Source organism: Asterias rubens, chromosome 2 (genome assembly GCF_902459465.1).
Source record: "Asterias rubens chromosome 2, eAstRub1.3, whole genome shotgun sequence".
Classification (NCBI taxonomy): Eukaryota; Metazoa; Echinodermata; class Asteroidea; order Forcipulatida; family Asteriidae; genus Asterias; species Asterias rubens.
In genome coordinates, this window is record NC_047063.1 from 4,966,957 (window position 1) to 5,188,162 (window position 221,206).

At 39.5% G+C, this 221,206-nt stretch overlaps 7 protein-coding genes and 1 long non-coding RNA gene across 12 annotated transcripts in view; 3 read left to right on the forward strand and 5 right to left on the reverse strand.

The window, feature by feature from the left end:
* The window catches only part of LOC117307161, a 5,916-nt gene extending 4,500 nt beyond the window's left edge, over positions 1 to 1,416 (reverse strand). Inside the window, exon 1 of the long non-coding RNA XR_004521038.1 lies at positions 1,352 to 1,416. This is a non-coding gene — a long non-coding RNA (uncharacterized LOC117307161). The remainder of the gene's footprint in view (positions 1 to 1,351) is intronic.
* Positions 1,417 to 8,218: 6,802 nt separating this feature from the next.
* On the reverse strand, positions 8,219 to 55,168 carry LOC117306930 (ATP-binding cassette sub-family C member 9-like). Its single transcript, XM_033791509.1, has 33 exons — positions 54,999 to 55,168; positions 52,860 to 53,497; positions 52,378 to 52,454; positions 51,343 to 51,505; positions 50,352 to 50,552; positions 49,107 to 49,259; positions 47,510 to 47,665; positions 46,632 to 46,766; positions 45,531 to 45,693; positions 44,454 to 44,494; positions 43,189 to 43,288; positions 41,303 to 41,472; positions 39,651 to 39,848; positions 38,854 to 38,932; positions 38,185 to 38,290; positions 36,767 to 36,865; positions 35,206 to 35,371; positions 33,145 to 33,282; positions 32,388 to 32,592; positions 31,952 to 32,178; positions 30,520 to 30,759; positions 29,502 to 29,659; positions 28,809 to 28,901; positions 28,163 to 28,265; positions 26,877 to 26,990; positions 24,722 to 24,833; positions 21,779 to 21,906; positions 15,850 to 15,928; positions 15,454 to 15,562; positions 14,467 to 14,570; positions 13,981 to 14,114; positions 10,017 to 10,079; positions 8,219 to 9,507 (listed from the first exon to the last, which is right to left on the reverse strand). Exons 2-33 carry the CDS (start codon positions 53,424 to 53,426, stop codon positions 9,367 to 9,369), a joined length of 4,722 nt encoding a protein of 1,573 aa, XP_033647400.1. The 5' UTR covers positions 53,427 to 53,497; positions 54,999 to 55,168; the 3' UTR covers positions 8,219 to 9,366.
* A 4,145-nt stretch (positions 55,169 to 59,313) lies between these two features.
* On the reverse strand, positions 59,314 to 82,000 carry LOC117303690 (DNA repair and recombination protein mus-11-like). 4 transcript variants are annotated; one of them, XR_004520532.1, is made up of 13 exons: positions 81,855 to 82,000; positions 79,735 to 79,836; positions 78,256 to 78,349; positions 77,800 to 77,867; positions 77,214 to 77,332; positions 76,333 to 76,408; positions 72,967 to 73,940; positions 72,165 to 72,406; positions 71,379 to 71,519; positions 70,854 to 71,210; positions 64,428 to 64,511; positions 60,211 to 60,331; positions 59,314 to 59,394 (listed from the first exon to the last, which is right to left on the reverse strand). XR_004520532.1 is itself a non-coding variant. In XM_033787965.1 (11 exons), exons 1-11 carry the CDS (start codon positions 81,909 to 81,911, stop codon positions 64,483 to 64,485), a joined length of 2,259 nt encoding a protein of 752 aa, XP_033643856.1. In that variant the 5' UTR covers positions 81,912 to 82,000; the 3' UTR covers positions 64,199 to 64,482. The 4 variants fall into 4 exon arrangements, 2 of the variants coding, with proteins under 2 accessions (XP_033643856.1, XP_033643867.1); XR_004520533.1 differs by lacking the exon at positions 81,855 to 82,000 and adding an exon at positions 81,556 to 81,570; XM_033787965.1 differs by lacking the exons at positions 59,314 to 59,394; positions 60,211 to 60,331 and having other exon boundaries at positions 64,199 to 64,511.
* Positions 82,001 to 82,081: 81 nt separating this feature from the next.
* LOC117303708 (E3 ubiquitin-protein ligase Hakai-like) lies at positions 82,082 to 87,314 on the forward strand. Of its 2 annotated transcripts, none has more exons than XM_033787990.1 (5): positions 82,082 to 82,114; positions 83,379 to 83,496; positions 84,290 to 84,376; positions 85,391 to 85,452; positions 86,098 to 87,314. In XM_033787990.1, exons 2-5 carry the CDS (start codon positions 83,431 to 83,433, stop codon positions 87,140 to 87,142), a joined length of 1,260 nt encoding a protein of 419 aa, XP_033643881.1. In that variant the 5' UTR covers positions 82,082 to 82,114; positions 83,379 to 83,430; the 3' UTR covers positions 87,143 to 87,314. The 2 variants fall into 2 exon arrangements, with proteins under 2 accessions (XP_033643881.1, XP_033643891.1); XM_033788000.1 differs by lacking the exon at positions 82,082 to 82,114 and adding an exon at positions 82,377 to 82,424.
* Positions 87,315 to 89,123: 1,809 nt separating this feature from the next.
* LOC117303715 (optineurin-like) lies at positions 89,124 to 103,522 on the forward strand. The gene is made up of 11 exons (XM_033788014.1): positions 89,124 to 89,504; positions 90,522 to 90,816; positions 91,676 to 91,860; positions 92,444 to 92,542; positions 94,082 to 94,795; positions 95,724 to 95,839; positions 98,047 to 98,199; positions 98,525 to 98,624; positions 98,860 to 99,054; positions 99,792 to 100,142; positions 100,549 to 103,522. The coding sequence occupies exons 2-11, from the start codon at positions 90,546 to 90,548 to the stop codon at positions 100,672 to 100,674; spliced, it is 2,310 nt and encodes a 769-aa protein (XP_033643905.1). The 5' UTR covers positions 89,124 to 89,504; positions 90,522 to 90,545; the 3' UTR covers positions 100,675 to 103,522.
* A 1,716-nt stretch (positions 103,523 to 105,238) lies between these two features.
* Positions 105,239 to 115,116, reverse strand: LOC117303723 (mitochondrial inner membrane protease ATP23 homolog). Its single transcript, XM_033788026.1, has 6 exons — positions 114,823 to 115,116; positions 113,364 to 113,409; positions 112,347 to 112,434; positions 110,699 to 110,833; positions 107,350 to 107,436; positions 105,239 to 105,814 (listed from the first exon to the last, which is right to left on the reverse strand). Exons 1-6 carry the CDS (start codon positions 115,088 to 115,090, stop codon positions 105,626 to 105,628), a joined length of 813 nt encoding a protein of 270 aa, XP_033643917.1. The 5' UTR covers positions 115,091 to 115,116; the 3' UTR covers positions 105,239 to 105,625.
* Positions 115,117 to 116,775: 1,659 nt separating this feature from the next.
* LOC117303732 (protein Wnt-5b-like) lies at positions 116,776 to 156,076 on the reverse strand. Its single transcript, XM_033788036.1, has 5 exons — positions 156,061 to 156,076; positions 155,145 to 155,699; positions 148,628 to 148,896; positions 137,223 to 137,515; positions 116,776 to 120,876 (listed from the first exon to the last, which is right to left on the reverse strand). Exons 2-5 carry the CDS (start codon positions 155,207 to 155,209, stop codon positions 120,418 to 120,420), a joined length of 1,086 nt encoding a protein of 361 aa, XP_033643927.1. The 5' UTR covers positions 155,210 to 155,699; positions 156,061 to 156,076; the 3' UTR covers positions 116,776 to 120,417.
* Positions 156,077 to 173,299: 17,223 nt separating this feature from the next.
* On the forward strand, positions 173,300 to 176,669 carry LOC117306841 (F-box/LRR-repeat protein 14-like). Its single transcript, XM_033791384.1, has one exon. The coding sequence runs from the start codon at positions 173,324 to 173,326 to the stop codon at positions 174,683 to 174,685; it is 1,362 nt and encodes a 453-aa protein (XP_033647275.1). The 5' UTR covers positions 173,300 to 173,323; the 3' UTR covers positions 174,686 to 176,669.
* Positions 176,670 to 221,206: the final 44,537 nt, after the last annotated feature.

Below are 221,206 nucleotides of genomic sequence, written 5' to 3' on the forward strand. Positions count from 1 at the left end.
CACCAACTGTGAAGACTAGTCTTTGACAATTACCAATAGTGTCCAGGTCTTTAAATAAATAATTTTATATTTCTTTATGTTTTGCAAAACATTTATGCTCTGTAATAATAAGAATTAGCTCAAAATCAACGCTATACAACCATAGAGGTAGAATTCCGCCTCCATGGTACAACAGCGTCTTTAATTTCACTTGGTACTGGATGGTGTATCCATGGAGGTAGATAGTTGCGATATAGTAATTCTCCTCCAGACGGTCGCACAGGGTGGAGGGTTACGAAGCATCCGCAATCTGTGCAGGGCGAAATGGTTAACAACGTATAATTTTGACAGCTAGTCAGCAGATTTGCTCCATTTTTACCACTTTTGAACTTGATCCTCAATGTCTAATGAATCCTACCATATCACTCAAAACACCATTGAGGAAATAGTTTGAAGAAAAAGGACAAAAACTTACCAGATCCCCGAGCGAAAGAGTAAAAAAATGTCCCAGGTTGAAAATTTGTGTGTGCACGTCACCGGGGTCAACGACTCAGCGCTGCGTGTGGTGCATTGTGTATCCCGGTAACTGTGCAGCCGTAGTCTTGGTTCCAAGACCCTTGGTGTTGCGCGGTCACACACAACCAACGTTCCGATTTATGCACGGCAAAAACTGTACACGCTTCTAATAATCAAAGGTTAGCGAGCGCTCTGTTTCTCTGATTTCCACATCTCACCGCTTGTACAAGACTACGGCTGCACAGTTGCAGGGATACAGAATGCACCACACGCAGCGCTGAATCCGTGACGTGCACAAACAGCCGAAGCTCCGCCCCCCTCAGAGTCAAATTTTCAACCTCGGACATTTTGTACTCTTTTGCTCGGGGATCTGTAAGTTTTTGTCCTTTTTCTTCAAATTATTTCCTCAATGGTGTTTTGAGTGATATGGTAGGATTCATTAGACATCGAGGATCAAGTTCGTGTTCCTAGAATTTGTGTCATGATTTTCTAAAGTGGTAAAAATGGAGCAAATCTGCTGACTAGCCGTCGAAATTGTAAGTTTTTAACCATTTCGCCCTGCACAGATTACGGATGCTTCATAACCCTCCGGCCTGTGCGGCCGTCGGGAGGAGGGTTACGTTATCGCAACTAGGAGGTAGAAATATGCGAGGGTGGTTGTTGCGAACGACCATGACTCTGGCCCGCAGAACCTCACAGTCAATCAGGTTTTTGGATAATGGCCTTCACGTCTCTAAATGCATCTCGAAACATAAAATTAAATCAACACAAAATAATAGGCCTAGGCCTATGCTCTGTTGAAAACTTATCTTCACCATTTGTGGATATGATCATAGAGCAAGGAAACGTAACTTACGGTTTACTGATGTTGGGGGCTGGGGTCTCTCTATGCAGCAACACTGGCACTGAAGTTCACTACTATCTCTAACACTAGACAAATGACATTTCCTCATAGCTGCTGTTCGTGACTGTTGTCCAAAGGAGCCATTGAGAATTCAATCTTTTTGATGCAAAATACACTTCGCTTTTTGTAGGACAACTAAAAGCTGCACTCCTTCAGGCTGCGACAAAGAAATACTTGAAAACCCCAACCACATCGAACTCGTTCTCAACACGTGCAGAAAAATGTATTCTCAGTGCAGGAATTGGTTATTCAAACTCACTCTCAACTTATCTCGATCCCTCGTTCGCTCCCCTCACCGAGCTGAAGCTAGCCGATTTTCTGGCCACATTTTCTACCGCCAGCTGGCCGCGTATTCCGGACACAAGGGAAAATAGAACCCATGCATTTCAAGGCGTGGAAATTTGGCCTCCCATCCTTTCAAATTTTAACGACTTTTTCGTTGTATGTAACTTTAGAGTAATTTGTTTTCACAATTCTAAAGAAACATATCAATGGAAGAATTATATCAATTCGTTGCATAATTTACCAGTAATTAGCCGCCAAAATTAATTAAAGACCTCATCATCCAGACCATTTAAATATGATTTTTTTTAAACATAATCTCAATAGACAATGTCTCTACTCTGGGCAGTCTTCATATTGGAGGAAGCTCAATCGGTCCACTAACTACTATACATAGAATACACGCTAGAATACACGCCGTGCTGACACACATCACAGTGGAAGTGTACAGCCGGTCGAAAAACTGACTGATCTATAGTGTGGCCGGTCGAATGGTCATCATGTATAATGTAGCATCATGGAGCAAGGCCTTGCTCTACGCATAGAGAAAGGACTGTCATGTAGCATCATAGAGCAAGCCCTTGCTCCACGGTTAGCATGCATAGAGCAAGCCCTTGCAGCATGCATCATAGAGCAAGCCCTTGCTCTACGGTAGCATGCAGCTTGCATCCCTATAGCCCTTGCTCCACGGTGTAGCATGCAGCGTGCGTACATGTATTCCCGGCTGATTCCTGTGTGGGTCACCGGGACTGCACTGTGGGCATGTTGCCGTGTGGTGAATGTGTGAACCATGGGTGAACCATTATGCTTAGTCCAGGCAGGCGATATACACTGTCTGGCATTTCGAAATTTTCAACGATCTGCTCGACGGTTTAAATAATAGAGCAGTTCTAACATAATGTTCACTCGACGTAATTATCAAATTTCTCCCTAAAAAACAACAAAGGCTATGCCTTGTGTAATTTTGCCTGAAAATAAAACAAATTTTGCCCGAAAAAGCATCTAACTTTGCCCTTAAATGAATACAAGGAGGCACACCATAGAGCTAAATGTAAGGCGCCCATTTGAAAACTTGACAAAGTGTCTATATTTAATAAAATAAATATGTACAGAGAGTGAAATGAACACAAAAAGGAGTACAATACATTCACTTTGGTTAATGGTTAATATAAGGGGTGCCAATTGGCAACAATCATGTAGAGTCTATACTCAACTGGCCAGAGGGAGTAACATGAACACAAACAGGCATCCAATCACTTTAGCTATGAGGTGGGGAGGGGGGGGGGTGCCATTTGGCAACCTTCATGAAGAGTCTATACTCAATTGTCTACCTTGCGCATACACAGTTTGAATGCAGGTAATTTTGAACGTTGACTTTAAGTAAAAATTTGACCGGAAGTTAAAGCCAACTGGTACCACTGCGCAAAAGATTTAGACGGTTAACAGACCTAAAGCCAGAAGTAAAAGATGTTGACTAAAGTTTAAGTAGAAAGAGCATAAACTCCCATGTGCGGAGAGTTAAAAGAGTTCAACAAGGGGTTTCATAAAATTCACTTTGATTGTGAGGGTGCCAATTGGAAAACTTGACAAAGTGTATACTCATAGTACAGAGGGTAAAATAAATACAAAAAGGCGTTACATAAAGTCACTTATTTGTTATAATGGGTTACTATCTTTCTCTACAAATGTGCGTATCAGGGTTACTTTTACTTTATTTGTCATTCATAAATACCTCAGACAGTTTCGCTATTCCTATTGGCATGATTGGTGGAGAGCGCATCACTCGTAGAGAGTGGGAGCAGTGACACAATCACTTTAGTTATGAGTAACGAGTAATGAGGTAATGAATTCTATAGGCCTGACGAAAGCGCAAAAAATAAAATTCAGCACAAACAAATTTGCTTACCAGAATAAAGTTACCAGCCAAACTACCATGTCACAAGTACAACTTGTGACTGGTGTCCTGCTCATTTCTGCTAAGCAGAAAATTGTTTAGCAATATGTTCTGCTTAAGCAGCTCTATGAGAGGCTTGAAGCTGTTTCTTCCATGCTACTATATCAAGGAACTCACATGAACTTGCAGCATGCTCCCATCCTTCATACCAACCCCATCAGTGCACCCATAAAACTTGGGTGATCAAAACCATAGTGGACAGGATTCTGGACGTACTCCAGGGGCGTGCACCCCGCTGTCTGACCGCTGCTTCAGTTTCTCAATCCTACAACCACCATGATTCCATTTTTCTGCCGCTCTTGCATCTCACTCTATCCTGCGCCGTCTGTTGCAAATCAATGGCCCTGTAATGTATTTAGGTCATCTTCTGTCTTATCCCCCTCTTTCACTTGTCCAGATTCTTGGAGTCCAGTTGGTTGTTTTGCAACCCAATTGTTGTCATGCCTCCTTGGTAGGTGGCCTGCCCATCTCCACTTCGTTGATTTGATCGTCTTGGTAATATCCTCATTGGTCATCCTGTCTTTCTGTGTTACTCCTATCTGAGTAGGTAGGAGACAAAAAAGGTTAAGTACCGGTAAACCAAAACTCTAAATTTTGTGTAAAATGTCTAATGAAATATATTGCTGATATTCACAAACCTTTAAGGTCGTGTTCCAATTGGCGGCTACAGCTATCACCGCGGCTTGATCACTGCGGTTTGATCACTGCGGCTTGATCACTGCGGCTTGATCGCTGCGGCTTGATCGCTGCGGCTTGATCGCTGCGGCTTGATCGCTGCGGCTTGATCGCTGCGGCTTGATCGCTGCGGCTTGATCGCTGCGGCTTGATCACTGCGGCCTGGTCACTGCGGCTTGATCACTGCAGCTTGATCACTGCGGCTTGATCACTGCGGCTTGATTGCTGCGGCTTGATCACTGCGGCTTGATCACTGCGGCTGGATAGCTTCGGCTTGATCACTGCGGCTGGATCGCTACGGCTTGATCACTGCGTCATCATGCATTGAAGTTATAGAAAATTCCTTAGCAATGCTCTATATAGCAACATTTGTAACCATAGCCTGCAATTCAGATACGGCTTCACCATAGTGAACAAGTACACATGGCTATAAGTACACAAGACTATAAGCTTTTTTGAGATATGGCGGACACAATGCTATGACAACACTAAAAGGTTGGGGTAAATTTGTCTGTATATGCCCAAACCAAACAGTGCACTCCTATCACATCCGCCATACCTCAAAAAAGCTTATAGCCTTGTACACATTTTCAGGCAAAATTTGATCAGAACACAAGGCTTTAAGTATACAAGCCTTCCACGTTTTCAGGCAAAAGGCTATATGCAAGTAAACATTTTCGGGCAAAATTTGACAAGTACACAAGACTATAGCATGAAATCTGTAGATGAGATCTTTCCTTTATGTTATACCAACAGCAAATTATCCCATTCAAATGCACTTTCGCACAAAAAACAAACTTACAACAACTAGGAGAGGTTTGTGCACACACCATGTGAACGACTCTTTTCAGTAGTGTTGGAACACTACTCAAATAGAGATATTCACATGGTGCTACCACAAATCTCTCTTAGTTATACTTCCACTATGTAAAATTTAAAATTCTTATTAAACTTACAGCACTTATTTATTTCCTGCTGAACCCTTCCACTGTTAATAGTTTCCCTGTTATATGAAGATCTAAGTAGTGAAATATTCAATGTATAATACGTTTTAGCACCAATAATTTCTGCAATTAGAAATTTGTTTAACCTGCCAAAAACTAGTCACTACCAACATTTTCTAAAGATTCTGGATGTACCAAATAAATATGTACAAACCATTTTTATACCTGCATCATAAATAAAGGACTGTTGATGATATATTTATGCATATATCAGGCTCAATAATTGCACTCTGTAACATAATGCCTTCCCATTTCAAGTACAAGTTCATAGAAACAAGTTAAGAGGTAGATACAGTAATAAACAATAATTGCAAAACGTCATCAAACACTTAAAAGAAAAGGTATCTTCTCTTTCATCCTTAAGTTTCTAAGAACTACATTATGAAAGAAAACTTGCGACATTCAATCAATAACATGATAGCACTCTTACAAAAAAATAATAAATAAGGGGATAAAAGGGTAGCAACAAGTTCTTATACTGCCGTTTGAAACTAGCAGGGTCGTGGCCGTGGGATAAAGGCCCGAGCCAAAGGTTTAAAATGGTAGTTTAGGACAAGTCACTACTCTTTCATTCTCATTCTAATAAAGTTAATAACTCTATAAAACTTATCTGTTTTCCGACATCCTTGAGCTCTGTACGTGTGTTGCATTTTTGTGACTGAGAGTGAGACAGTTTTCAAATATGCATTCGTGCATGCATTTTTATGCAACTAAACGTATCCGAAAACAATTATAAATAGCCCCAGCTGGTCATTATCAATCGTTTAAACACCCCCATGTGACGCACTCTCCACCAATAGGAGTAACTGTCTGAGGTATTTATGAATGGAAGATAATTGTACATGACGCCCAAGTAGGAACATCTTATTATTGTGTAAATTTACAAACTAATAAATATATATGGTGCAATAATACAATAAGTATAAAGATATATTAACTGGCAATCAGGGCCCAATTTCATAGAGCTGCTTAAGCACAAACCTTTGCTTAAGCAAAAAATTCATTGCTTAGTAAAATCAGATTACCGGCCAAGACTCCACTCAATTGTTATGCTAAGTAAACAACAGCTAAATACTAGTCATAAGCAATGTATATGGCATGAAATTTTGGCCAGTAACATGGGTAAAATAAGCGAGCTATTTTCGTGCTTAAGCAAATTTTTTGCTTAAGCAGCTCCATGAAATTGGCCCCAGGTGAAAACAATGGTCTGTCGGCCTGATGTAACTACTTGGTAACGTTCAAGTAGGGACATCTTATTATTGTGTAAATTTAGAAACTAATAAATATATATGGTTCATTACAATAAATATAAAGATATATTAACAGACAATCAGATGAGGAAAATGGTCTGTCGGCCTGAGGTAACTACTTGGTAACGAGCAATGGAGAGATGTTGACAGTATGAAACATTGTGAGAAACGGCACCCTCTGAAGTAACATAGTATTTGAAAAAGAGGTAATTTCTCACTCAAATATTAAAAAGACTTTAGGCCTGAAGCCTTTTTGAGGCATCTGTGTGCAACAGCGGTATCTGTACACAAACAGTATTTAATTAATCCCTTGCAACTTCGATGACCAATTGAGGTGAGCCCAAATTTTCACAGGCTTGTTATTTTATGCAATTGTTTGGATATACCAAGTGAGAATTACCCGTCTTTAACATCAATCTTTAAAAATTCAAACAAATAAAATAAAACAAATAGAATATGTTTCGACTACCCTGCTCTAGTCATCGTCAGAATCCCGGTCATGACACTTGTGTCCTTGGGCAAGACACTTCACTATAATTGCTCCTCTCCACCCAGGGGTAAATGGGTACCTGTGAGGACAGAGATGGTTCTTGGGATTGATTTAGCCGAGTAGCTGTATACTCCCCAGGGAGCTGAGATGGTTTAAGGAATGATTTAAGGCCCAGTGACCAGGGGTAATAATGTTGGAGCGCCATGAGCGTCACTGCGTGACGAACCTGAGCGCTTTATTAGAAGCCATTCTTGTTGTTAGTCCAGTCTTCACACTAGTTTTAATCCCAGTCTTCCACCTTCTCACCAGCTAGCCTTCTAACTAGTAAGGGTTTGTTTACATTTTGTTAAACAATTTGTCCATGCAGCTAGCTAATCTTTTAACTAAAAAAACCTAAAAGGAAATTAAGCACACTCCATTAAGCACACACTTCATTGAGCACACACATCAGCAAGATGTACTTAAACTGGTATTTCAAGACCTGTTCAATTTACACAAAAACATAAATAAGAAAAACAAAAGAGATGGCAAGACTAATCAAGAAGTTCCATCGGATTTTACAATCAGTATTCTTTAAGTACCATTGAAAAAAACTATCAAGAATGCAAAAAGATCGCCCTCTCTTGCCAGCAGGCTTTTGCGGTAGGTTCAGCGCTTAGTGATGAATGCTTTCCACAAAGAATGCAAACAGACCACCCTCTCTTGCCAGCAGGTTTTGGTGATAGGTTCAGCTCCTGTTAGTGATGAGCGCTTTCCACAAAGGATCCAAACACACTACCCTTTTTCGCCAGCAGGGTTTGGTGATAGGTAATCCCTTGCAACTTCGATGACCAATTGAGCCCAAATTTTCACAGGCTTGTTATTTTATGCAATTGTTTGGATGTACCAAGTGAGAATTACCAGTCTTTAACATCTATCTTTAAAAATTCAAACAAATAAAATAAAACAAATAGAATATGTTTCGACTAGCCTGCTCTAGTCATCATCAGAATCCCGGTCGTGACACTTGTGTCCTTGGGCAAGACACTTCACTATAATTGCTCCTCTCCACCCAAGGGTAAATGGGTACCTGTGAGGACAGAGATGGTTCTTGGGATTGATTTAGCCGAGTAGCTGTATACTCCCCAGGGAGCTGAGATGGTTTAAGGAATGATTTAAGGCCCAGTGACCAGGGGTAATAATGTTGGAGCGCCATGAGCGTCACTGCATGACGGACCTGAGCGCTTTATTAGAAGCCATTGTTGTTGTTAGTCCAGTCTTCACACTAGTTTTAATCCCAGTCTTCCACCTTCTCACTTGCCAGCAGGTTTTGGTGATAGGTTCAGCTCCTGTTAGTGATGAACGCTTTCCACAAAGGATCCAAACCGACCACCCTCTCTTGCCAGCAGGTTTTGGTGATAGGTTCAGCTCCAGTGAGTGATGAGCGCTTTCCACAAAGGATCCAAACAGACCACCCTCTCTTGCCAGCAGGTTTTGGTGATTGGTTCAGCTCCTGTGAGTGATGAGCGCTTTCCACAAAGGATGCAAACAGACCGCCCTCTCTTGACAGCAGATTTTGGTGATTGGTTCAGCTCCAGTGAGTGATGAGCGCTTTCCACAAAGGATCCAAACAGACCACCCTCTCTTGCCAGCAGGTTTTGGTGATAGGTTCAGCTCCTGTTAGTGATGAACGCTTTCCACAAAGGATCCAAACCGACCACCCTCTCTTGCCAGCAGGTTTTGGTGATAGGTTCAGCTCCAGTGAGTGATGAGCGCTTTCCACAAAGGATCCAAACAGACCACCCTCTCTTGCCAGCAGGTTTTGGTGATTGGTTCAGCTCCTGTGAGTGATGAGCGCTTTCCACAAAGGATGCAAACAGACCGCCCTCTCTTGACAGCAGATTTTGGTGATTGGTTCAGCTCCAGTGAGTGATGAGCGCTTTCCACAAAGGATCCAAACAGACCACCCTCTCTTGCCAGCAGGTTTTGGTGATAGGTTCAGCTCCTGTGAGTGATGAGCGCTTTCCACAAAGGATGCAAACAGACCGCCCTCTCTTGCCAGCAGATTTTGGTGATAGATTCAACTCCTGTGAGTGATGAGCGCTTTCCACAAAGGATGCAAACAGATCGCCCTCTCTTGCCAGCAGGTTTTGGTGATTGGTTCAGCTCCTGTTAGTGATGAGCGCTTTCCACAAAGGATCCAAACAGACTACCCTCTCTTGCCAGCAGGTTTTGGTGATTGGTTCAGCTCCCGTTAGTGATGAGAGCTTTCCACAAAGGATCCAAACAGACCACCCTCTCTTGCCAGCAGATTTTGGTGATTGGTTCAGTGCTTAGTGACGAGCGCTTTCCACAAACGATGCAAACAGACCGCCCTCTCTTGCCAGCAGGTTCTGAGGCGTATCATACTCGACAATTGCTCCATTATTCAACACTATAATGGCATCTGCATTTAGTATGGTTGTAACTCGATGCTGCAAGAATAAAGCATGAAAAACAAAGTTAGCAGAGAAAAAAAGAAAGAAAAAAACAGAATCCCTTGTGAACTTTTAAATTTAGTAATAATAAAAAATTCATAAAGTTAAAGACAGTGGACACTATTGGTAATTGTCAAAGACCAGTCTTCTCACTTGGAGTATCTCAACAAAGGCATAAAATAACAAACCTGTGAAAAACTTGAGCTCAATTGATCGTCGAAGTTGCAAGATAAATAATGAAAGAAAAAACGTCCTGGTCACACGATGTTGTATCTTTCAGATGCTTGATTTTGTGATCTCAAATTCTAAATCTGGGGTCTCAAAATCAAATTCGTGGACAAATTACTTCCTTCTCACAAACTAGGCCACTTCAGAGAGAGCCGTTTCTCACAGTGTTTTATGCTATCAACCTCTCCCCATTACTCATTACCAAGTGAGGTTTTATGCTAATAATTATTTCGAGTAATTACCAATAGTGTCCACTGCCTTTAAATGGAGGTACTCACCGCTATGACAAAAATTGTCCGATCAGAGAACTCTTCAGATATGATTCTTTGCACAATGTTGTCCTGTAAATAAATATAAACCACACATGAGTTTTACAAATTGAAGGCAGCACCAGGTCACATTTTTTTTTTGGTTTTATCGCTTAAGTTCATTTTGAAGGCATCTTGTGTCTAAAGCAAAGTGTGGCCTTCAGCGTTTCCTGAAAGTGGAAGGCAAAATATTATGCTGCTCATATACTCTCTCACATATCAGTAATTTCACATAAAATCAACTGCTGTAAAAATAGAGCAAGCTGAACAGGTTTTTAGATTGGATTCTTTCTGATATATATTTGGTTTGCGTTAACACCAAGTATGTATCTACTTGCCAGGTAGAATTTGTTCTTAGAGAACTGTCTTGCTTTATTCTACTGCCTCGGAGTAGATAATCGGGGTTCGGGAGACTTCTCAGTTCTAAAAAGAACTGTCCTGCTTTTAACTATTACAAGGGCGGATGGTATAGAAAATAGACTTGGACTACTACTTTAGCTTATAGGATCATAATTAACTGTACTGCCGCGGTGTCATTTCTGAATTAGTCTCAACGTTACTAGTTATCGTCTGAGATTAATCCCATTCTCCCTGCATTATCACTTAGCAGACATCTCTTATGTTTAAAATCATGATGACTTTGACATTTCACCCCCAGACCAATCCACACACCAAGTCTGGATTTGATATGCGAAAAATAATCTTGAGTAATCACTCAGACAATGATTGCACACACACATACAGACAAGGCAAACACTATATGCCCCTTCGGCTTTGCCGGATAACAAATTACTCAATGAAACAAGTCATATTATTACACATGGCCATCAGTGCTGCATCATGCAGACCAATCTGTTGACAACCACACTTGCACAACATGTTTTTATGAACAAAATAGGCCCTATCAATACAGAGTGTTCATTTCAACCTCCATGGTTAAATATTATTTGGTCACCAAGGCCACACCCACTGAGCAGACCGGGGGTGGATTTCACAAAGGTAGTCCTAACTTAGGACTAGTCCTAGGCAATGCTAAGAGATAGGACCAGTCCTAAGTTAGGATGAGTTACTGGTCCTAATAGGACCAGTCCTATCTCTTAGCATTGCTCTTAGCATTGCTTAGGACTAGTCTTAAGTTACGACTACCTTTGTGAAATCCACACTGAACACAATTTCATAGAGCTGCTTAAGCTAAAAAAAAGCTAGCATAAAAAAATAACGCACACCAGAATAAGGATACCAACCAAAATACAATGGCACTTATACATTTCATGACTGGTGTCCTTCTCCTTTAAGCTAAGCAGAACAATGGCTATTTTTCCTGCTTAACATGCTTAAGTAGCATTATGAAAATTAGGCCCCGACATAATATTTGGCCGTCAGCAAAATAGTTTAACATTTGATCGAGTATATGGGCCGACATTCATGACAAGACTGTTCATTTTCAGGCCATCTATCACCCAAGGGTATTGGGTGCCATAAGCCTTTTAGAGATATGACGGACACAATGGGCCAGATAAATAAAAACTAGCATTTGCTTTTACTAGTCTTTTACTTAAATCCTTATAAATAAAAGTAAGCCTTAATATTGCTAGTAATTGGTCGAACTAGTAAAATCGATGCTTGAGGGACTCTTCTTATTGAGATGTAAATAAAACAAACATTTTACTATTACCTGATAGTTTCACAAGATGATGGGCCGTGTAAAGGCCAGCATTAACAAAATGTCGATAAGTTTAAGATCAGGCATGAGAATTTGCTCAAATCTCTATAAATAACCTTTTACGTGAAAAACACCATTTACTTGAACGGATTAGTAAATGGTCAGAGAAAAGCACAATAGCGGGGTATTCAGGAGTATAACAATAGAGGCATGGACTCGCTGATCAATAGCTATTAACTGAAATGCAGGCGGGGCAGTTTCCACTTAGTCAAGTTTTTGATGGCGGCAGTGGCTATGATGAGGAAACAGCCAGCCTCTCCACGCCAGCGCTCCAGAGATTGGTTCTTTTAGAGCAATTAAAGTACACAACAAATTTATAAGTAACATTTATAGTTGGATCATTAGACCAAGGGAAAAATAACCCTTTAATACTGACCCGATACCGAGCCATATGTGACCCGCTCTAACGGATTGAGGAATGTCTAGTAAAGTCTCATTTCGTGTAATTTGACACCCAACATAATCATAACAAACAATTATTGAAAATTATTGAATTTTTTAAATTTTTTATTTCTACACTTTTAGGTTGCCTAAATCTTGATTAAACTTACTATGGTCTTACCTTTTCGTCAAAAGATTACTAAAGATGTAAAAACAGATGATTTCGGAGCCATGTTCTTGACGTAATTATCCAAAAATGTTCCAAATCCCACGGGACAGACAGCGAACATTCATTGAAAACACCAAATTTGGCGAGCGTCGCAAAACTTTTCACACAACTTGCATAGCGCACCAAGAGTACCATTGGAAAGCCAAAGATTAGAGGTGTCTAAATATAGCCACCAAAAACATGTGTCAACACTGCAGGGGTTCAAAGGTCACCAAAGGCAAACCCTGTTTTATCAGCGATGACATCTCTCATTCATAAATCCGCGTCGCGAGATTTAGTATGGCTCACAGACCGAGGCGTTGTTTATCCATGCAGCGTGAGAGTCCGATCACCCGACTCGGTCTTGTTGCCATACATGTAGCTAGTTGCAGCGCTGGTAATACGACAATGTACACACGAACACTGCGCGGGTACCATGCACAAACTTTGCTACACGTACGACGTATGGAACAGTGGAATGTCTATCGAACGTTGGGAAAACAGTGTCTAATTTCCATCATTGTTTCGTGGTTTTTCAAGGTTGAATTGTTCCAAACCCAAATAATTCTGAATGTTAAAGGAATAATCTTTCAGTTAAACTTCATGCTGGGTAAGAAATTTCGCTAAAATCATGAGAAACATGCACGGGAAAATTGCGAATGTTCCCTGGTCTTCAAGCCGAGTATACCCGTGGGGGTTGATGCTATGCGCTGAGTGACAGCTGTCTTTACTATGTTTTGACTTGACGGAACAAAACTCGCATTTCAAGTTGGAAATATCAACGCAAATGACTCTAAAATTTCAGGTAAACATTGTCAAACTTATTGTTGAAATTGTCGACACATTATAATCTAACTTCTCGTTGAGTTGTTTGTTCATTTTGGTAATTTTGTTTGCCTGACTACGGGGGGTTAAAAATTGATGTTTTCATTATCGTAAACAAATATTAATATTATTTTAATGAGTGTGTGAGACGTCGCGTTTTTTCAAATTAACTTTTCTGGAGTTTGTGTTTTCCAAAACGGGTCGTAAAATTAAGCGTCAAGGTCGTCAAAAATTCCACATTATTTCAGACAGGAAGGTCGTATGGTCTTGTTTTTTATTTCATTTAAAATATTAAGATTTGTTTGTTTGGATTATTATGAAAAATGCAAAAGTGAAATTCACTAGACAATCCTTATTTCGTTAGAGCGGGTCACATATATGCAACACTGTTGTTCAAGTAAAATCTCAAGCTCCTAATACAGTGGCTTGTAAAAATACAAGTAATTGCTACAGTATGTTAGTAAAATGTTGTTTTTATTTGTATGTGTATAAGTGAAAGGTAATCCAGTGAGCAAAATGTTCATGCCCGATCTTTTACTTTTCAGTCTTCTTGCTAATGCTGAACCTTTAACTTGATAAGTAATAGCTAGTTTTTATTTATCCGGCCCAATGCCACAACACTTTAAGGTCTGGGTAAATTTGTGTGTATACACCCAAACCAAAGAGTACACTCCTATCTTGTCCGCCATACCTCAAAAAGGCTTATGGCTTAAAAAACTCACTGACAGGATTGTGATTCTTTTACAAACTTATCTCATTTAAAAAAAATTGTTTTTAAAGGTTTTGTCTGAGCTCACCGTCTCCATGTCAATAGATGCAGTGGCTTCATCCAGGATGAGAATACGAGACTTCCTGAGGAAGGCACGAGCCAAACAGAACAACTGCCGCTGACCCATGCTGAAGTTATCACCTCCTTCTGATACCAAAGAATCTACAAATGAAAATAACAACAACGATAAATAAGGGAATCAATTGATAATTTTACCGAGACGAAGAACCAGGCCTCGGTGAGTTTAAACCACTAGTTGAAAACCGATACAACACACTTTGATTCCCATTCATAAAGTACCTTTTTGGTCCAAAAACATCAACACTTTTAGGTCAAAAAGTAATATAAATGCAAATATTATAATTGTTCAATAATTTCTTTCAACACGACACCCCTCCAGCTATGAAATGGTATGGCCCTCGGGTAAACAACTCCTTACAAGGAGATTGCTGTGCGCGTTGCTTGGAATACTAAATGAACTAGCTCCACTGATCATGGAAAGTTAGTACTTTACCTAAGCCAGCATCTAGGCCAGCGACCGTTGCTTTCAATTGTGCAATCTCCAATGAGTTCCAGAGGTCTTCTTCACTGCACTTTCCCAGGGGGTCAAGATTGAACCTAGATGACAAGAGACATGAAGATCAACCTTTACCAAATGTCTTGGGTGCCGACATTATCTTACACTAGTCTGTCCTAATTCTGAGGAACAAGGACTTTATAACTCATAGGTTTCATTGGGCATGTATATTGCTTTGAGTGTGGCGCAGAGTGCAACAATGATCTTCTTAATCTACGGGAGTGCTATAAAAACACTGGCTTATAATAGTAAGGGAATCAACGTGTGGTGAAGAGAACTTGCTGTAGATTTCACAAAGAGTTAGGACTCGTCTTATCGCGAGTTAGGACGAGTAACTAACTCTTCTTAACTTAGGATTAATCTTAAGGTCTGCATGCTACAGTGCAGGGTTGGGACTCGTCCTAAGTCCTAAGATTAGTCTTAAGTTAGGAAGAGTTTTGTGAAATCGACGGCAGGCCTTGGCGGGTTTAAACCACTAGTTGAAAACCGATTCAACACACTTTGATTCCCATTCATAAATACCTTGTCGGTCCAAAAACATCAACACTTTTTGGTCAAAAAGTAAAATAAATGCAAAAATTATGATTGTTCAATGATTTCTTTCAACACAACACCCCTCCAGCTATGAAATGGTAAGGCCCTCGGGTAATCGCGTGATGTGGCACAACTGTTCCAGTCGTTGCTCTCGACCAATAGGAATGAAGAAACTGTCTTATAAGCACAGGTGCAAGCTCGTGTGTCACGCCCATGTTTCAACACTTTTTATAGGTGTTATATCATCCGTTCAATCACCCCCACGTGATGCCCTCTCACACAATCAGAATGGATAGGTATTTACGTATTATGATTATGATTACAAATCTTTAATTTCTCCTTCTAAAGTGACTGCAAGACAAATATTAGTCTGTTGTCGATTCCACATACCTGATAGTACCAGTAAACAGTATAGGATCCTGTGGTATGATGGACAGACGCTGTCGAAGAAAATCCAAAGGCAATGTCGCTATATCAACATTATCAATTAAGATTCTTCCTGTAAACAATGAAGAAAATAAATAACGGACATTGGACTCAAGTAAAAAGAACATCATGTCCGCCATTCCCTACATGATGCACAGTTTCCCGACAAATAAAAATAAAATAAATTAAGGTGAGAGCTGAATCAGGCTTGTTCCTTTGCGACTTTAAAATCTATTAAATGGCTTTATTTACAAACATTCAAACAAATTCTTTGCCTCTTTAAAGGCAAATTATTATTATTTAAAGGATGGGGCTTGTTGTGTTTCAATTGTGGGGTGGGGAGAGAGGGTAAACACCCACCTTTGAACATGTCCACTATCCTGAATAAAGCTAAAGTTAGAGAAGACTTTCCACTGCCAGTGCGCCCACATATACCAATCTAGAGGAAAAACAAAATTAACATAAAACAAATAACATTACAACAAAGCTTCACATTCACAATTTTAAATTTACCCATCTATTCTTGATCAAACTGAGTTTTCTCTTCAACTTGTTCCCCAGTTCTTTCTCTTTAACTTGTTCCCCAGTTCTTAACGAAATAAATGACTCATCTGTGGTCAGCTTTGTTCCATCAGCATCAATTGTGTCTGGTGCTTGCATCCTGCCAAAGACACATCTAGGCCTCATCCACCATCGAAGATATCTGAAATGCCCTGTTTCTTACTATGACAACTCCCCAGCCACTTTTCATTTGGAAATTGTGATTTTTGGTGACATTGCTGTAAATCCCGGCCCTGAAGGTGTCAATAACTCAAACTCAGCAGAAGCTAGTCCAAACTCTGCAAATTCCTACTCACGAAACAAGCTTCTCAGTCTCCGTTATGCCCCATCCACACGTGCTACAACTCTGCTGCCTTCCTGTACATTATCATTACAGAACCTTGGCCTTTTTGTAAATCCCAGCACTGTTTACCGACCTACACATCGTGGTAAAAAAGCTGGTCGCCGTAGAACTGTTCATAAACCCCCCGTACCCGAAGTTACACTCCCATCTGTTCCAGTACCAGTGACTCCAGCCAAATCTCAACTCAGCCTTTGTGTTATAAACACACAGTCCATCTGTAACAAGTATGACGATTTTGCTGATTTTGTTCTGCTAAAAGATCTGGACCTTGTTGCCGTTTCAGAAACATGGCTGAGACCAGACGACAACTTAACATGTCGTCAGTGTACCCCTGCAGGCTACTACTTTCATCACATCCCAAGACCTCACAAGACTGGTGGAGGAGTTGCAATACTGTACAGATCTACTTTATCCGTCTCTGTGAAAAGTAATGACGTCCAGTACACAACTTTTGAATCTCTTCATGCTGAAGTTTCCGGAAACTCTAAATCTGTTCGCCTTGTCATTGTATACAGACCTGAAAGAGATTCAAACGGCCAACATGTGACTTTCTCAAGTTTTCTAAGGGAGTTTGAGAATTTGATTTTGGAATATCTGCTTCATCCATCGGAAATCATCATCACAGGCGACTTTAACATTCATGTTGATGACATCCACAACACTAATGCAAACCAGTTTAAGCATCTACTTCAGGCTTTTGGTCTTACCCAGCATATCAAGGAGCCGACTCATCGTCTCGGTCATTGCCTAGACCTTGTCATAACTCGTGAAATCTCCCCACCAATTGTCTCAAACTTTGTTATTCTACCTGGATTATCAGACCATTATGCAGTCATGTGTAACTTGAGTCTGTGCAAGCCCAAAGTCCCAACCGTTACTATAAAGAGCCGACAATGGAAACATGTGAATCCTACCGAAGTGTTCCGTGACATAGGCTCCCATTTAGCAAATCTAGAAGTTGATCACGACTGCTTGGATTCCTATGTCAGCCAATATGAGAGTACAGTCAGTGACATCTTGGATAAATACGCACCTTGGAAAACGAGATCAGTCAAGGTCCGAACTGAAGTCTCCTGGTTCAATGATGATATTCGTACAGCGAGAAAGATCTGTCGTCAACTGGAGCGGAAGTGGCGGAAAAATGGCAAATTGGCGATTCAACGACAAGAATATCGCAACCAATGTAAAGTAGTTAGGAATTTGATCAACCAGGCAAAGATCATCCATTATTCATCTCAAGTACAAGAATCTTCAGGAGATCAAAAGAAGCTTTTCAAGATAATTGGTAAGTTGTTGCTCAAACCCAAAACCCCTGTCCTTCCATCCACTTACAATGACCAGGACTTAGCAAATGAGTTCCAGAAATTCTTTGTCACCAAGATTTCAGACATCCGCTCATCATTTTCATCAGTCCCTTACAACGTGTCGCAGACATTGCCACAACTTCAACCAGAGTGTAGACTATCTGTGTTTGAGCCTGCGACTGTTGCTGAGATTCAAAGGGTTATTATGAAATCTCCTTCAAAATCCTGTGAGCTGGATCCAGTGTCAACATCCATGATAAAGCAAAACATCGATATTTTTGTACCCTACATCACTAAGCTTGTAAACGAATCCCTCAGTTCCGGTTGTTTCCCCGATAGCCTCAAAGTTTCCTACATCAGGCCGCTCATCAAGAAACCAAACCTGGACAAGGAGATATTCAAAAACTACAGACCGGTTGCAAACTTAAAATATCTTGGAAAAGTCATCGAACGAGTAGTTTCATCACGTATTTCTGATCACATTCATACTTTCAACCTGTCCGACGTGTTCCAGTCAGCATACAAGCCTTTCCATGGGACCGAGGCTGCACTAGTCCGTGTGAGCAACGATATTCTCTATGCAATGGACAATGGTAACCTTACAGCACTAGTCCTGCTAGACTTGAGTGCTGCTTTTGACACTGTCGATCACAACATCCTTCTCTCTCGGCTCCAGAATCACCTTGGCATAGAGGACACAGCCCTAGCATGGTGCAAATCGTATCTCTACAATAGAACTCAGCATGTATGTATTGGCACCGCGATATCCGACCCTGTTGTTTTGAACTACTCTGTGCCACAGGGGTCGGTACTCGGCCCGCAGTGGTTTACGCTATACACTTTACCGATTCGTGACATCATCCTGAAATTTAATCTGAATTACCATGTGTACGCAGACGACACTCAACTATACATCACGTTTAAATCTTCTCAAAAAAACGCCAATGCATCTATTGCAAGACTTGAGAAATGCATCCAAGAGATTCGACGTTGGACACAACAAAACTTCCTGAAGTTAAATGATGATAAGACAGAGTTCCTTCTATTTGGGTCACGTCAACAGTTAACTAAGGTTTCAGTGCCATACATCTCCATCGGTGATGCTCGGATAGCTCCCTCGCTGAAAGCTCGGAACTTAGGGGTTATTTTTGATTCATCAATGACACTTCAGCCACACATCAACAACATTGTTCGTTTATCATCATATCACATCAGGAATATAGGTAAGATTCGCAAGTACTTGGACAAAAGTGCCACTGAAAAGGTCATTCACGCATTTGTTACTTCTCGTCTTGACAACGGCAATGCTCTTCTCTACAGTCTTCCTAACAACCAGATTTCCAGACTTCAACGGCTCCAAAATACTGCTGCCCGCATTGTGACACTGTCTAGAAAATCGTGTTCTATCACCCCCATTCTGAAACAACTACACTGGCTCCCTATCTCTCAACGAATCATCTTCAAGCTGATGCTCATTGTCCACAAAGCTCTTAATGGCAAGGCTCCCCACTATATTTCTGAACTGCTTCAAGTTTACACTCCATCAAGGAATCTTCGATCAAGTTCTATGCTTCTCCTCATTGAACCCAAGTCTCGACACTCATGGGGTGACAGGTCTTTTTCTTCAGCCGCGCCACGCATCTGGAACTCTCTACCACTTAATCTTCGATCTTGTCTTTGTACTGCAAAATTCAAGTCTCTTCTCAAAACTTATCTTATGTCACAGGTTTTCAATGACTAATTTTGTTGTGTCTGTTTTTCTTTGTGTTGTGTTTTTGTTTTTGTTTTGTTTTTGGTTTTACTGCGCCTTGAACACCCAGCAGGGTGGATATGTGCGCATTACAAGACTTATTATTATTTTATTATTAGATAGAAAGATAGATTAGTAAAATTTTGTTATCCCTCACCTCACTAGGGAACATTAAAATGACCATGACATTCATTCAGTAACATTTCAATGCTGTCATACAATACAGTAATACAGTAGTGCTCATTTATTTCAAAATAACAAAAGCAATATACAAGTAGTATAAGGAATGATATACTGTACACTGCTGTAGGTACACAATGGTTCAATAATAGGCAGCAGAGAAAGGCAGTGTAGTGAATTCAATTAACAGCTGCCAAGCATTGTGTTATCTTTTAGTGCTTGCACTCAGAGACTTTTACCATTCCCCTATTGTATGACCATCTGGGAATGTCAGCTGTAAATGGTGAACAATGAACTCCAAAACCCCCAATGTAGTATAAAGGCCTCTTGTAAGTTCTTTTGTGTTTGCCTATAGAGCAGGCCCTAATCCTTTTCCTTAGTGGACATAGCCATATAAAAGCAAATGCAGACAATAAGTCACTCTCACTCTTCTCCAGCTTTTGGTACAGACAAGGTTGTACCTCTCTAACTTATAAAGTCATAGTATTTATTAAGGTTCATTTATTGTGGTTGTCCAAAGGCTGACTGTAAACTGAATTGGTAGTACACTACTCCTATACAGCAGCCTTTCAGCTGGAGGACACCATTAGGGTACAAAGTAACATCTCTTAATGATTAAATATAAATAGTAGTTAAGTAATTGTATTTGTGAGCTCCAAAATATTTGAATGAAGTCAAAGCTGACCAGCGCCGCCAAATGAAACCTAATTCCGACCAGACTCAGAAATAGGGTAAGTGTATATAATTGTAATGTAAAACACCCTATAACTGGTGATCCCGACGTTCCAACTAAATTTATTTAACTGTAGTCTTAGAAAGAGTTACTTCTCATCTATAATCGGTGATGATTCAATGTTTATTTTTGGCTGATTCTAGAGCACATCATTTTATCAAGTACCCTAAGTTACCAGATTATGCATTCACCATTGATTTAATTTCAATTCGCGGTGCTAACATTTATAACCTTGTCGGTCCAGCCAAACGTAAACTCCAAAGTTACAATACTGCTGATCAAACTATAATTCAGGCATGCAAATGCCCGTTTAAAAAAAAAAAAACAACAATTTTCAAAGGCACAAGGCAAGTGCGGAGCGAGGCAGCCGAAACGCCACGGGACATGATACCCACAATGGTACCCTAGAAAATGTTGAGGTTTATTATGCTCTTAGGTGCATTGTTAGCATGTACTAGGCTTATTTTACGTGATTGTAGTTGTACATTGTTAATACCAGGCATATATGAGGCTAAAAAAAAAAAATCTGAAAAACGCGGAAGAGTTGCATGCCTGATAATTAGATTGGCCGCCGTAGTTAACGACTTGACAGAATTCGTATATGATAGTCTGCACGAAAAAAAGAGTGTTAAAGACCTCACAGCACACAGCCGACAGCATATTTTCCGAACTACTCAAATTCAAAGCGCACTGCATGAAGTAAGTTCCATACTTCAAGCAAATTGCAAAAGCGAAGCAACATTTCCCTGCGTCACAATTGCAAAACAGCGCGTACAAGATTATTTGCGTCAAGTAATATATATAGTGATTTCCACACCCGAGGGCTTCTCAAAGCGCTTCAAACATTGTTACCCATGATCACTGAGCCTTAAATCATTCCTTAAACCATCTCAACTCCCTGGGGAGTATACAGCCTGCGCGACAATTATACACGCTACTCGGCAAAACCAATCACAAGAACCATCTCTGCCCTCACAGGTACCCATTTACCCCTGGGTTAAGAGAAGCAATTACAGTTAAGTGTCTTACTCAGGGACACAAGTGTCACGACCGGGACTCGAGCCCACAATCTGCTGAACAGAAGCATCGTAGCTTGAGTTCGGTGCTCTTAGCCGCTCGGCCACGCGACCCACTCAATTAATTCTTTCCTTTCCCTCACCTTCTAATTTCCTCTGAGGAAACCTGCAGGGTCCAATTCTATAGAGACACTGGACACCTTTGGTAATTGTCGAAAACAAGTATTCTCTCACTTGGTGTATCCCAACATATGTATAAATAACAAATCTTTGACATTTTTTACTCAATTGGTCCATGAAGTTGCAAGAGAATAATGAATATCCAAACACCGTTGTTGCACTCGGCCACAATACCCCTGTGATGCCTTATGCAAGAATTCTACTAACAGAAAACATGCTTACCTTTTGCCCAGGTTTTACATTCAGAGAGATATTGCTTAGGACTGGATCCAGAGTTTTAGCGTAGCGTACTGATACATCCTCCACTGTAACTGCACCACTCTGTGGCCATTCTGAATCCGGTGATGTACCTGGAAAATAAATAGTCAAAGTAGAAACAGTAATAAGCTGAATATATAAATAGGGCCTGCCAAATATAGACAACCAAGAGTGCATTTAAGAGATATACATAGTCAAAGAAAATACACTTCCTATAGACCTTATGCACATGACGCCATTTCAGTAGGGCGCCCTCACCTAGAGGTCAAAAGGAGGTTGTTCATTGGCCAATCCTGTGCACCGCGCGTACAAATATGTGCGTTTCGATTGTTCGTCACCGTTTTTCCACTAAGATGGCCGCTGGATGACGTCAATGCATAAGGTCTATTGTAATAATAATACACATTGTTCATATTGACCCATTTCACCTGACGTCATCATCACAAAAATCTTGAATGCGCCATACTGGTGGCCAATTTCACTGTGCGTTTTTTTATATAACTCTATGCTGTGCATTAGCAGTGAAGTGTGCATTTTAGGCGACGCGGCAGTAATACACATAAACCTTACTGCCCACCAACATGGTGAGCGTGGCATCAGTCGCCACGTGTGACGCGCTAGTCTTGGTGCAATACGTTTCTCGTTTCCTTTTCACGCACACCGCGGCCAATTCACCGACAGTGCGCGCACCGACTCACCTGACTTATAGTCCACTCACCGCCCCGGAGAAACGTCTTGGTCCGTGTGCTGATCGCTCGGAAAATTCCGAGCACATTCCAATCATGCCGTGCTGCGCTAGGCCTGCATTACTCTGACGTAGCAGTATCAGCATAATTTCCCACAGTCTGGTATCTGTACGTCTTTGGTGCAACGCAACCAGAAACAGCCAGGCTTCTTCGTTAGTTGGTGTGTAGGACTTGTACATTTACGTTCGTCTTTTAATTTTTGTACATGATTGCTGCTGAACGATGTGCGAATTTTAGTTTGCCCTAAAATACGTTTTTAGGGAAGATTTTGAGAATTTTGTAAGTGCAATTAATTGAGGGGAATGGAATCTTAAAATGTTAAGAACGAGGATGTTTAGCAACAGAGCTAACAAAAATAGATCGATGTTCACGAACATGGGATTTTCTGGCATTTTTAGTCTTAATCCAAAGGGTAACTTTGTAGGTAAAAAAAATTATAGGGTCACAGTGCCTGAAAGTACTTTTTATGCAGAAAAAACTAAACACTACATCCGAAACTTCCGTATCATACTCACACAGCTTGGTCAAAATCAACCGGTGGTCGACCACCATTAAATATCTAAGCCTATGAGTAATTTGACACGTCTTCGCGAAGATAAGAAGCCCAGCCACAGCACCTCGTTGGCATTCGGTTGTGTACTGTGTGCATGTGTACAAGAAGGTACATGTACATGTCAGACATATCCTTTGCCAACGCACTTGGCCACAATTAGACGTGACATGTAATGGAGGACAATTTTCGCCCAAAACTGTGCTTTATAGTTAAGTGCCGATAGCCATGCAGGATATCTTTCTTTATTTTCGAAATAATGTGCAAATATACCCATACAAGTTACAAGTTCTCTCATCCGCAAATAAAACTCTCGACTCCTCGAGTCTTGCCGATGCGGTCAGCAATATTGTTATAGTATTTTTTCATTGACTGACAATTTCAGTGATCGCCTTTGCATGCACAACAAAACGCACATGGTGTGTATTTCCCCGGGTTCCCGCCGTAGCATGATGCAGCGAGGCTTTTACTCGACACGTCGGGTGCATGCAAGTTACCAGGCTGGCCCGCTTGTCTGTTTCTAGTAGTGCGCGTGCGTAATATTTTGTTGACCCACACGTTGAATATGTATGTGAGGTCACATAACTCAAACATGCACACGGACCAAGACGTTTCTCCGGGGCGGTGAGTGAACTAAAGTCAGGTGAGTCGGCGCGCGCGCTGTCGGTGAATTGGCCGCGGTGTGCGTAAAAAGGAAACGAGAAACGTCTTGCACCAAGACTAGTGACGCGCGTGCAAGGGGTCACTAGCACTTTATACATACACATTGTGTTTGTAAGTGCTTTACAAAAAAACAATAGGTATAAAAAAATATTTAAAAAGCAATCAAGAGATAAAAAGGTGAGTTTTCAATCCTATTTTGAACATGTTCACTGTCAGAGAATCGTAGATGATGATGGGGAGATTGTTCCAAAGTTTTGGGGCACAAACGGAGACGGCTGGTTCACCGTAGCGAGTATAGGTACAAGGAACGGGAGCTAGCTGCAGATATGCTGTGGCTGATGAGTGAAGATGTACTGCGGAAGTTTGAATATTGTAGGGAACCCAAGGTGGTATTCTTAATAATAATATCACAATCGCTGTTAATTATATCACTATCAATATAACTTTCTAAACATTCCTTAAACCCATCTCAGCTCCTTAGGAGTATGCAGCATCCCCAAAATCAATCAAATAAACAATCTCTCTTAAAGACACTAAGCACTATTGGTAATTGTCGAAGACCAGTCTCCTCACTTTGTGTATCTCAACATATGCATAAAATAACAAACCTGTGAAAATTTGGGCTCAATTGGACGTCGGAGTTGCAAAATAATAATGAAAGAAAAAAACAACCTGGCACTTTCAGGTGCTTGATTTCAAGACACCAAATTCTAAATCTGAGGTCTCAAAATCAAATTCATGAAAAATTACTTCTTTCTCGAAAACTATGGCACTTCAGAGGGAGCTGTTTCTCACAATGTTTTACACCATCAACCTTTCCCCATTACTCGTAACCGTGTAAGGTTTTATGATAATAATTATTTTTAGTAATTACCAATAGTGTCCACTGCCTTTAAGGGCCCATTTACTCCTGGGCGAGGTGAAGCAATCATTATTACGTGTCTTTACCTTTGTAGTGTTCGGTCACAATGTCGCTGTAGTACTTGATTCTTTCTATAGCATTCATTCTCATCTCAAGAACAGAGGATTGACGGATGAACCAATTCAGACTGTTAGATGCCTGGATAAAATACAACAACTACAACAGTCAGGACAGAGGATTGACAGAGGATTGAAAACAGAGGATTGACGGACGAACCAATTCAGACTGTTAGATGCCTGGATAGAAATACAACAACTACAACAGTCAGGACAGAGGATTGACAGAGGATTGAAAACAGAGGATTGACGGATGAACCAATTCAGACTGTTAGATGCCTGCAGAGAAATGCAACAACTACAACAGTCAGGACGGATGCAATTATAGGATTTTATACATCGACTGGGAGGTCACACCGTCTACGCCCTCACAGGTTCACATTTATACACAGGGGTGAAAAGAAGCAACTATGGTTTTGTTTTGCTCAATGACCCAAGTTTTACTACCAAGGTTTGAACCTGCACTCTGATCAAACATCCGAACACGAGTCCATGGCAAAAATATCTATAATGATAATAATAATAACAACGAAGTCTTACATAGCGCACATACATGTATCTACCAAACAAGGTATTCAAGGCGCTGAATATATACAAAATTTCAGAAAGATAGGTTATTGCAGTGATCAATTCTGAGACCCAATTATGTAGCACCTTATAAGGGTTTACAAGGTGCTACGGCGCATTCAGCAGTCACAGCCAGAAACACCGGGGCGAACCCCTTCTCTTTTTGATAAGTGCACTGGGTTCTTTTACATGCCTTACACAACACATGTGACCAACGGCAATACGTCCCATAGGAAAGACAAAGCAATGGTAAAGTGTCTTGCTGAAGGACACAAGTGTCACGGCTGGAGATTCGAACCCACACTCTAGAAACGCCAGAGTTTGAATTTGGAGCTCTTATCCGCTCGGCCACGACACTTCCACTTACTACTGAAAGTATTAGAAAATTTACAAGACTGAACCAGTTCAGATTTGGACACAAAGTGAGAATGGAGAAAAAACAGACTTCCAAAAACGCATCCTACTTGAAACTGGGAAAACAGACGGGGTAGGCCAAGAGAGAAAATGGGAAAATGGCATCATAGCTATCACCACCTCCTACCTGACAGCTGATGAGTGAAAGACAGGCAGGAGTGGAGAGTGGAAAAAGGTGAAGCTAACATCCTTCGCGGCATTGAGATTGATTGAATGGAAAATCACAAGCTCCCACAGGAACACCAATAGTTCTTAAAGGAATACCAAAAGTTCAAACAAGAGTCCTGCGTTTATCCTTAAAAATAATTGATTTATCACAGCCCGAAGGGTGTCTTGAAGCACGTCCAACACTATTACCTCTGGTCACCAGGCCTTAAATCATTCCTTAAACCATCTCAGCTCCCTGGGGAGTATACAGCCGGTGCTGTGAGTTACAGCACTCCAAGATAATCATTCACAATGAAGTGTCTTTGCTAGAGACCCTCCAATAAAAGTTTCCACTCTGAGGTTAACTACACATCCAAATGTTTGTACTTGGAAAAATGTAATCCAGAGGGACCTCTCCAGACTGGGTACTTGGTGGTCTGCGGAGGAGGCAGAAGTGGCAGCTCAAGGTCGGTCTATTTGGAAGCTTCCCACCAGTCAGGAAGCCGGTGCAGAAATGCATGATGCTAACCGATTATAATGATCAGCAGAGTGTGGGTTCGAATCGGTGACACTTGTGTCCTTAAGCACGACACTTAGCCATTGCTTCGTCCTTTGGATGGGACGGTAAGCCGTTGGTCCCCTGTGTTGTGTAACGCATGTGAAAGAACCCAGTGCACTTATCGTAAAGAGAAGGGGTACACCCCGGTGTTCCCAGCTGTGGCTGCTGTATGCACCGTAGCACCTTGTAAACCCTTATAAGGTGCTTCAGAATTGGGTCTAAGAATTCATCACTGCAATAACATATCTTTCTGAGAGTTTGTATATACTCAGCGCCTTGAGTACCTTGTTTGGTAGATACTTGCGCTATATAAGACTTTGATATTTCATATTATTATTATATAATGATGAAAATTTGGAATATGAACCAACAAGATTGATTGATTTGATTGAATACAAAATCAAGAAAACTCAGCAAATCACAGCCTCCTTCACTTACCATCAGTGCGTAGGCCAAGGCTAATCCTACATAGCTTGGTTCCAGAGATGATGTGACTGCAACTAGGAGGGGGATCAGACCTGCTAGAAACACACACAGGGCTCCAATCACATCCTACAATTACAATTAAAATTACAATTGTTATTGTCCGCATCATAAATATACAAAACTTTAGTTTTCATTGTTTCATAAGAATGAAACAAGTATTAGTTAAAGACACTGGACACTATTGGTAATTGTCAAAGACCAGACTTCTCACTTGGTGTATCTCAACATATGCATAAAATAACAAAACTGTGAAAATTTGAGCTCAACTGGTCGTCCAAGTTGCGAGATAATAATGAAAGAAAACACCCTTGTCACACAAAGTTGTGTGCTTTCAGATGATTGATTTCGGGACCTCAAAATCTAATTCTGAGGTCTCAAAATCAAATTCGTGGAAAATTACTTTTTCTCGAAAACTATGATACTTCAGAGGGAGCTGTTCCTGTTATACTATCAACAGCTCTCCATTGCTTGTTACCAAGTAAGTTTTTATGCTAAAAATTATTTTGAGTAATTACCAATAGTGTCCACTGCCTTTAAAAACAATAATTACACGTTTAAGCATGGGAGTAACTATCCATGAAAAAAAGAGGAAACTTGAACCCGAAACGAGGAAATCAGCTGAAAAGTCTCACATGCCTGAACGTAGACAGACCAAACGGAGAGAAATATACACACTCAAATAAAACATCCACGTAATAAATACGAGCAAAAATATTCCAGTGAAAGAGCAAACCGGCTGTAAACAAACCTGCAAGAAAGTAAGTACCCCTATTTACGTACAGCTGACGTGTTACATAAATGAATGGAATTGGGGACAAAGGACTGCCTGTATCGACTAAGGTTTTTACAAAAAGACTGGGGGTCGGTTTCACAAAGAGTTAGGACTAGTCCTAACTTAGGACTAGACCTAGGAGATATTTAAAACGTACATGTATGGTTTGTCCTAAGTTAGGACGAGTGAGTAACTCGTCCTAACTCGAGATAAGACTAGTTCTAACTCTTTGTGAACTCCACTCCAGATCTATTAAAAAACACCAAGGGTTCTCACAGGAACACAAAGATTTCCAAAAAAGAGAACATGTAAATATCCCCAACGCCACAACAATACTAAGCTAGATTTGTCTTAATTTGTCTTTCGCTCCTCAAGCGCCATGAGCGTCTTCCTGAGGCGGATACCGGCGCTCTATTAAGTGTTCGTTATTATTATTATTAGATGGTGATGATAGTTAAAGACTTACCAAGCACACTCCCAACCATCGATTGCATGTGTTGATATGAAGGAAAGCCACTGTGTTCTTATCAACAGCATTCAGCAGAAACTCCCTAAATCTCTTCTCATCTCTAAAGCAACAACAATAACAATAAAGTAAAACCAAGTATCCTAGATTAATTAGAGAACACAAACTAATAAGTATGATTAAAGGATAAGTACACTATTGGTTTTTAGAACCTTTCAAATGTTTAATCCTATGTAAACATACATACAATGAAACAAAGAGGGTCTTGTTTTTTTTACAGAAATCACCGAAAATCCTGAGCGAATATATCCACACAGGAAGAATAATCCATAATTAGAATACACAATCTGATAAATAAATTCAAATTTTGGATGACAAAATGATTTTTTTTTTATAACCACATTGGTTTGAAATGAAATGATTCGAACAATGCTTTATACTATCAAAAGCTGCTGTAAGTTTTTATGCCAATAATGTTTAGAGTGAATACTTATTGAAATAGTGTATCACACAATTGAATTAGAAGCTAAGAAGAAATTTGATTCACTCAAATAATCTTGCTCAGTAAAAGAAAAAGGTTACCATCCAAATTTTAATTCACTTTTGTGACTGCGCACACTTTTAAAGCTTTATGAAATGGGCCTACCTATAAGCACGTATTGTTGACAGTCCATTTAGACTCTCTGAGAAGTGTGCATAGATTGGAGATTTTGTTATACTGTCCAGCCTCTGTAACTCCCTGAAATAAAAACAACAGACACTTGTGTCATGAACAACAGTCATTAGTTCCTAGAACAACAGTCATTAGTGTCAACAACAACAGTCATTAGTTCCAAGAACAACAGTCATTAGTGTCAAGAACAACAGTCATTAGTGTCAAGAACAACAGTCATTAGTGTCAAGAACAACAGTCATTAGTGTCAAGAACAACAGTCATTAGTGTCAAGAACAACAGTCATTAGTGTCAAGAACAACAGTCATTGGTGTCATGAACGACAATCATAAGTGTCATGAACGACAATCATAAGTGTCAAGAACAACAGTCATTAGTTCCTCGAACAACAGTCATTAGTGTCCAGAACAACAGTCATTAGTTCCAAGAACAACAATCATTAGTTCCAAGAACAACATTCATTAGTGTCAAGAACAACAGTAATTAGTGTCAAGAATAGGCATCAAACTATCTGTGTCAGCCTGCAAGATGATATCATGTTGTGAATGCAAACACAGTATACAGTCAACCCTCCAACTGTGTGACCATTCAATATCATCCACTGTGGTTGTGAACGACGCACAATGCCATCCTGCAGCATGACATCATGTGGTGAATTTTACCTACCTTGATGATGTAATAAAGAAGCGTCGTAGCGTGAGGAAGCAGATAGCCACAGGTAGAAGCACTAAAAGGAAGACTGGGCTCACAATACTGTTGACAATAATCGCTGTAAGGCACTTGAAGGTTGCCTCCAACATGAACAGTGCTTCATTGATCAACGACTACAAAATAAAAATAACAAAAAGTTAAAATTACTTTATATCAATACCACTAGAGGTATCTTGAGTGGGACACAAACCCCAGGTCCTTGAATAGTCTAGACTTTGTCTCTGGACAACTGAGCACGGCCTGAGGTATACAATTGTTGCACGCTATGACAAGGTCCATTGTGTTTTGTACACCCGAGGGGCATGTTGACTGCCCACTTGGCAACTTAACAAAGTAATAGTCACAAGAAGCGGCATACACTTTAACTTTTATTGCGACAACAACTAGAACAAAAGTTAAATATGCTTAGACTGCCAGCATTTCCAGGCACTATTGGAAATTAAAGAGATGCAGTATGAGGGAAAAAGCTACTGGAGTAGCTCTTTGTTCTACATCTCGGCACAGCCACAGTATAAGGAGGATGAGAACAAGCAGAAAGCCTGGTCTCATGCTCAAACACCCTGACAGGAGGAACAAGGTTGGATAGACTGGTGGAACAATTACCATGGAAATATCTGTAAAACAGAGAGAGGCTGGCTACATGAATCATGACTATACAGCCACCTTTAAACCACAATGTTGATCGAGTACGAGAGTCATTACTAACGAAAAATTTGAAATTTGGATACAAATTCTAAGGTATGTTGAAATGATGCCATTTCTACTGTTTTGTATTCCCATGGGGTTATACATGTAGATTTCCAGGAGCTTTTGGAAACAGTATCCAAAGCACTAAAGAAGTAGACCAATGAGCAGGATTTCTTTAATTGTGGAAAAATATTGTCTGATTTCCTTCACCGGGCCGACATAAAAGGTCTCAATTCAGTCAAAAGTCTGAACAATCTCATCCCTGAAAGTAGTGTTTTGAACTCACCGAATCCACAGCATTTGTATCGCTAGAGAAACGGTTCAGGATGCGCCCGACCAGGGTGGTGTCAAAGAATCTCATGGGTGCTTTGGAGACGACGTCAAGCATCCGACGATGAAGATGTTTAGCCGCAGCGATACCAGACAAGAAGAGAGCCAGAGAAGCAATGAAGGAGAGAGATGCTGAGGAGAGTGTCATTCCGCTGTAGCTGAAGATGTAGTAGAGCTGAGTCTCGTGCATCTCTTCCTGTAGATTTAAAGACACAGCCGTCGATTTCACAAAACTCTTCCTAACTTAAGACTTTTGACTTAGGACGAGTCTCAACCCTGCACTGTAGCATGCAGACCTTAAGATTAATCCCAAGTTAGATTGAGTTACGCATACAAACTCGAGATAAGACGAGTCCTAACTCTTTGTGAAACCGACCCCCGGACACTATTGGTATGTGTCAAAGACAGTCTTCTCACTTGGTGTATCTCAACATATGCAACAACAAAAAACCTGTGAAAATTTGATTTCAATTGGGCATCGAAGTTGCGAGATAACAATGACAGAAAAAATGCCCTTATCACACAAGGTTGTGTGCTTTCAGAGGGTCAGTCAATATCTTTGTTTGGAGTTGCCAGTCAGAAGCCATATAATGGTAATATGGCTTTTGACCCCAAACAAAATATTGACTTAAAGAAGATCGTCAAATAAGGGCTTGATAGTTCAGTTGGTAAAGCACCAGTATGTTAATCTTGAGGTTGTTAAGTCAAATCCTGCTATAGTCAACTTTTTTTTCTTTCAAAACCAAAACCCATATTATTATTAATGATCTAACATAAATCTTAAAGGAATGTTACAGAATTGGTAAGAAACACAAATCGTGAAGATCACAGATTTACATAAAACTTACACGATCTAGTGATGGTGATAGTACAAAACATCCCTTGAAATATTTCTGTCTGAAATGTCATATTTGCTGAGAAATAAATAATGTAATTTCGCATTGGAGTTTATCGCTCAGTGAGCGTTTTATTCAGTTTTGTTTTTGCATCGATGCAATTCAAAATTTGTTATCGGTTTTTCACTATTCTTTTGTGACCCAGATGGCCGATCGATCTCAAACTTCTGCAGGTGTGTCAGTTTGTGTATATGTTTAAGTGCCTACACTGACCACAACTGTTTAGTTCGCAAAAACCAATTCTGTAATGTTCCTTTAAGATCCTTTCTTATAGCCATTTCAAGGTATTTTGGACACTATACTATAACACTGTTGGGTTTGGGTGAAATTTGTCTGTATACACCCAAATCAAACAGTGCACTCCAACAATGTCAACCATAGTGGCAACAGACAGCGCAGGATAGAGTGAGATGGAGAATAGGTGAAGAGGCTTTCCTCCAGCAGTGGAGTGAAACAGGCTAGATATCTCAAAAAGGCTAATTGTCTTCCTACCTCAGTGGCGTTTGCGAGCTCTAATTTCTCCCCAGCCTCAGACCACTTGGAGAGCCAGAAGTCTCTGGCGATGATCAGTGAATGTTGCATGAGGGTGACGATGAGAACTAGAAAGGCCTGGGGGTATCCCATGGCCTTCAGGTAGAAGACAACCACCTTCCAGGAGATGGTTCCTGTATTCCGTTCCTCTTTCTCAATCAGTCTCCCTTCCTCTTCGGATAAGTTTCCTGGTACAGAATAGAATAAAAACAACTATAACAATATTATATAGCGCATGTATCTACCAAACATGTACCAGGCATGTTTGAGTAGATCATTGTATTCTACTTTTAAAACATCGTTATAACCATGTGCATTTTATAACAAACGGTTACAAACGCTTTTAATAGACCAACTCGACCGAGCCAGGAAATGTATTCCTTTAAGTTCAAACTACCTTTCTCTTCTTCCTTCTTCTTTTCCTCCACCAGCTTCTGTAACCTTTTCCTCTCTATTTCCGCTTCATCAACACAAGCTTCTCCGTCAGGTTTACCGGCAATGTCGGCTAGATGTCTGGAAGTGATCTGAAGGTCTGGATCGGCGGCCCACACATCATTGGGAGTTCCTTGAAGACTGACGCATCCATCCTTCATCACCAATACCTTTAAGAAGCACAAAAACGAAATCCTGTTGGCTATTTCAGGAGTTTTGGACGTTTAATATTAAAGGAACATCACAGAATTGGAAAGAAGAAGAAAATTGTGAAGATCACAGATTCACATAAAACTTACACAGTCTAATAATTATGAAAGTAACAAACATCCCTTGAAATATTTCTGTATGAAATTTCGTATTTGATGAGAAATATATCAAACTAATTTCCATTTTGAAGTAAATTGTAGTGCTGGAAGAATAGTGAAATTTTGATATTCGGATACCGCTGGCCAACTATCCAAGATTAACCGGATATTCGAGTTCACCATACCTGCTTCTCTCTATCAAGGAGTACAATGTGTACCCATAGGTTCTAATCCACCAATTGGGAGCACAATAATGAATTATTTAGTGAATTTATATTGCGCATAACAGTAAAAATGCCATAGAAAAATTACACATAAACAGTTAAAGAAAACCTCAAAAGTAAATGCCCCAAGTAATGAAGATTTACAGGGGATATCAACGTTCCTGAAATTTTGGTTTGATCATGGACTTACCTTGTTAGCATATTTCATGTATTGTAGCTGATGCGTGACCAGCACGACGGTGCGTTTCATTCCTAGAAGCTGATCAATGACACCTTCTTGGAAAAGAAGACTTCCCACATGCACATCCAGAGCCGAGAAGGGATCATCCTAATGATGTAAACATCAGTGATTAAAGACACTGGACAGTATTGGTAATTGTTAAAGGCCAGTCTTCTCACTTGGTGTATCTCAATATATGCATAAAATAACAAACCTGTAAAAAATTTGAGCTCAACTGGTCGTCCAAGTTGCGAGATACATGTAATAATGAAAGAAAACACACACTTGTCACACAAAGTTGTGTGCTTTCAGATGCTTGATTTCGAAGCCTCAAAATCAAATTCTGAGGTATCAAAATCAAATTCGTGGAAAATTACTTCTTCCTCCAAAACTATGTTACTTCAGAGGAAGCCGTTTCTCACAATGTTTTATACTATCAACAGTTCCCCATTACTCAATACCAAGTAAGGTTTTATGCTAATAATTATTTTAAGTAATTACCAATCACTGCCTTTAAACAAATATAAGATTTGAAGAGCGCAAGGGAACATCCGCACCAAACTTCTCTTTTTACTTTTTTCATGACATGTACATGTACATGTATATCTGCCAAATTTTTCTGGGCTGGCATACAGTGGCGCTTTATTGAGACCGCAACAGCCTTGGAGTGCCTTAATTTGTTTGCTGGCAACCATCCGAATGGCCGATGTGAATAACCATCCTGGCATTTCATTAGGTAGAGTGCGCAGTCATGCACTTTATATGCTATGTTTCGTTTCACCCATACTGGCACATAATGCTTATGGCATACTCATGTTTTTCCCCAAGACAGCAACAAATCCCAGCCGTCGATTTCACCAAACTCTTCCTATCGTAGGATTAATCTTATGACTTAGGACGAGTTATGTTCCGTAACCACATAAATTTTGACGCAATGAACCCATCCTCTAGTAAGGACGAGTACTCATCTTAGCTCGAGATAGGATTAATCCTAGTGTTTCATGAAATCGCTGCTGGGCTTATTAATAATAAACAGCATTTATAAAACACATTCTGAATCACAGATCAATGTGGCTAACAATTGAAGAAAAAAGCTTAAAACATGAACAAACTAAAATATAGGCCTACAATACTATGTTAAAAGGGAAGGTACAGGTTTTACTCAAAACAAATATTAACTTAAAAACCGACTTGGTAACAAGCATTGGAAAGCTGTTGATAGTATAAAACATTGTGGGAAACAATTCCCTCTGAAGTATTGTAATTTTTAAGAAAGAGGTAATTTCGCACTAAAATATTAAAAGACTTCAAGCTAGAAGTCTTTTATTCCTGTATGAAAGCACACAAATTTGTCCAACAAAGGTGTTTTTTCTTTCATCATTTTCTCGCAACTTCGCAAACCGATTCAGCCCAAACTTTCCCACTTGTTATTTTATGCTTATGATGGGATACACCAAGTGAGAACATTGGTCTTTGACAATTACCAAACGTGTACAGTGACTTTAAATGTAAAATATCATACAGAAAAGATTCTACCATTTACACATTATTACATCGTCGTGTGCCCGGCAAAAGGGCGTAAGGCCTTACGCCCTTTTGCCGGGAACATAAAGTAGTTCGTCCCAGTAACAAAAGGACGTAAGCAACAAAATGGCTCCTGACATGAAAAATATGTCATTTTTGTTTGTTCTTTTGCTAGAATTACCCTGAAGACATGTTTCCCCATTCCCCATGCAGAATTTAACCTTTCTAGAATGACTTTTGCATGGCAACAAATTTACCAAACTTTCCCGCTCATAATTCTTGAAACACAAATTTTAACATAAATTGCTTACGTCCTTCTGCCGGGAACTTTCCCTTACGTCCTTTTGCCGGGCACACGACGACATGCAAATTTTAAGCATTAGAGACAAAATACCTATATATACAAACACATACAACTCGTACTAAATCTACAAGTTGTTAAGAGAGTTATGATCAGATTCTTTTTTTTGTCTGTCCTCTTATGTGATGTCTTTAATCTTCCCTTACCAGTATAACGATGTCATTAGGACTATACATGGCCCTAGCCACACTGACTCGCTGTTTCTGTCCTCCACTCAGATTGATTCCTTTCTCTCCGATCTCCGTCAGTTCACCAGCGGGCAAGATGTCGATATCTGGCCGCAGGGAGCAAGCCGATACAACCGCCTCAAATCTAGATGATAATAATGCAGGGAAATATCAAGTCAATTCTAGATTTACCCTAAGTGCTCCAATGCTGCCCTCAATCAAGTCAATCATGTTTTCTCAAGAAAGCCACTGTTTCCAGTCTGCTTCAAGAAAAAAAAAAACTCAATAAAAAATATGGGACATTGCCAATCAAAAGACCGTGAAAACAGGCCACTCAAGATTTCAGGTGGGAAAAGGGAAAGAAGAAGAGAAAATTAACCAGTAGAAAGATAGGAACAAACTCTAAATAGAGAGCTAACTTGCGGGTATAAAACCAAGTATTAATATACACATCGACTGTCAATGGGAAATAGGTCCCTCTTCTAGCCACTTAAAGTCCCTCGGGGGAATAGACGTATACTAGTTACCGAACTATGCCAGTCAAAAATGCATTTATAACACACCTCGGTCTTAAGTGTGAAATAAGAACAGAAATCTGGAAAAGAAAGGAAGTTTTGTAGTTGTTGTTCACGGTTCAAGGGCGCTGTAACCAGGCAGTAAAGACTAGTGCCCGCCCAGGTACTATTCCCGCAAAACAAGCGCGCCCGATCACTAGACTACATTTGTTCATCCCATGTGACCGTGTTTCAGCCAACCATAATACAGAACAGGCAAGAGGCGTGTTCTAAGTCTCTTTGGTGGGAGTGTTGGCTCTGAAAAGAACCAGTGTGGTCTTGATGTTTCAAACAGTATACTCTGCTGTTCTTCAGGAGTTTTTCTCCTAAACAATACTTAAGTAGAAAGATGGCCATTAAAAATGCGTTTTGAATTGTGACAGGTTAAAAGAGACAGGGAGGTTTGACACACAAAGTGAATGGGCCATATTTTTGACCGCGTGAGGGCGCTCTCAATCACTTCCGGGGGTATATTCATTCATACCCAAAACAGTTATTAAAGATTGGAACACATTACCACCACAGACATCTAATCCATCACGGACAATAAGACTTTTAAAGGAGCCGTTATAATCCACCTCTAAAACAAATTGAAACTACGGCGCAACACTAGTGACAGAACGCCTATTAATTTGTGCAGGGCGAATCGCGTGTACCCCCGGAAGTGATAAAAGTACTATTTATAGCGCCCTCGCGCGGTCAAAAATAAGGCGCATTCTAGAGTAAAGGCCCTGTCACAAAGGCCCCGATAACGAGAACGAAAACACGAACGATAAAAATGCCACCCTCAATTGCTCCATGCAGAGTACGCCCATCTTATTCAACCAATCGTTCTCATTATCGGGGCCTGTGTGACCGGGCCTTTATAAGAAGCTTTATTTGTATCACTCATCCAAACATAACAATTTAGACTAAAGTAAAACCACCTCGCTGTTTGAAAACCAGCATTCTGGCTAACAACATGGTTTAGTCATTTTTCCACTTACTTGTCTTCATCGAACTCACGTCCAAATAAAATGTTGTCTCTTAGTGAAGCATTGAGGAGCCAGGCTCTCTGGGCACAGTATGCAATCCCTGTGTGCTCCCTGTAAAGAGAATAACAGTGCAGTTGTGTAAAGCCCAAGTATGCGAATGCCAAGCGTATTTTGGCGTCAAATTGCAGGAGCTGAGCATCTCAATTGATGCAAATTCTTCTTTTTCAAATTTTTGACGCCAACATTCGTATCTCATTGCAGGATGTACTAACCAAGCTCGAGTTGAAAACAGCGTAAATTTAAATAGTAGGAGGCAGAAAAACACTTTAGCCAATATTCAAACCGACAAATTTCATATGTATCAAAATGCTATGTGTATTTTTATGTTCAAGAATTTTGTATGAAATATTGTTTTATAAGAGGATTTGATTTCATAAACAGTACAATCTTCGTTCGGGTTGATTTCTCATTTCTATACAAGCAAGACTTGTCGAACCTATAGCCCTGTCATTTAAACAGGCATGAGAATGGGTGATGATAAAAAAACAGGAAAAAAATTCAGTTGATCGGAAATGTCGATATTCCATCATTTTTGTGTGCGAAGCACACAACATGAGCGCGCAGCGCGAAGTCCCCTACAGCCAGTGTCCAGGGCCGCTTTTGAAAGGAAAAAAAACGGAATTCCGGTTTAAACCGGAAGATTCTAATGCCTGTTTAAAAGAACCTGTACAGTCGCTCAATGTGTTTCAACGAACAAGAAAATGGAGACCATTTTTAGGCGAAATATTTGGTATTTTGGAAAAAGTAGAATGATAATTTCTTTAGCACAAAGGCTGACCTTCTTGTTGATATGCCCAAGGTGTAATATATTTTTCAGCATCTTTCTGATTTTTTTACGTGCCAAAACAAATGGAAATCAGACTAAAATAAGTAGGATTTTAAAATTTGCATGGTGGAATTACAATTAGTAAGCTTTGCGATACCTGTGGCAGTGTCATGGCTGAGCGGTTTAGAGCACCGGATTCAAGCACTGGTGTTTGATCAGCAGGGTGTGGGTTCGGATCCCGGTCGTGACACTTGCTGTATAAAATTGAAGAGGTAGTGCTTTCTGTTCTACCGGCCAGGCTTCGAATTGATGACACCCAAGCCTACATTCGTATGGACTGTGAAAGGGGTAACCCTGTTTCAGCCCTAGGAGTAGGTGGCACTGGCCTCTGGAAAAAAATAATTGCAGCCAACACCTTGAAGTAGGCCTTGTGTGTCAGGCGACTTGCATAACAAATAAAAAAATAAAAATAAAAAAAATGTACTGATAATCTCTAAAGGAGTTGGGGTAGTTCTGAAAAGAACCGTAGGTTTTAACTTGGACTGAAGTAGGAAGACTATCATGCCTGTAGTTGATTCACTTAATGGAAGTATTGTGCGCATACCTGTTGATTCGGACAGTGCCTGATACAGTGTGCATCTCACCAAGAAGAGCAGAGAGTAAAGATGACTTGCCCATTCCGACCTGACCAACGATCATCGTTAAGCCTCCTGGGGGATTCAAAAGGTAGTCATTACATCTGTTATGTAATGCATATAAAGGAACCCAGTGCACTTATCGAAAAAAGAATAACAATAATAATATCCAAGTCTTATATAGCGCACGTATCTACCAAACAAGGTACTCAAGGCGCTGAGTATATACAAACTTTCAGAAAGATATGTTATTGCAGTGATGAATTTTGAGACCCAATTAGTTAGCACCTTATAAGGGTTAACAAGGTGCTACGGCGCATACAGCAGCCACAGCCAGGAACCCCTTCTCTTTTCAATAATACACTGGGTTCTTTTACATGCGTTACACAACACATGGGACCTTTGGAACAGCGTCCCACTTCAACTCAGAAAAGCAGATACTTGTTCTAAATTCAAAAGTCATCTCAAAACTAATCTATTTCAGAAACCATCAAATCCTTCAAACTTTTGGTTGTCTGGTGTATTAGGAGAGTTCTTGTTTTTTTGCGCCAGGAGTGTCATCATTGACGGACATGGCGCACTAGAAATGTTCAACATTATTATTATTATTATTTAATAGTAACAACTGTTGCCAATACCTTTAGGAATATCCACATTGATGTCACTCAGAAAACTGGACGAAGATTCAGGATCCCATGAAAAATTCCCACTCTCAACCTGAAAAGGGGAAAATAAGTAACATTTGAGTAAACCTCAATTGCCATTCAGACAGAAAGTGTTTTTAATGTCTTTGTCAGAAATTAATTTTCTTTGCATACAGGATTAATAACAACCAGCAGTAGTAACTAATATGACAGAATTATTGTTGTATACTACAGAAGGCATGGATTTGATTCTCATTCACACTCCCTTTGGATTCCTTTTGTCTTATACGAATTGGGCGCTACAGGTATGCAGTGCTTCACCATATGATTCAAGGGTCTGTATACATTTTGGTATTATGAATATGAACATTAACGGCAGGATGTATAATACATTTTGAGAAACTTTTCATGTTGAACTACTGCGTTTCTTTAAATAGATCACAAACTCAAATCTGAGAAGCCTTAACGACTGTTTCTCAGAATGTGTATTCAAAGTGCAGGTTATTCTAAATATCTAAATACACCTGTTAAAATTAAATGAAAGTTAGTTTTATGGTATAAATATGTATCTACAACTATATAGGATTGAAACAACCAGTGGGTTCAAATTATCAAATACACAATCCCTTCAAAGATATATAATAATAATAATAATACAAATTTATACCGCGCTTAATACTACGTTTCTAAGTGCATGGTGCTGGTGTCCTGGTGAAGACTAAAGTAAACCAATGCAACAGCACCAAAATAAAGAACAATATATTGAATACATCCTTTTTTAGTTGACCTACCTTGATGGCGATGTCGTCTGGCAAGTCTGGTTGATGAGCTCCATGGAGCGTCTCATCCTCTACTGGTCCTGATTTTAGCGCTAGATAATCGTTACTAGCCGTAACAGCTTTCTTATCGTCACCATTACATACATCGTTGTCTGCTAGTCTGTGAAACATGACTTGCCCGTAAGAGTCTGATGGCTTGACTTCACAAACCTGGGTGATATGGAAGAGGGTGATTAAAGTATAGCATGGAAGATATAGACCTTTCTAACGTAACGCCACAGCCCAAGTTTTTGCAAACCGAGTTTTAAAAACTATGGAGAGCCATAAATGCAAAACACAAACCTGATAGCTACTTACATTGTAACAATGTTACATAAAATGTTCAAAAATAGTGTTGAATTTGATGGAAACAAAGTTGTTTGCGTTTATGGCTGTCTTTAGACAACAATCATGGGAGGTATTTAATTTAACTGAAAGTTTGCAGACAATAGCAAACTTGGTTAAAACATCAGCTCAATTTTGCTCAGTAGAAAAACAACCCTTTTTAAGCAGAAAATATCACTTATAAATCACTTGCTAAGCAAGAATAAGCTGGATATCAGATACAAATGGTACATGCTAAGCAAGAATGAGCTGGATATCAGACACAAATGGTACATGCTAAGCAAGAATGAGCTGGATATCAGATACAAATGGTACATGCTAAGCAAGAATGAGCTGGATATCAGATACAAATGGTACATGTGACATGGTACTTTGGCCAGGTAACTTTATTCAGGTATGCATATCTTTTGTTGTGCTTAATTATCTTTTTGTGCTTATGAGAGTGGGCAGTGGTGTTATACTACAGTACAGAATAGCTCAAGAAGACTGCCTACTCTACTAGCCTTGTCCGACCTTATGTTGAATACACCTCCATGGCATGGGATCCCCACAAGAAAGAAAACATAAAAAACATTGAAAAAATACAGAGAGGCGCTGCCAGATGTACAAAGGCAGCTATCCGCACCGAAGGCACAGTTACGCACCTCCTGGAAGAGTTAGGTTGGTGCCTACTGGAAGAGAGGAGAAAACAAGCCAGGCTCACCCTCATGTACAAGATCAACAACTTGGTGAACATCCCCAGTCACCGCTACCTTATGCCAGCAACCCGACGCTCACGTCATACAAATAGTATCAGCTTCATAACCCACAGAGCCCGTTTGGATATCCACAAAAACTCATTGATTCCAAGGACCCTAGTAGAGTGGAATGCCCTTGACGACTCACTTGTAAATGCACCACGCTTGAACAACTTCAAGCAAACTGCTCCAATAAAATCCCATACCCAACACAAGCCTGGCATCATACCATAGAGTTATATATGTGAACTAGAGGGCGCACTGGTGATGCTTCTTGCACAAACGCGACGGGACCGCAAGGAGACACGCGCACGCCATTCTGTACATGCGTTGAATAAGAAACACTTGTTGGAGTTTGTGTTTATTGAATACTACGCGATGCTGTTTTTTCAACTTACAAAATGGTCGCACAAACACAAGCTAAGCAATGCCTGTTTTGTCAACTTACAAAATGGCCGCCTGCGCGCATGCCGGGCGCGTATGTAGGCCAGTGCGCCCTCTAGTTCTTATATAAAACAGTACAAGAGTGAAAGTGAAACTCACCTTGCTGCAGTTATTGTCCTGATCCAGATCCTCTTTCTGCAGCTCGTCATTATTGCCGAACCCAGGTTCGTCTCTTAACTCTTTCTCAATCTCCTTAGCTATGAAGAAGGCATTCAGTCTCTTGACACTCACATGGTTATCGATGAATACCTTGATCGTATTGGTAAGCACTGAATAAATAATCACAATATATTTTGTTGCTAATAATGGTGCGATACATGATTAGTTATAATTTAAATAAAAACAATAACAAGGCTTTCCCATGAAACTAAAACTGACAGGTTAGTTGGGTTACTTATAATAGGAAAAATTATTAACTGTCAAAAGAGTCCAATGAAATCCTTTAAATATACACAAGCCAGCGTTCTCCCTCAACAACTTGCCAAATGCTAGTTAAAACACCCGCAGACCAATGGGAGACTTTTGTGACACTTGGTGGCGGCAGACTTACCAGGTAAAATCCATTGTTCTCGGTCATGTGCGCTCGCTAAGAACTACGTAAACAATGGAAATTTACCCGGTAAGTCTACTGCCCCCTAGCGTCCCAAAGTCTCCCATTGACATTCTCTACCAAGAGGTCCATAAGGCTAGTTAAGTGTTGAAAAAGGAAACATATTTGATAAGAAATGCAGACAAGAAAAGAAAGCCAACTGACTAGTAATATGAAAAGCTAACTGGTCATTCTAACTTGTCCTGCGGGTCATTCACTGAACAAGTTGAGGTAACTTGCCCATGGGGAAACAATATACATGTACACATATTGAATGGCAATGAGGTAGCCAATGAAATAGGCCCCTCTTCTGGTCACTCACAGGCCCAAGGGGGAATAGCCATACACTAGTTACCGAATTATGCCAGTCAATATGTGTTATAACACAGCTCAGTCTTAAATGTGAAATAAGAACAGAAATCTTGAAAAGAAAGGAACTTGGTTTTGTAGTTGCTGTTCAAAGTTTAAGTCAAGAGAGGGCGCTATAACCAGGCACTATTTTCAAATACTATTGCCCGCTCGGGTACTATTCCGGCAAAACACACGCGCACGATCAATAGACTATAATAGTTCAACCAACGTGACCGTGTTTCAGCCAGCCAGAATACAGAACAGGCAAGAGGTGTGTTCAAATTTCAAATAGTGTCCTCACTGAGGTTAAAATATGACTATTCATTGGCAAAATAGTTATGCGTGTTGCGCACAAAGATTTCCATTGTATGTCCTCCGTAATGGCATGTCTTTTTCTTCAGCCGCACAGCGCGTCTTGAACATTCTACCACTTAATCTTAGATCATGTCCTGTAACTCAAAATTTAAATCTCTTCTCAAAATTTACCTTATTTCACAAGTTTTCAAGGACTAATTTTGTTTATATGATTTGAGGCATTGCATTTTGAGGTATCAATATATATTTGGTTTGCGGCAACACCATGTGTGTATCTACTTGCCAGGTAGAGTTTATTCTTAGAGAACTGTCTTTGTTTATTCTACTACCGAGGAGTAGATTTATCGGATGTTCGGGAGACTTCTCAGTTCTGAAAAGAACTGTCCTCCTTTTTAACTCCTACCCGGGCAGAAGGTATAGAAAATTGGCTAGGACTACTACTTTAGCTTATAGGATCGTGATCAACTGTACTACCACGGAGTCAGTTCTTGAATTGGTCTCAACGTTTCGACTAGCTTGCTCTAGTCACCGTCAGGAGACTAATTTTGTTGTGTCTGTTTTCTTTCGTTTGTTTTTGTATTCCTGCACGTTGAAAACCCGTAAGGGTGGATATGTGCAGCAAGCGTCTTTAATTTTACTAATATTATTATTGTTACATGTATTAGGATTCACCATAGATCTATTACGCATATTCAAAACCACAAAACAACAACAGAACACCGATACTCACTTCGGACTGGGAAACGCAGCTGGTTGACAATTGTAAGTGTAGTGAAAGCAATGGCAGGCGTCAAAGGCAATCCGGTGAAGACAATAAACAACACAAAACTCTGTGGGGGGGAAATTCAAGTCAGTGGTTTACAGACTCTGTGCATAACCAGTAATACAAAACTACAATTACCAGAGTACATGTAAATGTTACATTTTAAAGCTTTTAGGTGATAATTTCCATATTGTATACACTATTTTTCCATTGTATGTCCTCCGTAATGGCATCCATATTGTATACACTATTTTTCCATTGTATGTCCTCCGTAATGGCATCCATATTGTATACACTATTTTTCCATTGTATGTCCTCCGTAATGGCATCCATATTGTATACACTATTTTTCCATTGTATGTCCTCCGTAATGGCATCCATATTGTATACACTATTTTTCCATTGTATGTCCTCCGTAATGGCATCCATATTGTATACACTATTTTTCCATTGTATGTCCTCCGTAATGGCATCCATATTGTATACACTATTTTTCCATTGTATGTCCTCCGTAATGGCATCCATATTGTATACACTATTTTTCCATTGTATGTCCTCCGTAATGGCATCCATATTGTATACACTATTTTTCCATTGTATGTCCTCCGTAATGGCATCCATATTGTATACACTATTTTTCCATTGTATGTCCTCCGTAATGGCATCCATATTGTATACACTATTTTTCCATTGTATGTCCTCCGTAATGGCATCCATATTGTATACACTATTTTTCCATTGTATGTCCTCCGTAATGGCATCCATATTGTATACACTATTTTTCCATTGTATGTCCTCCGTAATGGCATCCATATTGTATACACTATTTTTCCATTGTATGTCCTCCGTAATGGCATCCATATTGTATACACTATTTTTCCATTGTATGTCCTCCGTAATGGCATCCATATTGTATACACTATTTTTCAATTTACATGCAGAGCATGTATTTGTTTTTACTCTCACGTCAATTACCTTACAAAATATAGCAAAAAAAAACGAGATAACAATTGCACTGAAAAGGGGTTTCTTTGAAAAAACAATGCACATGGAACTATTCATTTTATTGGCCGAAGAAAAAAATTGAGTATCCCCTTTGTTACACACACCCCCTAAAGTTTGACACTAGTTTTGACACTGCATTTCATACATTCTATTTACACTTTCGTGTCCATTCTACTTAACAAAACTACTATCTAGCTATTTATCACATTGTAAACATTCATTCTTACCAAAAGAGTGACGAAGGCTGGTATAAAGTAACTGGTTAAAACTGTAGGGAAAAACATTGAAGAATTTGTTTAAAGGCTTGAAACATAATTATTGGATTCAGAAAATAAATAAACTTTATTTACTTTGGTCGGGTCGTTCTCAGTTTCCAATCAAAGATGGTCGTCCAGATAGTTCTACAAAACTGTATGTTGCAGCCCTAAATGTTGCCAATCAGGGTCCAATTTCATGGGTCTACTTACGATAAGCAAATATTTTGTGCTTACAGAAGCAGGGAATTCTACACTTACGTACCTGCGTATTTCACGTGTTAGCAGGGAATTTTGGCTTGTGCGCACTCTCAACTTTTCTATAGCATTCTTTGCTTACCCAGCTAGCGCAGAAATTCGGTGCTTGCACAGTAAGTACAGAATGTATTTATGGCCCTGGTTTATTTAGGTCAAGAGTGGTCACCCACTCCCTCCATTCTCATGCGTTTGCAACAACAAACTGATGATTTCTGATTCCCCTTTTTTAAAACCATTTTGTAAAAAAAAAATTTGTTTTTTTAAATATGTTAAATCAATGTGGTACCAACTGCTAACACATGTAGGATTTGAACTGCCTCTGGCCACGGGGCTAGCTTGGTAGTCAAGTCATGAGACATTTGCTCTAGCATTGCAAAGGTCGTGGGTTCATGTCCTACCCAAGTGATTTGACTGTGGATTTTTGTTTTTCACAGAACTTGAAAAAGTACTGAGTATCAAGTGCTTAATACACATCAGTGTAAGGATAAAAACAAATTATATTCTTCATCCCCGAAGTAAAAATAACATCTATCAAATTGTTGCGGTACTCGCTGCTAACAGATAAGATTCAAACTGCCTCTAGCCACTGAGCTAGCTCAGTGGTCTAGTGGTAAGACATCTGCTCAGGCGATGCAAAGGTCATAGGTTTGAATCCCACCCAAGTGATTTGCCTCTGGATTTTTGTTTTCACAGAAATTGGGAAAGTTCCGAGTATATACACATCATTGTATAGCCCAGTGCGAATGCGAAGTGAATTTTGATGAAAATGCTTGATGAAAACAAGGAACGTACTTGAGACACAGTAGAGCACAACTGCCCACATTAGCTTCTTAATTTCTCTGTTGCGGACTGAGGTGATGACATCACAGAAGATCTCCTCCCAGCCGTACAGTTTGATCAGTTTCATTCCTTGCAGCATCTCATGAGTCTGTTTCAGACGATCGTCAGAGATTTTCTACGTGATTACCAAAAAGAGGAGCGTAGTTGTTAACCAATCAGAGAATAAACAGATGATACATTTTACCGTACTCCAAATGTGTTTTTTTTAAAAAATAAAGACATTATTAACATGGAAAATAATGGAAAATGTCAAATCGATCTGAACTTTGTTTGAAACCCTTTGACACGTACAGTGTTTTAAATGAAAGCCCGATGACTTATGACAACTTAAGTCACAGGATTAATGGAAATTAGGGTCAGGGCTTGAAATTGATACTAAACGACCAAATGCAGGGGGGCCAGTGATTTAAAGGCAGTGGACACTATTGGTAATTACTCAAATAATTATTAGAATAAAACATACTTGGTAATAAGTAATGGGGAGAGGTTGGGAGTATAAAACATTGTGGGACGGCTCCCTCTGAAGTGAGGTAGTTTTTGAGAAAGAGGTAATTTTCCACGTACTTGATTTCAAGACCTCAAGTTCAGAATTTGAGGTCTCGAAATCAACCATCTGAAAGCACACAACTCCGTGTGACAAGGGTGTAATTGAGCTCAAATTTTGACAGGTTTGTTATTTTATGCACATGTTGAGATACACCAAGTGAGAAGACTCGTCTTTGACAATTACCAATAGTGTCCAGTGTCTTTAAGTGCAGGGCCAGTAAACTCACCACCAGACAAGTTCAGTGGTCTTGTCTTTTCAATTCAATAAGTTTCTTGTTTTGTGAAAAAAACAAGAAATGGTGTCCAAATGTTGGGTTACAAGCACTATGATCTTGTAGACTTTCCTTTCTAATTGAAGACATGAGGAAGTTGCCAAAACTCTAATCTTCCTCCCAAAGTTTTCAGAGGAGGAGGAGGGCAAGACTGGGTCCAGGAGCAGTCAGATCCTTTCCCCAAACAAAAATGAAGTGAGGCTCAGGGAGGTTTTTTATTTGTTTTCAAACTTACCAAGGCACTTTTGCGTAGTCTTGCTTGCAGCTTTGCAAGCTGGTACTGGAGTGGGATGGCTAGAATGAAACACGATGATGCAATCAGAGCGGCCACACCAAGGAGACTGTACAGCATGATTAATAGCACAGTTATCTGAAAGCAAGATTATGAGAAGATTAGCCACCTACGACGAGGCATAGAATGGAGGATATATTGAAGAAAAATATCTCGCACCCATTTCAAACAGGCGCATCAAAGTCCAAATTCTGAATTAAGTACATGAAAAAATTGACTTCTGAAACAGTTGGGAGCGACTGCAAGCGCTTAATATCAAGGGATCTACTGTTGCAGTGTTTTCGAATTGGCTCTGTAGCCCCTTGGTCAATCAGGCGTCAATCTCTTCAGAACCACCCCAACTCATTTAGAGATTATCATTACATGGTGTTACTGCAAACCTTACTATAATGCTACATATTTTTGTATTTTTTTGGTATTTTAGTGTTTGAATATTTTGTATTTTGTATTTGTACTTAAATAAATATTTTTATATCTTAATGTTTTTCAGTAATTTTAAAAATAGTATATACAGTCGATGTGAATGCCGACGTCACTCGAAAACCATAACATGATTCGTGCGTATACCACCGGGCAAAACCTTTGTGTTTTGGCAGCCAGCTAGAAAGTGTATGCAATCTTACCCTGACTACTTGTCTTTTTGCCCGGTGAAACATGACATATACAGTGTTTTGTCAACAGAGGGCGGTTTGAATGTAAACATAGGTCACATCGTCTATATTTTCTTATGCTCTGTAATTTGAAACGCAATTTAGCCTCTGGCTGCCAAGTTTGAATGTTTTTTAATAAACCAATAATAATAATAATAATATTATACTTACCATAAGAGGAAGGGAGTATGCGTAGTGGCCATATTGATAGAAGTTCATCAAGTGTAGAATGTCCACTGACATGAAGTTGGTGATCTGACCGGTGGTCAAGGCACCACTGGTCATTGTCCAGCCAGACAGGCAAAGCGTTTTATTATAGACTGCTGCCTAGAAAATCAATCAAGTTTTTTTTAAATGCGATTTTGAAATGTATTTACATTGTTGACGAGTAGATATACATTACATGTATGGGAGAGGTTTTGCAAGACGATGGATGGTTAAACGGAGACGTATACGTCAGCACTTTGTGTGTTCACATGACATGCAACCATGGCGTCCATGTTTTGCATACACATTAACAATGCATAAGATATTGTTTTGCAGAGTTTTAGTTTTTTTTTTTTACCTTGATTCAACAACATTTTCCACATTGCTATTACTGTACTGAAGTCTTGCAAAACAAAAATCAATAAGTGTTAGCCCTAAATGTGGTAAACAAAAGATTCATAATTATATCTACCTCCTAATGTTTGAGTGCAATATGCATGTTGTACTTCATTAAACTCCAACAGCAATGCCTTGTTGAATGCTAGAGTCCTTAAATGACACATCTGACTGGCACACATTTCTAATGGTTATACAGTTATCAAATCTATATACTGCATGTACTGTGTCCATAGCAAAGGCTCTAAGCAGTGGTAAGAGCCGGGGGGGGTGTAGCAACGGTTATAAGCGGTGGGTTGGTGAGCTACATGCATGCAGGGCGTGTCGTGGCCACGAGGATAAGAACACCGACTCATGCTCTGGTGTTTCTGTTCAGAAGATTAAAGGTTTGAGTCCCAGTCGTGATACTTGTGTCCCTGAACGAGACACTTTACTATAACTGCTTCTCTCCACCCAGGGGTTAATGTGAGGGCAGAGATTGGTCTTGTGATTTATTTAGCTTAGTAGCCGTATTTGTTGCACAGGCTGTATTCTCCCCAGGGAACTGAGATGGTTTAAGGAATGTGGCCAAGTGGCAAGGGGTTATAATGTTGGAAGTGCTTTGAGCATACTTTGGGTGTGTAAAGCGCTATATAAAAAGTCATTCTTATTACTATTATAACGCTGCTCCCCCTGTCCCCCAGTTACACTACTTGTCTTTACAGATTTGAACTTGCACTTATAAGGTCACTCTTCTCTTACCTCTTCAGTCTCCTGACGATGACTAGAGCAAGCTAGTCGAAACGTTGAGACCAATTTCAGAACTGACTCCGCGGCAGTTCAGTTAATTACGATCCTATAAGCTAAAGTAGTAGTCCAGTCTAATTTCTATACCATCCGCCCTGGTAATAGTTAAAAGCAGGACAGTTCTTTTCAGAACTGAGAAGTCTCCCGAACCTCCGATTATCTACTCCACGGCAGTAGAATAAAGCAAGACAGTTCCACTAAGAACAACTCTACCTGGCAAGTAGATACACACATGGTGTTGCCGCAAACCAAATATACATTGATACCTCACCATGCAATGCCTCAAATCCTATATACTTATAAGGTTCTTATTATAACTCTGTGCTGACAGCATGCAGTAGTCATGTCTTTATACTGAATAGATACAAAGTATTCTTACCTGCATTCCAGCACGAAGGTGTATACTGGACACGATTGTGTAGTGGTAGTGGTTTTGCAACATGATGTTCCGGACGATACCAAAGACGGTCATAACGGCCAGAAGAATGAAGCCATTACTGAAGAACTCGTTCAGAGTCACAAACTCAGATGACTACAGAGGAGACAAAGAGTCAGATCAGTTATAATAGCACTTTGAAAAAATGCAAAAAATGGCTCAGGGCTGGATTTCATAAAGCACATAATTTATCTTAAAGGCAGTGGACACTATTGGTAATTACTCGAAACAATTATTGGCATAAAACCTTATTTGGTAACAAGTAATGGGGAAAGGTTGTAAGAATAAAACATTCTGAGAAACGGCTCCTCTGAAGTAACTTAGGTTTCGAGAAAGAAGTAATTTTCCACGAATTTGATTTCAAGACCTCAGAATTAGATTTTGAGGTCTCAAAATCAAGCATGTGAAAGCACACAACTTCGTGTGACAAGGGTGTTTTTTCTTACATTATTATCTCGCAACTTCGACGACCAATTGAGCTCAAATTTTCACAGGTTTGTTTACCAAGTGAGAATACTGGTCTTTGACAATTACCAATAGTGTCCAGTGTCTTTAAGACAAGTAGTACATACTACCATAATGATTTGTACTTTGACATCACACTTTGCTTAGAACTTGAGATTGATTGACATCTGACGTCTTTGGACTGAAGCGAAGTATGTTTACTCGAGAAACAATGGGAAGTTGTAAATTCAGGATTTGACCATTACTTTGTGCTTTTTGGCAGAAGGGAAGCGGGTCAAATTTTGTGGCCATTTGTTTCGACTAGGGACATTTCTGTACTGGCCTCCTGTGGCTGCTTTTGTTTCTTAACTGAAGGCTTTCAGCAGTCGATTTCACAAAACTCTTCCTAACTTAAGACTAATCTTAGGACTTAGGACGAGTCCCAACCCTGCACTGTAGCATGCAGACCTTAAGATTATTCCTAAGTTAGGACGAGTTACTCGTCCTAACTCGAGATAAGACGAGTCCTAACTCTTTGTGAAATCGACGGCAGGACTTTAATGTGTTAGACTTATGGGTGTGCCTTCACGGCTATGACTGATGGACTTTCAAATTTAAAACCTAACCCAATCAACTGAGAAAAATTAATTCAGTGGAAATAAAAATTAAGCTATGTCAGAAATACCCCTAAGACCAACAATGACAAATTCAAAACGTGGATAAACAAACTATATGTCCACAAACCTGATCCATTGTATGTTCTTTATTGTAGTACAACACCGTGGCATAGGTGACAATCCCATTAACGGTGAGTGGTGCGATGAACTGTAGAGTGTCTGCAACGATCTTCAAGACCGAAGCTTTCACATGCCACCAGAAGTGTGCCTTCAGCATGATGCGATAAATCGAGAAGTGTTCCTGGCCACCTTTTCTAACAGCCCTCTCCTGAAAAGTAGAACAAATATAAAGGGAGTAAACGAAGAACACTTGCTGTCTTCAATTCTCTTGATAGAGTATACATTTTTATGGAGTTGGATTTTCTGACGATGACTAGAGCAAGCTTATTGAATCGATGAGACCATCACCCTTCTAATAATTGTGGTGCGATAGAGGTGTGTTTAGCAGAAACAAATTTACAGACTAAAACAAAATTGGTTGGTGACCCCCGAGAAAACTTGGTTTTGAAGGACGACATCCTGTCAACCTCTTAGGCAGTACATACATTTCAGAAGATTTTTACAGATTAATAGAGAGCTTGAGCAGCGATCTTGAGCGGTCTCTCTTTGGGCAAGGGAGAGAGGAGAGGTCAAGAGCTCCTGGAGGTAGCGTACAAGTATGTCTAAGATGGCTGCTATATAAGAATGCTTCAATGTAAACAGATTCATTGGGAGAGGCATGTCACAAACTAGTAACTCTACAGTGGACTTCCGAGCGTTAGCACCAAGAATAGGACAAGAAGGCTGAGATTAGCAGCTCACTGCCTCAGACATGCCGAGCTAGCAGTTAGCAGGCTGGTGCTATGGGCCCCTACTCAGGGTCGCTGTTACCGTGGCAGACCACAAACCACCTATGTGGACACCTTGAGCCGGAACTCTAGCGTTGGCATACGACGGGAGGAGGTCCAAACAATGAGTGTTGCTGTATTTCAGAGAAATTAATTCGCAGGTAACGGAAGAATAAAGTCAACTGAATCCTGAAATATCAAAACTAAAAATCAGTCCTTTTTCAAACATACCTTTTCCTCCTTGATACATCTTTCCAATATAGACTCGTTGTAGTGGGACGAGCTCATTTTAGGGAGATCCCCCAAGTCGCTTATCTCCAATGGCTTCTTGATTCCGAGACGCAGTAACCAAAGCTCCCAACTAAATACAACCTTGGACGGAAAGCTCACATACCTGCAAAAGAGTAACCCGAGGTTATAAAAGGCACAGGGTTTTTAAAACTACAAGTCAAATCTAGATTTAGAAAATGGTGGCATAACAGATAGAACCAGTTTGTTCTGGTTGATTCCAGATGACACAGAAGTTGTTTCAGTAGTACTTGTAGTGTCCAATACACTCATCACATGCACATTGAATTTAAATGCAACCCCATTAACACCAATTCGACTTGGGGAGGGATGTAGTGTCCAATACACTCAAGCACACCATTGTGCATGATGGGTAATAAGCACAGTATGGAAAGTTACTAGTAATAAAAATACAGTTACACAGTTCAGAAAATACAACTCTCCAGTTTGTCTTTAAAGAATAGGAGACTTTTGAACGCTAGGTGGCAGCAGACTTACGAGGTAAATGTCCATTGTTTACGTAGTTAAATATGTCTGCTGCCACCAAGCGTCCCGAAAGTCCCCTATTATTAGACCACAGTACTGATCAGACATGGCATTTACCCTCTGTACCGGAGAGAACCGGTTTGTTTCAGTCCATTCCAGATGCTGCATTTGGTGTTCAAATGTTGAGTTTGAGTCTCATAAACATATTCCAAACCTGCTTAGTACCACCAATAAAACAGAAGAGATAAATATTCTCTGATGGTTTGTTGAGATAAATTAGTTTAGAGGATAAAATTATGTTCTCTTGTTGATTCTAGTCTCCTTTCATTTTGAATCTGGTCGTGTCAATAAAATCCCTGTCTAGTAAAGGTTCTTGGCAGCAAGTCCTAGGGTCTTGAGAATTCTCCCCCCCCCCCAAAAAAAAAAAAAAAAAAAAGCCCAGCTCTTGGATTTAGTCCCTGGACTCAAATTCCAAATATATTCATTCCTCACCTCATGTAATATTTCATGGACGGATTCTGTAGATCCTTTGGAAGACCATCTGTCATTTCATTCGATTTGCCCAAAACCTGAAACAACAGATAAATATTACCAAAACTGTAGAGTAAAAAAGAAACGAGAAATCTAGTGTTTGTATAGGATTACCTAATGAACAATGTTATTTTTGCGTCAGGGAAGCAGACCATATAGTTTGTTTTACCCATACACCCATGTGTATTAAGCGATGTGTAGCGAAGAAGTACCATGCTGCTAACACATAGGATCTGAACCACCTCTAGCTACAGACGCTAGTGGTAAGATCTGCTCTAGCAATGCAAAGGTTATGGGTTCGAATCCCATCTGAATGATTTGTCTGGTTTTTTTTTTATAGGACTCTCGGGGAAAGCCGTGCTTTCAAAAACACTTCGGTATTGAAATAAACAAAATATAATACAGTGTACAATCATCGAATTTGGAAAGTAAAGTTTACTTACTGTTACGACAAAAGCACAAAATTCCAACAGCACCAGCATTGCATACGAACACAAGGTGACCACAATTGCACTGAAGCGAACGATTCTCACGTCAGCATTCTCCGGCTCTTCCATCCACCTTGCCAGTCTTAAGCACTCCCCTGTTAGCGCTAGCACCCAGTAAGCCACTAGAAGCCATATGAAGCCAGGTCTAAGCCACGCCTCCATATGATGGTAGTACACACAGGCAAGAATGGCAGCTACACCAGCGCAGATAGACGGTAGGTACAGATGTGGCTGCGTCTGAGGTGCAACGGACTTCAAGTCTGATAAGACTCCATCTAAGATGGCGAATATCATGAAGAAGATGAGTGTAAGAAGCAAGATCCATCTGACATTGTGGAAGGTATAGCGGAGGGTGTATGGTGTCTTGCTCCGTCTGAGAGGAGGGCAGCATCCGTAGAGTAGGAGGAGGAGAGATGAGATGAGAATGAACCCAAGATGCGGGATGCAGCTTGTAAGATCTCCTTTACATACCGACGTTTCATAAGAGGTTGCATTTTGATGTGGGCAGAGGTACATCATCATCTCAACTAAATTGATGGTGCACAGGTGCTTGTAAAAACAGCAAAGTTTTTACAAACTTTCTGTTTTGAAACCTTTAAGGGAAAAAAATATTTAAAAATTAATTTTCTGTTTTATTTTAATTTTGTTTTTCACCAATAGGGCCTAATGTAAAAGTTCATTCCGCTATCGTCTCTACGTCCATGGTTGGGAGGATTGTCAAGTTGGGATGGGACAGAGACAAAAGTTTTTTGAGACCTGATAAAATTTGTGTACACTTGTGCTCACCAAATCGAAAAACACAATTGAAGACCAACCACCCTCATGTGCTAATACCCAAATTTTGAACCACCGCTAGTGACCGGAAAGTCACAACAAATAAAAAAATATGCCATGATGTTTCAGTGAAACACCACAAACGGTAAATGAAAACGTGTATAATCACAATTCTTGTCTCCAATGATTCAACTTTACACGCAGGCAACGGTGCAGAGCGGCGGTACCGCACTTTCTGTACAAAGAGATCTAAGGAGACCACTCACCAGACAACTCGTCCGTCGGACAACTCGTCCGTTCGGACAACTCGATGGTTCAGACAACTCGACGGATCGGACAACTCGACGGATGATTTATTCAACCGTCAGACAACTCGACTTGGGATCAAGACAAGTCGACGGATGGCCGTGACGGGGCTCAGCGCGGGGCGGGAGGGGTAAATAGCGGCCTGGGGGTTGGGATGTACTGACTAGCGACTTGGCAATGATGCAAGGGCGTTCCCCGGGGGGGAGGGGGTATATTATGGTGGGTGGGTTTATATCCGGGCAAACGAATAATTGATTTTATTATTATTATTGTTTACCATGACCCCGCGGCATTTCGAGTTGTTATTGTTGTTGCAATAAAGTAAATAAAAGTAACAGATGTTTCTGCATGTATGGCTCCACTGGAACATCACACTTATTGTGATAAATAATAATTGGTAAACAATAATGATCAATATTTTAGAATCGCAGGAATTATACAGGAAAGTTTGTGTAAACCTGACAGTAACGGAGGTCGGCCGCTCAACCGTCGACTTGTCTTGGCCATCCGTCGAGTTGTCTCAAAGTCGAGTTGTCCGAACCGTCCAGTTGTCGGAATAGTCGAGTTGTCCGAACCGTCGAGTTGTCTGAACCGTTGAGTTGTCCGAACGGACGAGTTGTCCGAACGGACGAGTTGTCCGACGGACGAGTTGTCCGACGGACGAGTTGTCCGACGGACGAGTTGTCCGACATTCAGATCTAATCCTGCTCGTTAATCAGCCGTCCAGCTGGAGGTGTCCTATCTTTTCCACTGGTCAGACACAGGGGCATTGTCAGGGTATTCTTTTGTTACTCTGCGGTTTTGCGGGTCGTTTGAGCTCCTCTTCCTTCGTCCATGTTTTAACATAGACAGCCGACCCAACAAGCTAAGCTAGATTATCGCATCTTTGATCAGCTAATATAAATATAGTACATTCAATTTCAAGGCAGACTGAGAATGAGATTAATTTTTAAAAACCCGATTAAAAAAATAAAAGGTAAACACAAAAAGTGAGACTGTTGGGAGCGAGCTTACCTCTTTTGCCTCTTACACAAGTAGCAGACGGCAACAGCTTCACAAGGTCGTTTGTCTGGATCTTTCTCATGTCATCATTCCGAAACGTGGCCCTTTTTTTTAACGTAAGGCAGTAAATTACGTTCAGTGTCAGCATACATGTTATTTTTAGAGAAATAATGAAACGCCGATTCGCATATAACGCACGAGTTGGATCACATGTACTAGCCCGCCCTCTCGCGGGGATTGCGGTTATTTTACTTGGAAACTTGATCCCCGAGGCACTCGCTAAACGTAGAGTGCTTTAAAGTTGTAAGTATGATTTTTGTGTGTGTCCCTTTTTAACACAATATTGTTTCTGGATTAACAAAATTAAAGGATGCGTTGTGTTCACCCATAGAATTAGCAGTGTGTTCATCTCGTAAAGTTTTATGAATTCAGTTTAATTTGCCGAGTGCTTCAGCCCGCCTCCGGATCTTTTCGAGACAAACAAAAAACTTGTTTTTAATTTAATCTCAATAATTATGTAATATCTTTATTTCTATTGAATATTAAATACTAGATACAAGTAATATGAGAAGAACACTATCGCATTAACTGCAAGTTAAAATAACTCATTACAATAATAGTTGTTAAATTACTATTAGGCGAAAACATTAAAACAATTTTAACGAACGCTGAATGCGAACCTTTAATTTTACATCCTGCACGAATTTCTTTCCAGGTGCAGCGGTTCTGATGATATCGCCCAAAATCTGGAGCCCGGGCTAATTTTTTTTTCTCGTAACTTCCTGCAAATTAATGATGTCTTCACGAAAACATGAAATTTCAAAATAATTATAAGCTTACATTTTTTGTAATGTATGATCTATGCCACCGAATGAAGTTTTTTTTAAAGCACAAAACAAGACGACGGTTTTTAAACTAATAATAACATTGTTTTCAATCCAAACACCGGGAAACAAACAATGACCGCCAAAATGGTGTCCAATAGAGCTTTAATAATAAAAGGAAGGACTTCATAAGCTGTGCCATAATTGAGGAGAGACCATCAATATATATATTTGTGTTTTATTTGTGTTTAATTAAATGTGTAAGGAAGGACAGTGGTCGATAGCCATGATTATTATTATAAATTTCGACCGGGAGTTTTATTCATGTTCATATTGACCCATTCGTAGCTAGACACTGAGTAATAGCATGGTGATTGAGCGGAATGTTTTTTAACGGAAATGCTATTTTTAACTTGTTTCTAATGCACTTCTTTTTACCATTTTAATGCAATTTTGATATGTGTGCATTTCTGAATTTCTCGTAATTATCGACTAAAATATCAGGCCGCCCGACATAAAAGTATTGACAAACTAAAAACACTTCTGCCTTTGACGGCACGCGTCAAAGGATAATGATTTGACGTCATTTGCGGGAGTTTGCTTTGTTATACCTCCACGCTGCAACAAATAAAATAACACTAATGTCGTAGTCTTACAATGTATATACATGTAGCTCACGTATCTACCAAACAAGGTACTCAAGGCGCTGAGTAAAAACAAACTTTCAGAAAGCGGCTTTACATATTGGAGCTCCAAACTATGACGTTTGAGAGTGATTACGTGACGGAGCTTTTTGCAAATCTCCCAGAAAAGCGCTGGATATTCTGAATGATTGTTTTTTACACAAGTAAGATCTATTTAATAATCATATCACTATATTTCCTTATTCATTGAAAACATTTTAAATGGAATTCAGCAAAGTTTACGACTTGACATTTTCGTTCAAGCAGGTCTTTAAACAAGAAAATTAAAAACATTTTGGGGAAAAACAATAAAATATAGAGCAAAAAATATCTACAGTAAATTGTTTAAGTACACACCAAGAGGGGAAATAAAATTAAAGTTTTTAGTTTTGAGATATCTATACGTACTAGTGGCTTTATGAGTGTACATGTATTAACAATTAATACTTCTCATACGAAGTTTTTTTTTGTCAAAACAGATTACGGTTTGCAGGAGCCGTAGCCTTTAGTCGAGGCGCACGCGGCACACCCCGAGATGTCAAGCACGACCCAGATAACACGCACGGAAAGAAAGAAGAAGAAAAAACAGCGCGAGCGGCGGAGATGTCTCGGGGTGCCGCCGCCGCCTGCTGCGCCTTGATTAAAGGCTACAGGAACCGGCGACCAACTTGAGTTTTTTCTCCGCATCAAGTTTCTGTAGTATTTTATACTCTCTGCCAAAATTGTGTACTCTGGTATTATTGAAGTTGTATGACAAAACACCATCAAAATAATGGTATCTCAAAGGTTTACCGTCGGGGTCTGCGTAGAACGGGTAAAAACCGAAAAGACTTATGTTGTCACAGAACGTCTGAGCCACAACGAACGCGTCAAATCCAAGCGTTCCATAATTCCCGATTTTCCATTCTCTGCATTTTGGGAAGAAATAGAAGTATTGTAATCAGAACGAGATAAGGCGGGAAAAGAGAGTGTGTATGGATAGAAAAAATAATTGTTGTGGAGCAATGTCTCAATCTGAACAAAAAATAAATGATTGTTATAATTTTAGCCTTCGAAAAATAAATTAGTATTCCACCAGGGTCGAAACGGCCAATAACTTTTTTGCGCGAGTTGTTTGCAACAGCTAATTCGAGATAAAAAAAAAGGACCAATAATATAGGTTTTCTCGGTAAATTTCGGAAAATGGGCAGCCAATTTAACCACCAGCCTCTATTTCGCACGAAATCGAATGCTACTGAAAAGGGTTATTCGATTTTTTTGAAAGACTAGTCAAATTTACTTGTACGTCATTTGATTTAACAACCACAATCATTCAATTTAACAATTCATCGAAGCTGCAGGATTTTTTTAGGCGTGAGTGTAGTCATTCAATTTCATTGTTATCGCCCTTCAGTCAGCCATTTTCCCCTCACACTTATTTTTATTATCAACACATTTTTTATGATAACGAACAACAGTCATCCCTGTAGTCAAACAGCATCTACTGTGGAGACGGAATCTTCTTCAAAATCGCCACAAGTTTTTGCAAAAGAACCAGATTTTATAGCCATTTGAAACTTTCTGAACAGAACAACAATTAAAAGTTCACATATTTATAAATAACTTACAGGGTTAAAGACAGTGGACACTAGTAATTGTGAAAGACTAGTTTTCACAGTTGGTTATCTCAACATATGCATAAAATAACAAACCTGTGAAAATTTGAGCTCAATCGGTCGTCGAATTTGCGAGATAATAATGAAAGAAAAAACAGCCTTGTAACACGAAGTTGTGTGCTTTCAGATACTTGATTTTGAGACCTCAAATTCTAAACTTGAGGTCTCGAAATCAAATTCGTGGAAAATTACTTCTTTTTCGACAACTACGTCACTTCAGAGGGAGCTGTCTCTCACAATGTTTTATACCATCTATCTCTCCCCATTATTTGTGATCAAGAAAAAATTTATGATGATGAATATTTTGAGTAATTACCAATAGTGTCCACTGCCTTTAACAGAAGGTTAAAAAGGCTAGCGCAGAAATTCGGCGCTTGCACAAAGCGGGGAATCGAGATCGTAAGCACATAATTCGGCGGTAAGCAGAATCATGAAATTGGGCCATGTACATGTAGAGGTATTATATGTGCATATGTTAGCTCAATCATTGTTGGCTGAAATTTAGGTAAACTCTGTCATTCAAATTACAGAAACAGGTGTGTGTAATCTTTCCAGAATTAGCCTCTTCTACGCGCAGACTTGGTGGCGTGGTATATTATTAATATGTTTGTATAGTTCAATGAAAATGGCACAACATTATTTAAAAATGTTAATACGTTACCTTTCGATGTGAATGGGTTTCCAGTTGAAGGCATAACGAAGAAGCGAATTTCCGTCTCTTTTAATCGCATTGATTATAAGTCGGTATTTTTGAGCATTGTCACGACCAAGTGGCTTCGGATACCACAGTACAGACTTCCCTAAAAGGCGCACTGTTTCTAGAAAACGATCCCCAACGACCGGATAGTTGTGACGTTTAAACATCCCAGAGTAGGTCCTTAATAAGGAGGTGTTGATACACGTTATGTTGGTCTTACGACCAACGTCTCTCTCGTAGCCTTTTATCGTCGGCATATTGACACGGAAAACAAAGTCATGCGAGTCTATTGCATCTCCACAGCTACTATTGTTGAGGATACCACTGTTGCCGACTACAGCGCAGCTGGCTTGCCGTGGAATCATCTCCAATCCGGGGTAGTGATCCTCCATATAGCAGTCACTCGGCTGCTCGGTAGACGAAGAGTTTATTCGGTATGAAACTCGAATAGTCGGATAGGTCGATTGCTCTCGAAACTCAAGGGATGAGTTTGAAGTTTCCTTTAAGACAAAGACGGCCAGATCAATTCGAACACACAAACCCGTCGATCTATACAAAAACAACACTTTGTTAATTATTCGACTCAAGATTACTCCAAAATAAAATTTCAAGTTTCATTCTTATGCCAAGATAGCGACAGACGCCTTTGAATGGTCCTCCAGATACATGTTAATATGCGCCTGTTTTATGTGGGTTATTAGTAAGTTGTAAGAGTAACTATAATGGTAAACTTGCGGGTATAACCACGAGTAAAATCTCTTTTGAAGGAGTGTCGGCTCTGAAAAGAGCCGTATTGGTATCGATGTTTCCAACAGTATACTCTTCTCGTCTTTAGGAGAAACCTAGTTGTTGTGTTAAAAGATTAATGATCGTCGGCGAAACAAAAAAACTACAAGTAGAAAGGTTCCAATAAGAGTGATGTCAAAAATGGTAAACGGAAACTCACAGCCCCAAAACTACATGACAATTAAAATTGGGTTTCTCGTAATTACCAAACAGAGTAGCAAATTTAAATCCATGAAATTTGTGTGTTCTGAATTACGCCAAAGGACATTCCCTATTTTCAGTTTTCAAAATCTCATAAAATCACGCTGTTCAGTAGAAGAAAATACTGATAAGCAATGTCTGAAGCAAAACAATAGTTTGGCACCAGTTGCAACAATCCAAATTTTATGGAATTTTGCAAGAATGCAAACTTTAATACAATGCGAACTTTATAGAATTTTGCAACAATGCAAACTTTATGGAATTTCGCAAGAATTTTGCCCGATAACCAGTTTCTGTATGAGCAAGTTTTTATGCTTATGGTTTTATGAAACTTAGCCAGCTCTCAACCTAAAATTAATACAAGTATTTCATACTTACTTGCTACATACGGATTTGCATTTTAAGGGTTTATCTATAAACAAGCCATGTCGATACATGTCAGTAGTCTCGTGGATCGAAGCTTCCCAATTACGCCAAAGAAAGATGTTCGTCATAAACACTGCAAGAGTCACAAGTACTGAAATGAATGCAAACATTCTGACAAATACAAACAAAGCTGCCATTGTTTTGAAAGTTAGTTTTGCTTTTCCAGTGATGAAGTTTGGTCTAACTGCTGTGTTTGATGATAATTAAATGACAGAGTGTAGTGTGAGCAGGTAGCCTTTTATATTCAATTGGTCCTTGCAGCTTGTGGGTTTCATTTTGTTTGTTTACTGCCTCTTGAGTGAGTATTGATCGTTTTATAATATGAAAATCAGCCTTGTTATTTGTTTTCTTTCATTTTAGCAATTCAGTAATATTAGGCCGTGTAAAAAAAGAAACATGTTTAGCGTCCTGGTTTCTAAAATCAAAGGTAGGAGGAGGTGCCTTTTATTTATTTTTATTGTCAAGACGGCTACCATTATTTTTAAAACTTCGAAAATCAGTTGTCTTTTTCTACTGTTCAAACTCACAATAAAAAATAAAACATGCTGGACAAGACATTGAACAAAACAAAACATATTTATAAAAAATAAAAATAAAAAAAGGAAGGAAGAGGACCTTTTTTTTTTTAAGTAAAGTATTTTCTTGATGAGACCGTCAAAATACATCCTTTTTTTTTCCATTTAGAAACAAAAGTCATTTAAAAGAAAAATGGAAAAAAAAAAAAAAAAAATCAACGACAAAAATATTAAGAACAGAAAAAATAGCGGGGACGCTAAACATGTTTCTATTTTTTACTTGGTCTAACATCTGTTGCCACAGTGTACAATCTGCAATCGTACGTAAAGAACACGTACAACTTATGGAACTCTATTTTTGAGATTCGCTTTTAACACAAATAATCAAGATTACAGCTGTGGTGATTACTAAAAAAATTGTGGTCACTTTTACACCGTGTCAGACATGAGTTTAGTAGTACACAAACACAATTGTACAATTGTAACGAAGGAACAAATATTTTAATTTTTATTTATATCTTTCAAAAAATCATTCCCAGAACAATTATAGACGAGTTGTTTGCTCTGAATTTATATCTCTCTCTTTTTTGTTGTTGCGCATTTTGTGCTTTTATAGTTTTAATTGCTTGTATAGTTCTACATGTATATTTTTAAACTGTCAGCAAATGTCCATCTAATGTCATTTTACTATATTGTCTCTTCTTAAATTGTGGCATCAGGAGATTAACTCATTAATAATTTAGTTTACTTTTTAAAAATCCATCGGGGGTGCTACTTTTTTTTCTTCTCTCTCCTAATTATATGCCATGTATTTGTTTTCTTAACCGTTCTTAATGTCTGTACGTGCATTTTTACCAGTGAAATAAATAAATGAAATTAAATTGTTGTCTAGAAACTAGCAACCAAATTGTGTATGCCTTTCTTTGTACTCATTATTTTAAAAAGATCCTTACCAACACAATCATAGATTTTCGTCGAGAAACTAACAAATTGTTTATACCTCATTTTCTACTTGGTACTTGGATAACATGGTACCGAGACACTAATTGTACTAGTGCTCAAGTACTATTCGGCCACCATAGTACTCGACAGTACTTGATAAAGTACTTTACTACAACACTGATCCTTGTACTAGTGCTCAAGTACTATTCGGCCACCATAGTACTCCACAGTACTTGATAAAGTACTTTACTGCAACACTGATCCTTGTACTAGTGCTCAAGTACTATTCGGCCACAATAGTACTTGACAGTACTTGATAAAGTACTTTAGTACAACACTGATCCATGTACTAGTGCTCAAGTACTATTCGGCCACCATAGTACTCGACAGTACTTGATAAAGTACTTTACTGCGACACTGATCCTTGTACTAGTGCTCAAATACTATTCGACGACCGTAGTACTCGACAGTACTTGATAAAGTACTTTACTACAACACTGATCCTTGTACTAGTGCTCAAGTACTATTCGGCCACCATAGTACTCGACAGTACTTGATAAAGTACTTTACTGCAACACTGATCCTTGTACTAGTGCTCAAGTACTATTCGGCCACCATAGTACTCCACAGTACTTGATAAAGTACTTTACTGCAACACTGATCCTTGTACTAGTGCTCAAGTACTATTCGGCCACAATAGTACTCGACAGTACTTGATAAAGTACTTTACTACAACACTGATCCATGTACTAGTGCTCAAGTACTATTCGGTCACCATAGTACTCGACAGTACTTGATAAAGTACTTTACTACAACACTGATCATTGTACTAGTGCTCAAGTACTATTCGGCCACCATAGTACTCGACAGTACTTGATAAAGTACTTTACTGCGACACTGATCCTTGTACTAGTGCTCAAATACTATTCGACGACCATAGTACTTGACAGTACTTGATAAAGTACTTTACTACAACACAGATCCTTGTACTAGTGCTCAAGTACTATTCGACCACCATATTTCTCGACAGTACTTGATAAAGTACTTTACTACAACACTGATCCTTGTACTAGTGCTCAAGTACTATTCGACCACCATATTTCTCGACAGTACTTGATAAAGTACTTTACTACAACACTGATCCTTGTACTAGTGCTCAAGTTCTATTCGGCCACCATATTTCTCGACAGTACTTGATGAAGTACTTTACTACAACACTGATCCTTGTACTAGTTCTCAAGTTCTGTTCGGCCACCATAGTACTCGACAGTACTTGATGAAGTACTTTACTACAACACTGATCCTAGATAAGTCCATGCACGAAAGAGTGTCACTGTCAATTAGATCCCTGTTGCGCCGTGATGAGAATCCATACAGCATCAAACATTATTCCCCTGTCATTAAAGGCAGTGGACACTGCTGGTAATTACTCAAAATAATTATTGGCATAAAACCTTTCTTGGTGACGAGTAATGGGGAGAGGTTGATGGTATAAAACATTGTGAGAAACGGCTCCCTCTGAAGTGCCATAGTTTTCGAGAAAGAAGTAATTTTCCACGAATTTGATTTCAAGACCTCAAGTTTAGAACTTGAGGTCTCGAAATCAACCATCTAAACGCACACAACTTCGTGTTGCAAGGGTTATTTTTCTTTCATTATTATCTCGCAACTTTGATGACCGATTGAGCTCAAATTTTCACAGGTTTGTTATTTTATGCATATGTTGAGATACACCAACTGTGAAGGCTAGTCTTTGACAATTACCAATAGTGTCCACTGCCTTTAAAGCCATTATACACTTTCGGTAAACAGTATTGTCCATGTCCCACACTTCATGTTTCACACCTTACATATAAAATAACAAATCTGTGAAAATTTAGGCTCAATCGGTCAACGGAGTCGGGAGAAAATAACGGGAAAACCCACTCTTGTTTCCGCACGTTTCGCCGTGTCATGACATGTGTTTAAAATAAACCCGTAATTCTCGCTATCGAGAATTGATATTGTTTTAATGTTTTCTCAAAAAGTAAAGCATTTCATGGAACAATATTTCAAGAGAAGTCTTTCACCATTACCTTCTGTAAACCCTATAAATTATTATTATTATTTTTTTTTGTACCGAAAGTGTATAATGGCTTTAAGCATTTAATCAGCATAAACTAAAAAGAACACAGCTGTAGGATTGAAACTTTCTCTAGAGCCGCCTGGCTAGCTTGGTTGTCTAGTGGTAATATATCTGCTCTAGCAATGCAATGGTCATGGGTTCGAATCCCAGCGGATTGATTTAATAATAACAGTAATAGTGGCTTCTTATATAGCGCTCAGGTCCGTCACGCAGTGACGCTCACGGTGCTTCAACATTATTACCCCTGGTCACTGGGCCTCAAATCATTCCTTAAACCATCTCAGCTCCCTGGGGAGCACACAGCAGCCGCCAAATATGTAGCGCATCTAAGCTGATCCATCACAAGAACCAACTCTGCCCTCACAGGTACCCATTTTACCCCTGGGTAGAGAGAAGCAAATATAGCGAAGTGTCTCGCTCAGGGACACAAGTGTCACGACCGGGCTTCAAACCCACACTCTGCTGAACAGAATCACCAGAGCTTCGGTGCTCTTATCCCCTCGGCCTGTCACCCCACATTTGCCTTTGGTACATGGAAGATGTTTGTCTGAGCGTCAAATCCATACCACAGAGAGCTCTGTTTTTACCATTCAATGCAGCGCTTCCTGTGTCTTGTCAATGTGTAGTCTGGTCCTCATGGGATTATAAAGACTCCATCCTCCTTCGTTTTACTGAAAAGAGAAAGAAGAGAAATAAATAAGTAAATAAATAGAGTGTGGAATGTTGAGGCCAAACGGTGTAGGGCACTGGATGTTATTATTAAAAAACACAAGTTTTTATTAAAGTTGACCATCAACCAATTGCAAGGTCTGTGTTAACCACACGCACTGACTCTAGCTGTGGCCTCAGCTGTCATTTCCTGGAGTCAAATTGGCTGTGAAACAGCACCCTGTACAAACATACACTGGGCTTATATATAGCACCATTTCATATAGACCACAGCGCTTTAAAGGCAGTGGACACTATTGGTAGTTACTCAAAATAATTATTAGCATAAAGCCTTTCTTGGTGACGAGTAATGGGGAGAGGTTGTTGGTATAAAACATTGTGAGAAACTGCTCCCTCTGAAGTGCCATAGTTTTCGAGAAAGAAGTCATTTTCAACGAATTTGAGTTCGAGACCTCAGATTTAGAACTTGAGGTCTCAAAATCAACCATCTAAACGCACACAACTTCGTGTGACTAGGGTGTTTTCTTCTTTCATTATTATCTCGCAACTTTGATGACCGATTGAGCTCAAATTTTCACAGGTTAGTTATTTAATGCACATGTTGAGATACACCAACTGTGACGGCTAGTTTTTGACAATTACCAATAGTGTCCACTGCCTTTAACAAATGGACAATAGCAATTGTGGAAGTGTCATGGCCGAGCAGTTAAGAGCACCAAATTCAAACTCTGATGTTTCTGATCAGCAGAGTGTGGGTTCGAATCCCATGGCACTATGTCCTTAAGCAAGACATACATGTAACCATTGCTTCGCCTTCGGATGGGACGCAAAGCCTTTGGTCCCATGTGTTGTGTAATGCATGCAACAGAACCCAGGGGTCGATTTCACAAAGAGTTAGGACTAGTCCTAACTTAGAACTAGTCCTAGGAGAAATACAAACTGCATGGATAGTCCTAAGTTAGGACGACTAACTGGTCCTAGCGCGAGATAAGACTAATCCTAACTCTTTGTGAAATCCACCCCAGTGCACTTATCATGCATGTAAAAGAACCCAGTGCACTTATCAAAAAGAAGAGGGATTCGCCCCGGTGTTCGCCCCTGGCTGTGGCTGCTGTATGCCCCGTAGCAACTTGTAAACCATTATACGGTGCTACATAATTGGGTCTCAGAATTCATCACTTCAATAAAGTATCTTTCTGAAAGTTTGTATATATTCAGTGCCTTGAGTACCTTGTTTGGTAGCTACGTGCGCTTTATAAGACTTCAATATTATTAAGCCAAGAATAAATGTGGTGTCGTCTTATGACGTCAGGAGGATTAGGTCAATACTGGGTTCATGACCACGAGGGTCACAGCCAAATCTATGGGCCTCGGTCTCACCCACAGACATAAAGAACCTATAGGCGGACAGCACCTATGGAAATCAACGTCTGGATAGTGTAATTTGAACAGCACCCGACTATACCTAAACCATGGGCAAAATCTGTGAAAACGCAAGCAAAAACATGTGTAAAGCAATGGGCGAGTAAAGAGTTGGAGACAGAAAATGTGTGTTTTACCTGGGTATTCCGGTAAACAAATCACCAAAGTCTAAGAAACAATGTACATGTAAGATCATTAGCTAGATACCTTTTCTGTCATTAGTTGTTTGCTGTTTCTCCTCCTCTTTCTGAACTTTCTCCAAAAAAAAAATTCCCGGGAAAAAAAAGTTGTAAACATGACATTTTAACAGTTCAACCTCAACGCCCAACATTTGCAGACATAAATAATCCATATTATGGATTATTTATGAAGTGTTGTCAATTACATATTATATAGTGCAGCTGCTAAGGTGAACAATTGTGCACTTTGTGGTAAAAGCATGAAATTTGCTATGATGGTTGGTATTGGGCTAATAATCAATTTAAGACCGGGACCCACCTTAGGTCTCGCCTATTTAGGGGCGGAGCTTCATTTGCATAAAAAGGGGGTCTTTGATATAAATATTGGGCAAAATCATACTTAGAATAAATTTTTTGTTGTTCTTTTGACCAGAAATATAAACTTGAAAATCATAATAAAATTATGAGTTAAAACATAAATTAGTAAAAAAAAGGGCCCTTTTGTGGGCGGAGTTTCAATATTTCTAAAAGTGGGCGTTTTTAAAAAAAAGTGTTATCTTTAGTGAACTATTACTGTTTTTTAATTGTTTTTTTAAGCTGATTTATGTTATTTGAATAGAAATACTATAAAAGAACACATTTTTTCCATGAGTTTAAATAGTTTCTTTATTTATCCCCTCTTTTGTGGGCGGGGCCAGAGTAATAAACGAGGGTTCGCTAAATTACACATGTGTAATACAGCCAAGAATGCACAAGCAGCCAACAATCTCATCAACAATACAGGAATAAAAGTATGCCCTGGGCCGGCAAAATCTGATACTCTGTCATAGTAATGACATCAGACATACATGTACTGTAAAATCGTCGGTTATGTATACTATGGCTATGGCAAACTCAAGCTCTCAAATCACACCAGTATACCCGCACACTGTGCCCTGGCACCATGCCATGCAGGCCAGAACAACAAGTAACATTTATATTAGCAGTTTTTTTTGCAATTTTGAGACAGGTTTGCAGTTAAACATATGGCGAAGAATCCACTCATACAGTGTAGTTATTCGGTTGGGATGTGTTGGAATGATCACTGATCTGTAGCATACATGTCGGAATACTGAAATAGGTAACATGTACAGGGAAAAGGAAAAGTGGTGAGTTGGTATTTGATGAGGCCATTAGAGAGGCCATTGAAATCTACCAGTACGACCCAAGTTAATGGGGGATTAGGAAATGTGCTGTGGATAGAGGGTCGATATCCATTGGTCAGGAAGAGTAGGAGCCAAATGTCACTTAGGTGGAGGCTGATGTTTTGAAGAAGGGTGTCCTGCTGGTAACTTCAATGTCCTCTAATGCATTCGCGGTGCCAAGGCTTCTTGTTCTTCTTATCGTGTCCACACACACTATATATTGTGTTTCAGCCAGAACTGGACACAGTTCCTAGCAAGATCGCTGTACTCTGCAAGGTCCTCTGTTCTGTATTCCTGCTCCATAGTTTGTGGCTCTGTCTTACATATGCAGGTAACGTCTTCAGAGTCTAGATATCCCCACTTCTTGAGAGACACGTTGCACCGGCCAGTTGATGTTCCAAGTCTATTGAGGGACTTCTATTCAGCCCAACCTGAGTCAGCATCAGGGGGGAGTTCTTCCGAAGCACGTATGTCCATGGATGTTCTAGGTGGAAGTTTACCAAGTCTCTCATGTCACATGGCAGTTCGAAGAGCCCCGGCTTCTGCACTTGGTTTGACTTTGTTGAGGAAGCTTTTCCTGGACCGAGTCTATTCTTAGCAGGTGTGTGGCTGAATGGAGGGTTTCGCTCGTCGTCTGGCTATACCAGAAAGTTTGTACAGGCTATCAGTTGGTGTTGGTCTGAGGCATCCCGTGATGAGTCGGCATGTAGCATTGATGGCTGGATCAATCTTCTTAGCGTGGGTAGATCTTTCCCAGACTGGGCACGCATACTCTGCAGATGAAAAACAAAGGGCTAAGGCTGTTGATCGAAGAGTGTCTGGGCTGGCACTCCATCTTGTTCCAGTAAGTTTGCTGACAATGTTGTTTCTTGCACAGACTTTGGCTTTGGTCTTCGCAACATGGGTCTTAAAGGAGAGGCAGCGGTCTAGGGTGACACCTAGATACACTGTATAAACACAGTTTTCAAGAAGAGCCCCATACCAGGAGACGTTCAGTTGGCATTTGGCTTCTCGATTACAAAGATAAAAGGCTGAATGAGAGTGATGAGCTCTGCAGCACTATAGTCAATTCGGTGGTAAAAGAATCCCTCGTTTTATGATGAAGTTTCTTGTGAGCGGAGGGTATATTGGCCTTATGCCTGCTTGATGGAACATACACGGAAGAAAGTGAGTAGTGGTATGTGGTTGACCTTGGGTATGGGAACATATAGTTAAGTTTGGGGCGGCTTGGTGGTGTTAATCTGGTTGAAACTGTAGCTGTCCATACCATTGCGGTGACCCTACAATTGCCTTTAAAACTCCTCTGCAGAAGGTGACTGTCAAAATTGGGACCAGAAACAATATGATCCACAATCTCACTGGTAAATTCTTGGTAGCAAATGCCGAAACACTTTGCTCATCGGCGCTAGCTATCTGCCACTGGGGGCTGAGTATTGTGATCCCAATTGGAGAAACTCTCAAGCCTACTCGATATTCAATTGAACAGCACCGTGAGGACCATCGCTGGTGCTGTTAGCTGCACAAAGACTGATTGGCTACCCATCCTGAGTAAAGGCAAATTTCCCTGTTCAGATGATCCAAAGAGAGTGTGCCATATCAGTGATGGTTCTCTAAAGCTAAAGCAGAAGAGCGGCGCACGCAGTGGCAAGGTCGGCACAAGTTCCTGATGAAAAAGGATCGCACCATCCAGTTCCCGGGGATAGACCTTCCCAATGGCAAAATGTACCTCCTGAACCGGTTCCGCACTAACTTGTCACTCCAACTAGCCATTTCTCTTCACTCTGACTCAATTAATCAACTGCAGAGACAGCAAAGGTCAGTCGCACCGATCTCCTGTGTCCACGTCCTATAGAGCTTTGTGGTCGATTTCACTAGGCCAGGCAGTCGTTTACCCCAAGATGATCTTGGACGGCCTCTGGATATTTTCCAGCCAGCAGCTGGTGCTAGGCCTCCCCTGGATTTGCTGGCGATGCAAAGAGCGTTTTTAGCTGGGGTGTTGTCAGCCAGGCGAGCGACATGACAAAAGAAAGCAGAACGGCGGCATTGAATCACTCAGACTGGCAAACCCACAACTCCAACAGACCAACTCACAACTCCGACAAAGGCTATCCTGTCCTATATATTGAACACCATAGACACAAGTTGTAGGAACCTTGAACAAGAGGGTGTGTTTAGATGCTAGGGTAATGAAAGAAGAACTGGTGTACAACGGTCAATGTTGGTTATTTTTCATTGGAAACTGTGGTGGAGGGTGTTGTCTTGTTTCTTTGTGGTGGGGATCAGGCATAGACAGCTATTGCCAGACTGCCCTTGTCCCATGGTGAACACGGTGAACTTGATGCTTGGGTGTTGCTGGTTGAGGTATCTGTATAGCATTTTGGGGGCTGATGGGTAGAGTCGGGCCACATCATCAGTTCGAATGAGCTCTTGTGGGAATTTGGAGAGGCAAAAACTGTATAAGAATACTCAACATTAAGGCATCACTGCTGGTTCGATTTGTTTAGCACCCAATCCTTTACTCTCAAGAGGGAGCAAAGAAGTGCTGTGAGTAAATTGTAAACGCTGTTACTGCAAACAACTATGTAGTGCATACTGAAAATGTAGAAATATTGTAATTAAATGTCTATACATGTATTTACACGGTTTTGCATGTATCAGTACAACAATCAAGGGGCTAGAATGGCATGTTTTATTTTATCCCCACTTTAAAAAAATGTGACTCCCCCCACAAAAGGGGCAGGAATAAAGACAGTTATTAATATTTAAATAACTATTTTACTGTTATTATGTATTTTAGTCTAAAAGCTAAAAGAATGAGCAGAGAAAAGCAAATTTAGTCAAAATTAACATATTACATTTTTTACCCCCCACTTTCTTAAAAATACGACTCCGCCCACTAAGGGGCAGAATTCAAGACAGTTATTAATTTTTAAATAATTATTAAACTGTTATTATGTATTTTAGTCTAAAAAAAAATGAGCAGAGAAAAGCAAACTTAGTCAAAATTAACATTATTACATTTTTTACCCCCCTTCTTTCTTAAAAATATGACTCCGCCCACAAAATGGGCAGAATTCAAGACAGTTATTAATTTTCAAATAATTATTGAACTGTTATCATGTATTTTAGTCTAAAAAAATGAGCAGAATTGTTTTTCAAATAGTCAAAACTGACATATTAAATTTGTTACCCCCCACTTCCTTAAAACGTAGCCCCACCCCTAAAATGGGTGAGATCCAAGATGGGTCCAAGTCTTAAAATGATCTTTAGGGTGTATGTAACAACTGTAGGAAGTTTCATACTTTTACCACAAAGTGCACAATTTGTCCACATATGGGCCTTAGCAGCTGGACTATTAAGGCTACAATCCTGCATCGGGTCATCATCTCATGCAAATTATAAAATATAATTAAGACGGTGCGGGCACTGCCTCAAGGTTATACCATAACGTGTACTAAAATCAGCAAGTCAACTTCTGCCCACGGTTTGAGAAAGTACAAAAGTACAGTTTGGTGCCCCCTACTGTCCGTCTATAGGTTCTTTATGTCTGTGGTCTTACCTGCTGAACGTTCGTTATCTCTTGGGTGTGAAACACTCTCCTTTCCACCAAGCCTGTGTCTTGTTACTGACCCAGCACCATCAGAGCCTCCTGCTCTCCCATTGGCTGGTTGCTGTACCCTCCCCATCTGATTGGCAGATGGGGCGATGGAGATAGCCTGCCCTCTTGTGTTATGAACAACTGTTTTCTGGGGCGTTGCTCTGGGTTTGTGGGTTCGGGGGGAACTTCTCGGTACCCTTTGCCTGCAGTGTCCAGGTTGCCCTTTTGATGGGGTGGGGTATTGTTGGGGTATTGTCCTCGGCTGGATCTCACCATTTGGAATCGCTTTCTGTGAGGCGATCCAGAACTCTGGGTCATCTGGAAATGGACGGATTTTTTACTAATTATATGATTATTGTTGAGTATATTTTTCTGTTTCAACCCTATGATTGTAGTCAGTAAACTGTTTTGATTGTTGTTTTCAAGCGTTTAAAATCATTTAAAATTGGGAGCTCTCAAAGTAACATTGGTTAAGATTGATCTTACCATCAGCAAGAAGTATGTGCTCAATATCAGTGAAGTGCGTCTGTGCAGCGGCTGGTGAGTGGTCAGCATTGACGGCCGAGGTCACACTACCTGCGGTAGTAAGCAAGACGGTATCTAACGGGGTAGAGGTTGCCATGGGAACTAAAGGATGTAAACAAGAAGACATGCTGCTGTCATTGCCATGAAGTCAAAATCCTATGGTCACTAACATTATGATAATCATACCACTTACATAATAATAATACTTATAATATAGGTTTTCCTCGCCTATTTCAACAAAAATCCATTCATTTTAACACCCTGCTCGGCTTGTTGAATCAGCTTTTCAACAGTCAAAAGGAGTAAATTTAAGGAATTTTTGTTGATATTGGCCAGGAAAAGGTTTAACAATACTAATAATTAGCAGTTCTTTCAAGGCTCTTTATCTTCAGGCATCTCAAAGCACTTATAATGTTCGAGACAGGTACATAATTATGTGAATAAAAACATTTTGTTAGGGCTTACAAGGTGATGCAGCGCAATTTGCAGTTATTCATGTCAGAAACACTGCTGCAAAATGTATCAGCATTTTTTATGACACAAACCTGTTTTTTTTAAAACAAAAACATTCTTTAAGACGAAAAAAAATGCATAATGAATATGTACGCTCATTAATGGCTTATTTAAATGTGCTAGCATATAGCACATTTAAATTTGCCAACTCCAGGGGTTATGATCGAGCAAGGCATGCTGGGAAAAAATTGCGCGATGAGATCGATCACCACTGGGAACGAGGTTGTGCCTCACCCTCCTCTTCATGGTATGATATCTGCTCTTCTTTCCTGACAGAAGCAACATGCTGATCATCGACGATGTCTCTCTGTTGTGGTGCTACAGTGCCCTCATCTTGTCCTCTAGTCCCAGGGTCAGACTGAGGATGTGACTCTTCCTGACGTTTGCGCAAGAGCTGCTCCCTGAACTCTCGCTGCTTCTGTAGCTGGCGGAGTTTGCGTTGCTCTCTGGTCAGATTGCCTCCTGATGATGCATTGCTATGATCAAATACATGAGATGTGAATTTCTTAAGATGATTGTTAACAACATTAACAATAATGAAGTTTTATAAAGCGCTCCTATCGATCAATAAGGAGCTCAAGGCACTAGAACAAAGACCCTTTAAGACACATTTTTAAATTCTGAATTATATGACTAACTTATGTAGTACCTTATATAAGTTTACCAGCTGCTGCAGCCACTGCTAGAAACACCAAGGAAAACCCTGTATCTTGGTAGTAAGTGTAACTAAGTTCTTTAATGTGCATTTCACAATGCCCAAAATCTACAGCAAATGTCCAATCCGAAGGTAAAGTGTCTTGCTCAAGAACACAAGTGTCAAGACCAAGACCTGTCAAGACCCCACACACTCTGATGATCAGAAACACAAAGCTTGTGTCCGGTGCACTAGGGCTCTCGGCCATGGCATATTGACTAAGCATTAAGGGACATGTGTCAAATGAAATAATTCTCAGAAACTCAAAACAGCATACCTATATTGTGTGACAATTCTGATTTTGTATTTAGCAATTCCGTTATGAATACAAAGTCTTCTTACGTTTCTGATGGCAATCCGGAATCTACAGCTTGAATAGGGTCCAAGACCTCTGTAGGATCCTCTCTTTCTCTTGTCCTGACCTGACCTTCTCCTTGGCCCTCGATGTTCACAGCTTGGCAAACTATTTCAGTGTTTCCGTCAACCTGTACATCACTGTGTCCTCCTCTATCAACCCGTTTTGTGTCTCCTGGTTTATCAAACGAGGCCCTGCGTTGTAACGCTGCAGGAATGGGTTCTCCTAAGGTGTGTAGCTTTTGCACAGTTGTTGATGTCATGTGTTGTGCTGTTGCAGTACTGCTCTGTGCTGCTGTCATATTCTGGTGCCCTGTTGCTTGAATGGGTCCGGCAGCAGAATGCTCTCGCACTGCAGCAGGCACGTGTTGTTTCACTGAAGTTTTGTGTTGTTCAGACACAAAAAGGGGCCCTGCTGGAGTTTTGTGTTGTCCCGTCGCAAGAATAGTCCCTGCCGCAGTTTTGAGTTGGCCCGACACAGCCACTGCTGTACTTGGTTTATTTGTACATGAATTGAGGCCACTGACAATGGGTAACGAAGCAGCATCGACTTTCAATTGTCTCGGTGATAGGGTTGATGTCTGTTGTTCATGTTGCCTGTTGACGGGTAAACTTTGTCTATGTGAAGATGATGGTGATACTGGAGTACGAGGTTGGTGCTTGGCTGGAAGATGACTTGAAACTGGTGTCTTGGGTGGTACAAATGATGCAGAATCATTGGTACTTTTCTTGAGTGGAACAAACTGTGAAGTCTTGGCTCCGATGTGAACAGGGGAGATCATTGGTTGTTGAGGTACAGTCTCATCCATAATGGTTCCAACTCTGGATGCGGAGTTAAAGGAGCGAGAGGGTGGTTGAAGTCCTAGAGGAGTGGCACTAGTCTGAGGTCGGTAGCGTGCTTCAAGGATCTTTTGGTCCACAGTGTTTCTCTTCATATCAGCGATACTTAATGTCTCATCAGGCTGTAACAGGAAAATCAAAGTATTTACTTACAGACACAGGACACTATTGGTAATTGTCAAAGACCTGTCTTCTCACTTGGTGTATCTCCACATATGTATAAAATAACAAACCTGTGAAAATTTAAGCTTGATTGGTCGTCGGAGTTGCAAGATAACTATGAAAGAAAAAAAACCCTTGTCACACATAGTTGTGTCTTTTCAGATGCTTGATTTTGAGACCTCAAATTCTAAATCTGAGGTCTCGAAATCATATTCGTGGAAAATTACTTTATGCGAATAATTATTTTGAGTAATTACCAATAGTGTCCGCTGCCTATAAATACTACTCAGCAATGGCTCAAAGTTGAACTAAAAAAAGAATTGGCACAATCTTCTAATGTTTCAAACATTCTTCTTCACTTTTAATTGTAGTTAACTCTGGGCAGCTACAGTTCCATAACAAAACCAATTTTCTTTTTGACATTATGTTTTGCTTCCAACAAGTGAACAAATTGATAACTTTCTATACATATTGTCAGTTTTGTAGCCATAAAGGGCGGTGCCGGGTGCGCCTGCCCTAGAATCACATTTTTGCCCAGAACTCTGGGCCAAATAGTCATTGTGCTGCCCAGCACATATTTCAAAATATTGTCCACAGTGCATTGATCTGAGACACAGCAAATGATAATGAGTATCAAATGTCAAAGAGAAAGAACACACTCAAAAGACCCAATTCAACTTATTTCATAACATGAACAGTTTGGAAACCTTGCATCTAGCTGACCTGATGATTGTAATTCAGCAAAAATGGCCCCATAATGAAAGACACTGGACACTATTGGTAATTGTCAAAGACCAGTCTTCTCACTTGGTGTATCTCAACATATGCATAAAATAACAAACCTGTGAAAATCTGAGCGTAATTGGTCATCGAAGTTGCGAGATAATAATGAAAGAAAAAAACACCATTGTAACACAAAGTTGTGTGCTTTCAGATGCTTGATTTCGAGACCTCAAATTCTAAACTTGAGGTCTCGAAATCAAATTCGTGGAAAATTACTTCTTTCTGGAAAACTACATTACCAGAGATGCCAACATTGATTTTTAAAAAAGAGTAGCATCTCCCAAATGTTTAGGGCGAGCGCAGCTTGGGCTCCCTATACCGATCTTTCTATTACTCTCTACAATGCTAATTAGCTCATTTTCAGGCATTGTTGTGAAATAACAATTACCTGTATGCATCAACAGAACAGCTACAAATGTTTATAGTGGCCAGTGAAAAAAAAATTGAAAAAACCCTGATTTCCCTCATCTTCTGACTATGTTTCAAAAATAAATGTGTCATAAAAAAAGGTGGCCTTACTTAAATGTAACATAAAAAAGGGTGGTCTTCCTTAAATGTTTTTGTTTTAATGATCAGAAACGCCACAACAAGCTATTGGGAGAGAGAGAAAAAAAAAATAAAAAATAAAAAAACGTGTCCGGATTTTGGGCAAAAAATACGTGTCCGTATTTTGGGCATTGTCTGGACATCGACGCTACAATTACTGGTAGGAAAACATGGAAACTGTCTAGCTTAGACCTCACAGGCCACTCAGTTGAAGGTATTTTTGTTCAGATGGTCTCCTTTTTTTGTCGCCATTATTTCGTACTTTTTTTGCCAAGCTTCGATGAAGTACATGTACAGCCAGCGTGGGCACAATAATAGTGGATACATGAGGAATGAGGTTACTGTGACACGTTAGCTCACACACAACCTCATTCCCCACGCACGTGTGCACTATTCCCCATCGTGTAATAGAGATCAATGGGTACGATCTTGCAGAAATGCACTAGCGTAAAAAATGCACACTCAGCCGGCCAGCCAGCGGGGGAGGGCACGCAACAATCATTATGTCGAGTACATTGTTCGAGTGAATTCGCCGCTATTATTCAACACTGCGTTCTAAAATTAAAAGTGTTTATTTCTTTTCTGTTACAATTGTTTTGATATTTTTCTTAATTTTTATTTCCACTTAATAGTTCATTAGTTGTTTGCATGTATTGTACGATGTAATAAAATTATATTGGGCGGCTTGTTTAGCGTGTTTTATTGAGTATTATCGTAGCGTCGTAGTCACGGCTCGAAATCGTATTTGCTACGCCCAAATCGTGTATGTTGGTATCTCTGCATTACTTCAGAGGGAGCCGTTTCTCACAGTGTTTTATACTATCAACCTCTCCCCATTACTTGTTACCAAATAAGGTTTTACGCTTATAATTATTTTGAATAATTTCCAATAGTGTCCACTGCCTTTAAACAAAAAATAATGTTGTTGATCCGCTCGCCCTTGGTGGACTTGAAAAAAAAATTGATTTATTGCCCACCACTAAAACTTGCCTAGCTTTAACCCTGCACATTGTCTATACTCACTGGTTTAGGAGCTTTACCAATACATCTTAGATACACTTTGTTATTCAGACAGTTGCCAAGTCCGTTTCCGAAACTCCTGCAGTAGAACAAAAATCAGCATTAACTGGTTATATTACCAAGGAAACAAAATATAAACTTGATGTCATTTCTTTCACAGTGTCAAATTGAAACGTTCATTTTGTTTCTCTTTTTTGGAGAGAGATGGAATTTATTTGACCAAGAAAAAAAAAGAAAAAAAATTACAAAAGAAACAAAAACAAGAAGATGAACAAAAAGAAGTAGGCCCTAATAAAATAAATTAAATAAAAAGTAAACAATAGAAGAAAAAAAGGTAGATCCGTGATAAATAATTTAAAAAAATTGGGGGGAAAGAAAATTAATATGAAGTAAATAACTAAATAAATAAATAAATAGATACAATTATGCACTTTCCTTTTTAAAGACATTGGACACTATTGGTTATTGTCTAAGACCAGTCTTCTCACTTGGTGTATCTCAACATATATGCATAAAATAAAAAACCTGTGAAAATTTGAGCTCAATTGGTTGTCGAAGTTGCGAGATAATAATGAAAGAAAAAACACCCTTGTCGTACGAAGTGTGCTTCAGATGCCTGATTTTGAGACCTCAATTTCTAAATCTGAGGTCTCAAAATCAAATTTGTGGAAAATTGCTTCTTTCTCGAAAACTATGTCACTTCAGAGGGAGCCGTTTCTCACAATGTTTTATACTATCAACAGCTCCCCATTACTCGTAAACCAAGTGAGGTTTTATGCTGATAATTATTTTGAGTAATTACCAATAGTGTCCACTGCCTTTAAAGAACATCTTAAATAGTCTTGTAGAATGATAAAGATCTGTTGGTGATGGGAGACACTTACTTGAGAGCTCTCTTCAAGCCATCAGTGACAGCCTCCTTCCTGGCTTTCTCAATGGATAATGCCTTGGATCTCATCCCTTCACTTACTCCATACCCGACGTCCTCATGAAACACACCATCCTACCGAGAAAGACATCACCCAAAAATCTAAATAATAATTAACAGGCATTTCTGAAGGCAAGAATGTTAGATATTCTATATTTTAGACTCTCATATGGTAGCATACAATGTAGTCAATGCTCCTATTTCACTATGTGACCATAACCAAATGCAGTTTTTTGTTGTTGAAACTGTGACAGCCTGTCAAATGATATGGTGTGGTGATGAATGCATCTACACAGTACACAGTCATCCCTCCTACTATCTGACCATACAATATCATCCACTGTACTGTTGAAAGATAGGTTAACTATGCCAGCCTTCAATATGATACCATAGCCTGGGGTAAACTCATCTACACGTACAGTAAACTCTGAGCACAGTTGTGCCACTATACACAACTTGTAATGGCTTCAAATGGTTGGTCAACTCGCTGGTCAAGGAGAAGGAGAGTGTTAAAAAATCAAAGTCAAGGAAGTTTCAGCTACCTTTAGTTGCACCTTTACAAAAGCGCTAACACCAACAAAGTACTTGGAGCCGGCTTGGTCGACAAAGTCTGCAGTAGAAGAAAATTTACAATGTATATAAGGGAGACAGCTTTTATTATAAATTCATTATGCAGGTAGTTGCAAGTACCGCAGTTGTGAAGGTGTGGGGAGAACTTGAAACTTTTATAAAGTCCATACAAGGAAAAACGTATCTCGGTGTTCAGTTAACATTGGGGGGGGGGGGGTATTTTGGAGGATGGGAGGTCTATCGTCTAAAGACTAAAATGTAGTAGAAAAAGGTGTGCGCTCTCTCTGATGCCTTGTTTAAAAAAAAGATTAAACAGGAATTTATATTGGAGGGACCAGTCTATTTTCAATACAACATCATGGAATCCAGACAACTTGTTTGAAAAACAATGACAATTATTCTAAAAGATAGCAGGTACCAAACAATACCTATGTTTTGATGCGTGACAGAGTGAGACCATCCGTTAAAGCCGAACATTTCATTTGCTAAGCTGATCAGACGCCATCCTTCAATGTACGCAAGCTGTGGTTAAGATAACACAAATTTTTAACACATCATGATTACACAGAAATTCACAGAAGTAAGGGGCAAGGATTAGATTGTATACAAATTTAAAATCATGGAAACTGGACAGACGTTTCCTGCTTGGTGTGTAGATAAAGCACCAGAATTTAAAGGTTTACTTTATATTGTAGAGGTTTATATAATTTTGTTGTAAAACTCGCTGTACAGGCCTGTATGCTTCGTTTTTAAAAGGTCAAGGGCACCAAGGCATTTTCTCCTTGGCAAAGGGCACCCTATGAGGAAATTGTAATTTTCTACGGTAGCATTTCCATGGCACCAAGGCAATGACCAGGGGCCGATTTCACACAGATCTAAAATTGATCGTAACTGCAAATCAATCGTAGTTGCTTAGTAAAGTGTGATGTCACAATACAAATCACTATGGTGATACTGAAAATTTGTGTTGCGATGAATTTTATTGCTTTGTGAAATCGGCCCAGGGGGCATGGAGGCAATCGCCTTTGTTGCCCACAGGAAGTATTAGGCCTGCATGCGTCTGATGGTTTTGCCAGAACAAGGGCAAAGTCTTTCATCTATGTGATGGCAAGTTTGCGTCTTCCAAGCACACACTTTATTAGACAAATTCTGTTGAAATTGGGAAAAGGCATCAACTAGAATCTATTTCTCACAAGTGCCAATTGTACACACTCTATATCTGTAGCTTTACCATTGGATCAAGTTTACACTTGCACACTGTATGCATTTTCAGTGAAACATGTAAATTGGTTTGGATAGTGAAACAACTGGTCCAACAATCTATTAACTGATAAGAGTTTATATTTTAAGTATCAAATTGTACATTCAAAACTTAATAACATAATTTATAAACCCTGTGAAGAAATGTACGATGGCGATTACAATTGCTTTTTAAATAAAATGGAAGGAGACTTCTAAGTCTCTCAGTCAGGGACAAAGCACATGAAATAAATAAAATGCAAGAAAAGACAGAACATTTATAAAAACTGGAACATGTTGGAGATTTTATGGCATTGATATAGCTCAAATACAATAACACAAGGGCCTAACTTAGTGGTTTAATCTAATATTTATTTTTACTTATTGGCGTCTTCTTATATAATGTTCCTTTGTACCCCGCGGTGGTGCAATTTTTTTGTTTTTTTATCTGTGCTATTTTTATCAATATTGTTATCTTGTGATGCCACATTATTCAGCTTCGTGCTGCCAGTTGGTTTTTTAATAAAAATGAATGAATGAATGAATGAATAACTGATTCAACAGATTCAACTGATTGAGGTAGTTTTTGAATACTTTACTTACTCTGCAGTACAAACTTACACTACAGTGAGCACATACACGAAATAATGTATGCAGTTCAAACCTACCTTTTGACCTCCTGCTCCCGACCTTTGACTGATGAACTCTGGCCCTAACCTCTGTCTCAGAGCTCCTTGTATGGCTGCATGCTCCTCCTGACTGAAATTAACCTACATTTTTTACAAAAGAAAACAGAAAAATTATTGACAAATAAAGACAGCAGCGCTTGTGTCATATGGTAATACTTTGTCATCAGAGCAGATCATGATGGAGTCTTACATGTATAGGGTATTTAGTTACAATTATATACACTTACCCTATTTCTGAGTCTGGGCGGAATTAAGCTTCATTTGGCGGCGCTGGTCAGCTTTGACTTCATTCAAATATTTAGGATTCGGATCATCTCGTACCCCAAGTCAATTCGTACCCAAGTCAACTCGTACCCAAGTCATCTCGTACCCAAGTCAACTCTTACCCGAGTCAACTCGTACCCAAGTCAACTCATACCCAAATAAATTTTTACTAACTTTTGGAGTTTCAACTCATACTGATAAATATTGTGGTTTATTTAATTTTTGTTATGTAAATCATACATTTTTTTATTCATTGTTGTAATGATTTCTTTTTTTCATGTTGCAGATACATGTAAAAAGATAATCAGAACATACGCAGATGAATCAATTGAATACATTTTTATCATGAAATTTTCTAATGGGAACCCTTTAACAAGAAAAACATGGAACGTTTGCGTACTATACATTGTATGTTTTTATATTGAATGAGTTTGTTTTTAAGCAAAAAAGAGAAGAACTTAAAAAAAGTTAACCCTTTTTATGTCTCATATGTCTTTATAAGCACCAAACACCGAAAAAAAGAAAAAAGAGAAAAAAGGCATAAGAGAGATGAAATCTAGCATTATTTAAAACGTAATTCGTGAGAAGGTATTATTTTTAATAAAAGTGAGTAGAACATCAATTTTATTTCCCGTCGCTTATAAAATCACGCCGCACGGATTCTCCGTATCGGCATACAACAGACGTTATACGGTACGAGTTGACTTGGGTACGAGTTGACCTGGGTACGAGTTGACTTGGGTACGAGTTGACTTGGGTATAATATTTTGGGTACGAGTTGACTTGGGTACGAGTTGACCTGTTTCGAAATATTTAAGATCTCACAAATACAATTACTGAGCTACTATTTATATTTAATTATTAAGAGATATTACTTTGTACCCTAATGGTGTCCTCCAGCTGAAAGGCTGCTGTATAGGAGTAGTGTACTACCAATTCAGTTTCCAGTCAGCCTTTGGACATCCATAATAAATTAACCTTAATAAATACTACGACTATATAAGTTAGAGAGATACAACCTGTCTGTACCAAAAGCTGGAGAAGAGTGAGAGTCACTTATTGTCTGCATTTGCTTTTATTTGGCTATGTACACTAAGGAAAAAGATTAGGGCCTGCTCAATAGGCAAACACAAAAGAGCTTGCAATAGGCCTTTATACTACACTGGGGGGGGGGGGGGGGGTTTGGAGTTCATTGTTCACCATTTACAGCTGACATTCCCAACTGGTCATATACAATAGGGGAATGGTAAAAGTCTCCAGTGCGAGCACAAAAAGCTAACACATGCTTGGCAGCTGTTGTTAATGGAATTCACTACAGTCCTACACATGTAAGAAATATATCAGAATTACAGTTCACTTAACTTAGGCCTAGCAGTTATCTTTATAAAGGCCTATTGCAATTCAGTTTTTTAACTGCGAGTCATGTTTTAAAGACCATTTTTGAATTGAATTGAATTGATTTGAATAGACACTATTGTTAATTGCTATGAAATGGATTTGCAATCCGTTTAGAACGAATTAGTAATCCATTCGCACAGTTTAACTAATGTCGTGGCCCTCCGCCATCTCACGCCTTGGCTAAACTGTCGTCTAGTGTCGAATGGATTGCTATTTATTTAATTTGTTAGACAGATTATTATTAATTATTAATCCATGCGAACGAACGGTTGCAAACGGTTTAGTAATCCGTTTGAACCAATTGATCCCCTCCCCCCCCCCCCCCGGGCTCCGTACACAACAACACACAAAAAGACAACACTCAAAAATTACTAATAATAAATACTAGCTGTACGTAGTCAATACATTCTAAAACACTTATGAAATTAAGTCCAAACCTGTCCAAAGCATGTAGGATAGTTATTCTTCTCATTTGCTGTTGATGTCATCGTCATCTTTACACTAAGTTTGAAACAAAACCAGCTCTATGAAGTACGTTCTGTCACTTTGTCAGTGGCAGAAAGATCGTTAAATTCACCGCCATTGTTATTTGTTGGCTATTTTTGAACAATAGAGGTCGCACTTTACTTTAATAATAAGTGAATAGCAGATTCTCCAGCATGCAGCACACATTTGACAAAAAAATCTTGGATTAATGGTGAGATTTGATACATTTCAACGTATAATCAAATCAAGTTAATCGATTAAGAGTATATACTTTTCAGTAAAGCTAATGGTGATTGATGTACCTGCTCTGTTTTAGATGTGGGACAGAAAGTTGACGGTGAACAATCGCATCGGTCACACATCCATCCATACAAAACTACATATAGCGCGTAACCGGGGGTTTTCAATGTATTTGTTGAACATGGAGACTGGCACTGTGTGAAAAGCTCTTGGAACACTGCAATTTGCAAGTGCAAAGCCCCTTCTTCTTGAATCTTGTCATGTCAGGATATCACACCAAGGTTAATTAAGAAGAGCAAAGAAATGTGCAGTGTAACTACTATTTATTTTATAATTTAAATTAGTACTAAAATTTGTAAAAAGTGGTTTACAATACTCAATACAATTGAATCTTGTATGTATTAATGCAGGGCTGTATGCTTCGTTTTTGATAGAGCAAGGGCACCAAGGCATTTTCTTCTTGGTAAAGGGCACCCTATGAAGAAATTGCAAATTTGTACTGGAGCATTTCTAGGGCACCAAGGCAATGACCAGGGGACACGAAGGGCAATCGCCTTCGTTGCCTCCGTGAAGTATCAGGCCTGTTAATGAATTTTGAAAATGAAATACTGTCGTCATCACTTTCTTCATTTTAGTTAAACCATGGAGGTTAAAGAATTAATTAAACTGAGTTATTCCAAATTAATAAGCAAACCTACAAAATAAACTGAACCTCTTTTTGATTGATAGTTTTCAAAAATCACCAACCTTTCTATTGTGCGACTTTATCTATGTGGTGTGTGCGATTTTGTAAGTGGGCTTTTTTGTATAGTCGGGCGACTTTGAGGGGGGGGGGTTTCTTTGTAGTGGACAAGTCCTAGGGACTAGCTTCTGGAACAATGTTGCTTAAATTAACTATGTGTGTATATACACATAGTTAATGTAAGCAACATTATATAAAGGAATCAATATGAATACAATACAAATTGTATCATCAGCAGCGATCAGTAGCCGTTCACTTTCAAACTTACCAATCCTGTTCTTTGTCTTTTGAAGAGAGTGGACTTTCTCAACTTAAAACAGAAGAGGATTATACTTTGATCTTGACCCAGTGACTGGGGTGCTAGATTCCTTTTTTCAAAATTTTGTCATTATCTAGATGACCGATAATGTCAAAAGTTCGAAAAAAAGGAACCTAGCGCCCCAGTCACTGGGTCTAACTTTGATTGTTTTTTTCTTCTTTCGTCTTCTTACAGATTTTCTTTTTCCTGAACTAGCGTGTGCGACAAAAGGTGAGAGTGTTGAAACATGGAGAAGCATTCTGACATCTACCCTCATCCATTCCCCAATCATCATCTCAAATGGGATCATAAGGTACGTCTCATCAGACATCGGCTTGAATCTTCCTCATTACATCAAACTCAACACTAAATATATTGTTTTTGACAGTTTCAAAGATTGGTGAATTACATTAGTTGGTTTATCAAGTGTGGTTCAAGCATGTGTGTTGAGTTAGAAATAGACCGCCATGGTTTTATAGTGTTAACTTGATTAGTTCAGAAATTGTCTAATAAAGTTTGCATTGAAGCAAATTGGTGCTGAAATCTTTGATGGAATAGTTTATAAACAAAAGATGAGGCCAAGCAGTCTAATCTTTATACTCTGACAGGATTGCGAGTTTGATGTTTTGTGCAAAATCACTTTATTGAAAACATTTTTTGGAAGCTCTGGTTCACACAAGCATGCTAATAATGAAACCTTAGAAGAGCCCTGTGTTGTGTGTATTACCATGCATTTAAAGCTGTAAAAAAACACTTCACCTTCTTTTTAATAACATTACAGTTAACAATTGTAGAAACAAGGAGTGCAGTCAGACACAAGGTTAAAGCCGACTGCCCAAACATTAGTTTGGTCACAACTACTAGGAACTATCACCAAGGTCATTAAAAGGTCACTGGTGTGTTGTAACCAATACATGTACATTTCATTATAATTAGGGCTTATTTAATTGGCCTTGCCAATCAATACACTCTCAATACACAGTCCTAAAATTGGGTCAATTAAATTTGTCCAAGACAGTGTTGGGGTTAACAAGGAAACAAAAGGGTGCACATAAATGATAGATGTATTCAAATACGGTTTTTTTTCTTCTTCTTTTTTCTATCAGCTTAATCTGATTGGGGAGAAAGTGGTGGATCCAATGATTCACTGCTGTGAGAAATGCACAATGCCGATATTGAGCTACGGTCGAATGGTGAGTATCTTTCAAAAAGGGGGACTGTCACCATCACGATAATAGCAGTTCTCTTGCTCTGCATGGTTTTATGATCTCTAATCTTATAAGAGATGTTAAATTTGCATCGGGGATAAAGAATATTAATTTTGGATTTTTACCCGTACGCCGATGTGTGTTAGCACTGTATACTCCGTACTTTCCCGAGTCCTATGAAAAAAAATCACAGGCATGTTACTTGGGTGGGATTCGAACCACGACCCTTGCAATTCTAGAGCAGTGTCTTACCAACTAGACTACCGAGGTTGCCCGGTAGCTAGAGGCAATTCGAATCCTATGTTTTGGCAGCGGGTACCCCATTGATATAAGAGATATTAAATTTGCATCGGGGGTAAAAAATATTAATTTTGGTTTTTACCCATACACAGATGTGTGTTAGCACTGTATACTCAGTACTTTCCCGACTCCTGTGAAAAAATATCACAGGCATGTTACTCGGTTGGGATTCGAACCCAAGACCTTTGCAATTCTAGATCAGGGACTGACCAACTAGACTACCGAGGTTGCCCGGTAATCTTGTTTTCCCAAGTGCGTGCACCCTGTGTAGATCTGATAGTGCTGGTGCAAACTTGCAGTATTTTGCCGAGAGTTTATAACTCCATGCACGGCCTCACTGTCTCACGCCAACTATGATCATGACGATATTCCCCTTTAATTAAGAAGAGTACCCAAGAGCTGCCAACTCTACAAATTCTGAAATTCATGAAAAAAAGAACTAATCTTTCCATTTTCTAATAAAAGATTTCTGATGAACAAATTTGAAAATCTCCATGATGACTGGAAATCTTTTCTTTGTTATGTTGAATGTAATTCTAAACCTCTCCGCGTTTGTTGTACAAATTTTCACTGATTGTAAGATGCAAATGTCGGCAATGCTGGGTACCCATTGGTGGAGTGTTATGGCACAGAAAAATACTTCGCATTAAGTTTACTACTATTATTTGACAGAACTTATGTTGTTCCATTGGATTTCAGATTCCCTGCAAGCATGTGTTTTGCTTTGACTGTGCTAAAGCCACTGACAAGAGCTGCCTAAGGTTAGTACGTCACTCTGTTAATTAGTAGGCACCCTGCTAGAATGCATCAAAGCCCAGAACCGTTAAAATTAAAACTACCTAAAGCTAAATGCAGCGCTACATAAACAGAGGTTTCTATAAAACTGGTTCAATAATGAATTCAAATATTTTTCAAATAGTATTTGCAGTGCCTAGACTGTGGGATTTGAGTCATCTGCTAAATGTCGCACAATGCAGCAACCAATACTATTGATGCATTTTGTTGCATCTAGCTGGTGTACAGTTTGAAATCTTCAACATGCATTCCTACAGTTGTACATCATTAAGGCTATAATAGAGTTTAGATATTTTTGCCCAACAGCTATGTAGGATTTTTTTGATAAATAATTTCTTATTGAAAGCTTGCTTTTAAAACTTGGGTTTTGGTCGCAATAAATCCCGGTTCGTACCTCCAGCGACAGGCGAAGGCCAAGTCAATTTTGACGTCTTCGCTGTGAATGTTTTCGCAAGTGTTGAGCACATCTCAGCCCTTCTGAAGTTTTTTCCCAAATTTGTGATGTCAACATTTTTATCGCATTTACATTTGAACCGGGCCTAAGAGAAGAAGTTTGTTAAATCATGTTCCTGTAGTTTGATAAAGTTTGTGTCTCACTTCTTTCTGAACAGGTGTGGTGACAGTGTCCAACGAATTGAACAGTCTCCATTAGGTGGCATCTTCATCTGCACCTATGGGGGCTCCAAGCATAGCCCAGGTGGCTGCAGACGGACTTATCTTTCTCAACGAGACCTTCAAGCTCACATTAACCATCGTCATAACAGACACTCCTCATCAAGCTCATCCAGTACTCAACCATCGAGTGAGCAACCAACTCGCCATGAGCGTCCTATCGGGGAGGATCCTCGCACACGCTACACAACACCCCAGGAGACCTACAGCACCCCAGGAGCCCCGCAGCATCTCCACGAACGCATGCCCTACGAGGCGGAACCTGCTGATATACCCGTTTCACCAAACCCCCACAGCGAGTACGGGATTGAGCGGGTTCAAGTCCGGAAGTCCAATCTGATCACGGTGCCCCTTCAGGAAGAAAAGAACTACAGCGGGAATATCCACGAGCAGGCGCCCCCTCCACCTCAACAGGCACATCAACCACACCAGCTACCCCCATCTGCTGTGACATACACAGGGCAGCAACCACTGCCTCAGCATCAGGTCCCAGGCCCACCACCGCCCCCTCCTCAGTCCCCTTTATACCCAGCTCAGGGTGTCCTACCCCCTATGGTCCATCAGCCACCACCTATGTCCTACGCTGTAGTCACACCCCAGTCGGTTATGACAGTCTCTCATTCAGTTCACCAAGCACCCCCATCAGTCCAGCCTGCTCCTTACTCCTCGGTCCATGTCCCACCCGTTCCTTCACCCGTATCCATTCCTGGAACAGTGCCAATGTACAGTACTGCATCTCAACCCCACTACACTTCGACCACACCCGAGCAGAGCCCGTCGTTTCAAAGCCCAGTCGCACCCCCTACATCCGGGCAGAACTGGGTAACCGGGGTGTCCATACCTCCACAGAGTATGGTGGGGATGCCACCCATTATACCCGGTATGTCACCCCAGACTGCAGGTGTCGGGGCAGATTTAGGCCCACCACCTTCCAGGGGACCCCCACCCGATGCTGTTAGGTACAGACCTCCATACTACCAGTAATCAAATTAAGTAAAACTACTAATTATAAATTGTACATGATTAAACAGTAGGAGTGCTTCATTACAGTTGTCAACAGCTTTTTGGGGGTTAGAAACCCCCCAAAATAAATGTAGGTTTTGAACTGCCTTACGCAAATCTTAGTGGTCTAGTTGGTATTTAAATACACCTGCTCTAGAATGGCAAAGGTCGTTGTTTAAAGAACTCGGGGAAAGTACCGAGTATACAGTGCTAACACATATCTGTGAAAGAGTAAAAACCAAAGTTAAAAAACCTACACGCTTATTTGTTAAATATCAAAATAAATGACAAGTTTCTGTTTGCTGGTCAACTGCTATAATTTATATTTTGTGGAGCAGCTTTATCCTCCCCATTCCCTTTGTTTTTAACTAAAAACCTTCAAAATCATCCACTGCTGTTTTAGTGAAAATTTGCCAGTCTGCAACATGATATAACTTGTGGTTTATGTATCAAAAGTACACAGTCAACCATCCTAATGTCTTACTATTCAGTACAATTCACTGTGGTTTTGAGTTATAGATAAACAATGCATTCACAGGAGCCAAGTGTTAATAAATTATGTTAGCAAATCTTTCTGAAAAAGTGAAGGATTTTTGTTTGCTCGATTTCAAGAAATAATTGTATGAGGATTTTTTTCTTCAAAATCGATTTGTTTTGTTTTTTTTTGTTTTTTTTTGGGGGGGGGGAGTGTTTGAGAAATTTTATTTGAAAAATGTCAGTAATTTGATTAGAAATGAACTTATTAAACCAACACTGATCTTGTTAATGATAGTTAATGTGTCATTTGAATAATGTGTTCATAGTCACTGGATATTTACTTGTTTTTTTTGTCAGCCAGGCATGGGCAGGTCTGGACTTTCATTCATGAAAGGGCAAAGCCAATTTTATTTTGCAAAAGGTACTTCCGCCTTTGGAAAATCTATGGGAAACTTTTGGCGGCCAGGGCTCAATTTCATAGAGCTGCAAAGCACAAAAATTTGCTTAGCATGAAAATTTTGCCTCGATTAAAACAGGATTACCAACCAAATTTCCATGTGATTTTCAGGATAATCAAACAACAGCTGAATACTAGTAACGAGCAATATGTAACAAATGGAAATTTGGTTGGTAAACCTGTTTTTATCGAGGCAGAAATTTCATGCTTAGAAAACTGTTGTGCTTAGCAGCTCTATGAAATCTGACCCAGGGCAATTGATGTCATGGCCTCCGTGTCCTCTGTGTAATCATAGGCCTGCTGCCCAGAGAAGACTTGTTAACCAATTAGATATAAACCGAGCGTCTGCCTTTCACTTATTTTCTTTTGGACCCCATCTCCAAATTAACTGCGGTACCCGCTGCCAAAAGATTCAAACTGCCTCTAGCTACCGGCAACCTCGGTAGTCTAGTTGGTAAGACACTGCTTGAGAATTGCAAGGGTCATGGGTTCGAATCCCACCCGAGTAATATGCCTGTGATATTTTTTTCACGGGACTCGGGAAAGTACTGAGTATACAGTGCTAACACACATCGATGAATGGGTAAAAACCAAAAATATGATATTTAAAATTAATTAATAATTAAAGTAAAAGAAAAATATATTCCTTCTCTGCAAAATTGCCTAAAGTTTCCCTTTTTTAATCGATTTAGAAAGAGAATAAAAAACAATACGACATTGGCAATAATAAACGATCGCTGCAAGATATGCGAAGAGATTTCCTATGGGGCATGTACGAGTAGGATTCTAATCGATAGATCGCGCGCATCCAATTGCTGCAAGATATGCGAAGAGATTTCCTGTGGTACATGTACGAGTAGGATTCTACTCTACTTATACTCTACTCACTATATAATGTATATATAACTGGTACTCTTCACGTCGCTGTGTTAAGCCAACGCAAATCGCACGCCCTCTTGTGTTCACCGGTATGGTACCCTGTCTCATGTACAGCGAAATTAATACGAACAACCGGAAGTGGTACAAACTATTACCATGTCATTGATGAGGAATGGGGAAATCCCTGTTTGGCAGAGGAAATTTCGAAATATAGAGTTATCGTGTGGGTTCTCTATTGTTATTTATATTAATTTTTTCACTGGGTCAGCAGGTATTTTGCTTGGGATTTTCCTATTGCGTGACACCCTCGATATTTTTGGAACGATGCAATAATCAGACGTTGAGATTGCAAAGAAGACCCTCTAGCTAGTTCTGCCCAAATTCGGATTATATTTATCTGTCAGTCAGTCGCAACACTGTTTACTTCTATAAACGTAGTCGTACGATTCGAATGCGATACTTGATCAGCCAATAGTTTGTTGCATGGATGGTTTTGTAGTATTTGCAAGGTAAAATCAAAACTCACAAGAGGTAAGTTACCCCCAATTTTTCTTTCTCTAAGGTTTTCTTAAATTCCTTTCTCCATCATCATGTCCATGATCATCATATTAAATTAATAATAAATAATAATTAATAATTAATAATTAATTATTATGGCTAGTATATAGGCTAGAGTAGTACGTACTAGTAGTAGTAGTAGTAGTAGTATAGTAGTAGTAGATGCATTGCCATTGCATTGCTACTGCTTGCTGTTGCATTTTTGACGGCACGGACCACGGGGTCTGTACTGTTTGTATGATTGTTCATTGACTTTGTTGTAGAAAACCACAGCGGTACATTTGACAACCGGTGGGTATTTTATTTTAAAAAGTTATTAATAATATTTTTATTATTAAATTATACTACCTATGAGTTATGACCTAGGACTCCGGAGTAGGTAGTAATTATTGTGTGCGTTAGTTAGTAATTCCACGGTAATTCAAACTGGGGCTCCGTGTATATTCATTTAATTAAAAACAAAATTGACATTTGCAGAGAGCCCAGCATGCCCAGAGTAGTGTCACAGGGTGTGTAGTTTGGTTTGGTGGTAGGAGGGAATCCGGCACATAATTACTATTATAGCACTATAGTTTCTAGAAGTTCACACAGAGAGTCTGTAATGTTTGGAACAAACTACCAGCTGTATGTAGTTGTTCATTCTCATTCAACTAACATCTTCAAAAATGGCACCTCACCAAAAACATTGACATGTACAGTTTTGCAGGATGTTCACCACAGGATATATGGAAATATTAAGTTCATTCTCTTCTGCTCTCACATTTGACTTCGCTACTTCCATTGCATTCAGTACTTTTGCAGTAAGTTTTGTGTGAATATGGATGGGCGTTTTATAAGGCTTCATTTAGCCTTCATTGTGCAGAGCCCGAATCTACAGGTATACAGGTAAGTAGTGCTGTCCTACTCCTACATACAAACGATCACCCCTTTTTTTTTTTTCAATCCTGATTTTGTTGTCTTTTGTTTTATTCTTGATCTTTGCACTCAAAGGTAAAGGTTATAACAAACAAGGTGATGATGCCGTTACCATCAAGAGATAATCCCCCCGGTTCCAACTCATCAGCCGAGTCTGACTTTGTTATTCTCCCGAGACCCTCCCTGGGGAGTGGTAACAGTGGAGGACCCGGGAGTCAACAACACTCTGATAACCAGCAACAGCTTCGGTCTCAGTTCTCATCTCCGGCATCGCCAACAAATGGAGGAACAAACTGTGTCACGATCATGCAGTACGAACAGTTGGTGAGCACAGCACGTGCCATGAAAGAAGAGAATCAAATGTTGAAAGGTATACAATCTGAAATCTACAGCTCTCACGAGAGAGCAATTAGGCCATATCTTTACAAAAGTAAAACAAGTAGCCACTAGCTGGTTACAAGGAAACCTCACTGTTCAATTTGTTAATTTGTGTAAAGGTCAGGAAAAAGTAATGGACTACTTTGATTGTTGTACATTAGCCGGTACAGAACCAGAAGTATAAAACTACTGTACAGACTCCAGTACATTTGTTTTTACTAATGATTTAATATTGAGCTATATTTTACACCTGAAAGTGCTTCATATCAGACAAAACACTGAGACTATCTTTATAAAGGCAGTGGACACTATTGGTAATTGTCAAAGACTAGTCCCCACAGTTGGTGTATCTCAACATATGCATAAAATAACAAACCTGTGAAAATTTGAGCTCAATTGGTCATCGAACTTGCGAGATAATAATGAAAGAAAAAAACACCCATTGCACACGAAGTTGTATGCGTTTAGATGCTTGATTTCGAGACCTCAAGTTCTAAATCTGAGGTCTTGAAATCAAATTCGTGGAAAATTACTTCTTGCTCGAAAACTATCACACTTCAGAGGGAGCCGTTTCTCAAAATGTTTTTTTTTTACCATCAACCTCTCCCCATTACTCGTTACCAAGTAAGGTTTTATACTAATAAATATTTTGAGTAATTACCAATAGTGTCCACTGCCTTTAAAAGATGATTGGAGAATTGTACTGTAGTGATTAATACTGTAAAATCTCAGTTTGCATAAGGCCGACACACATATTAAGATCAAACTTTGATCTTTGTGAAATATCTGGCCCTGAACATTCAAGATTTTTTTTTTTTATCCAAAGATGTGTTGTTTTTGTTTTTCTCCAGGACAACTAACTGATATGACGAAGACCATTGAGTCACGTATTGAGGACTTTACCAAAGGGAAAAACAACTGTAAACTAGCCAAGGAGAAATTTAAGGAGCTACGACAGAGTGCTCAAGAAGAAGTCACCCGGTTAAGGAACCACATCGTCGAGTTGGAGACAGAGTTGAAAGAACACAAGAGTGGGGTATGTGTTAACACTAACCAATCCTCCCAATCTATATTCAAGGAGTTGTTTAAAATGTATTGACATTTTGGTTAATAAGGCCATACAAATATGACCATACCATATGTCCATTATGAAGGTAGAATACCATATCACTACAACAAAGAAACAGCCCCCCCTACCCCCCCCACCCAATTTTTTTTTTTTTAAAGAATCAATAAATAAATAAATCAATCAATAAATTAAAAAAATATAATTATGTTAATAAGAAAAAAATCACACAATGGGGACACACATTCTCTAGACCTTATGCATTGACGTCATCCAGCCGCCAACGAAAAACAGTGACGAAACAATCGAGACGCACAGATTTGTCCGTGCGGCGCACAGTATTGGCCAATGAACAACTTCCTTTTGACCTCTAGGTGAGGGCGCCCTACTAAAATAATGCCATGTGCATAAGGTCTATTTGGAGAAATCAGTTGATCTTTTCGTTGTAACTGTGTAGTTGAGAACCTCCCACAGACTTTATACACAAAACTTCTCGTGGAGCTAGCCAGTCTTTAGAATTCACCTATAAATACCTTTTGCGTTCCCTTTTCAGAAAACAAAGGAAGGCCCAGCAGATGCCGAAACAAAAATCAAAGCACTGGAGGAAAAGGTTGAACAGTTGGAGCAAGAGTTGAAAAGTAGTCAGGAAGAGGTATATCAAGATGTTACATCAGTGCCTTATTTACTCATTTTATAGCTCAATACAAATATAAAGCCAGCAATTTTGGTTTTTACCCATACACCTATGTGTGTTAGCGCTGTATACTCAGTACTTCCTCGAGTCCTGTGTTACTCAGGTGGGATTCTTTATGGGTTTGAATCCCACCCGAGTAGCATGCCTGTGATATTTTTTTCACAGGACTCGGGGAAGTACTGAGTATACAGTGCTAACACTCATCGGTGTATGGGTAAAAACCAAAATAAATATTCTTTATCCCCGATGCAAATTTAACATCTATAATATAAAGCCAGAAATTACAGGGAGCCCCTTAAGCCCCATGTGGCTCTGTTGCCACATGTGTTGGGGTCCGAAGACTAATGTAGTATGGGGGTCCAGAGCGGCTGCTAAATACTGGAAATGAAGTTTTAAAGACACACAGGTTCTGTTTTCTCTCCGCCAATGTAGTTGACCCTTTATTGAACTGTTGAGTGACCTAACCTGCACAATTGATATCTGATGAAGATTGTGCAGGCGGGTGATAAAATACACAAAGATACATTAATTAAACTCCTGCTTTAGTACGACAATACTTAGGACCTCTCAATATCAATTCAACTCTTAAAATCTCAATAGACACTAGACTCAGTTAACTGGGATATATTAATGGCACAGCAGTACTGGGCAATGGGGATATGAGACACAAACATACATCGTTGAGCGCCCAACTTCACTTACACCATTTTCACACAGAAATAAACACCCATTCCCCCAATGTCCAACAGAGCCATTGCCATACATACATCCGTCCATACATAGCAACGTTAACATTAACTTCTACATGTACCCGACTGCGCGTGTATGTATGTACCGCAACACAGCATAGCTTATAACGCTAACCAACGCACATGTATATCCTAAAGCGTCACCTCCAAATCTGTGACCCACACAAGTTTTCTAACTGTAAAATTACACTTTTTAGTCAATGAAACTCCCCAAAACTACAACAGAATATGAATCTATGGATATTTGCGGATGTAATGAAAATAAGCATGAGTCAATAACATTGCATTATAATGATTACAGGTAAATAAAAGTTTCAAAACTACAGATAAAGTTTGGCATCCTCACTAAACTTCAAAGGTTGCCACCCTGCATCCTCAGCGGAGAGAGAATAACTTTATACTATAACAATTGAACAATTGCTCCAATAATAAAGGAACAACTCCTCACACTATGATAGTGCCTTTTGCAAAATTTAAAATGGCCTTGCCCTCTCAAAGACAGGCATTGAATTTTGTCTTGAAGAAAGGGGCACAGTCATGTTCCTCAGGTTAGGGGTACTTCTATGTGGAAAATTAATTTTGGGGGAACTTTGCAAAGGGCACCATTGCAAAACCACAGGGCACCATGGCAATTGCTGTTGTAGCAGTGGGTTATTTTGAGGCCTGCAAAGACGAATTATATTTGTTGTCTATGAATTTAGTAACTTTCACAAATAACAACTGGATGTTTGTTTTCTACTCCCTAAAGGTCGTTGTTTCCATTGCGTCGGATAATTCTAAAGCGTCTGATACCAAAGATCAACCATCCATAGTGACACAACTCAACAATGATATTGAGGATATCCAAGCAACCCGACTGGACTTTAAGACAAAGAACGCAGATTTAGAGCAAGCGCTCCAGAAGTCTGCGGCAGATCTGAAAAATTTCAAACAGAGACTGGAACAGCTTCAGCTTGAGAAGCAAGATTTGCTCTCGCTCAATAATGAGCTGCAGACTATGGTGTCAATATACAGCAGGTCTGGTAAGAGACCGCAGGCCAACCCGTCCGTGAGAGACGCTGGTGTTGATCAAACGATGGAAGAAGTTGAATCAGAGTTCACTTTCGAGAGACCTGGAGAATCATTCTCTGGAGCTGGCGAGCAGGAGGCTGCTCAGACAAATAGAAGCAAAGGTAGCTCACCCGGGGTTGTGGCAAGCCCCACTACTGTTGTACAGAAAACAAACATAGCCCTTCAGGACGTTTTGCTTCAGCTTCAGGCAGAGCGGGAGAAAGTGACCAGTTTGATGGAAGACTTGAAGAAAGAGAGAGAGGACCGCAATAAAATTGAAACGACATTAATGGAGCAACTGAATGCGTGCAGTGGGGAGCATCACACCGCTGTGGAAAACCTGAATCATAAACACCAGGAGCAGGTGTCGGAGTTGTCTAGGAAACTGGATGAACTGGCCATTGCAAATCAGGTAGTTCAAACTTTGCGATCATGATTTATTATTGATACATGGATGCTTATCAGGTCATCACTCAACTTGACAATGGGGTCATCGAAATTGTCTGCCACTCAGGTCATTAAAATTATTGATCAAGAATTGAAATTGTTGGCCTGGTCAAAAAATATTGATCAGGTCATTAAAGCCATTGGACACTTTCGGTAAACAGTATTGTCCAAAGGCCAACACTTCGTGTATCACAACTTATATATAAAATAACAAACCTGTGAAAATTTAGGCTCAATCGGTCAAACGGAGTCGAGAGAAAATAATGGGAAAACCCACCTTTGTTTCCGCACGTTTCGCCGTGTCATGACATGTGTTTACTATAATCCGTAATTCTCGTTGCGAGAATTGATAATTGTTTTAATGTTTTCTCAAAAAGTAAAGCATTTCATGGGATAATATTTCAAGAGAAGTCTTTTACCATTACCTTCTGTAAACCCTGTGTTATTTGTAAATCTGTGAACTTTTATTTTTTTTCTGTTCCGAAAGTGTGTAATGGCTTTAAAATTGTTGATCGAGTCATTGAAATTGACAATCAGTCATTCATTTTTTTGATCAGGTTAAGTACATTGTGTTTTTTAGTTTGTTTTTACACATTGTGTATCTTTACTGTCATTGAAATTGGTGATCAGGCCATTATCCCGAAAATTGTGATTACATGAAGTTACGTTCAGGTATTTGAAACAATTGAACAGGTTATTAATACTGTTGATCAGGTCCCAGAAGAAACCTTACTGTTATTACAGGGAAAAATTCACACAACTTTGTTGCTCAATCTATCAGGCATCAAATAAACTGGAAAACAAACACTAGGGAACATTAGCACAGTTTGCAAATTGGCTGTAAATATTTCTCACTATCGGGTTCTTGGTCCCCGTTCGCCTTTTTCTCTTAGGAACCACATTACAGTCTTGAACTTAAACATCAAGTGCGGAGCCTGGTTTGTGAACTTCAAGAAAGAGAGAGTGTGTTGCAGCAGACAGAGGCCACAGCTACGGACCTTTGTGCTCAGTAAGTAGAAATTCAAATGTTTTTTTTAGTAGAACTGATGACTAAAGGTGTACACTTGGATATTTTTAAAGGTAGTTATTCAAAATAAGTGTTAGCATAAAAACTTACTTGGTAAAAACGAGTAATGGGGAGCTGTTGTTAGTATAAAACATGGTGAGAAACGGCTCCCACTAAAGTAACATAGTTTATAAGAAAGAGACCATTTCTCACTGAAATATTAGTACACTTTAGGCCTAAGCCTTTTTTAGGCATCTGAAAGCAAACAAATTTGTGCAACAAGGTTTTTTTTTTTTTCATTGTCCTCTTGAAACTTTGATGACCGATAATGCGATAACTTTTGACAGATTTGCTATGTTTGGATACACCAAGTGAGAATACTGATCTTTGGCAATAACAAAAGGTGTCTAGTGCCTTTAAACACTCATTCGCCGAGGAGCCTTGGTCAAGTGTAAAAACAAAACCACTTTCGATATGAATGTAAATCCCCAGTAAAGGCCAATCCTATCATCTATAGTAGATGTATTACACACTTCAGCAAACAATTACAAATTTCCCTTTCACTGCCTAATATTGTAATGACAATTTAACGCAGACTAATGATATCTTTACCCACATAGTCTTAAAGGGACATGCAGAGATGCCAAGTTCAGAGGCCAGCTATGCGTGAGATTTTTCGAAGCCTAACCTTTTTGTACACACGTGCGCAATATGGCAACGCATTGTCGTTATTTTTGTAGTCGGTCTGGCCCCAATGCGTGAGAAAATTGTTGTGGCGCGTGAAAGCGTAAGACAGACCCCTAATTCGCGAGTCTCACGCCTAATGAGTGAGACTTGGTAGGTCTGGACACGTTGCCTTGGATCGGTCGAGTTGGTCAATAAAAAGCGTTTAAAACCATTTGTATGAAATCGATATGGTTAGAAAGATGTTTTTAAAAGGAGAATGTGTATTTGGTTAACTGCAAATAATAATAGAAAGAAGTTATGCCCATATTGTGCATTTACATTACATAAATTATCATATTGACAAATTTCTCCAGGGACAATGTATTTCTCATTGAGGGGCTTTCCTTGTAAAGAGTAACTGTACACAGACATTATACACTATAATGTACTTGATATGTGTAGGCAGCTACTGTACACAGACATTATAAACAATATGTATAATGTGTACATGCACAGTGTGTCTGGACATACAGTCATACAAAAATTGAAGCTTCCTTTGTTATTGCTCATCCAGGGCTTAAAAGGGGATTCCCCATGCCTGCACCACATGTGGCAATCAGGATAGTGTCAGTAGTTATAATAATTCATAATAATAATAATAAAATAAGCCATATAACTAGTGTACAAGACCCTTTACCAGACGCAGCAACATGAAACACACAGCAACAAAAGATTTCATAAAGTGAACAAATGTAGGTGTGGACACTTTGTTGTAGAATTGACTCAAATAGTACACAATATTGTCTGCTAACTTTATTGTTGATTTACAGGGGGAAAAATTCTGATTGGGTGTGGACAGATTTTTTTTATTTCCCTTTCCTTATTTTCTTTCCTTACATTTAAAGGGTGTATGTACTTTCTGTAGGACAAAAAACACAATGTCCACAGATTTACACTTAACTTACACAGTTTGAAGACAATGATAGTAGAAAGTTTCCCTGAAAATATTACATGCTGCGGTGCTGTAGTTTTTGGGAAATGCGTAAAATAATGTCATGAAAATAATGTTCGTCTCATCAGACGAAAATTATTTTAAGCATTTACAAACGTATTTTCATGACATTGTTTTTAACTCATTTCTCAAAAACTACAGCACCTCAGTAAGTAATATTTGAAGGGATGCTTTCCACTATCATTATCTTCAAACCCTGTAAGTTTAATGTAAATCTATGGACATTTTGAAAAAGTACCCAAATCCTTTAAAAGTGACATTAGATGTATGCAAGTTGTTACAATTTCTTTTGGTAAACCTGTCTTGAGATAATGTTTTAGGCCTGGAATTATGTGATTCTAACCTTAATAAAGCGCCAACGTTTTCTCAATTCTTACTGGTTTTTGTTGTTTAAAAACAGTAAAACCATTTATAAAACGCATAGAACCGTGAGGTCTCACAGTTCATTTCTGTCTCTATAATGTTGTACTTTTGTCTATTTTGATAATGCAAGTAATGTATTTATCCCTTTGCTGAACTTTGACCCATGTAGAAATGAAGCCCTAAAGGCCAAGATTGCTTTGTACCACGATGAGCTTGAAGAAGTCAGGAAACAAGACACTCATATGATTGAGAGTCTACGTCAGGAGCTGATGAGACAACAGACTACTGTCCAACTAGAAAAACAGAAGGGGCTCATAGAAAGGTAGCAAATCTTAATCTTCTAATAAAGTGTAATAACAAATAGTTTTTACATGGCGCAGTTAACAATAACCGTATCAATGCGCTTAAGATTATTGTCCTTGTCACTGGGCCAATCTTTAATCTTATTCAGCTCCCTGGGTAGTACCGGTATAGAGCCCTGAGCTGCCGTGGCACTCCACTTCGCTGAGTCCCGGTGTTCGAATACACGTGAGCCTTGCACAGTTAATTGGTGTTTGCACTGTTCAATGTTCAATGAAACAAATAAAATATACCCCTATATCACTTTGTTAAATACATGTAGTTACTTTCTTCATTTTCCAATACAGAATCGACTATGAAAAGCTGAAAACTGACCATGACAAACTGAATGCTGAATACGCTGATCTGACAAGAAGGTTTACGGATATTCAGACCACCAGAAGAAAGGTATTTATTCCAAACAATTAATCCCAAACCCGCTGTTGTAGAGTAGACTTTCAGAATCGAGAGACTTCTCAGTCTTGAAAAAAACTGTCCTACCTGGGTGAGAGGTAGGAAGTTGGCCGGGATTCGCTTAATGGATCGAGGGGACTACTCGATTCTAACTTGACTACCGTGAAGTGAGTTTTTAACAGGGGTTAGGTTGCATTTCTTAAATTATTTTGCGATTGTGTCCTTACAGACGGCAAGTACAGCTGCCTTCAATGAGCTGCAGGAGGAGAGAGATAACTACTTAGCTCAAGTGATGTCAGCAGAGGAGGCAATTGGGGCAAAGAATTCCCAACTTGAGAATGTCCGACGAGAACTTGACAAAGTCCGTCGGGAGTTTGGAGAAACCAAGATCCAACTAGACACCATCCCAGTACTCGAGGCACAGGTAATAAAGTCAGAATCATCTTTGCTGTTGTGTCCAAGGTGTTTTGTAAGCTTGGGTGTGATCCCTGGCTATCTGGCAGTTAACGGTTTTATGGCTTCTGTCTGGCACTCTTGAACAAAGATATTGATACGGAAAAATAGGGCTAGATAGCAGATCGCCGACACGTAAATCCAGAGGTCATTCAAATCCGGCTTTACTCAACTTTTCTTTGTGCAACCCCAATTTAAATTAGATATCTGAACATGTATGACTTAAAGGTAGATGCATTTGTGTGCATGCAAGCAGAGGTATTTTTCATCATTATCATTTAGCGGTGGCAATCGAGATTCCATTCACACGGTCAAGCCAGAAGTGTTTATCCATCATCATGTTTGGAAGGTCGTCAATTTTAGACTGTAGGTCTACGCCTCTGTTAGGGCACGGAAGTCTCCAGTAGAACACGTCAGGTATGACCTGGTTTTTAGCACGAAAGCAGTGGCCAGCAAAAGCAGACTTTGCATTGAGCAACAGTAGCAGAGATTGGTGGAGAACGTCTCTGTAATCGTTACAATGAGACTCCTCATGATGTTGTAGCACTGACGATAATATGAGTTGGATATATCTGAAACCACCAACACCAATAATCAACACAGCTACATCCCCATTACATACAGTTTACATGACGTTTTTATTGTAATGAAGGGTGTATTGGACTTCAGGCGTTCAGTTGATTTGATGTTTTTTGGGGTTTTTTTCAGGCGGAAATCTACAAGAACGATTTTGACGCCGAGAGAGCAGCTCGCGAGAAGAGCCACACCGATATGGAATTACTGATGGTTGATATGGAGCGCCTCAGGGAGGACAACCAACGGATGCAGGAGGAGCTCGCCACTCACACCAAGGTACAACTACAGCATATGCAGAATCGTCACAGCACAGGCAGCAGTGGTGGTGGCTTCTATAATACCATCGTGCGCCCCTTCGTCAGCCCCCGCATCGGCAGCAGGCTCTCTGCTACTGATCCTCTACCAGAAACAGATTCTGATTTTGTAGGACTGGATGTAAGCCAAGTCGGGGACCGAGTCTTCGATGAAGCTGGGACCAGAGTTGTAAGTCAAATGCCCTATTTCACTCCATGGTTATAAAGAATCTTGAAAAAAAAAATTACAGTTGTAGTTTTGTGTGAATAAAATACTCATTAAAATACTCAATGTATTTTTCTTTGTTAAGAACAGATAATTGCAAGTTCAGTCTTATGGGTTCGCCATGTAATGGCTTGTTAGATATGGATAGCCATCATTGCTGATGTGCAATCTCGGGGAAATCTGTGCTCCGCAACACAGTGTACTCTGCTCATCAGAGAGCTGGGCGAAATTTGTTAGTTGAGGGCTGTGGCCCGCCCGGCACTGCCCATCATGACTACAATACCGTTACAATGTATGGATCAGTTTCATGTAAATTGTGCAAGCATTTAGTGCATTTTTTTGTAACCATTTTGTTTCTATTTCTTGACAGGACCATCGAATGTCAGCCTCGAATCACCCACCATCCTCCTCAGCTATCATCCGATGCCCTAAATGCCAAGATGAATTCCCAGACATTGATACTCTACAGATTCATATGCTGGACTGTATCAATTAGATGTCAGAGATAAAAACTCATTAGTGGTATCGAGCCAGGTATGTGGCAGAGGGTGGTCCCCGTACTCTAACACTCTTTTCCCGAGACTCACAGGACACAATAGGAAGGGGGGTACAACAAGCTGTTTATAACGGTGATGGGGTCCTCACCTAAAAGCTCAACTAGGAAATCGAGGGTGACGAATTCTGAAAAAAAATTAAGTTAAGTTCAAGCTGATATATAAGATCTCTGTATTTACGCTATTTGTTTACTATTTCTTTTTTCGAGGGGGGGGGGGTTTAAAAATTGTGTACGTTGTCAAGACATGAGAGAGAAACACCGAAGAAATTAAGAACAAAACCTTACCCGATGAACTGAAGCCAAGCTTTGTAAAAAATGTCATAGTATGGCAATTAATTCACACTTTATTATTAGAAGACCTACATGTACATGGCAAATCATTCTAAACACGATGTAGTTGGTTGTAAGGTTGGTACATACATACTGTAATTGAGTTTGCTTATTTCATCTTTTTAACTTTGTGTAAGCGTATCAGGCAAACATAGAAAATACAAACAGTATGCACAAATACATCTTTTGCACATCAAATAGGCTTACAAGTGCTGTCATATTGTAGTTGAATGCAACTCGGGGCATATTAAATTCAAAATAAGAATAAACGCAAACCAATTTGTTTCTTTTCTAATTTCTGGCGGTCGGAGAGGAGGTAAGGCACTGCCCCTGACTACAACATTATCAATCCATGGGGATTCGATATACAATGTATTGACTTTTTCCCAGGTGAAAATTTCATATTTTGCTATACATTTAATATAATTTGTACATATGTACGTGTGAATACGTTGTATGTGAAACAAGCATTTATACACTGATTGTTGAAATGTTTTGTATATTTGTTTATGTATCAATCTCATTTTCTACACAAACTAGCTCAATTACTTTTTAAGATTTTCTTGTTAATTATTGTAATTAACTGTACATAGAATCAGAAGAGTATTAAGTAGGAAATCAGAAGATAATAACTTTGCAAACATGCAGACGAAAAAAACAGACGCCAAAACAAGTATTTGACTTGAACATGTAAGTAAAAGTGGCCCATTTATAGAACACCTTTGTGCAAAACGTTACAATATGGCCCTAATGAGAAACTAAACCATATATCCAAAGTGCATGTTCGAGGTCGCACAATGTGGCCTGGCACATAACACCGTATTGAATACGACGTCACCGTTCAAATATCTGCCCTACAACATGGCGTCTGTGTGCATGTGCGTGCGTGCATGTGCCGTAGAAATCAAACCGGGAATGCTACGTGATGCGTGCTTCATTGATGTGTGCGTTTGGACGCAGATACGGTTCGCCCTACAAGATGGCGGCTTTCATAGCAGCAATGGGGTTATTCCATACGGTCTATTTGACAACTCAATTGATGGTTGAGTGCTGTGGTGCACACAGGCTCAAGCTCTAGTGTTTTCAGAGTGGACTTGGGTGGTGTAGAGGTTTCTTTCCTCGTCTGTCTAGGACCTTGGTTCCAATCTCGCAGGGGCATTGTTTACCTTGGGTTTTCAGTCCCTTTCTGTGTGAGTGGGTTTTCCAAAGAACAATTGTTCGCATATTTATGATTCCCTAAACAATGCACAGTACCCTAATCATCTGATGTGTCACGTTTTAACAACAAATACATCGGATGTACAAAAAAGCGTAATGTATCATGAAGAGGAAGAACATGTACCATCATCATGCTGCACCTTTCAGTTCAGTGGTGGTGTCATGGGGTGCAAAAAGGGTGCTAGACCAACTGGCAACAATAATCCAATGTGATCAACGTTTGAGCTATCTTTTATTTGTTGAGCATTTGTTAAAAGGTCGTATATGCAGTTCCAGGTAACTATAGTCTATATTTCACATTATTTAATTGATGTTAAAATTACATGTGGGATAAGGTGAGTGGACCATGTTTATGATACGGTGGTGTATGGGAGAAAAAATACACCTGTACATTTGTTATTATTTCATTATTTTCAGAAATGACATAAATATTACACAGTAGTGTTTGATTTGAAAAGGTTGTTTATATCTTCAACAAGATTAGGGTTCATACCAAAGACAGAAACTGTTGCTTAGCGGAAAAAGGTTACCAGCCAAAACACAATGGATGTGCATTATTGGGGGACTGGTTCCCTACAGATTACATGATTAGCATTTACCCAAAATTATACCCAGACAGTTCTTTCCGATGCCAATTTAATTGCGTTACTAAAAGTTTTCCCCATGTGTACAATAGCACCACCTTTTTGCAGATGAAAAAGCCAAACCTTAATCTCTAAAATCAGAGAAAGCTTATTTTTACACAAAAAAAGAAATATATGTAAATGCTTTGTGCCATCAAGACCATAAGAACTTTAAAAAATCTAATTGACATCAGTTGAAAGTTATGTATAAAGTGTTGATATTGTTTACCTGCATTTATTCACTAGAGTACAAAAAAATTTACAAATAATAGACCAGAAACGATAAAAATATAAGAAGTGGTCAAATTTCTTTATAATTTTTGTTTTTGTATGCTTGTTTACAGTGTATGATTCTAATTTATTTATAACCAATGGCATTGCGGTAATGTATTAACACAGCTGAACAGGCTAAACAAAGTCTCTCCCGCGAGTGATTTATTTGCCTGTTGGTTTGTGTCGATATGAGGCTAGACAATACAAACAATAAATTATTTAATAAATTAAATAATTGGTTGTTAAATAATTAGTGATTTTGTGGAGTCACCTACAGCTGTCGGGGTTGTAAAAAGTACTAATTAATTCAATGTAAAATAAATACTACTCCATATTTCAAATCATTTCTGTGTCAGTGACATTTATTAACTCATGTTGTGATAACACTTCACTAACTTCGCTTGCCACCACCAGTCTCGTTCAAAGACCACTGGGGTGGGCTAATGTACAAATTCTTGATTTAGGATGACATGAAGCATGACGGGCTGTTGGCGCATACCAGAGCTGCCAACATCCCCCTGATCCTGCAGAAAGTTCCCTGAAAATAGACCAATCTTTCTATGAGTGATAAACAAATTTGAAAATTTCCCTGATTATAACATCAATCTTATACAGCGCACGTACCTACCGATCAAGGTACTCAAGGTGCTGAGTAAATACAAACTTTCAGAAAGATTGGTTATTGCAGTGATGAATTTTTAGACCCAATTATTTAGCACCTTATAAGGGTTTACAAGGTGCTACGGCGCATACAGCAGCCACAGCCAGGAACACCGGGAATATACCAGGAACACCGGGGAACAACACACGCGTTACACAACACATGGGACCAACGGTTTTACGTCCCATCCGAAGGACGAAGCAATGGTTAAGTGTCTTGCTTAAGGACACAAGTGTCACGGCTTGGGATTCGAACCCACCATTTATGTCAATGTAATGCTAAAAGTCTCCCCGATTGTTGTACAAAATCTCCTTGATTGGGAGATGCAAATATTGGCAGCTCTGCAATATGCAAAGTCAGAAGTACATTCACACATATGGGGTTTGAGGTATTGCATGATGAGGTATCAATATATATCTGGTTTGCAGTAAGACCAGGGCCCAATTTCATAGAGCTGCTTAAGCACAAAATTTTGCTTAAGCAAAAAAATCCTTGCTTAGTAAAATCAGATAACCGGCCAAGACTCCGATCAATTGTTATGCTAAGTGAACAACAGTTAAATACCAGTCACAAGCAATGTATATGGCATGAAATTTTGGCAATTTTTTGCTTAAGCAGCTCTATGAAATTGGCCCCAGGTGTGTATCTAATTGCCAGGTAGATCTTGTTATTTTTAGTACAAGTTCAACATTTACAAAGATAATTTGCAATGGATTTACACAATAAAGCTACATTATTATCGATTGTCAAATCTTTAGTAAACAGGAAGAGGTGACTTAGGTCGGGGGAATGGTCCAATGTGCGGAAAATAAGTCTGAATCTCCGATGAAATTTTAACATGTATAAAAGGTTTTCATCGAGGAGACATTTAATTTCCTCTTCATTTTGGTTGTGAAGCCAAGGACGCTCAGAAAAGTGAACTTTATCACTGCACATCACTGCACTATCCAAGACCCCAATTGAGAGAAGAGAAGGAAGTTTCAGTTTTAGATGTGGGAGGGAAAACCCCAGAGAGTTAGTTATTTCAGGGAAAACAACTGCAGTCAGGTAGGGACTGAAAACCCAATCCACATAGTGCCCCCCCCCTGATTCCTAGAGGTGGAAGGTAAGGAAAGATACCACTACAATGTATGTAGGGTGTCATGGCCGAGGGATTACGAGCATTGAATTCGAATTCATGAATCCCAGTCTTGATAGTTCTTTCATTGAGCAAGATGCTCTACTATAATTGCTTCTCTCCACAAGGGGTACAAGAAAACTTCTTTTTCAATCAGTAAATCTCGCCTGGCTTGACCTGCATGTTCTAGTCAAAGAGAGACCAGGGGTCGATTTCACAAAGAGTTAGGACTCGTCTTATCTCGAGTTAGGACGAGTAACTTGTCCTAACTGAGGACTAATCTTGAGGTCTGCATGCTACAGTGCAGGGTTGGGACTCGGGTTAAGTCCTAAGATTAGTTTTAAGTTAGGAAGAATTTTATGAATTTTACGGCAACTTTTTCGCCGGACTTTCTTAACTAAATGCTGCAGGCTTTGGCTAGTCGTGTTTTCCTCTTGGTTTTTGATTCCCATTTTTGTTTTTTTCCTGTCATTCTGTGAGCACTTTGCAACCTTAAGAAAAGGCGCTACATTGTACATAAACTGGTGCTATTATTGTTATTATTATAATTAGTATTGCCTGTGAGGATAGAGTTTGGAGGGCAATGGCAGCTCAGGGTTATATACTTCCCAGGGAGCTGAATAAGATTACAGGAACACTATTGGCACAATAACCATTGAAGTGTCACTGTCACCTAGGCTGGTAATATTTAGAAAAGCGAGAGAATCTAGACTCTGAATCTCGGTGTGGATGGGTGGGAAACGGAGCATAGTCACTGTAGCAGTCATCCCACACTCCATCAGCGATCTTCCCTGCTTCCTCTTTTGAGACGTCTCGAGTTGCTATAATAGAAGCCACTGCTAGTCTCTTTACACAAGCCTAGGTGGAGAGAGGAATAAGTGTAGACAGTCAAGAAGGGTTTGAGGAGAAGTCAAATATCTTACGTTGCTAGGATTTGAAATTTATCTTAAAAATTAATTTTACCAAAATTGAAAACAAAACCTCAGTAGTGCACTTTAAAAAATAAACCTTGAACCTAAAAGAAATAACTGCAATTGTTTAAATTTGTCACGGATTTAAAATAGTATGTGCAATATGTGTATAAATGAATAACCAGTGCATACAGATAATGAAAAGAATTTGATTACGAGGTGAAATCTAGACTGTAATATCTCTAAGAGGCAAAGTCTCATTGTACACTATAACATGTCATTTGATATTTTTTCAGATTATTCATAGATTATTTCTACATAAAAATAAATCACAGCTTATAACTTATTTAAACAACAAGGTATTAAATGGCTGATAAATACATAGCTCGACCTGTAAAAGACTGTTTGTGCACAAGCTGATGCAAATCACATTGAGATTAAAGTTAATTTTAAAACTATTATAACAAATTTATTGTCATGGTAAACTACATGAAATTTGATTTTCTTTGTACAAGCCGAGTAAATAAAAGTACGGGCATATGAAAAAAATGGACAACAAGAACTGAAAATTATACAAAAATAACAGTGATTAAGACAACAGATTTGTAACAGATTTGTAAGGAAACATATAAATATAGCTATACATGTAGATCAGATTTATCTCAACCATCTACTCTTAAAAAGGGTTAATTACACTAGGAAAGAAAATATCCTACAATCTGTTGGCCTGGGACATACTTGTCGGATCCTACCTGAGCAATTCTGAACAATTCAAGGGCTATAAGAAGGGTAGAATGGATCACACAAAATTGTATTGAATCTCAATGTTATGTTTTTATAATTTTTTGCATACTTTTTGTGTCTGCTCCGACAATCCTGCTAACATGTTTGGTGGTGTGCTGGAGTTTTCGACAAGGCTTAAAGGAACATGTTGCCATAAATCGGACGAGTTGGTCTATACAAAGCATTTGTAACCGTTTGTTATAAAATGCATATATGGTTGGAAAGATGTTTTAAAAGTAGAATACAATGATCCACACAAATTTGTCTCGAAATTGCCTGGTTTTCCTTTTACTTTGCGAACTAACACAGTCAGTCATTTATCGTGTTAGTCGACGAGGTAAAAGGAAAACCGTGCAATTTCGGAGCATGTTTGTGCGGATCATTGTATTCTACTAAATTACATTATCTTTCTACCCATATGCATTTTATAACAAGCGGTTACAAACGCTTTTCAAAGACCAAGCCGACCGATCCTAGGCAACATTTTCCTTTCAGAAAGTGAACTAATTTTTGGTCGAACAAAGACAAATTGACCTCGATTGGACTTGAACATGCTATGTTCAGATTAATGTGCCAGTGCTCCACAAGCTGGGTCACATGTATCTCACCCTCATTTTGACGGTCTCCCTATTTTGTCAATATCTTTGTTCCGGGGTTTCTTGTGGGTAATTAATTGATCTATGTGAGAATTTCACTTACCTCATGATTGTATTTGGCACCAATGTTTCCCCGGTAAAACTTCTCACTCAGGAAGGAGCAGTCCCCACTTAAGTTAGCTGCACGGATCTGGGGATAAGAACACTGGAATGTTAACTCATGGATAATGAAAGTGTCAATAGTCTGGAATCAAGCAAGTTTAACAATACTCTGCTGGAATGCCAGCCCCATCGGACAACAATGCCCTGCAATCAATTAGATTTCGTTTCATTCAATAATGGTTGACAAAAAGCATGCCTGGCAGTACGGCAGTAAGCATCTGAAATTTGTGTTATAATAATACATACAGCATTTATAAGGTGCACTTTACTGAAAACACTCAAAGGCGCCGGTCAGGAAGAAGATTAGTACTTTAAAACATTAGGGGGACTGGACACTATTGGTAATTATTCAAAATAATTGTTAGCATAAAAACTTACTTGGTTACAAGTAATGGAGAGCTGTTGATAGTATAAAACATTGTGAGAAACGGCTCCCTCTGAAGTAACGCAGTTTTCGAGAAAGAAGTAATTTTCCACAAATTTGGTTTCAAGACCACAGATTTAGAATTTGTGGTTTCGAAATCAAGCATCTGAAAGCACACGACTTTGTGTAACAAGGGTGTTTTTTCTTTGATTATTATCTCGCAACTTTGAAAACCAGTTGAGCTCAAATGTTCACAGGTTTGTTATTTTATGCATAATGTTGAGATACACCAAGTTAGCAGACAGGTCTTCGACAATTACCAATAGTGTCCAATGTTTTTAAGTAGCTGTATGAAATTGTGCCGCCCTGGCATCTTTCCTAAAGTGTGTTCAAGGTTGCAAAATCTTTGTTCATGAATTATGGTTGTCCTGAGATCAACCAGTGGTTTGACTTCCCAGAACCACGACAACTCACAAAGAGAGATTATGGAAATAGTGTCCTTGCAAACCTCACTTGATTGTATTCCCAACACGCAAAGTTTCAAATCCTACTTAACGAGCAAGGGAAATGTCAAATTCAATTTTGTGACGTGTTATTTGTGAATGATGTTCTCATTTTCCAATAGATACAGGGCTCAAGTTTCACGCTGGATTGCAATCCGAGGCCAGTGGTTTTAGTGATGGGCCATTTAACTCACGATCTGAGTCTGACAGCTCTGGCCAATTTGTGTTTTTCAATTGAATATCAATATACCTCACTGTGTAATTTCTTGAACAGAAACAAATTATGCTCAAAGTGACTTTGAGTCTATTGAGTAAAGAAATATACGTAAAAAGAAACGTTACAGAATTGGTAAGAAACTAAAATCGTGAAGATCACAGATTTACATACAACTTACACGGTCGAGGATGTTTTTGCCACAGTATTGATTTGAAAAAGTGTCTCAAATAATAGTAAGAAACAAAGATACTATGTTAACATGGGAAACATTGGAAAATGTAAACTTGGGTTATGACCTTTACCTTTTCCATGACTATTTTGGTTTAGTGGAATGAGGTCAGATCCTTCAGCCATTTGTGGCCGCTATGGTCTCTTAAAATTACCTTTGGTAATTGCCAAAGACCAGTATTCTCACTTGGTGTATCCCGAGCTCCCAACATATGCATACAATAACAAATATGTGAACATTTTGACTCAATAGGAGACTTTCCAACGCTGGGTGGCAGCAGACATACCGGGCAAATTTCCATTGTTTACGTAGTTCTGAACATGCGCATAATTCTGACAACAATGGATTTACCCGGTAAGTCTGCTGCCCTCTATCATCCCAGAAAGTCTCCCATTGGTCATTGAAGTTGCAAGAGAATAATGAACGAACACACACCCTTCAAATACACATACTTGGGTGCTTTCAGATGCAACATTTTGACTCAATTGGTCATTGAAGTTGCAAGAGAATAATGAACGAACACACACCCTTCGATTACACATACTTGGGTGCTTTCAGATGCCTAAAAACAAGCTTCAGACCTGAAGTCATTTAATATTTCTGTGAGAAATAACATAATAATAATAATATCGAAGTCTTATATAGCGCACGTATATCTACCAAACAAGGTAGAGTGTCACGGCCGAGTGGTTAAGAGCATCGAATTCAAGTTCTGGTGCTAATTCACCGGAGTGTGGGTTCGAATCCCGGTCGTGACACTTGTGTCCTTGAGCAAGATACTTTACTATAATTGCTTCTCTTCACCCAGGGGTATAAATGGGTACCTGCGAGGGTAGAGGTTGATATTGTGAATGAAATGCTTTCGGAGCGCCACGGCAGCTCGGGGCTGTATACTCCCTAATGGGAGCTGAGAAAGATTAAAGGGATGTTTATTGGCCCAATGACCAGGGGACTATATAATATGTAAAGCGCATTGATACGGTTTATTGTGAAATGCGCTATATAAGAATTTGTTATTATTATTATTATTATTAAGGTACTCAAGGCGCTGAGTATATATACAAACTTTCAGAAAGATAGGTTATTGCGGTGATGAATTCTGAGACCCAATTATTTAGCACCTTATAAGGGTTTACAAGGTGCTACGGCGCATTAAGCAGCCACAACCAGGAACACCGTGGCGAACCCCTTCTCTTTACGATAAGTGCACTGGGTTCTTTTACATGCGTTACACAACACATGGGACCAACGGCTTTACGTCCCATCCGAGGGACGAAGCAATGGTTAAGTGTCTTGCTCAAGGACACAGTGTCACGGCTGGGGATTCGAATACACACTCTGCTGATCAGAAACACCAGAGTTTGAATTCGGTGCTCTTAACCCGCGTGGCCACGACACTTCCACACGACATCTTCCTCACAACTACAATACAATACTTCAGGAGAGCCGTTTCGCCTAATGGTTTAAGCTATCAACAGCTCTCCATTGCACATTACCAAGTAAGTCGTTATGCTAAAAATTATTTTGACTAATTACTGTGTGCCTTTAAATTACTCAAAATTAATGACAGTTACAATTACAGTCAATTGTAATTATTAGCATAAAACCTTACTTGGTAATGAGTGAAGGGGAGAGGTTGATAGTATAAAACATTGTGAGAACTGGCTCCCTCTGAAGTGACATAGTTTTCGAGAAAGAAGTAATTTTCCACAAATTTGATTCCGATTACTCGGAATTAATTTTGAAGTCTCAAAATCAAGCATCTGAAAGCACACAACTTCGTGTGACAAGGGTGTGTTTTCTTTCATTATTATCTCGCAACTTCGACGACCAACTGAGCTCACATTTTCACAGGTTGTTATATGTTGAGAAACACCAAGTGAGAAGACTGGTCTTTGACAATTTCCATTAGCGTCCAGGGTCTTCAAGTGTGGAATCAACATTGGCTCTTCTCTAAGATTGCCAGGATGTTCTTACCTCACTACAAGCTACTGCTTTAAGATCTGTCCAGTCCACTTGACTCTTAGTGTGGTCGTAAGCATGAACCAACTCATGGGTGAGAAGCATGCTGGTCAGGCGCTGGGTGGGACTCCTGTTCTCACATACAAGGATCTAAGAATTACACAAAAGAATAGTATTTTAGTTTTACCCACAGAGCTATATATATTGACTAGAGCGCTTACACCCCGTTATACACGCGCTAAGGTTTTGAAGCCTTGTGGGCGCATCCATGTTTATGTACAAACCAATACAAAAGCTTGAAATTTTGTACGGCAATTGTACGGCTATTTGCATAATAGTGCGTTTGTTCTTTTTTATGTGCCATCGAAGCAAAAATGCAGTAAATATGAACGCACAATCTGCTGATCAGCGCACAAACTGCGAGCGTCATGTGCGTCATGATTAAATGGCGCGTTTACTTTTTTTTAGTACGGCAATCAAGTCGAAGTTACGGTGTTTGTAGCGCGGACGTTTGCGAGTGGACAGTTGCGTACGTAAGCGCACACGCTGAATGTAAAATAATCGCGGCAATGTGTGTTCTCTTAAAATTCAAAATTCACGCAACACATCAAACATGTCTGCGCACAGGGTGGCTTCAAAACGCAGAGCAAGTTAGCGCTCTAGTCAATATATATAGCTCTATGGTTTTACCCCAGAATCAGGCACATTCTAGGCACGAAGAACTGCTCCTATGGGCAAACATCCTTAATACAGTGGATCACCAGAGCGTTCTGCTGGACCACAACATTGTGCCCAGCTATACAAAAAAAAATTCGTAAAGCATTTTGAATTTTCCAATTTTCCAAGCTATGAAAATTTTTTACGTAAAGCATTTTGAATTTTCCAATGGAACATTTCGTGTAAGTTTGTTGGAATACGTTCCTTCCAGTCAGACTTTTGAGACGCTCCTTTACAGCAATGTGTGATAAGCACAAACTCAACTGACAACTCGGGTAGATATTGAACCCACGACCTTGCCTAGTGACAAGATTTGTTTGTACATGATGTAATTAGCACAACAGTTTGCATGAAAGGAGAAGGCCAACCTGATAATAATAGAACAATAACTTTTAGATCGATTAGCTACTTAAAGGCAGTGGACACTATTGGTAATTACTCAAAATAATGATAAGCATAAAACCCTACTTGGTGACGAGTAATGGGGAGAGGTTGGTAGTATAAAACATTGTGAGAAACGGCTCCCTCTGAAGTAACGTAGTTTTCGAGAAAGAAGTAATTTTCCACGAATTTGATTTCGAGACCTCAGATTTAGAATTTGAGGTCTCAAAATCAACCATCTGAAAGCACACAACTTCGTGTGACAAGGGTATTTTTTCTTTCATTATTATCTGGCAACTTTGATGACCAGTTGAGCTCAAGTTTCACAGGTTTGTTATTTTATGCATATTTTGAGATACACCAAGTGAGAAGACTGGTCTCTGACAATGACCAATAGTGTCCGGTGTCTTTAAGTGAGTGACCTGCACAGAGTTTGTCGTTGCAGTTTGCTATGTGCTTTGTCAAAGATTGTTTCTTTACAACTCAAGCTGCATTTGGTAGGATGCCACTGAAATAAAGGGTTAACATACTAGAGAGGTTGGAATGACAAAATTATTAATTTTACCTCATTTCTGTTTGGGTCAAAGCCTCCATTGATATTAGTCTCGGTGGTACATTTCTCACAGGTGACTTGCTTTTCAATGTCAAACTCACTGTATAAGAACAACACAAAAACAAAAAAGGAAATAAAGGAGATTTCATGAGTACATGTATAAGTGATATTGATAGTATGCCTAATGTGGCTAACTATATTTATGTTAGGCTTTATTTCTATTTATAAAAAGGAAACACCCTTGTCACACAAAATTGTGTGCTTTCAGATGCTTGATTTCTAGACCTCAAATTCTAAATCTGAAGTCTCTAAATCAAATTCGATAAAAATTACTTCTTTCTTGAAAACTATGTTACTTCAGAGGGAGCCGTTTCTCAAGAGCTCCCCATTACTCGTAACCAAGTAAGTTGTTATGCTAATAATTATTTTGAGTAATTACCAATAGTGTCCACTGCCTTTAAATAATGTCAGTGGAAATGAAGGAAGTTAACAAAATACACAAAATGCATAAACATAAAATGCATGGGGTACTTGAACCCACCCCAAACCTCGTTCCCAGGGGTGATCGATCTCACCACGCCATCTTTTCCCAGCATGCCTTGATCGATCATAACCCCTGAAAGTGTAACTCCAAAATATCCAATTATAAGGGATATTACAATTAGCCCTGTGGTTGCTCTGTTCTGCGTTGGGCGTTAGTCGCGCACACGCTGGATGCGCTGTGTGTAATAAAGTCATAAACTTGCCTTGGCATTCAGTGTTGCATGACAAAAAAAAGTGAGCTTTTTGGAGACGCACTGCGTTTCAAATTTTGCGCGTATATGATAGCCAATCAAAGACAGCGTGATACGGCACGCTGCCCATGGTAGCGAGGTTGACCCACCCCCTCTTCCCCCTAAAAACAAAACAAAACAAAACAGATAAAAAATACACCAAAATGGAAGGTTCAATACATACATGGTACTTGTCAGCCTATATTAGTGTATGACAATGAAGTAAACACACGGAGCACAATTAATGTTAACTTACCTTCCTAATTTCTTCAATGATTCTAAAAGGGTCTTCACATTTGGATCTACAGAAAAAGGGGGAGAAATGTCACAATACATGTAGTTGCTTCATCCACAGCCAAAACAAAGGAGCTACATATTGTTCCCAGTAAAGATCAGTGACCTGCATCAAATCATTGATGGGGTGCTCAGAACTCAGTTCCCTGCCACCAAATACAAAAGGGCTTGAATCTTTTTGGGAAAGAACACTGCAAAAAACTGCAAAATATTTACTGGACCTTTTTTTTTTTTACAATCTAAAAGATTTGTCTCCTTCATATTATTATTAAGAATTCTTTAATACTCAACTTGTAAGTTTACTTTTTTTTAGAATCTTAATACATGTAGTCAAAATTTGTATAGGAGATCACTTGTACAAAATATACAGTAAAACCCAGTATCACTCAGTAAAAGTAAGTCATAAAAATAGTTAATTAGTTTTAAATAAAAAATACAACATCACATCATGAAAACAAAATCCCACATTAAACATTAACAAAACAAGTTAAAGATATATCGGAGAGTAGGCCTACTTTCTTTTAAAAGACATTATAACACTATGATAGTTGGTTATGGTAGTGTCAGTGAAAATAATATGGATGTTCTGTTAATGTTATCATTTAATTAATATTATATTTTTTCTTCAAATATAATGAGGCTATTTCTTCATTGTCATGATTGTCTTCTTTACAAAAGCTGGCGTGGGCCTAGTTTGTATTTTGGGACCAAGCCAGCAGAACCAGCCCAGAACAAAATTAGGATACTTTGCCAACTTTAACTAAATATCCTGACTATTTATTCAGAATCATTAGAACCTCTTGAGTTTTGAGTAAGGTGATCCCTTTGTAGTTGCGATAACCCAACCCTCCTCCCAACGGTCGCGGCCGGCCGGGGGAGGGTTACGTAAATCGCAAATATTCCCGGATAACTTTCCGTATGGCGCCACCACTTTTTCACTCATTTTTACAAAAAGGGATATATCAATCAGGTAAATTAGATACTATATTATTTTATTTCGAATGAAAAAGTGGTGGCGCCATACGGAAACTTTTCCATATTCCCTTTGCAGCACAAATTTTCGCTTACTAAGATGGTGCAGCGTTGCGTCACAGCCGTAAGGTGCAAGTGAAGAAAGAAAGAAAAATAATAAACAAAGTGGGGGACAAAAGCTGAGAAGTTGACGAAACCCCAAAAAGCTAGGCCTACAACAACGTACGTGTACCATCTACGGAAGGGTGCACTACGGTGCAGGTAAATAAAAGCCAGAACGAATGTCGTGGATACATTGATTGATTGGGGAAGGGAGGTGTTTTGATGGCCATACCTGTCGAAAAATCAAAGCCCATTAATTAAGCTAAGCTTGAACCCAAATTCAAAAAAGTGACTATGATTATTAGACAACTAAAAAAAGTAAGCTTTTGATGAACAGAAATACGTACGTCGTTGAAAGGCAAACTTTATCCTGCGCAGACAAGAGCTGTGCTGATACGACGCATATATTCCCCTTTTTTCTTCTTTGGCAGCAGTTGATTGAACATTCGATGCATCCTTGTGGTCATCGGCGTTATTGGCTTCCGTTGATACTGTTTTACATTGTATTTCTGTTGTCGAACTAGCTGTAACTGCAGGCAAAGTTGGACCGATTTCTGTTTCGGGATCGTCTGCGGGCGCCGCCATCTTTGTTTTTTCTTTTTTAAACAGCGCCATCAAGTGCCCTGATTTTGTAAAGTGTTTGCCGTTCAGGGCTCGTTTTATTTTTGTCCTACATGTGACTAAAGTTCTACCTGTTATGAACACCAGAACTCACAAATATTTTTTGTGGAATTATTATTTTACGCCTGTTACCATATTGAAAGATAAGCAATATTATGGTTATCAATAAAATCAGAAGCCTACTCCAGCCTAACTGCGGCTCTATGGTCACAGCAGGCCATGGTTTAGTTTGTTTTTCCGACACTCTAGAATGCTGGTGGTCGTGGGTTCGAGTCCTACTGGACTCTGAAAGCACTCAGTTTAGAATTGTAGCAATAGTCCCATATGTATGTGCAGGGCAAAACATAAACCAGTTGACTTATCAAACTCACCTTGCCGGTACACACGGTCGCTTCACCTTGCTAGTCGCTTCACCCGGGGAGTAGAACCATGCTGCCCCCGTGCTGAACACGTTTCTGTCTGATTTGCAGATGAAAAACGGAAAGGCATTGTGGGAAGGAATGGCGTACACCCCCCCCCCCCCCCCCCCCCACTCTTCCCACAATGCCTTATAGGGCCATTCAGCAAAGCTCCATACTATACAATTAGCCGCCGCCACTGTAGTGCATGCAGACGGCGTTTCATCCCAATCATCCTCACCAGCTTCGTCGTCAAGGATGGACGTCGCCTGACGACCCAGACAAGAAGTTTTAGGGGTCACTTTTGCGGCGCTGGGATGGGGTCCGGTCCCGCTCTGTGGTGCAATCTTAGGGCCATTTAATTAGCCTTCAAAATTTGAGCAGAAGAGTTAATATTGAGCAATGGCAGAACACTGACAGCGCGTCATACAGTTGCAGTAACTATAGAGAACTAAAAAGTATGGAGATAACACGCACGTGCGGGGGAACATCCCCACCCCCATGATGGATACCAATATGACGGAAACAGGGTTTGGTCTTCACAGCGCAAAACTTGAGCCTCATGATAAAGATGGCCAAAGACATGGGGGACATTATATTGTGTCCCCCACCCTCCAAAAGGGGGTGGGGGTAGGGGACACTAATTTTGTCCCTCCCACTCTTTTATTAAAAGAGGTGCTGGTGAACAATGGAGCATTTAGGTGTGAAGCCTTAACGGTGTAGGGTCCGGGCCCGCATAAAGGCCCATGAAGATAATTTGCATTTTATATGCTCTTTCAAGCTATCTATATAAGGCAAATTTTGAGGGGGACATGATATAGTGTCCCCCACCCTCCAGAAAGTAATGTCATCCGTTTCCCCCAGGATTGATACCCATCTCAAAAACATTGGATACCCGACTGCAATGAACACGTTGCCTTGGATCGGTTGAGTTGGTCTAAAAAGCGTTTGTAACCGTTTGTTATAAAATGCAATATGGTAAGAAAGATGTTTTAAAAGGAGAATACAATGATCCACACAAATTTGCTCGAAATTGCGTGGTTTTCTTTTTACTTTACGAACTAGCACGGTAGGCAATTTATGGGAGTCTCTGAACGTGTTAATCGACGAGGTAAAAGGAAAACCACGCAATTTCGAGTGATGCTTGTGTGGATCATTATATTCTACTTTTAAAATATCTGTTAAACCATTATGCATTTCATAACAAACGGTTTCAAACACTTTTCAAAGACCAACTCGTCCGATTAAACTTCAAAAGTGTACTCGTTTGCAAATCAGACACTGTGTAGTAGTACAGTTCTACTGCTTTTAATACAATCTGCTATACTTTTGACTAAAACTTTTCAGAATGAATGCTGAAATTGGTGATGTTGCATAATAAGGATAAGTATTTACACTATACATAATTTACATAACTATCTGTCACATTAACATTGATGATAACTAATAACTATATGTTTTTACGTGTTGATTGTATACTGTCTGGATGGCGGATAACGCACGTTGACTTATTAATTTGGCCATTTTTGCCACTCCGGCCCTACACATGGTAAGCCAGATTTAGATTAACGCCATAAAGGGCGACGAGGGCACATTTTGACAAATTTCCCCACCGCATAGTAGTAAAATTTGCAATTAAATTACTGGAATTGATAAAATACTACACAGTCACCACTGTAAGAAATACGAACAGCAAAACTGTTTACGCACCAATATGGTGCTGCTAGCAGCTTTGCACGGAAAAGCTGTAAACCATTTTGAGATAATGGTGGACACAAAATGACACTATTAGGTTTGGTTAAATTTGTCTGTAGGCCTACAGCTACTCCAAACAGTGCACTCCTTTATTGTCCACCATTATACTCAAAAAGATAATGAAATTCTATACGCAGCCAGAGGAAACTAAGAATTTCGTAGTCCGTAATCACTGAATGGTAAGCAGAGTTACGAGACAGGGCCGAGATCTTAGTCAGCTTAGTCCAGGTACCAGACTGTTTTGAGTGGCAATATGTCACCCAGTGGCTACACATCCACTTCCCATTAAGTACATAACAATGACATTAATCATTTTATAGCAAGACCTTCCTCTACGGAGCTCTGGAAGTGCCATGCAACATGTTTAATATTATATTCTGTGATAATTTGACTGCATGATGATGGTTCCATAAACGTAAGTTGTAAATTTCCTGAGATAAACTATCTCAAGATGACGACATCCTGAAAGTTGGATATCAACTTCCCCAGATAATTTTTCATCATGGGACGATAACATAGTAAATGTGGAACACCCAGGGAAGACAAATCATACTTGCATGATCTTGTCATCATGGTAAAAAATGTGCCTGGAAGACGATCTAACCTTTCAAAATTCCGTCATTCTGAGATAAATTATCTAGTCATCTTTATACGTTCATGCATTACTAAAGGCTGCCTTTGTTCATTAATGTTAGAGGTTGCTGTCCATAGACCTACTAGTTTGCTAAACGAAAGTCGGCAAAATCTGTCGCTGTGATGTTGGATGAAAAGCCAGCAAGATCTGTACACTGCAAAAACTGGGGTGTACAAATCGACATCATGCGTGGTGACACATTATAGATACCGAAGAGGCAACACCCATGTTTTAATTTTAGCATCCCAGTTTTAGCAGTGTAATATGCAACACGATAAATGTATTTATCAAAACTCAACATTCTTATACCATAAACATACACAAATCATTGTAATTTAAAACAATGCATTAAAGTCAATTAGTTTAATACCAGTTTACTGTAACAAACCATGATTATAACGTATTTACAAACAATTTATTTCAATTGATTTCAAATTGTACAAGTTATAATTTATACATGTATAAAAAGCATACACAAGCCAATCCTACTTCTATATAAATCAATGCAATGGTCTCGAAGAACGAAACCATTGTATTCATAATTAATACAATTATGCTGTAAGTACGTTCGTGCTTAAAAATTATAACTCTTAAAATTGTCAAAAATGACGCTAAAAATTAACACTTTGTTAAGATCAATGTATAAGGCGTTTTAAGTTTGCAGCATTATCAATCACCAAAATAATGGGGTGTTTGCGTATTCTTCCCCTGTTATTTAATAGCAAAACTTATTCCGGAAAAAAAATGCTTTTACAAAGATTTCGTAAAATATTACTATCCTCAGGATTACAAATCTGAGGAGAGATTTAAAAGCTGGAAATGTAAAGTGATTTAATAAAACAAAGGCGGGGGAAGTCTCGAAACCAGAAAATACGCCACAGGTTACAGAGAGGAAATACTTATTTCAAAATGCGCAATCTCGCAAAGCTTCTTTCCTAAACAATTCGGTGAGACAAAGTTTTAACTTTGACCTTTATGCTCATAAGCACTGAACGAAAAGCTAAAGATGATTGAATTGAACTTTGACCTTGTGCTCAATCATTGATTCAAAAGCTGAAGATGGTCCCAGATTTGAACGAGGGGGTATCACTGGCAAAGTCCCGGCTCAGATACCGGCTCAGATATGACCCGGAGCTGCAGCCTGGCCCGGAGGTCACGGTGGTTCAGGTCAATCTTGGGTCACTATCAGGTCAAAAGTTACCCGGATTATCAGTCAGAAACCTGCCGTCGATTGTACCAAACTCTTCCTAACTTAGGATTAATCTTAGGACTTGGGACGAGTTCATTTCCGTATCCAAAGACATTGGGACGCATTGAACCCATCCTAAGTTAGGACGGGTTACTCGTCCAAACTCGAGCTCAATGCAGGCAGCGTCGTGAATGCTCTAGCAAGTTGTAAAAAAAAAAGCGGAGCGGTGAATTCGATATCGAATTGTTTAGATTAACAATAATTGCGAAAGATCGAGCCGAAAACCGAAAAGTGCTGCCAAATGTATGAGTTGAGTTCAGGACTCAGACTCGGGTCATCTCGAGTCACAATTTCGGTGACTCGGACTTGTTGACTTGAGTCACGTCGGCAAAAGACTCGGGACTCGGACTCGACACTGGTGACCCGACTACAACTCTGCTAACTTGTACGATATCATTTGTGTCCGCACTGATCATGTTCAACCAGAATTGGGTTCGAGTGCATTTAGACTCGGGTCACTTCTGACTCGGGAAAGCTAAAAGCATAGGCTGAGAGAGAGGATTTGATTCGTTAGAAAAAAATGCGTGGTTAACTTAAAAATATCAAGTATACTGCTTGCGTCATGTGTAATAAGACAATATAAAAAGTAAATCAATTTCAAGTCTTGAAACGAAAGTTAACTTGTTTTGGAACAACACTAATTGATATACACCGATATTAAAATTACTTAGGCCTAGGCCCTACTTGCTTAGCCTGCAACCAGCGTTTGTACGCAAGGTTGTACGTGCTGATTTAGTTATTCAAAAAATGTGCATAATGTGACGACCGGTTGTCATTTATAAGTCATATTGAGCCATGCTAAAAAAATAAGTATACAGAGTTTGGTGATTTTAACAGAGGAAGACTTCAAACTGCGATCAAAATGAAAACATTTCGAAAGGTGTAACATTAAGTGAACGTCTGTAATACAACTAGAAACATTGTAAAAAGACGCCCTCATCGGTGACTATCCCGATGCGTATTACAAGCGACAAAATCTACCGCGAAAAAAACCCAAAATAATTTGAAAGTTGGTAATGCCAGAAATCAAAATTTAATATCTCCCAATCGTATATATAAAATAACAAAAACACTTTGAAGTTTGGGATTCCAGAAGTATGCAGCTCCAACATGTTATAATCGAGTAAGGTACACTAAAACAAAAATGACAGTGACACAAAAACTCGCCAAAACAATGAGCTCACACAATAAACGCTGAAGACACCGTCCAAGCTTATAACTCATCCGCCACCGTTCGATACATAAAAAGGAGTTCTGTACAATGAGGCGGTAGAAAATACTACCACTACTTGCAGACGTGCACATCGACTGTTCGTCTGCACTTTTTACATTGTACATAGCAGCACCACTTGAATTTGCAGTTACACCTCTCAACAACCTCTTTGGTGTACGAGTTGTAGCCTCTACCGCAGCACATGAGGTCACACCCCTCCGTACCCATCGAGGTCTTGTCACACTCCCTCCCCACGGTGCCCAGTGACCCCGCACGAGGGTCGTACATGCAGTAGTCGGGGGACTCCTCCAGGTACACCAGGTCGTCCTTGGTGGGTTTGTTGAAGCGAGACTCGTGGGGTTCCATTTTGCCTTTCTTGTTGACCCTCACGCGGGAGGCACCGTCGTATTTGTCTTTTAGGTAGGCTCCCACGTCGTGGAAGGTGGCGAGCTGCAACCAACAGGTCCTCATGCTGCAGGAGCTTGACACGCCGTGGCACTTGCACTGGACAACCGCTTTATCGTAGACGGCCTGGGAGATGACAACAAGAAAAAAGAAGAACCACTATAATCATCAAAATAATCCAAGGACAAAGTTTACTTTCATCGAAACATCTACGACCCCAAGAGAAGTGGTCAGAAAAAAAACGAGACGCAAGTTGTTTGAAAAATCAAAATAGCTCTTTAGTGCCCACTTGTACAATCTGACCGTTGCGATTTGTGAAAGTTTTGCCCAGGAGTAACAAACTGAACATTATAAGGCTTGATGTGAGGATTGTATGGACACCTCAATGAGCCACCAATCCCCATCAAATCCCATGATAGAACCAACCCCATAGGATCCGGGTACATTTTCAAAATGTCCACAGATTTACATTCAATTTACAGGGTTTGAAGATAATGATAGTAGAAAGCTTCCCTTCAAATATCAAAATGTGATGAGTCAGGCAGGCGGGTGACGCTAAATCAACCTTTGGTTAGCTAAGTTCGTAGACAAATTTATTTGATATAGGATTAATTCAGAGATGTGTGTGGAAACCGTTGAGACAACGTGCGGTTAAAAGCAATTTTCAATCCCCCAAAACGCGTGTAGGAACACGTCAGGGTACCTGACTAGACTGCTCACATTGGGTTATGTGTAGGAGTGTAGCATTTGAACAAAAAATGGCTTCTAGCAACCACGTGGCCAAAGCAGACTGGTCCCTCTCTGTCGCAACTCTCTAAATACCGTAGTTCTGGACTTGGTCATTGATAATTTTATGTCTATGCAGGTTAAATTTAGTGCACGTGATATAAGTATAAATCGCTAGATTATTTAAATGTGGGCAAAATCCTTTCCCAGAATATCTTAACCTACATTTTGAACAGTTAAACTGTAATCTTTACTTTCACTTTTATTATCAAATTCTTGGTTGAAATTGTATTAAATGTTAGCATAAAATGGGTCTCATTAGTCAAATACTAAGGTCATTCTTTCACAAAATGCACGGAAACCGCTAAGTACTAGACCTTTCAACCCAACGACTTACCACCCAACAAAAAAACCTATTATTTCCTTTAACAGCTGATATGAAAATCCTTTTTTCGAAGTAAATGACTGGCAACTTTGATACAACATTTTTTCAACTCGAGTTACACGCAAAACCGACCACATTCGTTTCCTGCATGTACACAGTTACGATAGAAAACATAACAACCTCGGTAACCCGAAACCGCACCGTCCCCAGGGCAAGGAGCTTTTGTCTGACCGTACAACAGTCAGTTTCCAACGGGGGAGAGTAGGGTCCCACTCTCCGGCGAATTCACCCGTGTGTGTGTGTTTGGAGTGCGATCGAAACCTGCTCGTGGTATAGGCCTGTGCGGACAATAGAGGTAGTATCTTAACCGCGGGGTAAGCAAAATAACCCCGATATTGCTCCTCTCTTTTGGGCCCGGCGGTTGTTGACTGATGCCCTCCTAATAGCGAGAACAACTTTCACGGGGAATAGCGAAAAGGTGCAGGTGCGAGCTGCTTGAGTGCGACCCGTAACGGCCGCAATGAGCGGGGGGACTGCACTAATGCGTTGACACGAACAAATCCAAACACCTCATATTTTTAAGAAAAATTTAACAACCCTAATGGTATGGATTACTCAAGTCTCGCGAGAATTAGAACGTTAAAATGCGAATTTTTATTTCATTAGGCCTACACACATCAGTGAGGACCACAACAGTTTAAGTACGCGCACGACATGCCAGCTCTATCCTGTCTGTAGTTTGACGTAAGTACCACTAATACAAGCCGCGCCAACTTTACACAAACGAGCTCCAAAGTTAACCATAGCCCAGAAATGCATCGACCTAGTTTTCTGAACATAAAAACATAATATGAGAACAGTGGACACTATTGGTAATTACTCAAAATATTTATTAGCATCAAATCTTACTTGGTAACGAGTAATGGGGAGCTGTTGATAGTATAAACCATTGTGAGAAACGGCTCCCTCCGAAGTAACGTAGTTTTCGAGAAAGAAGTAATTTTCCACGAATTTGATTTCGAGACCTCAAAATTAGATTTTTGAGGTCTCGAAAATTTGAAAGCACACAACCTCCTGTGACAAGGGTGTTTTTTGCTTTTATTATTGTCTCGCAACTTCGACGACCCATTTAGCTAAAAAAACTTATGTTCAAAGAGTTGTTATTTTATGCATATGTTGAGATACACCAAGTGAGAAGACTGGTCTTTGACAATTACCAATAGTGTCCAGTGTCTTTAATAAGTAGACTTGGCTGTCACATGTTCTGCGTAGACTCAATACCTTAAGAAATGTTTTTAGTAAGATTACACATAATGCCAGGTTTGGAGCCAAATAAAATAGCAACATGAACCTAGACCACAAATTTATTTCGAAAGTTTTCCCCAGACGACCACACCAACAAGCCTAACCCTTTCAGGATTTGAATGTCACAATAAAACGCCGTGAATGAAACGTCTACCGGTTCAGTTTTTTACAAAAGCTGTTTTGACAAGAAAATTGTTTTTTCTTTTAGTTCAGACAGTGCCTAAAGTTCTCTCTTTAACCAACAACACGTCAGCTGATGTGCAAAACAAACACCATGGTAGACACAAACCTACAGATTGAATAAAAGTGTAGGCTATAAAACAGGTAGTTAAAAACCTAGCTATGCCTATATTGAATGTTTAGCCCATGGCCACGTGCAAGATTTCTACAGAACTTTTTTTTGTACACACCACCATCGGTGTAGGTCATTGACCATTGCAACAAAACAGACGTGTTCAGTACAAGGGACCTCCCCTGGGTTTTAGTGGGACTCCCTGCCCATCGAGCGTCGCCAGTCGGCACAGAGTCTCCGGCTGGGACCCCTCTAGGCCATCCTCTGATCTTGAACTTGAATAAATATCATCCCAAATTGGGAATAAATTGGTTTGACTAAGCTAGTGAAGAAACGTTCGGGGGTTTGGGGAGTGTGGGGGAGAGGGAGAGTGTAATGACCATGTGACCACAGAACCTGTTGGCGTTCTGTGTCACGGAAAACCGATTATGGTGGAAAGTGTATTTTTCTCAGGTTTGTTTAACCTATTAATGAGTCGTGATTGGCAAGAGATTCACCTAGTATAAGGTAACATTAAGCATGACGTGTCTACATTATGACGACAAAACAATAAAGGGAAAACAAAACAGTCCCCATAGGGGAGTTCTAAAGACTGATGCTCCACAAGGAGTTTGGTGCATAAAGTATATATTATGAGAGGATGTGACATGGTCAAAGGAAAGAGCAAACGATGTCTCAGAACATGTGTGTAACATGACCAAACATTGTTGTAGTTTCTTGAATGCGGTTTTATAACGAGTGAACAGGACGTCAATACTTATCTGCACGTTTCTGGAAATCTTAGTTATAAGGAAAATTAAATCATCATTCTACACTGTAAAAACTGGGCTATTAAAATTGTCATACCATTATAGATACACAAGAGAAAGCCAAAATTAATACACCATAGTGTCAATAACAAATAGGCCCCTACTGGTTCTACTACATAATCTTTTTGAAGTTGCACTATACATTAATCCTTTAAAACATACATCTGTCAGCTTTAGCCTTTATTTCAAAGATGATAACTTTACCACAGGGACGAGTTCACTCGGTTGGCCATTAAACTTACATAAATGATTACGATCTCACGATTTCGTGGGTAGGACGAGTTAATTGACATGGCACATGCTTGGACGAGTTGGTCAGAATGGGTTCATATAAAAAAGCTGCCATAGTGACGTGTGTTGTAACATCCCATTTCACGAACTTATCCTGTATTGAATGATTGGCTGTTCACATCTTAAAATGGGTATTGCTGCTTTGTTTTACGGCACTTGACACTATTGGTAATTACTAAAAATAGTTTTTAGCATGAAAACTTTTTTGGTAACGAGAAATGGAGAGCGGTTGGTAGTATAAAACATTGTGAGTAACGGCTCCCTCTGAAGTGACGTAGTTTTCGAGAGAGGAGTAGTTTTCCACACAGGAATCAAGCATCAGAAAGCACAAAACTTCGTGTGGCAAGGGTATTTTTTCTTCCACTATTTTCTCGCAACTTCGACGACCAATTGAGTACAAATTTTCACAGGTTTGTAATTTTATGCATATAATTATTGAGATACACCAAGTGAGAAGACCGGTCTTTAAAAATTACCAATAGTGTCCAGTGTCTTTAAGTCATGTTAAATTGAGCAGTAAAGTGTATGGCTGTATAAGGACATGTATATGACTATGGTGGGGTAGACACGGTCATGGCCACACAAGCAAATATTTTGAGTAAAAAGGCCAAATGGGATACTTGAATACGTCATCGTAATTAATGTGAGCACAAGTGCGGTACGAGTTGACTTGTCCTGGTGTGTCGCGTCTGGTTCCAGCCGCCATGCACATGGCAACAACAGGGTATCCGACATAAAGCACACACCAGGCTAACTGATTGTCCAGTGTACAACCTGCCGTGAAGTTGACTGACATAAAAAAGACATTTCTTTATCCCAGTAAACCTGTCACCTAGCTAAGGTATTTATGGTTGTCTGAGCCGACCTATGATTAGGTGTTGATATATGAAGTATGGCAGGCGTGTTAAATGCAGTATTTCGACTATCAGATTGTAATTGACACACTTATACACTGAATATATTTTGTAATGATTTTTCCCCCTTTTTTTTTTTAAAACTCTATGTTTACTTCCATGTTTTCAACAGTTGTTTTTGCATTTTTGCTGTTGACTCTATCTGTTTGTTGCATTATAATACGAGATCAAGGGTCCCAAATATAGTGGACCTTTGTTTCTGTCGGGGTTTCCCCATTTATAACAAGATATACTTTGATGTTTGTGCATATTAAGATGTACTTCGATGTTTGAGCAACAAAACTGTTGCTAAACTAATTGAGTAGTCCTATTTAATGCACTTGTTTGCATTCTTTGTACAAAATCGTACGAAGAACTGTTAATGGGTGAGCATCACCGCAGTTAAGTAGATTAAACCAACCAGTTTGAAATGATTTTGCTTTTAAAACTATTGAAATTGGAGCAAGCTAATCCAGCGGTCACTAGTTGCCAATAGAGGGCTCTCGTCAACAATGGGACCAGTTTCACGCCCTGAACAAAGCATCATCAATCCAAACCCCAGCAACTGTTATTTAAGTTTACCCTCCAGTATATGTTATGTAGTTCTGGATTGTTTTCTTCTTAAATAGTATTTTTGAATGAAATAACTAATCACAGTTATAAGAATGTTCAATTGTTACCAATACATGCAATAGATACTGGATACAGGCAAAATCGCCACATGGTCGATATTAGTTAACATTAGTCCCTTGCTCGAACTTGCTTTTGGTTTTGAGTTTACCCGCCAAAATTGAGTTCTCGACTCCATTATACAAACGTCATCAAGGCTTTTCATGGGGTCACAACGCATGGCATGCGACGCATGCAAGACGCAATTCCCTGTCGGCCGAGTCCCGTCATTTTCTCCACATTTTTGTATCCGTTTCCCCCTAAATTATGTGGCCTGTCCATTCCATCAAACAACGATCCGTAGAAACCATTATGTCAAACCAGAATATAAAAAAAACCATCGACTGTAACAGCTGTAATTATGATAATCAAGTTAATATTTTTAACGGCGTCCTGAGGATCCGCTGCCGCAGAATGGCCCATATTCCAGGCGGGCTCTCGAGCCGCGACTTGGCAAGTTTGCGGAATTACACTCGGGGGTGTCATTTACAATCAATGGTCTTTTCTTGGACTTTTCCTCGGTCATTTACCTTTCGCTCCTCGCAGTCCCAGCCCCAAGAAAGGCAGCCGGGAATTTCGTTGTCCTTATAGACTACCGTACCTTTATATTTCAATGAGCTTCGTGTGTAATATTTGTTTTGCCCGGGAGTTTGTTGAGAAGCATCTGCCGCAGGTGTGTTGAGGAACACGCAGGGCAGCTGACCGGCGCCGCGGTGGGCCTGGGTTATGATGGGCAACGATGAAGAACTTTGTTGGGGTTTTCTGTGAACGTAGAGCGTGAACTTCCGTGGCTGAACTTGAACCGAAATGGTGCCAAGTTCAAATTTGGGTAACTGATATCCCAGACAATTATATCCACAGCTGAACATGATGCCGTTCGGGTATCGTCGCTTGAGGATTCACACGTGTTCGGGGAAAACAAATCTTAAATGCACAACGAGAAGCAGTTTCAGTTCTACAAGCAAAACACAAACCCTAAACGAGTAATAAGTAGGGCTCATAACCACTCGTTCAGATCGAGCTAATTTGTCTTCCAAGACATAACATGTCAAAACAGCCTGCGCCCAATGTCATTATGTAGCACAACTCAGCAATAACTGTATAGCCTAAATTTGAACGACAACCGAAATTCAAACAGTTTTCAAGATCAAAATTATATAACTTGCAAAAAAACCTCGAAGTGGCATGTCGCCATCTTGTTTTAAACTCAATGACATTTTGTTTTCTTTAAATGGGCATTAGATTCTATCACCCAACCAGCTTCACCCAATTCCTCAGGCCCATTAACCTTACATCATCACAACATATCCAGAGACCTTTCATTCCAAGAAATCCACCAAAAACACAAACTCTCCGAGAATCCACGATGCTGACCGACCGCTGATGAACCCCATCGCCCCGTTCAAAACGACGCATCTCCGGGTATGTGTTTCAATGTTGAGTGATGAATCTCTGCTGATGACCGGACTTCATCGAGTGGACAAGAACCGCTTCAGGCAGCACTTTACCCTCCACAGTCGCCAAGACAAAAATTCTCAGAAGAGCTCAACCCGACGATGGGATAAGAGATGCAATTCATAATCTCTAATATAACAAACACCCAAAGCTATGGTTAACTCAGGACAATGTAACCGAATATTAATGTGGCATGAGAGTTGTAAACAGAAGAGATTGCAGGGACATTGTTGAGTGGAGGATGATAACATGGTGGACAAGACCATCTGAATCTTGTTTACAATAAGTGTGACCTTGTTCATTCTTTGAGTAATCTGGCAGGCAAGATAATACACTGGTCCTGTGGGAAAGTTGACATGTTGTGTCATAATTTCCACATAAAACCAAGAGTTATGAAAGTAAAAGCTGGACAAGTTTTGAGACGTGCCCCCTTTCATCATATCAAAAGTTGATAAGAATTACACAGTGCAATCTCCATAAAATATAAGATTTGATGTTTTCTTCCATTGAGCTGTGTACAAATCATGCCTGCAGGAAGTCCAGGCTCTGTGGTTATTTTGTAAACATATGATGTCACAGGTCACATCGTCTATAGATGGAAATAGGCTCCGATACAGAATTCCTACATCGAAAAGCCTTCAGAATACCACATGAGATATGGGACATGGTGACACCGCGAAGACACCATATAGAGCAATGGTTACGCCACACACCTCAGCGAATGGAGTGGACAACGATGGGTCTCACGCTCCTGTCATGTTTCTCGCTCATGACCCTTTTCGAAATTACGGCTTTGGCCTAGGCTCCGCCAGTTACTTGAAAGATGTGCGCTTTCCTTACGGGGCTTTGATCTGGCGGATGGATCCCAAGCTGGAGCCCCAAAAACGTGGTTTCGAAAAAAGGGTGACCGTCTGCCTGCTTGAAGTCCTGTACCGAGAGTACAGTACTGCCGGGGATTAATCCAGAGCCTATACGAAACCATAGTTTCGAAAGGGCCGATCACCGTATTCTCGAAAAAACTAACACATTTTGGACGCCTGCCAATTGTTCAAATCTACCATTTGCCATTTTGCGACTAACCTTCAACTAACCATTACATTTTGAAGTTCAGCTGACAGTCTAATTATCAGTGAAAGCCATTTCTATTTGCAGACCATGGGTTATTTACAATTACAGGTCCCCGTCAAATTGTTTAAGTGGCAACCAAATGATCTGAAGGTCAAGGGTTCACTGTTCGTCTGAGACACGTTCAAGGTTCTGCTCGTGATACGAACTAGACTTGTGGACAACTCGTTCATGGTCTGCCGCGATGAGATAGTGGAGTTGTGGCGGTGCTCTCGCGCGAACTGCTGTTTGCCGACTTCTACTCCCCGTTTGGACCGTTGTCGTGAGAGCAGTGATCTCGCGGGCCAGCAGTCTCGCGAAAATACCGCGGTAATCGCGGGGAGATTCGGAATAGAGTTGGAACGCTATCACCGCGAGAGACATTTAACGACTTGTCCACAAGTCTACCTTACCAGAGGAAAATTGATGCGCCCCTTGACGAGCGAAGTTTAAGGCCTGCAGTCATACTAAGATCAGTTAAAAAGACTATGAGAATTGGGTTGATTCAGCTCTGAATCAAAAGACAACGAATCGAAAGCTTTTTTTTTTTTTACATTGTTGACTCATTTCTCAAAAAGCACAGCACCTCAGCAACTAATGGGAAGCTTTGTACTATCATTATCTTCAAACTATGTAAGTTTTATGTAAATCCGTGGACATTGTGTTCTGTGTCTTACAAAAAGTACCCAAACTTAATGTCTGCTCACTCTTGAGACTATACATTAAAACGACTGTTAGGAGATTCCCGTTTATTCAAGAGTTGATCAAAGACTACGAATCACTTATGATTCTATAAACAACAATTTGTTTTAGCTATCGGTTAGTGAATTTGATACTCACCAGTGACGTCATGTCTTATAGAATTGTTGATCATAGCAATATTGAATAATAATTTCTACTGATAAATCGCTGTATAAACTAATCTACGTATTGATTTTTAGTCAAACAATTCAACACTTGATTACATATAAAATTTCCTCACAACAAAAGTTCTAACAAGTTTTTATCAAAGATAAGAACAATAGACATCCATTTTACAAACCTGCTGCTATAGTTTTAAAATAACAATCAAAAGTAAAACTTGGTTTGGACAAGACTGGAAAAGCACATAAACTGAAATTAAAATCAAAGTTCCTATGGCGAGAAGTCACCTTGGAGAAAACAACATTCGTCACTTTTAGTCACTTTTTGGTTTCATTTGAATTCCAGTAAGAGATGAATGGGCATTAAATGGGAACAACGGGGTGCATTGTGTGAACACAGAGGGAAACAATGCAATTCACAGTGTGAACAACCAACTCTTTGTAATTACACTAAAAAATAATCGTATCTGTAAGGATAAAGTCATCAATTTAATGAATTTTGACATATTTTTTGTACGAAGCTTATAGATTTACACAAAATTCATCAAACAGGCTTAGCTTTATAGCTACTGACAGAACACATGTATTTTTGTGTAATATTTCTACTGGAAACAAGATAAACCCTCGTTGCCAGTCACCCATGCGTTGTTAATAGTTCTCCCCAGATAAATTTCGACATACTACCGTGGGGTGACAAAAGCCAAAAGCTGCCGCTAAATTGAACAATTTCCCCGACAATAATCCGCGACAGATTCGCTTGGAGTTACCATCACAGACCAGTGCCCAAGCTAAACAACTTCCAGCCCAAACCACCACCGATATTTGTAAGCTTTTAATCCGACCAGAATAATCCTTCTCACTATTTCTTTGGCAAGGGTGGTTATGGTAGGCTTCGATTGGACAGGGAGGGGAGAAAAAAAACCGGATGATTTGTCGCGCCTGCATCGCACCCCGCAGCCCGCCCTTGCCTCGCCTCCAAGGTGGGCGCTACCCATGCCTTGTTTTCCTCCGTCTGCCCCGTTAATAACGTGCTGGCGCCACCGGCTTTTCAACCTTTTTGACGGACTCCCACCCAAGAAAAGCCTTTGTGGAGAGACTTATGATGGAAACCTGAAGTGTAAAAATCGAACCAGAGTTACTATATACAAAAAGAAAAGAAAGATTCAACAATCATCAAGAAGGAAAACCGGGAACGGTGTCCAGCATTTACCGCGTGAAGACAACCTTCAACAGTGTTAAGATTCTCAGCGGTAGTTTCGTGTTCATTAAAAATGCCGTCCGCATGCTGTCGCCCGCAACACGCACCCGCTGTGGTTAAAAGACAACAAACTGCTCCTAAACCCTCGATACTAAACACAATTCTCGTGAAATAATCACATGGACCTCACAATAAAAAGGCGCTCCTGGTGTCGATAATAACAGGAAACCTGTTGTGAAAATGCGAGAAAATAAAGTTCAACAAACTATTGTGTTTTTGCAATTTCACACCAACGCCCGCAGTACAAGTCTGTCAGTCTTATTTTGCTCTACAAAATTACCCCTGCGATGAAAAATATAAGTCTGACCTAATTTTAATTTTAGATCGAAGTAATTATTCGAAGACAGAGAACACGAAGGTGATTATGAAGTATCATTGCGACTCCTATAGAGAAACACTTCTATCTGAAAGACTGTAATAGTCGAAAAAGATACACCCCAGAACCATACCTTGTTTCGATTGTTGCAAAACGAAATAAACCCGGAATGAACGTTGACAAAGTCCAGCGCAAAGCATCAATCAGTCGTTTTACTGTTTGCTCCGATTGTGATCACTTGATTTGATCACTATTTCACAGGTTGGATGGTGCCTTTTATTGAAGACAATTATGAAACGATAATAAATTCAGTGATGAAACCATTGGTGCCGACACAGTTGTTGTAAACAAAACAACTTCGGACAGACGCAAAATAAATATCTTTTGAAAAGAGGCCGTTGTATATATTATAAGTTCTCTGTCTCATTATGTGCATGCGCTGTTTTCATCAACATTTCATCAAAGTGTTAGGGGCCTTTAATCGTCAGGTGTTTTAATATCATGTTCCAAAACTGTTTCTAACATCTTACAAACTTTTGATAACAATATCAACCAATTTGTTCTGACATTTCGAACACTTTGAACCTGATCGTGAAGATAATTACAATAACCAAGCTTCCAGACATCTTGCGTGTGGCACGCACGCTAAAGTTTGTTACAGTATCATTTCTCGCCATGCATCCAGCGTAGTTCCTAATACCAGCTTAGCATGACTGCTCACCATGAATGTAGATTTAAAACTGAGCCTTCAACAATTCCACAATCTCCCAAAAACCAAGGATAAGAGTAGAGGACCCGTTGTGACTCACCGACCAGTCCATGATCAAATCAAATTTGCGGATCGTGATGGGTGGTTTGCGTTCGTGAACCACACAAGCTCTGACGTGTTTTTAAATGACATAATGTCTATTCCAAAAGGTTATGATATAGACCCGTAACAAAAATCTGGATGAAACCTTGTTGGAAATACCATTCATTTATCTTTTTTTATAGCTCCATTCGGATACCACATACGTGTATGTCTACCACTAGGCTAGTCTTGCTATTAGAACCTTAAAAACACTGGCAGAAATACCATTCATTTATCTTTATAGCTCCATGATATCACACACGTGTATGTCTACCACTAGGCTAGTCTTCGAACCTTAAAAACACTGGCAGAAATACCATTCATTTATCTTTATAGCTCCATGATATGACACACGTGTATGTCTACCACTAGGCTAGTCTTCGAACCTTAAAAACACTGGCAGAAATACCATTCATTTATCTTTATAGCTCCATGATATCACACACGTGTATGTCTATCGCTAGTAGTAGTCTTGATATAGAATCCTGGTTAACAACTCTGAAGGTAAAAATCAGTTGGAAACACCATTCATTTATATTTGTATAGCACCATGATATCACACACGTGTATGTCTACACCACGGACGGACTGGTACATGTAGTCTGGTGCCAGGCGGCGGAACTCTAGCTCAATCTAATGCAAACGATTGTCACCGTCGTTGAAGCATGTGTTCATATTTTTTTTTCACATCCGTACGATAGTTTGTGCCTAATGGAACCCTGCAAAAACTGGGGTGTTAAAATGGACACCATGCGTGCTGTCATTATAAAGATACCAACAAATAATCAAAATATACTAGGGTGTTGAAATAACAATAATTTCTGCCAAAACTTGGAGTTATTTTGACACCATAAATGGTGTTACTTTTGACCCTGTCTGTGGTGTCTATAATGTGACAATTGACGTGTCAATTGTAAGTATGGTGGCTTTGAAAGGAAACCTCATACTCTCACCAAAGTTTTGCTACAGCACAATCAACAACCAACTAATTTGAAACAGCTTTAACTTGTAACCATTAGCTTTCAAGAATGCCCTTTGCAATGACTCGACCCGCAGTCAGCTGATGTAACGCGAAACGTCTCTCTGGCGTGCAGTACTATTTGGATAGTTTCTCTATAATTTAGGCCCAATTTCATGAGCTGCTTAAGCACTCAATTTTGCTTAAGCAAAATAATCCTTGCTTAGTAAAATCAGATTACCGACCAAGACTCCACTCTTGTTATGCTAAGTAAACAACAGCTATAATACCAGTCACAAGCAATGTATTAGAGACATGAAAGTTTGGTCAGTAGGCCTAACATGTATAAAATAAGCAAGCTATTTTCGTGCTTAAGCGGCTATTTGTTTGCTTAAGCAGCTCTATGAAATTGTCCGCAGATGTACTCTTTGTGCCATAATGAAATCCAACTCGCCTGTGAATTTAAGTCAATGTGCCCATTAGATACATCCGAATAAACACTGTGGGAAGATAGATGTACAAAGCAGCTCTTGTACACAGTGGATTACAATGCCAGAAAGTAATGAATACTGAACTGGTAACTCCGTTTTCAAAATATTCTTTTCGATATCCGAAAGTTGAAAGTATGGTTGCAGCTTCAAAAATGTTTCTTAAAGAAACACTGTCATAGCAAACGGTGAAAGTGCATGGAAGAGACAAATGTCCATATTATGTTACAAGATTTTTAAAGGATTAATTCTTAAGTTCAAAAACTTAACCTGTGTTTTCACTACAAGTATTCAAAAGATGATGAAGTCCATGATGAATGAGACTGAGATGTAATTCTACCAATATTTCTAGAAATGACGTTTTGATTTTTTAGGAGACAATTTTTTTTCCAGAAAAATTGAAGAATTACCATCAAGTTTCATCTCCAAACGGTTGTGATCAACCATTGAGGTAGGAATACTATTTCTATCAAGGATCAACCGAGGCCTCATCTGATAATCAAATTCTTACTTAATGAATCATTGTTTTTACTCCTCCAAATGGATGAATAATAGTGTTTTTGTAATCCCCTGCAAATTCTTGTTCACTCCCACACCAGGTAAAGGAGACCCATAACAACCACAGGTTGCGGAATTTCTTTCTGATAGCCCCTATCATATTCTGAAATGGCTGGTAATTAGCCACCGCTTGGGTTCTTCCCCGGAATGTTACCCCTCTCACAGCGAGAGGAGGCTACCGAGAAGGCCGATCACTGGACGGGGGATAATGCGTCGCGAAGGCCGCTGTCTATCCTCGGTTCTCGTTACATTAACAGAGAGTTGTTGGGACAAGACCTGTCGACAATAAAATGACACCACACTCCAGGTGTGATTCCATCATTGATATCAAATCACAATGATGAAGTGACGCTAGCAATTAGATAGAACTGCGGGCTGACTAATAAGTTTAGTATGAAATCACGCGGCCTGCTATAACACGTGGTCAGTGTGTATTTCACTCGCTAAGTGAGCAGGTGAAATGTTCTTGGATCGTTTGGCACAAACAACGTACTCCATAAGCAAGATTCTAGCATGGGCTTTGTAACTTAATAAGTTAAGAACTCGATATAGCTAAATGTTTATTTTAATAATTAATATATCCATGTTTGCATAATGACACCTGAAAGCATACATTTTTTGTCAGTGTGTTCCTCCATGGTTTAGTAGAGGGACAGTGTTTAAAAACCATGTAGGATGCACCCCACAATGTCTATCGTAGCACACGACTACCTCAGATTGTTCACACAATGTACATGTACATGCATGTCCATGGGCTTCATGTCTATCGTGTAAGCACACGACTACCTCAGATTGTTCACACAATGTACATGTACATGCATGTACATGGGCTTCATGTTCAACTCGTGCACGGACACACGGATACAACCTTAGAGCTATACTGCTATAGAAAGAAATGATAACATTAATTACAATGTACATTTGGTTTGCGGTAACACCATGTGTGTATCAAACTTGCCAGGACAGTTCTTTTCAGAAAAAGCAGGACAGTTCTTTTCAGAACTGAGAAGTCTCCCGAACCTCCGATTATCTACTCCACGGCAGTAGAATAAAGCAAGACAGTTCCCTAAGAACAACTCTACCTGGCAAGAAGATACACACATGGTGTTACCGCAAACCAAATATACATTGATACCTCACCATGCAATGCCTCAAATCCTATATATTAATTACAATGAAACATAACAGATGGACCAGTGAGAAAACAGGTGGATAAAGAACAATAAAAAGCTGGCTAGTCACAGCATCCTTCCTCCATTGTCACAGTAAAACAAATAATGAACACAAAGCTGCATGGTAACCGCTATGGGTATAAAACAAAAAAATACATCTCAATAATGCTTGTTTTATTTTCAGATAAATAATAATGGTCCTGATTTAGCAGACCGGAATTCTTGCATCTTGATTTGATACTTGACTGCTTTTTGGTACATGTACGTGTACTTAATTAATGGACTGTAACTAACTCGTCGACATTGAACAAGCATGGTCCCCTAAGGTGCTACAGGCATTTTGTGGTTAATAAAGTGGTTACGAAATTAATCCTCAGAAACAACAGTGCCCAAAATGCTCCATCAACTTTATCAACATTGCATTTCAATATTTTCTGTATTGATATGAAATAAAAGCAACCTAACACCCTCCAGTATTCCATTGCGCAACTCAAATAATCCCAAAGAAAACAAAATAATAAAAGCACTTGCCCTGAACTGTGCTTTGAAGTGGACGGTTATTTCTTCGGAGTGATTGAGCAATTGTTATAAAAAAAAAGTTGCAATAAAAATCGTATCAATAAAGGAGTTCATGTTTAAATTTCTTGCGAAAATAACAAGCAAAAGAGCAAACAGCGGGGAGTTTTTCAGCCTGTAAAAGGCAAGAATTATCAACAGTCGTGAGAACACATTGATTCTGTTAACGTCGAACCGAACACTGTTACAAAGTTTTGTTCATTTCCATCAATCTGACGCGGATTTCTCGACGGATTACAATTTTCCGGTGGATGGTTGCTTTATGTCCATTTTGGATCACAATCTTTTATTCCTTTTCTGGTCTCGGCTGCCCGTAATTCAACGACTGGGGGTTGAAAAGCTTTACCTCGCAACGGGGGAGAGGCGAGTTCGATCGGCGTTTATGGATAGTGCCGTATATACGCTTGGACGATTGCATCCCGTGAAAAGAACACCCCCTGACAAGGACGCAGTGTCACTTGTGATGATTACAGATTGTCCGCTCTAATGGACTTGAGTTTTTTTTTTCCTTTTCTCTCTCCCAGTGATCGATAAAACTTGCAAAGCACAGCCGATTTAAAACCCCAAGGTTGCTAGATTTTAGCATGTCACGTAAAAAAGATTGAAGATTTGGGCAATTGTGGGGAAGAAAAGGGCGTTGAGAGGTTTGAGTGAAGGGCGTGGCTTAGGGCTTGGTTTAATCGGGGCTGACGACCTCCATATCAAGATAAAAGAAAACAGTTGAAAAGACAGTCAATGTATTATAAAGTAAACAATCATAGTAATACAGACAATGTTACACATGACAAACCAGTTCTTCAAAGGGCCGCAAGAGCCTGGATTGACTGTGAGCATTTGTGTGTATTTTACAATTTCCTCGTGAAGTCTTTACAAAATGTTTTAAAACCCCTTTAAACAAATATTTTTCCGTAGCTGGGGGGAATCCCGACCGAGTGAAGGTTTCTCAATGATTACTGCTGGGAAAATCCAATTCCCCATTTTGTGGCATCTCCGTAATCGAGCAGAATAACTCCACACAAAAATTATCAATAATGCGCCCTGTGACGTCACTTGCTTACGAAATAGCGCCCTCTGCCAAAATATAACAGGCAAGTCTCGTGCAGTATTCACAAGTGACCGTGCATTATTACATGTTAATGTGCAGATGTGGGTCATGAAACGTTCAAACGCAGCAACTTTCAGCTTTGGCTTCTGGCTACAGAAGTAGCATTTGCGATAGACCTCTGCAACGGGGCTTTTCGTAGCGACCGTAGTCAAGACCGGCAATTCAAACGCGAGCATTTTACACGGATTCAACCGTTTCGAAGAAGGATACTAGACGAAAATGGCGCAGACGTGATCGATATACAAACGTGGTCAGAGGAGAGTGCACAGTGGCCGAACCAAATAAAAACATTAAATGAAATGGGTGATTTGAAGCTTTGCTTAAGTCTAAAAAAGGTCCAATAGGTGGCTCTGAAAAGAGTACGATTAATTTGCTCTATTAAGGAAGCCGGTAACTCACCCGTCTGCCTGCCTCGTTGTTATGCAGGTTAGTCTTCATTCGTGCGTACATGTAGGTCCCCCTCGGATGGTTATTCTCTTTCTCTCTGGCGTCGACAAACTCTTTTGCAAATCGGTATCCATAGTCAACGTCGTCCCCACAGCCTCCCCACACCCAGTCCCTATCAAGATCAGGGGGTCGAGCAGCACGGCTACATCCACACACCGAGAGAACGCCCTCCCTGCAGGCACGACTTATGGCGTTGACTACACCAGCAGCGGATATGGTGTACGTAAAAGCTGCTTCTCTACTGGCTGGAGTTTGGTAGTGGTTCCCCCCGTGGAATGTGTGACAATAATGCCAGGTCGGTGATTGGTCAGAAGTTTGGTGACAAGGTTAATTGGTGACGCAATGGAAAGAGAAAACAAAGAACAAGTTTAGAAATGATAGAGAAGGAGCGAATCGAGTCTTACCGTTTCTGTAGATAAGTCAGCAAAACTAATCTGAAATTACTGTTCACTTCCAAGAAAACAAATATACATGCTTTACTAATGCGTAGTACATTACGGTGCTTTGTTTTTAAAGCACTCTATCTTTGTTTTCATTCATATGATTAAGAATTCATTTTAAAGATAATCCTTCTGAGATAATTAGCTTGATAATAACCACAATTGCAAAAGTATGGCCTGTTTGTCCACAATAAACAAGAGAAGTTCCGGAACTGTCTTTTCACACGTATGTGCTTTTGACGATTTGATAAGAATTAGTATTGTTTCTTTTTTACAAGAGCACAGATTGCCACTTTGGCAAATGCAGCTTCGCGCAACTCAAGGAAATTTCTCAGTTTAAGTCACCACGTTTGAAAAAAGAGTACTGACACAAAAAAAGAAAAGCGATCTTTCAGATTGAAAAAAAATATATATTTCTGTATAATAATATTGGTTTTCTCAAATGAGCAGCCAATTTCATTTCCATGCGTTCGAATTAAAGTTTTTTTGCCTCTCCAGTTGTTGCTGCGTTTAATATTCAGAATTCGGCCATTCAATCGTTTTGAGTCGAGTCAAATTCCTTAACAGCACTCTGTTCAGTTTAGCGTATCGTCATTCTTTTCCGTGACACACACACCTCAAGAACTTAGAAGCGTCTGCGAATTTGAATGCTTCTTTGATGAATTGTTAAATTGAATTCTGCTTTGATGAATTATTAAATTGAATGATTATTTTGTTAAATCGAACGACGCAACATTACATTTGACTAATCATAAAACGAAATCTAATTACCCTTTTCAGAAGCATTCGATTTCGTGCGAAATAGAATAGCTTGGTGGCTAAATTGGTTGCTCATTTGCCGAATTTGACCGAGAAAACCCATAACAAACCCTGTACTTTGTCTTCTCAGAGCAGCAAGTTTAAACGATAAGATACTGATATAAGACAGAAGCCCGGTTTATTTTTTCGTACGCTTTATTTGTCCACTTGTGACGCAAGAAAATCAGCTTCGCACGAAGCATTCGCGGGAATAGAACGTATGAACCGGGCTTCACGATTTCCCTGGGTATCAAGCGCCAAAACTCCAGGGCACAATTCGCACAGCATGACAAAACAAACTCTACGCGAAACGTGTGAACGTTCATGATGCGAATACAGATGTTGAGTTGTCATAATGCATTTGTAACTCAACTTTTTGCCAACACACACTCCATCACTCAGTAACCTCAACGTCGACCAACATATGGAGCTAATTTAAACTACGCCTATGCAGCCAGATCATGTCGCTAGGTATGTCTGAATTTAGTATAGTTAGTTGTAACTTTATTAAAGGATAAAAAAGTCGCAGAAAGTGCTCCTATTTTGCGTGATCAACAATATAAAATGGCGTTAACACCATCTACTTGTCAGGTAGAGCATGTTCTTTTGCGATCTTGTATCGCGTTATATTCTACTACCGCTGAGAAGATAAAGCTGGACCGTAGTTCTCAAAAGAACATAATCTACCTAGCATGTAGATACACACATGGTGTTACCGCAAACCAAATGCATTTTGATACATCAACATACAGTACAATGCCTCAAATCCCATAACATATAAAAATGAAATAAAAAACCTGTGAAAATTTGAGTTTATATAAATAATTTCGAGGCATACTTGTGTAGACCAATATATTCTACTTTTAAAACACCTTTCTGTAACCATCATATGCATTTCATAACAAACGGTTTCAAACGAGTTTTTAAGACCAACTCGACCAATCCAATGCAATATGTCCCTTTAATTTCGGTTGAAACAACCGACGTCAGATATTACGTTTCTAAATATGTTTCATGTACATTTTATCAAAAATATGACTTCGTCCGAGGGATTATTTCACAGAAAAGAATGGTGAATGAACTTCACAATTGGTGAGGTTTGAGAAGCGAGATCAAAATACTAAAAATTAAGACTTTAAAACACCCTTCAGCCACGGAAATTTCCACTTGGGCCTAGCTATGCTCAAACTATGGCCCAAATTCATAGAGCTAAGCAAAATTATGCTAAGCAAAATTATGTTCACCAAACTAAAGTTACTAGCCAAAATATCATGTCACGTGTATATAAACTGTGACAGGTATACTGCTCGTATTCGCTTATTAGCAAATGTCCACTTAGCTATGCTCAAACTATGGCCCAAATTCAGCGGCTCTATAAAATCTTGGCCCTGAACCCAAATTTTTCGTCACCGTTGGATGAAACCGTAGCCATTGTGGCGTTTCACTTTCGTATTACATCAGCGCAGGGGACGAGTCATGGCTAGATGGAACCCTATTTATGGTAAGCAAGAATGTTAGCAGATACCTCAATTGTTTTTGCTTAATCGCTGTGAAATCATCAGGCTCAGATCACGAGTAAAGATACAGGCTGACCACCAAGCACCACTCTACACAAGCTACTCTAACTTTAGCTACAAACTTAACTTTGTGAACACTAAGTTAACAACGATTACCGCGCTAATCTTTTATGTCAACAACGTGAAGAGGAGAAGGGGAAAGATTAATTGGATGACGGATTTACGGGGGAGGCTCATATTATAAACGCATAAATTATTCATGCAATCTCACCTTTCTTTGTAGAAGGATGGCGGATAATAGTCAGATAATCGTTTTTCACACGGGTATTGTTTGCGTATCGGACTGGGAGAGGGAAGTGGGCCGGGGGGAGAGAGAAGTGAGCTGGGGGAGGGTAGAGGTTGATGCGGTTGGTGGTATCATCGCACACCGGGTATAAACCATGCATGGTCTAGTCTTCGAGGAGGGTCATCAACACACCATAGTTCCCATGTAGGATTTATACATAGACCATCCACATTGTGGTCTAGATTCAAGTCGAACCTACCACTTGAGTTAGATAATGTGGTACAAAAACTATGTTCGTTTTCTGTTTGCAGATTAACGGCTCATTTACGTTATATACTGACCACATCAACTACAAACCTGTTTTATTAACGGTTCTCATGAGTCATGTGTTGATCAGCTGAGAGTTTCTATTGACAACGGAGTCCCCTTAAGACGTAACAAATCTTTTAGAGAAGAAGATTTCTGGTTCTTGTGTGGTTTCGCGAGCTACGGCGAAGTGGCCATTTAAAGGCCTACTTCACGCCGAGAAAGGGCTTACAGAGTTACTAGTTTGAAAAATATATTTGTATTATTTCTGTATTAGGGTTCCACGTTGATATTTTGTCAGTGTATTATGACATTTGAATCTACCCACTGGTTCAAGAAGGCTCACCCAGAATCGGCTGGATTGGAAAATGCGTTGAAGTGGCTATACACTCTTTCAAGAGCAAGCGTGTGAAGGTGGTCACAATATGAAATCATTATCATTTGAATCTTATGATAAACACAGTGAATGGATTGTATACTTTGCCTTTAATCTTGTGCACGAGTCATGGCCTACAATGCCACCAGGGTCACTGGGCCAATATTGACCTATACTCAATGGGGTTGACACGTTATTACTTTTGCGTATTATTATTATTAGGTAATGATACAAGGCCGGTTGATCAGAAAAACAAACTCTAGTGAGTTTTAAATCTCAAGGCCGTACTTTTAATATAACACTTTGGCCTAAAGTCGAGGGATCGACGTCAAAGATCTTGCTGAGTGGGAGAACGCCATCGTCCCAAGCAATGACGTAATAGCACCGCCATCTTAGAAGTAACCAATGATGAAACGGTGGGAAAACGCGCAGTGCGTACACGCGGCGCTCGTCTCAATTTTGTTTTACCAATGACAGCCTAGGGCGCCCTACTAAAATTATATCGACATGTGCATAACGAGTATTATCATTCTGTATTTTGATTGAGCAATGTAGAAATAAAGTAGTTCCTCCATGACAAAACCGAGACAAACAAAGCATTGAACATGTTTCGGTAAATCCCTGATAAAATATCAACAATCAGTGGACTTTTTCTGTAGAAATAATCCGAACACTGATAACGGAGGTCAGGGGATGAGGGGCTGGAGCCCCACCCCTGCTCTGGAACCTTTCCCACCCCCCCCCCCCCATCCTGAAAACCCCCCAAAAGAATAGTGTTATATTAAAAAGGCTCTCCCCGTCATGTCTTTGACCCTGCTTGCCCAACCCCAAAAATAAAAATGTCTGGTTCACTCGCCGAGTGGTACATTGCAATGCTTTCCGTTCTGCAGAGCCCGGTTCTAATCCCACCTCGCGTGTGGATAGGGTTTACAGTCCACAACCTGATTACTTGGGTTGTCCCCATTGGAGTTTTCCTACCACTGACGCGTCTTCTCTGCACAACTTGTCAATGTTTACGATAACAAAATTACATTTAAAAAAAATAGCAAATAAAATTACATTTTCACGACTGTTGCGTTTGCTGTAAACTAGGATTGAAACTTTCAATAAAATATCTTTGCATCAATGAAAGAGGTATAATCCCCCTATCCCATAATCTCCGCGATCTGAACACTCCGACTTAAAAACTGCACATTTTATGTTTCATAAAGCAAGGTTGTCATTTTTAATATCAGAGAAAGAAAAAACAAGATTACATCTTTTGTGTTGAACTCCAATCATCGGTGAAAGAAATTATGAAAATCGAAACAACAACCAGCAAAAACTTGAATTGTATTATTATTTCTCCTAAAGATATACTTAATTTTTCCTCCCACGTTCTACTTTAGCCAATACCACCAGCACTTCACACACAAAAGACAGAAGGTGTCTGAGGGAATTACAACATACCATGGGGCAGGGATTGTAAGATCATTTCACGATTCATAGTTTTTTCCAAATCACTTTTTTTATTGAACCTTAACCGTGTCTTGATTCCAGAGCCTTTGGTGGTGTTTACACCAAACACTATGGTAATTTATTGGGGGTAATTTGCACCTCACCTGGTGAGAGCAGATTCCCGCAGGGTCAAAACGCAGCGATCTCAAACCATGGAGCTATTTTCTTCCCTCCATGCTCAAACTAGCTTTCGGTCTCACTCGATAGGTATGCTGCTAATATTAAGCACGCCAAGAAAATGAAGAGAAAAAAAACACCTCAAGACTATCACGTTATCAAAATGTTCGTGCTAAATTTGTTTCATAGATATCAAATTTGTATGTGGTACAGCAACATCGACTCAAAATTTGTTGTTCGAAGAACAAAAATAAGAATCATTTCTGTGTAGAGGTATTAACTTTAAGCACAAAATTTAAAGACTAAGAAAGAAATTCAAGGACAACAACATGCGACTTAATAGATGTTTTATTTTTAAAAAAATATTAAAAAAAGTTCTTCTCACACTGAATGAATCAAGACAAACCTCAAATAGTTTATTTTCTGAAAGCCTCACCCAAACAACGCTAAAAAACCACTTATTTGATCATTCCGAATATTATTTCAAACTGATCCGATTAGTCTCAAATCCATCAAAAAATCCTTTCCAGCAAGATGTCTGGCTTTGGTTCTGTTGTCCTCTCGAGCAGTATCACTAATGCTTACCATTACATTAGAACAGGCATACCAATGTAAACCAAAACGTTGGTTGCTGTGTTGCAATAGAGTGGAGGGCATAATTTGGAAGGTATTTAATTGGAGGTCTTGATCAAAGACAAAGGGGGTTGGTCATTCACCCAACTCTCATGGGCTCACGAATTTGATTTCGAGACCTCAGATTTAGAAACTGAGTTCTCGAAATCAACCATCTAAACGCACACAACATCGTGTGACAAGGGAGTTTTTTCTTTCATTGTTATCTCGCAACTTTGACGACCAATTGATCTCAAATTTTCAGTTTTGTTATTTTATGCATATGTTGAGATACACCAAGTGAGGAGACTGGTCTTTGACAATTACCAATAGTAACGACAAGTCATACCGTATCGCTTGATATGTATTTTGCTAGTAACTTAAGCATTCTGCTCGTCTGTCGGTCGAGTGTTTGTTTATTTGCTTTGTCCGTCGGCGTGTTTGTGTGTGTACGTGTGAATGAGGTAACGTAATGCTATTGGTCATGGGTCGACCACAACAAGCATAACAGAGCACCACATTTTGTTATTTTTTGTCATGACTGTTTGACTCGTAAAAGCACTTATGGTATGTAATAATGTTCAGTACTTTGGGGTATCAAAAAAAGGAATCAGAAGTTCTATAGCAGGTCTTGATCAACTACCTCCATGATCAAAGGGGTAATTTGTACATCGTCACAGTTCTAGCCTTAGTTTTAGCTCTGTATGCTGAATATGTAAGAACCCATTGGGGAGGGGCAGGGGAAGCGGCATCCCCATCCCCACATTCCATGCTTTCCACTGAGAGGGCCCCTGGCGCAACGTATAACAGCTAATATGAGTGTATAAGGGGTCGAACATTCGTACAGAAATATGGCGGTAGTTCAAAACTTCAGATACTTCCCTGGACTCCTTTATGCGTTTGAGCCGTAAGTGTGTTATTTAACAGGAAATTTGTGTAAGGAATTAACTCCAACGGTCCTCCACAATGCCCTTGCATGACATTTGTCACATCCAGGCCAATTTAATTATATCTATTTGGACAGATTATCGACTTTTCTTACTAGCAAAAATGACAGCAGTCTACAACGAGTAGATTCTGATTGTTTGACTATTAGCTGAGATCGATGTGGAATGTCATGGTTTTTGTTAGGGTCTTATGTGTGGTGGCTGATTGGGTTAGGTTACGTCTGAGAGAGCTGGAACTTATTTTAAAGAGGCTAACGGTTGCAATGTTAGTCTGGGATTCTACAGAAAGAAATACAAGTGTATTACAACACTGACTGAAATAAATGTCTACTACTGGGCAGCCTTTAACAGTAGGCCTACACTTCAGTTGTAGGCGATATAGTACAATCATGCTCGGGTCCCATATTGTTTTATTTTTGTATGCAAACTGTTTGTTTATGAATGAATAAATGATTGATCAGATGTCGAATTTTGAACTGGTTGGATGAAAACTGATTATAGACATAGTGCCTGTTCTCTAGAATATTTTGGAAACTAATCGATAATCGATCGATTAATATCGACAAAAAAATACAAAACCTAAACTTACGTCCAAAGTCATGACAAGAGCAAAATTTAAATTAACGGCTCAGGTCTCAAATTGTCGTGTAGACAAATTTAGGGCGTCGGCCAAAATATCAAGCAATGTTTCTATAGACTGGTTCCCTACAAAAAAAACTACTAAGCATGCCGATCTTGCTAAGCGCCATTTCCACCTTCACACTAATCGTTGAATTCTGAACCAAGCCCCGTTACTACCTTTAACAAGAAACGCTGGGGAGAACTTCTTTGATATTTCATCAGATGGCATTCCTCCAAACCAAATTTCAAGGATACCTCTTTAGTTTTCGGAGGATGTTTTTTGACGTGTTTTTTTGACTGGTTGGTCCCCAAGCTTTGAGTGATGTGTTAGCCGTTGGGCATTGGAGTGACTGCGTGCACGTAGTGTTCGAGTAGGACACATATTTTTCCGGTCCCACTGTTTCTCTATAACTCTCTCTCTCTTTCCCCAGCAAAGGAAATATCCACGGAGTTGGGCCAACGACACCGGTTGAACCGCTCAGTCCCCAGGGGGAACGGGGCCGCGCAAACCCAGTCCGATTCCAATGCAGGTATTTACCATTGATACACAAAGGTTGAAGTATAAATGGCAAACGATTTTCCCCTGTCCACCTTTCACCCTGGACGGGGGTCCATTGGGGATCGATTCCCCCTGAATCTAGCCGTTATTCAAGAGGTGATAGCAACACATTGTACCCCAGCGCAAATACTGGCGACGAGTTCCTTTGTGTCGACAATAGAAGGAATTAGAAGTGTCCAGCCGCCAACTGGTTTCCCTGTCAGGGACCGTTAGCGTCAAGGCTCGGGGATGGCTGATATAAAAGAGTAGATGTCGTCGTCCGGACCCCAATGTGTTCCGACATGTGCCACAGAAAGTTAATTAACGGTGTATATGAACGAGAGTGTGATCAGTGTGTACTGGGTATTATGTAGGCAAGGATTAAGGGTTTATAAATGTAGAAATAAAGAGATAATGAACAGCAATGGGTTGAGTTTATACCTTCAGTCATCAGAAATGCCCAGATTAAGTTGGCGTAGGTCACTAATCATAGATTCCGAGGCAAAACGAGTTCTTAATTGTTTTAATTTTCCATAGAACATAAACGGACCACACGCACAAAAACAACAGTTTAGATCTAGTTTAACACAACCATAGTTTGTCGATAAGCTAATTCTAGAAAAGGTTTTTGTTTTAAAGAAACAGGAACTCGAAAACAAGTCAAACTTCGATTGGTATACCGAGTTTGAAACCCATGACAGGTTCAACTTCAATGAAAGGTCAAAAAGAAGAAAAACTCTTTTCGCAAAAGAAAGAAAGAAAAATGAAGAATATTTTTTTGTTAGGATGGTGTGCATTGTACGGCTGAATATGACGCGCGTATTTACATACCTTTACATTGGCAGTATATTTAGATTGGACATTTACTTGACTTATGCGAGTGCTTCTAACTGATGGAAAGTCAAATTAAATTATCAATCCGAATCAAAACTATCTTGTCCATGGTGTACAAACTGACCAATCATCGAGTTTCTAAGTGTGGATCAGAACATTTTCTTGTGGGGGTGATATAAGCCGATGTGTGCAATCGTGGCGCTGCCAAGTTAAAGCAATGCAATCGTCCTTGTCAGCCTAATAATAAGTGTGTGATTAACTGTCAAAATATTTTCATTTTCGCTAGTTATATGGAAAGTTTTGTATTATTTTTGACATGGTTGGTGTGTTATTATTTTGAATGGGCAAAATGTTCATTCACAATGATGCACATTGTACAAAGAATCCCCATTAGCAACAAAGGTTTGATCAGCTGAGCTAGATTATTAATATCTCATGGGAGTTCCACACAGCACTGTCCACACGCATCCTACTATGTATTGTGGTCTTAATCAATAGTCATGAAACAAATCCATACTAACGTATCGTTCCAACTTTGCTTTGAATGTTCTTTAAAGGGTTCTTCACAGGTTTCGTGACTTTTACAAAAATTAAAGAGTTATATTCGAAGATACGAGCTTTGCAAAAAAATTGATTCGATTGTCCAAGCCATACCCATAAATCGAATACATTCACACCACCAAACGAAAAACCCTCTTCACTACCAAGAATAAAGTCACGGTCCCCCTTTAAGCTGAAAGGAATGCAAATCTTTAGTCAGTTTTGTTACAGGTGATGTTGCTTTTGGGCCCAGTGTGTCGCCATGGTCGGGGGCCGGCTTGCACTCCCAAATCCGCTTCCATCTTAAATTTCCCCTCTCGTGAAGTAACCAGTCACTATATACGGACCTTTCGTTTCAGCGTCACGGCCGCCGTTTCGCTCCAGGGGCGCACCATATATCCCCGTCCATATATAATGACATAATTTCCATGTAGCAATGAATGGTGCACAATAACAAACGAATTGGCTCACAGTCCGATCACAATGGTTCTCTATGGGAAAGTTTATCCACTGTGAAATAAGTACTTCGGCCCCGCCTTCGGTCGCCTTTCTCTGTCTCTCTGCTTGAATTTTGAAAAAGAAAAAATGAATTGATTGGCCTGGACTAAACACAGCATGCCTTTAGGTGTGCCTAAAGATAATTTCTTAAGTTATTGTGAAATGGCTTACTAACGCCATTTCCGAAATGATCGTGTTGATAACACCAAGCCATTATATTAATTTTCTTATTAAATAATTGCAGCAATTTTATTGAGTAAGTGGCAAATTTCTTTAGATGTAATTCAACACATATGTATTGACTATAGTCTGGGAGACGTGGTTCTACTACATTCAAGAATGGTGAAAGCGTCTGGGTCTAGTCTATACAAAAATTGTAGTTGCTTTGAAATTTGAGACAAGAAACACTTCTGATGTTTCACGAATTAGATGCAGTACAATAGATCTATGTCTATCTAGTTACACAATCCTAACATAGGGCAGGGATCCCTACCAACGTGAAGCCTCATGAATATTCGTGAGTTTGCGAGAGTACACAGAGATCTTGCCGCCACGAGAAGGAAAGGTTACGTCCGAAATAGAGGAACAGTTAGGTTTAATTTGCACATGTTCACTACAACTGTAACTGTCCTTGCTCTACGCCATAACAACATTGGATATTATGAAACTAAGGTAAGGTGCGGTCTGCTCAAAGACAGATCCTAAATACAATTCTGACCAATCACTGGCGTATACGTAGTCACGCTGGATAAACATCTGACCAATCAAATGATGACAAATTTATCCACAGTTCTTTCACAAACCAAAGGCAAAAACTAATGCCACACACCGATTTTACCAACTGACTTGAATGCAAACAATTTGACCACTCGCGAGACGAGAACAATATCCCCACAGAAATTATTGAAAAGCAAATACAAATCAAAATACTTCAGTGTGAAAACAACTGGCCAACATACGCCAAGAACAACAACCACAGAACCATTTGATAGATCACAAGATCTACGATGCCAGCTTGACCAATCACAGACAAGGATAATGTCAACCTATACTGTCCAATCAGAGTCATCCCTTTAAACTGACTTGAAAATTGAGATGGAGGATTCAAATAAAATCGTCTTATTTGTAGTCCCGGTACATTTTTGGTTAAGGTTTGAGGAGGATTACACAGAAGCTGTCTCCAAATACCACGTGGTCTCATTATACACCACGTGACATAATTTAGTTTCACATTGTGACAGGTGCATCCGGAAGTGAAAGTTCCTCAACGAATGCTTGATACGAGGCTGTGATGAAATCGCAATAGTGAACAAGGAATGATTTACTTATTCACGTAAAATTTTATTAACAAATAGGTAACTAATTTGACCTACATTGTGACAATACACAACATAATATCAGTAAATTGGAAGAAAGAAAAAAACACTCACCAATGGCGGTAACGCGCCCAAAAACAGACCCAGTCTCCGCCGTGCTACAATTCCATCTACGGTTGCTGAACTGGTACCTGCACTCCTCGATGCCCAATCTTGCACCTTCACCGATGGGGCCCATGTGATCTTGGTATAGCTGACATAATTTTTGCTGACCGGAGGAAAGGCCAGGAAGCTCGGCGCACAGAGGCTGTGTACCGAGGATGAAAAGCTCCGGACTGCTAAGAGTCTCGAACTGGTGTATTCTGGAGTCAAAACCCAAGTTCCTGAAATTACAAAGAAAATGAAACTTACTTGAGCAGAAAATTATCCGAAATCAACATTTGATGATAAGATCGACCAATGCATCATGAAAGTCAAGTATGAGAGTCCAAACCAGCTCTTTCCAGAGCCAAAACTCACTCAAAAGAGAATTCTGAAATGGTTGTACCTGCAAATTTACCAGTATTTATAAAGTATCCTTATCTTTCACACCATGCAACTTCAAAGATTATTATTCGTGGTAACATGTGACAGTTGGCCTGTTTTAAACCACTAGTCAATAGTGCTCGTGAAAACTGTCAATACAAAAAAAGCAACTCTCTTGTTTGTTTGTGGAAACGTTCATGTTTTTGCTATACAACGCAACAAAGCTTAGGCCATCATAATTGCATTCTGTCATTGGGTTGTCACTCATTTAAGAAGATGACCCCCCCCCCCCCCCCCCACAAGAAGCTTACGTTGAGATCAACAAAACTGAATAACACAGTGTGTGTGGCCAAAGATTACCAAATAAAGACCACTGGACGATCCAAAGTTCAACATGGTCCTAAAGATGTTACCTCTTCATGACGGTCCGAATCAATATACATTTTACTTTTCAAATGGTGGTAACGGACACGCCAAAACATGGGGGCCAACTTCCTAGAGCTGCTTATACAAAAAAAAACATTGCTTAACAACTATTTGCAAAAATTAGCAGGATACCAGTTACAATTGGCAAATGTGGCATTGTGGTTTGGCTGATAACCCTATTCTGGTAAGCATAATTTTAGTGAAACAACACAAAAGAGTTGCCAATAAAACGGATGCCGTACCAACGTCCTTATACAATTTATGTTGCGGGACTCAACCATATGGTCCATACATTCTACGGTTCCTACAAAGGGTCTCACCAGCGTGGCGTAAGTTAAACACCAAGGGGTGTAAGTTTAACACCAACGTGGTGTAAGTTTTACACCACGTGGTTTTAGTCAAACCTTTCACTAATGTTTGACAACCAAATTTCTAACATCTATTTTTGCATTTCAATCTTTTAAAATGAAACATGTCTTTTGCTAGTGTTTCAACAATTGTTTTAGACGTTGGTAGGCCAACTCTGCGACACTATAGTGCTATTATTTTATCCCTCAATTGGGCATTGTTTGTTATGTAGTGTTCTCGCATTTTTCCACCCAAGGTTGCATCACGCGGCTATTCAAGGATGCATTCCATTCGATAAATCTAGTCAAAACAAAAGCCTGCATCTTTTGTCCGTTATAAAATGGGACCTCCTGAAGTGAAGGTAAGCAACAAAAAGGCGCCATTTTATGAAGCATTTTGGCAAGAAATTCTGAAGTAGGTCTTGAAGCAAGACAGGTTCTCTGTAGTACTTTCCACTCGTGGGGTTTGAAGTCATGAACATCCAAAGCATGGTGGGTTCCTGAAGTCAACCAGCGTCAAAAGACCGCAAAGAAAAACCAGAAGGATATTTTGTGACAGCCTTTCCAGCTAGCTAAAAAGTACACAAAACATGTTGGTGTTCCTTCTAGACAATGCTAAGGGGATTGCAAGAGAGAAATGCAAGAGAGCAGGAGAGAGACCCTCCAGGGCGAGAGAGGGTAGGCAAACATCGCAAGAGCCCCCGTAACTTCCCATAGTACACACGGCTAACTCGTTGTCAACACTTGAGCCCCCTTCAAACTACAAAACGGAGAACAATGGCAAGATAATATGGGGAGGGGAAGAACCACTTTGCCGTGTCTACAAGTGTTTGTAAGATCACCAGTGGAGTATGGTAATCTCATGGATGGAGGAGGTGATCACCCAGATCGGACGGTACTCATCCTACAGGTTCGACAAGTGTTTTTGTCTTGAGGGATGATCGCCACTAAAAGACCCCCACCTCACAACCCCCCCCCCCGCCCCCAAACAGAAACAAAAATCATATCCGAGGACGTGCCATATGTAAATACATCCTCGGGGTAAACCGATAGCACGGAGGTATGGAAACGTCGCAACATGCTCTCCTCAGCTTGGAACCACATCTCCAACGAATTGGAGGAACTGTTTCTCAAAAAGTTTTTATAAAATACTTCAGTGTTAATTCAAACTTCGGAAATGAATCCTTGGGAGAAGATGATTATTAATTACTCTTTGATGACAAGCTTCCTGCTGTAAGAATGGTGGGTTTTAAATTGACAAAGGTGCTACACACATGTCTGAGGTAATTCTCAGAAAATGCTCAGGAAAGTGGGAAAATCTTTACAAAGTTAAACGCGACCATTGTTACCCCACCCCAACTTTGAGAGGTGTCACAATTTATAGGCCCGACCTTAAAAGTTACAACGCAAAGAATGGATGTATGCACATGTAATGTATGTCTTATATTTGAGCCTTAGAGACGGTCTCTTAAAGGCAGTGGACACTATTGGTTATTACTCAAATAATTATTAGCATAAAAACCTCACTTGGTAATGAGTAATGGGGAGAGTTTGATAGTATAAAACATTGTGAGAAATGGCTCCCTCTGAAGTAACATAGTTTTCGAGAAAGAAGTAACTTTCTACGAATTTGATTTCGAGACCTCAGATTTAGAATTTGAGGTCTCGAAATCAAGCATCTGAAAGCACACAACTTCGTGTGACAAGGGTGTTTTTTCTTTCATTATTATCTCGCAACTTCGACGACCGATTGAGCTCAAATTTTCTCAGGTTGGTTATTCTATGTATATGTTGAGATACAGCAAGTGAGAAGACTGGTCTTTAACAATTACCAATAGTGTCCAGTGTCTTTAAAGACCGTTTGGGGGCAATGGTAGAATCAATGAAACTGGAAATGTTCAAGAGTGAAGTTGGTTACATGAACTTATGATAATGATGAGAACGATGGTAAGCATTCTATAAAGCATCCGTGACGTAAAATCGTTACAAAACATGAAGCTGCGAAAAGAAGAGATGTATTCTTAAAAAAAATGACATTTGTTTTTAATGAATCGTTAGTCAGTATGGCCAGTTGCACTGGACTGGATTGAATGAACTCAACCTTAAACCAACACCTTAATCAAATTTAGTTAGTGTCCCTTTTCATTGGGTGCGAGTGTTTTTCTCCATCCTATTAGTATACTAGGCCCCTCCTTTAGCTTTCAACTCACAATGTCACTTTGGGTACTATACAACATTTTTGTTTGTTGCACATGTTTTTCATAGGTTCTATAGAATAGAATGGCTTGTCAACATGTGCAGTAAACACGACCCCCTGTAATGACCATGTTGAGTATTATGACCAAGTGTTGAACACCAACCGTTCTCATCGGATGTCTCACCTCTTCGTCTCATATATTATTTAGGAAAGGTGACAACCACAAACATAATATTCCGGATTTATGACACAACATGTTGTTCTGTGTGTGTATGAGATTTGGTAAACAAGTCTTGGGGGAGAAAAACAAGTTCATGTGGGATGTTGTATCATCCAGTTTGCGTAAGCAATTCATGTACTGTTTGGAGAATGTGACAACCACACACATAATATTCTGGATTTTTTAAAGAAACGTCATGTTGTTCTGCGTGTACGAAATCTTGGTAAACAAGTCTTGAGAGAGAAACACATATATTTATGTGGGATTTTAAAGCTGCCATTTGGCGTAAGACCTAGAACAGTTTAGTGAGGGTTAGAGCATGACTTTTCCTACCTCATGGTTAGTGGTAGAGCATAGGGAAAGGACGGGTATAAAACGTGTTAAGAAGGCTTCAGAGAGAACATGGAGGTAGAAATACCTCCATGGTAGGAGCACAGAGCAATGTTGCCCTATGGTGAGATGCAGCTTACCGTTGAACTTATAGGAAACGTTGACCCACATCATAATCCCATGGAGGAAGAATTACTTCATTGTACGACCCATAGTCTATGGATATGAAAAACGAATCACCATCCACCACCAACCAAAGATAAAACATGAACACTTCCCAGTTGCATTGATAGTGCTTGAGCAACCTTTACAATACTACAAAAGAAACTGCAAACTGGCCAATAGTTGACGACAAAAGTTTGGTCAATTTGGTCAAAATGTATCACTCATACCTTGGGATACCAGAAAGAGTATGTTGAGTATTAGGCCTATATTTGAAAAGGAAAGACTAGACACAAAACAATAAACATAGGTATCGAAACTGCAAACAGGCCAGTGACATGGATTTGGAGTTATGAGGAAATTATGTTGCAATGTTCCACACAGGAGTACATTGGAGATGACATGAAGTCACCACCCGATGGGTCGTATAGTCACACTTTCTGCCTCCATGGTCACACCATTAAAGGCAGTGGACACTATTGGTAATTACTCAAAATAATTATTATCATAAAACCTTACTTGGTGACAAGTAATGGGGAGAGGTTGGTGGTATAAAACATTGTGAGAAACAGCTCCCTCTGAAGTGCCATAGTTTTGGAAAAAGAAGTAATTTTCCACGAATTTGATTTCGAGACCTCGAGTTTAGAACTTGAGGTCTCGAAATCAACCATCTAAACGCACACAACTTCGTGTGACAAGGATGTTTTCTTCTTTCATTATTATATCGCAACTTTGATGACCGATTGAGCTCAAATTTTCACAGGTTTGTTATTTTATGCATATGTTGAGATACACCAACTGTGAAGGCTAGTCTTTGACAATTACCAATAGTGTCCACTGCCTTTAATACCCTTTTTTCAAATCCACGCAAAAAGAGATCAGCAGACCTGCTCCACCAGCAATGGTTTGAATACAGCCAGACAATTGATACACCAGTAATGGCAGACAATGCGAGAGACTTCCACACAGAACCCTCTCCAAGGCCATTCCATCCTATTTCAGAGCAGGGGAGGGGAATGGTCAGCCAGCAATCATGGGTTTCAACAAAAGAGAATTGATCTCATTAATCAGATACCCGTTATAATAGCCAGTCAGCTTCACCGGGGGGGGGGGGGGGGGGGGGGGGTTGGAGAGAAGCACCTTGGAGCAGGCCCACGGTATAAATAACTCCCTAATGTTATCCCACTCCGGTGGCTTTACCTTTGCAGCGCTGCTGGTCTTCTTAACAAAATAAGATCACAGCTTTCAATCATGCAGCGATAGGCATAGCTTTGTCTAATAAAAACCACGAATAAATGATGAGTTCTTAACTGCTGCTTAATAACATTCTAATAGGTCTGAGCAGTGGAGGAAGGGGTGAGGTTGAACCATGGAGGTTTCTTCATTCACGGTTGAACTTCTTGGGAGATAACAGGATACATTCAAAGAGGAATTGTTACTTGAAACCAATATTGTATTCATCTAATCGATTTGAAAATTAACCACAGGAAATTATAAACACGTAAATGCAAAGACACTAGTCCGGTTAAATCTCATTATAGAGTAGACTTTGCGCTCGTGTTAATAGCTTATTCAAACAAAGCAGCATTGTATGTTTGCCTCTTCGACCATGCTTGATTTAATCATGATTTAATCAATATACAATAGGACTTCTCGAAAATACGGTCACAATTTTTCACTTGGAGGGGCAGCATGGTATTGGTTACATTTATTCTTCGTCAATCTTTGGTACCACAATGGTATACTCATAAATTCTACCTCCATGATTATTCCTATATGACGCATGCTTATCCAATTTGAAAGCTCGCTTGGAACATGCAGTTAGTCGTAGATGAAAAATTCACCATACCCAGTCACCAAAGAAACGTTTTATATCGAGGTAATCTAAAAAAAACTTGTCTGCATTGCCAAACAATAATGGCAAAACGCCACAGTGGTAAAATGGTTGTTTTCCGTGGCATTGAAACGCATGTTCGTCTTATTCTTCAGGTACTTCTGATATTTCTTCAGCACATATAAACAGATTTGAAATGTCTATATGAAACACGTACATTTTCTTGAAAGCAAATCACAAATCAGAACATTTTGAAAACTGAGTCATGACAAAACTTGTCACTTTCGTGTGAACAAATGATGTGACTTATTACGAGAATTCTGCATAAATACCATGGGGAACATTTCTTGTCACCTTCAATAATTCCATGAAACTTTTTTGTTTTGCTTTTCACCACCAAACCAAGCACCAAACTCACATGGTTGCTTGTGGTCAACTTTTAAAACAGGTTTTCAGTGTGGTCGCACTCCCACGAGGAGTGCAGTTTTCTTCATCCATAGCCAGTTCTTATTTAGTGGAATAAGGAAAACAAATAAATCACATTTTAGATGGACGAAGTTCAAATAATTTTGTAAACAAAGAAGACTTACCACCATGTTTCTTGAGCGCAACATACGGCAACGACGAAGCCAACAATACACAACACGTTCCTCATCGTGAATGTGCTGAGAGTCCGGCAGGAGGGTTGACCGTGATCGGACTACCTAAGCCCCTCTGCTTCGAAGCCCGGTAAACACGGAGAAGTCTGACCGGGCGATCGAACGTCTCGCCTTGGTCACTGGAGAAGAAGTTCAGGGGGGTGTGGAGCGCCTCGGCACTGGTGGTAGGGGGCTCTTGAAGGAAACTGTAGACTGAAATGATATGGGTAGATCTGTGACCCACAACTTTCATGAAGTTATTTCTGCTGGATGGATAGAGAGCGTACTCGGCTGTGCATAATACATCCACCACTTGCTCCGTGTTATAATCCTTGTTCATGTGGTTCCGGCGGTGGTGGGCTAGGGTGCTAGCTGGGTACGTGTGTGTGACTAGTGACTCCCCTCGATCGGCCAGTGATATCGTATCGCCTTCTCGCCCAACTACTGACACCTGGACCTCAGGCTGTACAAAAGAGAGCGTGACGTCACCAAGTTAGAGGTGTGAGCCTGGGTAAGGGAAAAATAACAGAATCGCAAAATTACCCCGGAGTTATTGTGGTAGAGGAACAATACCCAACTCTAGGTGGTGGTGCCGGGGATAGAGCAGTGTATGACCGGGACGATTGTTCCTCGTCAAAGGGGGAGAGAAGGTGGGGGATAAACAGCCACCTTGGAAAAATAATAATTTTTCATGTCGCAATCTTGGTGATCACTCTGGAAGAGATCGCCTAACTAACAAACACATTGAAACATGTATGTTTACACATGGCTTGCTTGGGATATATTAATACACAAGTCAACACATGGGCTTCCCATGGAATGCTGCATGCAGAGTAAACCGCGCATGTAATGTTTGTGAGGTTCTTACTGAAAAACAAAATGGAATCCCCTTGTGACACACACGCAGCCTGAGAGACAGCCAAGAAAAAACAAACTAGACTGTGATCCAAGGCTTTCTAAAGCAAGCAAGCATCACGACCCAAGCCGGATGGATTACAGAATAAGACGAACTACGTGTCGAGCGCTCTTAGTCTTGTACCCGCAGCCGTTGAAGAAAAAAACCGAAATCAGTGGTTTGCTTCCCAAGACTAATCTGAACTCTGATTGGCTAGGGAATTTAGAGACGAATTGCGCATGTCAAAACAAGTATCAGAATCTGCAAATGAAAAGTTAAATCATTATGGCGGTTTTCTAGTGACGTCAAAAATCGCGTACGCCATGTGTACACAAAAATATTATGCGTTTTTTGCTATATTTTAGCTCGTTTTGCCAATAAAATAAAATAAACAAACGCGTACGACACAAACAATTTCCTTGGAAGCCCTTTACTTTTTTATAACGATTAGCTTGCGTAAGGCCTAACCTCTGTTAAATATGTACCAATAAAAAAATGTATGCATGTGGCAAACCATCAGATACGAGGACAAAACTATGATTCCAGATTTCAATAAACAAATCAAACAATAAATTTGATAAATATCTTAATTGAAACCAAGTGGTATTTGTTTACGAGAGATCTTCAAATAATCATTTTGTATTGGTGCACGATCAGATCGTGTGTGCTTTTTGGCCTATCGAAATAACAAAATTTTGTGTTTAGGGGTTCCTTTACATGCATGTGAAATTATTTTAGACAAAAGCGTTTCTCGGGTCAATCTGTAATAGATTGAAGTTTGTAAAGAGTGTTGATTAAGATAAAATATTAAAAATCACAGATATATTTCTCTGATTATTAACCAATTCCATCGTACATTTCAAGGACTGCCCGCCTATCTCCTTTCAGTAATTACACTAACAATTAATACCCCCATTTGAACTCAAAGTAGAGACGTATAACTCGCCCCTAATCGCCAGCCTAGAGTCGGTACCTTACCCCTATGGCGATCCGTCCATGTGATCATTACGTTCCAATACAAACAACGGTTTCTCTAGCAACAAAACAAGGCCAACAATATTTTTTGTGCGATTGCCTAAGAAGAAGAATCGAAAGAAAGAAGAAAAAAGAATCTTGGAATTTGGAAACCTTAATACGACACGTTTTTTTATTGTACGGGTGGGGATTTCGTTAATTAAAAACTCGTTTTCGTTCGGTGCGTCCATGAAAATTAGTGTTGAATGATAGGTTTTAGCCCTATTAGGTGTGTTGAGCGCGGTCGCGCATGCAGAAAATGCCGCCACAATCAAAACTGGCTTGATTGCATGGCGATTGTACAGGACTGCGACTGAAACCATAAAACAGTTTTAAGTCCTTCTTTTGACCCGAGTTGAAGCGGGCCATGGTTGGACAATTGGGTGCTTCCTCTGGTCTATATGCCCCGGTGTCTTCCACTGAAGCTTCTGGCCCTTAGCCATGTATCGGCTTAATACAAATACAAACATCAATTTGGATCCCAAAATACACAGTCAGTCGGCAAAACGACACCGACGGGTTATTAAGGCCCTTATGTCAACTCGGTCAAAAGAAATATCCTAAATTCTAACCGATGCTAAAAAATAAAAAAATAAAAAAATTTAGAGAGCAAACATTAACACTTTGCTTTTTCAAAGTCTATATTTCTTATATAAGAGCCAATTTTACACTCACCCACTGAAAAGAAAATCCAGACGAAACGTTTGCATAGAGGATTAACAAGTCTGTCTCTCCCTGATGTGTTTTGCTTCAAATTCTAAACTGTATACGCCCAATGAATTACCATGTACAACTAATTTCACCCCAGAAAATAATACGAGTGACGAATGCATATTAATACGGTGACTTTAATCATTTGCAGTCAGATAGGGTCAACGTTCAACGTTGTATAGAAAAGGATTTTGTTTTATCTTTAAAGACAGTGGCCACTATTGGTAATTGTCAAAGACTAGCCTTCACAGTTGGTGTATCTCAACATATGCATAAAATAACAAACCTGTGAAAATTTGAGCTCAATCGGTCATCGAACTTGCGAGATAATAATGAATGGAAAAACACCCTTGTCACACGAAGTTGTGTGCATTTAGATGGTTGATTTCGAGACCTCAAGTTCTAAATCTGAGGTCTCGAAATCAAATTCATGGAATATTACTTCTTTCTCGAAAACTATGGCACTTCAGAGGGAGCTGTTTCTCACAATGTTTTATACCATCAACCTCTCCCCATTACTCGTCACCAAGAAAGGTTTTATGCTAATAATTATTTTGAGTAATTACCAATAGTGTCCACTGCCTTTAAATGGAAGGTATAATCACTCATAAAATTAATTGAAATACAATATTTTAGTACTTAGAAGAAGCCTACATACAGTAGCTTTCGATGTAGGCTTATTTGTGAAACATTTAACTTCGAGAAATGTTGTTATGTAAAAAAAAAAAAATTAAACAAAAGTTTCATGCCCCAAAATTCGAATCTTAGATGCGTTAATACTGCGGTAACGCTTCCCATATTGTGTATTCCTATATAGGGGTTGTGTTTCCTGCATGCATGGACAAAAAAAAATAATCGCTCCGGATTTCGGCGATATCTTTAAAACGCGACCATGTTTTGAAATGAAATTTTGACTTGTCAGTTTTTTTAATACATCTAGAACATGTATATAAAACAATCAAACGGTCTCAACAACCAATGTATAATTTGCATGTATAAGGCTCTGCATAGGGACAGATTTCTGAGCCATGCCATGATTAGGACGTTTCCCGTAATTTTCTGAAATTTTGTGAGAAAGAAAAAATAAATGATGTGACATTGGCCCAGGTAAAAAGGGACGAATACAGAGGACAGGTGGATCAATTAGAAGGCACTGAGTGGGTTTTCTCTTCACCTTTGACGGCTCTAATTACAAGTAGCGGAGTGGCTCAAGCCCAGTTCAATCATGGAGCAATTGCTCCATGGTTGAACTCCTGGTTCAACCACCTGGGGTCAACTTCTCTACTCTATAAACACCCAATGTAAACACACAAAACATTATAAAGAATGCAACAAATTTAAAATACGGCAAATAGTTCTATATCTGTCAGTGTGGTCATAAAATATATTTTTGTTTGGATAACAAAGTTGAAGTTTTCTTGATTTCTTCTTCCAGGTTGGTTGAAAGAATAAATCTTTGGTTTTATGTAAGGGTTGACCTTCGGAGGAAAAACTGGCCGTAAAATCATTTTCTTTTTATGAGTTCGGGTGTTCAGCTCGGAACACCTCTTATTTTTATTTTATTTTTTCGTAATTTCTTTTTTTACAGATTTTATCGAAATGAAGTTAAGAGTCAGTAGATTTTTCAATACTGATTTAGCACCAATGCTTTGGAATAAGACTTCATTCTTAACCGATTCACACTATTCCACCACAAAGTGCCCCACTGCAATTAATCCCTTATTATATAAATCTGTGGTTGATACAGTACACCCCACCAGACGGTGTGACCATATTGGGCGTGGGATACTCGACCTGACAAAACGCTCCAGGCGTTTCTAACATGGCATTATTTCGGTAACTCGTTACACGAGTGCTTTCACACTCGTGTTATTTAACACCGAAGTATGAACGAAGGGATAAACCGTGGATAAACGGGTGCAGCTGATCCGAGTGTTACACTGATTGCCACCGTCTGTCTTCCATAAACTGCTAGAATGGGATAGGTGACTCGCGTTACCAGAGCCAGCGGCACCTTTGAACCATCACAGCAGTAATTGTTACATCTGATAACAGGGCTTTATGTTACGAAGAGGAACAATATGTTTCGGTAAATGTTGTATGAGATTGTGATTCACTCAAGAAACTGCATTTTGAATGAAAACGTCGTGTCATGTTGCCTCGAGTCGCCGCTGGTGGCGCTATTCAAGTGGTGCAGCTGGTGCCACTTTCAGAGCTAATCGACAGAAACAAATCTTCATAGATCTTTCTTTTTGGAGCAACTGGTTCAAAAAATATCCATCAATCAAAATCAATTGCTTTGATGGGATATCCTTTTTATATTGATTTCAATGCAATAATTTTCAATCATGGAACCGACTTATTAAAGTGGTAATGTTTCTTGGGAAACCAGCAATTTTAACGTGTGACTTTCGATATTGTTTTGTGAAACCGACACAAGCAATTTTAAGTAGATTTTTTTTTATTTCTCGCACAGTAACCGCCTGGATATCGTGATTTAAAAAGAGGTAGCCCGTAGCAGGTCCAAAGTTCCAAACGTGCTGGTGGTCCTGTGATGTGGATTTGTGTTATTTTCCAGCAGTTTCGGCTGATTTTGGTTTAAAGTATTACCCATGTGTGAAGTTCATTAACTAGAAGCGACGTGTAGGAAATGAGTACCGGGCCAAAACAAAATTATTAAGCGAGACGAAGAGCAGGCGGATATTATATTAACGAGGTCATCGGCACCCGTAACCCTACGGGGGCACGATGGTCATTAGGGTCGGGACCAGTACCGACGTCTCGCACCGGAATGCCCCCCAACACCGACGGGAAATTACCCGCTGAACTTAAGAAAAACAGGCTTCACTCAACGCGTTATTATCCCCTCTTTCCAATTCTTGATTTTGTTAATAAGTGAAAAGTGCTCTTAAAAACGGACGGATGCTATAAAATCTTTGGGTGAGAGCTACCCCACGCAAGTATACTCTCATGCCTCGTATTATAACTGCAAGATGTTTGTTTTTGTGTTTATTACTCCATTTGTTAATGGAAATTACTTGTGTTGTTACCGCACACGAGCGTGCATGGATTTCTACAGCTGTACAAGTAGGAATTTCAACCACAAAAACTGTCAACAAATTACTAGCACCAATTTGGTTGAGAAACAAATCAGGAAATTTAAGGCTTTGGCCGACTTCTTGGTAAACCACGCAAGTATCCCACAGCTTCTCCTTGCGAAGATGAAGACAAATCCAGTAATTTATCTTGAAATAAATGTACACAAACTTCCAAGAGACGTTTTTGATTTGTAAATTAGTTTTTCTCAGAGGGGAGCAACCTAACCTCTGGCCGCAGCATTCGGGAACGGGGAACCAACTCTGAGAAATATGAGAAAGGATGTATGCATGATGTGAGCAAATTATCCAAACCACGAAACGTCGAAGTGAATCCTTCCTCAGAATAGTTTATACTATCAACACCCGCAGTGCTTCTCAAGTTTTGGGTCATTGATTTTTTTTATATAATATTAACCAATTTGTGATCCTATACCTTTTAATATGAATAGACGGAAATGTTCAGCTTAAAGCAACGTTCCATCAAGAGATCTAAATTGAACTTTACGTTATTGAAATCAAAAAGAGTGAATGAAACGAGACCACAGGATCCGTATATAGCTTTAGAAAATGCTTATATTGAGGAGAGAAAAAGTCGGTCTTTGAGAAGTGTTCAACACCTGAGTTGTTTCTCTCCATAAAAATGATCACACAATCACAAAGCATAAAGAAACGTCGACTGATTGACAGTCATGGTAGAGTAATTCAATCAGTTAATTCACCCGAAATAAAATTGCCCGGTCCCGTAAACAACCAAAACGCTTCCCTCGCCAAAAGGGAAAAATAACTGTTACTTTTTATAGAAAAGAATACATTGGACCCCTCTGGCCCAGCGTCATTGGCAAGAATAACAATTTCGGTTGACTAAACTCCAATTAGTATGGCAATTTTTCCTTTTGATAGATTCAGTCAATGGGAATTTGGAGGGAGTGGATGTTTTTTGTCCGTAGGGTGTGGAGGGCTCGGGTCAGCCCGGGGGAGGGGTCGGGTCAGCCCGGGGTAGGGGCATTTGGCCAATGATTGTTCAAACGCCCACCGTGAGTGCGTCTGTAGGAAGAGTGGTTTATTGGTTTTGGGAAAATAACCTTTGTTTTTCAAAAGTCACTTCAAAATCAAACAGAAATTGCAATCACATTAGAGGCATTTGTGCACAAGCACACTGAAATATTTCTTGCAAAAATGGATACTAATAAAATCTATAAAAAGTAACCTAAACATATATTTAAATAAAATTGTAATCCACTCCCTCCCGATCCCCATCGTTCTTTGGGAAGAGTGGTCTTGGTTTGGGAAACAATAAACAAGCTGTTATTGGAGCGCAACTCCAAAAATAACGGAATAATGGTTCACAAGCAAACAAAAAACAACGACAGCGATTTTAATACACTAGAATAAATAGGTTTTGATACTGCGCTTGAAAGCACCCACTGTTGACTTAAAAAGGTAGCCTGTATTTGGTTTGTGTTCGGGAAAAGTGTATCATTCTCTAGCCACTGTGTGTGCCGAATAATGCATGGCTTCCCTGACCCTTATAGCGCCCCCTCTCGTCACTCTTGGTCAGTGCCCCGACCGTACGTAGGTCTTCTGCACTGTTCTGTCGTTTGTGGTACTATTATGAATACTACGTCATACATAACAAACTATAAGGGGCGTAACCAAAACATCAGTAGGTGGTTGCATTTTTTGGACATAATCCCATTGTTTCATAAAATCATGACATTACATCACACGATACATCGTGACTTATAGTGATTTCGATCAGCACAGCCCGGCCAATAATGGGAAATACAATACAAATCTATTATCGTATACAAAAAAACACCAGGCAGGTGTCGGCGAAAGCCCGAATGATTATGTATTTGTTGCACACATTCAAAATCACACTGTAAGGGCAGAAATGTGGTAAGCCGCAGTGCTGTGATTGGGCCAATGGTCCAACTACATGAGGTATTAGTTGTTCAGTAACAAACAAAGCATTTGTCCTTATATACCATACAGAGATAGGTTACCTACCAAAAATATCATGCCAACCCATCATGACTGGTATCCTGCTAAGCAAATTATTTTCTGATTTAGCAATTTGAATTCGTAGCACTCCGGTGACATGATTTCTGATGGGGAAAAAAAATCAAAAAAATCTGTGCACTTTCATTGTATAGCGCCCCCACACGAGGTCTGCGCCGGTTTATCATGTTTCAAGTCTCACGTGTTCGAACGTTGGAAATCGTTAAAGTGCGTGATTTTATTTACTTAAGAAACAATGGCGTGAAATCAAAGGTTTTCCCACACACACGAGGGAAGGAATAGGCAAACCAACTACGTTTGCTTGCTCCGTTCATTGACCTTTTGTGAAAGTATACTCCAACGTAAGGGGCGCTACACTATATTATTGGTCACAGCTTTATTGCGGTCAGTTTGCGGTGGTCGGAAGCAGCTGTCGTAGTCCAGGCATTACATGACGATGGGAACGAAGCAATATTTGATTTTTGATTTAACTCTTTTAGTGCAATAAATAATCCAGGAAGATTAAAACCATATCAAAGATTCCGGGAAATACAGCAAATGCGCCTGCTAAGGTTAAAGTGTGACAACGAAGAGTGATGTTTACCACCGGAGAGCAAGCCTTGTCTTTGAATGGTATTATTTTGTTTAAAGTTCAAGCTGTTCTGTGGTATTAACAATGATTGTGTGAAGGGGATGAAATCGCACGCTATGGCAAATCGTGCAATAAAGGATGAGTGTGCAGTGTCTTGTCCTTTTGAAGCTGCAACATTAAACTACACCAACTTAGATTCGTGAAAATACATGAGGTTGATATTAGAAAGTAAAAAGTCGAAAAACACGTAAGCCACAACCGACTAGGTAATTTCATCAAACCAAACTTTAAAAAGCTACATTATTGCTTACATTGTTTTATACCCAATAGTAAGAAATACTAATCACAATACTAGCAACATAAGTTACATGGGCCCAATTTCATAGCGCTGCTTAGCGGCCGTTTTTGTGCTTAACTGTGCAATTTCTATTTCATAGCGCTGCTAACCGTAAGCACACGAAAAGGCATGCTAACCTTCCGGTGCTTACCGCACGAAAATAAATGACGTCACAATGCAAATCCACGGTAAACACGCAATATGGCCGCCCAATTTTTCTGCTAACCTGTGAAATACGCTGAGGCTTAAGCAATTTTTTGCTGCTCCAGTAAGCACGCAAATTTGCTTACTGTTAAGCAGCGCTATGAAATTGGGCCATGGTGGCACAATGAATGGCAACCGTGTATAACACGAAGTAAGTAATCTCCAAGGAATGTCACCATGGTGGACTTGTAATCAGAAGGTTGTGGGTTCGAATCCGGCCAAGCTAACCGCTGACTTCACAATGACTAGAACATGAGAGGGGGGCCAGGGGCAACCATGGGGACAAGTCAAAGGTCAAGTGGGTCCAATGAGTACCGGATACTCGCAGTATAAAAATGTGTCATATTTTAATAGCACTAGAGGGGGACAAAGTGTTAATCACTTGATCCAACGGCTCAAAATGGCGGCAAAATGCTGAACTAACTGACTTGTCAAGAGGGTTTCCCAATCATCGTCTGCATCATAATGCACGCATTAAAAGCACCCAATCCACATAAGCCCACCAATATTACACAGAACCAATACCCCCCTCTTGCAAACTACGTTGTGAGGATCAATCGTTTCCGGCAATCTGTATTAACAGTGAGCCATTGAGCCGGTAGAAATAACCGGGAACGCTGTAGGGGGAAAGTTTGACTAAGTGCTGGGGGTTGGTTGGTTTGGGGAAGGGGGGGGGGGGGGTGGGGGGTATGTAGGGCATCAAACCTCACTATATGAACCACGAAACATGAACTACATTCAAAATGTAAACCACATAAGATTTCGTTTAAGAGATATTAAGAAATGCACGCACTCAAACCTGCGTAGGTTCTATCGATTAAAATAACTGAAGTTATAATTTAAGAGCCGCTGTAAGTGACAATTCCCTAATCAATATTTATACTTTGTATTGTTTATTTTCATAAAGGATAAAGTATCAGTAGTTAAAAATATATCAAATTACAACTCATCTTACGATTAGTTCATTGTGTTGCTGAAAGTATTTGCTACAAGAAACCTTTTCTTATGTTGTATCAATACAAATCCAGTTCGACAAATAGGCCCTACATTAAAAAACGTTTGAGAATTTGCTCGAAATCAAGATTCTTTAACTGTTTGTTTAAGACCTACTTTTTTAATATAAAAACGCACTGAAGTTAAACTCTGGTGTTTCTGGTGTGTAGAGCGTAGGTTCGAGTCCCGGTCAAGAAACTTGACCATTATTGCGTCGTCCCTTTGAAGAGACATGCATAAGTTTAACTTATCGCATACTTTGCAAACAATAATAAATCCCGCTCTAGTCAATTTTCTTTGTTCAATCCAAAATCATTTTAAAAAAATGTTCCCAGTCAGTTTCCCCTGTGGTTTATTATTTGATATATATATATATATATATATTTTTGGTTGTTCCACCGCAGTACCCTATTGGTAGAATTCACGCAAAGCCGATACACACAGCTTGCCTTCTCTTTAAAAGCCGTTGTGAAGTAATCGAAAGTAATTTTGAAGTTCTTATTTCAACCAAGTATGACGAAGTTGAGTAATAATGACTTATACTTAGTCAGTGTTCAGAGAATGTGTTCCGAGAACGTGTTAGTATGACTGCAAGTGATGTATCCTCTAGTTTGGAAAACCACGGTAAGAGTAGCTGGTCAAGGTTAGCTTTTAGGCTGTAAGCCAAACACAAGACCTTTTGCAAAATGAGGCCAATTGTGGAAAAGTTTAAAGGAACACGTTGCCTTGAATCGGTCGAGTTGGTCTTTGAAAAGCGTTTGTAACCGTTTTTTTTATAAAAAACATATGGGTAGAAAAATGTTGTAAAAGTAGAATACAATGATCCACACAAACATGCCTCGAAATTGCACGGTTTTCCTTTTACACCGTCGACTAACACGGTCGGCCATTTATGGGAGTCAAATTTTTGACTCCTATAAATGGCCGACTGTGTTAGTTCGCACAGTAAAAGGAAAACCACGCAATTCCGAGGCAAACTTATGTGGATCATTGTATTCTACTTTTAAAAGATCTTTCCAACCATATGCATTTTATAAAAAAGGGTTACAAACACTTTTTATAGACCAACTCGTCCGATCCAGGGCAACGTGTTCCTTTAAAGGCACTGGCCACTTTTGGTATACTATTACTCAAAATAGTTGGAAGCATAAAAACTTACTTGGTTACGAGCAATGGGGGAGCTGTTGGTAGTTTAAAACATTGTGAGAAACGACTCCCACTGAAGTATCGTATCCTTTTTTGAGAAAGAGGTTATTTATTAAGACTTCAGGCCCGAAGCATTTTATTATGCATTTAAAGCACACCAATTTATGCAACAACGGTATTAAACTTCTTTCACGATTCTCTTATAACTTGGAAGACCAATTGAATCAACCTTTTTTTCACAGATTTTTTTAAAATCATATTCATAGTAATGTCGGGATACACCAAGTGATGATACTGGTCGTTGACAATTTTACCAAGGTGTCCATGTGCCTTTAAAGCTGAACCCCCCCCCCCCCCCCCCCAAAAAAAAAAAAAAAAAATCAATAAATAAATAAATAAAAAAAAAGTAAACAAGAAAAGAAATTATGTGGTACTTTGCACGAGGAAATTCTGAAATAGGGTTCGCCATTGGACTCAAAATCGAGTAAGTAGTAAAATTGACTATATACATTGTTATAAAATACAAACAGCCAACAAAACAAAATTGATCTTACACAAAATAACCCATTTGGAAGATTTGAACATCGTTGGCAAAACCTGAAACAAAAATGTTTGGCCGAAATCACTTTCGTTTCTCATGTCAGATACTGAAATAAACCATATTCGTTACTTTGGGAAACTTCAAAGAAAAGAGTTTGCCAATATTTCTCTGTCTTGTGCTTTGGGAAACCTCACCAGGACAACAATTTTTCAATATTTTCTCTGTCTTTACTTTTTTTTACTTTTTTTTTTTTAGGGTTTTTAGTCCATTCTATGGTTTTTTATTTTTAATTGTTGTCCCTTCCTCTTATCGCTGCGGTGTTTTGTTGTAGGTGTAGGTTTTTTTTTTCTTCAATAGTTTGGTTTTGCTTGTGTTTTAATGATTTCTTTTGTGTGATTTTAAAATGTTTCAGTGCAATCACCTTTTTATATTTAATAATTATATTTTTTATCGTTGGCAGGGGTCTGGTTTTACACATCTTCTGATGACAGTTCTATACTTTTGTTTTAACCTTGACAGCCCCTGTACAACTTGTAACTATTGTGTATGTCTAAAGATTTAAAATAAAAAATTAAAATAAATAAATGAGGGTTCGCGACTATTTTCTCCACCGGATACTTTGGGAAACCTTAAAGGACAAGAGTTTGCCAATACCTTCTTTGTCTTGTACTATGGGAAACCTCATCAGGACAGGGTTGAAGCAATTATTTTCTAACTTGTAGGATAAGAGCAAGTTGAGGATACATCTCTGACCCCCGCCAGGCATCAGGGGCTTAAGCCGGGCCGCGCCTGCCCGACTGATTGCTGCATTGTAATTGGTTCATTTCGATATGTAGGTCAGAAACGTTAAGCATGTAATTGGTTTTCGAGTGGGAATATAGGGCAATGGATCGTAAAAGCCAATTTTCAAACTGATTCGGACACAATGAACATGGTTAGGCCTGTAGCAATATCGCAATGCCTTTAATACTTTGGCACACAACAGAAAGATCTAATGCTTACTCTCGAGCTGTGGTTCAATTCTGGAAATTTGGGGCAAAATGTTGCTAGGTTGCCTGATGCCTTGTAAAGGACGGTTTATAATAATAATGATAATAATAATAAGACATTTGTAAAGCGCCTAATCTAAAAGCCTCTAAGCGCATTAAAGAAACATTTCTTTAACATTCCGCATTTATAGTCGGTCGCGCGATGTAAATCTTGACGCGCGTCATAAAAAGACACAGCTTTTAGGCCTCAGTCTTAGGATTGCGCGCAAGATTACCATCGCGCGACCGTCGCGCGACCGACTATAAACCGGCCTTAAAGACAATGGACACTATTGGTAATTGTCAAAGACCAGTCTTCTCACTTGGTGTATCTCAACAAATGTATAAAAATAACAAACCTGTGAAAATTTAAGCTCGATTGGTCGTCGGAGTTGCGAGTTATGAAAGAAAAAACACCCTTGTCACACGAAGTTGTGGGCTTTCAGATGCTTGACTACGAGACCTCAAATTCTAAATCTGAGGTCTCGAAATCAAATTCATGTAAAATTACTTCTTTCTCGGAAACTACATTACTTCAGAGGGAGCCGTTTCTCACAATGTTTTATACCAACAACCTCTCCCCATTACTCGTTACCAAGTGAGGGTTTATGCTAATAATTATTTTGAGTAATTACCAATAGTGTCCACTGCCTTTATTGCTAAACGGCCGATGTAGTACTTTTAACCCAAAATTAGGTATAATGTCTAACTATTGCAGGTCTGATACTTTACGGAGGCAACGATGACGATTGCCTCGTTGCCCCTTTGTAACTGCCCATAGGTGCTCTAGAATATGTTCCAGTAGTAATTACAAATTTCCTATAAGGTGCCCTTCACCAATTAAGGAGAAAATGCCTTGGTGCCCTTGCCCTTTCAAAAACAAAGCAACACAGGCATGTTGTTGGCAACATGCTGTGACCGGTCCCGTGTACCGTCTTTGAATCAAGATAAGGCACAGCATTTGTAATATAGACAATGTGACCTGTGCCGTCATATGTTTACAAAAGAGCCACAGAACCTGGACTTCCTGCAGGCACGATTTGTACACAGCCTAATGGATGAAATCAGAAAATCTTATATTTTATGGAGATTGCACTGTCTAATTCTTATCAACTTTAAATATGATGAAAGGGGGCACATCTCAAAACTTGTCAAGCTTTCACTTTCATAATTCTTGGATTTATGTGGAAATTATGACACAAAATGTCAACTTGCCCATATGACCTGTGCAGTATTGTGCCTGCCAGAATACTCAAAGAATGTACAAGGTCACACTTACTGTTAACAAAGTGCACATGGTCTATTGGTAGAAGTGCCAACCTTTCTCTCCTATGAATTCACGGTCTCTGTGTTCACGGTCTCTGTGAGCAACCACTCACAGTCACACCAAACTTCAGAAACACAAATAATCTAGATTGTGGGTGTTTTTGGAGAATGACACCGAAAATTCCCAATCAAAAGATTGATTTATTGATTGATCGATCGTTGTTAATTGATGATTTCATCTCAATAAACAAGCTTTCCCGATTTGTGTAATTATTTCACTTCCCTCTAAAGCGCGCAATATTTCCTGTTTCTTCATGAAACACTTGAACAGTATAATTATAACGGGTGTTAATATTAAATAAACTATTATTAAGAAGGAAGTGACGTATTGACAATACAAATAAAGGGTGGACAAAAATAACCTTTGGAATAACACTAATTTGCAACTAACCTCTAAAAGTGAACCTTTTTACAAGATCATTTTTTTGCAATTTGTTGTTATTTAAATTACATTAGTCAAGGCACTGGACACCTTTGGTAGTTGTCAAAGACCATTATTCTCACTTGGTGTATCCAAACATATTCAGATAATCTGTAACAAATTTGGGCTCAAAATCGTCATCGGAAATGCAAGAGAATAATGGAAAGACAAAAAACCTTTGCTGCACAAATTTGTGCTTTCAGATACCTGAAAACAAACTTCAGCCTTGAAGTATTTTAATATTTGAGTGCGAAATTAGCTCTTTCTCAAAAACTATGTATCCGTTACTTCAGAGTTCAGAGGGACCCGTTTCTCCCAAAGTTTGATTTCAATTGCTCATTTTCATGGCAAGTACGTTTTGATGATAACAATTATTTTGAATAATTACCAATCGTTATCAAAACGGAAGTGATTAACAGTGCGAATGATACATTTCACAGCGAGCGGATAGAAGTGTAGAAGTCAACGAGTCTTCAACTTGTTTGGACCCGTACTGTGACGGGGAAACACACAATCTTACAGAAACGTTGTCATGGCATCGGTTTATAATTGGCAGAACTTTTGCGAACGATTGACATCGCTGTCGTTAAGTCTTTTTGAGACATGAAAATAGCAACTATAATTTGTGTGAAAAACATTTTAAAACGACTATTTAGTATTTAAAAAAAAAAAAAAACCTTCACATAAAACTAGAACATTTCACATTTTTGACCTTACCAAAACGCCTTTAACGTGAGAAGGGCACTGGATACCTTTCGGTAATTGTCAAAGACCAGTGCTCTCACTTGCTGCATATCCCGACGTATGCATAAAATAACACAAAAATCTGTGAAAAATTTGGACTTGATTAGTAATCGAGGTTGCAAGATAATGTGTATGCTTTCAGATGCCTAAAAAGGCTTCAGGCTTGGTATAATGTTTGATGAGAATTTACTTCTTTTATCAAAAACTACGTTACTTCAGAGGGAGTCGTTTTTAATGTTTCAATACAACCGACAGCTCTCTATTGCTCGTTTTCAAGTAAGTTTTTAGGCTAACAATACATTTGGGTATTTTACAACGTGTCCTGGGCCCAATTTCATAGAGCTGCTAAGCACAAAAATTTGCTTGGCATGAAATTTCTTCCTTGATAATAACAAGATTACCAACCAAATTTCCACATGATTTTCAGGATAAGCAAACAACAGCTGAATACCAGTAACAAACAATATGCAAAAAATGGAAATTTGGTTGGTAATCCTGTTTTTATCAAAGAAGAAATTTCATGCTAAGCAAATTTTTGTGCTTAGCAGCTCTATGAAATTTGGCCTAGTGCCTTTAAGTGTAAACTTAACAGCGGGTTTGGGTGCGCCAACTTCCACGCACAACATCAACTGATGAACAATTATCACTAATAACTTTTAGAATTATAAGCAGGCACTTGGGGCGGGGGGTGTGTGGGTGGGGTGGTGATTGCTTAGAACTACCCATGCACCCCGTACACCATTGGTTTAAACATCATGAATTTTATTATTTTTGTCAAGAAACTTGCCTCGCTTTTTCATGAGCGAAAGGTTTTTTAAACGATATTCCACTCAGGAAAAATAATTAAATTCGTGTGAAAAAGCCTAATCTATGTTGACACTAATTCATAATGGGTATATCTTGTTTGTCCCATCGAGTGATCTTTCATATTGTTTGTTGTCCCCTTCTGATAATTACCGACTAGTGAATTTAAACGCACTCCAGAGAAAAAGAAAGTGCCCGTTAAATTAAAGGAGACGGGTTGTTAAAGGAAAATAAGTCATCACATAATGTGCCTTTGAAAAACAGAAAGTTATATTTAATAATGAGTAAAGAATGACCGGAATTTCTGAATTTACGTCGGATCCCAAATCAGCAATGAATAAGTTTATTTAAATTTGTATATTTGTATATATTGTGTTAAATTCAAATAACGAATAATAAATGCATTGTTCATTACATGTACACGTTTACAACACATGCACCTTTCTGTCCCACAATGTAAGGTTATTTGTGGACAATATTTAGCGTTCAAAATCATGCGTTTCTTTTTTGAATTATTTATTTTTAAAACAGAGATATATTTGACGGTGTACTAAAATAGAGCCCATTTATTTATTAATTTACTTAATTATTTATTAATGTTTTATAAGTTTTTTTTTTAGCATTAGTCTTTTGTTCTGAACTACATCTTATCCTTGCATTCTGTTTTGGACACAAGTTGGTATATTGGGTAACGAGCAATAGAGAGCTGTTGATAGTATACAACATTGTGAGGAGCGGCTGCCACTGAAGTATCGTAGTTTCGCAGAGGTAATTTCTTACTCAAATACTAAAAGACTTCAGGTCTGTAGCATTCGTTATCTGATAGTGTGCAAAAATTGTGTTTTTTATTGCATCATTTTTTTGGAACTTCGACGACCAATTGAGTCAAAATTTCACAAATTTGTTATTGTGCAATAAAGTTTGGATACACATGAGAAAACTGGTCTTTGACATTAAATTTACCCTAAGAGTGTCCAGTGCCTTGAAGACCGACTGGTCAACACATTGTGGCTTCATGAAAATGGGATAATTACGACGTTTCGACCTTGAGAGTTATTTTTGCAAGACCCCAAGCGCCATTGCTCTAAGATCTTCATAAGGTTTCCATATTATTTTGTAACTTGTTGACTGAGTCGGTTAGTGCTGTCGATGTTTGATCCTTCGACACGGAAATGTGGAAAAAACAACAAATCTGCATAAAATAAGGGCCAACTTGGTCATCGAATTTCCTAGAGATTAATAAAAGAAAAAGTACCCTTGTTGCGCAAATTGGTGTTCTTTCGGATTGCTCGTTACGCAAGTAAGTTTTTATGCTAACAATATTTTTTGAGTTTACCAAGTGTCCATGTGCCTTTAGTACAGCTGATACAAGGGGTTCCTACTCGAGCAATCGGACAACCGACCAATGAAAGCAACAAGTATATTGTATATAATAATAAAATAATATATGCGCAAATATTATGTACAAAACCGCTTTTCTATGGAACCATGCTAATATTATTTAGTAGAAAATTAGAGTACTCAGTTAATACTCTTGAAAGCAATATACCTGTAAATTTATCATGTTCAAAGCAAAATATATATTACATGGAAACATGCTAAGGGCACAGAGTTCTCCTTCTCTCCATAAATGCTCACACGTCATGTGAACTTTTGATGCCCTCTGTCTTGTTTTCTAGAAGTTAAGCAATATATTCATGTTCAAAGCCAACGGCTTTTACTAAAATAATTACAACATGAAAACATGATAGTATTATAGGGTCAACATAAATTTCTCAGTCTGTTCTTAAATGTTCACATCATGGTGAAAGGTTGATGCCCTCTGTTTATTTCTATTTTCCTGCATCATAAAAAAATAGTTTTAGAGATGTTTTATCCAAGTGCTTCCCCTTCCCAACCCCCTCACCGCCCACCACCTACGCAATATCCCTGAGTAAAAACAGTCTCTGAGTCAGGTTACCCTGCATGGTTTACCCGCTCTAAACATCCCATGCCTTTATCATGTTTACGCTGTTGACTCACGGGTCGCATTCCATTCACAGTGGCTGCCCAGCTAGACAAGAGACACTCCGGCGCTTGGCCAATCAACCACGTCAACTACAATCACGTGGCCAAACCGCAGATGTCAATCACGTGACGTATCATGCATCATTGAACTTATACAGCTGAACGAACGTAACGCGGCCAGCTAGCTTGGCTCTGTACAGCCCGTGTGTACTGTTTGTATGTGTAGTACGGTGTGCTACTGAGTGTCTGACCATAGTGTAGTTTAGTCAATGCGGTGGCCATGCGTTGCAGCAACGTATATGGACTGTTGCTGTACTCCATGGTGCATGTACACGTTGTATACATGTACATGCTTTCCACAGCCGAAACAAGACTGGTGTTCTCATCAGAGTAAAGCAAGAAAACGACGATGTATCACCCCTAAAGGACCGCAGGACGACATGTCAGGCGAGGCACACATTTCTTGCCTCTTTCCCGAAATTCTGGCGCTGATTTTTAGCTACCTAGACGTGAAAGACAAGGGCCGTGCTGCCAAAGTGTGTCGGGCATGGAGAGACGCTTCGTATCATCGGTCAGTGTGGCGGGGAGTCGAGGCCAAACTCCATATCCGCCGTACCAACCCGTCTTTGTTCCCCAGTCTGGTGACCAGGGGAATCCGACGAGTTCAAATTCTCAGTCTTCGAAGGAGCCTCAGTCATGTCTTACAAGGTATGCCGAACATACAGAGTTTAAATCTCAGTGGTTGTTACAATCTCACCGACTTTGGCCTGTCGAATGCATTCGTACATGAAATACCCACACTGACAGTACTCAACCTTAGCCTGTGCAAGCAGATAACGGACACGGGTCTATGTAGAATTGCGCAGTACCTTAAAAACTTGGAAGCCTTAGATCTGGCCGGCTGTTGTAACATCAACAACCCAGGTTTGCTTGTGATTGCACGGGGACTGCCGAAACTCAAGAGTTTGAATCTGAGGAGTTGCCGGCATGTATCGGACGCAGGGATTGGTTATCTAGCCGGCATGAGTGACGAGCCGGTTAAAGGGGTTTGTAACCTCGAAGATTTGGTGCTACAGGACTGCCAGAAGATCACTGACAGTGCCTTGAGTAATGTTGCCCAAGGCTTACTCCGACTCAGGAGTTTGAATTTGAGCTTCTGCTGTGGAGTGACGGACTCGGGAATGGTCAACCTGTCCCGTATGCCGAGCCTACGGGAATTGAACCTAAGGAGTTGCGACAACATCAGCGACATTGGGATCGCCCACCTGGCCGAATGTGGCGGTCATTTCACCACACTGGACGTGAGTTTTTGCGACAAGATTGGCGACGCCGCGCTCACACACATATCTCAGGGATTGTACAATTTGACTAATGTGAGCCTTAGCTCTTGCCATGTGACCGACGATGGGCTGGATCGACTGGTGAGGAATCTTCACGGATTGACCACGCTCAACATTGGCCAGTGTGTCAAAGTCACGGACAGGGGACTCAAACTCATCGGCGATCACTTGCACAAACTCAAATGCATCGATCTGTATGGGTGTACTAAGATAACGACTGTGGGATTGGAGAGAATTATGCAGCTACCCTGCTTGTCAGTTCTTAACTTAGGCCTGTGGCATAAAAGGTAGCCGACTGTTGGTTGGGGTCTCGTATAATATATAAGCCTTAATACACAAGTACCCCATATTCAATTTTGTATTCAGATATTTCTGCTGTACAAGCGGAGGTCTCGTATTGTGATCCAAAACGTAAGATGCTTTCAGGGGCCGCCTGTGAATTTGAATAGAGAGCGTGTGCAGCTACATGTGCAAGGGCTTGCGGTCACAGCAATCCCTCATTGCAGGTCATGCTATGCCGTGGCAAGCGCCGGTTACACCGTCTGTGTATTGTCACGGGGGTTCACACACACACACAAAAAAACTAGAGAAAAAAAACCTTCCCTCGCGGCCATGCATTCGGAAGCTTTGCGCTGCCTGGAAATATGGAGCAGTTTCCCCTTCAGAGTTCGAACATGGGATAGTGGGATTATCGGCCCTTTTGACAATTGCCTACCATTCATTTCCTGCTGCTACAATGGGGCATTAAAGCAGTTGTGTCTGGGTGTACATTCCGCTATGCATGCAGCCAAGGCTCATCAGTGTGTGTACACATTAGAAACTTTGATCAACCACACAAGTACTAGTGTTCACATTGCTTCCAAAATTATAAATCGGTGAACATTTCAAAAGGGACTGTACAACCATTGTGCAACTAACATTGCTCAAACAATAACCAGGCAGTTTCCAAGGCAGTTTCCAAGGCTGTAAACACGTCAAACAATTTCAGAAATAATCCACTCACTTGAGTTGAATTTAAAATTTCACTTCTTCATACCAACCAAAGCTTGAATATTTCTTCCTTCAGACTATGTACTAAGACGAAACACATAAAAATGGTTGTTACGTAATGATGAGACGAACACATTACGTCTTCGGTTAATTTTATGTGCGTTACTCACTCCAAAAATAACTGTCTTCAATACTCAAAAGACACTACTTAAAGGGTTGCTCAAGCTGCACTTTACTTCAGTTGTATAATTTTTTTTTAAACTCTGGATACCGCTTATAATCAAGTGTAATACCAAATTTCGAAATATTTCAGACATGTATTACGAACATGTACACACGGATTTTGTATGAGACTTTTTAAAGACAGTATTACAGTTATATTCAGAAAGTGAAAGCAATAATGATTGACTGACAACGAAGCTTTTGAACCGGCAAGTAAAGAACAAGAAAATACAGGCTACTGGGTTTGTATGCGGTGATTAGAATCGGGTACCGTGGTGCGTGTGGAGGTGGCGTTATTAACGCCTGCATGGTTACCTATCAGTCTTAGGAAAGCTAGCCCCCCCCCCCCCTGCAGGACGCCCCAGGTGTAGACGGGGGTAGAGGGATCGGATAGAGAGAGAGCCAAGTAACCAAGCTAGCTCTGATGGAGCGGGCCCTCCAGCTTCAAAGTCACGCTGCTTTGAAGACATCCCGTTGCTGCCTCCACCCTACCGTCCACTCTATCCATCTCAACTCCTGAAACCCACGGTGGGAAAAACAGGCCCCGAGGGTACACCGCAAGAGCCTCAGCCGTGTAACGTGTAATTCAGGCCCACTGGATTCTCTGCCTTTAAAGTCCATCTGCTGGGCCCAACGGAGTAGGAAAGTGACCGAGCATGGTGTGAATACTGACGCTTCGTTTTTCCCCCTCGAGATCTCTTTGCACGGTTATTTTATTCTTTTTTCTTTTTTTTTTCTTTTTTTTTAACTTACATTTTATGTTTGGGGAATGCGAGTATGAATTTTTTATGTATGGCTTCAATTTTACATATGCTAGGATTATCATTGTGAATATTTGAATACATATAATTATTTGAGATTACAAATAATATGTCAATTACGAAACTTTGGTAATCATTAAAAATGTATCTTCACAACAAACGGTGAGGCTGACGTCATGATTGTTTGTTTGGCAAATGGATACATCTAAAAACAAAGATTACTCTTCCTGATCTCTGTTAGCTTAAAGGGTCTGGGTACTTTTCGTACGACACAAAGCACGATGTCCACAGATTTACACTAAACTTACACATGTCAATATAAAGATGTTAAAAAGCTTCCCTTCAAAATATTACTTGCTGGGGTGCTGTAGTGTTTGAGATATGAGTAAAACAAGTGAGACGAGAAGTTATTTTTGGTTAAATGTATTTACCAGTTTTGATATTTATATCCAAACTAGTCAATTTATACCAGAACTGGTTAATACGTTTTGTATGCTAAAACTGAGATTATTTCTCAAAAACTCAAAAACTACAGCACCTCGGCAAGCAATATTTTAAGGGAAGCTTTCTACATTCCTAATCTTAAAGCCTCGTAAGTCTAATGTAAATATGTGGACATGTGTTTTGTGTCGTTCAAAAAATACCCACACTCTTTAAGAAGAAAAACACACCAAAAGCTTCCATTCTGTTCACTTTGTATAACTGTCACCAAGTCGGACGTTCAAAATAGTACAATCATTTCAAAAGTTTTTAATCAAAATCGGACAGTTTAATCTCCACAAAATATCGATACCATTGAATGTTTTTATTGAGCTGAACAAATCGTTCATGCATGAAGTCCAGGCTCTGTGGCTCTTTCATAACAATGTGACGTTACAGGTCACATGGTCTATACATGTACATGCATTTGTGCTCAAAGAGTTTAGTCCCGCATTTTTAGCAGATTGAATATCTGGGTCAAACAAATTCTTTGCAGCATTGGTGTGTGTGTGTGTAGAGTGTATGGCTCCACTCATGTGTACAACCGTTTCAAATTGTGTTCTTTTTATGGACACTTTACTGAAATTCAGTTACTGTTTCACATTTACCTTTGTTAATCAATTACATAGCTCATTGTAAACAATGGCTACTGCAAGCTCCAGTTTGTCAATATAACACAATCCTTCTCCATTCGTATTGCAAAAGTACCCGTGGTTTGAGCCATACATATTTTACACAATGTCTTAACTAAAAAATTGTGTTATTTTGCCCTAATTTTTAAAAGGAAATGTTGATAAAGAGTAAATTACAAAACACTGTGTATGCCCAACTTAATCAAATTTTGCGGCAATTTTCTTGAAAAATCCAATCGGCTTTTTGTCAGGGATTTCTGCACTTTCGTGTCTGGCTTATTTTTAATTTCAGGAAGCAAAAATCAACAGTGCTTTGTGATCTATCAATAATTCTATTTTTGTTTTTACTTTTTAAAAGTTTTTAAGATGGAAATACTTCCGTGGGAACTCGGTCTGGTTTTTTGAACTTTACAAATCAGTGAACTTTCAGTTTGAAACATGTTAATTTTGATAACAAATTTGTAGCGACTCTGGACTTAGTTTTTATGATCTTATTATGATTGTTTCATGTTGATAATGGTCCCTACTTCATATTTCGTTTTGTTTTGCTGGTCATTAGACGGATAATGTCTTCACATTTACATGAATGGGCGTTTCAATTCAAATTGTCTCAACCATGTTTCCAACTGATATTTGTTTACAAGGTGGGACAAACTTTTTTGGTGTATTGTTCTTAGTAATTTACATTGCTCTGACACAATGACAACGTAAAACAACCTATAATTAAGGGGATGTGATTATAAAAAATAAAAAATAAAAAAAACACTTCTACCTGGGGCATCGCAGAAAGACAAAAGAAGGGACCGCCATTTTTCTTTTTCGATCGGGCATCGTTACATGTTAATTTCAAATTCTATATACATTTCAGTTATTGTGTTTTTAAAAGAAATTGACTGTAAGGCTTTTAACGTGTAATTCGATTTTTTAAATCAATAACCCCAAGTATTTTTTGTATACATGTCTTATTATTTTTTAATTTGAGCTGGGTATTTTTTAAAACGATTATTTTTCTGTGAAGGACGTCAACAGATATTCCGAAAACAACTTAATTAAAACCTAAAGTTCTTGCTGATTATTGTGTTATTACTTTGTCGGTCAAATTCAACACTTTGTGTAAGACAGGGCCGCCTGGGACGAACCTGGCTGTCGTTAGAACAATGTTTTGAATTTGTATAAGCTATACTTAATCGTAATGTTTACTACACGAACTATTGTTAATGAGCAATTACATGTACCTGCATTTTTTTCACATGAAAGTTAAAAGTTTATATAGCTTGAACCACGACTCAGACTGGCAGGCTCAGTTGGTGACTTAATTGTGTATACCTTCTGTTAACAACAGTGCATAAATTTTTCCTATTGCCCAACTCCATAGAACTGCTTAACCACAAAAAGTATAGCTAAGCACAATAAAATGTTGCTTACCAGACTAAGGTTACCAGCCAAGCTACCCTGTCACATGTACAATTTGTGATTTATATCCTGCTCATTGGTTAGCGAAATTTGTCTTCTAAGCAGCTCTTTGAAATTGGGACCTGTAAAATTGGAACTCATTATCAAATTACATGATCCGAGAGCTGAATATTGTATGATATTATCACAAAATTCATATTGTTGGCAATTTCTTTTCACTCGACAAATTTCACAGAACTACTTACCCAAAAAAAATATTTCTTAAAAGGTTTCTGAAAAGCAAATAGTAGTGACAGATTTTACACGAAATTGTATTTTGGCCGGTAAACATTTATTTTGGTAAAGCATATTTTTGTTGTGCTTAGGTACTGTTTGTGCGAAGCAGATCTATAAAAATTGGCCCTGGTTGAGCAATTATCATTAATAGAACAATATACAGGAATATTTGTTACTTGTCTCAGTTTCACTACATTCGTGTAAAATGAACCTGGCTTTCGTTAAGCAAGAATTATAATATGATATTTTGCTTCCTCGTTTAGTTCTGCTTTCGGTGCAAAGCCAACCAGCCCCCCCCCCCTAAAAAAAGTCATTCGTTGAATGTATACAATTTCCATGTAGAATTTGTTTCAAAAGAATGTACAAAAATATAGCTGGAAGAATATTTTCCTAAATAAATTAAATAACACTCGATGATAATGAGACTATGGTGTCTTGAGTATTGTTTTGTCGAATTTCCAGTATTGTTTCCTAAATAAAAAAAATCCCCAAGGGATTAAGTTATTGTATTGTTATCGGTACGATCACGCGAACTGCACTTTATATCTAGTTTTTGTTTCCAAAATGAAACGTTCTTTAGTCAACTGTTCAACTTCCAAGAAAAGAGGGTGGGCAAATGTGACAACTTGAATGGGGTGGGCCCTTAAAGTCATATTTTGGGGGTATCACTTACAACTTATTGGGGCAACGGTTGCAACTTGTTGGGAGTAACGGGTACGACTGGTTTGAGGGTAACGGTCATTTTGGGTAACGGTAACTTGATTTGGGTAACAAAGGCAACTTGTTTGCGGGTAAGGGTTGTGTTTTGTTTGGGTAACGGTTACAACAATTGTGTTGCGCAGGTAAAATGCTCTTGCTATAGGTCAGTGCCCTCAAACTCTTTATAAGTTATATCTGTGGTTTCCTTTTAGTAACATTGAAGGGAACTTGTGGAAAATGGTAAAACGTCGATACACCGAACTGTGAATTAGGTTCAAATTTTACTCATTCCCAGTCAAAAATCATGGACTGGAACAGCCGTCTGCTCGCACAATGTAGATTTACTAACCGCTTGCCCTTTGGCTAGTGTGCAGTGAGGTTTGGTACAAACCGTGAACTGCTAAAGCGCATTTTCTTTTAAAGAAAGCGAACAATTGATGCAATGCGAATCTAGACGTTTTTGTCAAGAAGGAAAAAAAAAAATTGGTCCCACGTGAGATTTTGTTCTATTTTGTGAGTGAGCTGGCTCAATGAAGGCATATGTTGCTGTGTCCTTAAATTCATGCGAGTAAAATCGTGATTATGCATGATCTTAATGCGTTTAAAAATCACTGCCCCTGGAATATACAGCAAGTCGGTAAAACCACTGAGAAATCGATTACTGCCTTTCCGTCACCTACAAATTTTTACACGCATAATTTTCCCCATTAAAAACCATTGTTGATTTCTGCACGAAATGTTCCGAAGCGTTCCTATATGAGTTTGAAGTTTTGTTTCTAATTTTTTTCTTGAATAAACCTGAGTGCTTTGGAGGAAAGATTTTTCTCTCAAATGACGAACCCTCAGACGGACATATCCCTCGGGACAAAATGTGCAGATATTGGCAGTTTTTTGCACTGAACAATTTTCTCCAGATATGGAAGTGTGGAGTTCAGCGTAATGTGCATAGACGTTGAACGGTCTCGAAGTGTTGATAATTGAATCATTGAGGAAAGTAGATTTATTCACATCCTCTAGTTTTAAATAAACCACTGTGCATAACCATAATTATTAACGACAGTGATTAAATTAGATTGCTGTGGGGTTTTTTGGGGGGTGAAAATAGCAGAATTGTTTACACGAAAGTTATTTGTTGCAATTTGTGTTAAGCGTTAGCAAAAATTATAAACCGACGTTTGTGGTATTTCTTTATCGTACACAGCAGTTTCTCAACTTTCGGGCAGTAATAAGTTCTGCCATCCATGAAGTATAGACAGGGGAATTGAAGGAAATATTCTTCCATTTTGCTTTTGTACACGACCAAACATTTTACAGTACAATACAACAAAATACAACACACTACAATACACTACACTAATACAATACAATGCAGCTGACAGTGTACACATATGTACACATGTACATCAGTGAAGAAACGTTATGTGCATGTACTTGTACATTACATGTAGTTTGGACTACCATTGTTTGTATGTACATACATGCACATGTACTGTATGTACATACATGCACAAAGTCCTTGAACCATAATTGTATTGTCCGAACTGTGGCAAGGTCGAGCGCCTTGCATGTACAATATAGGAAGCGTGTCCGCACTATTATACATGTACATGGAACTCAAAACCCAGCGAAATTTGAGGGTATCTGATAAACATAAAGTTATATTTCTTGTTGAAAGTTTTTTTAAGGCACTTATTTAGGACAATGTCTAAAAGGTTATTCAATTTGTTTTTTACCCATACACCGAAGTGTGTTAGTAAGTTTTTATGACCACTCATTTTTTGAGTAATTGCGAAATGTACATACCATCGCTTTAAACACGGTTTTTATATTATTATGTTTTGTACATTTTGTCTTGTAGTTGATGAAGACTAGGCATATATATATGCAAAAATTACTTTCAAAATTACTTTGTCACGAAAACACTAACAAGGTTTGCCAGTACTAAGGCAGAGGAAACAAGGTCGTATCTGACGTAATGAGTGAAGGAGGTAAACACGGGAAATATGAACATTAATTAACAAAATTATGAAACTTCAAAAGGCGAGGTTAACCCAGTGGACTAACTGGAATAGTCTGGTAACCTACATCGGTCTGTACATGAACAAACTGTCGTGTATTCTGCGCCTAATAGGGACTTTTCGTTTTCGACGACGGATGGTTCTGCGACGGTTGTTCAGCTAAACGTTGTCGTTTTCAGCACAACGAAGATTCATCCAAAGTACTGTCGTAGAAATTGAGGGACGACCGTCCTCAAAGCCGACGCATGCGCAGATGACGCCAAATGTCATCTTACCCGTTGCAGAACCATCCGTCGTCGAAAACGAAAAGTCCCTAATATTGCAACGACGGAGTGACAGTCGATGCAGGTACAAACATACGTTGAACATGTACATACATTTACACACGAGGCTGTCTGCTGCGGTTGCAACGAAAAGGAACCCGACTGTTTTGTGCTGTTTCGTTCTTGACCAACGACTGTTTTGTTTTGCTCCGTCTGACGGTTCCTACATGTTTATTCGTTTGTATAAATGATGTTTATCATCATCATGTTATCGATCATGGGCTAAATGTATTCGAGTAGTATATTTATAGGCACACCAAAGATCTCCTTGGTGTATACATGTACACACATTTAATGTACAAGTACAGTTGATGTACAGGGCTGGAGCACACAATATTGTACAGGTGTAAAACCAAGGACTTGTTCCGTTTGTTTGGGACTTTTTTGCCGATGTCCCCGTTAGTTTTGTACAGGAAACAACCGAGGACTGTCCTCGGGATGACATTCTCTCTGATCCCGTGTGTTAAAGTCCTCTGTTTGAGCTTAAGACATGCTCAAACATCCACACATATTGATGTAGTAACTACAGTGTACATCCACTGCGTGGATGTCATGGCTGATGTAAAACATCCACATGTGTTGATGTACAGTGTATTCATCCACACATTATGATGTACATTGTACATCCACACACGTTGATGCACAGTGTATATCCACACATGTTGATGCACAGTGTATACCCACACTTGTTGATGTACAGCGTACATCCACACATGTACAGTGTAAATCGACACTACACATGATGATGTACATCCACACATGTGGATGCACACTGTATCACACATGTGATCGTGTACATGTACACGCCTACATCCACATCATACAGCCAACTTGCACACAGCTTATCCAAGTACAGTGATATCACACTGTCTAACACATACACGGAGCACACTCCACCTCGTACCTTTAGTACGACAGTGAGGTAACGTATACAGGCTTTAGCTGTTCCTCCAGCACACGCTCATGGACGTGACCTCGTAATTTCGGATCACAAGATGCACATTCCATGTCACCCACGCGGCCAAATGTCACCCACCTTGGGACCTCTGGGTTCGCATTCCCTCGATAACGGCGCCGCTCAGCGCATCATCGTTCGGCTCATAATTCATAACAGTTTATTGGTATACTCAGTGTAGTCAGTGCTGGAAGTTTTATTTGAATCACATTCAAGGGTAACGGTAACTTGGTCTCCAAGATTTTAAAACACAAATACTTGAAGCTGGGTGGAGGGAGGGGCGGGTCTGTTGAAGGATGAAAAGAGGGGGGGGGGTTACCCTACGTGAACTGTGGACATTGCATCAGCAGCGTAAACATTTGGGGGGGGGGACAAATGCATAGTTTTGGAGCATTTTAAAGATGCTATGTCAGTTTTTTGGCCCCAAACATTAAATGGTATTTCAAAGGGTATCACCCGCTCTAACGAAAAAAAGTTTAACTTTTACTTTTAATGGTCAGGAACCACGACAAAAATTTAAAACGTTTCTTATGAAACACATAAGAATTGGTCACGTGATATTGTCGGGATCCCGACAAAAACTAATTTTGAGCACTTTATTTCACTGCTACTAATAATTGGCGGACTTTTTCGAGCAATGGCTCAAATGAAAGCTTGTAACTTTCTCGACCCCCATCAAAATACCTATTGAATTTTAAATCAAAATTTTGGGGTCAAATCGGCCAAAAATCTGACATAGCATCTTTAAAGTATCGAACCATTAATTTCTGCATTTTGTTCGATCTAATGGGAGGGGGATGAGGGGGGGAAGAGAGGGGGACAAGGGTGACGTGGGCAATGGTTCCCCTGGTTAAGCCATCTTCGATCGGCTGGGTTATTTTGTCAGAGGTTTTATGGACTTTGTTTCCAGTTTTATGGAATAAGAAACATTCTTTGGTGATTTTTCAGAACCTTGAATGGTGACGATAGAGACTGATATAGTGATATGAACTTTAGCTTTGAGTCAATCAATATTTATTTCTTGCGGCGAAAGTGATTTTGGTTTAAAGATGCTATGTCAGATTTTTGGCCCCAAACATTAAAAAATTCATTTGTTTGAGTGAATGGTATTTCAAAGAGTATCACCCGCTCTAACGAAAAAAAGTTAAACTTTTACTTTTAATGGTCAGGAACCATGAAATAAATTTAAAACGTTTCTTATAAAACACATAAGAATTGGTCAAGTGATCCCGACAAAAATTTTGAGCACTTTATTTCACTGCTACTAATAATTGGCGGACTTTGTCGAGCAATGGCTCACATGAAAGCTTGTAACTTTCTCGACCCCCATCAAAATACCTATTGAATTTTAAATTAAATTTTTGGGGTCAAATCGGCAAAAAATCTGACATAGCATCTTTAAAGGGAAGGTTTACGTTTGGTATAATCACTCTTAAAATTAATGAAAATAACAACTTTTGGTTAAAAACCTACGGCAGCTGTCCATGTAGAAAGCATTTTGAAAAACATTTCACTTCTAAGCAATAATGTGCTTATGTAAAATGATATCAGTTTGTATGCCTGGGCATTTGAATCCGAGAAGCGTTACTGTAGTAACGCTTCTCAGATTAAACATTGCTATGAGGCTAAGGACTGTTCTTCACGAGTGGACATTATCCGCAAGCACCCTTTGAAAGGAAACCTTCACTGGTTGTAGTTTGATTGCATTCACCTCATTTATATAGAATTAAAATAATCGATCCGTTCCAAAAACCAAAAGGTATAGTTTGCCTTCAAATAAATTGCCATTGTTTGCGTTCATTTCTCTTTAATGTGGTTAAGACTTCAAGCATAACACAGGCAACTTGGACCACATTTGTTAATCAGTCATTAAACAGTCGTCTACCGCCAGCATTGATTCGTAATGTACGGTATACGAGGTAAAAATTACTACAACAGGGATACAAATTCACTCTTTATGAACCCAATGTCACGGCATTGCTTTCATTCTCTGCTTAAGGTGACCTGTGTGGAGCACGAGTGATTCTATGGAATTTCGCGGTAAAGCACTGCTATGAAATTGGACACTGAAAAAGAATCCGTGAACATTGAAGGACAAAAAAAAAGAAGGGAAAAAAAAGGCGGGAAAGGTATTTTGTCTAGTATGGCCGAGTACCGTTAACTTCAGAAAGTTCAGACGTGGCCGTCATCAGAAATAATATTACTATCGGAGTGGCACTCACTAAGCACACTCCATGGACAGCTCAGTGTTCGCAGTCACTCTGTGGACATTCTTCAACACGTAAAAAACACTGTTCAGACAGACGGTGTTAAGTCAACGTATTTGGACCTGTTTTTTTCCAAGGTTCACACTTTAGATGTAGCGAAAAGAACTTACGAAATGACCAAGAACATTTCCCATGCACCGGTCCTTACAAAACAAAAACTCAAACTTACTTTACAGGCGGCCTACAGTTCTCTTACAACTTGAACCTTAATATACTTATACTTTGCAAGCATGCCTGCTAATGACATTGTTCTAATAAGCTAAAATGGCCGCTAACCCGCACAATTAATTCACATCATCCTCTTCCAAATTCCCTATACTATGGTTAGGCCTGCATGTAGATCGAGGTAGCGCATGACGTCATCATCATTGACTTGACTATGCCTATAGATATACAAATGAGATAGATTCAAGAAAATCTACTTGAACGCGGGCCAGCTTGCAGATGCATAAAAGGTATGAGTATAAGTCAACATTTTGTTGCGAGTTGCTAAACAGCTTTTAAGAAGCAATAATCTTGAAGTTTTTTCCCCTAGTTAACTAGCCATTCCCAAGAAATATGATGACATTCACGTATACGTACAGACAGTATTATTAGTTGGCAAACTCAGACTTGGTCGCGTATATGCGTCGCTGTCACCATCAGCCCCGTACAAAAAGGCGTATTGTTCCCTCATTTTGCCAGCCGCTATGTGTTATGTGCACGCGCGGTCAATTTACATAATTGGGATGGTTGCATTTCTTACATTCATTTCACAAGTCTCACAACAGTCAAGTACTCACATCATGGAAACTATACTACAGCTAGCGGTCTCTTGAAACTGAAAGTCCACTTTCTCAGGTAACAAGGAAGACAAGGGAAAACTATGGGAATCAAAACATTATCATGGTGTGATTTCACTGAACATGGATTACACACCCTTATATTTAAGTCCCATTATCTGAATGAAGGATCCAAAATGTTCACCCATGTGTAGAAGTCCACGTGAAGCCTGTGCTCACGTTTGATCAAGATGTTTCATACATGAAACAGCCGTCAGCCTCCCGGCTTGGCGTTTGACCTGATATGACCTTCCGTTGAATGGACTGGATATCCCATGTCGGAAAGAATCTTAATGAAACATAAAGCCTTATCAGATGGTGATAGTTACCATTAATGATCAGCAGTTTTCTTCTATATATTTTTTGAGGATTGATCGCATGAGAGTAAGCAAGGAAACAGAGAGTTCTAGCGGTTAGCTTTAGCTGTCAAGGAGCATGCACGACGAGTTTACATGAAACAGCAGTACGCTCTGCCTGTCTCATGCAAAAGGTTCTTCAGCAAAGGTTCAACGTCGGTTTTTCATCTGATATTGTTCATGAAAGAGCAGTTGGCTTTCTGTGACATCGTATATGTGGCGCATAATGGTATATTTGGGGTTAAATGGCCCAGAGATTTCGACTACGACAGCATCATGGTTTGATTCTACATCGTAATGTAGGCCTACGTGACTAGCAGGCGGTACTGTATGTACGAACATGGTACGAACAAGATCCGCTAGTCTGAACATAAAACAGCAGTCGGTATATAGTGGGATGGAAGACATAAATCTGCATCTTTGCGTAGAGGTGAGACAAGACCATTACAAGATAATTTTAAAGGGACATTACATTTTGGAACATGGCATATTGTTTATGTCACACTAATTTTACACCTTTTATCCCAAGTTAATGACGTCAACTTCGACGCGACTGTGGCACCATGCTGCAATAAAAATAGCAAGTATACCCTAAAAGTCGCAAACATTACCGCCAAAGACTCTGTTTGGCAAAACTACGGCTATACAAAATAGGTATTGGTTTAGCACAACGTCATGACTTGACTTAAAACATAAAATAGCAGCAGCTTCATATAAAATCGCGAGTTAAATGTATTACTTGCAGTAGCGCACGCATAAAAGAGCAGTCGGCCTCCTTATTAGATGAATATCCAATGCAGCAGCAGTAGAAGCAAAAGCGGATGACACGTAGGAACTCTTATATTGGCGGGAGCTTTCTAGCTGTCTCTGGTTTAGATTGGTGTTTCATCGTACGGGCTTCAGGATACACGGGGTTCAAGTCTGTCACTCCGTGGGGAATATCTGTCAAGCGCTCGGACGTGCTTGGCCCGGCTCCATCAGCGACTCCTGCCCGGCCGCCCCGAGACATTTTCTCCTGGATCAATATAGTGGTGTTCCGAGAGAGGAAGTGACCGGTCAGTCTTCTGCAATCTTCTTTGTCATTTATGAGTACCACATAAGTGAGTTCTTTTCGGGTACGGGAGTTGGCCCGCACCGCACTGGGTCGAGGACCAGGGTGGTTTGGTGGTGGTGGAGAGGGGGAGGGGTGGTGGAGAGGGGGAGGGGTGGTGGAGAGGGGGAGGGGTGCTGGAGAGGGGAGGGGTGGTGGAGAGGGGGAGGGGTGGTGGAGAGGGGGAGGGGTGATGGAGAGGGGAGGGGTGGTGGAGAGGGGGAGGGGTGGTGGAGAGGGGGAGGGGTGGTGGAGAGGGGGAGGGGTGGTGGAGAGGGGGAGGGGTGGTGGGGTGGTGATTCGGGCTGAGTGGTAACAATGAGACGGAAATTAGACAATACCTCATGAGAAAACATTTAGTTAGCACATTTACTCGCACGCACGCAATGCAGTGCCAACTTTGACCCGTTTTGGGACTCTAACTAGCCTCCAAACCAGACTCCCGTATCTACTGTGCCATGTGGTATCAACTTAAAATTACCCCCCCCCCCCCCCGAGGATCAGCGTCATTAGTGAAAGTTTTAACTTCTGACTAACCCTCCTCTTCGTTGAAAATTAAGAATTTAAAAAACATGTACAAACACCTCGTAATCCTTTAAAACCTCTAAAAATGAAGACCCAACAGTGTGCTTTAGGGTTGTGCCTGTATATCCAACAACAAAAACTATATATGAAGCACAGAGTACACATGTCTAAATTACGAATCGGAAATCACAAACGAGCGATTGATCAAAAGTATGGATTTAGTATCAGCATAAAATTAAATTCACTTAAATTATAAAACTAGACTCAGCAAAAAGACATGTCAATTCATTACCATCTCACAGAAGCTTAAAGCTACATGGTTGTAATCCTGGCATCTATATACGGACTTATCCAGCCCAGCACACGTGGCGTGCCCTTTATACCAACGTATACCCCCAAACACGCCTCTGTGTGAAATTAAATTGCTTACGATTATAAGACAAAATTAATTGCAATCCGGATTGACTAAGTGCTCGTGTATTCCTCTCTCTCTCGACCATGTTCAACGATTGAGCCCTAGCGTGACAACACGCTCCTTAAAAATATGAAATCTGTATTAAATCATAGCGGGAATATTTCTCCTGATTTCCATTCTAATCACATCACACACTGGTTTTCTCACAAGCCACCCTCCCGATCCAAAGTACGGTTCCTTTGTCGGTGGTGGTCCAAAACGTTAACTAGCAGTTTTTGCTCGGCCGTGTGTATACGGACAGCTCTACAGCCCATTTAAAAAATTGGTCCGTTATTAAATTTTACATAGGTGAATGACAATAGTGCACAAGTCCCCCTGGGGTAGCGATTATGAAAATATTAAACAAACCTACAGGGGACGGACGAATTTTTCAGTCTCCCCAACCTTCGATGTATGAATTTACTGACTGGATTTATAATTATTTCGCATCGTATATATTGTGTCCCATTCGGGAATTCATAAACTCAGACACCCGGAAAAAGAGAATTTCCACTGTAAATTTCTTCAAGATTTTGTTCCTCACCTTCAAGATGAGCTTTCTAAAGCTAAATATAAGTCAGAGTCCTTTGACGAAAGCTGGCATTGATATAAAATCACTATAACAAAATATGATGTTCCAATCGTATAACACGCTGTAAAATACTTTCTATTTTTACTTTTAACATATGGTGATGTTTTGGCCCTTTTTTAAAAGCTTTTGCTCGGCAATGTTTACCAAATCGACTCCAAATGGTCGAATTTGTAAAGTTAATTTGTTGTTAAACTTTTTTATGAAAAGCATCAGCCGTATATGACAGAGGAGCTGCCATTCTGAGAAATATAACTTGTACCACAATTTCCTGATTGAATAAAGAATGCTATGTGGTTTTCCTTAACCTCAAGTCACAATAAACGTTTTAAAAAAAGAGACAGGTGCGAGTGAAATGTGTGCAGCTTTGGAAAGGACAGTTTAAATCTGTGCTTTTAAAACTGTATCACGTCAGAGTTGATAATAGTAAAGAGGTATAAAGTGCGACTGACCCAGATTTGGGTATGTGGCCGGCAATTCGGACTCTTCTCTGGGTCAACTCTGACCATGATGTTTTCGAACGTGGAATTTCTAACGCATGTGAGTACTAGAATGCCAAAAGTACTTGCAAAATCTACTTTCGAGAATGTTTCTCAAAGAGATGTGTATTCGTATATAATGTGACATGTGTACAAAAGAAACATTTGTGGCTGGCATCCTAGCCTAGCTTCAAATTAATATTAATAAAACTAAGCTTTAAATTGTTCAAAAGGCCAACAAAACATTCAGCAACCCATTATATGTATTGGTATCTACCACTATGGATGCATAATGGGGTAAATACCAAGTTTCATTGCATGCAGCGGTTGAACCGAATATCATGACTGTTCGTTGAATTGATCGACGCCATCTTGCATACTATGATGCGTTGCAGTTCCTTACTTCATGACATCACTATCATTACAATGCTGTGTATGTTGGTGAATATAATTGTGGCTAACTTAGTATATCAACATCAATCTTTCATCCATGGTTCAACATTACAAGTGGAACCAATATTCTAAGCACTAAAAAAGTTACTTAATTAGTCCAGTGATGGGGTTCAATTAAAAAAGTGCCATCAAGCCTATAGCTCAAACCATTACAACATCAAAGATGCTTGAGCAGAACATTTCAGCTTGTCTTGTTTATTTTGTTTAACCCGGGGCTGTAATGGTTACACTTGATTGAGTATAACAAATGACGTAAACATCACATTGTATTATGGTTGTGTTTTCTGTTAGTGTAAGCCAATACGGTATATTGTTGAACGCTGCGGTTTCACCCCCTCCTGTAAAGTTATTCACGTCCCTGTTTTGCCTCTTAAAAAAACAATTATGACAGCAATTTACCATTTCAACGAGACGGGGTACTTATGTACCTGAGGAGTTTGTGAAAACAACTATTTGCTCCCGTAGTTGTGAAACCCCATTGCAGAAAATAGCTTAAAACACTTCCAAGTATAAACGGGCATCGGATATAAACGCCAGGGCCTCTTTGTGCAAAATAATTGACCAGTATATTCTCACTTGGTGTATTCTATAGCATATGCATTAAAATGTTCGTCAAAGTTGCAAGGAATAATACAGAAAAGAAAAAACACCCTTGTTGCACAAATTGTGTGCTTTCAGGTACCTAAAAAAGGGCTTCAGGCCTGAAGTCTTTTATTATTTTGGGGGTGAACTAGTTTAATGCAGAGGGAGCCGTTTCTCACAGTGTTTACTATATCATTATCAACAGCTCCTCATTGATCGTACGTTCTTATGCTAACAATTATTTTGAGATAGTGTCCTCTTTTTCTCCATGTGTTTATCAACAATGACTGAAGAGTGACTCGGTGTAAAACATTATGTGAGGAAACATCACGAACTTTACAAAACTAGGTCTCTTCGCCCATGATGAAGATACAAGCAAAAAAGCTCACATTAACAGCTCGCCCATTTTTACTATACTATCGAGTGTGTGGGTGTGGGTGTGGGTGTGTGTGTGGGGGGGGGGTCGAGGATTAAAAGACCGGGCCGGTTGACACACCAAGGAAGCGGTAGGCTTTGGAGGGGAACGGTACTAAGGCTTTTTGGGGGGGGGCAGGGGAAGTGTGCCAGGCTTAAATTACAGGACATCCAAGGATTTTTGGGGAAAAGAGAGACGGAATCGTGGTTATGAACATTATTGGCCTCCGTTGCTGATCGACTTTGACCCGGCCTCGTTTTTCTGCTCCTGCTGGATGAAGGACATTTTCAGGTTGCCAATTTTGATTCACGAGAACATAGAAACAAACGTGTACGAAGACACACGGAAGTCTGAAGGGGTTCGATGTAATCTGTAAGAGAAGACCGCCCTCTATATAATGATTGACTCTCTGAATGTAGTTACCAGTCTTCTCATTGGATGTTTGAAAACCTACAACAAATTTGTATCATCATTACTGACGTCATTTTAATTTCGAAGCATTCAAGTACACATACGCCCTTCGTTAATTGAGGACATGTATTTCTCACACGTTTGTTTGTTTAGGCCCATTTATCTTTTAAAAAACACGCCACGCTAAATAAAGAAATAATGGTTTTTACAGAAGCAGTGATTACATTTGATTCACTGACTTCATTGGATAAAAGTGCATTGACGTAAACACCGTACTGGTTTTATATGTATATAGTACGTATGATTTGACTGCGAATCTTCACGTGAAATGAAGGCGAGGTCAAAGGTGATTAGGGACGGGGATTGACGTAGGATCACTGGCCGCATTCACGAGTCTTAAAGGAACACGTTGCATTGGATCGAGTTGGTCTTTGAAAAGCGTTTGTAATCGTTTGTTATAAAATGCATATGATTAGAAAGATGTTTTAAAAGTAGAATATAATGATCCACCGTGGTTTTCCTTTTACCACGTCGAACAAACACGGTCGGCCATTTATGGGAGTCAAATTTTTGAAACATAAAAAAATATATATTTTATAAAAAATGAATGAAACAACTTCTGTGATTTGAATTACTGTCGAGTTATGACCATCCATAGCAATAGCGATCGCGGGGGGGGGGGGGGGGGGGGGGCTCGAGATGGCTATAATATTTAATTCAAAACCCAATGATGAGCAGTGCATGGTGCGACAACGTGACACAGACACTCTCCCAAGCCAGTCGATCGACTAATTCCTCCCTTGTGCTTTTAAGGCTTCCGTACACGTACATTATTCACCTACTTTCCTCACTAGCTGTTAATTAACTGTTTTTGCTATCACAGGAAAGAGCACCATAGCATTGGTTTGTTATTCTTTACACGTAGTTGGAAGTGTGTGTGGTGTGGCGAACATTGCACCACAATTTCAACTTCAGTATAATATGATAACTTGGTGAGCCAATGTCATATCGAAACATATTGGTTGCGTTCCCTGTCTTCTCTAATATGAATATCCATATGAGGATTTGACTATGTTGCTCCGATGATAGCCTCAAACTTTAGCTCCATCTTCATCTCAACTCCAAAATAGCTGTTAATCTAAAATCTAGTTATCCACCACTATGTGTTACCTTTGAACCAGTTTAGCAGCACCTTTTCAACCACTAACTTGTTAATAGCTAATATTTGGCACCCCTTAGTTAGTGTTTATCAACTTTTCCTATTCTCCCCTAAATAATATAAAGCTCTATGGTTCCCCCCTAAACCAGTTTTACCATTTACTACCACTAATCTACCTATTTCTACCACCAATTTGTCACCATATACTGTTTACCACACCTTTATACCTTGAACTAGTTTACCACCTCTTTTAACCAATAATCTATAGATTACCGTTACATGGTGCCACTGAAATAGTTGACCACCACTTATGTTCATCCCTAAACTAGTTTACCTTAATCCCTAAAAGTGTTTACCACCACCCGTTCACTACATAACTTGTTTTCTCTTATCTTGGTAATCCCGGTGAACATGATTGCTCTTTTCAATGTACGTGTAGTTCACAATCATGAAACACTCAAGTTACCCGTATGACATCCTATATGCAGTTATGCTTGTAAAGGCATTTGAAGTACATCCCGGTCCACACGGTAAAAGACTCATGTAATATTCATGTATGACGGGCAAAGCGCGGTACGCCACTGAAACACTTCGAGTTTCCTCCACAAGTACTTTCTTGGAAAGTAGAGTAGCTCACTTCGTGCAATGCGTCTCGTGTTATGAAAAAACCAATGATGAACAGAATGTCAAGATTTCATTAGCAAAGACAACACGGTGTATATATGAGGGCACAATACGCCAGCATCAGAGGGGGCAGAAGATACAAGCACACTAGATACACACACAGTGAACCAGCGAAAACACTTTCAATGTACTAAACACCTTCGGTAATTGTCAAAGACCAGTTTTCGCACTTACTGTATGCCAACATATTAAATGACAAATCTGTGAAAATTTGGACTCAAATTGGTCATCGAAGTTCCAAAATAACGAGAGAAAATTACAATTGTTGAACAACTTAGTGTGCTTTCAAATGCCTTTTAAAAGGCTTCAGGCCTTAATATTTGAGTGAGAAATAATCTTTCTCTAAAAAACTATGTTACTTCAGAGGGAGCCGTTTCTCACCATGATTTATACTATCAACAGCTCCAAATTGCTCGTTACCAAGTCAGTTTTTATGCTAACAATTATTTTCAGTAATTACAAAGAGTGTACAGTGCCTTAAACGAAACAGCACACGGAGGACACCGTATGTAATGTACACAGTGATAGGAGAAAACATTTTAAAGATTTGTGGTGATGCCTTGAGGGAGCTTCAGGGAGGACACAAACTGCCTTTCTAACGCTCGATTACTTATTGCATTTAGACAAACCGACAAGGGGAATGTACACGAACTCCTATGAAGAAGACACAACATGAACCACGTGTAAAGTCTTAATAGCCTGGAATGTTTCACTGGTTGTTTGTCCAAAGCCACGTTGATTTAAAAACACCTCCGGTAATTGTCAAAGACCATTCTTCTCACTTGGTGCATCTTGGTGCATCTCAACATAATATGTTAATATTATGTTCGTTATTTTATGCATATTATGCATACAACAACAAACCTATGAAAATTTGAGCTCAATTGGTCGTCGAAGTTGCGAGATATTAATGAAAGAACACCCTTGTCACACGAAGTTGTGTGCTTTCAGATGCTTGATTTCGAGACCTCAAAATCTCGAAATCAAATTCGTGGAAAATCACTTCCTTCTTGAAAACTACGTTTAACTTCAGAGAGGGAGCCATTTCTGACAATGTTTTTAGTAGTATCAACCTCTCCCCATTACTTGTTACTAAGTAAGGTTTTATGCTAATGAGTAATTAACAAAAGTGTTCAGTGCATTTAAAGGCACTGAACACGCTTGGTAATACAAAGTAAAAGCCCAGTATTCTAACTTGTAGTATCCCAACATATGCATAAAATAATATAAAAAACTGTGAACATTTGAACTCGATTTGAAACTCGAAAATAATGAAATTTGTGTGCTATCAGCAGATGCTCGAATTCAAATCAAATATTTGAGTGAGAAATTACTTCTTTTACAATGACACATCCTTTGAACCTTGGACTCAATCGGTCATCGTAGCTGCAAGAGAATAATGAAACGTAAATAAAACACACTTGTTGCACAAATTTGTGCGCTTTCAAATGCCGAATTTTTTTCAGGGCCTGAAGCATTTTAATATTTGAGTTAGAAATTACCTCTTTCTCAATAACTGCTATTTTTAGATGGAGTCGTTTCTCACAATTCGTTAGCTTTGAACAGCTCTCCATTGCTCGTTACCAAGTAAGTTTTAATGCTAACAGGTATTTTGAGTAATTACCAAACATGTCCAGTGCCTTTAAATTAGTGTGCTCTTCCAAATACAACCAAATGGTTTATCTAATACCTTTAAGAGATCTTAAGTAATTATTGGCTTAACTTGAAATGAGCCAGTGGTTTACAACAACGTACCATCAGTTGAAGGCGCATCAAGTGCGTCTTCCTATAAGATAGTGGCCAAAGGAAGTTATTGATTTAAACCACTAATTACTACTATACCGTCGTTAATAAAGTCTGGGGAGGTTAATTGGTGTCATCTGTGGTTGATGCGTTAGCGGATACGGAAACGATCCCTTGATGAAAACGTCCCTGCCACCCACCAACTTACTAAGGTATCTTCAGGCATTCGACCACACATTATGTTACCTTCCTTCGCTCTCACTTTTTTTTAAAGGCAGTGGACACTATTGGTACTTGTCAAGGACTAGTCTTCTCACTTGGTGTATCTTATAATATGCATAAAATAACAAACCTGTGAAATTTTGAGCTCGATTGGTCGTCGGAGATGCGAGATAGCTATGAAAGAAAAAAACACCCTTGTCACACCAAGTTGTGTGCGTTCAGATGCTTGATTTCGGGACCTTAAATTCTAAACTTGAGGTCTCGAAATCAAATTCGTAGAAAATCACTTCTTTCTCGAAAACTACGTCACTTCAGAGGGAGCCAGTTCTCACAATATTTTATGCCATCAACCTCTCCCCATTACTCGTTACAAAATGAGGTTTTATGCTGATAAATATTTTGAGTAATTACCAAGTGTCCACTGCCTTTAAGGAGAAGATAGAAGGGGGCGGGCTAAATTGATTCACACGCTCTTCAAAATTGGTGAAAACACTGTGTGAACGTTGGCAGTGTATCGATTGTTTCAAGTCCCTACATCGTATGGACCTCTTTTTCTGTCTCATGTCCACTTTGTGGACATGTTTGGCTAGCCCAGTGGGATTCAATGCCCCAACCCCCTCCGTCTACTTGCCATCTTTAACCTTGAAATTCAAGATAACGCCACAGTGTCCCCTCCCAACACACAAGCAACGCCCCTGTACAGCCGGATGGGATTACAATACAGTAACCACAAAATGGCTACAAATAAATCCCAATCCTTGATTTGACAGTAACCGACCGCTCGTGTTTGATCTGATCGCTAACATCTGACCCCAGCCCACTGGTCACTGTACCCCCGTCAGACCAATTGCAAAACCTAATCCAGAGTCCAGTGTCCCGTCTCTGATTAACCAGTGGCCTAGGCGAATTATAAAACATGGGCGCCAGTCTAATCTGACGATGGATCATCTTCAATATCCAGAAATTAAATTATGATAATTTGAAAAGCCAACATTATGCTTAACCCTTTAAACTAACATGACAACGTCCTGATCCAGGTGACCACAAATTATGAAAGGGCAAGGACTATTTTGTTTAACACCCAAACAACCCAGTTTTCGTGCTAGTGTTATACAAAAGATATTGACCGTACACCGCACCGTCAATAGAGCTGGTTCACGTGCATTTTCTGCTGCTGATCCCCATTTATGGAACTCTTTCCATCACATCTTCGCCCTGCAACTACACTTTGACAATTAAATACACTACTTAAGACCCATTTGTCCCAAAATACTTGACTGTTTTATTTGAATACACATTTGAACATCTTGAGTGTGGACTTGTTGTCGCATCTTCTGTAGGTGCTTTGTTTGTAACAGGAAAATGCGCCTAATATAAATGCTGATGTATGTAGATTTAAGAAGCAAGCTCGTTTCGAAGACCAGTGTGTCAATGATGATATGTCCAAAGTTGAAACTTATATTTATGAAATCTGTAACTGTGTTTATAAAAACAGAATAACCTCGTTCAGAGCCACAGAATATAACCAGGTATTACAAACATCCCTCTGTAGACCTTTATCACGATATGTCACCATCTTGGTCATGTTCTCTTTTCCAACAGTAATGAACGCTAACACTCATAGCGCAGGCATCAGACTATTATTTCGTGCAGCCTCAGTTTGGTTACAATGAGCTGGAATGGAGCAATATCAAGATGACCACACCGTGATAAAGGTCTATGGGGGCACACACTTTAGATGTATGGATATTTTTGCCAACGGTTTAAGGCCATTGGACAACATCGGTAAACAGTGTTGTCCAAAGGCCCACACTTCGTGTATCACAGCTATATATAAAATAACAAACCTGTGAAAATATAGGCTCAATCGGTCATCAGAGTCGGGAGAAACCCACCCTTGTTACCGCATGTTTTGCCTTGTCATGACACGTGTTTAAAGTAAATCCGTCTTTCTCGATATCGAGATTTGATAATTGTTTTAATGTTTTCTCAAAAAGTAAAGCATTTCATGGAATAATATTTTAGGGGAAGTCTTTCACCATTACCTTCTGTAAACCATGTAAGTTATTTGTAAATCCGTGAATTTTTCTTTTCTTTTCTGTTAAACCAAAAATATTATTCACGGGTTTTACAATCTTCATTAAGTTCTTTAAGAACCAATGTGTATAAGAATATTACCCCCCCCCCCCCCGCCCATGCACATCATCAATGTGACCAAACCGAGGCTTGGTGGGGAATAGTCTGGCCCTTTCATTGTGTAAGGAAAATAGTCGGCCCTATCGCTACCCGTATACTTCAAGGAACACGACAGCGATGGTTTCAGAAGATAACAAGCCATCGGAGCTACTTTTAAGGGGGGGGGGCTTGTTTTTCAAGGGATACAAAATACAGGGTTCTTTTCTGAATAGTTTATCAATTCTTCTTTCAACAAAATGGTCTATAAAAACAAACTGTGAAAATTCATGTATAATCTTGTAATGGCGTTTGGTAAGGGACCAAAACCAGAAACCATTCAGACAAAAAAAAACTCGTCAATCGAAAAAAGAAGAACTGTGATTGTTTGCCGTCTCCCAACGCATGCTTTCAAAACCATGAACATTGTTAAGGTCTTCAAACGGTTCTCCCCTCGTGTCACACAGTATTTCAACAGAATATTGGGTAAGGACCAGGGGTCGATTTCACAAAGAGTTAGGACTAGTCCCAATAAGGACTAGTCCTAGGAGACATCAAAAACGTACGGCTAGTCTTAAGTTAGGACGAGTAACTCGTCCTTAGTAGAGATTAGACTAGTCTTAACTCTTTGTGAAATCCACTCCAGTAACTATACTGGGCTTTGAGATTGAAACCAATCAATTGTTCTCCCCAACAACAAATTACAAACCCTGTACTTAAATCCTTAAAGAGATCCAGTTAACCGAACTCCTTCAAGCCCAACCTAAAAAAAAATTCCTTTTTAGCTTTCATCACGAGTCGACTGGTCCGCATAAACGCAAGCCATTCAATATTAGAGGTTCCCAAACACTGAATCCCATCATTCAAGCTGGATCATTAAGCAATCGTACATTTTCTTCTTGCTGTCTACTGTTTTTTTATCTTTTGAGAGAACGGTTTGTAATTTTCTCAGCGTGAGTTGGGAAGAGACCCGATGACAGTTTGTTTTCAGTTAGCAGTTAGTGACGGTTGCTTGGGGTTGATTACTTCTTGTTATATGTGTTTTATGGGTTATTAGAGAAAGGGTAGGCGGGGTAGTGTTTCGGAGGTCGCCGCCTTCCCGACGTGTACTTTTTTCAAAATTATGAACGATCCAGGAACGAGTAAGTAAAGTGAGTTCTAAAAGAAAACTCAAGTCGTCTCTATGTTCGTTTCTTTTCAACCATACACAAAATTTGCAAATTTGCAAATGCATAAAATAACAAACCTGTGAAATTTTTAGCTCAAGTCGAAGTTGCGAGATAATAATGAAAAAGAAAAAACACCCTTGTTGCACACGAAGTTGTGTGCTTTCAGATGCTTTATTTCGAGAAATCAAATTCGTGGACAATTTATTCTTTCTCCAAAACTGTACGTTACTTCAGAGGGAGCCGTTTCTCACAATTTTTTATACTATCAAGTTCAACAGCTATCAATTAAACGTAACCAAGAAAGATTTTATGCTAAAAATTATTTTGAGTAATTACCAATAGTGTCCACTGCCTTTAATTTTAGCGTTTACGCAAGAATCAAAACGCTGCCCAGACTATGTGTTAGAATATAGAGAGGACAGATGCTGACGATTCGTTCGATGAAATCTCGAACAGAACCTCCACCAGATAATTATCCTTCTAACACAAACCCTATCAATGATATCACAATAATAATATTTGGATTTAATCTCGCATTACAAGTCTATATTATTAACAATTATTTTTAAAGGCAGTGGACACTATTGGTAATTACTCAAAATAATTATCATCATAAAACCTTTCTTGGTTAGAACAAGTAATGGGGAGAGGTTGATGGTATAAACATTGTGAGATACAGCTCCCTCTGAAGTGACGTAATTTCGAGAAAGAAGTAATTTTCCACGAGTTTGACTTCGAGACCTCGAGTTTAGAATTTGAGGTCTCGAAATCAAGCATCAGAAAGCACACAACTTCGTGTGACAAGGGTGTTTTTTCTTCTTTCATTATTATCTCACAACTTCGATGACCAATTGAGCTCAAATTTTCACAGGTTTGTTATTTTATGCATATGTTGAGATACACTAAGTGAGAAGACTTGTCTTCGACAATTACCAATAGTGTCCAGTGTCTTTAATTCAGTCATGGAACCTTCACCAGATAATTATATTTCCTTCTAAAACAAACCCTATCAATGATATCACAATAATAATATTTGGGTTTAATCTCGCATTACAAGTCTATATTTTTGTTAACAATTTTTTTTTAATACAGTGTATATTTAATTAATTCTCGTCAGTTAGATTTTACGGCGTCAAATATATTAGACCAAGCGAGATAGAGACACTGGGTTATTACAGTCCACACCGCCCCCCCCCCCCCCCCAATCCAAATCAAGTCCTCTTAAGCATCCCCAAGCCTAAGAATCGACCCGGGGGAAATCCATCCATCTTGGTACGGGGAAGAGACAATATTTACAGGGGGAAACGAGAGTGCAAACCTTGGTATTGAAGCATTGATACCGCCCCTGGCCCTCAAGCTGTGGGTTGGACTTCTTTAAAAGCCCATGCCTCAATTAAAGTCTCGGCACTTAGCCGAAAATCAATGCTGTGCTTTAAAGGATTTGGGTACTTTTTCAAAATGTCCATAGATTTACATTAAACTTACAGGGTTTGAAGATAATGATAGTGGAAAGCTTCCCTTCAAATATTACTTACTGAGGTGCTGTAGTTTTTGAGAAATGAGTAAAACAATGTCATGAAAATACGTTTGTAAATGATTAAAATAATGTTCGTCTCATGAGACGAAAATTATTTTCATGACATTGTTTTACTCATTTCCCAAAAACTACAGCACCTCAGCACGTAGTATTGTCATTGAAGCTTTCTACTATCATTATCTTCAAACTGTGTAAGTTTAGTGTAAATCTTAGGACATTGTGTTTTTTGTCCTACAAAAGTTACCTAGACCCCTTAAAACACGCACACTGGAAAATAAGAAAATGGCTTTACAAAAATCTATTTGCTTTTTACTATATGTTTCTTGTATTCACTTTGAAAGTTGCCCGATTGCAAACGTGTGATGGTTGGAATATTAAATAGCGTAGTTTGTTTGCAGGCAGAATAAATTCATAGAATGGATAATCAAAAAAATAATGCACTTGAGGATTGGACGGGTTTCGGGTGAATGTTTACGATTGGCATCTTACTGTTTTGAGGAGTGCATCTCCTGAGTAGAATCAAAGAGTGTTAAACGTTATATCGAAAGGAGCACTATCAGGGGTGAAGGTCATCACTAACGAAAAAGTATAAAACTTGGATACAAATTCAAAGGTATGTTGAAATGATGCCATTTCTACCGTTTGGTAACCCCTTGGGGTTATATATTCCAAGGAGCTTTTGGAAACAGTAACCAAAGCAAAGAGACGTAGACCAATGAGCAGGATGTCTTTATTTGTGGAAAAAACAATTGTCTGATTTTCTCCACCCGACATAAAAAGTCTGAATTCAGCCAAAAGTCTGAACAATCTCATCCCTGCACTATTAGGGCCGTCTAATGCTAGAATTAATCCTATCTCGAGTTAGGACGAGTAACTCATCCCAACTTAGTATGGGTTCAATGCGTCCGAACGTCTTCGGATATGGAACTTAACTCATTAGTTTGAAAGAGTTTGGTGAAACCGAGCCGTCTTTCTCAAACGTGTTTAGTTTGGTTCCAATCTGCGAGCTCACTGATTGCTCATAGATAGAACACCAAGAACAATTCCAGGTTTGTACCGAATTACCGATTTAATTGCATCTTATTGGATGGTGTCGTGATTTAAAAAAAAAAAATGAGAATGGAAATAAATCTTGGAAAAACAATTTTCCATTGAACGAAAACAAAATGGTTGTCTATACAGCTGCTGCCAGCGTGCTCGTCAGAAATAATGGCCACGTTTGGTAATTACTCAACATAATAAAATGAAACTTACTTTGGTAACGAGCAACATAGATTTTGAGAGAGAAGTAATTTCTCACTCAAACTATTTGAATCTAAAAAAGATCTCAGGCCTGAAGCCTTGACATACATCTATATAGAAGCCTGCAAATTTGTGCAACAAAGGGGCTTTTTTCTTTCATTGTTTTCTTGCAATTTCGATGGCCAATTGAGCCCAAATTTTCACAGGTTTGTCATTTTATCCGTATGTCGGGATACACCAAGTGAGAATGCTTGTCTTTTTTTTTATAAAACGTGCCCAGTGCCATTAACGATATCAAAATGGCCGGCGTGTCGCTTCCAAGCATACCATATTCGTCATGAAGTAAACCTCAGACAGCGTGTATCTTAAAGAAGCAGGCAAGACACATGGATTCTGTGTTTACCGTATACTTCAGCAGGTTCGAACCTGCATACTCTGTTTACTATTGCAATTATACACAAAAACCATCAAACATAACGTAATTTCCCTGAGGCTGGTTTATTTTCTGCACAATCATAGGTTGCAACGTTGCAAGTTTGAAACGCATTAAAGGGATATACTTCTCTAATTGGTACATGATGGAACATGACATGGTTTTAAAAAAAAAAACACAAAACAGATAATTTATCAATCGGAAAGGATCTTTTTCAGTCTTCTTACTGTTTAGTGAGAGCCTCACTTGCCCCGAGGTTTACAAATAAATATCTGAAACACAGTTTTTACTGTCCCTTACTCGTATGTCAATGTTTTGGGCAGTTAAAAACAGGACACTGTTATGAACGTGCAACGCCCCTCCCCCACCCCCACACCCCTTCTCTGACACCACATACACTACGGCTCGGTGTAGAATACCTGACAGCGTATTCTAAACCATACAGATTAGCCCTAAGAACAGATAAATAATACCTTTAAATAAATAATTCATCACAAAAACAGAAACCTAGAATCTGAACAAGTGTTTAGGTGGTGATGTCAAGACTGTGACAAGGCGGTAAACGGAAATATGGGCAAACGATGTCCAGGCTCCGAAGCAGAGGGTCTTATTTTCCGAGTCATGATACAGCACGTCACAGAGACAGAAAAAAGACTTGACATGTTGGAGTTAAAAAAAAGAGGGGGGGGGGTCTGCTGTCCTTCCTACCGGCAATTCCGAGAGCCCAATTCAATAAATTGGTCTTAATTCCAAAAGGAAGTAGTGCACTTTCCTCCTATGAAAATTGAGTTAGCAGGTGGGTAGGTTCAACTTTCTGGATTTTGTTAATATTCGGAACTTTTCATCCGGGAAAAGGGGGGGGGGGTAAGTAGAAAACTGTTAAACTGCTGGCGCTGAGAAAGTACGTGGAAGTTACTCAGGCAGTCTAATTGTCTTTTGGGGTTTAGGATAAGGACTGACTCCCGTGGAAACGATGTTGCCTATTCTTACAAAGTGTTTTGTCCATAGATTTGTAAACAAAGGAAAATACTTCATGAAACAAGACAACTGGGCATCGGCCCCTCTGAACAACCCCGGTGGAAACAATCGGTATCTTTGCGAGGCCAACATACATCAACCAATATCAGGTTTTGAACAGGAACATCTCTCGAGGAACCATTATCAGTTCCCTAAACGGAACAATAAACGGCACAAATATCAACCGATGTGCATGAGCCCTCTCCTATAAACCAGAATCGGCCCCTGTGGACATCCCAACAGGAACCGGTATAGTATTAAGCCCGTGGAGGAACCATCCCGGAGTAGTCAGGAACCCAATCGTAGAACAAATATAGTGGACACTATTGCTAATGACTCAATTTATTATCATAAAACCTTACTTTGAGAGGTTGATAGTATAAAACATTGTGAGAAACAGCTCACTCTGAAGTAACGTAGTTTTCGAGAAAGAAGTAATTTTCCACGAATTTGATTTCGAGAGAACTTGAGGTCTCGAAATCAATCATCTGAAAGCAAACAACTTCGTGTGACAAGAGTGTTTTCCCTTTCGTTATTATCGCGCAACTTCGATGACCAATTGAGCTCACATTTTCACAGGTTTGTTATTTTATGGATATAATGTTGAGATACACCAAGTGAGAAGACTGGTCTTTGACAATTACCAATAGTGTCCAGCGTCTTTAAGCCCTGTCACACGAACCACCCACAGGGACCACATGCCTTTTAACGAGATCTATCCCAAAGGCCTACCCGAAAAAAACCCCACTAAATTTGCACTTTTTTCCTCACAAGGAAACACGGAATTGCGTCTGAAAACAAATGTAAAAGCTCAATCAAATGCTATTAACAGTGCACTCTCATCCAATTAATGTAATGAATTACGATAAGCCTCTAATTGATGATCTCGAAAAGTTTCATTCTCGATTAAAAAATGAAAGCTCATTTAATTAACACGTCTAAAGTAAACCCTAGAATTCCAGTGGGTGGATTTCACAAAGATTGAACACTAGTCTAAAATCTTGAGTTAGGACGAGTTAGCATTAAGTTGTTAATAATTATCTCCTAAACCTGGTCATGCACTAGACTATAGTCTTATTTTGAGTTGGGACGAGTTACTCGTCCAAACTTGGGATTAGCCTTAAGATTTTGTATATCGCCTAAGACTATAGTCTTATCTCGATTATAGGACGAGTTACCTTTCCTAACTTAGGACTTCTTAAGTTTTTAATATCTCCTAAGCCGAGTTACTCGTCCCAACTTAGGATTAGCCTGAAGGTTTAATACCTCCTAAGACTAGTCTTATCTCGAGTTAGGACAAGCCTTAAGTTTTTATATCTCCTAAGACTAGTCTTATCTCGAGTTAGGACGAGGACGAGTTACTCGTCTTAATTTCGGACTATAGCCTTAGTTTCTGTATATCACCTATTATCTCGAGTATAGGACAAGTTACTTGTCCTAACTTAGGACATTTTAATTTTTAATATCTCCTAAGACTAGTCTTAACTCGAGTTGGGACGAGGACGAGTTACTCGTCTTAAGTTCGGACTAGCCTTAATTTCTGTATATCACCTATTATCTCGAGTATAGAACAAGTTACTTGTCCTAACTTAGGACATTTTAATTTTTAATATCTCCTAAGACTAGTCTTATCTCGAGTTAGGACGAGTTACTCGTCCTAACTTAGGACTAGGTTTAATTTTTTTAAATATCTTTTAAGGATAGTCCTAAGAAAGGAATCTACCCCAGATGTACCCAGTGCAACACTTTCCCAGGGATCCACATCCATACAATCCCTGATCATCAACCTCGTCACCTCGATGTAAAAAAACCATCTCCCCGTTAAATACTCACAGGTGTTGCTCGCATACCTTGAGAGTCTCAACCCTCGAGCCTGACAACCGGGGTTTCCTTGAAACCTAAGACAATTTTTAGATTTGCTGGCAATATTGGTCATTTCCGAAGGAACGCAAGAGTCCTGCTAAATGCGTGAGACGGACGGGGTGATCTGGCATGCCTGGACTGGGCCACTGAGAACCAGGGGGCGCCACACAACACCACTGGCCATGGCTTCCTGTCGCACTTTGGTTTGAAGCAGAGGAAGGCAGGGGGAAGGCAGTGGGAGATCTATTCCCAGTGACCGATGATATACTTTTTTTTGCAAATCATTCAGGTTTTTTGATTCACTTTCAATCAAGGAGGAAATGATGCTTTAAAGGACTCCAACCACCAGTCGCTCTCGCTGGGATTAATTACACTGCATTGAGTCCGTGTGTATTCTCACTGGCTGAAAAGTCAAAGGAAGACTTGATTTTTTTTTATGAGGAATAATAATAGCAATAATAATGGTTCTTCTTATATAGCGCACATGTCCGTCACCCAGTGACGCTCCTGGCGCTGTAACATACAGTATTTCCTGCAAGATGTTGGACTACGTTTGAATTATGCGACCTAATTCTGATAGCATGCCATGTAATGCTTTACAAGGTGCTGTGGCGCAATTTGCTGCCGATCGGACCAGGAACACCGGCGGGGCGAACCCCTTCTCTTTTCGATAAGTGCACTGGGTTCTTTTACATGCGTCACATAACACATGGGACCAACGGCTTAACGTCCCATCCGAAGGACGAAGCAATGGTTAAGTGTCTTGCTTAAGGACACAAGTGTCATGGCTGGGGATTCGAACCGCACACAGCTATAATTAAAAGGAAAGAATACTTTTGGCTTTTTGAAACCGTCTGATTATTGTTAATCATAAACATAGATATAAACAATAACACTAACCCAGTGAGCATTCATTCCGCGTTTTTGAAATCGTCGAAGACCCGGAGTGATTTTGTCCACGCGGGATGAATAACCCATAATTGGAATACACATTCTGATAAGGGTTACTGGTAGCAACGATTCTCAAATTGACATTTTTGAGCATAAAAACTGTTATCTTTTCCATAGCCACATTGAAATGATTCTCAAAATTCTTATACAATCGAAAGCTGCTGTTCTTTATTGGCATAGATTTTAAGAGCGATATTACCAAAGAAGGCCCATTACCAAGTTCCCTTTAGCTTTAAAGACACTGGACACTATTGGTAATAGGAGACTTTCCAACGCTAGGTGGCAGCAGACATACCGGGTAAGTTTCCATTGTTTACGTAGTTCTGAACATGCGCATAATTCTGAGAACAATGGATTTACCCGGTAAGTCTGCTGCCCTCTATCGTCCCAGAAAGTCTCCCATTGTCAAAGAACAGTCTTCTCACTTGGTGTATCTTAACATATGCACACAATAACAAACCTGTGACAATTTCAGCTCAATTGATCGTCGAAGTTGCGAGATAATAATGGAAGATAAAACACCCATGTCACACGAAGTTGTGTGCTTTCAGATGCTTGATTTCGTGGGGACCTTAAATTCTAAACTTGAGGTCTCGAAATCAAATTCGTGGAAAATTACTTCTTTCTTGAAAACTACGTCACTTCAGAGGGAGCCGTTTCTCACAAAGTTTTATACTATCAACATCTCCCCATACTCGTTACCAAGAAAGGTGTTATGCTAATAATTATTTTAATTATTTTGAGTAATAAAAAATATATATCAGCTAATTATCACATATCATTACAACATAAATGTTTACAATTTTTGATATATAATATTTTTGTTCAGAATATTAATTTGATTGTAGTTCATTCAGACTTATAAGTCTGAATGACGTCAGACCCAAATAAGAACCTCCTTGAAGACGAATATCGTTCCCGTGTAAAACAAACACCAACTGAGCAAACATAACACTTCAACAGGACTTATACAGTTAAAGTCAATAAAAAAAAATATAAAAAAAGTGTCGATTTCATTAAATCCACATTTTTGAAAGTGGAACAACAATCCAAGATATCTTGAGTTGACCAAACTCATTCATTGTCATAACAATATTTATTTACCTATAACATCTTGACCACTCCGTATTAAGTTGTTTCGTCCATGTAAAAAATAATAAACATTCGGTATCTCGAAACAAACAACATCCAAATGTCAAATCTCACCGCCAAACCCCAAAACACACAAGAGCGACATTGAATAGTAAGAAACCCCCAAAATGCGACCATCTTGTTATTCTGGAAATCAAGAAAAATATGTATATTGGTCAGGGATACAGTTGGTATTAACCACGCAATATGAACTGGACAATACTCCCTGACTGCCGAAAGTCCCTGACTGCCGACACACAAAGTCTCGCCGTGGGCAGAAATGACGTTTGGGACGGCGCTGTAAAGAGCTCAGTGACAGAGTAAGGTTATTTTGCAATATGGGGTTCTAAACGCGAGTGCGACGGACACACAACACGACTTGCAAACGGACACCACGCATATTTAGCAAGCTCCGTATCAAATGTCACGTCTTCATAGGACGGCAATTGTGCGCTGACTTCAACAAGTTCAACCCGCGTAAAATAACAGGGGGAGGTTTTCTACTATTTGTAACATTGGTTTTTTTCTTCAGTTTCAGAGTACGGCATTTCAGTCACAAATACGGATGGCTAGAAAAGGGTTTCCGGGAGTAGGAAGTACAGTTTTGGAGGGGGCGATAAGGGCAAATACAATAAGGTCACACTTTTCACTAATGTCTGAACTGGAAATAATGATCCACAAATGCCCCGATCAAACCAAGAATGGTCTTCAAAAAATACGCATTACGTTTATTTTTTATGCTTCATGCCACACAATTCAAAATAAAGTGGATACTCTGCAGCAAAACGATTTAAAGGCAGTGGACACTATTGGTAATTACTCAAAATAATTGTTAGCTTAAATCCTTACTTGGTGTCGAGTAATGGGGAGAGGTTGATGGTATACAAGATTGTGAGAAACGGCTCCCTCTGAAATGACGTAGTTTTCAAGAAAGAAGTAATTTTCTGCAAATTTGATTTCGAGACCTCAAGTTTAGAATTTGAGGTCTCGAAATCAAGCATCTGAAAGCACACAACTTCGTGTGACAAGGGTGTTTTTTATTTCATTCATATCTCACAACTTCGACGACCAATTGAGCTAAAATTTTCACAGGTTTGTTATTTTATGCATATTGTTTAGATACACCAAGTGAGAGGACTGGTCTTTGGCAATTACCAATAGTGTCCACTGTCTTTAAGTTTTCAAAAATGATTTTGAAGAAAGAAATACGGCGATCTCCACTTGGACACTTATGACCCGAGTGGGGGCGCTCTTTACACTTTCTATCTGCAGCAACGCAGCAACAAGCTTCAGAATTCTCCCTGACAAAATAAAGCCTATTCCAAAAGAATCTCCTCGTTGTCTTAAATTCTATATAAGATGCATGAATTTTGCTTTCTCTTGTGTGTATGTAAAAAAAACTTCATCAACAGTAGAAACTAACTAAACCCAAGTCTAAGTCATAGTAGCCTAGGCCTAATATTAACTACCGAAACAAAATGATTAAATTCGCTGCGAAAGCCCACTGAACAGTACCTCCGTGTCCATCTGAGACACCGTCAAGTGAAAAATGTCACCAAGACCCCTCAACTTCAATCTTATTTCTAGGACATGGGTTGATGTTACCCCGCGGCTAGACAGGTCCCTGCTCCACAGATTCAGTGATTCCATTGGATACAAAAACATCATTGGACAAATGCAGTGACTAAAAGCTACCGTAGGTGTGTTTGTTTTTATTGGTCTGAGGTCACCTCGGACGACCAATCAAAACACAGGTTTTGAAAGCTTACTTTCGTTCGTCTGCATGTACGTATCCACGTGTGTGGTATTATACATGTGGTTGACTTGCATGTAATGTTTATGTATAATTTGACTGCGTATCTCTATGTGAAATGAATGTAGGTCAAAGGTGAATTTATATACGCCGGTTTGGAGGCCGGTCTCTAGCATATTCACGAGCCTCGAAGTGTGTCGTCAGATGGTCAGGCTACCCCGCGCCCCACCCTAAATCAATGTTACTTTAAAGATGCTATGTCAGATGTTTTGCCCTAAAATAGATTTTTGAGTGAATGGTATTTCAAAGAGTATCACCCGCTCTAACGAAAAAAGGTTGAACTTTTACTTTTAATGGTCAGGAACCATGAAAAAAATTTAAAACGTTTCTTATAAAACACATAAGAATTGGTGACGTGATATATTGTCGGGATCCCGACAAGACTAATTTTGAGCACTTTATTTCACTGCTACTAATAATTGGCGGACATTTTCAAGCAATGGCTCAAATGAAAGCTTGTAACTTTCTTGACCCCCATAAAAATACCTAATGAATGTTAAATCAAAATGTTGGGGTCAAATCGGCATACACTTGGAACAACTTTCTTTCGAGATTATCATTACGTTTGGTCGCTACTGAGATTACATTGCAAAGGTCTTTTTCAGTCGTTCCTTTCAAAACCTACATACACCACTGAATGGTTTGATTCACCAGACTCAAGAGGGCGCTGTTTACATCGTATCAAGATCAAGTACAGTGCCTTTTAGAATTGAATGATACTCCAAGCAGTGGAGGTAGAATAGACTCCGAAATAGGCGTACCCTATACGAATTATGATTATTAAAACGCAAAACCAGTCACGCTTATTACATAAAGTCCCTCATTACATGGTAAATCAGAATGGCTCTATAAAATGCAAGCTCAAATTATCGATCCCCTCCCAGCACCCCTCTAACCCCGCCCTTTCCCCAGATTAGACCGTACACCATTGTGTTACGTTGTTGAGACGGGGGGGGGGGGTAAACAGATCAGAAACAATAAGACTCCATAAATTAAGTTGTTGGTTTTTGTACCACAAGGGATAGTTGTAATGTAATACCATGCAGGCAAAAATTAGATATGTGTACATATGGAAGTCAACTGTTTATGGTTTTAGATTTGTGTGAGCTAAACGCAACTGATCACAATAACCTAATATTTTCAATGGCAGTTCCATATTTAAAGAACAGAACTGCACAATCGTGGCCCACCTCCTACATGCTCCTACCAAAATTCTTTGGATTTACAAACGCTACATACCGTGAACTCGCTCACAAGTGCATACAATGGTTTATAGTACCACACCAACGTTACTAATGCTAAGCAATATTTTTCTATGTTAAGCAAGGACATCATTATGCACTAACAGCGACAATCTGAGGACGACTGAAGGAAATGGTGGACGGCCAGCGCTGCTGGCAAGATAGCTCAAAACTGTGTGTAAGACCAATGTAGGAGACGAACAAGCCTAATCAATATGGCCGCGAGCATATCCCCCACTTGCTCAAATGTACGAATTCAAATCCATTGATAAATCATAACAGTAAATACATTATATAGGATTTGAGGCATTGCATGGTGAGGTATCAATGTATATTTGGTTTGCGGTAACACCATGTGTGTATCTACTTGCCAGGTAGAATTTGTTCTTAGGGAACTGTCTTGCTTTATTCTACTGCCGCGGAGTAGATAATCGGAGGTTCGGGAGACTTCTCAGTTCTGAAAAGAACTGTCCTGCTTTTACATTATAAAACATGGCATAGCACTAAAAACGTTATGTACATATTCGCCCCGTTAACCTCTCGACCAGCATTACGAACGCATAAGTCGACTCTGTAGAACAATTTGGTTTAAGAAACAACTATGGTGACCACTCCCTGGATTGTAACAACTTATACCAGCAAAAAATAGACAAAAATAAAAGACAACTAAACAGAGTGTAACAAAAGCAGTGAGAGGTGGAAATACATGCATTTATACAAGTTCACAATATAAGATATGATGTACCGCGTAATAGATATGATGTACCGCAATAATAGATATGATGTACCGCATAAACACACACCACGTGAAATTGATGAAAGTGTATCAGTAAAAGCATTGACTCACCACTTATATCTCTGTTGCTTATTCCTCCATGGTTAAGTCTCCTCCTCTTTGGAATACATTGACTTCACAATCAGCCCTCATCCTCAAAAACACAGACAGAAATCAAAGTTCTGACCCGCACTCGATCAACAACGATCTTCAACATGACTGAAGTTGTGTTTGCAGACCCATGCTGCTCATCGCCAAGCTCCTCCATTGACTTGCATGTATAATAGTAGTACGAGAAAAATTAGCCAACCACACCATTCAATGACATACCACCACCGGGCAGCCCGATATCTCTTTTCACAGCTGTAGACGAACCCAGTGTTTGCGCACACAAATAGAATTATGTGTTGAATGTTGTCTTTTCAATTCAGTCAGGTGGTTCTGGCCATTGTTGACATGACCATTGAAAGTGGTTTTAATTCAGCTACAATGTAATGTCCGCGAGCACAATAGATGATAGGGTGGATTCAAAGAGGATCCGGGCAAACATTTCGCTTTCTTGATTTAAACGCCGAATCGCTTAGCTTCAAAGAATGTCTTTCACTCGGCGTGCCTGAACATTTGTATAATAATACTAAATAGGGCGACCACCACCACGCCTTCGCTATTTACTGGTGTTGGCCCACGCGTCGTATGAGCGAACTTCATGGAAGGGCCTCAAATCCTATAGGGCCTATATTCTTCAGATAATGACGCCTTATGCCCGAAGCATTTCTGTTAAAAATTAGTGTGAATAGTACCTCTTTCTCTAAAACTACATTACTTCGAAGGGTGTCGTTTCTTAACAATGTTTCGAACTACTCTCCAGTGATCTTTTCTAAATCAGTTGTTAGTACCATGGAGCAGGCCAAGTTATTGCTCAATGTTTAGGCTACATGATGGCTTTGGTGTGTGCAACAAATAGTCTTCATCGGAAATTAAATTTCCACGCCGGTAGGTGGCGCTATAGACATCACATCAAAATGAGATCTGAAAAATTCTCACTGCAGCAAATCGAGAAGCAAAAAAAGGACATGTGGATTTTGTTCCAGCAGGGTCTAGAAAGCATTCAGGTTATAATTAAAATATACCCATTATCTTTTGGAAGACATTGCGATTTTGAATTTGATTTTGTTTCAATTAAAAAACAATTATTGGCTACCCCAATAATTTGTTATTAAATAGAGGGCCAGCACCAACCCCAAGTTTGGACAGAGGTGGCATATTATCTCCTTAATTTGAGAATCACCTCTTCGTCGAACGGTTAGTTTTTATAGTATTACCCAGATCAGTAAAGTAAGCATGATCTGGCCAAGTCACATTGAAACAGAAATTTGATCCGTGATCCATTAAAACTATAGTGCGTCACTATGTATCTGATACGGGAGACATACATGTTGAGATGGGAACAACAAAACGAGAGTTCGGGATAGGTTGCAAGCGGGGTTTGATGTGTTTTTTCCAATTTTTTTATGACGTTTTTGTCCTTGTACCCTTTTGTGCCTTTGTTATTTTTATTGTCTGGATCGCCTGTAGAAAGTGATTATTTTCGCTTTTTGGTTATCCGCAGGCTTGTTCTCTGTGTGTAGTCATATTTTTATTGCCTATTCTTTGTATGCCCTGTTTGCCTGGAAATAAATAAATAAATAACGCGAAGACAAGGTTTGTTTATGTAGAGATGTCTCCTTAGTGTAGGACCAAACGTCAAGTAGCAAGATACTAACCACAAGTTTGTACATGTTAAATGTTATTTTAGCTGAGAAACCTTTTCTGCTTAGCATAATTCGGTTGCGCTTAGCTAGTTTTGTGCATGCAGCATAAAGCAGTTCCATGACATTGGACCCACTAGGAGAGCGAATACAAGACTTCTGACGGTGCGGAAAGAAACCACGTTGACCCGTTACAAATTAGGACATACCTTGCGTATAGAATCAACACGCTACCCAGAGCAATGAGGCTAAGGGGGGTTAAGTACCTCCACTGCACTCTAATGTACAGGTGTGAGCTTGATCTACATCACGTCAAACGCTTCCACCTTAAAGGGGAAGAGTATACCATACCCTTGGTAATTAATTAATGACCATACAAACTTACTTGGTAAAGAAGCACTTCAGCTGTTGAGGATGTTTATCATTTTGAGAAAAAAATTCATTCAAAGGAGTGTGGTTTTAGAGAAAGGCAATGAAAAAAAACCCATTTCAATTTGAGAAACGTTTCCGCACGAAACGTTTCTCAGATTGTGTATTCCAATTACGGTCCCACATATAGTGGCAGAAATAAAAGAAACACATGCAAACCGGAAAAACCATTTATACTGCTTGACCCGGAATCTTTCTCAAGATGACCCAGATATGTGACAAACTGATGCAGAATCCAAGTCCAATTCCAAAGTCTCAATTATTGACCCAGGTCAGCCTGACCCAGAAATGGATCAGGTTCCATGAGACCATGAATCCGGGTTGAGTCTGACCCAGGTGGAGTTAGTATAGTGCAGTGTGAACAGTTTTACAAGACACCGTAATAACTGCGTACGTGTGAACACGGCTCTCAGATGGCATGACGTCATGAACATACGTACACAAAAATGTACATAAACTATAAGTATGTGGACATTGGTCTTTTGTTTACAACAATACGTGCTTGACACAATTCCTGTTTCCAATAAAACTTTTAAGGATCTGATTTGGTCACGGGCGCTCTTTCAATGTTCCAGATTTTAAGACAAGTTAATTTAATTGCTTTCACATGTGCACAATATTTGGAACAAACTCCCACATTGCCCCAATAACCAAAACCACAACACCTTTAAATTTTAATTTACAGTTCAACAATCCCAAAGGCCTCCTTGTTCTTATTTTGTGGAGACAGGGGAATATTCACCAAGTACAAAGAAGTTTCCCTCGTAATCACACGAAATCACGAACGGACAAAGCTGTTCAACAGAAAAAATTGCTTCGCAAAGTTTGGGGCACCACCAGTCGCAACAATCTGTGGAGTCTGGGCTGGTAATAATCATATTCCTGCTAAGTAAGATATTCTAACATGCTTACCAAGTTTTTATGAAATTGATCGTTAGAAAACAGTGACCAGAGACTACAATACTTAATACAAAAAGGGGGTCATTGCAATGAAGGCCACCAGTTCTTACGAGGGATTAACGTCAATTTCAATTCCTGTAAAATATGCCTTTAATTCGCCTGAGAAGACAGACTTGGGTTTGCTTTAGAATGCTGTCGTTCATTGATGCCATATGCGATCCACCACACTGTGATGTATTGAGTAAGGACGCAATACTCAGTGGAGTTGTGTGCAAACAAGGCGTCTTTCAGCCCCTGCTTAGCATCCATGCCTGTGGGACGGTGATGATGAACACCGACCACGGCGAAGCTAGAGTGTCGGGCGGGTAATTGACAGCTTTTCCCTTCATGTGGTTGACACCTCAATCACGGTAAAGTCTCTCGCTCGGAGACATGAACTTCATGGGCTATAAGTAACACCCTAAAAGTGTCTGTAACTTGTTTTGTTTTGTTTGCGTGTTTAGAAGGTTTGAGGACCAATAAGATATTTTAATATCTTTGAGAAAATCGTTTTTAAATTCAATTGTATCTGTTGTCTTGGCCTGGGTTCAATGAAAGTTAAAGGAACACCTGCCTTGGATCGGTCGAGTTGGTCTTTTAAAAGCGTTTGTAACCGTTTATTATAAAATGCATATGGTTAGAAAGATCTTTTAAAAGTAGAATACAATGATCCGAACAAGTTTGCCTCGAAATTGCGAGGTTTTCCTTTTACTTTGCGAACTAACACGGTCGGCCATTTATGGGAGTCAAAAATTTGATTCCCATAAATGGCCGACCGTCTTTGTCGACGTGGTAAAAGGAAAACCACGCAATTTCGAGTGATACTTGTGCTAGATCACTTTATTTTAAAACATCTTTCTAACCATATACATTTCATAACAAACGGTTTCAAACACTTTTCACAGACCAACTCGTCCGATCCAAGGCAACGTGCTCCTTTAAAACACTAAAAGGCTCATCATGTTTCACATAAGTGTTATTTTTTTAAAGAAATGAGCTTCTCAATACAGTTCTCGTAGGTTAGATTCAGTATAACTGAACACTCCATTGAAAAACAAAATTGAAAACCAAGTCCTTTGGCCCAGGGAGCATCGTTAATCTATGAAGGATTTACTCAGATTGCAACCAGATTATGTATTCAGCCAACAATGTTCAATAATCCAACATCGTCCGTCAAGTTACGTCAACTGATGCGATTGGCAAGTGGGAGAGACACGAAAAGCCTGCAATTATCCGTCAACATTTGGGCCCATTTCAGTCAACAATGCACTCACATGAGCGTTATGGTTACATGAGGTACTGTCACAAACAAAAATGTCTAAGTAGAATGAACACTTTGGCAAAACGAGAGGTATTTTTAAATGCAAGTCAAATAAATTATATGAAAATTGATTGTAAATGTTGTTTTTTTCTTCAGTGACATTTTCGGACCTAGCTGCATGTATGATGTCATAATGATGTCATGTTCCCCGCATGCAATAACAACCCATGGCTGCCGAAACCGCTTTGCCAAAAGGTATTATGACTATTGTCCTAGTTATTTGCCTGTAACTTTCACACACACACAACCAATGTAGCCCGTGACGTCACACCACATCTGAGCCTGGCCTGGACTTCCTGCCGACACATTTTGTACCCAGCTTATTGGAGAGAAACAAAAACTGTTCGAATTTTATCAACTTTTAAAATGAGGAAAGGGGGGCACATCTCAAAACTGATTCACTGTTATACTTGCTTTCATGAGACCCCGGTTACTGTTTTCACATGACCAGTGAGTATCTTGCCTGCCAGTTAATGCACTGGAGTATACGATATCACTTTTAATTTGTAAACAGAAAACTATGATATAAACATTGACATGCTGTTGTCTCGGACAACTGGTTGACTGTATTGGCTGGTCCTATAACCAAGCTGTCATATCGATAAAGCCTTAAAGACACTGGACACTTTAAGTAATTGTCAAAGACCAGTCTTCTCAAATTGGTGCATCTCAATATATGCACAAAATAACATGTAAAAATTGGTAGTCGAAGTTGCGAGATAGTAACGAAAGAAAATACACCCTTTTCGCACGAAGTTGTGTGCTTTCAGATGCTTGATTTCGGGAACCCAGAATCTAATTCCGAGGTCTCAAAATCAAATTCGTGGAAAATTACTTCTTTCACGAATACTAAGTTATTTCAGAGGGAGCCATTTATCACAATGTTTTATACTATCAACCTCTCCCCATTACTCGTTACTAAGTAAGGTTTTATGCTATATAATTATTTTGAGTAACCTTCATAAGGGACACATAGTTCTTAGGCACACCACAGAACTAACACAAACTTTTCCTTTCAACACATATAGCATAGTTTGTTAACTTCAAGTAGCAGGTGCAGCACGTGTGACGATAACTAGCACAACAAAAAACGAAGGAAAAAAACCGGGGCCGACCCGACCGTCAAATCTCAAGTTCAGGACCATCAATCACGGCCAGGAAACTCACCGGAAGGTAAACCCGTTTATGACGGCTGAGGAATGAGCCGTTTGCGTGAACGACGGAGCTTAAGAAACACGGACCAATGGGTTTTAGTGGTGGTGATTATATACAAGGTTCAAATCTAGAGCGGTAATTATTGTCAAGTAAACTCTACAATGACATGGTATTGTCACGGACAACTTGAACTAAAGGGTTCGAGTACTTGTTGTACTACATAAAACGCAAACATCCACAAATATACATAATCTTACACGGTTTATAGATAGTTATGGCAGAAAGCTTCCTTTACAATAATATTACTTCCTGAGGTGCTGTAGTTTTTGACAAAATGAGTAAAAGAATTTCACGAAAAATATTTTACCATGTACAACGGATTTACGCGACTCCCCTGAAAACTGCTCTGTGATTTTCACTTTTTCTCTCGAAAACTTGATGACTTATGAGGTAAATGTTATTACATACATCTTCATTCATGTCATGGCAAACAAAAACTTGATCAGCTATTCGAAACGCTCGAAACACTTTACACTTTTTGCTCTTCCAAAATTGTTCGGCTAGAAAATAGTCAAATGCTGATATCATGCACATTTCATTGTTTAAAACCCAGCTAACCCGAATCCTGGGATTCCACTACAACACATCCAATTACCGATCACGTATGTATAAAAGCCATTCTGTGATACGGTGGACATAATACTATCACACTGTTATAGGTTTGGGTCACTTTGTCTCTATACATCCAAACCGAACAGGGCACTTGCTATTGTGTCTGCTATCATTTCAAAAAGGCCAATGGGAGACTTTCTGGGACGATAGAGGGCAGCAGACTTACCGGGTAAATCCATTGTTCTCAGAATTATGCGCATGTTCAGAACTACGTAAACAATGAAAATTTACCCGGTATGTCTGCTGCCACCTAGCGTTTGAAAGTTTCCTATTGAATAGACTCATAAACAAGGAAATCTTATTATGAACGTTTTTTTCACTTCAAAGCCGCACAGTGAGAGATCGGGGCTATGCTACACCAATTCAAACACACACACACACACACATTCACTGCATTTCGATTAGAAGTTCAATATACTTTAGATTTAATACATCCAGCACAGGTATTTCAGCTGATTATAAATGTATAGGCACATCATCAAAAAAAAAACATCAACTTAAGAGACATAGCGGCAAACACATCTTTGTTTTAAAAATGGTTAAAATGCAGTCACTTCAAGTACTAAGACAGACAATTTTCACTGTAAAAAGTGTACTTTGAGCAATGAGTAGTACGTCACCAGGAAGCGTGGCCGGGTCAACCCACCAATCAAACAGCGTGTCTGATATGCACACATTATGGTTTGTATAAGTGTAGGACTGCTATTGGTCGATGATAAAGCACGTGACTGATGGCGTCACGAGTAATATATACCCTCGTCATTTCCATATACATAATCCACAATCATTTTCAATCATTCCCGTAAGTTTCTAAAAGTATTATTTAGAGATATTGACGATAGTATAGTCCTTATAAACCAATCGAATCGAAGTACGGTAGACGATACTGAATAAATATACTATTTACTATAGTGTACAAATATTTTACAAAGAACTGCCATTAACAACAGCGAAATATAGCACACACTATTCTCCAACAAAGTTCACCAAGGTATAATAATGCATTCACGGGTCATGCTTGTTCTATCTGTAGATAAAGCTGAATACTTATCGCAATAATTGCCACCAAAACTTGAAATAATAAGTCATTGGTCGCCTAAATCAACCCCCAATATTACCCCAAGTACTGTATAAGTATATAATCTACGCAATTCTCTTATATACATACACTAAAATTGTATTAACTGGTAAATATGCATTTACAAGTTTGTGCATTTAAAAACAGTTGGTTTAAAAATCATCTTTGAATTAGACTGGATATAGAATAACACAAATTAGGACACCAAATTAGTATAAACAAATAAAAAACACAACTTTAAAATCGATATTTTCGCTTACAATATTATCCATTATAAAAAGTAAGAAAACGGAAAATAGTTCTTAATTAATAACCAATCGTTGTTCTTTAACAACTGAAATTGCCGTGTGTGTCAATTTCCTTGAGCTAAACAGATTATTAGACATATCAGTCAAAATACGCAGTACGTAATATACATGGTTCGGCTGGTTCTCTACTAACTGTTGCTTACCACATACAAATATGCTTAGCATTATTTTATATAGTTGGAGCTCTATAAATTTCAACCCCAGGCATAAACTTGTCATCGGCGCGAAGAATTAAATCGGGTAGTGTAAAAATCTATAAGTGATATCACTTTAGAGAACCTGATCGGGTTACGCTATTTACAACCACATACGCGGTGTGTTAAGTAACTTGCTTTCCTAACCAGCTGGGACACTTTTTTACACGAACAAAATAATCGATGAGAAAAATCAACTATCGTTGCTTAACTTTGTAAGTACTGGAATATTTCATCAGTTCGATATTAAGTCAATAACTATTATGAACACATTATTATTTATATTTTATCTGACATTCATGAGGCCTGCTGAATAGAAATCCACGGAGCCCAGTGGGAAAACTATTATACTACATCTATACAGGTGTTCCCTTATAATTAAAGGCAGTGGACACTATTGGTAATTGTCAAAGACTAGCCTTCACAGTTGGTGTATCTCAACATATGCCTAAAATAACAAACCTGTGAAAATTTGAGCTCAATCGGTCATCGAACTTGTGAGATAATAATGAAAGAAAAAACACCATTGTCACACGAAGTTGTGTGCGTTTAGATGGTTGATTTCGAGACCTCAAGTTCTAAACCTGAGGTCTCGAAATCAAATTCGTGGAAAATTACTTCTTTTTCGAAAACTATGGCACTTCAGAGGGAGCCGTTTCTCACAATGTTTTCTACCATCAACCTCTCTCCATTATTTGTCACCAAGAAAGGTTTTATGCTAATAATTATTTTGAGTAATTACCAATAGTGTCCACTGCCTTTAAGTAAGATATGATTAAAGATTTACAGAAACGGAACTTGCTTCCTATAATAAAGTTTCTCTACTGATGCGATTCGATTACCGTTTCAAAATGTTTAACCATTTTGTTTTCAGTAGGCCACAAACATGCTTGCAATCCACTTATCAAATATTGATCGAAATGACCCATGGTCTTTCTTTTACGAGGGGTATCTTTCTGACCAATCAATCGATGAAAAAAAAACAACAACAACAACCACATAAACAACAAGAACAAACAACAGCAACAACAACGACGACGATGTAGGAAAACAACAACAACAACCCGAAAAAACAATGTATTAATTAATCAATGATACTGACAAAATATGGAACATGAGGGCGCTCTAACCAAAAGGCAAAAAAAAACGTCAAAAATACATCTTGGTAGCCGACCAAATACGAACAGTCGGTAAGGAGCTTCCTAACTGTATCAGTATAAGATTGCAAGTGATAGATCACTACAAGTGGCAAAAGTGCTCGGGTCTGGTTTAATTATAAAGAAATGTCATAAAGATTATACATACATACCGGTGTATGAATATTATTTAAAATTATCATGATGGAAAGTGAACAAGTCCGAGCAATGATATTGGTTTAACCATGGAGGTAGGTTTAACCCAGTCGGAAGAAATGTTAGTCTACGGACAGGATCTACCATGAGTGAGCTGCCAAGACGGGTGGACAACAAATTTTACTTCTAAAAAGTTGATGGTTTCTAGGAATTCATTGTATGTGATGAAGTGGGTGTAGTGCATGAACTGAGATTTCTTTAAGGCGCACAACAGATGCTCATTACCATAGATCAATGTGCGAAAGCCGTGACCACGTTACCTGTGACGTCATAGTTTTACAAAATGGCCACAGAGCCTGGCCTTTATTCGCGCACATTTTGTAAAAGAACTCAAAACGTAAATCTAACATGTTATGGGCATTGCAAAGAACGATTGTTCTCAACTTTTGATGTGCAAATAGAAAGCTTATATCAAGTCTTGCTAAGCTCTAATTTTCAATTCTTGATTTCGTGCAGTAACTATACCGAAACGGACAAAGTCAAATTCCTCATTTGCTTGCCTGTCAGAAAATGCAATGGAATGCAACTTGTTTCGGGCGTGTGTGGTTTGTGCTTAGTTTTGTTTCGTAACATGTTCAGTTGGATGAATCAGGGTTATTGGAGAGTGACCCACTCCATTTGTTACTGCAGTCGTTATGCCATGACTAGAAGGCTGTGAAGAAACTACACAGTATTCAATGAGTTAACACGCAATGAATCAATTCTTGCTATTTAGATTGATGTGAAGTTGATGCTCTAGAATGTAGGATACTGCGACCAGCGACATATAACGTTAAACAACTGCAGCTTGTGGCACAGGTTTACAGAAAACGCATCAGTGCAGTCGCTTCGCGTGCTTAGATAGAATAGATGTAAACTCATTTCAATGTTTGATATGAGAAATACACAAGTAAAAAAAATAAAAATTGCCGATAAACAGCAGTAACTGTTCAAATTACTGGTAAATGGGGGTTGCGCTAACTGCCAGCCATCATGTCCAGATTTGTTTTAAACATGACTACGGGCCTGATGTGCAAGCCACACGAACACAAAAGATACCTGAACGTAACAACTATGCAAGCCACTTGCAAATACAATTTACAAGCCATTTCATTTACATCATAAAACTTCAGAAGCCACTTTTAACAAACGCGCACCTGCACACAAGCCATTACATCATAAATTAACCTACATCTACACATGTGCACGTCCAAGCCACACACGTACATTCCCAAACAGTTTGAACATACAAGCCAAGTATCTAACACGCCATT

Bases quoted from the DNA above. Each gene is read 5' to 3' on its own strand.
- LOC117306930 (XM_033791509.1), bottom strand. From the start codon at position 53,426: ATGATGATGTACCTCTGCCCACATCAAAATGCAACCTCTTATGAAACG. The intron at 52,455-52,859 runs GTAAGTAAACTT...CTGTTGTTTCAG, and splicing joins TTTGTGCTTTTGTCGTAACA to GTTTTGGGCAAATCGAATGA. The intron at 32,593-33,144 runs GTAAGTCCATGA...TGCTTCTTAAAG, and splicing joins ACATGAAATATGCTAACAAG to GTATTGGTGATGAAGGATGG.
- LOC117303690 (XM_033787965.1), bottom strand. From the start codon at position 81,911: ATGACGATGACATCAACAGCAAATGAGAAGAATAACTATCCTACATGC. The intron at 79,837-81,854 runs GTTTGGACTTAA...TAAAAAATGTAG, and splicing joins ATCCTACATGCTTTGGACAG to GTTAATTTCAGTCAGGAGGA. The intron at 78,350-79,734 runs GTAGGTTTGAAC...TCTTAACCACAG, and splicing joins CGGGAGCAGGAGGTCAAAAG to CTTGCGTACATTGAAGGATG.
- LOC117303708 (XM_033787990.1), top strand. From the start codon at position 83,431: ATGGAGAAGCATTCTGACATCTACCCTCATCCATTCCCCAATCATCAT. The intron at 84,377-85,390 runs GTGAGTATCTTT...ATTGGATTTCAG, and splicing joins TATTGAGCTACGGTCGAATG to ATTCCCTGCAAGCATGTGTT. The intron at 85,453-86,097 runs GTTAGTACGTCA...CTTTCTGAACAG, and splicing joins ACTGACAAGAGCTGCCTAAG to GTGTGGTGACAGTGTCCAAC.
- LOC117303715 (XM_033788014.1), top strand. From the start codon at position 90,546: ATGATGCCGTTACCATCAAGAGATAATCCCCCCGGTTCCAACTCATCA. The intron at 90,817-91,675 runs GTATACAATCTG...GTTTTTCTCCAG, and splicing joins AGAGAATCAAATGTTGAAAG to GACAACTAACTGATATGACG. The intron at 94,796-95,723 runs GTAGTTCAAACT...TTTTTCTCTTAG, and splicing joins AACTGGCCATTGCAAATCAG to GAACCACATTACAGTCTTGA.
- LOC117303723 (XM_033788026.1), bottom strand. From the start codon at position 115,090: ATGGCGCTGTTTAAAAAAGAAAAAACAAAGATGGCGGCGCCCGCAGAC. The intron at 113,410-114,822 runs GTACGTATTTCT...CTTTTTCTGTAG, and splicing joins AAAGTTTGCCTTTCAACGAC to ATCCAAATGTGAAGACCCTT. The intron at 107,437-110,698 runs GTAAGAACATCC...TCTTATCCCCAG, and splicing joins AAGCAGTAGCTTGTAGTGAG to ATCCGTGCAGCTAACTTAAG.
- LOC117303732 (XM_033788036.1), bottom strand. From the start codon at position 155,209: ATGAGGAACGTGTTGTGTATTGTTGGCTTCGTCGTTGCCGTATGTTGC. The intron at 148,897-155,144 runs GTAAGTCTTCTT...TTGTAATTTCAG, and splicing joins TGCGCTCAAGAAACATGGTG to GAACTTGGGTTTTGACTCCA. The intron at 120,877-137,222 runs GTGAGTTACCGG...GTCATCTCCCAG, and splicing joins ACAACGAGGCAGGCAGACGG to GCCGTCTACGATAAAGCGGT.
- LOC117306841 (XM_033791384.1), top strand. From the start codon at position 173,324: ATGCGGTGGCCATGCGTTGCAGCAACGTATATGGACTGTTGCTGTACT.